General features: G+C 43.1%; 18 protein-coding genes and 2 long non-coding RNA genes across 50 annotated transcripts in view; 10 read left to right on the forward strand and 10 right to left on the reverse strand.

Moving 5' to 3' along the window:
- LOC101077387 (guanine nucleotide exchange factor DBS-like) overlaps positions 1-9,183 on the reverse strand; it is a 22,949-nt gene extending 13,766 nt beyond the window's left edge. For 3 of the 7 annotated variants that reach the window (XM_029845086.1, XM_029845079.1, XM_029845077.1), the window contains exon 1: positions 2,011-2,603. In XM_029845086.1, the coding sequence (XP_029700946.1) occupies positions 2,011-2,449 (439 nt within the window). In that variant the 5' untranslated portion in view covers positions 2,450-2,603. Of the gene's footprint in view, positions 207-2,010; positions 2,604-4,382; positions 4,594-4,865; positions 5,032-8,627 lie in introns of those variants that run through there. The other 4 variants (XM_029845096.1, XM_029845087.1, XM_029845105.1 and 1 more) reach the window with 4 other exon arrangements.
- A 612-nt stretch (positions 9,184-9,795) lies between these two features.
- Positions 9,796-35,362, reverse strand: LOC101065186 (probable phospholipid-transporting ATPase IH). Of its 4 annotated transcripts, XM_029843414.1 has the most exons (31): positions 34,895-35,357; positions 26,981-27,103; positions 26,736-26,825; positions 26,315-26,395; positions 25,724-25,831; positions 24,450-24,578; positions 23,714-23,817; positions 23,566-23,616; positions 23,393-23,457; positions 23,234-23,315; positions 22,534-22,684; positions 22,256-22,453; positions 22,007-22,180; positions 21,426-21,592; positions 21,223-21,294; positions 20,515-20,588; positions 20,336-20,439; positions 19,606-19,787; positions 18,971-19,204; positions 18,713-18,890; positions 18,528-18,630; positions 18,083-18,228; positions 17,627-17,686; positions 17,388-17,515; positions 17,160-17,295; positions 15,759-15,782; positions 14,485-14,550; positions 14,122-14,225; positions 13,862-14,027; positions 13,175-13,289; positions 12,045-12,182 (listed from the first exon to the last, which is right to left on the reverse strand). In XM_029843414.1, the coding sequence occupies exons 1-30, from the start codon at positions 34,931-34,933 to the stop codon at positions 13,212-13,214; spliced, it is 3,417 nt and encodes a 1,138-aa protein (XP_029699274.1). In that variant the 5' UTR covers positions 34,934-35,357; the 3' UTR covers positions 12,045-12,182; positions 13,175-13,211. The 4 variants fall into 4 exon arrangements, with proteins under 4 accessions (XP_029699257.1, XP_029699267.1, XP_029699274.1 ...); XM_029843397.1 differs by lacking the exon at positions 13,175-13,289 and having other exon boundaries at positions 9,796-12,182; positions 34,895-35,362; XM_003961748.3 differs by lacking the exon at positions 15,759-15,782.
- Positions 35,363-47,430: 12,068 nt separating this feature from the next.
- sox1a (SRY-box transcription factor 1a) lies at positions 47,431-109,854 on the reverse strand. Of its 3 annotated transcripts, XR_003889936.1 has the most exons (5): positions 108,959-109,854; positions 90,068-90,122; positions 89,818-89,972; positions 89,667-89,726; positions 47,431-48,636 (listed from the first exon to the last, which is right to left on the reverse strand). XR_003889936.1 is itself a non-coding variant. In XM_029843419.1 (2 exons), the coding sequence occupies exons 1-2, from the start codon at positions 57,395-57,397 to the stop codon at positions 48,580-48,582; spliced, it is 897 nt and encodes a 298-aa protein (XP_029699279.1). In that variant the 5' UTR covers positions 57,398-58,664; the 3' UTR covers positions 47,431-48,579. The 3 variants fall into 3 exon arrangements, 1 of the variants encoding a protein (XP_029699279.1); XR_003889935.1 differs by lacking the exons at positions 89,818-89,972; positions 90,068-90,122; XM_029843419.1 differs by lacking the exons at positions 89,667-89,726; positions 89,818-89,972; positions 90,068-90,122; positions 108,959-109,854 and adding an exon at positions 56,558-58,664.
- Positions 109,855-111,701: 1,847 nt separating this feature from the next.
- On the reverse strand, positions 111,702-129,845 carry arhgef7a (Rho guanine nucleotide exchange factor (GEF) 7a). 3 transcript variants are annotated; one of them, XM_003961743.3, is made up of 21 exons: positions 129,681-129,845; positions 126,981-127,064; positions 123,322-123,406; positions 123,053-123,186; positions 120,536-120,737; positions 120,200-120,288; positions 119,969-120,063; positions 119,781-119,876; positions 119,379-119,501; positions 118,899-119,037; positions 118,764-118,823; positions 118,524-118,670; positions 117,754-117,840; positions 117,368-117,446; positions 117,154-117,293; positions 116,731-116,955; positions 116,543-116,636; positions 116,352-116,441; positions 112,961-113,060; positions 112,545-112,599; positions 111,702-112,454 (listed from the first exon to the last, which is right to left on the reverse strand). In XM_003961743.3, the coding sequence occupies exons 1-21, from the start codon at positions 129,843-129,845 to the stop codon at positions 112,332-112,334; spliced, it is 2,412 nt and encodes an 803-aa protein (XP_003961792.2). In that variant the 3' UTR covers positions 111,702-112,331. The 3 variants fall into 3 exon arrangements, with proteins under 3 accessions (XP_003961792.2, XP_011606791.2, XP_029696471.1); XM_011608489.2 differs by lacking the exon at positions 129,681-129,845 and adding an exon at positions 127,187-127,252 and having other exon boundaries at positions 112,332-112,454; XM_029840611.1 differs by lacking the exons at positions 111,702-112,454; positions 112,545-112,599; positions 112,961-113,060 and adding an exon at positions 113,363-115,985.
- A 4,168-nt stretch (positions 129,846-134,013) lies between these two features.
- Positions 134,014-147,484, forward strand: aff3 (AF4/FMR2 family, member 3). 5 transcript variants are annotated; one of them, XM_029840572.1, is made up of 18 exons: positions 134,057-134,299; positions 135,420-135,464; positions 138,021-138,117; positions 138,217-138,265; positions 138,837-138,888; positions 139,328-139,362; positions 139,493-139,685; positions 141,268-143,181; positions 143,271-143,386; positions 143,565-143,634; positions 143,725-143,828; positions 144,137-144,200; positions 145,343-145,479; positions 145,568-145,639; positions 145,742-145,835; positions 145,916-145,965; positions 146,047-146,243; positions 146,323-147,484. In XM_029840572.1, exons 3-18 carry the CDS (start codon positions 138,024-138,026, stop codon positions 146,442-146,444), a joined length of 3,363 nt encoding a protein of 1,120 aa, XP_029696432.1. In that variant the 5' UTR covers positions 134,057-134,299; positions 135,420-135,464; positions 138,021-138,023; the 3' UTR covers positions 146,445-147,484. The 5 variants fall into 5 exon arrangements, 4 of the variants coding, with proteins under 4 accessions (XP_029696432.1, XP_011606770.1, XP_011606764.1 ...); XM_011608462.2 differs by having other exon boundaries at positions 134,062-134,299; positions 143,502-143,634; positions 146,323-147,465; XM_011608468.2 differs by lacking the exon at positions 135,420-135,464 and having other exon boundaries at positions 134,061-134,299; positions 143,502-143,634; positions 146,323-147,466.
- A 912-nt stretch (positions 147,485-148,396) lies between these two features.
- Positions 148,397-159,154, forward strand: rev1 (REV1 DNA directed polymerase). Of its 2 annotated transcripts, XM_011608453.2 has the most exons (22): positions 148,397-148,732; positions 149,760-149,835; positions 150,007-150,139; positions 150,982-151,150; positions 151,236-151,688; positions 151,772-152,514; positions 152,791-152,883; positions 152,992-153,108; positions 153,216-153,336; positions 153,406-153,534; positions 153,603-153,757; positions 153,847-153,966; positions 154,058-154,278; positions 154,349-154,521; positions 154,691-154,914; positions 154,984-155,171; positions 155,253-155,453; positions 156,196-156,295; positions 156,586-156,788; positions 156,873-157,023; positions 157,130-157,232; positions 157,308-159,154. In XM_011608453.2, the coding sequence occupies exons 2-22, from the start codon at positions 149,770-149,772 to the stop codon at positions 157,417-157,419; spliced, it is 3,975 nt and encodes a 1,324-aa protein (XP_011606755.2). In that variant the 5' UTR covers positions 148,397-148,732; positions 149,760-149,769; the 3' UTR covers positions 157,420-159,154. The 2 variants fall into 2 exon arrangements, with proteins under 2 accessions (XP_011606755.2, XP_011606750.2); XM_011608448.2 differs by having other exon boundaries at positions 153,219-153,336; positions 154,691-155,171.
- A 298-nt stretch (positions 159,155-159,452) lies between these two features.
- txndc9 (thioredoxin domain containing 9) lies at positions 159,453-161,808 on the forward strand. Of its 3 annotated transcripts, none has more exons than XM_011608438.2 (5): positions 159,453-159,546; positions 160,287-160,478; positions 160,934-161,052; positions 161,259-161,513; positions 161,601-161,808. In XM_011608438.2, exons 2-5 carry the CDS (start codon positions 160,305-160,307, stop codon positions 161,713-161,715), a joined length of 663 nt encoding a protein of 220 aa, XP_011606740.1. In that variant the 5' UTR covers positions 159,453-159,546; positions 160,287-160,304; the 3' UTR covers positions 161,716-161,808. The 3 variants fall into 3 exon arrangements, with proteins under 3 accessions (XP_011606740.1, XP_029696666.1, XP_011606735.1); XM_029840806.1 differs by having other exon boundaries at positions 159,490-159,521; XM_011608433.2 differs by lacking the exon at positions 159,453-159,546 and adding an exon at positions 159,899-160,040.
- Positions 161,809-162,139: 331 nt separating this feature from the next.
- mrpl30 (mitochondrial ribosomal protein L30) lies at positions 162,140-163,918 on the reverse strand. Its single transcript, XM_003961799.3, has 5 exons — positions 163,622-163,918; positions 163,137-163,220; positions 162,884-163,030; positions 162,572-162,645; positions 162,140-162,428 (listed from the first exon to the last, which is right to left on the reverse strand). The coding sequence occupies exons 1-5, from the start codon at positions 163,661-163,663 to the stop codon at positions 162,296-162,298; spliced, it is 480 nt and encodes a 159-aa protein (XP_003961848.1). The 5' UTR covers positions 163,664-163,918; the 3' UTR covers positions 162,140-162,295.
- A 171-nt stretch (positions 163,919-164,089) lies between these two features.
- Positions 164,090-166,311, forward strand: mitd1 (MIT, microtubule interacting and transport, domain containing 1). Its single transcript, XM_003961741.3, has 7 exons — positions 164,090-164,383; positions 164,477-164,578; positions 164,808-164,944; positions 165,429-165,515; positions 165,612-165,724; positions 165,808-165,868; positions 165,948-166,311. The coding sequence occupies exons 1-7, from the start codon at positions 164,239-164,241 to the stop codon at positions 166,041-166,043; spliced, it is 741 nt and encodes a 246-aa protein (XP_003961790.1). The 5' UTR covers positions 164,090-164,238; the 3' UTR covers positions 166,044-166,311.
- On the reverse strand, positions 164,951-175,003 carry LOC105417062 (uncharacterized). Of its 2 annotated transcripts, XR_964897.2 has the most exons (6): positions 174,868-175,003; positions 174,323-174,381; positions 173,623-173,755; positions 169,056-169,087; positions 165,391-165,638; positions 164,951-165,102 (listed from the first exon to the last, which is right to left on the reverse strand). It is a non-coding gene; the product is annotated as an uncharacterized lncRNA (long non-coding RNA). The 2 variants fall into 2 exon arrangements; XR_003889359.1 differs by lacking the exon at positions 164,951-165,102 and having other exon boundaries at positions 165,111-165,638.
- On the forward strand, positions 167,643-174,705 carry cracdla (cracd like a). 3 transcript variants are annotated; one of them, XM_029840705.1, is made up of 10 exons: positions 167,643-168,094; positions 169,072-169,125; positions 170,120-170,264; positions 170,362-170,497; positions 170,563-170,724; positions 171,039-171,278; positions 171,369-172,407; positions 173,012-173,907; positions 174,019-174,139; positions 174,233-174,705. In XM_029840705.1, the coding sequence occupies exons 2-10, from the start codon at positions 169,077-169,079 to the stop codon at positions 174,427-174,429; spliced, it is 2,985 nt and encodes a 994-aa protein (XP_029696565.1). In that variant the 5' UTR covers positions 167,643-168,094; positions 169,072-169,076; the 3' UTR covers positions 174,430-174,705. The 3 variants fall into 3 exon arrangements, with proteins under 3 accessions (XP_029696565.1, XP_029696569.1, XP_029696574.1); XM_029840709.1 differs by lacking the exon at positions 167,643-168,094 and adding an exon at positions 168,543-168,996; XM_029840714.1 differs by lacking the exons at positions 167,643-168,094; positions 169,072-169,125 and having other exon boundaries at positions 170,141-170,270.
- creg2 (cellular repressor of E1A-stimulated genes 2) lies at positions 174,919-177,513 on the forward strand. The gene is made up of 4 exons (XM_003961740.3): positions 174,919-175,423; positions 175,794-175,963; positions 176,419-176,532; positions 176,765-177,513. Exons 1-4 carry the CDS (start codon positions 174,983-174,985, stop codon positions 176,904-176,906), a joined length of 867 nt encoding a protein of 288 aa, XP_003961789.2. The 5' UTR covers positions 174,919-174,982; the 3' UTR covers positions 176,907-177,513.
- A 461-nt stretch (positions 177,514-177,974) lies between these two features.
- LOC105417052 (uncharacterized) lies at positions 177,975-181,181 on the reverse strand. The gene is made up of 3 exons (XR_964890.2): positions 180,985-181,181; positions 179,868-179,974; positions 177,975-179,692 (listed from the first exon to the last, which is right to left on the reverse strand). It is a non-coding gene; the product is annotated as an uncharacterized lncRNA (long non-coding RNA).
- Positions 180,255-201,554, forward strand: mgat4a (alpha-1,3-mannosyl-glycoprotein 4-beta-N-acetylglucosaminyltransferase A). Of its 3 annotated transcripts, XM_003961798.3 has the most exons (17): positions 180,256-180,461; positions 180,586-180,771; positions 188,357-188,524; positions 190,292-190,432; positions 194,459-194,592; positions 194,691-194,737; positions 194,820-194,933; positions 195,772-195,847; positions 196,247-196,361; positions 196,657-196,787; positions 196,863-196,970; positions 197,063-197,137; positions 197,248-197,366; positions 198,697-198,775; positions 198,961-199,021; positions 199,213-199,325; positions 199,441-201,554. In XM_003961798.3, the coding sequence occupies exons 2-17, from the start codon at positions 180,678-180,680 to the stop codon at positions 199,465-199,467; spliced, it is 1,602 nt and encodes a 533-aa protein (XP_003961847.1). In that variant the 5' UTR covers positions 180,256-180,461; positions 180,586-180,677; the 3' UTR covers positions 199,468-201,554. The 3 variants fall into 3 exon arrangements, with proteins under 3 accessions (XP_029696623.1, XP_003961847.1, XP_029696616.1); XM_029840763.1 differs by lacking the exon at positions 190,292-190,432 and having other exon boundaries at positions 180,255-180,461; XM_029840756.1 differs by having other exon boundaries at positions 180,256-180,771.
- A 566-nt stretch (positions 201,555-202,120) lies between these two features.
- Positions 202,121-203,034, forward strand: coa5 (cytochrome C oxidase assembly factor 5). Its single transcript, XM_003961739.3, has 3 exons — positions 202,121-202,388; positions 202,725-202,808; positions 202,918-203,034. Exons 1-3 carry the CDS (start codon positions 202,287-202,289, stop codon positions 202,957-202,959), a joined length of 228 nt encoding a protein of 75 aa, XP_003961788.1. The 5' UTR covers positions 202,121-202,286; the 3' UTR covers positions 202,960-203,034.
- Positions 203,035-203,721: 687 nt separating this feature from the next.
- On the reverse strand, positions 203,722-209,092 carry LOC101063189 (inosine-uridine preferring nucleoside hydrolase). 4 transcript variants are annotated; one of them, XM_029840770.1, is made up of 7 exons: positions 208,944-209,092; positions 205,608-205,690; positions 205,293-205,480; positions 204,864-205,043; positions 204,676-204,787; positions 204,469-204,605; positions 203,722-204,372 (listed from the first exon to the last, which is right to left on the reverse strand). In XM_029840770.1, the coding sequence occupies exons 1-7, from the start codon at positions 209,000-209,002 to the stop codon at positions 204,025-204,027; spliced, it is 1,107 nt and encodes a 368-aa protein (XP_029696630.1). In that variant the 5' UTR covers positions 209,003-209,092; the 3' UTR covers positions 203,722-204,024. The 4 variants fall into 4 exon arrangements, with proteins under 4 accessions (XP_029696630.1, XP_011606667.2, XP_029696639.1 ...); XM_011608365.2 differs by having other exon boundaries at positions 205,608-205,613; positions 208,944-209,053; XM_029840779.1 differs by having other exon boundaries at positions 205,608-205,728; positions 208,944-209,042.
- Positions 209,093-210,444: 1,352 nt separating this feature from the next.
- On the reverse strand, positions 210,445-221,398 carry inpp4aa (inositol polyphosphate-4-phosphatase type I Aa). Of its 3 annotated transcripts, none has more exons than XM_029840723.1 (24): positions 221,214-221,396; positions 217,859-218,097; positions 217,692-217,736; positions 216,332-216,450; positions 216,117-216,233; positions 215,959-216,038; positions 215,775-215,892; positions 215,333-215,423; positions 215,091-215,238; positions 214,800-214,930; positions 214,565-214,669; positions 214,216-214,324; positions 214,105-214,122; positions 213,811-213,997; positions 213,407-213,664; positions 213,162-213,309; positions 212,946-212,978; positions 212,623-212,795; positions 212,401-212,524; positions 212,029-212,296; positions 211,791-211,888; positions 211,602-211,714; positions 211,363-211,517; positions 210,445-211,249 (listed from the first exon to the last, which is right to left on the reverse strand). In XM_029840723.1, exons 2-24 carry the CDS (start codon positions 217,956-217,958, stop codon positions 211,117-211,119), a joined length of 2,871 nt encoding a protein of 956 aa, XP_029696583.1. In that variant the 5' UTR covers positions 217,959-218,097; positions 221,214-221,396; the 3' UTR covers positions 210,445-211,116. The 3 variants fall into 3 exon arrangements, with proteins under 3 accessions (XP_029696583.1, XP_029696589.1, XP_029696594.1); XM_029840729.1 differs by lacking the exon at positions 221,214-221,396 and adding an exon at positions 219,283-219,414; XM_029840734.1 differs by lacking the exon at positions 214,105-214,122 and having other exon boundaries at positions 221,214-221,398.
- A 1,277-nt stretch (positions 221,399-222,675) lies between these two features.
- On the forward strand, positions 222,676-230,674 carry slc9a2 (solute carrier family 9 member 2). The gene is made up of 13 exons (XM_011608343.2): positions 222,676-223,180; positions 223,892-224,106; positions 224,185-224,433; positions 225,955-226,205; positions 226,288-226,505; positions 226,616-226,815; positions 227,089-227,178; positions 227,256-227,326; positions 227,666-227,833; positions 227,912-228,038; positions 228,966-229,082; positions 229,244-229,331; positions 229,843-230,674. The coding sequence occupies exons 1-13, from the start codon at positions 222,916-222,918 to the stop codon at positions 230,256-230,258; spliced, it is 2,475 nt and encodes an 824-aa protein (XP_011606645.1). The 5' UTR covers positions 222,676-222,915; the 3' UTR covers positions 230,259-230,674.
- A 267-nt stretch (positions 230,675-230,941) lies between these two features.
- On the reverse strand, positions 230,942-237,620 carry mfsd9 (major facilitator superfamily domain containing 9). Its single transcript, XM_003961796.3, has 6 exons — positions 236,989-237,620; positions 236,178-236,265; positions 235,596-235,639; positions 234,745-234,874; positions 232,666-232,875; positions 230,942-232,592 (listed from the first exon to the last, which is right to left on the reverse strand). Exons 1-6 carry the CDS (start codon positions 237,079-237,081, stop codon positions 231,739-231,741), a joined length of 1,419 nt encoding a protein of 472 aa, XP_003961845.2. The 5' UTR covers positions 237,082-237,620; the 3' UTR covers positions 230,942-231,738.
- Positions 237,621-238,997: 1,377 nt separating this feature from the next.
- On the forward strand, positions 238,998-243,035 carry tmem182a (transmembrane protein 182a). Its single transcript, XM_011608334.2, has 5 exons — positions 238,998-239,365; positions 240,210-240,333; positions 241,016-241,114; positions 241,203-241,340; positions 241,599-243,035. Exons 1-5 carry the CDS (start codon positions 239,210-239,212, stop codon positions 241,823-241,825), a joined length of 744 nt encoding a protein of 247 aa, XP_011606636.1. The 5' UTR covers positions 238,998-239,209; the 3' UTR covers positions 241,826-243,035.
- The last annotated feature ends 16,003 nt before the right edge of the window (positions 243,036-259,038 follow it).

Here is a 259,038-nt window from a genome sequence, read left to right on the forward strand (position 1 = left end):
TTAATCCGTTCTCATCGTCTGAGCTTCAACACGAACATGAACATGAAGCAGCACTCTTTTAGCGCGTTGTTTCGCTCTGTATTTTTCCTGTTTCTGACTGTGACAGACGCAGCACCTTTACTCTGAGTCACCCTCTGACTCTAGTTTAAACAAGCCACTGTTTGCTTTTAGCTTCTATTTGACAATGAGACTTCTCAGGCGACTGGGCCTGGGGGTGACCTCCCTCCCTCTCCCTCCCTCTCCCTCTCTTTATAATTCACCTGTTCTTGATGACACAAAATTGATGACTGCAGCTCAAATTCCAGCAGAAGACACCTTATTTTGTTACTTTTGTTGTGTGGTGAGTAAAAGTTGGGTTAACAGACAAAAAAGCTGAGCATAGATGAGACAGTAACACATGGACATTAATTCCAAATAACTTGGTATCTGTTCAATTATATAAATGAAAAAAATTGAAGCGCACACTATTGCGTAACTGTTTGCAATACAGGCTCAACGGCTATTTTCCCACCCAAATCACGATCCTAAATGAACCAAATTTGGATCTACTGTGAATGATAGAGTGGGTATCAGGGAGTCATTCTAAAATCAGAAGTGCAGACACATAAACACATCAGTCGGTGACTGTTTCACAGCAGCAATGTGACTCCTCGAGGAGACAAAGCTGTGACAGTTGTGCCTCACATCAGAATCAGGTTCACACACAAACCTCGAACCATTTCCACTTTGTTTTGACCTGGCCTCACTTGCTCTCTTCCAGCCCCACCTTGCCCCCAGCAACTCCCACACATATCAAATCACCCCCCCCCCCCCCCACACACACACACACACCAACACAACTTTGTCTCCAGAGGCTATTCTTTTACTGAAAAATCCCCCTCCAGAAGGGCCGAGCCACTTCTGTCGATACTTTTTGTCACCGTTTTGCCACTTTTACACAGTATCATCCAGGCATTAATGACCCCTGCGGCCAGAACGGATGAAACGGGCCACTTTCAGAGGCAAGTCCACACAAAAGAGAACAGCGAAACTTCTCTTTTTCTATCTCATCTCATCACCTAAACAGTTCTTTGCAAAGGACTTTTTTTTCATTTAAAAAGACTAAAGTGTGCTAAAAAATAATGTGTTATTGTTCATTATAATGTGGAGATAATCAAATATAGGCCATCGACCAACAAGAAAGCCAGGGTTTACACATCATTTTGGATGATCTTCTGCATTGCTCACCTTAAATCCAACTAATTTTTCGCCTTTGCTTACAAAATATTTTGTCTCTACTAATTATACAACCTGAAAAAAGCCAACACCCATGTAAACACACACATACATCGCCTGCTGGTTGAGGAGCTAATGTTCTTTAAAAGGCTTAAAGATGGGGATTAGTGTTCACTCACGCTCACGTTTGTGGGCACCAAGTCAAACTTTAGTGGGTCAGTCTCACACACACACACACACACACACACACACACACACACACACACACACACACACACACCTGGAATGATTATGGTTAGAATAATCAGAAATGACAAACTAACTCAGTGTTGGCAGGTTTAGGTTCAGTGGAAAAAGATCATTGGGTTAAGAGGACCCCCCAAAAGGAGTGTCCATAAGGGGATCGAAGTGCTTTTCGGAAGGGAGAATAGAGACAAATACTATTATGTATTAACAGATGGATCCATAATATTGTGAAAGAAGGAAGACAGGTGAGAGGGTTCAGATAAGCTTTATAAAAAGGCTTTTTTCATTATTCATTCATTTGTGGTGCTCTGTTAAATCTTTCACCTGCAGAACAACTTGAATCTCTGAATATGCAAAACTCACTGAAACTTAATGTCAGCATATGCCTAAATGTGGCCACTGCTGACCAAAGCCTTAAATGTACCCACAGACATGACCATTAACATTATGATTCTCCACTAAGAAATTCATAGAATAACTAAGCCAAGTTGAGAGAAAGAGACCTCAAAGGGAAGATTTTTGTGATACCCGTTGGTACCATCAACATACCGCACAGCCAGTGACAGCAGCGGGAAAACCTGTAGTATCTCTGCACCTCCTCCAGAGAGATCCGGACATGACCCCCACTCCTCTCTATTGGCCACAAACAAACATCCAACGCTCTCTGCATGTCTCGCTCATCCACCTCCACTCCATCTCCATCTCCATCTCCAGGTTCCACTTCTTCCTTCTCCTCCGAGTTGACCTTCTTCTCACCAGCCCACTGGCTTTGGCTCCTCAGCTGATCACCGGTGAATGCAGGATCTCCAGCCTCTGTAACCAAGAACCAGTCCAACTCCTCTCCCTCAGGGGACAAGTTGGAACCTGATCTTCCTTCTGCAAACTCAATATTGTCCACTGCAAATCCAGAATGTGTCCTCTCTTCTGCACCCATCCTGGTGCACCACTCGACTTCCTGTTCACCCGTCTTCTTCACCACCTGTTCCATGCAGCTTTGCACAAAAATCACTATCGAGGCTTCACTCTCATTCAGCAGCAACTGCTCCCAGACTCCTCTACTCTCACCGGCAGGCTGCAGGTGCTCTTCAGCCTACAGGACTTCCTATTGCCACCTCAGATTACCTTTCCTGTGGACAAAAGCAACAGTGTAGCAGCCTACCCCACCCTCCCTGCTCACCCAGAAACCCCCATCTTTCCCCTAAAAGGACAACACCTGACCCCTCCCAGCTTCCAACCTGACCACAAAAAAGGAATTCATATGTTATGTCACAGTGGTTATACCAGGTGTAGCTATCAGCCATTTTGCCCAGTACTCATTTGCCTAGAGGAACAAAAATGATCATCTCTCTTGAGATATGGACCAAAAGTACAAAAGCTCCATTCTGAGGAGTCTATTCAAACACAGGCTGCAATCAACCACACACAGACTGTGTCTGTTCAAAGTCCTGCTCTTTGCACCACCCAAAAAGACCCCATTCTTACCAAGAAACTGAAAAGCTGATTTCCATTGAAACCCCTCAAAGAAAGATTGTCTCTTGACAGAATGTGCCGATTCAGTTATTATATAGATGATCTGTGTAGTAGATGCACTCTGGCTCAGCCAAAACAGGCAACAAGACCCTTCTTCGTTCTAGCCAATATTTACTCACGCAATTGCTGTGTGATAAGAACAACCAGCGAGTTACATTTGTGTACTTGTGTGTTATCTTGTGTTTGCAAATGACCACGGGATGTTAAAGGTTATCAGTGTGTCATAAACCTTGAGAAACAACCCAAAGTTTCATTAGGGTGCAGCAAAGTCAGACAGGACAGGCTGAATTCAGCACACAGACACTCTCAGTTCTACGGGAGAGTGATGAAGTCAAATGTATCTCAGGAAGTGACCCTCAGCACAAGCTGCCAGGAAGTCATCCGCTGCTCCTCGAAACAGCAGCAGGACCCACACAGACTTGTGATGTCTGACAAGGAAGAGAATAACAGGAACTCCGGCTCTCTTTGCTGCTGGGCTGGTGGTGTTTTATTCCGTCCACGGTCCCATGAGATCACGGGGAGAATGTTGAGTCTGCAGACCAGGTGACCTCTGGTCCCTGTGTTGATTTTTTCATTCACTTATAATGAGCCGACGCGCCGTCCCGTGATGTTCACTTATTGTCTGATGGATCACTTTAATATCCGCGCTGCCTGCAGACACGCTGCAATCTAACAAGATTCATTATTTGTCTTCAAATTTAAATACCTCCTGACCAAGATGACCACAGAAGCCATGGCAAATATTCACTCGTTCCATGTGTTACCGTCTAACACAAAGTACAGAAACTTTTCCTAGTGGTAAGGGAACAGGAATGTCTGGGCTGATGTTTGCCTGCTGTGTGGATTTGCTCTGTTGGCAGCTGGAAACTTCAGACTCAGGTTGCTTGAATTTTGTGCCTCTGTGGCCTCCACATTTGCATTATTAGTTGGATTAAAAATAAATTCATGCATCAACACCCTGGAACGCTCGGGAAAAACAACAGATAAACTAAATCTCATAGAAAAACTCGGTGTCTTCAAATAGTTAAAACATGTGCTTCAACGTGATCAGCAGAAAAGTGATTGAAAAAAAAATCAGCTTTTGGCATCATTGATTATTCCTATAGTTTAATGTCATTACAAGGCTTCTGAAGACGAAACTTTTCAGTTGTTTTATTAACACCTCAGGCTTCAGGTGCTTTAGAAACTTGGCGCGTACTTACTTCCAGACATGGGATTGAAACTCAAATACAAACAAAAAAGTTTTCAAACCTCACAGGCAGAACTGGAATAACAAGCTCAAAGTGAAAACTCTGTCTAAAACCTCGTATGTTCAGCACAGAAGAGCGGACAAAACAACATTTCCATAATATTCAAGCATGCAGCAACAACAACAAAATCTCCTGACTCACGTGGCGTCAGTGGAACCATTTGCATCTCACTATTCCACTGAGGACTCCTCCTGGCTTTCCTCCCCATGCTTCTCTCCTTGAGATCTTTTCCCAGCAGCCAATCCGTTTCCAAGCAAACGCACAAACTGAGATGTGAAAGCAGAATCGGGCTGCTAAAAAAAGCGGCATCGCAGGGAAAACTCAGCAGCCTAAATCAGCAGTTTCCATCCCAGCTGTATGCGTTCCCGCTGGCGAAGTGCTGAATGCAGCATTTTCTGCATCCGTCATTATTCTCCCGGTATAAAAAAAAGCATCTGTTTGAGCTGCAGAGTCACGCACTCTTACAGACACTGGAGGACAGAAGCAGCCCAGCAGGGAGACGAGACACTCTGGGCACCGAGCCCTGCAGTTCACATAAACGCACAAAGGCTGAAGTCATGGAAGCTCTAGAAAGGTTACACAGAAGCACAAACATTGCATTTGCTGAGGCTCCAACTCTCTTACCGTCCCAGTCCTTCCAGGAGTTCTTGCGGCTGCTGGGGCTGAAGGGAAAAGGGGATCCAGAGATGTCCAGATTCTGGATCAGGTGACTGAGCCGGTTCATAATTCGGACGGACACCTCCCCACCCTCCCGCAGAAACTCGTGCAGAGACATGATTGCTAGTTGTTGTTGGTCTCAAAAGCTCGAAGAAACCCTGTCATCCGGAGGGACCCCCCCCTCAAAGCACCTGCAAAGCTCCGCTGCACACACTAATAAACCCCAAACTGCAAAGAATGGGAAGGGCCCTCTTTGTTGTGATGCGGCAGGTCAGACAGAATCAAGATGAGCCACGCTCACGCTCATCCTGTGAAGAGCTTCCTGCGGCAGTGTCCTCTGCACAGCAGGAAATGGTAGTGCAAAGCTGACATAAGCAATAATAAAAATAAATAAAAAAAACAGCAGAAAAACAAAAATGCTGAGTCACTATTGGCACAAATTGTGGAGGTGAGAACAGGTCCAGTTCTGGTGACTCATTGCAAGAGCAACTACTGACAGCTCAGAGTCTCCAGGTCTTAGGGGAAGAATGAGAGGAGGAAGGTGGAGGGAGCAGAGGGCAGCCGGCAGAGCACAAATCCCCTTCTGCTCCTCATGCTAATTATATTCCTCCACTCCTCAACTAATCTGCCTTTTCTTCCCCTCTTCCCATCTCCCCCAGCATTCAGGCCTCGTGAACTAGGAACAGGTTTGTGATGGAAAAGCATGAAAACCTTTGTGCTGAAGGGAGATGGCTCGGGGAATACTGTTCCATTGTGATCAATAGGTATGAAGAGCGTCCACGGGCCTGGAAAATATGTGCGTGTTTTGCCTTTGGAGAGAAAGAGGAAATTAATGCAAATAGATTTTTTAAAGAGTAGAAGAGAGATAATGAGATGATAACAGCAGGAGGCCATTTAAACGCGACCCTTCATCTCTTCGACTCCCCCTTGCTTAAACTGTTAATCAGGTCTGATCCCTTCACGAAAACATCTCCACTCTGCCTCAAACATTTGCCCGGACCTGCTTGGACAAGAGGCCTGCGGGGGTGGGGGGGGGGGGTGTCATAGTTATTCTTCTTCAAAAAAAAATAGATAGGTTACCTATACTGAAGATGCACACTCAAAATGGAGGTTTGACATGACTCAGCACAATTCCTGTTGGCGTGACCTTAAATCTGAATTGTTTCAGAACAAGTGCTGAACAGTTTGTACAGCATGGCACACACACACACACAGACACACACACACACACACACACACACAGACACACACACACACACACACACACACACAGAGCGTAGAAATGGAGATTGTGATAAATTCTGTTTATTTTGATAGAATAGACATAATTACAGGTGTCATCTGGTGGGATGTAATGTGTTTGCTGAAGGTTTTCCAACAATATCCCTTCTTTGGTTGTGTGTCACAGTTGACTGGATGTAGGAAAGTGGCCTGTTGGATCCATCTGGGTATACACCTGCTCTGCCTTTAGGGATGAAGAGCACAGCTTACTGACACAGGCTGGATGACCGTGTGACCTCAAGCTTAGAAGGGATCCAACTCACACAATGTTAACAAATTCATGTGTGGATTATGTTTGATTTATAGCCCAGGAACAGGTCTTCATGATGCCTGGTCTCCCTGCTTGGATCCTAGTTTCCATGGTGAAAGCAGATTTCACCATTTTTTTTTTTTTTGGTGGGTGGGGAGCGTTGTGTTGTTTTTTAACTGGGAGAACTGGGATGGACAGCCCTGGTTTTTCACATGCACTGGTGCCTCCAACCATATTGTATTCTATGTTACCATCACTACTGAATAAATAAAACCATCCTTTAAGCGTCGCTGGCTGCAGATGAACACATTCCTGCTGGAGGAGCTGAGAACTGTTACTACTGAACTGGATTTGTCTCTTTAAATCAAGTGGAAGTAGGTCAACTGGCCAGTTGGAGACAGCAGAGGAGCCTTCCAGTGATCAAGCCTAAGAGAAATAGGTTTTATTTATTTAAAAAAAAAAAGAGGAATGTGGAGTGATTCAGTTTAAAGATGGGCCTTTTAAGCTATATTGATTAATTATAGGCACATACAGATGAGCAAATAATAAAAGTATGAATTTGTCAGTGTGAATCACCACAAAATAGAAACATCTGCATTGTCATACAGAGATAATGAGAGATATTAAAATGATACGTGAATAGCTGGTGATCATTTTCTGGCCCAAAGCGGTGCCTTGCAAATGATTAGCAAAGAATTTCGAATTGGTTTATTACATAAATGTTTAGATTTGGATTTCTTGCTGTGCGATACTACTGAGCTAAGCAAATTCTTTTCTGGGATGTTTTCTCCATATTTGAATTGTGTCATGGTTGAGGAGATTTGTGCTGCACATTTAGAAGTGCACAATCTAACCTGGCCAAGCTTTCTTCTCTAAAAGTAAAACATCTTTCCAGGAGCCTCAACTCTACACAGCCTCAATGCTGACGTGCGTGCCCTCAAACGCGGTGATTAAATAGGATGCTTTGATGTGATGTTACGGCATATACAATGAAAACGCATTCTGTTTGGCAGGAAATGCTGTTTGGCAGGTTAAAGGTTAAGTCCTCGTCCTCCTCGGTTGACTTTGTGTCTCCCTGTCCCTCACTCTCCCTTCCTCGCTGCTGTCTGCTGGGATCAGTGTTGGGATCTCTGCTCGGAGCTGATTACTGCTCTCATCTTCCTGCCACAGCACATCGCTCTCACACTTCCTCACAAACACAGAATCACCACAATGGAGGCAATTAGAAAAAAAAGATAATGTCACGCACATTTCATGGACAAAAAGTGTTATGATTAATTATTTTAGTCATCTAGAATAAAGTGAAGAAGCTGAGAATTCTCCAGAGTTTCAGCTGCAGTTTGTTGGGTTTATTCCTATTCATGGAAGGAGCGTCACCCTTCCCGTCCACCCATCCACTGTCATCAGCATCTCTGCTGCTCATGAATGTGAGAGGAGCTCAGCATGCACATGAAATCCACAAAATGCCTGCAAACCAAATGAGCACCTTTGGCCCCGCTGACCTCCAGTGAAACAGCATCTAATGAAACGTGCATTCATGCCTGAGAGAGTGGTCGTAGATCCATGGAAGCCAGGATCAGAAACTCAGGGCAGTAGTGTAATAGAGGGAAAGTTTCTCTCCTCTGATTTATGAGGATATTTTTGTGGGATGCTTTTGTTGTAATAATGTTCTTATCTGTGCTCTATAAATAGATTTGACCTGATTTCTGTCAGTGGAAATAAATGGAATTTGCAACACAGGTACTTTTGCAACACATCAAACCAAATTGCACCAAAAAGGAAATCTTGAATAAGCGCAGATCTTAAAATAACGCTTTCTCCTAAAAATGTCCATTAGAATAAAGGAAAGAGGTGTGTGATGTGTCACAGCTGTACCAAACACAGGGACCGCTGCACAAAACAAACAGTCCAAATCTAAATGGGTACTTGGAGTGAAATCTGAAGGCAATCAGTGGTTACAGAACAGATCGGGTTCTAACCATCTCCCATTACATCCATCATGTTGTTGCATGTTAGATTGTGAGGGTGGAGTAGAGAAGAATCCTAAATAAACCTGTTTGCAGCTGACATTGCCTATATTTGATGCAAATCATGAGAAAAATCCATGCTGTATAACCCAATATCACTCTGCCTGCAAGATCCTCTGAAGTCACATACAAAAACAGATTGAAGGGATTATATATACGGCTCTCACCCACCTATGGTTTGGATGACTGTCCTCAGTCTCTCCAGCAGCTCCCCCAGGGCCATCTCTTCTGTCTCCATCCACAGGATCATCCTCCAGAGGGACAGTGGAAGACCAGCTGCCCAGCCAACAGACACTTTTGCAGCAGGAAGAGACAGCTTGCCTGCTTTTCCCAGAGCACTTCAGAGAGCAGAGGATGGGGAAGAAGATGGGAGATGGGGACAGTTGCAACGGCAGACCCAGCAAAGCAGGAGCGGAGGAGGAGGAAGGTAGATCAGCCCAGAACGTGACGCCACTGCTGCTGTCTCGTATGATTCATGGAGGCTGGAGGGGAGAATTCTGTTCGACCGCTGAGCTGCTTGGGAGGAAATGGAGGCTTTCAAGTGTGGAGGGATGCTGCCGAGGCTGATGAAGGGACGATGCTGATGAAAATGCTCCGACGGTGACAGCCGCCAGAAGCGCCGATGGGTCCTCGGGATGCTAGAAACGCAGGTGGGGAGGGTTGATGAAGCAGCAGGGAGCCTCATTCGCACATTCATGCTTCAGCATCAGCACACATGATGGTGCAAACCTGTGTGGAGCTGGCAGACAGAGGGGGGAGGGGACGTGAAGGTCAGGACTGCGGTTGCCACACAGCCGCAAATAATCCAAGAGTGACATCTAGTGTAGAAATAAGACATGGCAGCCATAATATAGAAGCCCCCCCTCCACAAATGCGCTTAGTTCCTGACCTTTACAGCTTTTTACAGGATGGAGAGCGAACCTGACAGGTCTCGGTGCGGCCATTTTGGTTCACCAGCCTGCAACTGTTGAGTTCACGCTACAAACGCATCTCACTGGCACCACAGCACCCTAAGAGGGTCTATCTTGTGTTTGTCTTAAGTTGTTACTTTTAAACAGTCAAACAGCTTCTCCCAAAACTGAAATGAAACCAAGAACTTGTTTCCATTTGCTCAGTGCTGTTGCCGCTGGCAACCATCTTTTTACAAACTTGAAAACAAACACAAATGCAGTGAAAAATTAGCAACAGAAAGTGGAGCAGCACTCTGGAGGGGCCAGAGACGCATCTTTGTGTGCCACTAATTGTGTAAATATGCATAACTAGTGTGTGAAGGGCCACAGGTAGCCCACATTTGACATACGTGAATTACGCAATAGAAAGGCACGGGAGAGCTCAGTGGTTTTTACTCATTTATTACTTGACAATACAGTTTTTGTCCTCATATGCTACAGACAGGCTGGCAAAGAAGTCCAGAGGAGACCTTCTAAAATCTTTAAAAGAATAAACTCTCAAAACCTGTACAGTTACAAACACACTGGACGAACGATATGAAGCGTGCTGCTGCACGAGAGCTGACATTTCGGACCTTCGCCGAGCTCAGAAATGACAAGAGGAGCACCTGCTGTTTTGCCGATGGACTGCGGGAAGCAGTTTGACATTCTGATCAGCAGTGGAAGGCTGGTGTGGAAAACTGACCCGAGACTGAGGTGGACCCATACAGACAGTCCAAGTCCAGTGATTTGGCCCCCCCACTTTAGTTCTTTTTAGAAAAATAACTTGTGAGCAGGAGTGAACACTTAACAAACCCCAGCCAACAGACAGGAGACTTTACTTTAGGGGAAAAGATCAAGTGTAGAACAACAAAGTGCAGTGTGTAGACCTATTGATAAATCTATCCAATCATAAAATGTACATGTAGGTTGCATTTGGACTATAAACAGTTAAAATATAGTTTTCTCTCTGGGATACAAAAGCAGTAAAAGAAATACTCTGAATGGCCAACACAAACCCGGATGTGCTGTGAAAACCTGGCGGTAAAAGAGCTACAGAATATTTGTGAAATTAGTTCTCCTGATCGTGGATTGAGAAATGTGTAGCTACAGGATGGCAACAGCACAGCGGATGTCAGAACCCTGGTAAATGGGTCCAGATGTGCTTGTGGAGAAAGAAACAACCCCCACAATTGTACAGATGTTTTGCTGCAAAATCTGACATTCGGGACTTCCAGAGTCTGCCATCGTCTGTGCGGCACGAAGATGAAACAGACACTCCACTTCATCCACAAGAGCTACAATCATCAGCTGGAGAACACGATGGACACATCAGTTCAACATTCTGGTGATTTGATTGTGACATCGCCGATTCAAGTCTCCTCCTTCAAGGAACTCTCACTATATATAGTATATATTTCTATATACAGTACCCAAAGTTTTACATCGATACGTCAGCATTCACCATAGTTAATCGTTTTTATACAAATACGTAGAAACGTAAAATTGAACAGAACGCAAGGAAAATCTCTCCTTTACGCGACATTAATTTTGCATGACCCTCAGGTGAGGTGGGACATTGAGAAACATCGAGACAAATTAAGATTCGACTGTGCTGCTGTTGCTCGACGTGGCCACATGGAGGCAGAAGTGAGCGGTGTGCTCATAGAAAAGAAAGCGTGATGTGACCAGGAAACGAACACGCGCGCTCCCGCGCACACAGTTTGATGCAACTATGAATAAAGAAAAACATGCTAATGCAGACAGGGATTTTACTGTGTACTTAGAAATGTCTTTACATGACCTCAAAAATATCAAATCAATTTAAAAAAATGATGAATTAAGGCATGGTGGCTTGAATACTACACATCCATCCTTTAAATTTCCCCGCGTCTTTTCCTCAGCTGATGGTGTGTGTGACTGTAAGGCTTTGTCATACATTGATTCTGGTTTTCCTTCCATATTCACTGTAGCTTTTCTCATTTGGCTCCAGGTCTGCTGCTGTGTGTTCACCCGTAAGGCAGAAGTGTGTCACATACAAACACACAGGCAACGTTCATGCACACGCTCGCACACATGCACACCTAAAGGGCTGAGCATTGCAGGTTGCCCTTTACTTGGCCAGAAGACATGCTCAACAAACATTTACATAAAGGACAAGGAAGTACAACAGGCAAGAACATGGGAAGAAAGACAGGAAAAGACAAAAAGATGCAAAATAATTTAAACAACACAAATCCACAGTGGATGAGATAGCTTCTCACATAGTTCTGGTTTCGTTCTGAGATGTTATCAAAAGTTTTTTGGGGGAATTTTAAGAAAACAAAGCCTGGGAACACACTTAAACCCCCAAGATAAACCCAAAGTAAGATGAGGTGTGGAAGGCTGGAATCTAAAGGGTTATCCATTCAGGTGAAGCCCAGAAAATGCACATGGTGAATGTGTTTCTTGATCCTTGAGAAGCAGACCACTGTAGGATATGTTGTCTGTTTCAGCCGATTCCCTTTAGCTAGAGCGGCCGTGCTCCGGATCATACCGAGGTCTCCGGCCCGGGAGCATAGTGAGCAAAACCTGCCCCTGAGAACCGGAGCATGAAGGGGCTGAGAGAGTTTGCACCTCCTCCTTCCGCCAGGTGGCCCAGTAATTTCTGGGGAAGGGTATCAGACCTGCGGAGTGACAGCATCTCTGTGGTGCCGAGGTGGCAATGAGAAGAGTCCACGCTAGTTCCTTTGTAGGACTGACACGAGGACAGCGGAGTCAACTCGGCCACGCAAGGCGGTGACATTGTCTCAAAATGCTGCGGAGAGACAGAGAACGCTTTGTCACAAGATGATCTGAAACACAGAAGCAGCACTGTGGTGTGCAGCTGGAGGAATTTCTGACTGAGAACAAATGGAAGAATGCTTGATGCAGAAAAGCTTGAAAAGTAAGTTTATGCTGGGAATGTTTTCTAGAGAATAAGGAGGGTTTTTTTGCATCAACAAATCAATCTCTCATGATTTTTAAACAAATAAATCCATTACATTTTCTTATCTGTGCATTTCAAATCAAACTCAAACTCAATCAAATCTAGAGACTGACGGGAACGTCAACATGCAGTTCCATAGTTAAACAGCAGGTGTCACACGTGTCTCTGGTCGAAACCGACTACAAAGATTTCATTTTCTGGCTACTCTGTCATGAAATGAGCGTTAAAAATTTGAACTACTCAGTTTTGAAAAATTAGTAAAGACAGCAGCTTCTTCAGGTTTGTCAGGATGAAGAAATGTCTTTTAAACATCCTGAAACAGCTCGAGTCATTGAAAAGCACGCCTACTGCACAACAGCACAAAGACATCATATATGATTATCACTGTATAGGCCAGATTTAAAACACACACCGGATAAATGAATTTTTGCATATAAATGATTGAAGACAAACATATTTCAATATATTTTAGATGAATGATCTGCCAATAAACAAAAGACAAAGAAACAAGTTATGTGAATTTTTCCTACATTGGCAATGAATCACAAATTCATTGCCCGACATTCATAAAACACAAAAGCGGCAACAGAAATCACACATAGAAAATGATGTGAAGTTTGTACTTAAAATATATATTAAAAATATGGCAAACGGAACAAAAAAAACCTGACTTTGCAAACAAATAACGAAAAAAAGTTTATCTAACCTGCCAAAAAAAGTCTGTCTTGGTTTGACAGCAAACGAGCAGATGAGACAATGAAGGGTGGTTTATGTGGGGCCACCCCACCATTCATACAAATACAGGCTTAAAAGAGAGTCACCTCCACTTCCCGCTCCTCTCTCCTCCCTCTGGGCCAATCAGAAACTCATTCTGCTGGAGGATTGAGAAAGCATGAAGATGGTGGAGGGCTCCACAGTAAGGCACGGGCGAGTGGACTGCAGTTACCCAGAAAGAGTGATGGGGTGCAAAGTGTGAGGCATGCAGGGGTGGAAAAGAGTGAGGAGAGGGTAACAGAAATGAAGGGGGGGGATGGGGAATAATGTAAGGGAAAAGGGGGGGAAAGGATGATGGAGGGTGGTGTGAATTTCCCATTAGTGTGCAGCAATAAAGGAGAAAAGAGAAGATAGAGCACAGCAGGAAGAAATCTGTCAATCATTTGTCTATTTATAGTGAAGCTTTCTTTCACAGGAAGGTGAAGTTACGCCACAAGGAAGAGAAATCATTCTGAAACACTGTTGCTCAAAGGTACAGAGGTTCATAATATAATGGCCTATCTGGGTGGCTGAGAGAGTGGTATTAATTTACAGTCTACTCCATAATCTACTACAATAACACAATATTAACGATCACCCTGTTTTAAGAGACTTTATTAGGGGCCATTAAAGTAGATTTCTTTTATCTTTTAGAATAACTGAGAGACCATGAATTAGTCATCGTTAATGTTTCAGCCAAGCCACCGTGATCTAAAGCCTGGAGGCTGGGCCCTTGCTATTGCTGCTGAGATTACCTGAGCACGTTCAGTGGCTGTGGGACACAATGCCCTGCACAGAACCTTTTTGATGACATCCGGCAGCAGGCTTATCGTAATAAGGAGGATGATGCTGAGCCATGCCGGCCCGCTGGACAGCATCTGCATGAAAACGTAGTACATCCTCTGGTAGTTGAGGAAGGGCCTGGACAGAAACAGCAGAGAGAAACTCAGTAGCCACCTCCTTAGGCAACGTGAAGCTTCTAAGTGACACTGAAGGGGCATAAAATGGTGCATACCAAATGATGCCGCCCCAGAGGAGAGAGAAAATAACGTAGAAAAGCAGCGACCCCCAAATGACAAAGTGATTGATCCATGTCCAGTGGTGTGTGTCCAAGGCAAGCTGAAACAAACAGATTGACCACATAGCAACTGCTCATCAAATCAATAAAGTCGATGTCTTTGCCTTCTGGTTTTACTGCAGCGCAAACTGAGCTGCTGCTGCTGGCGATCCCTAATGTAACATGATAATTAACACAAACACATTAAGTACAGTCTCCCACAACATCAGTTTAGCTACACCTGCAATTGTAGCGCAGCGCCAGTGAGGAGCTAACTGCTGTTTACCCTGTCGAACAGATGAGGTCAGTGCTTACACACACCTTGAGAGTAACAGTGAACACCAGCACAGTAAAGACAAGGGTCCCAAAGGTCCAGTTCCCAAACATCTGAAAGGGAGAGACAGGAAAGGAGTGAGAAACACCACAATTGCAATATTACAGTCAGAGAATCTACGGCTCCCTGCCAGCATAAGGTTTTCTAATGCTTAAAAATGGACCCAAAATAATAAAATGCGTGCCCAAAATAATAACACGACCTTTTGTTGGCCTCATTTTACCGCCACAGTAAAAAGATCTTAATCTAATCTGTACGTTAATGCTGATGCAGGTCTTCCTGTGGTTCCTTTTGCTGTTGCCAACCGTCCTGCTGAAGACTCTGATTGACACATGTGTTGCTAAGATGTAGCATGAGCCTGGAGAGCCTCAAAGGAAGTCGGGTTGGTAAAGCATTTCTCAAAAGCATCTAGACACATGCATGATTAAAAATTGATTTGGCAAACCTGAATGGAGCCGGCCCACACCCAACAATGAATGGGGCTTCGGTTTGTTTTACAAAAAAGGCTCTAAACCTCACTGATCCTCAAATCTTCTACGATGAGCTGTTTCACAGTACAAATCTTTCTCTTTATTGAACATTGCCGCCAAATGTTGAACATTTCTGTCATCTTCTGAAGCCTGAAATCCTAGAAAGTTTTAGGCAGCCGTGATCGAACAGATGGAATGAATCCTGATGCAAAAAGAGGGAGAGTGGGCGCAAAATTAGGAAATAGGGCAGTTTATGTAAGAGCCACAGCTGGTTGTCGGTATTTTTTGCTACAATCCCCTGATTCGTTAATCCTTTATGAGGTTGCGTTTGAAACCTGGCTTGTTGTCAGGAGTACGGTTCCTCCACTGGAGCAAATCAAACACCAACCCACCCCGAGAACGGCTCCCACAAATACACAAACACACGCACACATGCACAAACACGTTAGACAGAACATCAAACAAATGTTGGATCTAAATCTAGCAGGAAGCTCTAGCAATAGCCTATTTGCTACTACGACAAAACACACAGATCACATGGGAGAGTCGGAGGATTCTACTGTCAGTAAAGCGTGTAGGATCAGGTAGTGTGCAGGATTCAGGGCTTTACACAGATTAGAGAGAGTGATGGAAGACTGGAGGACTACACATTCAAATGAAAGTGGTGGAAGACCTGAAGTGAGAGGATGAAACTGGATGAAAGGGTGAAACTGAAAACTATGAACAGTACGACAAGAGGCAAAAAAAAAGTATGAGAGACAGAGAGAGGAGATAGGGAGAGGAGGGCTTACCATCTGTGTGTTGGTGGTCATAAGCTGAGGACGAAGAAGAAGAAGAAGAAGAAGAAGAAGGAGGAGGAGGAGGAGGAAGAGGGGAGCAAAACAAAAAGAGAGGAAGCAGAAAAGAAGGAGGGGGAGAGAAGAGAATCAGGACAAAGGGTAAAATGAATTACAGGATGTTTCAACTGAAATAAAAGAAAACAGGGCCAAAAGGCAATCAAAAACAGTTGACATGATCCAAAGTAACAATACAGAGAAAGATGCTATTGTTGTCATATGAATGGAGATCCAATGTTGGTGACCTCTATGGGGCTAAAATAGAGAGCTTGCTATCAGGGAACCACAGCGGCATGCTGAAGTTGGCCACCCGCGGTCAAAAGGTCTGTTAATGTGAACAATCAATCAAAAGGAGGAGGCGTTCCCTTAATAATTCAAACAAAACCCTTTTCTAAACTTTGGACTTCAAGGAGGAGGGTCTTCAGTATTCAGGGTCTTCTACACATGGTTGCATCCAGAATTTGTTGGAATTAAATCCATTTGTTCCTCTAGCTGTGAAACCTCCCCTTGAGCCACTGCTGCAACGCCCCAAAGCACGACGGCCCCGTGCTTGACAGCTGTTCTCCTTTATATATATCAATATATGTGTTATATTATATTCACACATATGTTATATGTTTGAATATATGTGTGTGTTCTTTCTTCTCCAAACCTAAAGTTGCTCCTTTGAACCAAAAAGTCCCATTTTGACCTCATTAGTCCACAGGGTCCTTAAATGCATCAGGCACAGGAGAGGTTTTCTGATGAGCGCTCCATAAAGGCCAGATTTCTGTTGCAGTTCTATTAATCCTGTGAGCAGTTCTCTGATATTATTTTTAAACTTCCAGACCTGATCTTGACCTTCACCGGTCCTATTAGACGTAATTTCTTAATTAGATCCTGAACTGAGGAAATTGGACCCTGAAAAACTGTGCTGCCTTCTTAAAGGCTTAAGAGGAACCCTGGGCGTTTATAAAGCTTTCAAACGTGCATCAGTTGACCTTTCCTAACGACAACTATGAACAAGTCACGAGTCCAACAGGCTAACAGGTCTGAGAACTTTAACCAGAGCTCTAATCTCCTGGAGTTACCAGCGCGCTGCTTTCCTTTAATGTTTCATGCTGAACTTTCTGCCTTTTGGAGACCATTTTGTCTTCTGCTTGTTTAACTGTTCACAGAAACAGAACTTCTGCATGTCACTGTATAACATCACTTAAATATAAAAATAATAGTGTTTCTATCTTAACATGAGAATCCAACAGAGATGGATGCCTGATTTTAAGGAAACGCTCCTTTGTATCTCCAAAAGGACACATCAAACACACCGCACAGCCGATCTGTCTCTGCGTCACCGTCCCAGCTCTCCCACAGACTCACCTGGCCATTGCTGGTGAAAGTGGTGTTGTCGAAAAGAAAGTAGGCACCAAAGAAGAAGATGACGGCGTCGAATACTCCCAGACATGTCCAATACATGAAGACAGGCCAGCGGAGGAGGGAGTTCTTTGCTATGTCCCTGATGTCAGTCCGCAGGGGGGAAAAGTGTTGGGTAAAAGCAACAGGCGCATCACACACACGGCGCCAAAAATGTAGAAGGCTTCATCGTACCTATACAGGGATGGATCCCTCTTCAGTGTCTCCATGGTGACATGTTGCTCGACCAGGCTGTAGAGAAGGATGGGGAGCGAGGTGAAGCTGATGTTGTACAACGTCAAGTAGGCCGTGTCATACAGAGGCTGCATTGAGATAAAAAGAAAGGAATCACACAAGAGGAAGAAAACAAAGGAGGATAAATAATCTGCGATGGACGTGTGGGGACGATGGACGTGTGGGGACTGTGTCCATACCTGCTGCGAGAAGCCACAGAAGAACTGATAGAGGAACTGAGGGAAGATGAAGCACACGTTCTGGAGAGATTTAAAGACAGAAAAGGGACACGCAGAGAAAGTGAGCGGTGGCATGTACATGCGATTTTTAGATTTGGAGGATCTAAAAATGCTACCAGCTACTGATTTCTCTGTCTGCAGGGCTTGTGCGCTATAAGCTCAGGCAGAAGTCTGCCAAAGAAAAGAGAAGAATAAGGCTTCCTTTGGCAGGGCGCTGCTCCGCGTGGAAGCCGCCCACACTGATCAGAGTGGCCGTGCATTCAGGAGGGGATGTTTCACTCCGGAATCACCAATTCAGCAGTTTCGTCAGAATAGCTGCAAAATCTGCTTCTTTGTATCCCGGCGTTTCACTGGGATTTACCACGAAGTGATTAGAATCAGTGAGCCAGCGGAGAACACGGGCCGCTGGCAGCGCACCTTGTAGAAGAAATACTGGACCAGTTCGGCAATCCGGATGTAATAGTAGTGGCCGTGAACCAGAAGGATCTTCTTCAGGTGTTTGAACTTGGGGATGGCGTAGTCGCTGTTCCTTGCTGCCTGCCGTCCTTCTTTACCCATGATGCCTTACGGGAAAAAGACAAAATGTTTAGGTGTAATCAGGATGTGGTCTGTCAGAGAGGGATGCTGTTTCCCCTCATCGAAACAAAATGGCTGCAGCTCAGCAGTGAGGGATGTAGGTATGTGTTGGCAAAAATTACACACATACAATATTGGCTGGATTTGTGAGATGTGAAAGATATTCAATAATTCAAGCATCTCTGTTAAGCATCTTGCCATGATCCTTCATGATGAACAACAATATACTAAAGAACAGACCTGTTTAAAGTTAGAAAAGCGCATATTAATGAAAAAATGAGCTCACCGATGCCCACGTGGGCTTCTAGGATCATGCTGACGTCATTAGCGCCGTCACCGATCGCCAGGGTTATGGGGTGCTCTTTGGAGGCTTTAATAAGTTTCACAATCTGCCAAAACAAGGAAGCAAAAAGTGATCAGCACCACTGGGGGCCGAGCAGGCCGCATGTCAGTGACGAGCAGCTCGATCACCTGAGCTTTCTGCAGCGGCGCCATGCGACAACAGAGCACAGCGCTGCAGTTGCGGCAGATTTCTAGAAAAATCTCTTTGTAGTTGCCCGGCCCGGCGCCCTCCTGGCTGGGCTTTAGCACAGCGGACAGCGTGGCCCCGTCGATGATCAGGCCGAAATCCAAACAGTCGACCGACAACCTGAACAAAATCCCAGAGCAGTGATCAGCAGGAGGCTCTCCACACAGGCAGATTTAGAACAGAGGGCGTTTCAGTTCTACCCAGAGATGGAGCGCTGTCTGATCACGGTCCGGTTCAGCTCGAACAGCACATCGTGCAGACTCTGCTCCTCCGTGCGCTTCTTGGTCAACTCGAGGATCTGGGTGCTGCGGCGGAACAGCTTGCTGGCGTAGCAGGTGGCGGCGGCCGTCTCCATCTTGTCCCCCGTTAAGACCCAGACCTTCATCCCTGCCTTGTGTAGGGACTCGATGGTGTCTGCTGCCTTCTCCTGGAGCCTGCACATCAATAAGTCAATAACTGCTTCAGCCTCCGGCGAGGTGGGTCACGACGTCCATCACCGCTTCAATCAATGTAACCAACTGGTGATACGTTATCAATGCCCCAGCAGCCCTGCCCCAGCAGCCCTGCCCCAGCCCATCGCCAGTTTACCAGCCCACCCGACTGATCACTTAAGAAACACATTTGTAGGTCGCTACTGGGATTTGGTTGAGCTTAGTTGAGGTTAGAATATTCTAACCAAGAGGAAGACAGAGGAAGCACAGTGCTGCTACGTCGGCTTATTAAATTCTAATCATTTTTGCCCTCATAAGCGTCACAATGCTTTAAAGACACTTTGCGACTCATTAAAATGCTCTCCGGTCCCAGTTTCAAATCAGACCTGAAAGTCTGGACTGACCTGTCCTCCACCGCTGTGGCCCCCAAAAGCACAAAGTCCCTCTCTATGACGTCATAGGCCTGTGCAAGCTTCTGCTCCCTATCCTGCAGGGCCAGCTTGGCTTCAGTCAGGTGATGACACGCCTCCTCGTATTCTGTCTGTGACAGTCGGCGGTAAGCAACACACAGAGTCCGTAGCCCCTCCTGAAAAGGGAAATACCGAGGTCACTGTTATGCAAAAAGAAGTCAAATGGACATTTCCAAAACCAAGAGCGGCAATAAATGAGTCGTGCTAAAAATCAGTCTTGTCTTGACACGTCAGCGTGTTTGGAGCTGTGAATTCTTCATGCTGTGAAGAGTCCTTGGTTCCTGAGGGAGTGATGTGGCACCTTTGGTGTGGTCCACGTATCTGAGAACAACTGGGAATTAAGTCTAACACTCATATTCACTCAGTCATCAGAGCAAACAGGATGGGTCCTCCTTTGCCGTTAGCATTTTTAGTGTTCAATTGGGTACACGAATGCCCTTGTAAATGCACATATATCTATTTTTTATATTTCTTTAACTGTTATATCCAGTTTCTGTTGAGATAGAAAGTTCCCATGATCTTGGACTGTAGATAAAGTCAGTGATCTGATAGATCCAGGTTATTATCACAATGTTATCCCATTTTATGGATAACAGATTGATCTTATCATTTTCTTGACGACTGATAAAGCCAGTGCAGAGAATGTTCAGCGCCGTGAACTTACGACAGCGTTCTGCTCCACCCGGGCTTTCACCTGCTCCACCTTCCCAGACACTACTCGTGGAAAGATAGAGGAGTCCGCTCCCTTACAAAACAGCAGATAGTCTCCTGGGATTTAAAAAAAACAATTATAAAATGGATGAACCGAAGTGACATCTCTCTATATTTGTATGTGCAGCTCACCTGAGCCGGACTTGACTATGACACTCATTCTCCTCCTGACGGAGTCAAAGTTCAGAACATGGAGCAGCTCAAACCTGTTGGGAGGTTTTGGATTGTAAAGGACTGGTTTCACCTTTGACCTTTCGCCTCACGTGCATTTTAGCGGGTCATTACAAATGTTTACGACAGGCCTCCCAACATAAATGCAGCTCTTATGAAGACGTGTTCAGATCAGGTGGATTCTCTCCTTGTGTTAGTGCTGATCATCACAAAGGAACACATGCCTTCACACTCTTATTGTGTGAGATTTTCCTCAGCTGTCATCTTAAAATATCCTTATTAGAATTATAACTGTCGCGGGGCAAAACATTCAAAATCACTGAAATAAGTAAGGGCTGCTAAAGTGAAATATAAGTGCACAATATTTATATTCTCAGTTTCTCCAGTCTAGCAGATGCAGTCCTTCCTCTCCAGCTGGTTTTGTCCCTTAAAATAGCAAACGATCGACAGGAGCCCACAGAGATGATGAAGAGAGGCTGCTTACATGACCCCTCTCTCGGCACCACAATCTCCACCAAACTGGAGAAACTCTATCCCTTATTCTCACAGATAAGGAAGATTGACTGAGCATTTTTTTGAACCACCAACAGTACAGTAATAGCAGAAACACCGAGAGCCATTTCTTTCCAAGACTGCTGCCCAACATCAAGCTCTGTGGCCAGAACCTACCTTTCGATCTCGTCGTCTTTGTTGAGGATCTCCATGTGGTTGTCTTTCAGTCTCAGGTAGGTGTAACCCAGCCTGGAAATCCAGGGAGAACAAACTTTATTCACAGCTCGAATATTTGAATGCGGATCTCCCCTCAATTAAGAAAAAACAATGCTGATGATCAGGTCTGAACAACCTGAAACTGTTTCTTCCTGCATTTTTACCTCTTCATTCCCTCCACCAGCGCCACCTCATCTGGTGAGGATGATATATAGAAGGAGGTGGGTCGGCCCTGATGGATGCCCCTCTTGATGCCGTCCACCGTGTCCTCCTCCTTCACCTGCACCGTGTGACACAGGCACAGCGCCCGGAAGAACAGGTCCTCATGCTCCTGCAGGTGCAAAGCACAGGTTCCACACCAGATCTTTTCAAAGACCGAGTACAGATCATTCCAGGGATCGAACAATGAAAGAAAGCCTTTAAAGTGGCGCTGTATACTGCCCACATTCAGTTTCCCTGTTTTCTCTTTCTGCTGCTCTTGCTGACTACACACTTTGACGCTTATTAATCTAAACATGGTTGTGTTACTGCTGCTGCCAGAAGAGTGTTGCTCATCACTTTTCTGAGTATCAGGACTTTTTTAAAACAGTAAAACACACGAGGTTAAAAAAAAGACTTTCATTAGCCAGACACAAAACCCTGCTGTGCTTTTATATGCGATGAAAATAAACAAAACGGGCTTTTTCTTTGAAACGGCGGCCCATTGGCCTGCGGCTCAGACTCCTTATTGAATGAGCAGACTCACTCTCCTGTATCCTCCTGGTGAGGAATCGATCATGTCTATGCTGGAGGCAGCACTGAGGATTTGGCCATTGCAGATAGCGTGTGGGATGTGGACGTTCCCATCGACGCAGCACTCGATAAATTCCATGTTGTTTTCGGTCAGTGTGCCCGTCTTATCAGTAAACACGTACTCCACCTGGGAGGAAAGAGAGGCCAGGGTGAGTAAAGTCTCCAAATTACCGTTGTCACCTGCAAACCTGCGCTCCGGTACCTGTCCCAGCTCTTCGTTCAGGTCAGAGGTGTTGACCTGAGCTCCTTCTCCCAGCTCTTCGTCAAACATTTCCTCATCCCAGGTGATGAAATAGGAGCCGAGGAATTTCTGCATCTCTACCGTCACATACATGGACACTGGGATGATGTAGTTAAATAAAACCATGAAGGCCAGGAAGTCTGTGAACGCTCGGATCAACTGTTGGAGGCGGGAGAACGAAAACATCGTTGAGGTATTTTGGATGAAAAGATTTTGAACTGGACTGTTGGCAAACCGACCACATGACGCTGGCGCTCATTCTCCGTCCTGTGGTTGTACCAGGGCTCGTCGCGGTCCGGCGACCACTGCCAGGCGTACTTGAGAACAGTGTTGATCACGGCTTTGCTGATCAGGATGCACAGGTACACTATGAGGAAGGCGTTCATCGACCTGTGAGGACAGAGGGTCGGCGTTCCATCAGCGCATTCAGAGTGAAGCTTGTTGCACGTGTAGGAAACTCACAACTGTTGTGAGTTCAAGTTCAGTTGCTATTTAAACCGCACGGGAGGAGGACAAACACTGACACCTGCATCTGCCTATAACCAGCAAAGCTGTGTCAGGCTTCTGGGTGTACGACACGCTACAGAATTTTCTAGGTAATATTTTCACTATTTATTGTTTTTCATTTTTACCTGTATTTTACTATCACGTAACTTATTCTTTACTTTTTTTTTTACTTCATAGAAGCTTAATAAATTCAAAAATGTACAAGAAAACCTAAACTTTTGTAAAGAAATGACATAAAAGAAGATGAAATTAAAAGAAACTATCCAGAATTTATCTATAAAATTTAAACTATAACTGGGGGATGAGTCCTCCGTTTTGTGTGTTTTCCTCTGCAAACGATTCTCCCCCCAGCTCTTTTTAAAAATGGAAACTATGATCTAGCATGTCATAAAAACACAAACATGTGGTGTAAATGAGTGGATGTTTTTGTACTTTTCTACAGCAGAACGCTTCTGTGATTTGGACTGGTAATTCAGAGCCATCTTGGTCTCCATTCCCGTGTAAACTGCAACAGCTAGAGAGAAAAACATAAATCATCCTAGAAGAAACAACAGTCCCGTGATCTAACTGCAGGAATCCACAGGTTATTACCATAAATGTGTTGTGTGTTCTTTAATGTGGCTCCTCTAAGGAGCAAGTTTTCAGCCCCGAGTGGTCTAGAATAACACAGAATACATCAGAATCGATATTAAAGACATTTGTCCTACCGATACAGCACTACGGCGTCACATGCTGATGAACTCCCTACCAAAATGCACACTCACCTAGCCACAGGCTCTTCTTTGTCCTTGTAAATATTAATGCGTCCAACAAATCTGCGACGAAAGTACCATCGAAATGAATTCAAGGGAAGCAAAGAGGGGAGATGTGCTGCAGCAGATATGCATGCATCAGAGAGCTCGGCGTGCTCACTTGTAGAGGTCAGGCTGCGGTTGTTCACATTCAATAGTAGCATGTAGTGAATCCACCTCCCGCTCCGTTCTAAAGGCCATGGTATCTGGTACAGCATAATAGGTCTGCGACAGGAACGTGGAGGAAGGGGTGAGCAGAGGAGGACATAATGGGAAAATGTCAGCCACACTCAGTAATGAGTTCATTTGAATCTTCCCTTTGGCTCCCAGCAGATTTCAAAAATGACTGGAGAAGGCAGAGAGGTGGGCTCTGCTCCTCAGGTCAGTGGGGGACGGACATGGTGGTCACCTCAGAGGCATATGGGAGGGGCACTTGGCCCTATAATATGGTGTGTGTGTGTGTGTGTGTGTGTGTGTGTGTGTGTGTGTGTGTGCGTGTGTGTGCTCACCCATGTGTGGGAGTCTAAGTGACATGAATGAAAGATCAGAGGGGAATTGACAAACAGCGCTGAACTACAGATCACCTCCAAGAGTCTCCACTTGTGTCTGTGTCTCTGTGTTGACTCCAGCCAGAAGATAGTTTCATTTTCTAACTGGTCTGATGTTCATTACATCACACCTTTTTAATGGACTGATACTGATCATGTTTCAATGATTGCTTAATAAATCATGGATAAATGCTAAACCACTTTCATCCTAAAAATGATGTCAGTTTAAAGGTCATTCAAGAATGAGGATGATTAAGCATGGACGCCATAAAAGACGAGCTAGACTGTCCTGTCTGCTGGTCCTTCTACCTTATGACTGGACTCTCCGTCCAGGCTGGTGGTGGTGACGTAACAGGTCCCGTCATGGCGGCTGGAGGACAGCAGAATGAGGTCACAAGGGAACGTCTCATCCTCCCTCACCACCACGATGTCCCCCACCTGACAGAGACACACACCACACACCCCATAACAGCTCCTACATCAATAATTAACACTGAGCAGTCCAACAAGAGTGTCACGTGCACGGAGCGGACGGCAAAAACAGATGGACCTGTGATTAAAAGGTATATCCGCTCTTCATCATTTCTTTTTCCAGATATTTTTTTTTTCTGAAGGATTGAGAAGTTACATAACAGATTAAGCGAGCGGAGCAGCTTAAGCTCTGTTAAATCCCATCTCCACGGTGACCGTACACATGACACACACCCTCCGAATTCACATGATTAAAATATTCATCATTATTCCTGTTCCTGCTTTAATCCTCTCTGCGGGAGCTGCGGCTGAAAGAAACGGTGATTCGCAAAGTGCTGGAAAACACTCGCAAAGAAACAGAAGAACATAGACGTGCTGCGACTAACCAGGACAGAAAAAAGACCAAAACGGCAATCTGGTAAAACCTAATCAGCTGCAAGGGTGAAGCCTTGTTCCAGGCTGACCCTCAACACCACAGGAGTCGTCAACACAGCAGCTGGACCTGCTTCCATTGAATCCATCCTGCATTTAATGTAAAGAAATCCCGTGTTTTCTAGCCCAAAACAGTTAGTATAGTAAATATATGGCTTGATTGATAGAAATAGATTATAATGCCATATTTTTGAAATGATTCTGTCCTAAACATTTTAATAACTATTTAATAACTCCATCGCTATTGTAGATGCAGGTTTTACTGTATTATATAGATATGAACTTTGGATGTTAGCTCATTTCTAAGCTCTACTGACTGTAAACTTGTAGGCTTTGGCTACATTAACACTACCTTATTGATCAAATGTAAAAAAAAAAAAACACCTTAATTTTACAGTGGTTAGAATGGTAGAGGACTAGACTTGCTAACCTCCTGCTAACCCACTGCATGCTGCTACAAATGCACACCTCACAGATGGATCAGCTCAGATTTAATATTTTAAAGCCGAGACAAAACAGCTTTTTCCCTGCACGAACCAATATGGCTATCACTTCATATGCAGCAAATTAGGCGGAAAAAGCAAACAGGAGCTGCAGGACAGAAAAATAAGAGATGGGACAGCGGAGTGCTCTGTTGCTGGGCCTCAGGTGCCGTCCTGGGCTAATGAGGCCATCCTTACCCGCAGTTTGTGACTCTGCGTCCTCACCACCTTCCCTTGCTGCACCACGTCCACAGGACTTTCATTTATAGAGCAGTCGGCCTTGTGTCTGAGCCAGTCCTCATAGCCCTGAAAGAGATGTAATAGGCATAAAGGGGAGGGAATATTACAGTGCAGACAGAACAGGGGCCAGATCAGTGTTATTAATTAGCGCTGTGCTCTCTGAGCTTAGTGGCCATACTTCCTGCTTTTCTACTGGGTTTAGATTTATGTCGGACTAAAGCTCGGGCTTCCTTAGCTGAACAGCTCCATCTATCACCGATAGTACCTCATCACTCAGTAGCAGGGATGTGGTGGAGAGGCAGCATCTCCCAGGGGCACAGATCCTCAGCCACAGTGATTAACAGAGGAGAGCATTCATTATCATATTTCGCACATCAGCAGACATATTCAATAGCGCGTCCTTTCACTGGAGAGGAATGTGTATATACAGAGCAGCGATTGGTAAAACGTGCGTGCGTGTGTGCGCGCGCGTGTGTGTGTGTGAGAGCGAGACACACACAGGAAGAGAGGAGAAGAGAGAGATTCTTTGCAGTGCAATATTTCCCCTACCTGTTTTATGGCGGTGACAGTGATAACAAAGAACAGAGGCAGGCCGCTGGTGACGGGGCTGGTGGGGGTGTCAATGATAAGCTGCAAGGGAGACGAGGGTAGTAAAGCATGAGGGGAGGGAAAGGCAAAAATAAAAGAGAAGAGTATAAAAGTTGAGTAAGAAGGCGCGGCAGCAACAAAGATCCAGAGACCAGAGCAACGTTTGAGCACCCATCGGACAGATCATTTTACATTTGGTGCAACATTGTAACTCAAGGATAAAAAAACGTTCTTCCTATTTTTTTAAAAGAAATATCCGGACAAAGGACACAAACAGTCTATCACCTTGACAAGACCATAAAAAGAAACCTAGTTGATCTTTAAGCAGATTGGTTTGAGTCCAGAAATTTCCCGAGATGTTTTCAGCTTTATGACTCCTCACCTGAACCAGAAATATGACCAGGAAGTAGAAGTTTGCGATTCTTCTGAACTGCTCAAACAGATTCTTGGGTATGAAGTTCCACAGGGTATACTGAGGGACAGAGCAGCGGCACAAATATGGTCACAAATACAGGAAGGGATACGATGAATCAGCATTTAAAACACGGCTCAATAATATGAAAGCAGACGGTAGTGTGATGCTCCAGCCATGCTGGGGCTGTGAGTAATGAGCTGCGCCTCGCTCACCTTGGACGAAACGATGCGGTTGTCGGGGTAACGCTGAGGGATGTAGGCTTCAGCTCCCGGAGGGGGTTCTTTGTGCCCGATGTAGACCGTTCTACTGTCCACCCAGATCTCCTCCCCCACACACTGGAAAGACAGGAAGACGCATATAGAGATATAAATAGTAATAGAGATGGAAGGAGAAACAGGCTCCACCAAACTGTAGAATATTCTTTATTCTAAAGACAAAAGAAAAATAGCAACTTAAACCAGTAACACCTTAAAAATGAACATTTTCTTTCCAGCTGGGCTCAAACTCCAACAATATAATCAGTTACTAATAAGTATCCTCCATTTCATCTCACATAGAATCTTGGGATAAAGAGTAAGACTGAAATTTTTGACGGTGAAACAGGAAAAGAGTAAGTAATTAAAAGGAAATTCAAATAAATATTAATAAAAAGATGTTAAAAATCACTATTATATAGTATCAGGTGGCACAATGATGATGTCACTCACACATTCTGAACAGATAACCTCACAAAGAGTGTGCGTGTGTGTTTGTGTGTGTTCAAGTGTAGGTGGAGTGCGCCGACTCACACCTGCGGGTTCATCTATTATTGTTCCCTACATTTCTCCTCAATCCTCCCATCTTCTGGTCCAAATCACCACTGTCTGAGTCGGATATTTGATTAGAGATGAAGATACCAGCCCTTTCTGTGACATCTATGCTGCTCTATCTGGGAAGCACATGGAATTCTGGGAGTTCAGCAAACAGAGCAGAATGTTCAGCTGTTTGTTTCCGTCTGGCTCACATGGCTGCGGCCCGAGTGGGTGGGGCGAGCGCAGCCTGAACACAACACAAAGCCCAAAACTCTGATGACCATTATCAGCAAAACTTCTGCAATGTGTGAATGATGAAGCTCATCATCGTTGGCAACGGCCAGATCATCTGTTCATCCCATCATCCCTCCTCGGTCACATTTGGAATTAAAGTTGAACAGGTTTAGATAATCATAATAATGATATTAGAATCCTGCTGTAAACCCTAATGTCATTACAATGTTAAATCAAGGTTAATGGACGTGTTCGACAATTAATGGCCAATGTCAAAAAGGCAGCAAGTGGAGTCGCGGGTCTAAATTTATCCACAGTGCAACCGACAGTAGGATGGAAATAGACATGGAGCCAAAGTCCTCCAGACTTTTTTTTTTTTTAACCCTGAGACACAGAAGTTACAGCTGAAGAGAAGGCAGCAGTGGAAATAATGACGGCTGTAACAAGCTTTTCTCCCATTTGTCTGCTTCTGGGTCACAGGGGCAGAAGTCCTGTCACCTGATCCACCAAACCTCCTGACCCGTGAACTGCCCACGCCAACCTACTGCAGCTGGGGGGGCTCCAAACCCCACCACAATGGCAAAGTGATGTTCGGGAAGGCATTATAAAACTGACAAGTGACAAGTGAAGAACCTATATCAGGTAGGTCCAAACCCAGTCCTGAGGGCCAAAGTCCAGCCGGGTTTTCTGTCCGACCAGGCTGAAAATGCAGTGGGACAGAAAACCTGGATGGACTGGACTGTCTGGACACGCTTGACCTCTATTGTGTGAAGATGCAGACCACTTTTGACATGACCACAACATGATATTCTTGGTTTAATAACCCTGGCAGGTATTATTTAAAAGAGCTAAAACATCCTCAAATAAGCTCCTATTTATACAGTGAGACAGTTTCTGCTGGATCAGGGGATTCTATTTGAACAAAGTGAACTTTAATGAACTCTGTGAAGAATAATGTACCGGCTGACAGCAGCGATTCTTAAATCTGTGCAAATCTCAGTTAATTAACTTTACTATTTAAAAAGCGAAAGCAGGACTCGTGTTTGTGTCTGATTTATCAGAGGGAAAGTGATTAGTAAACAATATTAATACCTTTATTTCACACTTGCATTCATCGGATGTTCAAGTAGATCAGCGTTAGCCCCAAATCCTTCAAACATTTCTCCATTGTATCCGGAAGCCCCCGATTATGTTTGCAGGGTTTTATACTCATGATGGTGTCACCTCCCTCCTCGTCCTGACTCCTCATATCAGACTCCAGACTTCATGACGTGACTGTGGAGCGGGACGGGGAAAGACACGGTGCCGCGTTTGGGAGTTATCCGATCATTACTCCTCACTGCTCCACATCAGCGCCGGCCTCGCTGCTCGCTCCTCACTAGCTGCTCCGTCAAAGGGCGGAGCTGGAGGGTTCGGTGCAGAACTGAAAGCCTTCCAGCAGCCAGGCTGATCTAAGTGGCATCACCACCAAACATCACCCAGCCTGGTGGAATGAGATGACAGGCCAAAATGTCCCTTTAAAAAGGACACAAATATACATTTTCACTTGAAAAGCAGCCTCCTCCACCACCTCCCCCTCGCCCTGTCAGCCGTGAGGCTTTCATGACTCCTTCCCAGTCCTTCCCTCCACAGAAATGCCATAAAAGCAGACGCCATTAACCAGCCTGATTAAACGGTCACGTCTCGGCCCTCCTCTGCTGTCCAAACCATGATGAATTACACAGACGCGGCACACATCATGTCGAGCAGGTATCCCTCATTAACTCACACAGCAAATCTCCCTGAGTCGGCTCTTTATTAATGAAGTCCACCAACAGACTGCAGGACGGGGGATAAAACACACTCTGCTGTTTTATCCCACAGCACTAATCAGCTCTTAATTCATTAAGATACAATTAAAACTGATATAATCAAGCTAAATGGAAGTGGAGCTGTATCAAAACGCCCATGATGACGAGTGGCTGCATTTTATTAAACACAAATGTGTTCAAAAAAACCCCAAGTACGAAGAATTAAAACAATGCTGCTTGTTTAGGAAATTTAAGAAAAAGGTGAAATTAGGAAAAATGAAGGGGCATCATTAAAACTAGCCATGCTTCTTCTACTTTGTAACCCTGAGCTCTTTAATAAGAACCCAAAAATGGATGAATCCTTTTGTTGATCTCACAGAGCTGAACATGATTTCTTGGTGGATTTGTGCAGCACATTAAAGGAGCTGTGAGATCTGCTGTGGCCCTGAGGACAGATGAAGGCAAACAGAGTCCTTGATCATCTGAAAAGGAAGTACATGACCTGCACAGCGCACACCCCACTGCTGCTCATTTACCACTGCTTAATCACCATGGAAATAGGGAGCAACAGATAGCAGTGGGATCACGACAATCATCTTTCTCACTGACGTAATGCTTTGAAACCAGACTCGACAGAGGATTCTGGGGCATTAAGAGTTGCTTTTTGAGTCAAGATCTTAAAAACTTTCACACATTTAGTCGTCTCACCAGGATAAACAGAATACTCTCAGAACCATCCAGAAAAATCAGCCAAATGATAAGAGAAATTCAAAATAAGCCAAGACAGAAAGCACGGGAACCAAAAAGGATATGCTAAACACATTCGTCAGCTTTTTTCTTTTTCAGTCTTAATGTTACGACTTATGAATGAGTGCTTCCCAAGGAGCTTAACATGAGCTCCACGTGGCTTCAGTGAAAAGTGCAGCTAACAGATGTCTCATTCCTGTCTATCACACAAGCAAATGCAGTTTTATTCCAGGATCTGTTGGAACCACTCCAGCATCAGCAGAAAAAGAGCTGGTAATTGATTTGAAATGCTGCTTCAGAGTATCTTCTGACACAGAGCACAATTATACAGCAGGAAACAATGCAGCAACTGCAAACGGAGAGAAAATTTAGCTTTGTAGCACAGAAAACGATTGTCAGTGGTCGTCTTAGAAACATCTGACAATACCGATTTTTTAAGCAGTCAGGATTGCATTGTTCTCCCCGACAGTCTACTGAATTGATCAAGCTCTCAAACACACAGATGTGATTAAACACCAGTGGGTGAATTCAAACAGGTGCTGGTGTTGGATGAGCATTAGAATAGTTATTTCAAAGAACAAAAAGCTTTGATTATCATCGTACCAAAAAAATCTGAAGGCCAGATAGAGGTTCAGTCACGAGTCGCTGTAACTTTGGGCCAATCAACCTAAATTGGAGATCGGGACAAAAACCCGCACTGACACAGATGGGGCACAAAACTAAATCAACACAGAAAGCCCTGGGAGGGCTGGGAATTGAACCTCCAACCCTCTGACTGTGAGGCGACAGCTAACCGCGATGATATTGGGTCATTCTTTACATCGCCACCCACCGTGAGCCCAGGCTGCCCTGAGCTAATCAAAATGGTAAATAAACACCAAACTGATGGCCAATTCTCAGTCCCGACCATCCAAACATCATTAGTCATTAGGCACCGAAGCAGAAGCTGCTGGTGTGTTTACATCATTTTCAGCGCAAGCAGGTGACATGGATGCTTCAAAAACGTTCATCCCAAAAAAGGATTATTCCGTTGTTGCCCCAGCTCCCTCTGCCACTTGATCTGCTGTGATCAAAGTGTTACGCAAGTCTTTAATCCAGCTGTGCTACTTTTGCTCTCCTCTGTCCTCTTTCTCCCACAAAAATCTCAATGCTAGCAAAAAAAAGCCCCATTGATTTTAAACTGAATATGCAACGTGCTAATTCGGACCAGAAACGGTGGTATAATGAAAGTGCTGCCTCAGGGGAGCACTGTGGGAAACTAAATCATTTAACAAGCCAGCACATCTGCTGGTAAACAGCCAGTGTGGTGGGTAAAACAGAAGCCCCGTGTGTTGCTGTCACCAGCAGACTCCGTCTCTGCCAGGACCCCGGCTCTAAAGGGGGCAGTGGACAGAAATAGACTGGCCTTATCTGTTTGGAGCAGCGGGAGCTAATGTGGCAAAACGTAAACCGAGCAGGTTGCGACCTGCTTTTCCACACCGGCGGAAAAGAAAGTGAGAGAGTTGCAAAGTTAGTCAAAACCATCAACCTTTGACCACACTGGAACCCGCGAAGCTGCATCCAAGTGTTTCGAGGACTCCACAGACTTAATGTTCATGGAAAAGATGCAAAGTGGGGCGATAACAGAAAAGGTCTGCAAGGGAAGCTGATGACTGAAAGCAGTCGGATGCAGTTTGATGCAGAGCAAGTTTATAAGTACTGTTAATAACTAGTGACATTGTGCCCCAGACATCCAACCACTGTTTTTAGTATAAAGTGATGAAAGGACATTATAGAGAAGAGAAAGGTCACGGGCGCTACACCCTAAAATAGTGTTATTATTAACTATTCCACTGGATGTTTTTGATTACTCTTTCAACATTTTCAACCAAGCACATGAGTGGTAATGAACTGGTTAGCTTGGTTCTATGCTGGGCCCTTCTATGTTCTCCCCATGCTTGCGTGGGATTTCTGAGTATTGTTTCCTCCCACAGTCCATAAACATGTAGAGTAGGTTGATTAAACGGCACCTGTGTGAATGCATGACTTGAATTCTGTGACGGAACGCTGACCTGTCCAGGATGTATTCAGCCTCCAGACCAGTGCTGCTGGGACAGATCAGCACCTCTGTAACCCAGACAATGATGAATGGATGGATGGATGGATGGATGGATGGATGGATGGATGGATGATGGATGGATGATGGATGGATGATGGATGGATGGTGGATGGATGGATGATGGATGGATGATGGATGGATGGTGGATGGATGGGTGGGTGGGTGGGTGGGTGGGTGGATGGATGGATGGGTGGGTGGGTGGATGGATGGATGGGTGGATGGATGGATGGATGGGTGGGTGGGTGGATGGATGGATGGATGGATGGATGGGTGGGTGGGTGGGTGGATGGATGGATGGATGGATGGATGGATGGATGGATGGATGGGTGGATGGATGGGTGGGTGGGTGGATGGATGGATGGATGGGTGGATGGATGGATGGATGGATGGGTGGGTGGGTGGATGGATGGATGGATGGATGTATATGCTGTGTATATACTGTATATAAGTCTTATTTTATTTTATTTATCTTATTCTAGTGTGGTGTTGATGTCTAGTGTTATGTTGAATGTCGCAGCGGCACACCATGACAAATTCCTAGTTTGTGTAATACTGTGTATCACATGAACAATGGCAATAAACCTTCTTCTGATTCTTCTGATTCTGATGGATGGATGGGTGGATGGATGGTGTAGGAACTGTGACAGGTTTGTGGGAATAGAAATAAACTGGTTACACTATGCGTGACGCTGTGATCATTCGAATAAATTGTTTAATATTATCATTTTTCCTGCCATTTTTCTAAATCACAGTCCGCACAGACACCTGTTGCTCCAGCTGTAAAAAGTAAGGTGGAAGATCTAGGAACATGATCACATTTGGATATTTTTCCCAGCTATCTACAATAAACAATCTGTCTTCTTTACTTCATGCCACCTCCTCTGTCCCAGTCCTTTACGTTAGATATGCATCTAACACGATGGACAAAGACTGGAAATACATTTAGGATGATCCTGTTGGACCAACTGGTGATTCTGCTGTCTTAGTTTGCATTAGGAGCCATTTGTTTCAAGATCATCTCTTAAGATGGTTTGATGATCTAGATTTAAAAAGATCTGATTAAAAATAAATGGAGACGACAGGCCGTGAAGACATAACCTGATGGACTCACTATAATAGACTTAACTTAAGAAGTGGAATAATAAAGTGCATGTTCCCTGGCTGATTGGCAGGCAGCTGTTCAGTATGGCAGGTTAGAGAAGATGATCCGATCAACCAATGAGCCAATCAGGCATTTCCAACTCAACGTGTGGATTTATTAATGGCCTTCACGGGGGTTGGAAATTCCGGGATCTTTAACGGATTCGATTACTACGATCACCCCCCCCCCCCAGGTATACCAGATTCGAAAGGAGAAGGAACCTATTGAGGATCCTGATGATAATAAATAAGGAATTATAAGAAAAAAAATGTTGTGTTTAATCTCTGAGGCTGCTGATGGAGGTGTGACTGTAATCAGTCAAACTGGCCCAAAACCACCCTCACTTTTACAAAGGTATGTTGAAGTTATTTGGTTTTTCAGTAATCAAACGTGACTAAGTCCCCACATTTTTGGTCCTAAATTTTCTGGAATTAGAGAATTTTCTAGAAATTGTCTATTCTATTACAGGCCCGGTGTGGTCAATGGTTCCATGCGTCACGCTTCCTGCTGATTTCCCCTGATAATAGCCCTGCCGGAGCATCCATCACCGCCCTCCTGCTCTGTCACATACTCGCAGTCACACGTTCACTCATCGACGCCAGCCTGAGGAACCACCAACAACAGGGAAAAGCACTTTCCCTGATCCCTCGTCGCTCATACCTGGAATCTTCCAGCACCTGGGCCAGCAGACGACCGTCAAGCGTGTGACGGCTCCCCAGATGAGTCCAGTCTGATGAACACCTTACCTGTCAGAAAGCCACCAACCAGCTGCTTCCTGCCCCCATCAAAGACCGTGGAGGCCATGATCAAAGCAGCCAGAGCAGCAGGACCAGAACACCCAGTAATACCATTATGGCTCAGCCTCATCTGCGGTCTTTGCAGGCATTTCCTGCTAAGTAAGGATCCCGTAGTTCAGTATCAGATGAAGCACAACTTGTCCGGACTGTATGGAGGCATCTTTTAACGCCAAGCCAAATCTGACCCCTAATTTACCTACAGACCAGAGCAAAGAGAAACCAGTGGGACTCATCTGAATGTGTGTTGCAGCTCATTAAAGCGGCCAAAGTGGGCCAGCCAAATTCATTCCTATTCTACACATTCACCAGCCATGATGGCATCTGTAGCCACTGGCACCTTCCCAATTCACATCCACAACAATTCCAAAGCCCACAGTCGGTGGCCGTCCACAGCGGAGTGTTTACCATCAGCTCACCGCAGGCAGCTTTGTTGTGACACTTTCACGCGTAAACCCGAGAACACAAATCCAGACACTTGCAGACTCAGTTGTGACAGTAGTGACGGACGTGTTGGGGGGGGGGGCTTACGTATCTGCTGATGAGATTCCGGAGCCGGGTGAAATCCATCTTCACCACAGCCGCGCGTCGACGGCACTGCGCGGCAGAGACGTGCAGCTCTCCCTGGGTCCTCGAAAACGCTACCTGATGGGGACCTTTCTAGCAGGATCCATCCCTGTCCGCCGCCGTGTCTGTGATAGCGAGGAGCAGCGGTCTCTTACTCGGCTCTTCTGATTTGCATGGCATTCCCGGGAAGAGCCATGCAACGAGGGAGCGAATCCAAAAAGCCGCACTCAGTCCGCCGCAGGCTGCATTTCACGTGGAGGTTTATCGTGCGTGAACCTTTACAGACCTGCAGTGCTGTTTCCAAAGCTCAGTCCTCGTCTATGAGACAGTTGGAGCCTCGTAACAGACGGTCCCTCATGGAGACAGTCTCCCGCTCTGTGCCAGAGCCGTGCGGTGAAACGGCAGCGCTCAGCCGTCAGATGATTACGCTGCGCATGCGCACTGGTGTCCCTTCAGCTCCTGGCCCAAACATGTGAATCACAATAATAATAATAATAACAATAGTCACAATAATAATAATAATAATAAACCAGTTTAATTAACATTAGAGATCTCTTTACTTTTTACAATAAAAATGTGTACATAACGCAACAACAGGAGGTGAACCTGTAATATCAAGGTTTTTTCACATAAAGATACACTTCCAACAGAAATATTAACATGTTTCAAGCAGCAACTGAAATACTTCAATTATATTTTGATTGTTATCAATGATATGACTATCCCAAGTCTTTGCTATTATGTTCTAACAACAAATGCAAAGAACACGTTATAACCTACTGCCTCTACTTCTGATTATTTGTATCATTCTAGTAATTTGACAACTTTTACATATACTATATAAGTGAGGGAGTTGTACTGCTAGTCTGGCTGTTAGTCTGCAGTTATAGTAAATATATAGCATAATAAATTAGTACATCTCAAAAATATTATTAGCTTCATTATAATTAAAGTCCTGCTGGTGTGTTTTAAGTATAAATAAAATCAGGGATGGATTTTTTTAAAATTATGAATGCATCAAGGAGAAAAAAAGATGTAGCACTGCTGACAGACTTTAACTCCAACAGCAGGATATCTAAAATTAGCTTTATCCCCATGTAGGAGCAGCCTGTGGCTGTATGGTGGCAGGGCGCCATATGCACTGCAGACATTTCATTATGACTTTCAATTAGCACAGTCACTATCAATAATGCATACACGATATAGCTCTGTCTGCCCGACCTACTGGTGCTTTATGCAGCTGTACCTCAGGAACCCCATGCACCGGTGGCTGATTATGGCTGTGCCTCAATGGAAAGATTACTCACTCTGCTTCCTTTCTCTCCCATTTAGTATATGCATGTTATGCTTAGTGTTTATGGAAGTGCTTCATATCCCCTTTAGACTTTTTGTAACACCAGACTAAGCAGAAATGTTAGTTACTGGAGCATTTTCCCACACACGTAAGTTAATAATATCTAGTTGGAACAAGTACATTACAATTCCCTGAAGGAAACACCAACACTTCCAATTTACAGATTCTTTGCAGGTTAAAGAATAACGCACTACGCATAAGTCCTTCAGTGGGTTAGCTGCCATGATTTAACACATGTTCCTTCCCAAGAGCAGCTGTCCTGAGCTTTACATGTGAATCGGGCTGAAACTGCTGTTCAGTCTGTGGCGTAGGTGGTTGCTTCCACTGCTGTTACTGTGATAATTACATAGCTGACTGACCGTCCATCCGTGTGGAGGAACTAGGTCATTGTTTGCTCTTTCCTTCAGTCTTCTTTGTGGGCCAGGGAAAACAGCATATGGGCCAGTGGGCTACCCCCCCCCTCCCCCCCCCCCCCCCCCCCCCCCCCCCCCACACACACACAAACACAAACAAACACAGTCCCGCTGCGTGAAACAGAGCTGCCAAATAGAGAAAGTGCTAATTACACAACTATATTTACTTGTCTACTATAGAGCTTTCCTCCACTAGTGCATACAGGATATATGCAGAAAGATTCATTTGAATCCTTTTCCCTAGCTGGTTAGCTTCAAAAATATCAAATCCACATACTGAGGAGGTTTCAGTCGCCTGGATTTACTTCGAATGTGATGTTGGAAGAGAAAAAATGTAACTAACCATTTCAACAGGTTTAAAAATGGAAGAGGCTGCTTTATGATTGCCGATTGACTGTAACGTCATGCAGATACCGCAGTTTAACCCAAGAAGAAGAAAAAGAGCTTGATTTGAAAATTGCTGCAAGACATGGCTTCTGTCTTATTATTTATAATTATTCATTTAGGTTTTAAAATGCTGCAACATAATATAGTTTAATATTACTGTACACAACCTTTAGTTGCGGGACCTTTCATGATAGAGGTCCTGTGATATGAAGATTACATTTTAAGATAAGATTAAAGATTCGATACTGAAAAACTAAATCAATTTTCAAAGAACCTTAACGGTTCAAATTTTATTATTTGGCGCCATCTAGTGGTAGAAGTGTCAAAACACATGATTCCCCTCTGATATTCACGCGTGTCCACATGTTGTGTTGATGTGGATTCGGGTAATTGGGCAGCTAATGAACGCTTTGATTAGTCCTGCATGGTTGTGAAAAATTTTGACTTGATGACAGGATCAATTAGCAGAGGGTGATAATTACCGCAACGACTCAATTAGTTGTCACTTAAATAAATCAATTTGTGACGATGGTCGCTGACAGGGTTGTTGGGCAATAATAAAATAATGTGTAAATATTGTGGGTGTGTGTGCGTGACCTCCTAACACATGTCACAGGTTACCGGGTGCAGCTAATGCAGATTGTGAAGCTCTGCACACGCTGCAAGATTCAGGCCCCTCACTGAGCAGAGATAATAGGTGTGTTTGTTGTTCCTGGCAGTGCTGGTGTATGTCACATGCCTTCTCTCTCCATGCCCAGTCGGGGTGCCAAGAGAGGGGCTTAAACCTGCGTCTGGAGATGGGAGCTGTGGAGATCCCAGGGAGCGGATGCTTGGCACCATGAAATAGGATTTTGGGAAGGACCGAAGCAATGAAGCGAGAGGGAGAAGAGCCACTGCCAAGGCTTCTCTGCAGATTTGATGCCCCCCTCATCACCCTTCAAACATATTCAGCATGCATATGCGTGCACGTGTGCAGAGAGAAAAAGAGGGGGATTGGCGATGGATAGGAAAAGCAATGCAAGAAGCAGGAGTATAATAAGAAGAACAGTTTGGACGAGGTAGTCTGTGCCTGTGTGTGTGTGTGTGTGTGTGTGTGTGTGTGTGTGTGTGTGTGTGTGTGTGTGTGTTGGGGGGGGGGGGGGGGGGGGGGGGGGGTGCAAGTGAACCGTAACCAACTTCTACAACTCTCTAATCCTGCCAGAGGTTTAACCAGGTGCTACCATGGGTATGTCTCTGTAAGGGCCATGATATGTGTTCCTGTGTGTATACACACACACACACACGCACACACGCACACACGCACACACAATTTGTAATGGAAAGATAGCTGAACCAAGACGTGTTTGTTTCCGTCCAACTCCATGTTACAGATTACAGATTGTGATAATCTTACAGATTAATATATTTAACCTGTTTTTTTCTACTCCTGCAGGTATCAGAGACACTAGACAAAGGAAGGTCTGTTCCTATATGGCAGGATAAGACTCTATTTCATCATAAATTTAGCATGATTGTTTTCCACTGTATGTTCTCTGTGTTTTTGAATTCTTGAATATAAACTGTGCCAAACTAAAGTAAATTGTAGGGGCAGGTCATGTTGCTCTTAAAGGAGCTGATTGATTTTCTGCTTTTGTTACGAAGCCCAGCAGCCATGAGGATCAGTAATCTGTGTGACACACAAACACTATCAGCAGCTCAATGTGCAGAAAATACTCCTATCACGTATCATATCTCTCTCTCTCTGTCTCAGTTTCGCTAACTCCCTCACTCACTCACTCACTCACTCACTCACTCACTTTCCCTTTAATCAACACTCTTGGCTCTGTCTGTGTGCTGCAGATACAGACGAGAGTAAAGATGAAAAAAAGAAAGGTCTGGCTCACTTCAGCTGCGCTGACAGCAGGGATATAAAGGGGTGCAAATCAGTTCTAAATGTGAGCAGTGCAGATGAGTGAGGAGCAGAGATGTCTACAGAGATCCTTCTGGGCCTTTTTCATTTCATCTCACATCTTTCCATCCCATCCAAGAACAGACTCAAGTTATTTCTTTGTTGGAGCCAAGCTGCTGCAAATGAAGTGCAAAGCTAAAAGCTAAAAATCTTTAATAGTGTGAATAACACACATTTTAGGGCAATATCAACCTCTGCATCGCTCCCGCTCTCCCCCTTTCTCTCCATGAATTCACCTGTTGTTTGTTCTACTTCTGTTTTAAAATGCCTCCTAAAACCTGCCCCCCCTCCTTTTTTTAATTAGGAAAGGCTCATTCAATCATTTTGCCATCACTCATAGTAATACTGGTGGGTGCAAACTGGGCCTTGGCTCCATTCCTCAGGAGTAATTGGTAAGTGCAGGTGTGAGGGGACCATTAGCATACACAGCGCACGGCTCCAGTCCTAATGGCAGCGGGAAAAACACATATATCACATTAATGCTTAAAAAGTGATATCCTGCAACGTCGGAGAGCTCCTGCACTCAGACTTCAGACTACCGCCTGTGTGGACCAGACACATAAAAGAGAGCTGTGAGACAAAGCCATGAAGAGCACCTGATACCACCTTTTAATGTAAAGAGGATGCACGTGTATAAGAGCTGGAAAAGACTTGTGCAGAATGATGATCGCAGAAATAGATACAGTGAAATATAGAAAGCATGTTATTCCTGGGTCTTTACAAGGAGAAAACCTAAACATCTGAAAATAATGTTAATATTCATAATAAAAACAATAATAACATTAATATTAATACTACTAATAATACACAACAACAGCAACAATAATAATAATTTTGCAAGAAATTTGACATTTTCTCTAGGTTGTCGATACCTTTCCAACCTTATTTTTTAGGTTGATGTATATCTTTTTTTGAATGATCTATTTTAATCAGAGAAAGGTGCTGTGTGGATTCTGCAGGTTTGGTTTGCAGGCAGCAAAACATAACGTCTGAAAATCTTCAACCGCTCCATCGACAGTGATGAGTGGATGATGGATTCTGTACTCTGTACTATATAGAAAATACAAGAGTACACACGCGCGCACACACACACACACACGTGCGCGCGTGCACACACATATTCCTGTTTGCAGTTAACCTCACAGCGAGGCACCGTTTATGTTCCCACACACACACACACACACACACACAACACACAGGACTCCACATTAATGGCAGAGTTTGAGCCATGAGGGCACCATACGGTTCTTTTCTCATGATTGTTTTCTGCTTTGTCTGTGACTAACAGACGATTCCTTCTTTACATTTGCCAGGACGACCACGGCATACGGGGGTTGCATATTTCTGTGTATGTTTTTAGACATTTTAATCAGATTTTAGAGTTGATCCGGTGTATGTGAGAGGTGATTCTTGCCTGGAGCAGCCTGCGGGATATTCCAGGACGGGTTTTCTTTTAAACTGCATATGAAAACGTGTATGTGCTTCACTCTTGAGAGGTCAGCACGAGCAGTGACAGATTATTATGGGATTAGGACTGTCTCAGTTACCACATTGGCAATAATGACAGCGGCGTTCCTCTGATCTCTCCAGGACTAAGAGGTGTCAGTCAAACAGCAGCACCTTGCTGGGAGCAGACTCACCTGTAGGACGTTTTCTGCTGATCACATGTTTTACTCATGTTTTGTGTGCATCTGCTGTCAGAGAGAGAGAGGAAGAGGAAGGGTGTCTCTGACAAACCAGAACAGATGAGTGATTTTATGTTTTATGGAAATTAAATATGGCCTTCACCCTCCTGTCCTGCTCCCAGATGGTCCCTGTGGAGGGAGGGTGATTATCTGGCCCATCTGAGGCAGGGAACCTGAGAATGTTGATGTTGGGTGGGCAGTTCTATGCCACGCCAAGTCTCCTGTCCCCAGGAGCCTGAATATGATCCCCTTTAGCTGCCCCTGTCTCTGGTCCACTCCCTCCCTCCTCCAGCCTACCACCGGCTAGACTTACTGAACCACAATCCCCCCTCCTCATCACCCTGCGTCTCCACCCTGGGATAGATTTCCCTCCACCTGACAGTGTTTGGCCTGGATTAGTGGAATACCTGGACAGGTGAGTCGACTTTGGGAGGTGTCAAGTGCATGTCTGCGGGTCCATGGGGGTGGGGACGGGGGGAGGAGACAGGAAGGAAGTGAGAAAACGTGAAAGTCTTCTGAGTCGACATTCTCAAACGTCCAAATGAAAGGACCCTTTCAAATGTCGGACAGCGGGGGACAGAAGCATCTGGTCACGCAGCTCTAATTTAACACCAAATCTGGAGTCATTCACTCAGACCTAAACTCAATGATGAGCGTTTGTGCAGATATGTGTTGCCTTTGCGCCTTTTATAGGGCATATTTCTCTGACTGATAGACCCCGTAAACCAGGAGAAATCAGAGCAAAGGATTGTTCGCCAGAGAATTTAATGATTTTGGCCCAAAACAACCACAAATTATGTCATTTTTATTTTATAATTATCAGCAATCACAGTTCATCAAGGAAGTGTGTGTTTGGCAGACACTCAGACCTCAGAGCTTGGAAAGGGTATCATAGCTATGTGGTAATGAAGGCAAACACGTGCACAAAAGCCTGACTCAAACACAGGTAGGTGACTCAGATTTGACTGAAGACTGACGTAAAAAAGAGCCGTAAACAGATTTTGGCTCTTTGCAATATCGTCTTTACTGCCCCAGGAATAAAGGAGGGGCCAGCAGCACCATTCATAAAGTCCTACTGGCTTTCACTGTCAATCTGTCCCTCCTCATGATTTATCCATCGTCCTATAGACATGCGCTAATTAGTGTCGTCTTTGGTTTCCTGATGTGTGATATGAGTTTATCAGAGTGTTCTGTCAGGCTGCAGGGGTCAGAGAACAGCACAGCCGAGCCTTGACAAGAGAGGAGCAAAGTAGGTCACAGATCTGAAACAAAAAGATCCAATCTTTGGATCTAGAAGCTGAGCTTAGCAGCTGAATGGCTCAATGGGGTACCGTGTTCACCACTTTCATTCTCAGCACCACTGTGGTGCTGAACTCCTGGACCGGCTCTTTGATTTAAAACTAGAAAGTAAGCAAAATTAAAGTGAGTGTCAATAAGTGAAGCACTGAGGTGCAGGGGAAAACCAGGTTTTAAACAGATGTAAGCGCTCACTCTGCTGAGCATGTTTGAGGGAAGCGCTTGACCGCCCACTCACAAGTTCATTGTATATCACCTCAATTATTTTTATGGGCTGCTCTGCTGTTCTTTGGTATTTATTCATGTTTTACCATTCAAAAGAAATGGAAAAGAAGCTTGACAGACACAAATTCATCTTTGTGCATAGTCTGTCTGTCTGTCTGTCTGTCTGTCTGTCTGTCTGTCTGTCTGTCTGTCTGTCTGTCTGTCTGTCTGTCTGTCTGTCTGTCCGTCTAACCACTCATCCATCCACCCATCAACCATCCAACCACTCATCCATCCACCCATCAACCATCCAACCACTCATCCATCCATCCATCCACCCATTCATCCATCCATCCACCCACCCACCCACCCATTCATCCATCCACCCATCCACCCATCCATCCATCCATCCATCCATCCATCCATCCATCCACCCATCCACCCATCCACCCACCCACCCACCCACCCACCCATCCATCCATCCATCCATCCATCCACCCACCCATCCACCCATCCATCCATCCATCCACCCACCCACCCACCCATCCACCCATCCATCCATCCACCCACCCACCCACCCATCCATCCATCCATCCACCCATCCATCCACCCACCCATCCACCCATCCACCCACCCACCCACCCATCCATCCACCCACCCACCCACCCACCCATCCATCCATCCATCCATCCATCCATCCACCCACCCACCCACCCATCCATCCATCCACCCACCCACCCACCCACCCACCCATCCATCCATCCATCCATCCATCCATCCATCCACCCATCCACCCATCCACCCACCCACCCATCCATCCATCCATCCACCCACCCACCCACCCATCCATCCATCCATCCATCCATCCATCCATCCATCCATCCATCATCCATCCCTCTGCTGCAGCATACACTACGCTGTATACACTCAAAAGAGGGCAGTGTAACCACACATGCACCATCTGCACGAAGCTCTTCTCTGTTTCACACCATATAACCGATGCTGGGGTCTCTGCAGGCTTACCCTGTAAAAATCTAAACTTTGTTGTTCTACAATTCAAAAAAGAGGGGGAGAGAGAGAGGAAAAAAGACCATATTAAAAATGTGAGCATGACTAACATAATTTTGCCGGTTATGGTGAAAACCCACAGTGGTCAAGCTGTGAGGAAAAAGCTGTAATTGCTTCAACACCCACTGACCCCTGTGTAAAGTGCATCAGTACACCCGATGCCTAATTGTAAGAAAATTGCTGCATAGTTATTGTATTATTGTTTCAGTGATGGTGGAGAGGTTGCTCTGCCTGGCCCCTCATGGCATCATTAATGCAGCCTGGAGAGGCACGTTTAAATCAGATGGCATTGTCACAGGTGTGAATGCTGCTGTTCATGCATGTGATTAATGTCCCCTGTTCTGATTAATTTCGCCGTTGCAGTTCTGATAATGAACCAGGAGCTTAACAGTGTGGTACAAACCCGTGTGTGTGTGGGTGTGTGTGCACAGTACTGTGTGAGTGTTGTTACTCAGTAAGCCACATCCTTCAAACTGTGTTATAAAATAAGTTCAAAGCTTTAAGCACAGTAATTTTGAGTTTTTTTTAAAAAACTTTAAAAATGTCATCGTCAGTTCTTTCTTTGCTTCACCACGCATGCTATACTAAAAATATATTGTATGATATTATGTTCTCATTAAATATTTAAATTAATAGAGATTAATGAGATTTTTCAGGATAGGTTGTGCTTCAATAATATAAAAGTTGTTTTTTTGGCACACTTTATGACACTTAACTGCTTTTCTTAAGACCTACCAAAGCCATTGTAAGTGATATAATTACTTTTCCACAGGTGGAGGTGTCTGGCTGAGTCTGTGGTCAATCCTGAATGTCAGGCTGGAGGAAATCAACATAAACTACAGGCTGACAGTGCAGCCTGGCTCACTGTGGCGTCGCGATAAAGGCGGAATATTACGGTGAATCTTGGAGACGGGAAAGCAGCTGGCACAGGCGGCCCTTGCACATAAAGCTGGTGGCAGCCTGATATATAAATTCAGACACACTGACAGAGCTCTGGTCCCAAGGGTCTCCAGGCTCCTTCCTCTACCTGTGGTGTGATCAAACCAGAGCCCTGCTCTCAGGAAGGAAGAGGCTGCAGAGCTCAGTCATGCTCACTGTTGACCTTTGAGGTATAAGTCAATATCCTTTCTGGTTTGACTCCCAGGCTCCTTTGCACTGTTGCCACACCTTCCTCATCTTTTTAGTGGTGACAGAGAGGGAGGCCACGGGGGTCTGTAATTAGCTGGTTGACCCTGGGGTTGGGTTGTGTGACCCTGGCAGCCGCGAAGCGCAGATTCAGCCTGATCAGATGAGTAGTTCTGAGGGATCAGTGGTTGAAAGACAGCCGCCGCTGCGTCTCAGCCAAGCCAGTCACATTAGCCAACGCGGCCGAGAGGGGCACTGTTACAGGAACCTGGCTGCCAACCCAAACAGAGTCACACACACCTGTCTGGGTCCAGTGCTGACATAGAGACATAGATGCTTTTAAAACATCCATGGACACCAACACTGAGACAAACTACCTGCGAGTTCTCCTGTGAAGGAAGAGGAGTGGTTGGGAGGCTGAGGGGTAACTTGACCCATGTAGGGGATGGATAGTGGTGGGAGGGAAGGGAGGAGCAGAGCTGGCCCTTGGTCAAGTGCCTTGTATTCCACAAACAGGCCGCATTATATTACATTATACCTGAGACGCAGAGCCCAAGGAGACAATTCAAAGCTTGGTGACCCTCCCTTCGGTACAAGGCCGCCCACAGAAATGATCTGGCAGCCCTGAAAATTGCCAGAGCTTTTGCCCTTCCACACCTCACAGTCCCGGCTGGGAGAGGCTTCCCGAATCACTGAAAATGATCTTTTGCATTATTGTTATTGGATCTAATGCCTCTATGCAAGAAGTTCAATGTGCAGCATGACAGGTTGGCTGCTTTCTTGTATGTTAAGGAGGCAATTCTTGCAGGTGAGGGGTATTGGCAGGCTTTCGGGAAGAAAAAACATTTTATGCTGTGAAATAGGCACTAAATGTATTATTTTAGATCTAATCACAAGCTGTGGCTTCACAGTAAAGAAGAAATTCACACAAAATATGTGAATTGCTCTCTCGAATGTTGAACAATAGATAAATAACCATCCTTGTGGTTTAGTGCCAATCAAGTCTCTGTAAATCAGGACATTTAAATTTCAGGCAAATCTAAAATTAAATGAAGAATACATTTTTAAATGATTAAATATGGCTCATATTTAAATGTCAAGGACTGTGAATGAAAAGGTAAGGTGCTGCTGACTGATGCGTCTGCAACAGCCAGACACATTGGCCAACATGTCCAAGAGGGGCACTGTCCCCACAACAGAAGAGAAGCTAAGAACGTAGCCAAGAGACAGAATTTCTCACTAAAACCTTAGAAATGGAGTTTGGATTTTGAACTTTTTCCTTCTCCTTTATGGGCAACCATGATTTCCCTCTTTTTAGTATCTAAAGACTGAAAAAAAAAATCAACACAGGCCAAATTCTTCTGAAGTGGCTCACGTGTAATTATTTTTACTTTCAGCTGTGTTAAAAGCCCCGGTCTGTCGATACCAGGAACAGATGTACTGTACCTAGAAGTGGGTCAATAGTCGGTGAAAGCGCCTCAGCTCTCTCTACTGCTCTGTACACTCATTAAATGCAGGGAGATGGGTGGAAGGGAGACAGTGTCATCAAGGACACGCTAGGAGAGGTACACCTGAGACAGCTCAGCCACGACGCCCCGGGCACCTCGCAGCCTGAACGCTGGCTGGCGCTGTTTGAAGTTCTGACACCGAGAAAGAGAGACAAAAGTGTCTGGACCTGAAACTGCTGCCCATGGGGAAATAAAGGGCTGGGAGGAAACAGAGAGGACATAAGAGATCACATGAAAAGAGAATGAGAAAGGTAAAGAGAAGGGGTGTTGAGAGTGTGGACTGACAGGAAAAGAAGGAAAAAGGTCAGAGAGTGATTAAACAGGAACGTCTCCTCTGTCTCGCCTGTGTGAAAGTTGAGGTATCTTCTTTAGTAAGCATATTATTTAGTCTCACTTTCTGTCTCCCAGCCTTCATTCATCTCTACCTCCTTTACCTCTCTCAAGTCATCATGTTTACACAAGCTGTTCCTGCCATTTCCCTGTTGTCTAACCCTCTGCTGTTTTTCCTCCTTCTTTCCCCCTCTTTCTTTGTCTTTTTCCTGCTGGTTGGAAATCTGCAAGGCTTGCTCATCGGTGCCAGGCGCTGTTAATCCCCTCCCAAAGCACCTTAGCAACGCTAGGAATTTAGAGATGCTAAAAAAGAAAAAAAAATGACGACAACGACAACAACACAACTGTTCTTAACACTGGGCTCATATTGGCAAGAGTAGCCACATCTTGAGATGTGTGTGTGTTTTCCATAAGTAGTTCAGAACAATCTGGAAGGGTGTGATAACCAAGGATCTCTCAGGAGTGTGTGTGTGTCTGTGTGAGAGTGTGTGTGTGTGTGTGTGTGTGTGTGTGTGTGTGTGTGTGTGCGTGTGCTTGCGTGTAATGAGCAGGAGCCTATATTTATGTGATATAGTTCATACAACAGGAGCATCCTGGTAATCGCTGCATGTAGTCACCTGAGATGCTCATTATCTGGTCCCTCTACACATTCTGTGTGTGTGTGTGTGTGTGTGTGTGTGTGTGTGTGTGTGTGTGTGTGTGTGTGTGTGTGTGTGTGTGTGTGTGTGTGTGTGTTCATGTACTTGCTACATATCGAGTACCGAAATATGCATACTTTTAGCAAAGTTAGGACATTTTGGCTGGTCCCTACAATTTTAAATGACTGTGTGAGGTTTGAAACACAGTTTTAGAGTTGATGGTTTAGAATTGGTTTAGGTTGGGCTCTGGGGTTAGTTGTGATGTTGGGGTTAGGGTACAAAACTGGGGTTAGAGTTCAAAACTGGGGTTAGGGTTCAAAACTGGGGTGAGAGTTCAAAACTGGGGTTAGGCTACAAAACTGGGGTTAGGGCACAAAACTGGGGTTAGGGTTCAAACTGGGGTTAGGGTTCAAACTGGGGTTAGAGTGCAAGGCTGGGGTTAGGGTCAAGGTTAGCACGTACTGCTCGAGGTGGCTGTTATCTATGTGTGGATGCTTTTCATGCACCTGATTTAATCAATGACAGAGGATGCAGAACCATTTGTTTTAATATGGGTTGAACTTTAATTTTAGTCAAATAACTTTGTGAAGGAAAATAAAGTTTATTATAAATAATAACGCAAAGCTCCACTATTACTGTTGTATACAAGCATTACAGTCACACACATCACTGTCTAAATCTGTATAAATCAAATACGGGGCAAAAGTCAAATTATCAAGGACTCCTTTACACCTTAAATGAACATCCATTTTCTGTTTGAAGTATTAATTTACTTGCAATAGAAAAATAGATAAGGTTCATATTTTTATTCTTAGTCATGCACTCATCAGTAACACTGAAACTATTGGTAAAAATACAACACACAATGCTGCTGAATGGCCACTGACAGGAGGGTCTCTCCACGGAGGCCTGGTCCCGCTCAAGGATTCTTCGAGCTGAAAGGGAGTTCTTCCTTTCATTGTTGCTTGCTTGGGTTTCAGGCTCTGGGCCTTTCCAATTTGGATGGTAAAACGCTGCTGTATCATTTCAAGTCGAGCGCAAGTCTTTGTCATTAAAAACTTTTGAACATTTGACAAAAAACGATCAGATTCAAGCACAGAAAAGATAATTCAGACATTTTATCAGTTCTGCGTTTGGATTTCCACCTGTAAAATCACAAAAAAACTACAGTCTCTGACCGTCTTTTCCTCATGGACAGAACATCGGGACTCTTACTGGGCCCGTCATATTAAATCAAGGCTGTAGAAAAATATTCATTACAGGCTTTTTGACGGATTTTACAAATTAGGAACTGCAACGGGTTCTTGGATAAACATGTGAGCTGAGGGACTCAGAGAATCAAGACACTGGCGCTGGCTCTGGTGAAAGAGAAAAAGAACGGGGAGCTGTTCTAGATACTGCTCTTTTTCACTGAAACCTACGGTTGATCTACAGTTAAGCTGCATTAGGAAAAAAATAAAATCTCCGCTTTGAGAGCCGACTCTGTACTTACAGTAGAAGAGCATGTTGCTATAGAGGGACAGCGTTGAATAATTACAGGGGTAGCAGCACAGGGGAAAGTGCAAATGGAGAAAAATTGGGGGTTTGAACGTTGCTGACATTTTCCGAAAGGTCTTTTCACCCCGAGAACCTATATTCTAATGTTGGTCGTAATGATGGGCTGCCAGCAGAAGGACAAGGTGCTATCGGTTAATCACAGGCCCCTGCAGTGATCCAGGTCCACGGACGCATGGCCATGGTGGACACTCAGCTGCAACAGAGAGACAAAGAGGGGGACATCAAAAACAAATATCGCCTTTTAAGAATATTACAAGTCAAAGAGGCTCATTTCCACATGAATTGCTTCACTGATACTGTGATACCGCTGACAATAAAACACACCAACACAGAAGTGTGAGGATGGAGCCTATTCGAACTTCACCAATGTCCCACTGGTCCGAGTGTTGTGTCGCAATGGTGTCACATTTGTGCAGTGATTGTTGGTCCTTTCAGCCATCATATTCATTTTTGACGCTCGATGACGAATTTTCCTTGCCGTAATATTTAACGCCATAACCTTGACTGTAGTCTATATATGCAACAACCCTCATGAATGCATAGAATACTTCAGCGTTCTCAGCCTGCATTTTGAAAACTGTTACACCAGCATGAAGCCTCGGGTGGCACCTGACCAAGCTCCTTTATTGGGAACATGTTCACTCTTCTGTCAGCAGGTGTTCAATTAAAGTACAGATGAATAAAATATGTCTTCTTGTCTAAACATCTGATCGGCGATAACGATCTAATGGCTGCGGAAACAAATTGAGTAGGGTTATAATCATTAAGAGCAATTTATCTGGAACCTGCAAACACATGGCAGTGACATATGCATCCTTCAGTTTTTTTCAATCCGCCTGATCTAAACAACCTGGTATCCTGATCACCTGACCCAGCGGGGTTCAGAGGTCGGCCGGTTCAAACAGCTATCAGTGGGCTGCAGGCACCATAAAATGGTTGTTTCTTATTGAAAGACTTTGACCTCTCATTAACCCTCGTCTGTGCCTCACCAAGAATTATCACCTGACACAAAGAAGCAGAAATCCTTTACAGCATCTGCTGGGTGTGCACGAGTGCAGGCCAGCGATAGAAGAGCACTGCAGGTGTGTTTGTGCGTACAGCCAGCTCCATTACAGTTATGATGCTAGCAAACCAGTTGATTCAGAAAAACCAGCAAGGCTACTAACACGTGTACGAGCTTTGCCACCACTCATCTGCACTATAAAGTGCTTCATCAGCATGATACAAAAGAGCTGAAAAGCACAATCTTGGTGATTCTTCTGTGAGCATCCTATCTAATATCACAATCATAACATTATGGTCAGTTTGATTTTTAGCGCAATATAATTTAAAAAACCATGTGAATGCATTTTCTTTACATTTTTGGGAGACATTGATAATCGTCCGTTGAAGAGATGATTACTTTTTGAGAGACTTTGACCATTCATCTTCCAAAGATGAAGACCAAGATGTTTGATCGTAAAGTAACCTATACGTTATGCAACCTTGGATTACTACTGCCTCTATAGTATTCTACAGGTGTAATTCACGATATATGAAATGGCCTGCTTGGGTGGGTCTGCTCTATTCAAGTGCTTTTTGTAGTTTGCTTATGTGATGAAGTAATTTGCTTGTTTACCCACGACAACAAGCTAATTCTTCTTTAGTCCATGTACCCAAATCAGAACTCAGGCAGTGCTGGTTTTTTAAATACTTCCAAATGTTTCAGGAACACACTGATTAAGAGGGAATATTATTTCAACACAAAGGTCCAGTAGTAAATAAACAAGCTCTTGAGTTTTGTTAACATTCTGAGGTCCCTAAAATTTGATCAGTCATCATGTGACTACTGCGGTGAGATTGAAAATGATGCTCAGTTAGCCAGTGACTAAATAATGTGAATAAGATTAGACGGTTCTGACGCTGATCAGTACATTTGAAAAAAACCCAAAACTGCCACAAATGCAAATGTCTGTCTACATCTCCCGGAAAGTTAGGGGACATTAATCAAATCCAAATATTTTTCCCCTTGAGTTCCACAGGAAGACATTCCATCGATTGATCAATTGATTGAACACCCCCCCCCCCCCAACCAACCCCCCATCACCCCATCACCCCCCCCCCCCCCACCCCCACTGGCTTCTCCCTCAACTCAGGTCTCGGTGCCCAACTATGTTTCTCGAGGGATAATTGCTGCAAGCATGGGGTTGAATGGGTGGTTCTGTGTTTATGAGTATTTATGGATTTGTGCATGTGTATTTGTATCTCTGTGTGCATGTATGTGGGGGTGGGAAGGATCGGCTCTTGCGTTTTCTTTGTTGTCCCCCCGTGAGGCACTTTGTGCTACTCAATCAGTATAAAACCTGTCACATAAATAAACTTGACTTGATTAATTGTGTTTCATTCCCAACCTGCTGTAAGGCAAAGAGGATTTCATTGCTATAACAGTGTCGACTGATCAGTCAGTGAAGGCAAAATTGATCATGACTGACTTAAATAGCGAGCTTAATTATGAGCAGAGAAACCCAAAGAAGGTGGGATATATGTCCACTAACTGCTAACATCGAAACTCAAGTTCTAGATTATATCAGGCAGCTTAAGTAGTTGTGCTGTTAAAATGGTTTCATTAAAATGAGACAGAACCAGGTAAATAGTCCCATGCTGGTGGTCCTTTGACCAAAATAGTAACATTAGCAGCACAATTGCACAGCTAAAATACAGCTTTTAGTCCAGACTCATAAAGAAAAGGAAAGAAAGTAATAACAGTGCCCAGGTGGTGAGCTTCCCTCCAGTCTCTTCATGCCGAGTCTCACACTTGAATACAAAATGCTTCATATCCTAAATAAATCATTGCTTTAAACTGCAGATTCATCTGAAAAATGGTTCAAACATATTGCAGTAGATATTTGGAAATTGTGGTTATTACCCCAGAGGAGAGCTTTACCGTGCAAGCTCTTTGTTTGGCTCCCTTATTCTTTGCAATGATGTTAAGTTGGTGATCAAGACGGTCATCGCTCTAGTGAGGATTAATGATAAAATATACATGCTGCCATTGTGTTTGTGGAAATAATATAGGTCTATTGATGCCATTTTCTGGTTTGCAGGCTACTTGGTTTGCTTGTTTAAGAATTCTAAATATTAGTCTAAATTGTGCATTTGATGAGCTTCAGTAAAATAGTATGAATGCAGTGACTAATCAAGGCGGATGACTGAAAAGCACATCATACGATATCAAAAACAGCATTTTCGCCGCGCCATAAAGATGGCATTGTTGCTTTTCATTTACAGCAGGATCAATCCAAAATGGGATTCTTGTTATTTATTCTCAGATGTCGATCGTCCAAAATGGAATCTAGAATTTCTGTCACATTTGATTTGCTTTGTGTTCACACACTTAATAGCTGTTGCAAAAATGAATTTAAGTGACAAAATTTGCACAAACCTATATTCTGTCATAAAACACAAGAGGTTCCTTTGTGCCACTTTATTTGAAGGAAATCCTCTCTCGCCCTGCACCAAGCATCATTATCACGCTGCCTGGCATGGGAAAAATGTATTTTGATTGTGAAACAAGGCTTTTAGAGAACTATTGTTTCACTGGTTTAATAGATCTGGTGGTCGTGCTTCCGAGGCCGAGATAGTGGACGACCCAACAGTGACAAATCCGCTTTTACACACTAACTTATATTCCTTATATAAGATATATTCATATTTACTTTTCAGTTAGGGAAAAAAGTTGCATAGTGCATTGTCAGAAACTTTGAAAACATTAAGCCAGTGATAGTTTCCCTCTGCAGTGGTTTCTGAATAAAGGAAGAAATTAACCCTAACGTGTCTTTGAAGCTAGAACTTTCAATGCTTGAAAAACTCTCTTTGTGAATTGCTTTGTATTCTTGATTTGATTTCTTTGTTTCACAGCTTCCTCCAGATTTCTTCCACACAATCTGGATGTCTCTTCTCCCCATTTGCAGAGATACTCAGTTGTTTTAGCCTCTGAGGTGAGTTTCAATTTAACTTGATAATGAATGCCATCTAGAAACAATTTCAACACTCCTTTTCTTGAGCTAGAATATACTTTGTTAGTGGTTAAGTATATATATTTAAAAACTACTCCCAAAAAAACTGTGACTTTTTTGTAGTTAGAGATTTTTTCTTGTCTGATTCTGGGAGTCTTTGCACAAACCTCTCATGTTCTCTCCGTTTGCAGTTTGGCCCCTATAACCTAAATGCAGGACCCAAACTTTTCAGGTTTTTTTACCCTCCATCTCCTCGCCAGTGTTGGATTTGTGTGGCCTCAGCACTGTCCCGTGTCTATCACTCTTCTGGCGGGTTACTCCGGTCCCCCTCACACCTGCGCCGCTCCCAGGTCCCCGCAGGAATGCGCCAGGGCTTGTAATCGCCTTTGTGGGGGCTATTGAGTTGTACGGCTGACTGAAACTTCCCAACCTCACAGTGCGCTGGACGCTGAATGGAGCTCAGCGTGGGGCGGCTCTCCAAAGCGCGGCCGCTGCCAAATTCCTACAGTGGCGCCCCGCAATCACTCCCACACAGACGCCGATATAGGCCGCCGGGGAGGTTGAGGGGGGAGGCGTGGGGGCTCGGGCTGTAGTTGTAGTGTGGAGTGTGAGAGCTGGGCACAGCGGAGAAATATAAGTCTAGTCTTTACGGTTAGTTGTTGGCCTGGAAGTGTGATTCAGATTCATCGCGTGAATTCATCGACGGAAAAGTTGAGGTGGTTTTTGAGCAAAACTAATTGCACACACACACACACACGCACACACACACACACAATATATATACACAATATATATATATATATATTTTAAAAAAACAAAAACAATAGCGATGGGTGAAAGTTGGAAAAAGGAACGTTTCCCTCCAACTTTCAGGACACTGGCGCAGCTGTGTTTCGGTACATTAGGTCTGCGCGCCGCCATGCCGCGGTAGCTGTGGGCAGATACAGCAGCACTGCAGGATTAAGAGGCAGCAAGATTGTTAAACATGTCAACGTGTAATTGCAGATAAGGCCCTTCCGAGGAATTCATTGGCCCAGTTGCTTTCTCTATTTCGCGCTAATCTCGCCCGGCACATTCGCTCTGTGCAATCTGTCTCCATAATCTTCTGTGACAGAGCGGACGACGAGAGCAGCCTGCTTGGTAATTTTTTAGGAAAGGAGGGGGGTGCGCGGAGAAAATATGCAGAGGCGTGATAAAGTGACGCTAATTATCCCCATTTAGGACAGGCAGTGCAAGGGATCGGGGCTTTACGAGCAGCCGAGTGTGCTGGAGCTGATGGCCTCCTCGCACAGAATATATCGGTGGCTACAAGATAAGAGTATCGCGCGGTGGAAAGATTTATTGGCCGGTTAGCTCAAGCGCACGCGCGCACACGAACGCCAAAACAAACACACACACACACACACACACACGCACACCCTACACTTACCACCCCCCCCCCCTTACCACCTCAAGGTGTAATTTATTCGGGTTAAATTTGCCAGAACGCTTCCCTTTTTAGCCTGGCGATGCGCCGTGACGCGCTCCACCTCTCCGCGCTTTCACGGTTTTAATCCGGATCTCTTCACATCAACAGATAAGACTCCATATACAGGATGAGGCCATTCCGTGCCACAGGGCGCGCTGCGCGGCGCGTCGAGATGCCGTCATACGTGCTTTCTTTGGGATGGCTTTGAAATTCAAACTCATTTGCAGACAACGTTCTTCTTATTTCTGTCAACCGATCAGGCCGACACGACACGCTCCGCTACAAGGCCTAACAGGTTTAATTGACATACCACGTAACGTGTGTGAAATAGGCCCTTTAAGTATTCCAGATTAATTGATTCTTAAAAATAGTTAAGTAGGCAGAAATTAAATCATTTGCATGTGTATGGCCTGCATCAAGATATGAAGCCTACAGACAATTAAAATGTACACGTCAAACCCAGCTGTGACCTGTCAAAAATTACGTGATTCCCGCATTCTGCTCTAATTAAAGGCATAATAACCTGATAGACTCGATTGTTTCTTAACAGACCAAACGCGCGGCGTTTGGATAGTATGATGGTAATGAAGGTAAAGTCACAAGTTCTAAACTCAGACATAAAGTTCTGAACTTGTCATCCGTCATCGTGCCTGATGGGCCGTGGAAAAACTTCAGTCTATATCACAGTTCTGGAGATCTCGTTTTGGGGAAGTTCGAGGCGTTTTGGGGAAGTTCGAAAGTGGCGGCGTCGAGTGGAGGGAATCCTAGACATTTACAGGCTTTACTTTAATTGTTTCAGTTTTCTGGTGGAAATTTAAAACTTTGTGACCGATCAAAAAAATCTGAACTGACCATCTCGCTGTTATTCATTTAAAAACTACTGACTTTTTATGTTGATTAATAATCAGTGTTTATTTCATGCGACCGAAAAAAAATTCTATGTTTTGTGATATCAGATTTACTTTGGACATATTCTCTAAAAAATAAATGCTTTAAGGACGAGCGCAGCGTTTACAGCAGATTGAGTATATTCATAAATAACTACAGAATGTTTGTAACTAAACTGGTGATGAGAATAATAATAACAACAACTAAATGTTAGTTACTTTGTAATTCAAACAATCTTCAAGTCAATGAGCTAAAAAAAATAAAATTACTTGAAAAATCTTTTTTTTTATTATAAGAAATATCAAAGATTTTCGATTTGAAAATAAGTCTGCGTTTAAGCGTTCAAATAAGTGGTTTTTTTCCATGATTTTGCAATTTTTTTGATCTTGGTTTAATTAATCCAACTGTTGAAAATTTGTCGACTATTTGAAAATCAATTAAATAGCAGTCCATTAAATCATTTCATGAATTAAATGAACTATATAATCGCCTTTCCTCTCTATATATTTCCATATTAGACATTAAATTCTGTAACACTGCAAAACAAAATTAAGAACCTATAAGATGTAAGTACTAAACTTTAGCGCATTTTGTTACTTGTTTTCTTTTACAACTTGTTGGTCATCACTCATTAAAAAATGATGAATCTATTAATTGACATCGTATGTTTCTTTTTATATTTGTGTTTCCATATGTTAGACAAACTCTCTTTGCCAAAATCGTCCCTTGGCCTCCGGGCTGATGGTTTTTACGCACAATTACGCACAATCAATTCCAATATTTAAAAGCTCGGGGGATCTGCGCAGCAACGGCATCAAAATTTAAACAGGTGGCTATTTTTCCCACAAGACGAACAACCCCCCCACCCCACCCCCACCCCCATCCCCCGGACATTCTGGCGCCTTTAACAACAGAAAAGAAACACTCCTGTGCACATATTAAATAATCAATCTAAGACCGTTGTCTTAAGAATCAAAGCAACATCTTGTGAAATTTATTCAATTCTTCTTCATTGCAATATCAGAAGCTTTTCACCAGCAGAAAAGCATTCAGTTACAACAGCAGTTGCCCATCATCCTTTAAAATATTAAAATTATTCACAATTTACAATAATTAGTGTTACAATAAAAAGAGATGATTTCCAAGAATTAGGACACAGGCTTCTGCAAGTGAAAACAAATGTTTAAAGAATGTGACTTTTCTATACGCTTAAAAGCACTTCCTTCACTTAATGACACGTTATCTCATTTCAAATAACTTACAGAACCCATCAAAATATGAGACAATTGAACCAAACCCTCATTCGAACCGGATGCTTCCTTCAACTAAGACAGTGAATAATGGACAAAATGATGGAAACACAATATCCAATATCTCAGCATCATATTTGTTATATAATTCCACTGGTGGCTATTCAAAAAAGCCGAGATGAATATGCTATTTATCCTTCATTTACAATATCATAAACATTCTGTACAAAATGCAGGTAGTTCTCGGGAGCGGGGTTATTTAGAAAAGAGGTAAATATTTGGTTATGTGTTCGTTTGCAGTTTTCAATTACTCTGTGAGTTCTAAATGTGTGTTAGCGGGACTGTCCCGTTCACTCCAGCCGTGGCGCTCTGGTAATGTTGCGGCAAGGCATGGAGTCTACTTTGCATTGACGGATCCCCCGGCTCTCCGGTTGGTAAATACATGCTTATCATCTCTCTCAGGTCTCCGGGGCAAGGACCCCGTGAGTGTGTGCTGCTGACGGGAGGGCTTACACTTGGCTCTGACTTCACCAGCGACCCTAACGTCCCCATGGCAGCTGAGGAGGACACACTGGAGCCCTGGTGCTGTGTGTAGCTGATTCCGCCGTAGCCGGACGGAGAAGCGTTCATATAGCTCTGAGAGTTTGAGATGGGGCTGTACTGGAGGGCTGTCATGTCGTAGCGGTGCATTGGCTGGGGGTTGTGCGTGTGATGGTGGTGTGAGTGGTGGTGGTGCGCACCGCTCCCCGGGTGCTGGCTGTAGGCTAGCTGAGCCTCCTGCATCATCGCAGCCGCCGCTGCGGCTGCAGCCACCTGCCCCGAGTACGCACCGTTCGCCCAGCCGTTCATGTGCGCGTAACCCGTACCGGCGGAGCCTCCGTGACCCCCGGGGCTCTCTAACCTCTGTCCGACCCCAGACGAGCTCATTCCGACTCCCAGTCCAACTCCACCGCCCCCACTGGGCCCAGAAAGCAGTCCACCGGCAAGTGAATATTTGTCCTTTTTCAGCAGCGACTTGGTCTTCCGTCTTGGACGGTACTTGTAATCCGGATGCTCCTTCATGTGCATGGCTCTCAACCGCTTCGCCTCGTCGATGAAAGGGCGCTTTTCAGCCTCGGACATCAGCTTCCACTCTGCGCCCAGTCTTTTGCTGATCTCCGAGTTGTGCATTTTGGGATTCTCCTGTGCCATCTTTCTCCGCTGTCCCCGAGACCACACCATGAACGCGTTCATCGGTCTCTTCACTCGCTCCTGATTTGCTTTGGACCCGCTATTCGGCCCCGTTTGCCCCGTGTTCGTGTTCGTTTGGGGGCCTGGGGAATGGAGGTCAGTTTCCATCATCATGTTATACATTCACCTGGTTTTAAACTTCGCCACCAACAGAGAGAAAAAAAAGTCTATTTGAAGCTAGACCAGGCGCGTGAAGGATCGGGTGCGCACAAGGGTTACAAAATATACTAACCCCAAACAGACGAGACGAAAATAATCCAGAGTGGATGTAAATGTTCTTGAATCAGTATTTCACCCTGTCTTCGCCCGGGCTGTTCACATCCACTGAGACAGAATATGCATTTGAGCCGTGCACTTTCCCTGTCGGAGTTGAGAAGTTGGTTAAGGCGGCGGCCATATGATGCGCTCTGACAGCGGTTAAATGAGTCTGGAGCGGCCAATGGGGCTCCAGCAACAGAATGATTTGCATGGCGTTTGGTCAGGTGACTAAAAGACCGGAGAGGAAGAACACGTTGGAGGAGGAGGGAGGTTAGTAGGAGAAGGCGGAGGAAGAGGAGGAGGAGGAGGAGGAGGAGGCGACGGAAAGGAGCGTCAGCCTCACAAATAGCACAAGGCATTTCAAATTTCCAAACACGCTCTCGGAGACCTTAGTAAAACAAAAATAACCGTGAATCGTTACTGATGGAGAGGTCAGTAAGTGCAGCAAACGTCTCATCAAATGTTCTTGGGCACTTTTACAAGCAAATACTTCCAATTCTATTTATCAGCAGAAGCGGAATTCAGTCTAAGACTGAAACGAAATGGCCCTGAAGTTGGAAAATAAAAGCAGTTCCACATATTTACCGGGTTATTTTACGCGCATCAAATCAATCTCCAAGTCTGGAAGATATCATGACAGAACGCGTCAGAGCAGCAGCGAGAGCGAGGAGTGGGGGGAGAGAATGTACCCTGCCTCAAAGATGAAGTGAAAGACTTTTGTAAATAGTCTATTTACAATACAACAAAAGGGACCTAAGAGGAGAGTCCCAACAGGATCCTCTGTATGAACGTCAAATTGGCGACATTTTCTGAGGAAAAACGACGTTATCGCCGTCTACTGGCCGTGACGCACGGCTCCTCGCGCGTACTCGCGGATGAAAAAGGAAAACTGTCCGTGCAAACTTCTCTGTCGCGCTGAGTTTGTTAAACATTTAAGAGTTGCGTGCTTTCTTTAAACACGCGCCTAGCGCGTATGTTTCGCGCTCCGTGCATATGTAATTCAGATTTCACAGCTGACCTCCCCTCAAAAGCCCAATCAACCTCTAATTGAAAGGGAAAACGAAATACCACTTCCTGCGGCGTGACTAACGATTTAATTACTCGGTCGTCCTTTGCTGTTTTTTTTTTTTTTATCATTATTATTTTAATTGGAGCTTAGTCTGAGGTATCTCTTTGTTTAGGGCCTTGGGGAGCGAGATCACTGAACGGATCCGTGAGTCTCCAGCAAAGGGGTTAACGGGATCCGGATGGTCCGGATGGTCAATAAAACGTTTTCAGTGATCCATGTGCCTTGAGGCCCGTCAAGGATGACAGTATAATGATGCCACGCAGAGCTCTGTTGCAGAGCCGAGTGCCACTGCAGGCATCGTTTGAGAACACGGAAATTCCTTATGATTAAGACAGATGCTTAAAATATACAAAACGATAATCAGCATGAATTGTAAATTCGCAAGCTAGCATTAGCTTATTGTATCATACAACCTGCTAAATAATGCTGCAAAAAACATGATTTTGATTTTATTTTATTTTAATATAAACATTACACCACTGAAAAGTATATTTAATTAATTAATTAATTAGGTTAATTAATGTACACATTTTAATTATGAATAAAATATTAACAAATATTTTAAAGGCAATTAAAACATTGTTAAAGTAGATTACAATGAAGTGTTTGACTGAATTTAAAAATGCATTTATTTTTATTAATATTATTATTATTATTATTATTATTATTATTATTATTGCAGAGGATTATCATGTGTTGTTATATTCTCTCCATCAACCTGCTCCATAACCCCCCCCCTTTCTAAACAAATTTTCAATTCTCCACGCCCTTTTGTGCGCGCCCCCTGTAACAGAATGCGTGGACCACATGCACGATGATGGTGCACAACTGAGAAGGTCAAGAGTGAACACTCTCAGTGCCCCATCATCCAAAAATTAATAAATGAAGGACTGTATCCTACATCTCCACGGCACTGCCTTTTCAATCTCAACTAACCCATAATGGCACAGACCCAAAATACTGATCATTTTCCCCAGTGCAGCTCACCTAAACGTGTGCGCGTGGGTTGCACGTGTCATAGTACGTGCACACTCCTCAGAGTAAGGGGCTCTGGGTAGTTTGATCCCTAGGTGACCTGGTGAACCAGAGCCAGATTAGGGAAAAAGCAATTGTATTTAAGCTGCAGCTGATTTACTGATTACAACTCTTCCAAATCAAAAACACCACACGCATCATGATAGACAAGCAGAAAAAAACATTCCCAATACTCAACCTTGAAGTAGATATTTTTTTCTGAATAAAAGACAAATTAATGTATATTTTAAACTGAAAACGGGTCAGCGGCAGAGCAACTGGTAGCAACATGAAAACAAAAAGATGTCCACTTACGTTCCCTGATTAGAGGAAAGCTCACATCTACAGAAACATACTGCACAGAACGCACGCTCCCCGGATCAGATAAGAATCTCATTGTAAAGACTGTAATTCTCCTCACCCTGCTATTTTCGTATCAACTATAATCTTTGCTTGAAAAATAAAGAGAGAAAAAGATTTCACGCACAGAATGTAGGATCAAAATGTAGGATCTACCCGGTTGCTTTCCCTCCGTGCAGAATTGACAGAAGCAAACTTACGCGTGGCGAACTCGCTCCCTCTACTGCAGACCAAGTGGGCAGATTTCCCCTCCATGCTCCCAAAGCAGTCCTAAACCCTACAAAGCTTCATGTAAAACCGCTACTCCCACTACAATCTGGCCGCTAAGTGCCAAGGCCGTCTGTGTCGGGTGCCCAAACCCACCACTCAACACTGAGGGGCAGAGACAAGAAGAAATGGCATTTATTATACACCCTCAAAATACAATTCCAAGTTATTGTTTCTCTCTGCGAAAGGGGGCTTGCTTCTGACACAATGAAGCATCTTTTGTGTGGCGCAGAACAATACTAAACAAGTATTCTAATAAATAGCCACTTTTTTTGGCTTTCCAGGATGAATGGGCTGCAGCGGCGGGGTTCTAAAAGGCAGCTGTGGTGCATACGGGGAGGAGGGGCGAGGACTTGAGGAGGAGCCCAGCAAACCCCTTCGCCTCCTCCTGGATACTGACTTCCATTGCCTCTGCAGCAACAGGAAAAGATGCAAAGACAGGTGGAGGGGAGGAGGGGCTGTGGGCATCGGTGGGGGACGATATTGACTTTGAGGCCGTTCATGTTCGGCATACACACAACAACATCGTCCCCAAATCATCAAATATTGCCTCATACCTTAAAGTCCACGGTGTGTGATTACATTTAGTATATACTGCACTAATGACAGCTTGAAAGCATGTGGCTTTGACAGCCTCACTCACACACACACACACGCACACACACACACACACACACGGGAGAGCTCTGACTCTGGGTGTTTTAGGAGCATTGATTCATTAAGACACTTTATTTATAAAAGAGACCTTCACAGCTCAAGAGGTGTCATCCAACAACATTCATCCCAGATATGACGAGTCATGACAACTTCTCTATTTTCTGACTGGTGGGTAACAAAACCTTTTTTTATTTTTTTTACTTTGCACTAAAATATTGCTTCACTGTTAAACACCTCTATATTCTCCACATACACAAGAGCTCAGACAACACTGCATTCTGACACTTTATGTGATTCAGCGTAGATAACCTCGTCATTCGGCCGTATTCCTGCATCAAATAAGTGCTATACATAATCAACAGGAGCAGGAGATTGACACAAAGTGGAAAAGCCCAAAGTAGGGAGCTGAAACTCTCAGTGGGGGAAATTGGAGGCATATCAGGGCTAAAAGCATCGAGAAAACAAGTCAGACAAGTACCTAAAAGGTCTTTGCTCACTTCGGGACTTTTCTACAATACACTCACCTCTTTCATATAACAGCAAGAAACACATTTGTGCCTCACAAACAGTGTGAAGCAACAACCACTCTGTATAAGGATGCTGTCATAAAAACGTCAAGGCTCTTAAATTAGATATATATGAAAGAAAGGCCCATCCCAATGCAAAAAACAGCAGGAACAATTAGACAATCTATGCTGATAATATTCAAAATAGCAGATGACATCAAGGATGAAAAAGACAATGTGACACTGCTCTTATTGAGTTTCAGAGCAGGACGTAAACAGCACAGAAAGGGTGATTTTTTTTTTGACGGGGAGAACACAACACACCATTTTAAATCCAGGACACTCTTGTACATAAGCAATCTGTTCTTTTGTTGCTTCTTGTGCTCTATTTTCATCTTCTTCATGGTAAATTGTAAGAGAAGAGGATAAGGACTTGATGGAGTGGTGAGTAAGAGACAGGATGACATGAACAAGTGTGAAAGTGAGGGGAAAAACAGAGTAAGACAGAGGCAGGGAGAGAGAGAGACAGAGAGAGACAGAGAGAGAGAACAGGGAGGCCAGTGTCAATCCCAGAGCAAACAGCAGTGGATAATCATGGGCTTTAGGAAAACACTGTGTCCATAATGCTATTAGCCAGGATTACCTACTCCAGCAGTGAAGGCGAGACTCTCTTCACAATGTGCCACAGACCTTTCAGATAATCATCTTATCACAGATGACAAACCCAGAAGAATCATCCCTTTATTCAAGAATGGGGGGAAAAATCTACAGCTCGTTTTGGATGAAGACATATTGTAAGCCTAAATTATTCAAGTGGAAAAATATCAGATTTTGAAATTAGCACGCCACCTGCCTCCACACGCTCGCTCTCTCCCTTTTTCATTTTCTCCCACTGTCTCTCTCTGTCGCAGGGTGCTTTCTCCTTTTCCCGCAGGGCAATTAGAGACAAGATTTTATGCATTGTTCAGCTTATCAATTAGCCATAACACCTTCCCCTCTGATTGGTCTGTAATGAATGTAATGGTTTTAACAGTCAGGAGTTGCAACTCTTAGAGGTGCCGTGCTAATGGTGTCGCCACAGCAATGGGAGTCACAGTAACAGCTCTGCAGAAAGGCAGGAAGGGGGGAGTCAGGTCTCCTAGCACGTCTCTAATTAGAGCTCACAGTCAGTCATTACTGATGTAATAGGGTGTAACAGTAATGGCTATCAGGCAAGCCCCCACAAACAACAGAGGGGGGTTCTTGTAAGGTGAATGGAGCAAAAGATTTACGGAAGAAGATGCAGGGCAAAAAAAAATCAGAAGATTAGGGTGAGGAGAGGAGCTGAAAAGGAAAGTTGGAAGGGAAGAGGTGGAGGTCAAGAAGTGAGGAGAGTGATTATGGGAAGGAGCGCCCAGTAGCAGAGGAGGTTTTTAATGGGCCAGAGCCCATTAAGGGCAATCCCTTCTTTGATGAGGGCAAAATCTATCAAGCGGCATCCAAGACAAAAACAGAAGCTGTCTCTTAACTCCACAAAAGAGCCATTTTACAGGTTATGGTTAACAATATCCCAGATTACGATCACGGTTAGCTCTGTAACACCCTGGACGGTGGCACAGCTTCTATCGTGCTGCCTCCACCTACAGGACAGCCCAAAGGTATGCTCAAATGTCCAAATCTGCCAGTATTGCCATTGTGGATGGGATGGATTACAAGGATTTTACAGTAAATAAAGATTTTATTTCTTAGACATTTCACCACCAAAGGATTTCCTGCATAACATAAATAGTCTAAATATTCAGATTGTGGAAATCTCAACAGTTCCAGCACTCTTGGCCGTGACATGGCTGAAATGGGATTTAGAGGACAAAATAGAGATATGCAAAGAGAGCGAATAAGTTAAACAGACAGAAGACGCTCGTGTGACAACTGGTGACGACGTCCTCCAGTAACAGTGTTTACTGGGCTGCTGACTGCACACTGACAGTTATTTAATATTTGATGTGTTTTGCACCTGCTGCAGAGCTCCAAGATGGTCTTATTTTTGGGACACGCGCAGCCTCAGGCTTGAATTACTGGTGTGAGGCCACATGAAGACCGAGCGGTGTTTATGGATGGACATTCAAATGAAAGATCTAGGAAATTGTAAATTACCAAATGGCTTTTTTTTGTTTAGTGTTTAGGTAAATTTGTCAAATATTTGACCAACCTGAGGTGGATATAATCTACCTCAAGCAACAGCAACAATGACAGCGTCAGCGTGCACAGCACGTGGGAAAAGGTGCATGAATCATTTATCTCCCGGTCGGCTGATGGTGTAAACACAATTATTGTTCGTGCTAAAGTGACATATTAGTTTTCACAGCAACAAGTTGTGCGTTGCGGTTCGCACTTGTGGTAACCTGACCACAAACAAGCGGTTAAAGAAAACAACCTCTTCACAAGGTACAGTTAGCAGTGGTGCATCCATGCTTTTTCATATAGTTTTAGCACCTGGAGTTGTTCATGGAAGACTCAATCCATTTTCCAAAGTCATTTATAGCAACACCACTGATCAGACCAGATGTTTAAAACATTTGCTCAGAATATATTTTGTGAAACAATGAGTGGCTGCTTTAATATCTGCCCTGTTTTACTACAATTACATTTATTTCATCTCATGATAAAGTGCTCTTACTTTCACACAAAGGGCGGAGGAAACAAAGCAAATAGTTTCAAATATAAACTGTAACTTGGATAGCCGTATGAGATTAACTTTAATATATAATGGGGGTTAAAAGGTTAATCGTGTTTATTTGGCAATAAATACTAAAGGGTTAATCCAGTTTTTAGTTCTATACAGGTTTGAACCTAAGAGGAACACTGGATGTGTAAACTCTTTTGCAGGAGCAGCTTGGCCTTTGAGGGAGCTGCAGGACTTCAGCAGGAGGGGTTCTGTGTGTCTCGGGTCAGCCTCGGAAGTGTTTGTAAATATCTAAGTGTGTCCTCAGTCCCTCAGCCAGAATTTGAAATAAGGTCATCATCCCCGGGTGGCCCAAAGTCAAAGCCTCTCTTCCTCACCTGCCCTTTTGCTGTCATCTGTTGTTAATTCTACACTTCACCCACGTCCCACTCTTCCTCCTTCACTTAAATTCTTTTTCTTCTGCCTGTGTCACCTTTGTGTACACTGCCATGGCCCGTTGCAGCTTCAGTTCCACAGCACAGCCTCTTCACATATGCTCACTTTTAAAGATTGCGCTGCACCCCAACCACTGATGCTCATTTTTGTTTGCTTGTTAGCTGTTTTAATTTGTCTCTGCAAAATGAAGCTCCCAATAATTCTATTGGCCTTTATAACTGTAATATTATTGCAAAAATGAATTTTATGGATTAGCAAAACAATAAAGTAAAAATGGCATCATTAGTAGATAAGGCAGGTAAAATTTATTATTAAAGTGTGTGTGTGTGTGTGTGTGTGTGTGTGTGTGTGTGTGTGTGTGTGTGTGTGTGTGTGTGTGTGTGTGTGTGTGTAACGCCTGGACTAAAGCAGCATAGATGCATATCCAATAGGACGCAGAGTGAGCAGGACAATAACATACAATTCTTATGCTAATCAAGGAGGCCATTAATGTTTACATTCAAAATCGGGGTTTTCACATAAATACATTCAGTCCCGGCTAAACTAAGATAATTAGTTCCCTCTTAAACCCATATTCCATTAACTCAGGTGAATCCATCTGAGTTTCATCAAATTTCTGCTTCATTTTGCATGATAATGCAATTTAAAAGCTAATGACATATTCAGACTACTTGCAGAGCACCGACGAGGAAATAATATATGTGAAAAAAGGCTTTTACATGTATCAGTAAATATTTGTGATTCCTATAATTCAGCGTGTCTGATTCATGCATAAATTAAATCTATAAACAGCTTATTGGAAATTAGCGACTGATGTTTAAATGCTCCCTGCTGCTTTTCTGCACAATTTATACCTGAATATTACAATACTGGCAATGATGCTGAAGAGAGGCATTTTCTCACTTGAATGGGTTTACTTCAGTGATCCCTCCCCAGTACCATCAACCCACCCACCCAGCCACCCACACACACACACACACACCACACACACACACACACACACACACACACAAATTAACACTGAATTTACCTGATGTACTATTACTTTGGTATTGTGGATGTGAAGGCATATTCATCAAAGACAGAAGAAAGTAAGTCAGTGATCCACAGGAATGTGTGTGTGTTGTTGTATTTGTTAAATGTATAAATAAAAGATGGAAAATAAACCCAGCGAGGGAGGATAGGATAGTGCAGTTAATTGTTTCTAACTCAATTTGTTAGCAGTTTAAGGAGCATAAGTTGTATTACCATCAAGCTGGGCTGGTTTATGATGGGTTAGGCTAGCTCTTTAATAATTGTTGTGCAAAGGAGCAACAAAGATAATGAATACAAGAAGAGTCATATGCATATGTGGTGGTGTTTTTTTTACTGTGCTAAAAACCTTAAAATGGTCAAAATTCCTCTCGTTGTCTGTGACAAATTAATGTCGTGCAATATTTGTTTTTTCAATATTCTTTATAATAACACATTTACTGTCCTTATAACACTTGTGATGAGCACACATGCACACACACACACACACACACACACACACACACGCTGTAATGGATAGGAGCTGGCTGAGGGCGTCTGTCAGGGGCGACTGTTCTAATCAGAGCAGTGGGGAGAGAGATAAAGGAGAAAATAATGAGTGTGGCATCAGGCCTTTCATAGCGCAACAAAAGGCCACGGGATCAGATAGACAGACACAATGTGGAGAGGAGAGGAAGAGAGGGAGAGAGAAGAGAGGGAGAGAGGGGGAGGGACAGGAGGAGGCCAGGTGGAGAGAGAGAGAGAGAGAGAGAAGACAGAAGGATGGAATGGGTTTGCTAATAAGCCATCTTGCACTGTAGGCGATGCAGGGAGTAGTAGGTGACATTATGAAATGCAATTTTATGTCTGCTGCTTCACTTGGAGAAAGCCAGCGAATGGGGCAGAGGGAAGTTTCTATGACAACATCAATTATTTTGCAGACAGAGCGGTCCTCCACTGCACGTTGATTATACATGCGTTTTCCTGCATGCGTCCTTCAGTTTGTTCCTATCTGAGAACACTTTGGTCGGCCTTGTGTCCTCTTTCCTCCCACTGATTAGTCTTGCTTCATTTACCGGGCATGTGATAATTTCCAGCCGTCCTCTGATTATTAATGCTTAATTTACCCAGATTACACTCCTTTGATTATTAATGCCTAATTTAGCCTGATGACTCCAATCATTAGACAGTAGCCAAACTGAAAGCAAACAACCTCAGTAGGCTTCCAATGCACCGATAGAGCCTCTTCTACAGATAATGATACTGTTCAGGGGAGCCAGTGGGCTCGTGGGTGTTAAGACTTTACCCGTATTTTTTAGGCAAACTCCCATCAAACTTTAAAGAGAAGAGAAATACTAATTAGAAACTGCAAGCTTGGAGGAATAAGGCAGGCAGAGTCAGAACAGAAAATCCTATTCAGAGACTTAATGAGCTTGTCGAAGCTGAATAATTGATTTCTAATTCTAGCCCGCAGCTGTTGACCCAACTACGCACTGTTTTGAATGGAGCTGAAATATGTTGCGCTCCAACTTGGCACTGTTGACTTTCCGTCGCAGAAGCGTTACTAAAGATTGTACTTCACGCTTTTTCCCCCCCAAGGTTTTATTTAATGTGAAGTTTTCACATTTAATTAGCTGACTTTAAACAAATAAAACCAGACTTTGACAGCTATCGCAGGTAATTCCTTTGATGACTTAATCCGTAATATCTCGGGCCGTGCACAGTTCAGCATGGGCCCGTTTGACTGGGAGTGGAGCAGAGCTGAACCCTCCCAGCGTAGGAAGCGTTGAGAACCACTGTGCATATCAGATTGTAGGTGTTTTGTGTTTGGTTCATTTGCTGCAGAGTGATTCTTTGTTGCCCTGTGTGGATGATCATATCCTGGGGGCTCTGGGGCAGGACTAGCACAGAGCACCCTGTGTGTGAACCACAGCCGCCCAGCGTCCCTGTAAGATGACCTCACGGAAAATAGGCCTAATTATTGCCGTGACAGCCCATGCTATCATATTCTGCCAGATCAGTCAGTACACAGGAGAGGGAGGGGGGAGGGTAGAAAAATTAACAGAAATATATACCACCGTGCCACCGACCCCCACCCCCCCCCCCTCCCCTAAACACAGTCCATTTATTTTTAATACCCTAATCAGCAGGTCCCAAAGGGGGCTTGGCTCTCACTCACCTGCACAGACAGAGGCAGCCCAGTGCAGGTAAGGCAGCAGGGACCAGGGAGGTGGCTGGAGAGCAGACAGGCACAGCACGACCGGTTTGAGCTGCGAGGCAAAGGCGCAAAGTTCTGACCATCAAACAGAATCTCATCTCATCCTCTGCTACAGTTACTGCGGGAGCTAAAACGTCAGTTTTAGGGTCTCTGTTTGCTGAACTGCAAATAGTGAAGAGACACAAGGGGGACAGGAGGACAAAACACTGACAAGATAGAGTTTAAAGTAGACGGAGGAGATTAGCTGAAGGAGGGTTTTAATCCTGGAGCTACAGTCATCATTAGGAGCGGATCATTATATGATAGATTTCAGGGCTATTTGCCTGGTTTTGTTCCCAGAGACTGTGTTACAAGAAACACCCTGGGAATGGGACACACTACACCAACAGCTACCTCTGGGAGAAACACACTGTGAATATCGATGTTCTGTGCTGAGACAAGGGAGAGCGTCGACGCTTCCACTCGCTGGCTTTCATCTGGATTATTAGAAAAACACAACACAGAAAAACAAACTGCAAAACGCACTTTTATTGCAACAATGGCAAAGCAACAAGAGTGACATGTCTGAAGATTAAAAGGATTTGGGCGATATTAAAAGGACACTCATTATTTTAACCCTTTAAGGCATGCTGGTCTAGAAGGCGAGGCTATTGACTAAGCATTTTCTCTACAATGCACGGTTTTGCAGTCACAGTTGCTCCTCGGTCAGCACAATGGATGCAATCATCCTTTGCACTGCCTCCCATTGGCCAGTCATTGTAAGTACTATAAAATAATTAGAAAACCAAAATTGCTGTGAGATATTCAGGAATGCAGAGCAGTCAAGGAGTTCTTACAGAAGCAGCTCCACACTGGTAATAAGCCTACACTATAACTGGACTATACATGGCAATATCAAATAATATAACTAAAGTGTTACAGACTATTGATTAGATGATTACCCCCAACCTTGGACGGCCTGCTTCACAATCAATAATTCTAAATTATTTTTATTCCATACCTTGAGTGAAGTTTGGGTAAATAATGTGTTGTTGTTGTTGTTTTTTTACCCTAACACAAGTATTTTTGATTTTAAAATTGTCTGAACTCGCTAAATGTTGCATGAAGTCTTTGTCTTGTGTGTTTTATGAGATTTACTTTAAGTATATACATGCCTGCTCAGCACCAAGCTGTTTCTATGAGGAGCCTGAAATATCCTGTGTGGCCACTGTTGGAAAACATTGTCCAGGACAGGCCCCATCAGTTTTGGAGTTCTCAGTCTGTCCTGAGCCTAAACATGGTTTAACGTCTCCTCTTATGCCGTGTTCCCACAGCCAGACATTCGCAGCATTGCTTCTGTATTTTCCCTGGAAGGGGCCATGTGTGAATGTTGGCCAGGCCAGATTTTCTGGGACTGTACGGAGAATATCTCACGTCAAAACCACCTGACATTACAAGGAATTTGCTGAAGAGGTTGTGCTGGTGAATGAAAGCAGGGACTCTGTAGGAAAAGCTCCTTTTATATCTCAGTCTTATGTGCCTGTTTTCTTCAAATGTGTTTCTGTCCAGCTCAGTCACCGCTCTTTTTTATAATCCCCTCTTGGGAGCTTTTCTTCCCCGATTCACTGAGATGGCTAGAAAACAACCTTGTTTTCCATTAAATACCAAGAGCATTGAACAAAGACTAGGACTGTACAAAAGCAGCTCTCGGCCTGCCATGGGCTATTGTCTTTCTCTGAATTTCATAATGTTCCATCTTGCACTTTGTTGACTTTCACAACATTGAAGGCATATAATTGGCCCCTGGCACAGGATCCTCAAACCACCTTTTGCAGATGTCCTGCGTGAACGGGAACAGCGTGGGAATTTCACGGAATTGTGCTGCGTGTGTGAATATCAAAAATCTCCACCTGTGCGTTTTATTTCCTGGAAACTTGGTTGTAACAGACTTGTAAAATTTGAACTTTGTGTCCAGCACAGAGGTCAAGAAAGGTCAATGATAGGCGTGACCTTCAGATTGTACTATCTATGTTCTTCAAAGCAGACAATGTATAAAGAAAAAGGCTGATGAGGACCAAACTGCACGTTTAAAGCAAACGATCACAGGTTGGTGCTCACTCTGCATTTATTCAATTATTTATTTAAATAGTTAAACGCTGCAACATCTAATAAGAGTAAATATACATATGTACATGTGGTTCTATGTGCCAGCAAAGAAGGGACGTAGAACCACATGTATGTATAAAAGAATGGAGTTGTAGCCCTTGTAACCCAGCCCATGCCCTCCACCCCCAGCCCCCCTCACTGTCACTGACCGTGTGTAGTGTGTAATAGGCACTGACAGTCGCCGTGCAGGTCAGTAACCCCGTGGCCTCGTCTAATTGAGGCTAAGGATGTCTGCTTGTCCTGCCATCTATAATTAACTACATCATCCGCGGCCATATGAAAGATTCAGCCGGACAAACAAACGACCCCGCCATGGGTGTTAAATGCTCGTGCACAGAAATGTGTTATATAGAAGAGGATGACAGTGAATTAAAGGGATCTTGTGGTAATTATTGAAAGTAAAATTCTAAAAACAACTGAACCATAGGGCTCATATTTGCTAAGGTGTGGGCATTTTTTGTGTGTTTTTTGTACACTTTAGTCATTCTCATCTAAATTTGAGACAAATGTAATTCAAATCTTAAATTTATGTTTTTTTGTTTGCTTTTTAATTAAATTAAATTAAAATTGATAGGCAGTTAATCAAGTTTAGTGTTGGGGCTCCTTTTATCTCCCCTTCTCCCCCAACTAAAGAGATGTGCGAAACATAAAATCAAATGTATTAACCGACTTTTAAATGAGTAAATGAAAATAACAATTGTCATAACTCTTCCTATATATTCATGTAACATGTTATATGTGAACACATTCCAGTAATTGTGGCAGAAGCGGTCAACAATGCAACCTAGAAATCAATGTCAGGTTAACTGAAATAGAAAATAACCGCAGCAACAAGTCTGCATTTACCAATAAACTGTATATCCTGCAAGCTGTTTTTAAAAAAAAAACAAACCAAAAAAAACAAACTGTAATGCTAATTCCATAATGTCACATGTGCCGACATGTACAGACCGAATTTGCAGTAAAAGCCCCCCCACGCTTGCTCTTTGGCATGACAGAAACTTGAAGTGTACTCTGGCCCTTCAAACACCTTGGCTCTGCCTTCCTCTGCCCTCTCCTCCTCCACCTCCTCCCCCACCTCCTCCTCCCGTTTGCACAGCTCTCCCGGCACACTCTACCCCACTTAGCTCCTCTCTCCTTTCTGTCGAAGCCTTTGAAATTCGGCTTTCAAAAATGCTGCTTTTTGAATTAATGAATCATTTTTCGCCAGGTGTTGTTGGGTGGGGGCAGGAGGGGTGGTGGTCCGTGGGGTGGGGGTGGCGGGCTAATAAATAGAGTGAAGAGAGCCAGTACCACTACCAATCCATTCCCTCCTTCCTTCATCCAATGCTCCCTGACCCCCTCCCCACCACCACCAATCCCACCGTGCCATGCACCCCCCCCCCCCTCCATAGCCCTCCACCTCCAGCCGTAGATGAAAGGCTGGCTCGTTCCTGTACCTTTAATTTAAGGCTGAAAAGGAAAATGAGAGCGGGGGTGCAAAACACGCTTATGAATATGGAGAAAATTGAATGAGAGCCGTCCCTTTGAATAAATCAGTATGAATGTCCGTTGGCCTTGTTGGGAGGAAGGTCGCGGGAGGCTCTTGGATACACAGAGATGGAGATCAGCCTGATGGACCGGGAGCGTGCATGTCATGTGCTGTAGGAACGTTCTTGTAAAGTAATGAAAGTGCTGGTAATTTCAGAAGTTTGCTTCAATCCTCAGTTGTTAATGGAAAAAAAAGGGATTCTGAAGAACGAAACAATAAGAATGATGATGAAGATGATCACGATATTGCCAGACAGACTATTTTGAATCACATAAGCAGCTGTTGTAACGGCGTCGATTGCAAATGGACCCAGTCGCAGGCGCATGGCCTTGCAGAAGGAGAACAGCAACAAAAGGCACTGAAAGCTCCTTGTACAGTCTTAGCGTTGGTCTGAACTTGTCATGAAGGCATTTGCTGAAGCTTACAGCAGTTTTATTTTATGAAATCTAGTTATAGACACTCAATGTTCAGGGAGACTTCACATTCAGCATTAAAAATACATCCTCGTTTAGTTTACATCACGCTTGGACAATACTCTCCTCCTAATTCTGTGAACTTTACTATAAAACTTTACCATAAAATGCTAAATCTAACACGTCTTCGCAATGATGCTTGCAAAAGGATAATGGCAAAAGCAGTTATTGGTAAGTGAGAGTTGATTTTTGGATACTTTTCACAGCAAAGATTCAAAACAGACTTCTAAATAGAAAAGTAAGAAATCATTATTATTTTGTTAAAAAAAAAAGGTGTATTTCTATTTTTGGTCTGCTAAATAACTGCTGGCTGGGGAAACACCCCTGTCAAAATACAACAAACATCATATTAGCGTCATATCATAGTGATATCAGGACAAAGTGGGTGAAACCAGCTATTATGCATTACTTTAATGTTTAAATGTAACCAATATTATCGACCCATGCCAGTGAGTTCCAGTGGGGATGGTGGGAGAATTAAAGCTCTTAATGGATCAGCTCAGCAAAATTGAAACATAAATTCTGACAGTCAGTAAATTTTTTCCATCTGCCTCTCGTCGTCAGTGAAGTCGGTATTTGGTGCTTTGCTTTTGCTCTGACTTCCTGCTCTAGAATTATGACTGACATTAATAAATAATGAAACCCTGCCTTAATGTGAGGGAAACTTCTCCTCTTTGCTAAAAATTTGACATGTTCTTTTGTTGTCAAGAACGTAATCATGGTAATCAGAAGTGGTACAAAATAAAGCAACACAAGGCTCTTTTATAGTTTTTAGTCTGTTATATTCTGAGGACCCAGAAGACAGGACCAACTTTTCATCCTTTCTATTACTGATGAATTATTCAAAAATAACAGGTTAGGATGATGGCCTCTGTCTATGGATACCACGGAAGGAAAAAATAAGCGTACCTCGTTGTAGGTGCATATATCCATGGATGAATTCATCAATGAGCTTTGTCACAACAAATAATCAAAAACAAGGTCAACAGTAGTCTGCACAGCTCAGGGGCAGCAATACAAAGAGATCAGCAATATAAAAATATGAAGGTTTATGCATATAAGCTTCAAATTCAATGAATAATTAAATTTATTTGGATGTTTCTCATCAAAAGTGTATCTACACTGTAGCATAAAGACAGGGGATACTACTGAACCCATGGACTGATGAGTTCAAAAACATATTATGGATGATATTAGGATGGGGGAGATTAGATTCTTACCTCTGCTGCAGTGATCAAGGAGATACTGACTTCCAGAAAAGTGTTAAAAAGCTCAATGAAGCTAGCCCCATCTTTGCTATCAGGTCTAAGGAAAACTGAATGGAGGACATCCTTGGGCTGAGAACGTTAAACGAGAATCCGCTCAGAGCAGCATTGCTGCTTGTCTCGGTTGCTTTTTTTTTTTTTGAAATTGCAATAGAATCATGTTTACTCTATACACTGTTAATACAAACAGACAGGCAGCATCCTCATCCCAGCCAAGGATAGAATGATCAGGTTATACACAGAATAATACTAAAGACATTCTTGCAGATCTTTGCAGCAGAGGATCCGTTTCCACAGCATTCTTATTTCAAACTAATACTAAGAGAAAAGACTATACTCAATATCCAGAATGACCCTGGAGAGAGCCTTGAGTGACAGGGTACAAAGGTAAAAGGACGTCTTTTGGGTTCATGAGGATGCATCACCTTGATCGTCATCCACAGGGCTACACTGATGGTGAACCCCAGGTTTTCTGCCTGTTGGTGTTGACAGTGTGTGAGTTGTCATTGAGACCAAGTCAAGGTGTGACCTACAGTGGATGAGTGGTTACACCAGTGATCCCTCCCCATCAGCGCCACCCAAGAACTCATGTTGCCCTCATGACTTACATGATGACACATTTTCCTCCATAGTGCACAAAAAGATAAAAGAAACGTTAAAAGCTAATAAATAGGTTTTAAAAGAATATAAGATGGTCTTGTTGACTTAATTCCTTTGAATTTCTGTAGTTGATTTGAATGGAGAAGGAAAGAGAATTTCAGAAATACTAGCGAGGGGACTTTTGTTCCAGGTGGCTTCGATCATTCCTCTGCACAACAGTTTCAAGACAGCTTTGTTTTTCTGTGTGCACTGGTTGTTGTCATGGAAGCACACCAAGTTATTTTCAGAGAAGTGTCACATTCATGCTAATGTCCAGCACAACAGCACCTGTGTGACATTGACAGAAGCCTGTGATGCTAACCCTGACATACAGTACATACAGGGTTGGCTTGGTTTTGCAACATTTTCTTATGTTCTGGGCATATGATGAGGGGGGTAAAAAAGCAATATTAAAAATAAAAAAATATATTAAATGGACATATTCAGAGTCTTTCCTCAGTATGTACAGTAGTTTAGACACCTTTGTCAGAGGTTACAGCCTTCAGTCGAGGTTAAACACCAGGCTTGGGGAATGTTCTGTCATTCTTCTCTGCAGATCGTCTCAAGGTCATTTGGACGGGGACCATTTTTAGGTCTCTCCAGAGATGCCTGTTTGGGTGTAGGACAGGCTGGCCCAGTCAGGGACATTCATAGATTTGTCCCTAAGACAGTCCTGATTTGTCTTAGAGTCTTGTTGGACAATGAGTCTTCAGTCCATTCTGAATTTCTAGAAGCTCTGGATCAGGTTTTGATTAAGTACTTTGCTCTGTCCAGTTTTCCCCAAAAACTCTGTCCCGTGTTCTAGTCCCAGTTGCTGAATAACAGCTGCATCTTGTGGATCTTGCGCCTCACTGACTTTCAGGTGAACCACTGGGTTCATGCTCACATCTCTTACTATGACACTTTGTCCTTCAGATGGCTCAGGTTGGACACTCAGCTCTGACCTGGTTGGTCCAAACTTCTCCCATTTCAGAATGATGGAGGCCACAGTGACCTTCGGAACCTTCAGTGCTGCAGAAAAGCTTTGGTAGCCTGGATCCAGTCCAGTCTCTGAGCTCTGAATTCAGAGTTTGGTTTATACTCTGATATTATTGGTTGAGAGTCCAGGCAGCTGTGTGTCTTTCTAAATCCAGTTGAATTCATCAGAAGACCAGTTAAGGTGGAAAAACAACTTGAAGATCAATGAGAATATTGTGGAGCCCACAGCTAAAGCATCAGAGCAAAGGGCTTGAATATAAAGTTCTGTTTTCAACTGTCATTTCAATCATGTAGATTGAGGAGAATATATTTAATAGTTCTATACATTATAAGGCCAACAAATAGAAATTGTAATGAAAAAAATGAAAGTTTGAAGAATGTTATGATTGCACTTTAAATATATTTAGAATCCTGAAGTATTATAACAAAAACAAATCAATAAATCAATCCTCTCTGGATTTCAATCTATGATTTATTGTCTGTATACTTTACAAATTGTCTGAAAAACCTCAAGTATATTTTAGAGTTAAAGTTGTTCTTGGTCTCTTGTCCCAAAAACATGGGAATGAACTGAAAACGCTTCAGGTGCTGCATTTTATTGATTAATCAGGAAGTCAGTGTTCATTAAGGTCTATATCTATTCTGTCCAAAATCCAATTCTCAGCCCCGTATTTGACTCCTGCAGTAGGACCTAATTAGACACAGTCACAAGAGAATGTGGACTAGCAATGAAATTAGTGACACAAATGAAGTTAAAGCAAATTAAGAAACATCCAAGTGCAGCATGAATCTGAAAACTGCTAAATCCACATTTCCTTTTTATAGTAAAGAAATCAAAAAATCCACACTCTCTTGCAGCTAAACATATCTAATGTAAGTATATATCTGAGAAAATAATATGGCATTTAACACATTTTTCACAATTTTCTAAAGTGTGAATGAATCTTTAAAATTGCTTCCGTCACATTTTGTCGATTTTTCCTTTTTTTCCCAGATAGTCTGAATTCTCTTTTAGCTTTTACTCGGAATCTAATAAGATCCAATCAGATGTGATACAACGTTGCTGCCGCTCTATCTCCTGGGTGATATCAGCGCCTCAGCCTTGAAGAATAGCAAGCATAAATGAATTAGAGAGCTTTATTTCCTAACTAAAGATTATTTGGAATTGTGGTCACATTCAAAGTAACTTAAAAATTAAAAATCATTGATTCACTAATCAGCCAGCTTTGATGAAAAGGTGAATTAGGTTGAAGCTGAATAAATAGGCGGGAGTCCGGGTAGAAAAGCATGTTTTTGTGAGACGTGTTCTCTTAAAGAGCCTAACAATGATCAGAATCCAATGATGGAAGGATATCATTTTGGGAAATTGTGCCTAACGTTACACACGCCTTGCACTAACTCTTGACCAACCTTTTCAAAAGCCATTTTGAGCTTCTTCGACCGCAGCCATCGCAATTTCTTGAAGTCTGATTTCTCCTTTCTAAATACTGCTGTAACTATTTATCCATTGTCTCAGTGTTCACAGTTCCCTTGGCTTAAAGAATGTCTGGGCTCCAAATTACTCAGTATATTTAGCAACATGTGTCAAATTGTGAGAACTGCAGCCATGGCGAGGACAAGGACGTCTCTATAAAGAATCCCAGAGTCAAAGCTAGATGATAGTGTGTGTAGCATGAAAGAGTTCCTCCAAAGGTTCCAGCACCTTAAAGAAATTTCCTTACAAAAAAAGTTGCTTGGTTCCGAAGGTTTGATTTCCAGCAGGGCCATTTTTCACGTTGGGATATATATACAGTCAGCATTAATTATTATAGGATTTAAGATAAACATGTTCTCAATGGAATGAATCGTTTTGCTTGAGGAAGCACTATTCCTCACAGCACAGGGAGCTCCAGTGTTACTCTGGAGCTCCCTGTGCTGGAGCATTTTTCTCCAGATCTCCAACAGTTTATGCTGCCAAGCAGAGGCTCGTCTCCTCTGATTATTACAGTCATTAGTGCTATTATAGTCATCTTTACTTTCCAGATTTACTCACGGTGCAGCACATGGGCCTAAAGACACTCGTTTAACACAGTGAAAAGAAAACTGATAACTGATTCTGCCCCTTTAACTAGGAGTGTTAAATCACCAGACTTTTATCTTTAATTTAATTCTGTCAGGAATGATCCACTGACCCATCAATTCTCTTAACTTTCACCTCCTCTTAGCATGGACAGGATCATATCTTCGCTCCTCTCTCCTCTTGCAGCAGAAGATGTTTTTTTCCCTCCCAAAAATCATAATCTGGCCTGTAGATTTTTATGGGACCTTTGGGGCAGAGACTGCGAGCACAAAAATAAAGTGGAGTCTTTCAGTGTGATCAATTTACGGTGTTTACCGAAGTGACAGGAGAGGGCCACAAATGGATGAGTACTTGGGTTACGGTCCACCGTTTACTGATGTTTGGAAAGCTAATATGACAATGTTACCACAGCTTGTGGCAGCACTTAATGCCAAAACACACACGTGGTGCCGCTTTAAAGTTGAGAAAGCCTCTGAATGTTGCTAATGTTCCCGTAGTTGTGTTTGTCCAAAAACAAAAATGCTAGATCTCATGCGCTCAGCCCAAATATCACTTTCTGAAAATACTGCAGCTATTTCTCAAAGGCAAAATTGGTAGATTAAAAAAATGCAAATACTGTTTTTCATGTAATGCAGTTGCAGGAAAATCCCATAAACTCAGCAGACAGCACGTCTAAAAACATTTGGGATGGAGTACCACCAGGATGGCTTTTCTAACAGATTGCAGATGAAACTGTAACTAAACTGCTTCAACAGTGACATGGACACGGTCATGACCTTACAATTGCAGAGACAGGGATTTTTATCCATTTAATCTCCACTTTTCACTCTTTTTTTAATTTTTCTTCTACATAGTGTCTTCAAGTTCAATCACAACTCTGCAAAAGAAATTCAGAACAGACATGGCAGCATGTACAATAAACCATATTCTCATAATAGATCAGTCAAGGACACAGGAGGGCTGAAATCAGTGTCTCTTTCATATAGGCACAGCCACTATGGCAGGCATTCAGCTGCATTCAAGTCCAGGTACTGTTTGCAAAAGGGGCATAAACATACAGACTGAGGTTACACTTGAGCATTTGGACTTGTTGTTCAAGTACCTGCAACACATCTGAGAGAGCAAATATAAAGATTCAGGGCTAAATGCTGCAAAACAGGGGTCGGCAACCTTTTTCACGCAGAGTGCAACTTTAAACTTATCTTATTATCGAGTGTGCCATAGCCAATCATAGGTTAATGGCCAAAAAAGTACATTTTAAGAAATTCTAACCTGATGTTAGGATGGCGCTGTCTTCTTTGAACAGCGGTGTCAACATCTGAAATGTGCCAGCATCTGCTCGGTCAAACTTTGTGAGTCTGCCTGACTTACAACAAAGAAACAGATGCCTCCTAGTCAGTGTGATGGTTTGTTGATGCTCCAGCATCAGTTGCTGTTGCTCTAAAAACTTCGACCGACCGACGGACGGACGGACGGACGGACAGACAGACAGACAGACAGACAGACAGACAGACAGACAGACAGACAGACAGACAGACAGACAGACAGACAGACAGACAGACAGACAGACAGACAGACAGACAGACAGATAGATAGATAGATAGATAGATAGATAGATAGATAGATAGATAGATAGATATTTACTTTTCCCTGAGCTGAGGAGCTGATCTCAGGGCCGTTCAGCTCTCACTACGGTGCTAATTACAATGCGCTGAGAACAGGAAGGACTCAGGTGCAGCAGAATCCTTCAGTGAGGGACATCTGTGGCTGACAGTGTCTGCAAGGCATCTCATCCAGCCTCAATGGCTAATGAACAAACACAAGGATTTTCTTTCAGATTCATTATCGTCACAATGCCTGAATTCCAGCTCCTTTCATTTGTCGTTCTCAGCGTATTATCTTCCCATCAGCCTGTCAATCACCCTCAGCTCACAAATAAACCCTCTCAGCCAACCATAAGCGTAGATGCACAGTGCCAAAGACACACTCACACACACTCACGGACACACACCCGCACGCAGAAAATCAGATCAGCTAATTAAGATGTGGTGGCTGAGTGGGAAGTGAACTCAAACAGGGCCGGACAGATGTCTCACCCTGGTGCCTTCAAAAGGAAAATAAAGAAGACAGGGCCATGTAATGTGATTTAGATATAATGCTTCCAGGTCAGGGGTGATGCTCCACTGCTGGGCAGTGGTGGAGCAGCTGACAAGCGTGTAACTAACCATGACGGATGGGAATTCAATGGACTGCCTACAATACACATGTGAGGCTTAGACAGGAACAAATTAAGTGGCTGACCACCTTGTCAGCCACAGCGGGAAAAAAGAGTGTTTTGTTATTTACACACCAGCCCTTTTCTGACAATGAAATAATATTTAATCACAAAACGAACACGTAATGATTAAAATGATAGACGGGAGAAAGATGGACACTCTTCTTAGATTCAGAGTTAAAGAAGCCTGAGTTTTCTGCAGTATTTGTTGAAAGGGAAGTCAAGCTACAATTTTATAGGCACATCCTTTTAACAGTTCTGAGTTGTTGAATTCCCCAAGTTGATCTTCTGGGAAATGCAGTGGTGAGGGTTAAAAGGTGAGAAAGAGGGATGAGCTATAGGCAAAGAGAGCATGCAGACATCAGGAGTCTGACATGGGAAGGAATTAAGGCGATTTTCCCATTATGTTCCCACTCTTTCTTACAGTCTGAGAAATTAATAGGAGAAATTAGCAAAGCAATTATCACTTTTAATTGGGCCTAATTCTTCTAGCGCTGTCACAGCCAAATCCAGAGGTACACATTTAAATGTACATTATTTTTTCATCCTTTCACATACACTGTTATTAATTTTACAAATCTCCTCTCTTAGCCTTTGACACTTGTCTCCAGCGAGGGGGGATGGGGGGGGGGGGTCGACAGCTTGGCTGAGGTTATTATCTGCAGCCGTATCACCTGCAGACATTCTATCGTTGCGCCTCATCATTTGTGCTGCAGTTTCCTTTTGGACGGTTTGCACGTTGCAGTTATTTTTCCTTAAAAGTGCAGATTTTCCTGAAAAGGTTCTGTGTGGATGTTGCAGAAAGGCATCTGGGCTGATTCACACCTTTAATCATGCAAAGAGAACATGCTGACAGTTGTCAGGACAGCTTAGACCAAAATATCTTTGGAGGTGAGTTGCATTAAAACTGCTACTTAGTGACTAATTTCTCTGTCATCATGTAATCTACTGAGAACCAACTCCAGCTAATTTTAGCATGTTTATTGTCCATAGACGCACGTCTAGAATGCATAAACCCAAAGCTCTGGCAGAGCTACGATGCTCATTAATAAAACTATATATAGGTGCAACAACCAAGTCACCGCGTAGCCAAAAAAGAGTCTTATCAAACTCAACTACATTGCTTTCAGTCCCGTTCTTTTGCCAATACGGACCGCTTTATCAAGTAACAAAGCTTGTTGTGTTGTACTTCTCTGTCAGGTACCACTGTCGAACCACTTTCTGATATCCAAATCTTTTATTTAGCGCTACTGTCTGAAAATAACTCCTATTCTACACACGACTGCGCTACTGAGCATCAGAACTGACATTGCTATTTGCTTAAAAGCCCTTAAATCAATTCAAAACTTAAACTCTGCTGAATTATACTTTGAAACACCTCTTACTGTCTTGTTACTAAGCTACACTGCTTTCGAAACACTTCACTCCTGGAATCCATGTTGGTGTTTCTTTAACAAATATCTACCACTAGACTATTGCAGACTACTAAAACTAGACTACTATAACTATTGCAGACCAAGTTTGAACTGGTTTATCCTAGTTTTCCAAAAACTGATCCGCAATAGTCAAAATAGTATGAAGGAGTTCAGATTGTAGACCTGATATTCACCCATCAATAGATAACAAATTGTGCCCTTTTGACTAAGTTAAACCTGTTTTGCTAGCATAAAGATATAAAAGTAAAATCATGAATTATTTGTTATGCTCCTGATATAGAAACAGGATCTATACCGTGCCTCTAAAGCAGCCTCTCATTAACCTTGTGTCAGTTATAAATCAGCTGAATGCTTGATAAGGCGAACTGGGAAGATCAGGGCACCAGTAAGGCAGAAACAAAAGATTCCACATTTGAATTTGCCAAAAACATCGACTACATGAGACACGGTAATGTCCTGCAACCTCCGGGGGGACTCGCTGCTACCCCGCTCTGCCATCTCACTCGCTCATTGATTAAATTGATCCTCGAGTCTTTCACTCGAGATGTACTCAAACTGTATTTTTCACCCGGGAGGAGAGACGAGAGCATCTGTTGCCGCTGATAGCTTTGACTTATTTGACTTTCCCTGACACGAAAAGATGGGCGTCTGCTTTGAAGCCCGCGCAGATATGTTGAGCCAGAGCGGCTCGTCCCTCTGGGGCCACTCACAGAATGTCCAGCCCTGATGGGCTGATGGGAATCAGAGGAAATCAATAAGCAATGATAGACTTCTGCTGTCCACTCAGCTAATCCTGTTAGTGATAGCTGTGGATTTAATCGAATGGTTACACACAGCGCACACACACAGACAAGTGTATGCACACACACACACACACACACACACACAGACACACACACACACATCCAAGTACACTTAACGTCATAACATTCTTATGGATAAGATCTGGAGCAGATCAAACACACACAGACACACAAACGCACGCACACGCACACACACATCGTTGTCATTTTGTTGAGACAAGCAGCAATTTGAAGAACAATTCATTCAGCTGTTGGAGGAGAATCTGTCAATTTAATAAATCCTTTACACGTAGTCTTACTAGATTGCAGACACAGTTTCCTCCGAGCTGAAGATGTAGAATACAGACACACTTTGTCCCTGTGATCGTTCGATAAAGGATCTCTTTTTTGATATGGAGATCAGTGCGATGCATGGAGGCGTATGGGGAGCTGAACAGAAACGGACTTCCTTTGACAAAGCCGTATACATATCAAAGTGACATAAACCCTGATAACTACACTCAATGTGTGAGCTGCACATATGTTGTAAATTATTTCTTGGTTAATACTTTAACCCCCTCCCTTTCCCATGAGTGAATAGATATTATAAAGGCAGGCCCCCGTGGCACATGTTTAAAGGTACATTAAGAGAGCACATCAATTGTAGATGACATAATCCTCAACCCTCCTTTCAGGCGCTCTCTCACTTCCTTAATCTCTGCGTTCTTTAACCCTCATCTTCTAAGAGGCTGAAAGCTCCCTTCATCTTCTCCTCAAGCTAGCAGTGAAACCGCGAGATGCCTGGGGAGAGAGGGGAAGACATATCACTGAAGTCTGATTAAATTAAGGCTGCGACACAGAGCTCTTGCCTCCCCATCTCTCCGGTCGCCTCAGTTGACTGGGAGGCGCCTTTGGGAATCAGAGGAGTTTGTTTGTGTGGATAAATATATAAACCCAAAAATGCAAACACAAAGTTTGCATTTCTATCTGCTGGTCACGCTCTTCCCAAACCGCCACCTTATGGCCCCTGGCAGGGTAGAATGCTCCCTCACGAGCTGCTGGGCATTCAGTCCTCGCCGTCCCCAACTCTCCTGTCTAATACGAACGGCGTTCAACAATGTGCAAATTCCCACACTGCGCACCCTTAAAGTGAAAATGAAGAAAAGTTCACTCCGCCTAACCTTACATCAAATGCACTCAACTGAATTTGCGCTTAGACGCTGATTAAATCCCATCAATCCGAAGTTAATTAATCATTTCAATTGTGTCTGATGTTGTCATAAGAAAGGTGCTTAGTTGACACTCTAATTCACAGTGTGGGATCACTGCGATATGCCAACAGCAGCAAGAATCCCTACAGGGAGCAGGAAATAGATTCAATACAGATATTGACAGAGACAGAATATATGAAGATGAGCGCTTTAAACATGAAACTGGATTGTAGTAGAACTTTTCAGCTTTTGCCCATTATTTTTTAGTCTGTCAATAATTTGTTTTCTGCTCTACACTCACATCATTGACAAATCAGCTATAATTTCCCTCTTACCCTCCGGTCTCCATATGCAATTGCAGTCTAATTTATATATATATAATTTGCCATCATATGGAAATTGTGCAATTTTATTACCTCTAGCTATTCAGTGCCTGACCCGTCGTCTTTGTCCTGCTTCTTCTTCATTGACCTCATCTTGCTTCCACCCCTCTGCTCCAACAAGATGATGTTTATCTCCAGCAGGAGGAAATTAAAGCCTTGCTTCATGAGCTGCAGATATGCAAATCTTCTACGGTGCAAATAGATTGCGGAGCTCGCGGAGCGGAGGGCTGCATGGCGGGGCCGTCGATTTAAAACCCAAATTGCATAGAAGTCCCACACGTGGCAAAAAAAAATAAAAAATCCCACTTTGAGATATTAAGGAAAGTAAATAAAGAGGAGACGATGAAGAATTAATGGCAAAGCTGAAAAAAATTATAGAATTTATTTGACTGGTCGGTGAGGGTAGACGGGGTTTAATAACTCCTGTTCGACCACAGGTGAATGCTTATCTGAAGCTGTGACACACACAGAATGGAAATAAGTTCCTCTGATATCACCATTACATGGGATATGTATTTCCTTGAACCCATAAAATTGGAAAGTAATAGTAGGCATGCAAAATGCCTTCCAGTTGTCGAGTATGTAATTTTGATATGCATTAGTGTTATTGTCAGGGAGGGCATTTGGGCTGTTTCCTCGTGTGATTGCAGGTCTGGCTTGTATTGTGGTTGGGGAAGCAGACAGGAGAAAATAGTATTAAACCTGTCCTTGCCATTCCAATCTGTCTGCATGTTTCTCTTTATCATTCTGCAGTTTCTATCCACTTAGGCTATAATTAAGTTTCCTGACCCCTGCCTCGCCGCCTTAACTAGGCATTGGGAAATATACAGCCACTGCAGATCTCTTAGCCTGATGTGCTTTCCCTCCCTCCTCTGTCTCCCGCGTCTCCATCCCTGTTTCTGAAAATCTCTTTCTCTCCTTCTCTCACTCTCTCACTCTCTCTCTCTCTCTCTCTCTCTGAGTCTCCATGGCACTGTAATGGAATAAGAATTATTAATCGAGTAATTGTGTGCAGCGCATTCGGTCGCGGTGAATGTGAATGCCTGGTTATCAGACTGTTGGTCACAGACTCGACCCCCTGTATTTGACCTCTCAGGCAACCAAATACATGACGCGGATACACTCCTGGCCTCTGTCACTTGGTCCTAAATGGTGAAATCTTTCCTTGTTTCCCTTCCAAAAACCCATTGCAGTTGACATGTGTGTTTTTGCATCATAGCTCAGGAATGGAAGATGGATTTATGGTAATCTTTTTCCGTAACCTCTGGTATGTCTGCATTTTCAAAAACGCCAAAGAGAGTGACCTCGACTAATACATATTTACACGGACATGAACAGTAAATGCCTAAAAGCCAGAACACCTGAGACGAATACATTGGGACTGATATACATCTTTGGGGAAAAAAATACCCTTCTCAATCATAATTAGTCTAATTAATTTAAATCAGTGTCGGATGCCTATCTAAATGCAGTGACAACAGAAAATGAACATCCACCCTGCAGCACATAGCCTCAGCCCATACGTTCCCATAGTGAAACACACCCTCGTAGGATTAGAGTGGAAGAATGGGGGGATTATTATTTCATGACCTTTCAATCCGCTGCCTGTCAGGTTGAACTAAAGCCATATATGCTGCTAGAGGACTAATCTCCTTCTGCCTTTGTGTCCGCAAGGGATGTGTCATTTCTTTATCCCCCTCTATACAGATTTACTCCATAAAATAAACTTCCTAGCCGGATCTGATAAGAAGCCGTCTCCTTACTGGGATAAGGCTGTGGTGCCTTGTCTCCCCCTGCTTCCCCATAGCAGTATTTTTGGGGGGTGTCAGATAACTCAGACGGGGATGGGAACAGTCAGGAAATGCCACTTTGTCTGTCTGGGAGCAGGTGACAAGAAAACGACAGTGACTTTGATTAAAAATCCCCCCTCAGAGCAAGCCTGGCTGTTTTTTCCTCTGTCTAAATCCACCAAAATCACTTAACAACATCATCTGTGGGGGGGGGAGGTGGGACTCCGGCGGGATATTACATTTGACATATAAATATTTCAGGGTATTTTTGGGAGATCTCCTGTTGCCTAAATGTCAAAGCCCACAGGTGGCAGAGAAAAGGGTGGTTTGAAGAAACATGCAAAGGTAATTAAATTAGGCAGAATGAAATGAAACTATGATACATTTCAATTTTGCCTCTGAAAAAGCTAAAAGATTCAAGCTTGTTTACACTCTGATAAACAGTGTTTTTACTTTCAATATAAATATCATGGTGGAAAAAAATTCAACCTACTTGTGGCGACAATAATTAGATCATGGCCTTTGTCAGCATATTTTTTTTTTAAAGAAGAAAATGTGGAATGAAGAGTTAAAATAGTTAATGCATGTAACAACAAGAAAGGGAACCCGTCAACTTCACCAATTAAATAACAGTGAAGAATTTGTTCCGAGTGGAAATTTATCTATTGAGTGTTTTTTTTAATAGTTCGTTCATATTTTTGTATCGGTTTTCAGCATTTATTAATAGCTGTGTTCTTTGAGCTAAATTAAATTTTGGTACAATTATCAATTTCGCTTGTAAACGACAGTGTGGCAATTTGCTTTTGTAGTCACTTAAATTTACCAATTTCTTTCCCAAGTGGGGGTGTTTGAGCTGATCCACGCAGGCGCTCCTCGGCGGACCTCTCGCCGGGCCGGACTTTAAAAGCACCTATTCATCTGCTCCTTTTGATTCCGGGCTAGTGTTCCACCTTCGCCTGATTCTCCCTACTCTACACAGCATTATTGCCCTGATTGGCACGGCGCAACATTTGCGCCTGCCTGCAACACTGCGGTGGATTCTTCCCTCCCCTCCAGAGCTGATATACAGACGCGCTTTCTGGAGCGCAGAGGCGGAATACGCAGACCGTTTTTAAAGGTTTAAGAAATGTTGGGAAAAGTACAAAAGATATTTAAAATGTCTCTTTTAAAATTGTCAGAGTTGCGGTGATAAGAATCTCAGGATGCGGGGAGGACTTTCGGTGCAGAAGTGACTAATTACCCTGTGGACCGTCCTGATAGTGGAGAATAATTAGATTCGCACAAAAGACCCCAAACCGGCATCTAAATAACAAGAGCACCATTTTCAATAGAAAATTTAATTTGATTTTTGTTGCGAGTTCCCTCCGTGCTCTCAAAAGCTGAAGTGAGAGAAAGGACAAATAAAAAAGCGCTTTCCCGGGACGGTTTCACGCTTGATTTGGTTTGGAAAAAAGGCGACAAAACCCACGGTAATCAAAAGATGAGTATGTGCCCCACATGCACATTCACAATCAGCGGACGATTAGATAGCAAAACATATCGACTGGCTAATAAAATAAATGAAATTGCCTATCAAGGATTATTATGACGGCACTGGAGAAAACTTTGTTTTTTCCGTTTTAAATAAATACAGAAATGGTTGGTGAATTAGTAAATCATGCTGATTTATATAAAACATAGCATGCTTAGATACTAATTATAACAAGTGTAGCTCTGAAACCTATGTAGAATGTTCAAGATATCAAAACATCACATCAAAATAACCTATAGGAACGTTTTGGCCCCAGAATGAAAATGAAAGAAAATAAAGTGCTAAAAAATAAAGAACAATCCCTCTCCTAAAAACAACAATGAGGCATTAATTAAGAAAAAACAGCCTAAAATTGATTTCTGTAGCACACAAGAGAAATGCTTTTCCATCTCTAAACATCACTTGCATTTTCCATGCGCATGGGGACATCAGTATGCAGACTATGTAAGCAATAGTACATGCAAATGGTGTAAGAGTGCTTTAGAAGATTAGAAGATAGACACCCGGGCCTGCAGTGGGCTGAGAGGAGTGGGCTCTCCTCCAAGACTGTGTCCTATCTCCTCAGGACTGCAAAAAGCGTCCTAATCCTTTACCTTTCATAGTGATATAAAGCCGATTTAAAACTGTCACTACCCTAGTTTGTGTTTATTTCATGTTCATCTGCAGCTCAAGGCGATACTCTGCACACCCACTTATGACACGAGCAAAAAGATGCCTGTGTGACTGCGAAAGAGGGACTGAGATTGAGCAGGCAAGGAACTACAGAATAAAAGAGTAGGGGAGATGGAGAACGATGTGCGAGCAGCTGACCAGCAGACACGATGCCGTGCGTCTGTGTCTGACTGTACTAATACAATCATACTGACGGCCTGTGAGATCTCCTGCTTTGAGCCGCAGACGTCCTCCACCCTTCTCCCACATTGTTGCAACAAGCCCAGCAACTCTGCTTGGATTCACTTCCAAAAATACACACGGGCAGCCACCGCGTCACTTTCACACACACGGAAAACAAAAACACGCATGCAGGTGTGCATAATACAAATTTATTGACCACTGAGCTGAGCAGGATTATTGGGAGACCACCTTGCTCTCCTCACTCTCCTGCTCTTCAAGGCCTTACTGTATTATTCTATAAGCAGCAAGAGCTCAGCATTGACAGAGCTAATCACTGGAGGCAAGGTCTGTCTGTCTCTCTCCCTCTCTCTCGCTGTCTCGTAGACACTCATACGCTCGAACATACACATCCAGAGTGATTGACACACAATGGCAGAAAATCTATGCAGTGCCCCCCTGTCTTGCTTTCTCTCCCAGCAGAAAAGATGTGGGGGGGAGGTTTCTGTGTGTGTGCGTGTGTGTGTGTGTGTGTGTGTGTGTGTGTGTGTGTGTGTGTGTGTGTGTGCGTGTGTGTGTGTGTGTGTGTGTGTGTGTATGAGAGACGGAGCGCTGTTGAAAGATGTGATGTCCAACAAACCAAGGCCAATCCAAAGAAGCGAGGATGGCAAAAAAAGATGAGCCTGAGACTAGCGGTGTTGCCATCCCTGTTCCTAATCCCACACCCCCACCACACGCTGTCAGGTGCAGCAGCCAATCTGGAGTCTCAACCCCTCTTGTATAAATTTGATCCTCATGCTGGCTAAAGCCCAAAGAAACACTGATCCTGTTATCATCTCACTGGAGAGAAAGAGTGGAGAAAACCAGAGGGACAGAGGAGGGGAGGTGCTTCTTTTTTTTTTAACGCCTCTGTCCTCCCATCTGCACCAACCCCTCATACTGAATTCCTTCAAAATGTTGCAGCAAACATCCTGTTCCTGACACAGTGTTTGCTGAGTATTAGTTCAGCTTCCACCTGTGGGGAGAGCTCTGCTGGATGGCAGGAGCTGTGCATCACCAGATAGTTAAAACTTGTGATTTCAGCTGGCAACAAATGTTTAAATTCGTGCTTTCTGGCATCTGTTGAAGCATTTACATGTCTGAACATTTGTAAATGGCTTTAAAATGAGTCAAAATACAATACTTAGTAGCTATACAATATATTTATTGTATGCATTCACTGTAGTTTCTATTTGAAAAATGTAATCGGTTTATAACAGGTGGTTGTGTTTGTTATCAGTCTTGAAAAATATATTAACGAGGTAGAATTATTTGATTTTGAACACTTTGCTTTAGAGGCAGAACAAAAGTGTTGCTCTTTTTTTTCTCCTGTTTTGACATTTTCCGGCCAGTTGTCAGATGTCTACCATGTGCCGGTTGCCTAAGGTGACAGGAAGCGGGGTGGTTAATTAAAGCATGGACAGCACTCCAGACTCCACTCACACACTCCTGGTATTGTCATGAGCACCACTCCTACAACACACTCGCTCAAGAGTCATTTCCCTCTGTTTCTCCGGACGCCAGGGCCCGTGCACAGGCTGGAGAGCGGCTCGCAGACGTGCATGCGTGGACATGCACAGTTCCCCCGTCTCCATCTCTGCATAGACTCATCCAGATAGCTATTGGATAACACTTTCAATTCAGTTCGATGTTATCTTGTTTTTTCTTTTCTTAGAGAAATATGAACCTGTCACATGGAGCGCCTTACAGATTTGTTACGTAGTTCGCTGGTAGATAAATCTAACAATAGAGGCCAAGGCCTTACCCCCCCAGCCTGCACAGTTACAGGACTGCAGGCACTAATCAGTGTTGGAAGATCACATCTGGCCTGACAGCAGCTGCATCACTGTTTAGAGGAGCTGCCAGCGTGAGAAACACACAGGTCGATTTCCTTTTCTTCCTGGACAGAGTGGGTGTTCTTCTCATTCATTTCTTCTTTTTCAGCCCTTTTCTTTGAGCCAGCCAATTAACCTGGGAGCAGTGCACTAATGAGTTCCCTCTGGAGGCTCTGCAACACTCAATGGAGGAGAGGAAAGGGTGAGCAGAGGAGAGAGCGGAGTAGGGTCAGAGAGGGACAGTGCTGGCCTGCAGAGAGGGAGAGGTACAGGCATGGCAATGGCAAAGAGAAAAGAGGTGAAGAAGGGTTGATGAAGGGGTGAACGGAGAGGAAGGGTGAGCAGAGAGGCATCCAGGTCAAGGAAATATGGGACGGGTTGAGGCAGAAGGAGAGGGGACGACTATCCAGTTGGCCACTATGGGCCTATCACCAAGACATTGTCAGCCAGACAATGGGCTTATCAGCCTTCTTTTCACACCAGTCTGATTAACTGGGAGGAATGGGAAAAAGAAAAGGGGAAGGGAAAGGGTGTGTCCTTGTTCCGGCCCAGTAAATGTCAGGGAAATGGTCAGGCACTAGCACATGGAGGAGATTCAGTCATACCGGACTGACAGTGACTATTGTTTGGGACTACTGGCATGAATGATAATTGACACCATTTCTGCCCCAATGCAAAAATAAAAGCACTGGACCTGAGTGTGCAGGCACCGCCAGCTCCTCCTGTACTTACATCATCTGAAGTCGGAGTTAACGCGGAAGAGCAGCTCCAATGTGCCGAGTTCTGGATCAACTGCAAACAAAACAGAGCTGTCAGTCATCTGACGCCCTATTGTATGCACTCAAATAATCAATTACAACTTAAGTGATTCAAAGCGTGAAACCTTTAAGAGGAACAAACGAGGAAACATTGGGGAGCGGAGGGATTTACTTCTTCGTTACTGCAGACATTTGTTGTGATCTGACTGATGGGACTTTCTGCTGCTATCCACATGACATGAGACCATTTTAGCTTGTGGCTTGTAATGAAGGCAGGCTCCTAGATGAATAGCATCCACAACTGCACACTTAGTTAATCAAATATCTTCATAGAGGTGTTTTGTGAAGTATTTGAAAATACAATTTTTTTTTTACCAGGTCTGAGTTCTAGTGCACCTACATCTGAGGCAGCTGGCGGTGCAATTATTTTCTGAAGGGAAAAAAAAACACGAGAGGCAAGGTCTCAGTCGTGATGTGTAAAGAGAATTAAAATCAATACTTTTGCTGTTTCCTCTAAGAAGAAACAGAACACATGTTTCCGCCCTGAAACGAATGAACAGACCCACACCTCTTTAAATACAATCTTAGCAGGTCTACAAATCAGCAAAAAATAAATAGACGTTTGACTAATTAGATCGATTAGTATTACGAACTATTGTCAGCCGAGCAGTTTTTCGCAGCTGCAAAAATGCGTCAAACTGGCTTTCTCTGCCAGCTACTCTTTCAAACTTGGCGAGATTCATATACACCAACAAATGACTAAGAGCAGGATTCAGCGGGATTGTTTGTGTCATTGTTTAATTAGTCTCGCGTATTGATCCCGCCTTGTTTGTTTCCTAGCGTGCCGCTTTGTGTTTGTGCAGCCTTGACAGCCATGTGTCACACAGAGGAAGCAGGAGGTGACAGAGTGGGAGGGAAAGTGATTTACAAGCAGAATGCTGGAAAAAGGTGGATGGAAGGACTTCCACCAGGATACAAGATGGGGATTTTATTAAAATACCAGAGGAAATAAAGAATTATTGTTGGCTGTGCTGAGCTTGAAATATTGAGACAAATAAATTTTCAATCCCATGAATCAGTTGTTGCAGCTCAGTGACGTCAATTCAGTGAGTAGTGCTGTAAAAGCAATGCTTTGGGCAACAAGTGGCTGTACTCTTCATTTCCTTCTTTTTTACCCCCATTTCTATTTTCAAAAGAAAGGATGCAGTAATTAGAGGGTAGACCATGTGGAAGTACACTACTCAAGAGCCTAGTGCTAGCTCACCCTCTCCTCCACTGCAGGATGGGAAGAGGGAACTGTGGAGGTGGGCAGGAGAGGGTGAACATTACTGTAGAGGGGAAAGTGAAGAATAGGTATAAAACATGTGGGGGTAGGGGCTGGGGGTGGCTGCGGGTGGGCTTGGGAACATATCGGGTCAAAGGAAATAAAACATGTCATTTAGCCAGAGAATGAGGATGAGAGCAGTGTGCACGGTGAGGGAGTGTGGTGATGGGGGCACGGGGTCTGAGCTGGCTGACCGAGGTGAAGGGGAGGTGGAGGCAAGGTTAGCTGTTAAATAAGGTGGGGGTCATAAGAAAGGGGTGGAAGGAGGGAGGAGGGGCCACCCACAAAACAACTTGGCCAACAAAGCTGCTTCTGTCTTGGCCTCCCTCCTCCACAGACCTCCTTGAGTGGGCAGGATTCCATTAGCAAGCTGCAGAACCTGGGGTCTATTCAACCGGCCATCCAGGCCCGATTGAGTGTGTCTGTGAGCACACACACACACACACACATACATACACACGCGCACACACACACACAAACACACACACACACACACACAACGCCACTAATTAATCCTCAGATTACCCAGGCAATTATTACCACACTTGTACTAATTAGAAATTATTTAAAGCATTTCCCAATTAGGGTTTACATGCTCAGTTGGGCAGGAGTCTTTCTCGATAAACCAACTGGTTTTATAGAGGAGGGGAAAGCGAGTCCAACACACATACATGCACATGTTGCTGGATGGGACCGCGGTAATCAGGCCGTCTCAACGAGTCCCTCTGTTAGGATGAGGGGGATGAGGACAGACAAGAGGAAGAAAGAGAAAGAAATATAACAACAAAAGACTTGCTCCTTCAGTGCAGCAGCAGTACTGTAGGTCGCTCTTGTTAGGGCTGGGCACAGTGATTAGGAGAGACCACAATAAGACCTGCCAGGAAACACATGCCAATTAGGTTACCAGGAGAACCACAGGACCTCATTGCTATGGACAACTCACTATAGTTTCTACATCACATGCCCCCCCTCAAACACACATACACACACCCACCATGGCCTCATTCCCTACCTTTCGGAATGACATTATGACATGGACAAGGAGAAGCTGAAGGGAAAAAGGAGGGCAGAAAGGAGCGAAACACCACGAATCATTGCAGTTAGAACAAAAGATAGAGCAAAAGTTTGGTTACGATCACTAGTTTGGGGGGTTAAAGTGTGCATCTTGATAAGCTGAATATTTAAATTAAGATAGAAAGAAGGAAGGAGGAGAGGAAAGCTCAGCAACAAAGAGGCTGTAGCAGGATAACAGGGGTGGGACTCCAGGGGGAGTTATTAGCAAAGAGAATTACAAGCTCATCCATGGGTGACATGTAAGCCTCAGCCCCGCACTCAAATGTTTACAATGTTGATATTTGTTCAACCACGATCTTATCAGGCTTCGGTGTAATACGCAGTGCTTTTGTTCTGACATGCACAGCAGCACTCGTCCCATCTGCAGATGCAATAACCAAAACGCCGATAGCGGCTCACTGTTTGCCAGCGCTGTTTATTCTGAGAAGCTGACATGACCCGGGCAAAAGGGAGAAAGAAAAAAAGTCACTCTGCAATATTTACGCTGATGGGATGATTGCTCAGATGTTGATTAATGTGCACGGTGCCTGTTATTAAATAAACAGGGTGAAAACACAAAATATATTGAATAAATTAGAGAGGGAGCCGATCTCTCCTGCAACATCCAAGCTCATTAGAATGCATGAGGAAAGGACGTTCTGATTGCGAGAAGAGTCACTCATTAAGCCACCAACACCACAACAGCACTGCTCCCTGCCTGCCAACCCCCCTGCTGCCCCAAATTGCCCCCCCACCCTCTCCCTCCATCCTCTCAACGCCAAATCCCTCCATGTACTGCACACTCTCCTGCTAAAAGCCCCCTGACTTTACATCACCCATCCCACTGGACATCACATACAAGCCAGTAACCCCTCTGTTCACCTCAGCGTCCCTCTCCACTCTCTTTCCCTCCTCCTCTTCCTCATCCTCCCCCTGCTGCCTCTGCTGGGATCTGTGTCATCATTTTAATTAATTTCTAATCAGGCAAGAGTAAACTAATCAGGGGAGGCGTTAAACAATGACAGCTCTGCCTGTTCAGCCTCACACAGGGGGCTGCCTGGCTGCTCCGCGCAGCACACAGATAAACAACTTACCATCCGTGGGGGCTATCTACACTCATCTCCTCACCCATACGTGTTAGCATGGGCCCAAATGGCATGCATATGTGGCACATTTGCATATGGAGCCCGAACAGGCAGAGAGCCGTTGATTGGTACAAGATTAAATTACCCGTATTCAGCACCACTTTATGATTGCCCTTACAGAATGGAAAAGCCTCAGAATTTGTGACTGGTCAAACATATAATTTAATGGACAGGTGATGTAAATGCATGTAAGCAATTGGAATAGATGGCTAAATAGCCAACCACAGCCTGAATGGTACAGTATGTATCTTCTTGGAATGGTTTGCACAAAGACTGCAGTTATCTGTAGGCAGCCAGAACCCACCAAGGCTGAGCCATTGTGGAGAAACAGACAGAGAAGGAGAGGTGGGGGGGTGATGGTGGCGTGGTGGTGGGGTGGGTGCTTTTGGCCAGTATGCTCAGAGACAATGTAACAAGAGAGCGTTGATTAACCTCAGAGCTAAAGTAACCCTGAAATAACTTAAACTGACATAAGAGAAACATAATTGGTAAATTCTCCCTAAATGATTGGATGACAATGAAGCTGATGACACATTAAAAAACAACAAAGTGCCATCGCATCACTAGGCAGTGCGAGATTTTGAACCTGGCTGTAAACGCATGATCGGTATCGCCACATTCATTTCACTGCCTGCAGACTGAGGTTGGGTCTGACGGCTCCAAGTTCCGCTTTCCAGCTCGTTGCAACGAACCAATACAGTTGTTTTCCGAATTCAAACCAGAGGCCACTGGAACCTTGGCACGAAATGAACTGAAACATTAATTCCGCTCTTAACTTTGCGCAGGAAGGCTACAGACACAGAGTGTGTTCGAAATCATTTTTTCACCCCCAACACTACCACAACCCTCCCTCACCACCTCCTTCCTTGCTGCCTTTGCCAAGTATTAGATTCCCATGCCAGCCACTTCCCTGGGATAGAATAAGGATTGCGGAGGTGGGAAGCTGAAACCCTTCCATAACATGTCAAACAACGCTGGAATCCAAAACGCAAGACGGAGAGAAAAAGGGTTAGAGGGAGATTTTCTGCATAGAGAAAGAAACTGTCACATCATCAGATTGGTTATTCTAAGTGGAGGGATGTGGGTATGGGGGCAGGGAGGGAGGGCGGGGTGGCAGAGGCTCGGGCTGGCAGAATTTGGCAGTGGTGAACCATGGCGGTATTTCCACTAAAATAATCAGCCCCCGGGCAACGGAAGGGGGTGGGAGCGTTGGAGGGGGGGTATGAAAGTGAGATACAGAGAGGTTAGGGACTGTAGGAGACTGGGTGGATGAGGGAGAGGGAGGATGGAAGGGAGGGAAACGGCATGATGAAGAGAAAGAAAATCTGGGAAGCTAACCAAGGAAATCCTGCTTCTCAGATATGCAGCTGTGGAATTAAAATTGGTCTAAAAACACAAGAACAAAAATATACTTTACACTTTGCATGCCTCTGGGGGGGCTGGGTGCTGCCACTTTGTGCTGGCACTGATACCTCAGGCACAAGGGGTAAACAGCTATTCTCCTCCCTTCACTTTGTCTGATGCGGTGTTTTCAAAATGTGTGTGTGTGTGTGTGTGTGTGTGTGTGTGTGTGTGTGTGTGTGTCCTTGTGTGCCCGCCTGCAGGGGTCTCATAAGGCCACAGGGCGAGCTCAAGAGCGAAAACAAGAGTCCCTCAAAGACCAGGGAACACAAAATGCCCCGTGAAACAATTTCTACACTTCAGTGTCCCCCCCAGCAAATCCTAACAAACGACAACGATTCATGATCAAACGGCCGCAATCGTCACTCAAATTCAATAATAACAACCTTCACAATCAAAAGCGCTCGAAATATACTGTACCTCTACTTCAGGCCAGGATTAGTCCTTTCTCTGTGCACATTTATGTGGATGTGCTGCATTACCAAACAAAGAACTATCAGAATCGAAAACAGCCGTGAAAACACAGAGATGAACGACAAATCAATTAATTTTAAACCTGGTAACATCGGCGATGCAAACAGCATTATGCTCGGGCGATGCAAAGCGAATGATTATTATAAAGAAATTCCACGATTCAGTCAGAGCAGAGCTCAAACAGAAGGAGTGAGGAGTCTTTAATAATCATCTATGTATGCTGAAAACAAAAACATGACCTTTCAAGCCATATTTCCCTCAGCAGAACCAAGCAGCTTCTTTTATGATCGAGAAAGAAAAAAAGTAATTAATGACCAAGCGTGTGTTATCAAATCCAGCCTACTGGAGTGTGTCACCACTAAAATAATACAACCATCAAACACAATGAGTGAGTTCAAAAGTTTCTCTCGACGCGTGTATCGGAGCAAATGGTTGCAGCCCAGCATTGTGTCCTTTCCTGACTGTGGAGACTTAATCTTAATACAAATCTCTATGTAACACAGGCCTATTCATCCATTCCCGCCTTACCCACCCCCCCCCCCCCCCCCCCCCCCCCCCCCCCACCCCCCATTCCCCTCTTGCAATTATTATGTGCTTTTTTGCAGAGATATTCAATTAAAAAAAAACACTCTATAGTTTTGGCACAAAATAAATGTTTTGGCAGTTTATTAAATCATTTTCAGAATGCTCTGTGCATGTGCAAATTCTAAGGAAGTTATATCAGTTTTGTTTGCAAAGGCAAAAAAACCTCAGAAATTTGCGTTATTAAAATTGAGATATTCACTGAGGCAAAAAAAATAGAACTTTCAATGACAAGATGAGGGTGAAATATTGGAATTAGAGGGACAATCAAGCAACCATGAAATCATGAAAAGAGGACAGACAACCACAGCTTCAAATCTACCTTCCTCGGTGAGTGGTGTTTTTGTTGGAGTATTCTCCACTGAATTTATGTGCTTTCATTCCTTTTCTCTGACATTCTCTCTGTCTGACCATCCAAGTCCTCTCCTGAGACAGATGAGTGGAGGGAGAGTTCCAGAGAGAGCTATCAGGATTAGGATAATTAATATCATCTCATTCCACTGTGATCCTCGCTGCGGCCCGCTGCACACACAAGGACGGGAAGCAACGAATATTATGGCAACAGAATCCAGTCAGCTGTCAATCTACACCCTCCCTCCGCTCTCTTCCCCGCACACCGCAACTCACACACCCTCCGCTGTGGCTAAATTGCAGTTTGAGAGACGACAGGGGAGAAGCAGCAGTGGCAGCGGTTGCGGGCGGGCGGGGGGGTGCCGGGCCCCAGGGACGCCATACAATGGAGCGTGCTGCTGACCAACGTTCAGGTGAAATTGAATTGGAAATCTTCCATGGCTGGTTAGCATAACAAAGGGCCTTGTGGCTTTAGACAAAGGCTGCTTCTCTAATGCACAAAATCAATCTCTCTATGGGCCCGGCCCATTGTTCCCTCCCGCCATACAGGTGTTCCTTCAATGGTCCTTAATCAAAAGTGTCAAAACAAAGTTAAGAGTTATCTCTGCTGCTCCACAGCTGCTTCTGCAGGGCTGAAAGAAGGAGGGAGACCAGACACCGAGGACGGCAAACAGCTGAGCGGGTGTCTGTACAGGCTGCTGAGCGCATTCAGATACATCCATGCATGATGCTAAACCAGCGCGGAAGGTTCCCTGTTCCTGTCTGAGACTCTTCCCAATGTGAGCAACAAGCGCTTTTCTGCCAGAACCAACCAATGTGGTCACTAAAAGGAGACAACAGTTTATTTCAAATGTACAAAACAACCTCCCCATCAGTTTCGTGGCAGCCTTCACTCCGAAGGCCCGATTGGTAATATTTGGTGGGAGCTACCATTTTCCCTGAAGGTTGTTTAACAATGGCAAACCACAAGTACATCTCTTTAAGTAGCCCCCTTCATCTCCCCTCTGCTCCAGTGCTATAACACTCAATGCACTCTCTCCATTTCTTTGTGGACTAAAAACCTTGACTTGTTCAAAGTAGAATAAATGAAATAAAAGCAGTTAAAACACAAAATAGAAATCTCTGCCTGTGTCTGCTTTTTTCCCTCTGGGCTAACTGATTTATCCACTCAGTGTTGTCAGGCTTCCGAAGCTTTATATTCTCTATATTCTGCTTGACAGCCTGTAAAGTGATATGCATGAACTCAAAGTGCTTTATGTTACACTGTGGTGGCCAGACGGCGAAGCCGGTGGAGGAACATAGATGGAGATTTAAACGTCTGCCTTCCGCTCACATCGGGGATGCATCATCTGTTCCCTGCCGAGGATGGATGCGTCTCATGTCTGTTTGTTTTGATAAGGTGAGGATCCCGGCCCGCCGTTCTGTCTGCGGATTACTGCACAAATAACAACGTAAATAATCTGTAGACTAATACCGTCGCCTAATGCGCAGCGCCATAGACGCAACGCCTCCACTTGACAGCTGCCAGACTATCCATCAGCATGCGCACCCTTCGACATGATAGCGTAGCATGTGTTTTCAAATGCCAACCATGGGGAGACGCGTGACAGGGAAATCTCTGTATAATGCTCTTTAAACTGACATTTTCAAAAAAAAAAGACAGGTAACGAGGACAAATTCAACCCTCATGCTAGATCAAATATCGCCATTTATACATTATGACATATGCTGTTTGCTGTAAAATCACATGTATGCAGGGTGAAACCCGACAAAGGAAATCACTGTTTTACCACCTTTTTAAAGGCCTTCCACTGTATATTTCAATATATTATTGTTACAAGGAGTCACAAAATGAAAGCTGCTACCCACGAGTGCCCTGGTTGACAGGTTGTATATACCATAAAAAAAATATCAATTTTGAAAAAGGGGTTTATATTGGATACACACACGCTATTATATATCCGTCACTAGATTAGTTTATCTGATAACATGGCGTATGTGTGTATATTATGCTCGACATCATTTACCATCTATTGGATATGACAGTAACACTTGCATCTTGTCTTTTGATATGAAGGATTTTAATGTCGGATGCAGACGTTTTGCTGCCGTCTGCCATCTTCAATTAGGTTATTGCAAACGCGTGTGCTTCAACCAGTGCCGCCCAATAAGCTGCTCGTAACCAGGGAGGGCGGACCAGAGGGTCCGTGGACGGAGACGTGACGTTATGATGTGAACAAACATTCCTGAGGTCGTGTTTGTTCGACAGTGATCAACTCTATCGGTGTGTGTTCATGTTATCCATGAAGCGCTTCATTATTATATTTAGATATTTTGCATAGACACCTCCTGTTAATGTCCGGGACGAAGCACGTTGAGTGCACGTTCAGTGCACCACTGCTAGATACCACATAGTACATTTTAAATATAGGTGGTCAGAATAACGTGTCATGCAGGTGAGTTTTCTTGTGTGGGAAAAGGAGGACGGAAGACAAAGAAATGTGAGGGAAAATGAGAGTGAACAGTGGACACAGAGAATTAGACATTCTATAATTGTGAAGGAGTTTTGTCCCCTTGAAAACTGACAGACATGGGTTTTATCATTGTTTGCATATTTATACATAAATAGAGTTAAAATTATAAATTAGCTGGCCGACTACAGCATTGGTCTATTTCTCTTCTCTCCACCACTATCTCCATCCAGCCATCCACCGGCGCTCAGCTCAATCTCTGAGCTGCCTCTGCCGCCGTGGCCCTTGGGAGGACTCATGCAGACCAGTTGATTAAAAATCACTTAGTAGAGAACACAAACAAAGCTGTCAGCCTTTGGCTTGCCCTTGGGATTTGAGCTGTGATGGGGGGGGGGGGGGGGGTAGCGGCTGATGGGGGGGTGCACAAGAGGAATAAAATGGAAGGGGAGAAGAAACAATTAGCAGGTCGAGAAAAGGTGGCAAATACTTCAAATGGACTGGAAAATTTTGGCAGGTTGCTTTTTTGTAAGAAGAAATAATTTTGCTGTACTTTCATGGAAGGATCTGTCTCTCTGTCTCTGTCTCTCTCAGACACTCACTCACACACACACACACACACACACACACACGCAGTGTTACATAAACACATTCGGACACACCGCACACATGCATTCACAGCTGCCAGTGACAAGGGTGAGGCAGCACAACTCCAACGGTCCACTGGCCTTCACTACCAGATGGTAGTTACCCCCTGGTTCTCCTGACACAAACACACACACACACCCACACCCACACACACACACACACACACACACACACACACCAGACACACCCACACACACACACACACTTACAAGGGCTTTGCAAAATAATCTGCACATTTGGAAACTAAGAAGATAAACTATAGGGGACAAAACAATGAATACATTAAACGCATTACATATTCCACCATTTTGATATAATATAAAATATTGCACCGCAGAGAGCCAACATACTCTTTTTAATCTAGTGTCCAAAGACAAGCAAATGCAAATTATCAGCATCAGTGAATATATATATAATATAGTATTGATGAATAGTGGTCACGCTCAAGTATTACCAATTAAAATTAGCAGCAATTAGACGACAGTAATGGCTCCACATGTATTGTCATGTTTCTCCAGCTTTAACTGTTAAATTGTTGGCTATATATCCACTTTAACAGATCTGCTCCCATCATGGCAACGAACAGTCCTGACCCTGATCAGGGCGCTGGGATCATCATGGCAACGCAGCTATCGTGACTGAACAAGACTTCAAGAATTAAGAACAATGTATCAACAGTATGGGAGAACTCACAGAGGCGATCTAGTGTAACATGAAGTTTCATCACTTACAATCTTCATCCGTTCCTACGTGTTCCTAATCAGGGTCATCACAGGGCGCTGGAGCACATCCCAGCCATCACTGGACGAGAGGCAGGATAACACCCGGAACATGATAACACTGTATGAAGTCTCTTCAAGGGGGCCAAAGCTATTATTTTGTAATTGCACCATAAGATAAATCAGATGTGTTACCAAAGAAATGTGGACTGAGCTCTGCTGAGAAAGCTGGAGAAGCGCTGAAAGGACGGCTGCAGCGGTATCATCACAGAGGACTTGAGAGACAACAGAGGGATCTTAAATTAACAGCTCAGCTTACACATCACTAAGCTGCTGGAGCTTCTACAAAGGAACATTTAGTCAGGAATAGCACCAATTCCTTCTGACTCACGGTGAACATCTTCCTGGTAAAAGGGTCTTTATCTAATGTTGCGAAATCTGGGGAAAAAATGAAACACTAAACATGATTTTTAGGCCATGGGTTGCATGTTTATTGCAACAAAACATGTCAAAAACTTGTCACCGCATTGCAAGTGTGTGACCTGTTGGGACCTTTGGAGCTCATTTGTGTTGGGTTACAAACTGTGAATCTGTCGCTTTAGCAAAAACGCGCACAAAAACCTCTAGCTGTACCCTTGACGTTGCTAAAATTTGCATCGCAATGTATTTTTTGAACCACCCAAACCACCCCTTTAAATGTTATACCCTAAGTCAGTTTTTAGTTGACTTTGTAGATAAAGGAAGGTGGGGGGGGGGTTAGTGGTTGATTGATTTGTATTGTACCTTAAAAATGGACACAGCCACATGGGACCCAGCATTCCATCATATGGGATCAAGGTGAACAGAGTCCCTGAAGGCGAAAGTTGAAAGATGGAATGGGAGCACAGAGCTGAAGACAATGGCAGACCGTGAAGAAGAGATAAGGGATGGATGAAGAGAGAGGGAAAGGAAACAATGGAGGTGGAAGTCTCCTAAACTGCAGGACCAAAGTCACCCCTCCACTCTCACCGCCCTACCGCGGTATTTAAGGGTCATCTGAAGGCGCACGTTGCTGTCCAGTATATTGCCTGCACAGCTGACTGGAGAACAGTTAAAGTGACAACCTTGTTTGGGGAGATTATACATACATTCCCACTCACACACACACACACACACACACACAGGTTACACACTGGTGTCAACCCTGCTCGCCACTGTTGTGAGGTTCCCTCCTATTTCTCTGCTGCCCTGTATATGGAGGGGGTTGACAGAGGTGAGCACACAATCTCCTGATGCCCAAACAAAGAGAATTGGATCACCCCTGGGCTGACCTCCCCTGAAGCAACGCCTCGCCTATCTGTACCCTGCGCTGTCGAGAGGACCGTTTAGGGCAGACGGGTGACCCCTGCTTGGCCCTGCCGTTGCGCGGTGTCTGTGCGTCGGCTGCTGGCCAACATGACAGCTTATACAAGGCCCTGTCAAACGCGTGATTGACACATCCCCGCCCCGCTCGACCAACATTCACACCCGCTACGGCAAATTACCCCAAAACCCAGACAGGCCACCATACTGCTACCAGCTTTGTGATCGGCTCCCCGTCGGCTTTTTAGCACAGACAAGCGCATATTCATTTGATTCGAATCCCTTCCTGATTTTGAGGGTCCAAGAACGTAAACGCAAACGTAAAGGTGCTGACTTTTATTCGTATTTATTTCTTATTATAAACTAAAGGCCACAACCCTCCAAAGCAGACTAAATATGGAACCAAATTGAGACCAACGCTACAGGAGAGCAAGTTTTATTTGTTTCTACCCTATTGTGATTGATTTCATTACAGCTGCAAGAACAGTCTGATCACGTCCAAGACTTCATAAACCACAATGCCTCCCATGCGTTTGCCGCACTAGCGGCGAAATTGGCGCACGCATAAACATGTCAGAGGTGCACACGCAGACACCCACACCGACACAAAGAAAGAAAAGGAGCTACAGTACTCCCTACATCAACAGTGGCCTAGATAAACACAATAGACACAAAAGAGTCACCCCATGAAAATAACCCTCCATCCAAGCATCACTGCACTTATCTACTCATAAACATAGGGATAAATCAATTCAGTGAGAAACACTTTTTCTCTCTCTCTCTCTCTCTCTCATTTGAAATTACAGCTGCAGGACCAAAGCTAGCGTGATAGCACAGGTCAAATTCACTAACCTCCTCTCTCCATGGCAACAGTCTACCTCTTTAAAAAAGCTGTAGTGCGTTTTGTTGAAAGTCATTGTGAGATGTTTTTTTTATCATTATTATTTTCATGACCTGCAAATGTGTATGTGCAGAAGTTTGTTTGTGTGTCTTTGCATGAAGGACACCAGTATGCATACATGTAGATTTGTACCTACACGTGTATGCTGATGTGAGATGTGGCTTTTTGTGAGGCTCTATGAATGAGAATGTGTGTGTGTGTGTGTGTGTGTGTGTGTGTGTGTGTGTGTGTGTGTGTGTGTGTGTGTGTGAGAGAGAGAAAGAGAGAGAGACAGAGACCCTTTTATCACAGCATCTGTATTAGCATTGCACCGTCTCAGTGTTTTGTTTTACTCTGACCTGTATAATCAGTGTCACATTAGCAACACAACAAATCAAATACTGCCCGTTTCCACTATACAACCTTACACACACACACACACACACACACACACACACAAACATACATGTGTATGTACCACACAAAAGCTGCTAAACCACTCATTTAGTTTGTTGTTAAAAATGATTTAAGGGAAAATATTTTCTTTTAATAATGTAATGTTATTTTTTATTACTGCGTTCATTTACTACAGTATTACGTTCAAAACATAAATCCTGTTTATGTTCCCAAAATGTTCTCAGTGCCAAATGAAAAAATGCCATATAATATTGTTAAATTGTGTAGTTTATTACTGTTATGGGAAGGTTCGTTTTTCTTTTTTGGTGGTAGATTTCAAATGTAAATATATTAGTTTCTACCTTAATGTCTGATTTCTAATCTGGATTCATTTATGAAATACTAGCAGCATTAACATACGCCTAATAACTGAAAAGCATTTTTTTAAAGACATGATTTCCCATGTAACATTTGACTCTCAGGTTTTATTTTTGAAAAATGAGTAAAATCTGTAAGAGAATTTAAAACATGTATTCAGCATAGGACGTTTTTGTACTGATGTTTGAGGAGGAACATCAGCATCTGCTCAGCTCCTTCTCTAAATCAGTGAGTGACGTTCGGGGGAAGAAGTGGGAAGAAAGAGGGAGAGAGGAAGGAGGAAGTCAAGAAGGCCAGAGGAAGGAAGAGGGAGCAGACAGATGAAGACAGGACAAAAAAGACAAGTGCGGAAAGACATAGGGGAAGAAGGAGCTGAAAGGAGAAGGAGAGGAGGTGGAGGGATAGATGGAGCTGCAAGATGGAGGCGTGTTGTAGGAGATCCAGCTGACATTAGCAGGCGAGTTTATGAGATGTGATGATTAGCCAAATCCTGCTAATCAATGACACATTCACATGGGTTCCTGCTCTGTTGCTAAACACTAATTGGTCTATTCTGCAGCAAATAGAGAGATGCTGTTTCTCACTTCACTGTAAGCAATGCGAGCTGACACGGGGGGCACACACACACGCGCACACACACACACACACACACACACACACACACACACACACACACACACACACGCAGGGTTTCTTGCATGTAGATGCTATGAATCTGTAGCAGATTTTGGTACATAAAAGGTCAAATTGAGGCTGATTCAATTTGAGAGTGGATGAGGAGCAGAGGATGCTGCTCAACTTGCTCTAACAATAAGGAGAGAATGGGATCCTGGAGCGGGCCAGTTGAACCAGCAGAAGGAGCTGGAGGGAGAGGTGGGTGGGTGGCGAGGGGGGAATGGGAGATGGGGCCCTAAATTCAATTTCACTTTGTTGACTATTTAGATAATGTCTCCTAATGTAATGCTGGGCTGTGAGTGGATCTAGTGGAGCTGCAGCAGTCATTAATCACAATGCAGCAGGAGCACCACCAACGTCTGAGAGGAGGCACTGCATCAGCCGGCTGCAGGCTGGAGCTCCGTACACCAGAGGGTCCTTCCTGAAAACCTGGGAGGCTAATTCTATCCCTTAATGACGCTGATTCTATTTTTTTTTTAATGGTTGCACACCAAACTCCAAGAACAGCTGAAGCCGTCTGGGACGATGATTCCTCAGAGGGCTGATGTGGAAATTCAGCAGCAAAGAATTGACTCAGAAAAGCTGTTTTAAATCCATTGTGCTATTAGCAGGGCTCTTACAACCATATCAGTGCTTATAAAACTTGTCATTTTTGATGTTGTATTACATTGTGCCAATTATTTAAAATAATTATAGGATTTTTTTACAGTGAAGCAATCCTAAGAGTATGTTTTTGATAACAATTATAAACCTGCAATCCTCACAATAATACCAAATGAAGAGGAGAAATGAAGGATGCAACTCTGATATTTTACACAGGAAATGCTCCATTTTGTCCATTAAAAAAATGGAAATTGTCACAAGCTTCCTAAGGCAGAAGCTTACATGCACTAGCATCCAAGGTGAGGGTGGAGGGCTCAGACTGTCATAATATTTTCACATACACATCGCAACACACCCACAGCACGATGAGTACGGTCAACGCGGGGTCTGTTATTTCAGTGAGTGCCGCTGGTTAAAAGTGCTTTGCACTGAAGAGGAGGACAAGAGGAGGGTTCACTCAAACACTGCTACGTAAATATTAGTGCAGAGACTTTCTCTCTTTCCCTCTCTGCGCGTGTTTGTGTGTGTGAGTATGTGATAGTGGTGCTGCGTCCATCAGAGTGTGTGTGTGTGTGTGGATGTAATTATGTGCGGAGGCTGTTTGGGGTAAATAGAGTTGCAATTATTCTTTTAACCTGTTAGATTGTCAGCCCTACAAACAGCCAGAGCCAGGAGGAGGCAGGAAACAGACAGACGGACAAGTGGTGCATTTGGTGACAGTCAGCAGCATCCATCAACTCAAATGAAATGGCTCCATTTTGCTTTGGTGTTCCAATCGGAGGGGGCGGGGGGGTTGATGACTGTGAAGTGAATTTTGTTTAACTGATTGGAAATATTTTTGTTCCTCGTGGTGTTTGAAGTCGTGTTTTGAAGCAGGTGCCGCTGTAAGCCACTACGAGCGATCAGCGTGGTGAGATATGTTGTAATTGGATTGATTTAATGTGCAATACGCTCATTGACAGTTGTCTGAGTGAGCTGAGACAAAGGCCGCCACCAGCAGCCAATGAAGCGCTTCATTTAACACCAACGCCGTCTGCAGTTCAATTTCTTCTTCGCCAGCTTCACTGCAAAAGTGTTTAGAATTATTGTATGTATTCAGAAAGGAGGATCAATTCAGAATTTCATTTGAATCAAAAGGAGAAATCTAAAAATAGCACATCAATTCAGAATCTCAGATGGTTTATAGCCAACACACACACACACACACACACACACACACACACACAAGCAAATGCTAATATGCTATCGACCAAGATCACCAACTCAGCAGATCACCTGTCTAAAATGCGTGCTACTTGCAGTAACTCATCGTGCACGCGCGCGCACACGCACACAGGCAGGCAAAGTTCGCTGGCCCCTGTCAATAGGGCGCTAAGGGTTTTGGCACTAATGACCAGTGCAGCGATAAGAGAGGAGAGGTTAATGTGTTGCTGTGGGTGATCGAGATAACACCGGTCCCTTCAATCCTGCACACAATGAAACGCTGAGAAAGGGAGAGGACGCGAACAAAAAACTGAGAAAGAGATGCCAAAAAGTACAGAAATAAGCAGAAGCTTTCAACACAACATGGAGTGTGTGGGGGTGTGTGTATCGGGTTTATTGTACCTGATGTATGAATGAATGAATGTGGCTGCTGACCAGCGTTCACACGGCTGAAAACACGAGACCAGAGCAGACGTCAATTCATCCAGATGGAACCTTAAACGTGGGCTCAGTGTAGCTCACAAGACGCACCACATATACGACCCTGCCCTCGCTCTACAGACACTCTTCATGCATTGTGTTGCCGTGTAGGGGTGTTGTGTTCCATACTCATTTCTGCTGAGCGTGTATAAATGGTATAATAAACTGTACATACCCCATGTGCAGTTTGTTACAATTGCTGTTTCTCCTCCTCCTGGCCTTCAACTACTTTCAGTACGCATATATGTATATACGTATATACATGTATGTGCATGTTTATAAACACACACGCGCACACAAATTTCCCTATAGTGACAAAGTGAAACCCCACAGATACCCCCCCCCACCCCCATCCTGTGTGGCCAGATGGGTCGGCTGACATTTGGACACGTGTCAATCAACTCTTTCAATAACCAAGGGGCAGGAAAATGGAGTCAGGGGGGTCAGCAACTCACTGTATCACCATGGCAACAACTGCACTGAAGTTCATAGCCTGCTGGGATAGTAGTTCTAAGTGTGTGTATATTTGTGTGTTTGTGTGGAAAAATGGCTATTTTTCTGGATGTTCCTGTCGGACGTGCTTGTGCTTCCTTCTGCGTGCCCAATTGTTCCCTATCAGTCGGAGGCAAATACTCCTCCCATTTAGCTTCGCTGTCGCTATCCTTCGGAACCTCGCATGAAGCTCTAGCCTTGTCTCTCTCCTTCCCTCACAGCTTTTTAAACGCTCCCTCTTCTAACAGTGGGTCAGGGAGCAGGGCCCTGTTGGAAGGACAGCCCCTTTCCCCAAAAAAAGAGTCTTTAACCTTTCCCCACCTTGGCCTCTCTTGCCTTTTTCCCTGCTGCCTCATGCCACTTTCCTCCTCCTTGTGATCCTCCACTAGTTTTGTGCGTAATTATTTTCTCATCTTCAGAAGTTATATTGCGGGGGAGGAGGAGAGTGCACATGTTATCGTGCACAAGTCCGAGAAAATAGGGTTACCAAGCTGGCAACTAACTACTTGGAGTCTGCCCAGCTGGTGGTCTGTTTATGGGATGAATAAGAAAGACAATTTGTGGTCTCAGGAAAAATAGCTCAGATTGAGCCTCCGAGGACAAATCACTGACCCGTTTACCGAACACTTATCACAGAGGTTCACCAGCACAGTTCCTCTCCTGGGGCTCCAGCGGCTACACACGTGCACAGAGACTTGTTCATCCCTGGACACTAATGTCACAGCAACATGCAGTGATAACAACCACATCAAATGAATTTAAATTCATTCCAAATGGATCTCGAAACTGTGAGCATTCAAATATTTAAAAGAAGCAACAGTTTGTGGCAGGTTCTAAGGAGGGTTTGCTTAAGTGAATTAAAAAACCTAATTTTGGGGGATGCTCTTTGACATGGCAAAGCACTGGCGAACAGTTACAAATGGAATAAATATAATGTGTTGGGCTCCTAGATGCACCCTAGATCTGTGGTCTTTACCATAACATGTACAGTACGAGTGAAAGCTGTGGCTAATAGTTGTTTGATGTGGATTAACATGCTCCATTACCCCAATGTTCCAGTAATGCCAAAATCATTATACAGTGCTCATACATGCACGTGCGCGCACACACACACACACACACACACACACACACTATAACACAGACACTAAAGCTGCTCTATCCAAATCTCCCTCGGACAATATGGGCATCGCACTTCTCTGTCCAACACTCTTCCCCTTCCAGTTGCATCAATGGACGGGGCCAGACAGGAATGGAGTAATTCTGGGGGATAATTCATGGATAATTTTGGGATAATCTTCAGCAAAACATTCAGAGCACTGCCACCCAGTTTGCCCACAGCCTGATTACCAGGATCCAAATGCCAGCCACTTGTGTTGACCAGCACTGCCAGCAGCCACTTTGCTGCATGCAAATAAACAAAAGAAGTAACCAAGAAGCATTGGGCAAACTGTGCAGGAACGAAATCAAACATATATGAAGGTGAAAAAAAGTCAAAAATATTGTAAAAATTATATTAAAGGTAAGGTTTGATACAAAAGCATGCACACATTCATCATTTTGCACAGACACTGGTGTGCAAAGTATTTCTATTATGTGTCATTGCCATCTTCTGGCTGTCAGACACTACTAGGAGAAAAAAGTGCATATGTTGATGCATCGAATTTAAAATTTAATGTAAAAGCCACTTTTTATAAGGAACATTTACTGCTTACTCAGGCAGTTATATTTTAAAATACCTAATACACAAATTTAAAATAAATCGTATTTACTATGGCAATAATCTTCTCCCTCTGATCCGTTGAATGAACTGCATGAACATGTATTTAAACAGACAAATTCATATTCTCATCACCAGTTTGTTGTCGTGCTGGAAACGAACGTCAGGCTGAACGTGTAGTTCATAGGTTGATAAATACTGACATCTAGCGGCCTGTTTACTAACTTCACAAGGGTGTTCGAGCGTGAGCTGGGTGCATAGCGCCACCTACTGGCCGAATCACGGCATAACCTCAGCTGCAGGCCTGCACGCTCTTCTGTTGACTGCTCAAATTCTTTTGCATCTCAGGATTGGAGGATTAGAAATTGCTTTAACTGTGTCATATCGCGGTTATTCCTTCTCAAATAAGATCACTAATCTGAAATTATTTCTTTATACCTCAAGCAATTAAATTTAATGATAATACCTAATTGATTTTATAAATTGTCAACAGGACAAAATATAACATATTCAATATTGTGATTATTAATGAGTCACTCTGTTTCTGCTCCAATGGAAAACTCTTGCCATTAACCTCAATTAATTTTACACGTATGTACTCATATACACACCACCAATCAATGGATTTAGGGATAAGCAGCTGCTTACTGATCTGTTTTGGTTCGTTATGTTTGATACCAGAGTACATTTAAACGACTACTATTCTGAGCTGAGTTTTACACCAGATGTGCACACGTTGGGAAGTTGCCAATAACTTTTAAAGTAAAAATGATTGTGGAACCCGACAGAAGCGCATGGGTTACTTCCCACAGGTGACATCTCACAGTCTCCATGCTGTTTACCCTCATGCAGGTCATACATCTCCCGATGGCGCAGAAGCATGCAAACATCACTGACACCCGGACACAGACAGCAACTTTCACAGGTACTCACCAGGATTGTCATCAGTTTATCTCTCACGCCTGTATAGTCTTGAAAAACATGGTGCCAGATATAATGGAATGTTTTCTCAAGGTACCAGAGTAACTGCTGCTTCCCGTCACAGTTTGGTAAGAATGGCTCTCCAGTAAAACAAGGGAGAAAAAAAATAGAGAGAGCTGATTCAGGACACCCGTTCGTAGCTCAGCAGATCCATCAGGATGAAAAAGCATTTCAAGTCCAGCCCTCTTTTGGGCGCTACTATTGGAGAATGTCAGCCAGACAATCAGCCGTGGATCATCTGACAGAGGTAGCTTTAAACCTGATCACACATCAATAACAGATCATCTCAAACACCTGATGCGTCCAAGTGGCGTTAAAGCTCACCTGTTTTTCCCCCTCATCCGTGTATCATTCCTCCTGATGCCAAAAGCTGCCGTCAGCTTTGTAGTCCAGCAGATATCCCGCTCGCCCCTCACCCCCTTAACACCTCTTTGACTCTATCTCTGCACTTGACCAATCCACTCCACCAGCCCACCACTCTTTACTGCACGCAGACCTGCACCATTTCATGATAGCCTGACTTCCAGTCCTCCTCCCCTCACTCCTGCCAAACCACTCACCTGAGGAATCCCATTTCCCCTCTCCCATTTCTGCAATCTTCCTCCCCAACTGTCAGTCCCCTCTCTGGCCCACTATTGGACCTTTCGCTTCCTCAAAACAAGCTCTCGTTCTAACCTGGCGATTACCAATCTTTTTGACAGACTATCTGCTATTAGCCGCGGTCTTCCTCCTCCCTCCTCGCCATCTCCGTCTCTGCCCGTCCTCCTTATATATCCGCAGCCTTTGCTTTGCCTTCTCCCCATCTCCAGCAGCATGAATATATTATTATCAACACAATAGAGCCCTGCTTATTGTTTATGAATTACCAGCCTTGCGGCCAAACAAAGCCTATTTTCATGAGAAACCTCCATTTCATTTCAGCTCCAATTAGATTGGGGGCTAAAGAATAGGAGTCCTCAGGCCTCAGCCCCTAAGGATGGCAGGTCCATTCAGCTTCATTCAATGGGGCCTTATTGCTTTCCCATACAAAAGAGCACGTGGATGGGCTTTCAGACTGAAACAGCAACCAAAAATGACTGGGAGACAGTACTGTACAATAACAAATCTTTAAAGAAAGGACACTGAGTGCTTATCCTCCCATCCATCAATTCATCCCTCACTCTTGGCTTTCTTCTTCTCCTCTGTTCAGATATTGTAGGACCTGGACATTAATGACAGACAGTTGAAAGAGAAAGGGAGTGAAAGAAAGAGAAGAAGAAAGAGGCAGAGCAGCTCACATTTTCACAATGCATGTCAAGTCTAAATGATCACTGGCTGCTGAATAGACAGATGGAAGGGAAAAGAAGTGAGTAGTGCACGTGTGTGTGTACAGCTGATTGATTCTCCGCTTTGAAAAGCGGGAGAAAAGAGTGAATAAAGGAGAGGAAGACCTTGATGGGTATTTTTTCTTCCCAGAGCTCCACAATAAGTCAGGAGGGTTTGCATCATATTGTGGAGCACCCACGGTGACAAGCTGTCACGCCGTCAAAGACAGGAAGCAGAACTGAGCCCAGATAACAGACGCTTTGCTCTGCAGGTCATCTCCTGCTCACCCAGCAGACTGGAGACAGGCGCAACGACCTTAAGGCACTAAAAAGGAAGGAAAGTTGCAGCCCAGGCGGGCAGCATATCAGAGATCCAGACTGGCCCTCGCAACAGGGCAGCAGCAGCTCTGCTGCTCCGTTACTGGAGGAGCCAAGTGGCAGACGGCCCAGCCAGCACAGGCAGATAAAGTCAGGCCAACAAGGTCACAACACGAATGGCCTGGCTTTATCTGCCGATCACCTCCCCCCACCCCACCGCATGAGTGTAATGTGAGCTTTTGTTCCTACGTAGGAAAAGCGGCGTGGAAACAAAAGGCGATGGTTTTCACCAGTAATGAGCAGACAAGGTGAGTCACAGTGGAAAGGTTGACATCTGCCCAGATTCTTGCCACAGCAGCAGGACGGAGTTCTCGCGCTCCGCTGACGCTTAGTGCGATTCTCAGGGCAGGAAACGATTTCAATCAGCCGCTTTGACGAGGGCAAAGCAGGAAAACCATGAACATATGAACATTTCTGAAAATGAAGGGTTGTTATGGGTAGGTAGTTATGGACAAGATGCAGAGTACATCATGGAAACTATGGAAATTAGGCCCTTTGTGTGGCCTTTTTGTTATGACTGCTTGTGTCAATTCTATCGTAAATTAAGTCAAAATGTTTAATTGTGCCACATCTGGACATCAGTCAAATTTAATGGAACATATTTATTTATGTGATGAAAGAATATTGATACTTGTTCTAGAGAATTCTGCAAACTGGCCGACTGTACATCAACAGACATGAGATACAACATTTTCAACAAAGCCTTTTTACTGCTATTGTGATCTTTGATCACCACCCACATCCTTCTGGCTGAAAGCTTCATTCACTTTTTGACTTTATAGGATGCAGTTTAAATTTGGGGTCCTGACAAAGATTTAGTGTTTAGGCTACAGGCATCTTAGAACTCCGTCGTTGTGCTTTAGATCCTCTGGCCTGATTTCTGTCTCTGCTAACAGATTTAAATGGAAATGACTACCTGGCTGCATGATTACCTCAATTCAAGTAATAAGCAGCAACTTTTTACACCTTCTGCAGCATTGGTGCACATTTAATAATGAATCGAGCTGTTTTTCTAAAACCACATTTATTTCAATGGCTCATCTTCTAGCAGTATTTACAAATACAGTACGAGTTTGATATTCCTCAGGACGCCTGGAGGAACTGTTCAACAAGAAAAACACCACAGTGAGGACACAAAAGATGAGCTTCCAGGCAGACAGTCCTCTTCAGTACCTGGCAGAAAAGGCTGGACATAAATTCATAAAAAAAAAAAAAAAAAAAAAAAAAACTTAAATAACATAAGAGGTTACAAAATGGCAGGGTTCAAGTTCAGAGTACAAGTTCGGTCCCAGGCCTTGGTGATATCGTTAGAGTACTACTAATGTACCGCCGGACAGCAACGCTTGAAACGGTTGTCAACAGAAGGTTCTGGTGTCGTCACACGGAACACACCAACCATGGCTGCCAATGAGATGAGTTTTCTTACCATCAACGCGGCATTGAGGGAACGTTACCACGGAATCGGGGGTGGAAGCTGTTGGTAACGCTGGACTTATCAGAGCAGGCAAAACACCCCCTAACAGACACACCCCTGTCTTGTCACTCAGAAAACCGTGAAAGTGTGTGTGTGGAAAGCAACCTCACACGTGCTAGTGTTTGTTTTGTTTTGAAAGCTTTGGGTGGAGAACGTGCGTACCGGGTCCTCAAAGATTCGTCTCATCCCATGTGGGGTCATTTATGCTCTTCAACACCCTCCTCACGACCTTTTCCAGATCCTTCCGCGCCCTCTGCTCCTCCTCCAGTGACCTCTTCATCTTCTTGTTCTCCTGTGAGCCAAAACACTTTAGATGACTGACTGCCATTTCTTTATTTAGTCATCAGACCTTTCGGACCCCATCTGTCTTAATCGAACCTACCTGTTTCAGCTCTTGAACCTCATCCCTCAGGGCGTACACCACGTCCACCAGACTCCTTGAAAATCAATATTTGGCGGTCACCATTCAGATTGAACATAAAACACACGTTTTATAGCGTTACAAACAAAGAGAACAAGTGATGCCTGATTCCTCCTAGATGACACAAACAAGACCGGTTTGAGTGTTAGTGGAGGTATAGATGTCATAAAAAAGACCCTGATGTCATAAAACAGACCAAAATTGTTAAATGGTGTGTGAATCCATCAGGGAAAGGTCTAAAGCCGATTTTAAATTAAATATAAATACACTTCAGGTCCCAGCAGTCTTCATATGAATGAGTTGTAATAAGTACAGTAAGTATGGAATTTTAGCAGATGGGAAGATGGTGTGAGAAAGCTTTGTGTGCGTCATCTTACTTCTCCTCATCTGCACTCTGTCCATTGCGACTGGGACCCTCCCCCTGCACCTTCTTCTCGCCGGGGATGATCACGTGGAGTCCCATCTCCGTCCGCGGCCCTGTTTCAAAACATAAAGCGAGCTCAGTGATTGAGACCTTCAACCATCTCTCCGTTCGGTAAAATGAGCTGATGCAGGGTCGTCTGCTGTTACATTTCCAGCCGAGAGTCCCACCGTCTTTATGGAAGCAAGCACACAGTTGAGCGGAGGTGGTACGTTAGTCATGCGCAGAGGAAATATCAGACAGAGGGAAATGAAAGGAAACATTGCAGTCATGTGTTGAAGATGAATAAAGCTGCAGTCTTCAAATGAAGCCCCACGCAATCAGTTCATTATTCTAATAAAGCACCAGAACGCAGCGGTCTACCAAATGACAGATTTATTCAAAACTCATCGTACAGCGTTAGGGACTTGAACACTTCTCAGCAGTGTACAACAAACCAGACGACAGTACCGTCAGATCAACGCGGTCACATCTGTGGTGCGGTGTTAGAGCACAGAGAAGACAATATTGGTCAAAGACGGGGGGTCTGGGGGCCCTGCCTGTCCCACAGGAGGACTTTTCTTAAACCACAGAATACACCTGTCACTAAGCACACAATAGAAAGAGTTGCAGCTCAAATACTTAAGAGGTTTTTTCTTGATCCATGACAATGAATATTTACAAAGGATGGGGGGGGTCTATGTGCTCTTATAGTATAGTTCAAGTCCATTCTGACAGCATTCTGGGTCTGACTGAGAACTTTAAATACAGATATTTCTGTATATTTACACCTTTTTCATTTTTTTTTAAATCCCAAAACAGCAAAGGTGAGCGTTTACACTACGAATGAGCTTTTACTTTACAGGAACACCGAATATTCAAGTCTACCTATAGGACTATATCGTACACACGCTAGGCAGACAACAAAATTACAGTTGATCAGATCTGCTCCCAACACCCATTAGCCTGTTACATACTTGTGCAAAATAGGTCAAACATTTCATGATAGATTTTGGAAAATCTAACTCAAACCAAGATAATGTAAGTGGGGAAGATCTTCCAGGAATTGTAAACAATAACATTTCAAATAAAATATAAATTAAAAAAAAAAAATCAGCATATAAAATAATAAATAAGGAAACATTTCACAAACAGTAAACAGTCCTGTAACATGGGCTCATATCCTTCATATGCCATTCACACTGTTTGCTGTAAGAGGAGGAAAAGTGGGTGATTCATTTGTACTTTTAATACCAATACTGGAAAAATATTTCTTCATAAAAAATAGTTATTGATGCAAGAGAGCGTAAGAGGCTTGCATGTGGCATGTGAGGTAGCAACGTAATCCGTTTATGATATTACGCCGCCCTGTTAAATATGAGTCAAGTAACGTGTGTTTCTTATTGGAATGTAACATTTTAGAAGCCTAAAAAAGTCCAAGAACCTGGTGACATGCCTGAGTCTACATTAAAGCAAGGAGGCTGGTTCGAGCAGGGACCAAAGAAATACTGTCGGCAATGTCAAAATGTCAAACGTATATCTGAGACTGACAGCAAACATCCATGCAACTCACCAAACTCTTGGCTTTAAACTAAGATGTTTGATTTGTGCTGCTGGACGTACTCCTTATATGTGTTTCTGCTGTTGAGAGTAAAATAAACAAGTATAATTCCATTATATTTGGCAAAACCAGGGGAAAAAAGAACTTAATCATTAATCCAGTAAATGACCCAGGAGTTTTAATTATATTTACTATGTTCAATAAAGGTAGGCTCATAATTTCATAGTTATAGCTGAAAGGAAATTTGATAAATATTTCTATCTAGTTTTTTAACCAGAACTACATAGTAACTCAGCAGAAAATTACACAACATTACTGCACACGAAAATAAATAAATAAAAATCTCCCACATAATATTACACATCTGAAGGAAAAAAAGAAGCTTTTCATGAGCAATATTGTCATTTAGTTAGGAAATGTGGAAATGTCAATATAAATACATTATTTTGGCAAATTTGTTTTAAATCAAATTTTAAATTTACAGCTTTACTGTGTATTCCTGCAACACTTGTAAATTATGAACCCAAATTGCAGTACGTTATAATTTCCTTTTTTAAAATTGCTTTTTATGAGGTCAACTTTAAGTGTATTTCAAAAATGAACATCAAGATCCATATTAAGCAAACAGAAATGATACAAAAATATGAACAATTAGATATTTTGTTTCCATTCTGCTCTATCATCAGGCAGCAGTGGCATTTGTGCCCAAAGCTGTGCATGTACGTAACTCAGCTGTGCTTATATTTGAAAGCAAGTACTGACAACAACCCAGGAGAAAAGAATGGTAAATAATATGCACTCATTCCTGAAATATATCTGAATATCAGACAGGAAAAGCTCAATCCTCATATCTCCCTCCCTCGGTTACTCCCTGGGTTCCAATCTAACAGGCCTAGACTCCCTGCGGAGAATCCTCCGCCTAGATGGCCAAACAAGGGGAGTGCTGACATTCAAGAAAATGTAACAATAATTACTACACACTTACTGCAACTACATGGAGAGAGGAGGCACATAAAAGGGAAAGTGGCAAGGCAACAGGGAGATGCATAAAATATCTTAAAATAAACTTTTCAAAAATAAATAAGACAAATAAGTTAACAAAACTGAAGAAATATGTCATAAAAAATAAATAGATACAAAAAAGATCTACGGACGTTTCTTTTGATACACCAAAGATAAGAGGTAAGCACGCTGTACATCACATTACATTGCAGCGTGTCAATACAGTACGTTTAGTTCTGGTGAGAGATGCAGCTCTTACGCGGCACCGAACCCATCCTGTAACTGTGGCTGGTCCAGATGGAATCATAGTCAGAGTCCTCCGAGAGGTCAGAGGACAGTTCTGGCCTTGACACGCTGCTACGGCGGCCTGGCAAGTCCATACAGGACCGGTCCACGTCAGCCAGCACGTGGTTGTGCATCAGGTCAGTGCCCTGCCAGGCTGGTCGGAACGAGCAGAGTGTGGCGGCGGTGTCGCGAAGGGAGGAAATGGTGAGCGAGCGAAAGAAAAACGGTGGTGGTGGCGTGGGCAGAACGCAACAAATGACAAATCATATTAAAATCCGGGGGGGATGGATGGATCAAAGGGGAAAAAAATATCATACAAAAGGCAGAAAAGAAAGTTGATGAGAGCAGAGAGGAAAAAAGCAAACTCAAATCAAAGCAGAACAATGGAAGAGTGGAGAAGAGACAGTAAAAAGGAGAAAAGACTGTTAGAAAGCTCAGAATTCCAAGTTCAGCAAGAGTGTTTATCCTCTTTTATTTGTGCATGCACATGTGTAGTGGGAGAAAGATTCTGTTTTCTTACTGGAGTTAAGAGTCTGCCTGGTTTTGGCGCTGGTGCAATAAGCTTCAATCACTTTCAAAATCTGTGCATCCTCTTCCAGAGCAGCTGTACCTGGCAAAGGTGAGGATCTTATCATCACTCACATGTGAATATTTCCATCGGTCACATGTAAAGCTCATTTTAAAAAAGGGAAAGTGATAAATGTGACTTACTTTTCCTCAAGGCAAATTCTTCTTCTGACTGTTTTCTCTCAGGTTTGCGCTTAGGAAGGAGCTTCTTTACACTCTTTGGACTTTTACTGAGATCCTGATTATACAGGCATGAAAGGAATCAAATATACACTCGTGTATTTAATGAGAACAGACATGTTTTAAAGCACCCAAAAAGAGATTCTACTCACTTCTTTATAACAGAGGGCTGCAGAGGGTCTTAAAGGGGGGGCAGGCCGCAGACAGCTCAGGCTCCATGGTTTGGGGGTGTTGGGCGGTTCTAGTGGACCCCACATCATGGTGCTGGACAGAGATGTTCCATGGGAGGAAGGATGGGGCAGGGTGTGGTAGGTGGGAGCCACCGTCATGGCCTTACCCTCAGCATGACGAGACAGCGTTACAGGGTGAGACGGAAGCTGAAGAATTAAACCAAATGGCCGGAGTCAGTGTTAAATTCCCCAAATATTCATCTGACAGAAGGCAAAAGTCACTTCACCAAACTACTGTATAGAGTCATATAGGATGGCTGGTGATACACTCTTGTGTTTGGGTTTTCATCCCTTAGGACAGAAAGAAAAGGCTCTGGAGTTGGTGTCTGCTAACTGGTTACCCACCGTGTGGCAGGGGACCGTGAGCGGTTTGTGGCTGGGCGCCGTGGCTGCCGTGTGTTTGATCTGTCTGCTCAAGAGTTCCACCCAGTCCTGCAGGTCCTGCTTGTGGGTGCAAATCACCTGCAGACGGTCAAACATCGTGCCTGCAAAAGCAGAGACAGCAGTGATGAAAGCGCCGCCTGTTCATGAACGGCTGTTTATCTTAATGTCTTCCTACCATTCAGCTCAAAAGCATTTTTATGTGCATCACAGTCTTCCAGCTTGGACACAGTCATGCCAGCCAGAGGTAATTTCCCCTGCAGATTAGATTCAGATACAGAAATTCAATTTAAACCACAATGTGCTTACAGAAGTTTTATTTATAGCTGCAGTGTAGCAAACAGTTGGAACAGGGTAATGAAAAGATGAATGGAAAAGCAGGAGTAAATATTTATACTCTCGTGTTGAAGACACAATTTAGTAAAACCCATGATTCAAAAATCCCAAAGTGTAATTAAAAATTTCACTTTCAGCTGACTTTCATTCAAATACAGCCTGGACATTTTATGTTGAATTAATTCAATTCTGCTTCTATGATATGGAGGAGAAAGGTTAATGACTGACCTGAAATATGAAGCCACTCATTCTGGGGCTGGCAGACAGCATCAGGAGGACGTGAGGGAAGAGCATGAGATAACGCTCACTCTTCTCCTGATCAACACAAGTTCAAGCACCTAATGTTAAACCTCTCTTTAAATTAAGCAATTTTTTTATAAACCTCGAAAAATATCTCCTATTCTGAGGACATTTCTCCCACAGAATCACGGAGCTGAACATTAAAGCCAGAATTCTTCAGAATTTCACCAAAAATACAGGCAAATCTAACAAAAGCAAAAACACAAAACTTTGCATCAAATCGAAAAGTTTATTTGGTATTTGCTGATAATGTTTCATATACCGTATAAAACAATTACAGCATCGGATGTGTGACAGGAACAAGATGATCCGGGGTGTGCTACTAATTATTAAACTTTAATGATTCTGAGACTCAATATTAAAGCCAAAGAGGATAAATTTGTTACATATCAGTTGTCATATTTCAGTTTCAGAACAAATGTGAGATTCATTTTTGAGAGATCTGATGGGTTATTTTGTTTAAAATATCAAATTTGTAAATGTGTGCTGGGGTTTGCAAGAGTCTTAAAAACGTAATTTAACAAAAAATTGAATGAATAAAACAAATTAACTACGGTTAAACTGAAAGATGCTGCTTATTTATTTGCTGATTGTTATTTCGTCCCGATAAACACAAACTCACAGCAATTTTAGGTGCCTTTAATCAGTTCGATAAATATTGTGTGAGTGCGGTTTTACAGAACACCTCCATGACGTACCTCTGAGCCTGGACTCTGCACTAACACCTGGCTCATGAAGAGCACAGAACCCAGAGTCTTGATGTCATCCCCCTCCCACAGCCGGATGGACTCCGTGAGGATCTGCAGCTCCAGTTCCTTTCGCTTCCGGACCTCCTGGCACTGCACCTGGAACAGACAACAATGTTAATCACTTACTATTTGATCCTCTTATCATTTAACTTACAGACATGTGGCAGGAGGGAGGAAGAAAGGTCTCACAGAGAGGCTTTTAAATGTTGCCATGCACTTCTGAATGTCTGGTCGATCGGGATGACCCTCCTGCAAAGAAATAAACCAGAGATGGTTGAAAGACAAAATCAAACCATTGCTGCAAACGACTATTTAGATACAGACCTCCATGTGTCTCTCCAGCTCCTTTAGTAAGGTCGGGTATTTGTCGAGTCTCATAAAGGGTTTACTGAGGCCAGTGGTCAGGGTCAGGATGCCTGGACTGACTGCACCCCTCCCCTCCATGAACTCCCCAAGCACTTCACTGTAACAGCAGAGAATGAGAGTCACAGACATTTCAAGGCGAGGGATAACTGATTTTAGGAGGGAACCATGGCAACAGTTGTACGATATTAGGGAAAAAATATTTATAGTGTTAGACTGATTATAAAGTGGGTTCGTCTGAAATCATACTGAAATAATCTCTGGAGTAGGCTTCAAGAAAGAAAAGCCCTTAAATAAGATTAAGTCATGATTCCTGTTTGTGTAGGTTTACAGAAATCCATGCATAGACTTGGATTTAACCAGTATATGATATTTAATCAGACAAGGAAGGACAGGTATCTGATAGTTAACAGATTCTACTAATATATCAAATAGGTGCACCTTTGCTGTGTGAGAACATTGACTGCAGAGGGGTGGTTGGAGCAGTAGCTGTTGTAAAGAGCCTTCATCTGTGGCATTTGGTTTATGAAGAAACCTCCCACCCTTTGCTGGCTCTCTGGAAGCCTGAAAAAAAAAAACAGACATTGACTCTAATAGTGACAGACAAAAACCAAAAGAGACATATGGCATACAGTAAATAGAATGTGTGCATGTGCTATCAAGTAAAATCGCACATTATATTTTCAGATATAGGTACATATCCAATAAGGTTTTGGAGGATCACGAGATACGTTTGCGATCGCATTCCCTGTAATTACATTGACTCAACACTAGGGGTCTCTGTACACGCTTCTATAAGCTGCAGCTGCTGCTGCAGTGGCGAGTGTGAGCACAGAGACTCACTTGGTGCACTCTTCTAGAGACTGAACCAGCATCTGTTGGAAGGTGCAGATTTCTTCAAGGTTACCCAGAATGAGAGCCACATCTGAACTGCTCAGCCTGGCGAAAAATACAAGATAGGTTACGACAAAAGTTGTACTCTAAGAACAGTGTTCCAATTAAACAGTAATTTTAGCGTTAATGACTCATACTTGTCAGTATTCTGAAGAGGTCTCAGATAGTTTGTCAAGAGGCTCTGGAGATCCTTGGAGTATTCTGTCTCCGTTTCCAAAATATTCTGCAACACCTTCAAAACAAATGAGCCAGGCACAATTTTAATATGAAATCTATTTTATTCTTTAATAGGCAGCAGGAAAACAGAAATTAATATAGATGTTATGAAATGTATTTCCGATGTTGAAAGTGGGCCACCCCACCCTTACCAAGTTGTAGTATGTTTTGCTGATCGCAGACGTGTCAAAGCCTTTAGGGGGACTCTTAAGTGTTCCAGACTTGGGGGACACTTGTTTGTCTGCAACCACAGACAAAAATATTACAGCGCACAGTTCAATTTTAACATAATTTCTACTGGAATAGCTATGACTGAGGGTGATCTTTTTGAGTGTCATCATCAGCTTTTTTAAAGAAGGCTGGGAATCTTTAACAGGCCGAATCACTCATAGAAAAGCTATAAAATACCTTTGCTAGCATCAGTCCTGATGGAATGATGACAACAGAGAAAGCATAACAGCTAGAAAGCATAATGGTGTTATACCCACCAGAGCCTTTGACTTCACGGACATAGTTGCTAGGAAACCACCCAGTCCTGCCATTGAGCGTTCCCTCCCACCAGCCACCTTCCTCCTGACGAGACACGCTGATGATGTCACCCTTGGTAAATGTGAGCTCATCCTCGTTCGTCTGCTGGAAGTTGAAGCGTGCCTTCACCAGTAGCTGCTGTCCACTGTTTTCTGACATGTCCTGAGGAATGAAGGAGTTTTTCAGCAGTGCAAAGGAAACTGAGAAAGCCAAGTCAAAGGAAAGGCTTGTGAATGAACATGGACAGATGAGTAACACTGTTCTTGTGAATCAAAGCCATCAAATATTTAAACTTTACAAGACAGGGAGATTTATGCCATCAACAGGTGTGAACTGGCCAGATTAATGAAGATCAGCTTAGGTAGCACTTAGGAAACAACTTCAGTTTAATCAATTTGTGATTGTGATTTTAAAGAAATCTGGTCTCAAAAACAACAGGCTAAAGCCTTTCTTCTGCTGGTGGATGAGCTCAGCCTAAGAGATCATGTAAGGAGCTCAGATATCCGAGAGGAGCTCTGAGTGGAGCCACTGCTGCTCTGCAATTGGAGGAGCAGAACAGGTGAGTTGTGCACGCCTCAGAGACGTCTATCTGGAGGGGGTGTTTATAGCAGGCAAGCCGGAATGAGACCCAGAGCCAGACCTAGCAGAGACTAGAGGGAGAACATGCTCAGCTGATGATCTCAGCCTCCCTGTAAAAAGAAAATTCTGACCCTTGACCTGGTGCCAGACCACATACAAGCCAGAGGTTAAAAAAAAAAGTCAGTTCTTGACTCCCCTGTGGTTTTTAGGCATCCAAAACAATTAATCAGTTTTGCTTTTGATCAGACTATAGTTTATTATTAATAAGGAACCCTATTATACACCAAAATGTCTATATAAATACATTATTGTGACAAAGAACAGACTTGTAGATGAACTAGTTGGCTTTCAAATGCTTCCTTTCTATCTTTTGTCACTGCAGAGCAACAGAGAGAAACTCAGAGTTGGTTGGGTTTTTGGAACCAGTTAGCTTGATCGAGGTTAGATCTGCTGGATTCTGCTGTTACACCACTCACACTAAAGTTAGCACGTTGATGCACCATTTCCTTTGTTTGGCGTTGGGACATTTGCACATTGCCATCCGTCACAGGTCTGACCCCCACCCCCACAATGAGGTGTGAGGCTGTTTTTTTTGTCTCTCTCATCCATCATAGTGTTGACAGCATCATCGTTATACGTTTCAAGTGAAAACTGCGAGGTAACACTGGACATCAGCGAGTCAATGGTCAGTGTTGTTTGGTACTTCGTACTGAACAAACGGTTAAAGCCGGTGGAATTTGTATCGAATCTGTGGCTACAGGTAGAGGATAAGAGTGCTTATTGCCTCAACGGTGACTAAAATGGGTGATGCTGCACAATAGAACAGTTTGACAAAAAGTAGTGGATGGTTCATTTTCAAGCGTCAGGGCAGCGTTTGACTTCAGTAGAATTTCTTGCTCCAGTGATTAGATGAAGTGAAGGATTGTCAAAGAAATTGTCTCAAAACCTTTTTTGAAAATAATTAATTCCTGCTAGAGTGTCGGCTCTAAGTTCATTTAAACAGCTCGAAGTTTTACAAGTATAAATAAACTGAGACTATAGTGTCACTATCGGTGACGTCATGTAACATTTTCAGTCAGTGGTGTCCGGTGGCGTGGAGAGATGGAGATCTATTTGCAAAATTAATTTCCAAAATTTCATAATTAGGCCACTCAGTGTGTCCCATGCTGCTCCTGCCCATCCTGTCATTGATCAGGATTTTGTTGTCAACCCATTCAGCTTGTTTATCACCTGTTTCAGCGTCCAGACTGGTTATATTGCAATAAATAACTGTGTCCTGCACAGAGCCTGAAATCTAACATTTCATCTCTCCATCTCCATGGAAGCTAGGCAGCTCGCTGATCTCGGGATCTTTCAGTGCTCTGCTACGATGAACAAAAGAGCTGTGCCATACACAAGCTGTAGGCATACAAGCATTCCCCGTTTGGTGGGATTTCCCGAGCATGATGTAATTCATGTAGGCGCTTCCATTAAACATCCTGTACTGACACATTTGATTTGTTTGACTAGAAACTTTTTGCTCATCAGCCATCAGTCTTGGGGTAGTCAACAGGAAGACCGATCTTAAGGGAAGGGACCAAGACTTTGTACTGCTTTGAGATCTGGCTGGGCAGCTCTCACTGCCCTGCAGCTTCCACAATGACACCATGTTGAGGGTCTGCCCAGTGACATGTGACAGGCAGGTACACCAACATCGTCAGGCAATTTAATGGGACGACTTTCACATTGCAGGTGAGGAGAGGCGAGCCCCAGATTTCCCAGATCGATTGCAGGGTCATTGCACCGAGGACGAAACGCTGCGACAACCCTTTCAGATTTCCAAAAAGAACCAGCGCTGATCCAGAGCAAAGTGGGCTTTTGGTACAGGGTGAAAGGGGTACAGTGAGTGCTGACCTTACCAGACTGCGAAATTGGTTTTGCAACAGCTTGGAGGACCGGCCCAGTGACGTCTGACAGGACAGCGACTCAAAAGACTTAATACGGTGGGATGAAGAGTGTCGGGCAGACACCGAATCGCTGCCCACGCTGATATCTGAAGAGAGAGAATAAAATATAAATACATCGGACCTGCTGTCTGCACGAAACACCCACACGCTCCTGGCTGAGGAATACCCACAATTATCATGTAGCTCACACTACTAAGACAAGAGTTTAAGTGTTGACTGACCTGCAGTCACTTTATTCAGAGCAACCAGACTGCTGAGCACCTTTGAGAAGTTCAGTCCCAGCAGCAGGTCACTGGCCTCGAATGGCTGCGAACGAGAGCAGAGAAAACAAAGAGGGATCATGTGAGTTTGAGAACCAGCAGGCTGCAACAAGCACATTCTCCAAACAGGAATAACACAGTGCCAGCAGTCGATCACCTCATACAATAGATAGGTCAATAAATGGTGACGCTGACAGCATTTGCATCTCTGATACAAACTGACAAATGAAAATGTTTGGATGTTAAAAAATGAAAATATTATGAAAGCAATTACTTCAAAATATGATATGCACTATTAAAGAACTCTGTCTACCAGGCACAAGGATGCAATTAAAGGAACAAATGTCTGATGACAAACAAAACCTTAAAGACCTTATTGGAGACATCAAAATAATTAATAATAAATAGATATTAACCATTGATTATCACACTGAGTCTGAGTCTTCCAAACTGTAAATTAGCAGTCACAATTTCACATTATGGTACAATTTATGCTCTGGGCTTTTAATGGTTAATGAATAACAATTCTGACCTTTGTTTCCAACCAATTGACTCTCGTAAACTCTTCTTAAGGAACAATACACACCTTAAACATCAGCTTTAGGTGTGTTAAAGGGGCGCGTCTGTTTCATGCAGTAGTTTTGTGATGAAATTAGATTTTTCGCAAATATCAGAAATGACTCTACAACAAACTGAACACGATCTTGCTTCTTTACCTCCTTTGGATCAGAGCTGACTCGCTTTGGATGACGCAGGCTTCATGTTTTTAATGTTGCAATGATGCCATGACTGCGATCTCAATGGGATTACAACAATATGAATAATGCCGGAGTGTCAGACAGGGTGCGGAGGGCAAAGTAATGACAAAGAAATGGATGGATGGATGGATGGATGGATGGATGGATGGATGGATGGATGGATGGATGGATGGATGGATGGATGGATGGATGGATGGATGGATGGATGGATGGATGGATGGATGGATGGATGGATGGATGGATGGATGGATGGATGGATGGATGGATGGATGGCTGGATAGTGGTTTTGATCACAAGGAGACAAGGAAGAAGAAAGTGTGCCGCTGCTGCTGACTGTAGCACTGTCTGCATTATTATTTCTGGGACTCTCCCTGTTTCTGGGACTCTCCCTGTTCTCTTGGCGAGAATGAATGGCACCGATTGTATCTCTGTTGATGGATGTCATCGTTCTCTGGCTTCCCGTGTAATGGCTTCATGTGATTAGTTATTTTTGCATCAGTTATACTGAGGATGAAGGCCTGTATGATAAGTGGCTCCTTTATATTTCACTGATTGTAGATGCATCTAATGGGACTATGTGGATGGCATGACAAAGCACGTGTTAGACAGCAATGTATAACTCTGACACGTGTGATTAAAGAACATATAATTCTGATTCTTCCCGCGTGACCGAAGGCCAAATATAGCAGGATTTCATTTAAAGAAAATATTACTGTTCCCTGCGAACCATTATGAAGATTTTAAACACTCATGCAGAGAGATAATGAAGCTGACAAGCTTCAACATGTCCAGAGGGCCCAAACATCACAGTAAGATAATGATTCCTTAGTACAGACTCACACAGCAGAAACACCCCGGTGTGACTCAACAGCCCCACACAGGGCAGCGTCTCCACACATGACAAGTGGTTACCTGCATGTGGTTCCACATCCTCATATATCATTTATAATAACGATTTAAGGACAAATTATTCATTCTAACACTAGACAAGTAGCCAACTGAAGCTGCTTGAGAACCAGCAAGCTGCAACAAGCACATTCTCCAAACAGAAATAACACAGTGCCAACAGTCGATCACATCATATAATAGATAGGTCGGTAAATGGCTACATTTCATATAGAGACTCCATTTTAGCACCGAAAGACCAACAGATCATTCCAACCACAATCTATGTTGATTTGACAGAAGGTTCCAGCACCCGTGCCATGTTTCGAACTGCAGCCTAAGGTTTGAAATCACAAACATGTTCATTTCACTCATACAGAGAAACAACTAAAGAGCAGCTGATCGGAGATCAGATGTCACCATCATTTCTGCAAGCTAGACAAAAAAAATACTTTCTTGTTCGTGGTACTTATTTGACAATGAAGGTCGATTGTTTGAAATGTGATTGCAGCGTCACAGCAATTCCAGTTCCACAACTATGCAGCGCAGAATGTAACCAAGTGCCTTAAGCAGCAGGCTGCAGATTACAAATGTAGTAATGAGACACAGTTTAACAGTTCAACGGTTGGAGGTAAACAGAACTACAATAAAGTGCGGCAGCTCTGCATAGACACTAATTGTACCCTTTGAGACACGAAATTCTCTTAAACTATTGGTGAATATGTGATACCACATGATACTCCATCAGCAGATACAGATAGATCACGCTTAAGCCGGTACCAGAGTAAAATTACTCCTCCCCTGAGAGCTCCAGGGTGGAGGGAACTCCAACGATTACTTCCTACAGCAAAAGACATTAGAGGTGAAAGGTCAGTAACAGCAGCTGCCAAACTGTGAAGCGCAGTCTTGGAAGGATGCAATCTGGTGAGGAACCCAAATTAGATTGGCACCATTGGAGCCGTCGCCAATAAACATGCAAACGGAGTGAGGCCAACATGTTGATGCAGAAATATGCAGGTTAACGCCATGAGAAAGAGACAGGACAGAGCTGAAAAAGCTGCGTCGGTCGTGCGCTGTGTAGGGCCCCCGCTCTAATCTGCAGCTGGATCTACCTGGGGTCAGAGCCAGAGGGGCTCCGGGGGCTGGTGAATGGATGTTATCTTTAATGCTCCACAGATGACGGGCAGAAACGTGGTCATTCTTAAAATCACTGTAACACTGCTCCGATGGAAACTTAAAGAGGATAAATTGCAGAAAGAAGTGCAGCACAAGTCAAAGTTAATGTGACTGGCGTCGCCAGTTAAACGCTGGATTATCGCTTAAGCGCCGCTGTCAAATCTGGATCCTGCAGTGACATTTCAGTTGTCGAGACATTCAACGCGACAGCGCTTTGCTTCTCTTGTTCGGTAGCTGGAGATTCAGCAGGGAAAAGGCTGAGGAACACAGAGTTGGTATTGTCACTCTGAGATGGTTCAATGACCCTTCTATGCACTGGCAAACACACAGCACACTGTCCTCCATTTGCTTAAAACTATGGAGATTCTCTCACAACCACAACACTGTCAAATATTCCTGTAGCGGAGCACTGAGCTGCTCAGGTAAATAACAGAAAGTAGGGTAGCTCAACATCAAAGACAAAAAAAAGCTTGTATAGTACTGGAAAATCCAGTGGAATGAAGAAAATACTGAGACAAAGGTTAAACGGTGATGAGCAGAAGTGCAAGGTTGAATTTCAAGCTGCTGCTACAGTTATTTTTCTTGGGGCTGATGTGTGATTGTTCTCGGCTGGTTGTTCCCTCCACCTCCCTCTGTCAGGAGCTCCATGGACCCATTGTTTACTGTACCCGGGTCTCATCTCGCACGGGTTCTATAAACACTACACATTCACAAACGCCACTTCAGGGCGAGAAAATACACACAAGGGTGTGGCAACAAGGCACCATTAACTTCGAAAATCTGGAGAAAAGGGGGACTTACCTCGACGCGAAATGATGTGCAGCCCTTGAGAAACTCCTTTATGTTGTACAGACACTCGCCGTCGTTTTTCGGCTCTTGGTAAATCTGCAGAAAAGATAACCCGGGTTAAAGGTAAACCTCCAGCTCAGGTAGCGGTTTTCCTGCTGCTCGCACAGTGGTTTTCCGCAGTTAATAGCTTTGAAAATGACTCCAGTCGGTCGACACACATTCTCCAGCTCCTCAGCGGGCCTGACACACTCCGGGAGGCTGGACTCTGATCCAGCAGCGGGGAAGTGGAAGCGGCGGCGGCAGCGAGGCGGCGGAAGTGACGCCAGCAAACAGACGCCCACACCGGTAGTGTTTGATTCTGATTGACAGGGATCGTTTGATTAAAAGGATGCGATCACTGCGACGGAGGGGCAAATGCTCTTAAAATAAACAAAATCGGCCACTTTCATTGGTGTCACTTTTAAAATGATAGAATCTTAATTAAACAGGAAGTTCAACTAAAACATCGACACATCCGTCTATCTCTCCAACGGGTTGATGGAGTTGGGGGTACTACTGTATGTAGAACCCCTCGTTCAACAGAGTACTTCACTAAGTTAAAATATTAGATGTCAAAATTAAATATTTTGCTTTTATTTTATAGATTCCAAATGCCAGATGCTGCAGAATAAATACAAAATGATGTGGTACCCATGTCATTATTGCTTTTGGATTGTACTGATCTGCATGATTGCTACAGTGAGATCAGGCTTCAACACACAAGCCGCAGGTTATAGTATACTGTAACTGGATATTTTGGTGAAAATGCCACAGTTAATGAGGGTTCTATAGTTGAATTTAGCTTACAGATGCTTGTCTTCTGCACAGTTTAATACATTTTCTTATTGGATCAAACCTTCTCATTAAAGAATATGTTAAATGCTTTGCAAAACACTATAGAATGAGCAAGGAACATTGGTTATTGTATTTCCAAGCAACTTGAGCACCCTATCATGGCTCCAATAACATCAATGTATGATGATCATACTACAATGCAAAGGGCCTGTCTAGGGTTTATTTTTAAGGTGACGCCTTTGTTACTTGAATAATTTTCTCTTGTCATTTCATCATGTCTTCCAAAATTCCTGTAATTGAAGCTGTAAACTTGCATCACTGCGTCTGCAAACCCAACAACATAGAATTATCAGGAAACATAAAGACAAGATAAAAATAATAGATGGGCCTGTTCTCAGCTGGCAGCAGTTGTAGCTACCCTGATAGAACCTGACATCTGACCCAGATGTGACCCACATCTCCTACTTCTTGGCCCTTCACACTATGTGATGAATTAAAATGGGACAGGATGAGCACCACCTCATGGTCAGACAGAAGCACAAACCTCCATCCTAAGGAGGAGGAACAAAAGAATGTTGTTGTGTAAAAGGTAAAGCAAATGTCACTGAATTGAGTACATGTCAGTTCTGTTATCATTACACAGTTGGTCCACTAAAGACACCTTCCTGTTTGAAAGCAAATGTTGCTGACTATGCGTAATATACTTCGGTCTAAGAATCCCACATACTGCTTGCAACACCTTTTCTCCCCTTCAGATCTTGTTACACATTTGATCATTTGGATCTGAAGAATGGTTGAATTTGTCATCTCAACACCAGTAAGGAAAACCTCTTTTAAAAATAAGAAGCTAAACTGAACCCACCAGTTTGCCCATCAATGCAGAGACAATCAGCCATGACAGTTTCCTTTTTGCTGTTTCAAGTTTAAATTCATATTTTCAAACAAAATTGTGAATGTGTTGAAATTTAAAGTAGCCTTATTTTAATATACAGTATATATCCTATAATAATTCTCTGGGCTGAGTCATCCATGTCCAAGACGCCTCCCCTATCCCAACGGCATTTTATACCAGCATCATTATATTATGCAAAGCATTTTGGTTATGTGACAGAAATAAATGACACCTGTTAAAGAGGGGTATTTTCAGGTCACTTTAGGAACCTGTTTGTCTTTTACCTGGAAAATTTGCTCGCACATTTAATGAGTGAGTGGTAGTTGCCTCCGGCACAACAGTCTCTTTTCAGGAAACCCTGACACTAAACCACACCGGCCGACGCCATACATTGACGAACGCAAACACTGCACTGTTTCTTTAAATGGGGAGAGGGTCCAGCTCTATCTTTGCGCCTATGCAGTCAATGGCGGCCCATAATTGCTGTGGTCTACTGGTACACTGACAGTCAGTCACACTGCTTGGATCAAACAGCGTTTACATACTGATACATTACCAGCAATGGATTAAAGGAGAATTTAAAAAGATGGGTGGATGGGTCACACAAATGAGCGCACATCTGCATCAGATTAGATCAGGCCTTCAATAATAACACCCGCTGGACGTGATAGCGCCTGATCAATTTGATCACCCAATTTCCTATCCTGTGCGCTGTTGCCTGATTTAGACCGGATCAATACGCAGTGGAAACACCCCCCTCTTGGCGCACGTCTGTGTAAGCATATAGCGCTGTTTTCGCAGACAATAACCCGGGCTGCCGTGACCTACAAAGGAAAATCGCCTCATGGGCCAGTGGGCAGAAAGAGAAGCCAGACAGTAAAACCGCGTCGGTTTTCACGGATCTGCAGCGCACAGACGCGCCGACGGGGCGGGCGGTTGGTTGTATGCGGAGGGGGAGCAGGGAGGGGGTGTTTTAATGCCCTTACTTTCTCCGTGGACCCCGGGCTGAGACGCTCCAACAGTCTGCACAAAACCACCCCATCTTTCAAGGAACTCTGGAGAAACGCTTCAGGATCCGAGATGGTCTTCTTCGGCGATTCCAGCACCCCGAGCGTGATCAACCATGTAACCGTCTGTTCCGCCGAATTCATGTCCAGTCGCAACAAATCCTGCTCCCAAAAAAGGCGACTGTGTTTGGTTTTTCAGCAGCTTGCCGCCCTGGTTACGCTGTCATCTGCGCGTTAAGAAGAGGAACACAGCAAATCCTCCAAAGAGGATGCGATGAGAAACAGAAAGAAAAAAGGGGAGAGGCTGCGGAAAACCCACCGCCTCAGGGTGGATACGGATGACGGCGAGCTGGTGGAAATTCAGTAGGTCTGGTTCCTTCCCTGAAATGATGTCTTTTCCACCTGGCAGGCTGTCAAATGCGCTTCGCTGTGATGCGTTGACGCTCAAGACTGCATACGTGCGCACGGCAGCCAGCAGCCGTTCATCCGTTGGATGACATCACACAGGAGGGACAAGCCACCCCGAGCAGTTGTTAGCGCACTTCAGCGTGACATGAATAGCCTGTTTCTGTGACTTTACATATGCTTTTACTCTTTCCCTCTCAGCCGCTTTATGATAAACAAACCTCGGGCTAACGGTGCATTTTTTTTAATACACAAGAAGAAAGTAGCTGTGCAAACAGAGAGCACTGCATTTAAATTTGGTTACATATTACTAAAAAACTATCCTAGAAAATGTAGAAAAAATGTCAAAAACTGAATGCTGAAGGAAAAATATCAAATACTGTGTTTAGAATTCATCCTTGAATGTAGAGATGGTGTGGAAGTATTAGGAAAGATAAATAAACCGATGATGATACATATACTCATTATAAGAACTGTGTGTCATTTCACAAACTGGCCACTGGATGGAGCTCTTTGGTAGCTGCTCAGTCCAATAATCTTCAGTATTTGGTCAGAAAGCGGCTATAAAATGTTCTTAACCTGTACGCAAACACAAAAAATCAATCAACTATAAAAAACAAAAGTCATCATGTAATCTGTTTTTCCAAATCAACATGCCATTAAAGCTTGTTGATTGGAATAATGCTTTTGAATACAATTGTGGGGTTAGATTAAGTTTAAACCAGACTGTAAATTGATATTGGGCTTTCTTTCAAAACCAAATAAAAAACACATTATTCGTTAACATAACATTAGTGAGGACAGATGTATTGATTTAACAATTATATTAATAGCTTTTCAGAACATAGTGACACAAAAGTGGCATAAGAACTTCAAGAACTGTGACCCTCAACAACTTTTATGTAATTGATGTAGACATTACAAATGTCTTTAGTCCTTTAAGTGTGGTGCTATATACAGTATTGACAAGCTGCCTACCTTTTAGCTGCAGAATTCTGAAACAGAGTCCAAAGCCAGCTGTGGAAAAATAAATCACCGCTCAGGCTGACGTCGGCCTCCATCAGCTCTCTGCTAGTTTGAGTGAGGAAGAGAGAAGATGAACATGAGCCTGCGTTGTCAGGAAGGCTTACTCCTGAGGCCAACAGTGTTCTAAACAGGCAGTGTCGAGGGATGCTGCCGAGACCTTGAGGTCCCGTCGTCTTGGGTCTGTAACCATGGGGCTCTCGAGCTATGGAGACTGGCTCCAGGCAGGTCTCATCCCTCCATTTCTGGTTCATCCAGCTAAAATTTCACATGAAAACACTGTTAAGAATATGTCATAATATCAAAAACACATGCTGTAAGTAGAGTCCACACACATCTTGTATAGATACTTACTATCCACCTTCAATACGCTCATCTGTACAGTGTTATGGAGTTCTTAATAGGTCTTTTTTTTTCTCCATGTGATGACCCTGCAGCTATTTTATACTGGCATCTTTTCTACTAAACTAGCTATTTATATATAGTTCTGGCAGCTGTTTGGGGGTTCAGCATTTGCCCGATGACAACAATAATTATAATAACCTTTGGGTCACTACAGCAAGCACTTTACCACCTGACCTACCTGTGCCTGTGCACGGGGTTTTCTTCTGACACAGTTCATAGGCGTGCGCAAGGTTGACTGGATGGATGGATGGATGGATGGATGGATGGATGGATGGATGGATGGATGGATGGATGGATGGATGGATGGATGGATGGATGAATGGGTGGCTGGGTGGGTGGGTGGATGGATGGATGGATGGATGGATGGATGGATGGATGGATGGATGGATGGATGGATGGATGGATGGGTGACTGGGTGGGTGGATGGGTGCATGGATGGGTGCATGGGTGGGTGGATGGATGGATGGGTGCATGGATGGATGGATGGATGGATGGATGGGTGGGTGGATGGATGGATGGATGGATGGATGGATGGATGGATGGATGGATGGATGGATGGATGGATGGATGGATGGGTGGCTGGGTGGGTGGATGGGTGGGCCCTTGTTGAACAATTGATAACAAAATAACAGTCATATGAGACAAAATTAATGAATGACCACAGAAGGACACAAAACAGCCTGTCTTTAATATTCTACCGCCTGCTCCTGTTCAGAATTGGTAGTGTCATGTTTTTACGTTATCTGGTTCTGCCCCTGTTTCCACTGCCATAAATAAATATGGTACACGGTGTTCCTTAGGCTGATTGTAGCCCAAAACTAAATTGCGGATATAATCGGTTCAGCATGTTCCTCTGGGTCTCTCGACTTTTTTTTGGTGGTGGTGGTGGTGGTGGTTGGGGGGGGGGGGGGGGGGGGGGGGGGTGATGTCAGAGATAGTGGCATCATCCCAGACTCTTTATGATCATCTAGTCCCCTTCTCTCCTCCCAACCACCCCCATCTGAAGGCATCTGAACGGCTCATATTTTATCATGACAAGGCAAAATCCAGGCAAGCCAGAGTCAGCTCACGGGCCAGAATGCATTGAGCAAAGTAATTTATGGACCAGACAAGCACCCAAGGCCACTGTGAAGACATACAAGGAGAGATGGTCAAACACGCTCTGCACGGCACAAAATTTAGCAGCGGTCTCAGAAATGATGTCATGGCTGCTTCGCGTTGTATGTGATCTGCATAAAATACAGGAAATATAGGATAAGAGAAGCTAGCCCATGTAATGACTGCACCAGCTTGGGTCAGCTTATTTACAGCACAACAGCTCTGGATATTTTTAACAAGTCCTACAAGCTGTTTGACTTATCTCAGTTTAAATTTTAGATTTATCGTCAACCAGTGAAAGCCCGTTTACCTTATATGTAGCATGTTTGGATTGGGAAGAACAGGACCGCCTGTTTTCTCTGGGTCAGAACAAAAGCCAGTTTGAATAACTTCAAATGAACGTGCACCAGAACACAATTATTCTGTTATTTTCTACAGATATTACAATTATATCATTATTATTTTATTATTATGCATTATATTACAGTTAATTACAGTTTATTGTTAACAGTTGTATACTAATAACTCAATCAATATTAATATATACTTTTTTTTCTTTTTTAATTCCCCTCACACATCTCAAAGGGTTATTGTGCAGTGAATACATTTCTATTTGGTGATCAATAATGGGTTAATTCTTGAGTGTCCCACAAACACCAAACTGCAAAAGTGGTAGTTTTAGCAACTTTTAAAGGAGGCTCCCATTGTAAATAAAAAAAATTATAGGATATAAAATGTAATGGTCGACTGAGATAATGATTTATAATGTCTCACTTTTGAAAAAGGTCCATTTTGAACACATTTGTAACTCAAATAAGTATTTTATTTCATGACATCAATGCATGTTTAAGTTGTATGATGAATGCAGATTCTCTTCTCTACCTTCCTCCCCCTTCTTTGACCAGCGGTTACCAGCAGGAGGAACTCCCCATGTGAGCCTGGGCCTGCTCAAGGTTTCTTCCTGTTAAAATGTTGTTGAATGTGAGTTTTTCCGGCAACTGTTGGTTGTTGGGGTCAGGCCCTGTGATTCTTTAAAGTGAAGCATTTTTAACTGTAACCAACGGTATTTAAATACACATGAATTGAAGCGAATGCAAATCCATTTTTCTGTCGATCAATTAATAAATTCTTTTCAACAGCGAGCTAAAAACAGCACCGGACACAGACGCGTTTCCTGATCAACAGCGCCCCTATTGGCCATAAAGATGAAGTCAATAAACGCAGGATTAAGAGCCTGTGATGTCAAACTTCACCATTTAGTGTATTAGTAGACACAAACTACCCCCCCTCCCCCCTTTGATGCTGCGTTGGGAGGAGGCAAAAAAGCAAATTCAGAGAAATCTACATGTGATCAGTCGTCGTGATCTCCGTGCGTGAGCTGCGCTGCGTGTCATCTCTGACGTGCACGGCCCGCCTTCATCACCGCCGCGGTCTCCCTCAGTGACACACGCACTCTCTCAGGCAGCATCTGCGCGGCGCAGCGCAGCGACGAGCCGGTGCACACCGCCACGGGAGGGGAGGAAGGACAGCGCGTCTGCTGCTGCTCTCGGCGCGTCCTCACTGGCATGGACCCCGGAGAAGAAAGATGATCAGCCCGAAATCATGCCTACGGTGGCAAAGGGAAACTTTCCATTGTCTGTTTTCTACTCCGATGCGCATGTTCTCAGGTGAGAGGCGGCACACTCATAAATCAGTGGAATCCCTTGTGCGTGTGCGCATCAACACCAAAAGGGCGGTTAAATCCAGCCGTTCCTAACCCTGCATGAACTTATGTGTAAATGTACGTAGAAATATCAATTTGGGAAGTCTCTCTCTCTTTCTCTCTCTCTCTCTTTCTCTCCCTCCCCCCTTAATATTTCTGTGAAGTACTCTGCATCAATAATCAACATTTTAAAAATCATCATTTTAAAAATGAGAAAACGCCAAACAGGAGCACAAGCCCAGTAATGGCTGTTTAAGAATGTAACAGGTGGATAGTAGTTATGCTTGCATGCTGCTTGCTGCAGGTGTTATGATGGGTTGTGGTTTGTTTGGCCCAGGGGAGTTCACTCATCGGGGTATTGCACCAGAGCTGTAGCCTCTGCTGTCGATGTGGTTTAACTTGTGAAACTCTCAGCTTTCATTCTGAAAGAGCGGTGAGTGTAAGCGGAAGATGTTCACATACAGACACGGATAAGTAAAAGCACCGTCTGGGTGGATGATTTTCACTTGGGGCTCATGGCCTCCTAACTGCCTGGTGGGGCAACAATCGGACACACACGTGTACACACACATATACTGCCCTCCATCCGCAGGCAGAGTAAAATCACTCAGACACTGACCTCACTGAGTCATGTGCAAGAAGAGAGTTTCACAGACCGGAACGCGTATGCACACACACACACACACACACACACACTCTGACAAATCTGTCCCCTAGTTTAATGCTCGAGCAACGCGGCTGTCTGATTTCATGCTGTGAATTTCAACTGTCAGCTGAAATGTTAAAAGGCTTGCGAGACGAGGGTCGTTTTTTTGAGTTTTTTGTGCCATGAGAGAAAGTTCTAAAAGACTCAGCATCTGTTTCTGCAGCTGTGGTTTCTCATTAACGAACCTTGAATTCACAGCTCTCACAATTACTGTGCAACTTTCAGGTGTACAGTAAGGTGAAGAAAAAAAAAAAACCTTTACTGTAATGTACCGGCAACCCAGCACACCGCAAACAGGCAGGAAGCTTCAAATGCGACGTGAAAGTTGAGCTGAGGCTATGAATGGGTGCAAACACTCTCTCTGGCTCTGTTCACACAGGTCACACAGGACCAACACTGCAGCGGTGCACCAGACACTCTGGAGGTAAGAACCCACTTTGAACATTTATGAGCGATTTAGAGGACGGTGTCACCGCCCAGATGAGTGGAGCTGAACGCTACGGCGCAGATGTGTCAGTCTTCTCCCAGTGGTCCCGGTGGTTCCTGCAGCGTCCCGTCTCTGATGTGGGACAGATGGCTGGAGTGCAGGAGAAGAATAGAGATGCAGGCCGGGGAGGGGGTTGGGGCGGGGGGAAGATAGCCTCACATAATAATTCTCCACCTGAGAGACCTTGTTGTTGTTGGCGGAGGAAGGTGGTGAGGGCTGCTGCTGTGTCCTTGGTGACTGAGAGTGGAGAGATAATGAAGTAAAAAGGATGAGAGGAAACACTTGGCCCCTCCAGGGGTTACTGTAGAGGCTCGGAAGAGGAGGATAAAGGCTTAGATAGAGGCCATGTTCATAAAGATTTGTCATCTCAGTTCCACCTTTGTGCTATTATAAACTGCATAATGGGCTGCTCTCATGTTGGGACATTTGTCTCGTTGCTGAGAGAAGCTGTGTTCATATATTTATCTTGGTTTAGCATCCGCCAGTGAAAACAAGCAGGATTTGTGTACCTGTAGCCAGTGTAGATGGTAAACGCAGCATGGCTTTGGGTTGATGGAATAAGGTTCAAACAGGCTCTTGACTGGAATCATGTTGTCTCAATGTTCCTGAGTAATTCTTATTAAAAGGCATTCAAAATTCATGGAGGCGTTTGTTGCCTTTGTTTTGCTTTTTCAATAGATCAATTAATGACAGATTTGTAATTGATTATTTTTATTATTGCTGTATAGACATTTCTTTCCTGTATAGACTTAAGCTTTGATCAATGATTTTAACAAGTTCCTTCCATTTGATCTACTTTGCAACTAATCTAACCTCAAGTACTTGATTTAATTCTGCGATAAACTGATGTTTTGGAGCCTTTTGTATTGTTATTTGATGCCGATTCTACTTTTTCCAAGCACCATCTTTAAAATTGTGTACTATATGCCAGAGCTGTAGCTGAGTGTCTCTTTCCACACATTCCAGTTAGTCAGATCCAAACTAATGTGAGACATCTCCAGAGAGACATCACTTATGCTGCTGCAACATTTAAAGGATGCTTTGGAGGGTGGTTGAATAAAAGCCCATTCTGTAACCTTCTAGAGGCTTGTTTTTCCTAATTTTGACTGCAGGCGGTCTAATCAGCAGAGATTATAATCAGGACATGAGCTAAGACTGGATGCAGAGCTCCCTTTATGTTGTTCTGTTGTAAATACTCTGTCACAGTCCAGGCCAATAATCATGTGAAATCAACTCTTCCACCATCATTAATGATGTTTGCAGACACAATGTGCCCATTTGTTAATCTTCAAAAAATCATAAATGTGCAAAAATTGACAAAAAACCCCCACTGTGCACTAGTCAATTTTCCACCAGAATCCAAATAATGATGGACATATGAAGTGAGTGAACCTTTGGACTCTGGCTGGGGCTACGGGACTGAAGGCTACTGCTGCTGGGCTCAGTGGAGCAGTCTGAGGATGATTCTAGTGTATCCTGAGGGAAGCAGCTAAGCAGTCAGCTGCTGCTGCTGCTGCTAGGTTTAAGGTCAGCTAACGTAGCTTTGTGGGCTGAGGTTGCCGTGCTTTTTTTTTTGCACAAAAGTATCTCAACAAAATTAAGAAAGAAAATTATAAAAAGACTGAGCTAGCACTGGCATTTCATATGAACACCTGTTCAGCCTGTGATGGCATCATCGGGAGACTTAAGGAGCCCTTTGGGCTGATGAGTGAATGATCTTCAGAGTAAATATGTTCCAAAAATGCTAAAAACTTTCACATTCTTCCTCGTGAGCGAAATAATCTCTGCAGAGCTGTGCTATAGTCAGCTTTCCTGTGATCTAAATCACACCTGCTTAGTCATAATAAGACTTTTAGGATGCAAAATCACATCTGTTAAAAAGAATTACCCTCATTTACAGCCATTTACATGCACAGTTTCAATAACATTTCAGGTTCGGTCAAAGTTTGAACCTCCAGTGTTTCCGTTTCCTGTCAGGCTTTCAAAACTTAAATTACTTTGCAGGTTACATGCTACACCAGCTTTTCTTTGACCAGCTAATTTTATCAGATATTATGAGGGCTGTGTTGTCCTTTATAAAAGATTGAAAGAAACATTTTCCCCACAAATGAGTGATAAATGTGATTGAATAAAACTGAAATATACAGAATCTGCTTTCTTAACTTCCTTTTCCATACTACTAAACTACATTTATTTCCTAAAAAGCACCTTTAATATCAGCAGTTCATTTCATGTCAGACATTGGTGTCAGTCATGTGAATGAATTTTACTTTTAATTGTTTTAAATACGACTGTAACCCCACATTTACCACATCCCACCTCACCCCCACCCCCACCCCTGCGGCGAGGAAGAGTCAACGAGATTGTTTCATTCTTTGCTGTGTAGATGTAAAAGTGAATGAAATGAAAGTTGGATCCAGAAAACCAGCACCTTTGGTATGTGACTACCAGCGATGTCTTACAATTAATCTTTGACCTTTCTTTGACCTCCAGGACATGACTCAGTCCTGGCCGACCCAGAAAGCATTCGGGGGCAACCAGACCCTCTTTCCCAATGATGCCAAACTCCCAAGTACTCACCAAAAGCAAAGTAAGTGCTCACTACCTCATCCAATGAGTGGCTTATTGGAAACTTTTCCCTGTTAATTTATGGTTTTCTGGGCGGCGTCTCGCCCGGTTTCTCCTGTAGGTCTTCAGCTGCGAATGTCCCGCCACCCTCGCCTGGCACCCCAGAAGTCGTAAGTCTGACGCAGGGAAACACGATCTCCCTGAGGTGGCGAAATACCGACCACCGACACTGGTGGACAATATATCACACACGCTGTTTGTTTTCTTCATGGCAACATTTCTAAAATTAGCTCCAGATCACAGCCCAATCTGCGCAACCACTGTGAAGAGTGTTACCGGAACAGGCAGAGAGAAAGGGAGTGTTTCAGGCTGTAGGACAGCGGGTCAGGTCAGAGGTCAGGAAACATTTGTGAACACTGTCAGCAGAGAGATTGATGTGCTATTGAATGTTACCTCTTTTTAATGTAAACCTCATGTCCTGCGTACTAAGCTTACAGCCTGTTCCACATTATCACGCAGACTTAAATAACACAGAAAGTGTTATCTACAACAACATTTCTGACCTCTGGACTATTTACAAAAGTATTTTGTGCTTGATATCACTGAAAAGGAAGATCTTTGGGAAGCTTTTGGAGTAATTTGCTTGAGTAGTCAGCACTTTTGAGTTGTTTAGGTAAGCATTTAGATGTGTTAGTATCTACTGAATGATTTTTTTAAAATGTTTATTTCCTTTGCTTACAGGATGCTTGCTGATGACCTGAAGTTGAGCAGCGATGATGATGACACTCCAAGGGTAGGTGGCGCTCTGCAGTGCTCCTGACATATAGCAAGTTTTACTGTTGTTCACCTCTGATGTAAGAGGATTTTACCTGTCCAAACACAGAAAACTGTAGCAAAATTGCGCTACATTATAAGATAATGCGTGCGTTATTTCCTAATTATAAGTTTACAGACTTGTTCTCATGGTAAAAAAGGTTTTTGTAAAAATACCCCAAGTCTAAATTGCTAAACTGCTTCATCTGCTTGAGACGGCAAGAGGAGATGTTCTGTAAAACCGGCATTTCTGACTGGTTGTGTTTGTGAAGGAAGTATGTTGTATAACGACACACCGTTTGACACGAGTGTGTCCGTTTGCTTCTAATGGAGATGTGAGGAGCAGCAGTAAGTGTTGCAGGTGGTTCAGTGTTCCAGCTGCTCTGGATGATGATGTTTTTTCTCCTCTTGTCCTGAAGGTGACTTACGAGCCGGCTCCCTGGAATGGCCAAAGGTATTTGACTCCAAATGTGTACATCGTGTGGTTATGGGATTTTTACCCATAAATACGTGTGTCTCTGCTGTGCTCTGCCACGGACCCACTCTGACCTCACTCTGATGTTTGCTCATGTGTTGACTGACAGCTTGTCAGCACAGCGCGCGCGCACACATGGCAGGCGGGTGAGACATTCCAGCTCGGACTCTACGGGCTCAGACTGCTCCATTGAGTCCAGCAGCAGTAGCCTTCAGTCCCGGAGCCCCAGCCAGAGTCCAGAGGTTCACTCGGATCCTCTGTCGCCTGCCAACGTGCAGCTTCCCTGCACCAACACCAAGAAGGTATCAGTGCTGCTCTAAAGCTTGTCTGTCTCCAAACGTTGCACACAGTTCTGTGAATTCTTCTTGCGGAGTGGTAGCCTGAAGGCAACTGATGGCAGGTATGTGGGGGGGGGGGGACAGAGGAATGCGGTGGCGAGTGGAAGATGGGTGGTCGCGGGGCCAGATGTAGTGTCAGCTATTCTTGGGTGACAAAACGGCACCACCAGTCCTTAAGGTTGAAATCCCTCAGGACGTCGCCAAGGCTCAGCGCCGACATCTCCAATTAGAACCCCCCCCCCACACACACACACACACACACACACACACGCCCTGCTCTTTAAAAACAACACGAAGTTTGTGGACACTAGCGGGGGATGGTGGGGGATGGTGGGAAATGTATGCCAGGAGGTCAGAAGAAACCTGCTCTGCTTTTATGAATGATGGGCCCTGTAGACATTACCGAACATGCATCACCCCATAGGTGGGGGTGGGGGGCGGAGCCTGTCGGTGGCGACGGCAGGGTGCACGCCATGTGTTTCTCATTTAAGAGTACTGTTTAAATATCTGTGCAGGGAGAGATGGGGGTGGAAGTCACAGCAGCAGAACCAGCGTTCCAGGTAGTGAGAGGAAGAGGGAGGGCAGCCGAGACGGTACAAGAGGTGTAGTGTCTTCTCTGGAAAGAGGGAGCGGGCTGGGGTGTGTGGGGGGGGAGGTCTGTGTTTGACTTGAGGAGTAGAGGTTTAATTTAACTGCTGCTCAGCAGAGAGAGCAAAAAAAGGAGGATTGCACGACTGAGAAACAAGCTTGAGCTGCAGCTGTGAGTATATGTTCCGTTTTTTTTTCAGCGTGAACCTTTTTGCACGTAACTCATCTTTATTCTGACCAAGTTTTGAAGCGAGCAGAGGGACGTTAACATAACTGAACGAGGGTGGGGTGTGGGGGGGGGGGGGGTCGAGCTTCTGTAGATATAGATGTGCCCTGTCCTACTAATGGATATTCTAGGAGGTTATTGAAGGAAACACTGCCAGTTTTGTGTCGACATAACGCTTTCAGACATGAGTCATACCATGTTGCTGAGTGGTCACTTTGAGGTATTTGTCATGTGCAGGAAATGTAGTGCATTTTAAACAGTTTCAGTGCAGAGCGCCAGTGCAATGGAATGTGCACTAAAGCTATGTGTCCTTTGTGTCATTGCGATCTGGCATATTTCTGTCAGAGTTAATCGTGTAGTTTTATTCCTCATGAATTCGAAATTGAAGTCTGATTGTTTTGTAGAAATTAAGTGTTTTTATTCACACAGCAACTGTTGTTCTATCCTCTGGTCACACTTCTCCATTGCTACTCACAGCAAATGAAGACTTTTATCCTTTTAGTGGATTAAGATGGCATAATATTTTGTCTATTGTCTAATAATGCTTAATTTGGTTCATTTGTTAGTGCATACTACTATAGTATGCATGGTGTAATATACATAGTAATGTAGCATTTTTAAAATTCTGTTTTACCCAGTAAATGAGCATTCACTTGTATGAACTGACGTATCCTTTTATATTCCCGATTTAATATTGTATTTTCTAACTATTTTTTCCTTTGCTTTCTTCAGACTGAGTTCCCCCGTGCTGCCCAGTGGCAACTGGATAAATGGCTACAACACCCACAGAAAATATCTGTCAGCCGTGAGGAGGACGGTTCCCAGGGAGTTTCAGGAAACCATCATTCTCCTTACAACCAGCCTGCACCCTCTCCAGCCAGGTCCTGGGACAGCAATCAGGAATACAGCCCGAGCCAAACTCCTATCCCAAGCCCACAGTTACATTACAACCACATCAACAGTCCCCTACCCAGCCCTGGTTACAGCTACTGCCCCAGCCCCAGTCCATTCCCCAGTACCTGCCCAAGTCCCAGCTCTAGCTCTCAGGACAGCCCAGTTCCCAGTCCTGATTTGAGCATTTGTCCCAGTCCCCATGGAATCCCAAGAACCAGTCGGAGCCCTAGCCCCATTACCAGAGAACCCCCACTAAGCCCCTGTCTCAGTCCACCTTCCCCTTTAACAGTCCATCACTACCGTGAAGTTCACAACCAAACACAACCTCTCCCAGCAATAACTCCCCACAGGCCATGTCCTGCCGTGCAACCAAAGACTGTCAAATCCAGCCAGCCTGCAAAAAGTAGTCATCTTCCCTCAGTTGATCACCGTAGTTCCAAGAGTAAAACCACAGAGAACCAGGACCAAAGGAAATGCAGGACTTTCGTCACTTTAGACTCCAAAGATACTCACAGCCACAAATCCAGAGCAAAGTCTAGCTTTCCTCCAGGCAAGATCCAGCACTCAGAGCCCCCCAAAGCCAAACACAAAACACACTCTGAACAAAGTGAGAGTCGCAGATCCAGTCACAACTCCAACCACAAGACAGCATCTTTGTTTCAGCGGAGCTCACAACACAGCCCCAAGAGAGTAAAGAACTTAGCTCCTGTTCCATGCGAACCAAACTCTGGTCCTAGTTCCCATTCCAATTCTACTTCTACAGCTGTTCCTAATTCCAAAACTGGGGTGAATTCCAAATCAAATACAAGTCAAAAACTACAAGCGAAGGCTACAGCACCTCCTGTGCACGCAAACCCTGCAAAAACACCACAGAAGAAGTCCCAGGCAAAGCAACAGGAGGAGCACAGAGGAGAGCATCAGAACATTCCTGAGAGGAGAAAACAGGAGAAAAAACAAGACAGACAAAGGGAAAAACCAGCAGGCAAACCAAGGAGGAGGGAGGACAGGAGGCTGGCGGAGGAGCAGCTACGGAGACGACCGTGGATCCAGAGTTCAGCAGAGGAAGACGAGGAGGGCCAGGAGGAAGACGTGGTGGTGATAGAGAGGCCGAGTAACAAAGTAGAGAAAGGTAGAAGGAGTGACAAGCAACATAGGAGCGAATGGAAAGCGGCCCACAACAAACAGCTGCACAACCTGCCAGACCAGTCACAGCAACAGGAGAGGGCAGACAAGGGGAGGAGTGAGAGGTCGAGACACCCTTCGCTTCAGCTGTCCCGTTCCCTCACTTCTCAGAAACCGTCCTCCTCATCTTCCGCATCTTCAAGTTCAGATTCGGAATCAGAATACCAGGCTACAGTCCCTAAAGTTCCAGCCGAATCCACCTCTCATAAGAGGCTCTCTAGAAGTCGACTGCAAGGCTCAGCTGACGGGCCAAAGGAGGCCCGTCCCAGAGGATCCAGTTTGGTTAAAACAAGCGAGGGTCAAGGTAACGAGGGGAAACAAAAACTCTACACCCTGGTCCCGTTTGGGCGAGGTGACCAGGCACCCGCATTTTCCCAGCGAGGTCTCAGGAATCTGGTGGTGCAGATAGACCTCTGTCTTCTAAAAAGAGTTCCAGAGAGCCCTGCAAGCTCCCCTGTGAAGAAGGCCCCCTCTTCCTCCAGTTCTTCTTCAACCAACAACAGCCAGCGAGAGATGAAGCACGCACTGGTCCCGGAGACGGGAACCAGAGACGGCAAGAGGAAACGCAAGGTGAACAGCGGAATTTCAATCGCCTCTGCTTTATTGACCACTTTCTTCAAAGTACACGCATGTACATGTGTGCGTTTGTTTGTGACCAGCTGGAGAATCCTGGTGAATCACACAGAGAAAGCAAGAAGAGTGTTCCTACAGCAAACGAGCTGTCAAGCCGCAGCAAACCTGAGCGCAGCTTTGTCATGGAAACCACACACAACGGGTACCAAAACAACAATCTCACCACTACATTTTATAGTGTATGCAGCAAATTTACATCTGTGCCCTGCTGTCTGGTCTGTGTGTGTGTGTGTGTGTGTGTGTGTGTCTACGTGAAGATTATTGGAGGAGTACCTGGACAGTAAGAGGCTGTTGTCTCCTGTGTCCCCTCTGTCTGACAGCCCTGAGACCACCAAGCCTCCATCTAAAACCAAGACTTCAGAACACAATTCTGTTCACGCTCAGTTAAAGGTGATACAACCGACACCTGTTTAGATCATTCTGACACTGTTAAGTGGAGTATGGTGTTTGCTTATTTCCCCTTTTGACCTTTACGCTCAGCCCAAGCTGGAGGTGGAATGCATAAAAGTGCCAAGACATTACCAACCACCGTCTGAGTCCTGGGGCCCTGCTGGACACAGAGGAACCATGCCAAACCATGACATGTGAGCAGTCACGAGAAGTGCAGTGAACACTCCTGGGGGACAGTTGTTACCACTGGTGATATATGATGGTGATATATCTGATGTTTATGATATCAGAGGCATAATTACTCCCATCTTGCACTTGAGACACAACTCGCTCAATAAAAATCGGATTATATCACTTGGAGATGGCAAATCATCTCCCGATTCTCAAAAGTAGATGATAAAGATGGATTTTTTAAAGAAACATTTGGAATTATTTTAAACCTCGTGGCTCTTCTCAATGGAAAGACCCATTTATTTTATAACTGTCTCCTCTGTCGTTCCAGCCCCCATCATGCTGAGTATTACCTACACGAAGCTAAGAGGATGAAGCACCGCGCAGATGCGATGGTGAGTTCATGACCCTTCATGCAGTAATGGCTAGCAACACATAATTTTAGAATGATATTCAATCTTTCTCACATTGGAAACCTTTGCAAAAATAAAACCTTTAGGCATGCAGAAACGTGTTTGCTTCCAGGGAGGAAACACTGAACCTCACAGAAAATCAAGTGTATTTACTATATGCAGAGTCTGTAAACATCACTTGGTCAACCCGAAGCCGTAAGTGGTGACTAAGCAAACGGGCGTGATCGGCTCGTATCCACTGAGACAGCAGCAGAGATCTTCGGGGCCACTGAGGGAGAAAACCTTTCAGAATAAGAGCATGTTGCAGAGATCTAGGAGTTTAAACAAAACCTTGGATGCTCCTTTTTAATGGAGTCCCTCCTGAATGCTTTTGGCATTTGGTGGTTTCCTCCTGCAGCTGCTCACCCCGACCCAGTTAGAGACTGAGAGGCACCTTATGTGTATGTAAATATTTGATATAATCACTCGCGACCAACATTAGTAGAAACAAAAGTGTGAAAGCGAGACGAAGACAAAATAATATGAAAGTGTTGGAAACGTTACTGCCATGCCCTCAAAACTAAGAGCACGGCACATATTTTATGTTAAAGTTAGTGTATAACACTGTTATTTAGTTGACATAAACTACGAGAATAATGATCAGCTGCATGACTCTGGTTGCTGTATAAAGGTGGTTAAAGTGGTCGTGTTCAGTGGTTTAAGTCAGCTTACAGTCTCCTCATTCCAGGTGGGATGAAACATTGAAACAGAACCTGCTACCACCTTTCAGATATTAAAAACATTCACAGCTGAAATGAAGGCACCCTGCACAGGGACTCGGTGCAGCAAAGTGATCTTTCAAATATATTTTACTGGCCAACAAACTTCTAGATCCTTGAGTCAAAAGTATTTAAAGGACATATATTATGCAGAGCTCTCCCTCTGGACTGGCTTGGAACTGATATGATGCTAAAGAGAAGTCAGAGAGTTCCACATTTGATGCATCAAGGTTATTTGTTTACCAGTGTGCAGTTTTTCAAGTCAGTCTGAGCCTAGTCTGACTACCGAATCATATTAAAGCATTTCTCTTGACTTGATGCATTTGTGTTGGCGTTGCTGTTTGTTGAATGTCTGTTCTCTCCCAGGTGGACAAGCTGGGGAAGGCTGTGAATTACATAGATGCTGCTCTGTCCTTCATGGAATGTGGGAAAGCAATGGAGGAAGGACCGCTGGAGGCCAAGTCTCCTTACACCATGTACTCGGAGACAGTGGAGCTTATCAGGTGAGTGATGCGGGGATGGTTCAAAGCTGTTGATCTGGACGTCGACATAAATATATGAAACTGCATTTTTAATATTCTGTGTCTTAAGATATGCCATGAGGCTGAAAAGCCACTCTGGGCCTGGGGCGAGGCAGGAAGACAAACAGCTGGCAGTTCTGTGGTCTGTGCATGTCCTCTATTTTTTTTCCACATCTGTCATCACTATGACGATGATCTGTGTTTTTTTATGAGGCTTTTTGGCTTGTTGCGTATTTCTCCACAGTTTCCGATGCCTCGCCCTCCTTTACTGGCAAATGTTTCGATTAAAGAAGGACCATGCGCTGAAATACTCCAAAGTATTGTTAGACTACTTTAAGGTTGGTTCAGGGGGAGAAATGGTGGTTATTGAGTTTTCCTTTCACCATTTTGATTATCTGTTTTGTTGGCATTGTTACAGAGTCCCCCTAAAGTGCCTTTGACACAACCCTGTGGTAAAGACTCAGGAAAGTATGTAAATGAGGGATTTTCAGTTTATGTGTTCTCCCTCTTACTTCTGGCAATCACTTCCTGTTTCTCATCGTGTCCCAGGGGTGCAGATGGAACCCCTTCTTCTCTTTCATCCAAACACTTCCGGCAAGGTTCACACAGGAGCAACGTGTCCCCTCTCATTAGCATTCCCCATCGCATCCACCAGATGGCAGCAAATCACCTGAACATCACCAACAGCGTCCTCTACAGCTATGAGTACTGGGAGGTGGCAGACAACCTTGCCAAAGAGAACAAAGGTGGGGGATTTCTCTAAGGCACTTACATTGATATTTACGATTTCAGTTATTTTTCTTACACTGTGCTTTTTCATTGTAGAGTTTTTCAACTACTTGAACACTTTGTCTGGACCGCTGACCCTTCACAGTAGCATACCTCACGTAGTCCAGTACACCAGACAGGCTCTCCAGTGGATTCGCATCAGTGCCAAACTTAACTGACAAGGCTGGGATCTACCGTTACTTGCTCACTGGATTTCCTGGTACGATTTGGGAGGGATGAAACTTTGGCTCTCAAACAGGCTGATGTGATGGGCTTCGTCCTCGATGTGCCCTGAAATGGACAGAGCTGGTTCATTCCTATAGGATAGCAGGGACTTACTGGACTGCAAAGGCCCCTCAAGAAACAATTCAGCCTCTCCCATATGACATACAGTTTTATTCTCTTTGGATCGTAACGGTGGACGTGGAGTTGAAATGTTCCTTTTTCTTCCCATTGGTATGCAAAGACTTTTCTAAAAATCTATAGGAACAAGCGAACTGTTCCTTCGGGGCCAAAACATGACATGGTGCTAAAGTGGTCATAATTTCCAATCTCCAATCTCCATCTTTTTACTGAAGCGTCAGTCACTTTTTTTTTAAAGATATATTGTATATTTTGATTTGTATGTATTTTTTATTGGGCAATATTTAATGAATTGCTGTTTTTGTTGTTTTTTGTTTTTTTTTAAAAAAAAAGGAAAAACCAATAAAGGGAAGACTGAGACTCATTGCCAGCCCATGACCTGTGCTAGCTGATTTTAGTTTTCATAAAGGATCACTTGTGGGGTTAAATACTCCCATTTAGTAGAGCACTTTAGACTAAAATCTTGCTTTTTTGACAGTCATTATATCATTACACTGTCTGAGACATTGTAAGTGTACATTTGTAAGATGCTTTGCTTTAAGAAATTGGATCTTTTTTGTCAAAATATTTCCATTCAGTCTTTTTTTTTTTAATTTCACAATGGTTTATCTTTTTACTCGAATTTGTCTTACTAACACACACGCAGCCCCAGACTGTGAGTCACAATCATTATAGTCGATCCCACACACGCGCACACATACGCACACCACTATGGTCCCTCCTGGCAAGCACTTCCTGCTGCACCAACACAACACAAGTCGCGCATGGAAACTCAGCATCTGATGTCTGGTGCCATAGCAACAGAGAGCAGCCAATGAGGGGGCTCCCTGGCATGAGAAGCTTCTGGTCAGCAGCATCCGGACCCATTGACAATTACAGATCATTTTGCTGCTATAGTCTGCTTCATGCTAACGTTTCAGTAAGGCCTTCATATTTTGCAAAAGCGTATCTATTATTGTTTTTTCTTTTTAATCGCACCTGTCATTGCAAATCTGAGGTATTTCTTTAGGTTCTATTGCCACCACATGAATTCCACGTTATCAGAGCGCGTCGAGGAACCCAGACATTCTTTGCTGGTTCGGTCTGCACGTGCGTCTGCGTCATGCACGTCAGTCGGCGTCTTCCGGGCCGTCTGAGGACAGGGGAGCCAGACACTGCACACTAAAATCCCCAAGCATGCTTCTCCCGCAAGAAAGTAGGCGGTGCGGGCGAATAAGCGCCGCGTCCAGACCAATCGCCCAGTCCGATGTTTATTGAAGGGTTAGCGAGGTGTGCGTGCAATAATCAGTGTCCACGTCGCGTTTGTGCATGATGGAATTGATACGGAAGTCTTAGGAAAGGAAAGTCATGCAGTCATTTCAGGTGACATGGCCTCAATTGCCCGCATAGAGGCAACATTTTTTTTGCACAACTTGAAGCTCAAAACAAAGAGCCGGGGGATTAAGCTGAATCAAATTAGCAAAGAGATGATGCGAAGCTGCGGAAATGGACGCGCCGCGTTTCCGAAAATAAGATACCGCATTGGATTGTTTGACAACTCTTGTTAAAAGCAGCGTTGCAAATAGATGCGTCGAAACATACATGTAATCTTTATTCAAACCCACAAGGTTATCACAACTTTTTCGAAACGTTGTTAGACATTGCACTGTTGATCGATAAAAAAAATATATATACTTTGCGTTTAATTATGAAACCACGTCGCCGGGCATTTACTTTGAAAATCCTACACGGATGTGCGTGTTTTTCTATTTTCACTTAACCTGCCGAAAACGCGAAAGCGAATGGATCAGAAGGCGGTAGAAATGTTGAGCCAAAGCGCAGGGAGGGTGTGCGAAAATGTTAGACAGACATGGCGTGGTGGTAGTCCAAAGAAATAGCGGCTGAGGCGTTTTGTCAGGGGGACTTCTCCGAGTGACAAAGTCGGGACCAACGGCTCCAGCTCGCCGCATGATTTTCAGTTCGCCTCGCTTCGGTCTTTCCTCGTATCCAAGCGCGCCGAAGCATAACGATTGTGTTGAGCATTATCTGCACACAGAAGTGTGCGGCAACAACCAACCCTGACGGCTAAAACGCTCCGGGGAAAGTGACTTCTGCTGGCGAACGCGTAAGTCCGCCGGTGTTTGTTTACATCTGTAATCGCCACTGTCCGCAAGTTCCAGCCGCGTTCCTCATCTATTGTCTGTTAGCTAATCGTTCCCAGACCAGTGGTGGAGACACTCGTCACCCTCATGCTCATCTTTCTCCCCCCTCGCTTGCTGGAATTGGCAATATGTTTCAACGTGTCAGTCGTGTCGTGGCGCGGTGACATGCATGAAGTGACCGAAAGGTTTGGAATGCTAAGCTAACGCTAGCTGCTTGCAGGAAAATGTGTCAGGGAGCCACATGGAGCTCTTGTTGTAGCTCAGCCTGTCAGTCAGCAGAGGAGCTGCCCCGGCATGTCCTGCACACAAGGCTCCCCGGAGCAAACGCTGCTTTATTTACCTTCAATTCACTCCCGACAAGGCTGCAGATGCATTGAGGAGGTCGTTGTCATTCATGTCAGTGGGGTTTTTCTGTTGCTCGGTTGTTGTTTTGCTGTTTATGTGACCTTTTAGTTTGCCGCGGGTTTTCTGTCACACGATTAATATTATTTTTAACCTACGTGTTGTTCTGCGCACTTGTTAAAGCACAATGCCCCCCCACCTTTTAAATGGGTATTTAATGTATAAAAGGTTATTCATTAGGGGTGGGGTTATTTTTGCCCATCTCTGCTTGCCACTTTCATACCCTGCAGCACAAATACAACACAATTTCAGGGATTCCAAATTTTAAGACGCTTTTTGTCAGCAGGTTGAGACACAAACTGCATATTTTAGCTAAATGAACCGGCTCCTTCAGAGTTCATGGAGCTGTCAAATATCTCCATATAATTAACTCAACAACAAAGTAATCAACCAGTTAAATGCTAAACTGCAGAAGGACGTTTAAACCTAGATATTATTTGTTTTAATTAAATAAATAAATTTTATTTGAAATGCAATTTTCATCACTTCAAAAATCTCACAGGATTACAAATGAAAAAGAAAATTAAAAGAAATACCAAACACTATATTGGTAGTCACTTACATAAAACTGCTCTTCTTGTGTTTAAGGCAGCTCAGTATGAGTCGAGATGGATGGATGAAAAAGAAAGCCAATGCCAGTGATGACAATGGTTGGGCTGAAAGGGTGAGTACTGTGTTTTTATCCTAATTACCAGGCAGAACAGTAAGGATGTGGGAACTTCTACTGGAATCCCCAGGGTGAAAAAGGCATCATCACGTTACCTTTCCCAGAATTCACCAGAATGTAAATAAATGTGGCAAAGATCCGTCTTGTATCGTGTATTTTTGTCTGCAGGGTGGCTACATGGCTGCCAAAGTTTCTAAGCTGCATGAGCAGTTTAAACTTGAGGCGCCCAAGGAAAAACAGAAAGAAGGGTCATCCTCCAACATTTTCTGTGGCGTGTCCATCTATGTCAATGGATACACAGGTAACTACATACTGCGCCAAGTGTATTATAAAAGAAAGGTTAAGAATTACATAGGGTGTGTGTCCGTCCCACTGAGCTCATCAGGCAGCATATTATCAGGCTAACTATCAGCCATAAAGCTCAGTATGTAGCTTTCTTTGGTCGTAGTTGTCGTCACATTCAGTTGATTTATCATTACTTTGCTCCAGCGTGAGAATCTGAAAGAATTTCTTGAGTAAAAACATGTTTTTCCTCTCTGATGCAAACAGAGGAGCAGTTACACATATTAAACTCCCGTCACATATGAACTCCCGTCCTATACAAATCTGGACTGACCTAAAAGTCAGAAATAAATGACGGGGTTACGAGATCAAACAGAATAAAGGATGAGTTCAACCTCCCAGTCCAGAAGACTAATCATAATTAATTATTTACAGTGAATTGTTAATCCTACACTCATTCCTAGATGTGAGTGTCTTATGTCATGGTGAGGAGTTCTGATTTTATGTTGTAGTCCACTACAAATAGACAGCACAGACCTTTTCTGTTAAATAGCCATAAAATAATCCTAACTGGAAGTTGGTGAGGCTACAGAAGCATGCGGGTTCCATGTTGATGCATCAGAACTGCAGCCCACCTGCCACATTTAACTCCTTATCTTGGGAATCTTTACAAGTACAGTCTGTCTGGCTCTTCCAGTGTTTGAGCATGTGATTGGATGAAATGATGACAATAGCATGTAACCATCAAAGGTATTTGGTGCTCACACATTTTTGTTTCCTTGCTAGAAACAAATATAATAGAAATGTGCTTTGATATTTTTTAACATTAGAACTAAGTTTGGAATTTCATCATGTGTGCAGAACCAAGTGCGGATGAGCTACGCAGGCTAATGATGCTGCATGGTGGTCAGTTCCATGTCTATTACTCTCGCACCAAGACCACACATATCATCGCCAACAACCTGCCCAACAACAAAATTCAGGAGCTCAAAGGGAGAAAAGTTATCAAGCCTGAGTGGATCACTGACAGGTGTGTTCCATTGGATTTTCCCTTTATCTTGGATTGTAAAATATCAGCTTTAAATATCTTTCTTTTTGCATGTTGTTTTGGTCAGTGTCAAGGCTGGGCATCTCTTGCCTTACCTACAGTACCAGCTGTATGCTAAACACAAAGGCCCACTCTTTCCTGGCATGACACTGCGACAAATCTCGGATGTAGCTGGAAGCAGCCAAGAGCTGCTTAAACCAAGCACCCATCAAAAGCCTCATCTGCATCAGCACAGCAACCAGGAGCAGTTCCCACCCACCTGCCAGACCAAGTCCACCCATCCATCCAGCCTCAGTCGAACTCACTGCCCTAACCCACAAACCTGTCAGACAGCATCCACACATATCAGTGCAGATCCAAAGGAGCAAACGCCCTCTGATCACCCACACAAACCTCCTCCTCCATCTAGTGTTCAAACTCCTCATCCTAATCTTGTGCAGAGAGCTTGTTCACTGCAACCTCAGATCAACTCTTCCTGCAGCAGTGCCCAGAGCAGCTGCAAGAAAGTACATTTAAGAAGGTGAGTGGGCCTTTTTAATGTAAAAGCACGAGAGTCTTGTGACATTTATCCACATGACATAACAAGTTTTCCTTATCTTATAGAAACGGATTATCGCAGACCTCATTTGATGCAGCGAGCCATTTAGAAAGACATGAACTAAAAGAGTCTGACAAGAATGACCCTGCTCCACATGTGGTGGATGAAGCACTTTTGACCAATGGACATGCTCGCCTCGTTAACGGTGCCTTAAAACTAGAGGACAGCCCTTTGGATACAGACAAACAATCTGTTGGCAAGGAACTGTCTGAATTCAGACTAAAGAATGCAGCTGATAAACCTCAGAGTCGCACAGAGCAGTTTGACAACAAACCTGACCCCTATGAGTTCCCCCACAGTCCTCATGAGCAGCAGTCCAGCTCACAAGAGGATCAGCCATCAAAACGTCCACCTCTCACCAACCAGGGGGTTGGAAAATCTAAAACTCACTTACCCGCCCCGTCCTGCCAAGCTGAGTTAACGCGTGCACCGCCAGACAGCCCGCTAACGAAGTCTCCCGTTCGTCTGAACGGATGTCACAACAGCACGTTCTCAGCGAGCACAGCGTCCAAAAGCACCACTGAAAGTGCGTCCTCGTCGAGCACGGCCCCAGTGCAGCTACTGGCACAGACGAGTGGTTTGATCTCCGAGTTCTACTCTCGCTCACGATTACATCAGATCTCCACGTGGAGAAACAGCTTTTCAGAGTACGTCAATGAGTTGCACAGCAGGCGAAAAGCAGCCGGGGCTCCTTCTTTTCCTGGGAAAGAGCGACTGAGGAAACGTGTGGCCCAGCAAGATGGTCAAGGTAGGAAAGCAAGGTCGTTCTCCTGTGACAGCCACATTTTCACATAAATTATTCCTGGTTTTTAATCATATTGTTACTGCTTTCCATTGATTTATGATGCATAAATTGTAATTACATGAATCATTACTTCATAATTTCTTCCATGCCGCTGAATGCAAAATGGTGCAAAAGGCTCTTTCTAGCTTATGTTATACAGTTATACAGGATGCCTGTGGATGAGCGCCTTGTTGTGATTGGACAAATTTTGCACTGATAATCTCATATATGTGTGGTCAGGTGTGCCTTCAGGTGTAAAATCTTGCATCTTCCATGTGGACATGGACTGCTTCTTTGTTTCTGTAGCAATTCGAAACCGACCCGACCTCAAAGGTGAGCCTGCTTGTGTTTGTTTAAACGAATCACTGTTGTTTTCCCCCCCGAATGTTTAATGAATTGCCTCATACACCCAGTCCAATGCCACTGATGGTTTTCATGCAGGGAAGCCTGTTGCTGTCACCAGTAACCGTGGAGCAGGTAAAGTGCTACACCGGCCTGGGGCCAACCCTCAGCTGGAGCGGCACTATTATCAGTGGAAGCAAAGTCATACAAAGTCTGGTGAGGATTTTAGAACCATTGTGTTTACTGTGGACACTCTTGACTGTGTTTGAGGCATAAATTCCCCCTTCATGTCTTCATTCACGGTGACATCAACTACCCAACAGCAGATGAGGATCTATACAGGACACCTTCACAAGAGAGTCCTGAGAGTAATACCAGTGGGGCTGGACAGGAAACTGCTGCTCTGTCCATGGCAGAGATTGCGTCCTGCAGCTACGAGGCTAGGTAAAGAAAAACAGGCATTTTTCTTAAGCTACACAATGCAGATTCTGTTAATAATGTCACCTTTCACAGGCAGGCGGGTGTGAGGAACGGAATGTTTTTTGGCAAAGCAAAGCAGCTTTGTCCCTCATTGCAGGCTGTGCCGTATGATTTTGAGGCTTATAAAGAGGTAGCTCTCACCATGTATGAGACTCTAGCAGGGTAAGAAGGAGTACCAGGTTCACTTTCCACATGCGTGTCCATCGCCTTTAATTGTTTATTCCTTGCAGTTACACCCATGACATTGAGGCTCTCAGCTGTGATGAGTTGTTGATAGACAGTTCTGCACTGCTGGCTGAATTGTGCATCAGCCCAGAAGAACTTGCCAAAGCAATCAGAGCAGACATCAAGGAGAAAACGGGTTGCTGTGCTTCAGTGGGCATGGGTAAGTCCTCATTTGATTAAAAAAAAAATCAAGACACTGATCCTTATTCATGAAATCAAACAGATTGCTCCTGTGATCTTCTGCTCTAGGGTCCAACATCCTATTGGCTCGGCTCGCGACCCGTAAGGCCAAGCCAGATGGCCAGCACTTCTTAAGGTCTGAAGATGTGGACGATTTCATCCGGGACCTACCAGTAACCAGCTTACCAGGTTGATACACCACCACCTGATGGTCATGTCCTCTTACTGTGGGCTGTCAGCATTTACATGGTGAAAATGTAACTGTATGTCCCCTTTAAAGGTGTTGGGCCTGTTATGAGTAGAAAGTTGGTTGCTATGGGTGTGAGGTCATGTGGGGACCTGCAACAGGTGTCTCTGTCTCAACTCCAAAAGAAGTTTGGACCTAGGACGGGACAAACCCTATTCCGGTTCTGCAGAGGTTTGGATGACCGACCTGTGCGCTACGAGAAGGAGCGAAAGTCCGTCTCAGCCGACATGAACTACAACATCCGCTTTACGACGGTCGGTCCTGCTTCCTGCCCCCTCCTTGCACTTCCTTCTCACCTCTAAGTGCTTTCTCCATGTTGATCAGGTTAATGAGGCTGAGTGCTTCCTGACCAACCTGTCCATGGAAGTACAGAAACGTTTACAGGAAGCAGGACTGCGAGGCCGCAGGGTTACCCTTAAGGTCATGGTCCGTAAGGTTGGCGCTCCTCAGGAACCAGCTAAATACGGTGGTCATGGAATATGTGATAATCTCGCACGGTAAGGATGCCAGCAAAATTAGGTACTGATATGACTGACGTTGCACTACCAGATTACTGGAACTAGTCAGGTTTGCACTGAAAATTCACCAGGATTGTTTGAATTGTGATTATCACAACATATACAGTGTCCTTTTGCCTATTTCTAAAGTCCCTTTTTTCCCCTTCAGGACGGTGATGCTTGCTCAGTCCACCGACCACGGAGAGGTGATCGCATCTGCTGTCATCAAGCTGTTTCACGCCATGAACTTACAGGTTCAGGATCTGAGGGGGGTCGGCATTCAGGTGCAGCTTCTCGATGGAAACGCACACCAAGACTCAGTGGGTCCACGTAAACGCTCCATCAAAGAGATGCTACTGGACCAGGGATCAGGCGCAAAGTCTGGGAACCAAGGTGTGTGTCCCAGCATTGTGTCTTCAGTGTCTGCGACATCAACTGAACGTCTTGAAATCTTTGCTGTAGCTATTGCTGACATCACTCAGCAGGAAAAGACCTCAACCACAGCCTCATCATCCAGCTTTCCTCCACTACATCTCACATTACCTGAGCCAGTCCCAGGGACGAGCAGAAGCCACCAGACCTGCAGACAAACTCCCAAACATTCTCGGACGCGTCTTAATTGCAGCATTGAAGTCCCCTCCCCTTCACAGGTTAGGATTTAAAGCCACTGTGTGCTCCCAAGACACTGACTCATGGTTTTAACCACCCGGATGTGTTTCCCACTGCTTTAGGTGGACCGCTCAGTGTTGGAGGCCCTGCCAGCAGAGTTGAAAGAACAAGTGCTGCAGTCATGGACCAAGACCCGTCCAGTCTCTCCTCCGCCTACCTCTGCTCCTGCACTGTATACTCCCCCTGTTGGCACATTGGTTCTACAGATTCCAAACCATCCTGACAGTCCAGGGATCGTACTTGAGCTCCCAAATTTCTCACAGGTACTTTTTCACCATTTTAGATTTAGAGTTTAATTGGTGATGTTATCTGACACCCCAAAAAACCCTAAAATGTCCGTCTTTTTGAAATGTGAACATTCTGAAGCTGGATATTGTCATGCAGCAGAAAGAACCAAGGGCTCACTGGACCAGTATCTGGTCTGACCATGGTTTTGTGGATCTCACCCTGGTATATAAGCAGTTAATAACCCTTAGTGTGCTCATGGATGTCTGAGTGGTCGTCCAAGAATGTCTCTCCGCAGACCATCATCAACCCATGGCTAAACTAGCCATGCTGAAGTATGTTGCAGGGAGCAGAACAATCTCCACAGCAGCTCCAGACTCTCCCACTTCCGCCACCCTTTGTTACTGTAAATGTATTCTCATCTGTGAAGCGAAGTGGTGACTCTGCCACCGGAGTGTTCTCCAATAAATGCTGATGTGGCTGCACGGTGACAGCCTGTGCGCACCACAGCCTCGCTTGTGGGTGTCTGGCCCTCAAACCAACCTCATGGTGTTTGTTTCTGCCAATTTTGGCAGAAACATGCTCATGAATGTCTCTTTAAACAGCTCCAGCAGTGCTGTACCTGTTTCCATAGATCCACCATTTTGCTTCCTAACTGGACAGGTTAACATCCTGTAGGTGTGGTTGACTTGGAGCTATACTGTGATGCTTATGTGCTATTTCCTTTGAGCAGTGCTAAACATGAATATTTTATTCACATCTTTTTTTTCTACCTTTTAGGTTGATCCGGATGTTTTTGCTGCCCTTCCCAAAGAACTCCAGGAGGAATTGAGATCAGCTTACAATCGAGGATCAAATGCTCAGCTCCCAGCGAAAATATGTAAGTCCCCAGGTGAACAGGACAATAAATTTCCAGAGTCTTTCTGTTGGTGTTTATTTACTAGTCTCTTTTTATACATTGTGCTGTATGGCCTGGTAGCATAACCGCTATGACAGTATTCAGAGTTCATATTTTCCAGTCCTGTTCTGTCTGTTTTTATATTAATCGGTAGTGAATTCTTGTACCTGATTTAAGAATTTTGGAATTTCCAAAATATTAGGGCGGTGCTTATTTTATTATTGCAAGCACTATGTGCCTTTTAAAGAGGTGTTGTCCTGCTGCCTTTTCAGTATTGGAGCAAAAGAATCCACTGTTGCAGCTAAAAGAGTCTGGGGTTGGCATTGGCCGCATGAAGCGACGCTACAAGAGAAAAAATGCAAATAGCCCGGTTAAAAAAGGCCCCTCCCCTGTGAAGAGGAATCAGGCAACAAAGAGCCCAGCCAAAATCCCACCACCCTCCATAAAGACACAGGAACCATTGAGCATGATGAAGGTACCCCAGTAAAGTGTGATACACTTTGAGCTTCAACGATTTGCATGTAAACTAAGTATAGATCAGCAATTGATTACTTTTCAGGCTGAGATCTGTCCCTCCACATCAACTGCAAAGTCCAACATATCAGAACCTTCATCGAAAATTCTTCCCCGTCCCCCACCAACCCTGGCTGGAGCCTGTGACCTGACAGATATTAAAACTCTCCTACGGGAATGGGTCACCACCATAACAGGTATAAAGGGGCAATACACCTGTTACACAGGTTATTGGTTTTTTTTATTGTCTATGGAGTAATAAACCAAAAAATCCATGTTAATCCAAATCTTGTTTAACGTTAGAACCCATGGAGGAAGACATCCTGCAGGTGGTGAAATACTGCACTGATCTAATCGAAGATAAAGATCTTGAAAAGTTGGATTTAATAATAAAATATATGAAAAGGTAGGCGCTGCACAGTTTTCTATCTGCTGTTATTGGTGTTGTGATGTGTCAGTCTCAACAGGTTCTTCTCTGCAGACTCATGAAGCAGTCGGTAGAGTCTGTCTGGAGCATGGCTTTCGACTTTGTCCTCGACAACGTGCAAGTGGTTTTGCAGCAGACTTACGGTAGCACCTTGAAGATATCATGAAGGAGGTGTGCCGTTTCACTGTGTAATACGTTTTATTTTCTCTGTGTCTTCTTAAACTTGACCTTTTAAAAGGCATCTTTTATTTTAACAAAATTGCAGCATCTCTCAAAATAGTCTCGGAGGCTTTCCGAGAACCCAATAATTACTTGAATAAATTTTGAATAAATAAGTGGAAGCATCACGCTTACACTTCCGTCGCTCACTAAAATCCAGAATACAAATTGTAGCAGCTTTTGGAAATTTCTCTTTGTTTGTTTTTCCTTCTGTATTTTTTTTTTTTAAATAATGCAAAAACTTTTATAGGTGGTGCTTAATTATTTCCTTTCACTTAGCCAAGTCAGTTTAAATTCATCTTCTAATCATCAGTGTTTTTGATCAAATATTGTAATCCTAAAATGTAATAATATGAATAACTCTTTTTTTGAGGATTTACAAAATCCTATTATGCAGTGAAGTTGGTCAAAGTTTAAAGCCCAAACTGTGTTAAACACAATAATCGTGCTTAAAGTCTTTTTTTTCTCCTCCTTTGATGGTCCAAGACACCTTCTGACCTGTGAATTTTTTAGAAAAAAATGAGTATAGTCTGCTGCCTACGGATGTATCTTTGGTCTTGCTTGCAAAAAAGTGCCCAATTTTATCATAGTGTGTAAATAATGTTTTTATCTGTTTTAACAGAAATTATGTATGTGGAGGTTTTCCTCTTGTATTGTTTACATGTAGTGAAATCTTAGTAACTGTCTTCAAATTGTAAGATTTCTCCCTCCTGTAATATGTGATTCAAATGCAGAAATGAGAAACTGGCCAAAGCACTGAAGTTAGGCTGAAGGATATGGTGATCAATAATGCATCTATGCATCTATTGCTATTCTTTGTTTACGAGGGAGAAGCGCCGTAACACTTCATATGTTCCATCTAAAGCAAAGCTTATGACCAGTGTGTTTTGGTCTCAGTACAAGGGTGATAATTATGGACACTAAAATTGTGCTGGATGGCAATTTTTGACGCTGCTTAATTTAACCAACAGTATCCAAGCACTGTTGTATTCCGCAGAGCTCCTGGTAGTGGGTTCAGGGGACATTCCCTGCCATTTCAATGCCACAATGTCTGGATTTGATGGAAAATGCAAGTAAATATGAATAAGAAAATCATGAAGAAACAAAAAAACACATTAGTTACATTTTGAGCAGTTGGTCCCTGTTCTGCTCTTCTCAAATATTGGTTGTTACCACTTGCGTTAGAACAACATTGCTAATACCAAATTTGGATCCTTTGTGTGCAGATGCTACTTTATTTTTAAACATCTTTGCATATAGATTTTCTGATGTTTGACTCTAAAACCCGTTTAACGGAACGATACATTAGTAATATTTATATAGCTTGTGACCAGTCCTTTGATTTTGTGTGAAATCTTATGCTTGGTGATTAGAAATACTCGTCCCATGTGGCTGTGAGATCACCAAACCAGCCACTGTGAGTCTGGTTAAATGTTTCTTTCAAACAGTATTTCTATATGCAACCAAATCAACCCCTCTTCTATCACATTTTAAGATGAATGTAGCTTGGACTGTGCAAGTCTCTGACTCACAAGAGGTTTGCTTCTTTTCACCTGTCATGTCTTGACAGAATATAAAATTGGCCAGTGCTGACTTTTTAAACTGGCTTGTGCCTGAAGACCTGAAGCTGTGAACTTGTTTGTAAGTTTTCTAAATCTTGGTAATAAACTGTAAATTCTGTATTCATGTGTTTGTCCTTGTGTCTTTCTCGGGCTACAATATCAACTTTTAAAAGATTGACTAACTTGGAACTAAACATTGGACCAGAGGCTTGTCATAGTTTTATAGATGATCTACTTTTATTTGCTACTTGACAGGTGGGAAATGTAAACATGTTGACATTCATCCCTTTTTTTTTTTTTGTCATTTTTTCACTATTTTTAAAGGGAAAATAAATATTTTTGTGGCTGTTCGTTACTATTTAGGGTACAAGAAAAAGTGTTGATCGTTAACTGACCAATTTTAACAAAAAAGTACGTCATAAACTGCTTCCTCTGACGTCATCCCGTCTGGTTTGACGCAACATCCGCATTTGGTTCTCGTGCACTGGGAAATTGCCTCCTTTTAAGAAGAGGTAGTTCATGTATTTAATAATAATTTAATTGAAAATAATCATTTTACTTTATTCTCATATCGAATGTGTCACTACTGCAACCAATGTTTCAACCGTTTCGTCCTGTTTAGTACATAAACTCCAGGAACACCGCGGGCTAATAGCTGTCCTAGCATGCTAACATAATGCTCAATTTTCATGTATTTTACGTTTCATGTAAGTGATTCGCTGTGGGCCTAATATAATTTTTACAAATGTACGTTTACTAGCTGCTATGGAGGCAATAATGTACATGTTGAGATAAGTGTTTAACGGATCTATCAGCTAAACGCTAGCATTAGCCAGTAAAACAAGGCGTGACGCGCTATTGTATCGTGCCTGCTTGTTGCCTATAGAGCCGTTAACGCTGGCAGGTGTTTCCTTATTGTGTTGGTTATGATCAACTCCAGCCTTTCAAGAATTCTGTTGACAGGTTAAAGTGGCCCCAAGTTCGTGACTCATAATATATGTATCTTGTAAGTTTTTCCTTTTTTCTTAATTTATGCGAGAAAGCCCTACAGGTTAGGAACAATGAGCAACTATGACAACGGAGGGGCTTCGGCCTTTGATCCTCCCAAAGATCAATCGGCTTTGACCATAACGCATCACCACTGACCTCTACTATCTAGTGACTTAAACCTTTACTGTGAAGCTGTTGCTCAACTTAAGACTTGTGACTCCATAGCATAAAATCATATTGGATTCTTTGTTTCTATGACTAGAAACCTGCAGGAGCAACCATGGCCAGCACATCCATTGATGCAATTACAAAGATTTTGGAGACATCAGCCAAGATTGTGGAGGATGAGCTGGATGCTGAGTTGAATCAACTAAAACAGCTGGATGAAGACGATCTTGAAAGACTGAGGGAGAGGCGATTAGAAGCTCTCAGAAAGGCTCAGAAACGGAAGCAGGTATGTTGGCTGTTATGTTTTTCAGCAAATCAGTTTTATTTTTATGACTCTGAAAGGGAAAAAGCAGTTAAGATGAGACGAAATGACAAATTTAGGAAACAGTGGAAATGGCTGATTTGTAGATTTGTTATTCTTTTATGATTTGTAAACATTGAGGGGGGATACTTGGTTGTTTTAGTGTTGTTTTTAGAATTTTGTCATATTAGTATATTCTCATATACTAGAAAACACAAAAGAGTGGGCAAATATTTTACTGATTCAAAAAGTGGGATGCCAAATTGAGGTCTTTACATACTTTTGGATAAAGCAAATCATAGAAATAGAATCAAATCTGAGATATCAGGGTATATTTGAAAATTGTTCCACATATTAGTGGTTGTTTAAGAGAATATTGTATCTTGTCATTGCATTGATGCTTTCAACCTTCATTGTTTTGCTTCTTAATGTTATTTAAGGAGTATCTGAATAAAGGCCATGGCGAGTACAGAGAAATCCCAAGTGAGAAAGACTTTTTCAGCGAGGTCAAGGAGAGCGATAAAGTTGTTTGCCATTTCTACCGAAGTTCCACTTTCAGGTCAGTATAAAGACCATAAAATTACATCCATTTTAATGTGTAGTGTGTGAATGTGTTACATGTCTGGAGAAATTCTATCTTGCTGCATTTGGTGACAAAAAATGGCCCTGAGAGTAAATACACACCATTTGTTGTGGAGTTTGAGATAAATATTATACAAATTCAATTTTTATTGTGTACTCAGCATTTGTGCTCTGTTGCTTTAGGTGTAAAATTCTCGACAAACACCTGGCTACCCTGGCTAAGAAGCATGTTGAGACCAAGTTTATCAAACTGAATGTGGAAAAGGCTCCATTTCTCACAGAGAGGTTGAGGATCAAGATTATTCCAACACTGGCTTTGCTGTTAGATGGAAAATCAAAGGACTATGTGGTTGGATTCACGGACTTGGGAAACACAGATGAGTTTTCCACAGAGATGCTGGAATGGAGACTCGGCTGTGCAGATGTTATTAATTACAGGTGGGTGAAATATGGCTCCAGAAGAGCTGCATCCTCTTTGTTAAGCCCCCTTGTTAAGCTGAACCTGATTATTTCCCCCCATTTTAGTGGGAACACAATGGAGCCTCCTTCGATGACGCAGAAGTCCGGCAGAAAGGTTACGAAGTTGGAGAAGAAAACCATCAGAGGGGGAGGTCTTGATTCTGATTCTGATGATGATTAAAAAAAAAAGTCAGTCAGCATTCTTGGGTTTTTTCTGTCCCCTCCAGGTCTACTCAGCCTTCATTTCATTTTCCTATCGTGTACTTTAAAAAAATAAAAATAAAATAATTTTCAAAATACACCTATTTTAGAAATCATTTTCTTTTTAACATTTCCATGGAGCAATATTTTAAACTGACTATTTGATAAAAATATGTTTTAAATGACTGGCTGTGCTCTTTGAACCAAGGTCATTGTTGATTAACAACAGTTTATTGGTAATCTAAAGTGTACTCAACCCATATTTGTGTGGGATGGTCTCAGTCACCTGAGCCGCGTCACTGGTGCTGCAGCTGAATGATGGAGGGAGGGAAGATGATTTCATTTGTTTTTAACCATGTACATTTTTAGGCTTGTTTCAACCAAAAAAGGTACAGGCAACAAACTTAAATGTTCAAACTGTCCATGTTTAATAATTAATTAAAACAGGATGCTTAATTTAAATGGATAATGTGACATTTTCTGAGGGTACAAAAAACTTGGATCCAAGCCTGCTTAGAGAATCGTAACAGGACGTGATAGAAGACTGAAAGTCCGTGTTGCTAAGGTTCAATAGCCTTAGGATCTGCAGGGTGGAGAAGGTGGCGGATAATCAACTCGCCCTTGCTGTTGATGAAGGTGTCTGCCATGTCCTGTTCAGCAGGAAGGCCATGGGGGGTCTTCAGTGGCTGGATCCTAAAACAACAAGTCTCATTATATACTCATCACAAAGTGCTTGAATAGGCCTTCGAGTTCTCTTCTTTAACAGCTGTTTGCCACCAGGTTTATTGTATAGTGCTTAAATGATGAGGTTTGAAACCATCTGAAATTAATCTTACCTTACAAGGTGCTTGATAAATTTCAGTTGGCTGTTGACTGCAGGTGTGTTCTTATGAATCACAGGTATATGTGCCTAAATATGAAGAAATATTCATTGAAATGGATTTTTTAAGAATGCACACATGACATGCTTACATTGGGTCCCAAACAGATGGGGTAGTAGAGATAACTTATAAATGTATAAATCTCGCTTTAAGCCTGTTTGACTTCATTTTTACCTCTCCCATATGTGTTATTTTTGGTTAAGTTAACCTTTTGTAAAATAAGATCTTTGAATTTTTGGTGGCTTTAAAACAAACTTAAAGCTTTACCTTCTCAAGTCCAAGGTGTTTCACCATATCCTTCTCCCAGTATGGTCTCCGCATTACACTTTTGACTCGTGTCACAATATGTAATTTATGTGGTTGGTCTGGGTCACCCCCATATTTCACGTGTTCTTTTGATCGGGCAACAAAAATCTATTAAGTAAAATTCATGAGACATATTACATCTTGCTCAGTGCAGTATAAATAAGCACAAGTATGAATGCATAGCATGACTTCTAATATGAAGTTCCATAATTACCTCTTGTGGAATTCTAGCTTTGGAAAATTTGTTGCGTGTAGATACAAACCAGGGACAAGACGGCAAAAGTGAAGGATTAAGGATCTGTAAATTAAATGACAGTTAAAAACTAAAAATCAAAGTATTTTAAATAATATCTTTACATCTATTGGAGGAACAAATATGCCATTATAGGAACAGATGCGTGGGGAAGGAAAGTCTGTAGAAAAGGTAAAATTCTACCATTAAAAAGCAAAGTGACATCTTTAAATTTGATCTAGTACCTACGTTTATGCCATTGCACATTTGCTACATGAATTAACTATTGAACATGATAATCACTTCAACACAGTATATTTATGCATGAAAAATACAAAATAATGTATTGAAACCAACACAGTATCCAACTGTGGAACAAATGACAGATTTTCTCACTGATGCAAAGTCGTTATTTCACCACTGTCTTTCCTGTTAGGAGAATATTATATTTTAAGTCGTCTTCTTACCTTGACTGATAAAGAGCTTAAGCAACGAGTGACACCAGACATGGTTTCTATAGCGGTACGGTGGGAGCTATTCTAGCTCTTTCGCTAATAAACACACCGCCAAGGTTATAAGCGGGTAAACCGCAAAAAAGGGGCACTGAAGATCGAAGTCACAACAGGACATTCATCTGGGCTGCATCAAAATAATCACGCCAGTAGATCATTTAAGGTGAAAAATAAACCGTCACGTTTGTCATTTAAGTGCCCGTGACGGTTGTCTAAGCCGGAAGAGTTACTGTGAATTTCCTCCGGTGTGAAAGATATGGCTTTAAATCTGTTCCCGTTTATGTGAAAACTTTACTTAAGATTCCATTAAACATTGTTGAAATTAATATGCCACCACAAAGCATCGAACACAAGACTGGTGGTTTTGATTTTGATTTTTTTTTAAAACGAAAAACAAAAACAGCACTCATCAGCCCAGCGTAGAATAAAGCTCAGTTTCACCCGGAGTTGTTTTTGTGGCGCAATTATTTCCCTGTCAAGTTAGGAAGTTACTTGTATCATACGTTTTCTGAGAAAGTCATAGGCATGATTTCCTAATTTTCCTTCTCTAAATATACAAGAAACCTGTGAAAATGACACAAAATCATGTGTCAGGAATGGAGGCGTCTGCAGTCTCAGTCCTGAAGCGGGCTGTGGAGCTGGACCAGGGCGGCCGCTTCCAGGAGTCTCTTGTCTGCTACCAGGAGGGCATCCAGCTGCTTATGGATGTATTGAAAGGTCTGTCTCCCTCCTTTAAATGTGTAGCCATTACAAAGAGGTCGACGAATAAATGAATCCGGCTTTAAATGCTTTTTCCTGTTCCTTTATTAGCTGTGAAAGATGACTCAAAGAGAGGCCACTTCAGGGACAAAATAAAAGGCTATATGGACAGAGCAGAACAAATAAAATCCCATGTTAACCAGGTGAAAGAAGGTAATCATTCATGAGTAAGGCCTAACTTTAACTGCTCATCTATATTACAACCATCTTATTGATTTTCTGAGGACCTGCTAAAACTATTAATGTTCACATAGTGTGTACTTGCACACAGAAAACCAGTTAATGTACAATTGTAACAAAAATGTTGTTTCGGCTTAACTTCAGTAACTAGTATTGTTTTCTTCCTTCTTGAGTGGTCTCCCTCTGGTCTGTGTGGTTTCAGATGGGAAGTACCATGAGCAGATCAGAATAGCAGAGGATGCTACTGGTTACAGCTATGAGGCTCTTTTTAAACCATATATCAGCAGTCTACTCACCGAGGTCTGGGTCGAAGATCCATACATACGACACATCCACCAAGTAAGAACCTTTTTTAATGTTTTTTGTATCATCAAACTAAAATATACACATGACACAAGTTCAAGCTAGAGTGTGTTTTGTGGTTGCTCTGAGCCTCTTGGCTGAAAATCCACAACAGCTCCCGTGTTTCAGTGTTTCCATTTCTGATAACTAAAAACCTGGAAGAAAAAGGCCGACTCTTACTTAAGGGTCCCTGTAGTTAAATGACACAATACCTGTATCTTTTATTATTTAATCTCATGCTATTATAATGCAAATAGAAACTGATACATTGAAATAGACCTAGAGTAAATTCTGGTTAATACTAACAAAAACCAGTCAGTTACATACAAACATAGAAAAACAACACATAAATTACAGTACTGTTAAATAGTTGTGGTGGACAACAGTCTGCAGCAGCTTACTGACTTAGTTAGAACCTCAGCATACAGTAATAGTTAACTCACAGGACTGTGTCAAGCCGGCCACCTTCTCTCTGCTTTAGTTGTATAATTTCCTGCGGTTCTGTGAGATGCTAGTGAAAGCACCCTGCAAGGTGAAGAGAATCCATCTGCTCACCACACAGGATGAAGTAAGTCCTTTTGACGGTGGTTACAGTGGCTTGTTTAACTGTTTTCCTCCTTTTGTTGAATGCTGATTTTTCTTTGCTCTTCATCCTTTCGGGGAGGCTGAGAACTGCCAGCAGAGCTACGCCCTGGATGAAATGAAACAAAGTCTCAGTGCTCTGGGCATGACTCTGGATGTGGAGTACTCCTCCACTATACATGACAGAGAGATAAGGTACAGCTGCAACAAAAACATGTTTAAGACGATCCTGTTTAAATTGAGCCTAATGAAATCATCATGAAATGTACTGTTTTTAGGTTTGATAATGGTTGGATCATTAAGATAGGAAGGGGGTTGGATTACTTTAAAAGACCTAAGGTAACAGTCATATCACAGCATTCTGAAACTGCTGGTGTCAGAATAACTTATGTACCTGCTATATTTTTACATCTTCTAGGGACGATTTTCTGTGGGATATTGTGATTATGATCTGCGCCAGTGCCAGGAGACCACTGTAGATATTTTTCACACTAAACACACCAAAAGCCTATAAAATTCATGCTTCATGTTCATGTTTTCTCCAACACACCAACTCTTCAGACCTGCTGCATGATAAATTCGGTTGGAGTTGTCTTTTATAAACCTCTTAATTCTCGCTACACATTATCACATTTTTTATTTCATTTGTTTTAAATTTACAAGATGTTTAATTTTTATACCATACCTTTTGAAACTTGTTTTTATTGATTTTGGCTTTATAATAAACTGTGTTTTCTTTGTTTACAAATTATGTAACATTTTATTAAACCTACCATCAAACACTTCTGTTTATTGTTCATTATAATACATAATCTGTCTTTAAATGGGGAGTGAACTATTAAGTTTGTGTATTCTTGGACATGCAACACAATAAGCATCAAAATGAAGACATTTTGGTTGCTCCTCCTACTCCAAATTGCTGTTGGAAGGTCAAAACTTGGCTTTTAGGTTAAAACAGTTGGGGATTTAGCTGTGATGGGCAGGGTGGAAGTTTTTAATCAGAATCTTAATTCAGGCCTTTTTCTTGAAAGCTGATTGTGTCCATATCAGGCCCCGAACCACAAATGCTAAAAAGAAAAACAGCTCTGTCTTACCACCACATAAGATGTGCATTTACTGTAAATGTGTGAAAAGGCTGTTGGGTGGGCTTCCCTGTGTCATCAGCAGTCATGGCACAAATGTCTTTGCATGAACTAAATAAACGATCACTCGTGTGAGAGGTTTCAAACAGCATCTGTGATGGGATTATCTATCGGCCTTAATCCTGATATGTTCAATCCTCATCCGGGCTCTAAGAAGAAGAAATTATAATCTATCAGAAAAACACATGAACATAGATAATTGTGACAAACCTCAGTGAACCTCTGAACAGGAGTTGCAGCAGGTCCTGTAAAGCAGCATATTAGGCTAATCTTAAATAAGTGCAGCTAATATTTATAGAAGTGTACAGATGTGCTGTAGTCATATTCGTTGCTCAACCAAAGCCTGCTGCATCACTGTGGTTGGTTCATATGCAACCTGTATTTTGTGTGTAATCCAGATGTCACCAGCAGGGTGTCTAGTCTGGTGGAGTCAGATTTATTGTATGCGAATGAGGAGCTGGGTGGAAGACACAATTCCGCCCACATACCCAGACTCACATAGAAAGTGTGGAGGCTTTCCACTCCGTAGTGCCCACCCTCTCTCTGATGCAGCCCAGTGGCCTAGATAGTGCTCCCAGAGGTTTCTTTAAGTAAATCTGTTTCTTTGATTATTTGACATTTTACTGTTTCACGGACCAGGGCTAATACAGAGACGACCTCAAGGAAAGCTCAGTGTGGATAATTAATATTCAAGTGCTTTTGAATGTCCTTCAAATTTATCTGTAAAGACGTAAATGTAAAATCCACAAAAACAAAGACATTAATGATTCTTTTTGCTCCACTTGCATGCATTTGCATTTACAGTACAGGATCCCACTGGGGGGGAAGAGCGAGCTCTGGTTGTGGCTAAATTAGATATATATATATATATACCTTTGTTTAACTCTTCAAAAGACAAATTGATTAATGCATATTTGGTGCACACATAGACAAGCCAGGGTGTAAAAAAAAAACAGTTCTGTGAGGTGTGTTTCACCGATGCCTGTCCTCTTTCCAGTGGGAGCTTTATTTTTTTCCCTCTACTCTAATTTCTCAGCCTAAAATCAGGTTAACGTTTTATAAGGAGCTTAGCGCAGAGGGCCACAGTGTGCCATTAATGTAATAGAGTATCTCTCCCTCTCTTGCTCTATCTCTCTCTCTCCCTCTCCCTCTCCTTCATTCTCCTCTGTCCTCTTTTCTATTTGTGCATTTGCTTACTCTGTCATGGAATGTCCTTTCCTCTGACTCTCTCCTGCTCTCCCTCCCTGTCTGCTTTTCTCTCTCCTTCCACTTCCTCTTGCTCCTTTTCCTCTCCATCACCCGTGACGACGTGAGCCAGAGGTGTGGAGCATACAGCGACACAGCTGAGACGGGACAACTCGGCTTAGAGTCAAGGACAAATAGAGGAAGAGAGAGGAGCAGCGGTGCTGCTGTTGGACCCCAGGTGAGTTGTGAGTATGGGAGTAGCTTCACATTAGGTTTTGTTGCATTTTCGAGACGTGAAAGTGCTCCATCTGAATCGCATGTGTCAAAGGAAATCTGTGATTAAACTGATGTTGTGGATTGTTGTGAAATCGTACAAGGATCCCTTCACAATGTCAGTAATCCAGAGGATTATCCCTGGTTTCTGATGGGGCTGCAGTTTGACTCAGTGAAATACAAAACTCGGTGGTTCAGTCCAGTTGGCGAATGCTTAATGATGTTAAGGCCTGTGCTTGCACGTCTGCGGACAAGATTGAAACACTTGGAATATTGCTGTCAGTTCGTGTTGCAGGCTGAGCAGGCGACAGTCTTTGTGTGTGTGTGTGTGTGTGTGTGTGTGTGTGTGTGTGTGTGTGTGTGTGTGTGTGTGTGTGTGTGTGTGTGTGTGTGTGTGTGTGTGTCCAGATCCGTCGTCCTGCATCAGGCTTCAGTGCTGAATGACACTGTGTTAGCAGCAGATGCACCCTGGACTGAATCCATGAACACATGGAGTGAATTTGGATGTTTGTGTGGCCACCCAGAGAGACGTATTTTTACACTTAGTCTCCTGGGAAATCCGGTCCAGGTGGCTCTGCTTTGTGACAGGGTGATAGCTATACTCCTACCACAGTAGTTATGGTCCTCTACAATCTACACACAGTGCTGCTTTCTTCCCTCATGGCGCTGCATTTGCTGGGTTTTGTGCTCAGTAGAGTTCTCAGTAAGCCCTGCCTAGTTACAGTAAAAATCTGCGCTGATAACAGCAATAAACCTTTGAACCACAAGTCCAGTGTCACATCTTCAAGGGAGGGCATTATTTGCATGTGTTGTCTGCCAGGGAAAAATGTAAAATGCGCTCGAGCATGTGACAGCCACCTCTAAAAAGTGCGTGTCTGACACTTTTGTCCATTTTTAATTACAGCTGTGTCTCAGTTTGATGTTACCTCTCTGCATTTCCAGGGCTGATGGAGTCTTTCTGTGGAGAAACAGAAGAAAGTCGGGACGACGTTTCAGGTGAGAGTGTTTACCTGCACATTTGCACAAGAGCTTCAAAAGGTCGCACAACATTGAAAGCTGAATATGTTTGAACAATAATAAGTTTATAATTTCGTAATACATTAGAAGTATGTTTATAGGACGTTCTGTGATCTGAACAGGACCCTCTATTACACTGCTCAAAACAACCAGAATACCAAACAGGAAATGCGCCCATAAAAGAAATTCATTATTTTGATCTGTAATGGTTGCTGTAATTACACAAATATAACGCATTTGCAACGTGCAAACCTCAAATGTTAATGTCGGTTTACTCAATTCTTCAACAGAATAGCCCTAACTCAACCCTAAACAGGCATGGATTTTGAACTTATTGGTTGGGAGGTCAGCAACATAAACAATAGAAGGGTGGAGAAGTAGCTGTGGGGGCCAAACCTTGAACCTTGAAATGGTAGATGTTGTGTTCTTTGTTACTAACAACATCCATCGACATAAACTGGAAACAGGGGAAAAGATTCAAATGTAATTGTGTAATACACAAACTGTATTGCAGTAGTTGTATGATCTACCTCGATAAAACTCACAGTGAATGTCACTTTTATCAGTGAATATTTCAATATTGACATAATCATTGAAAGCATAGCATAGAATAACATAGTATAGCACAGAACGGCAAATTACCAAACAATGTCTGAAGAGAAAATATCAGTTAAGGCATATGTATTATGCAAAGAGTATGACAAGAAAGACCGTTGACCAAATATGGTATTTCATGTATCTTTTATAATCTAATTTGAGAATTTAAATTGTGATTTAATATTTCTAAAACAAACACATTTTTTATGTCCTAATGTTAATAATGACACTGAAAATGTAGAATTTGATAATAAATCAAGTATTTTTTAAATCTCTATGAAATCATTCATTTTTTAGTTTGTTTGCTCAATTATTTTTTCTCTCTAAATTTTCTGTTCACCTATTGACAATAATTTTGTCGGTTATCTTCTAATAGGACGTAAAAAGTCCAGACTAAAGTCTCTGAGAACTCGTCTTTTTGGGAAGAACAAGCGAGCAGTTGAACAGGAACAGGTGAAACTCAGCCAGTCAGAAAGTGACATAAGAGCAGGAAGGGGGCTCGGATCAGAAGAAGATTTGGCGTGAGTGTCAGTATGAGTATAAATATTTGCATTATAATTGCAGCTAAGCTCTGATTTTTACCTCGATGGATTAACCCTTTTCCTCCCGCTTCAACAGGTGCTCCCAGGGCATGATGGGATCGCGAGCTTTGTCCCACGACAGCATTTTTTTGGCTGATCAGGTTCTGACGGAAGTTGAGCCAGTCAGGATTTTATCCCAGGAAAATGTTCACAGCAAAATCAAAGCTCTGCAGGTAGAATCTCTTGTAATTTCAGGAATTTCAGCCATTCTCAAACCTTTGCTTCATTGCTATCATAGCTGAAGCTTCAGCAGCAGAACTTGCATTTGGGGCCTCCGCCTCTGGTTCTGCCGATCAAACGATCAGAGGTTCTGGAAAGTGGATGCCAGGATGACAGTCTTCCCCACAGCCCCCGCAAGAACTCAGGAACAGATATTGGAGCCTCACCAACCTTTACCAAGGTGAGTCAATCAAAACGACAAACACCCCAAAGCCTTTATGCATCTTTTTAGTTTAGCGGTGTTTGAAGGTTGCTGTCGTGCAGCTTCAATAATTTAATGTATCATTGCACCAGTCTAAGAGCATTTAAATCATCTGCCAGTCACTCTTTTTAATTCAGTAGAGTTGCCATGATTAAATACATAATTGAACAGAACATTCTTGGTGATTTGGGATATGTGGAAACAAGTTGACCTTTAATATAATTAATCTGTAATGGTGGGAAATATTGTTAAAGGCGGGGTATATTTACCTTCTATGGATTTTTTTTTCTCAGACAATATACCAGCCATTGCCTCTTCCATTTTTGCTCACACCCAAACTTCCACTCACTAAATCTGTGAGCCAGCCTCCATCACATCCGTCTGTGATCTCCAATTCTACCACATCTGAACCCCCGCTGGACTTCAGCTCTCCAGCTGAATTCATTCCCTGCTTGGATACCTCTGCAGCGCGTCACCGAGTGTCCATCAAGCCCAGGAACCAGAGGGCCAGCACCAAGAAAAGGGTTCTCACAGTGCGTGAACCATTCTGTGTCTGACATGTTATGAGGACAAACCCAAAAGGCGTACTTCTTGAATCTCTCTGTCCTCTTGTTTCTTCACAGGGTGAGTCTGAGTCTCATTTGCCCACCCAAAACAACGCTGAGAGGCCCGAGTCTGTGCAAGAGGAAGATGTTGTTGCTCAGGAGACGGTGCTGTTTGATACGGACCAAAAGGAAGAAGATCAGCCTGTTGCATCTCAGTGTCTGAGTACAAAATTCCCAGATGAACCAAACTCCCCATCGAAATCATCGAGCTTAACGCAGCAGGACCAAGCTCTCCTGGGGGGACTGCCCTCTGCCCCTCCTCCGGTGCTTAGAGTGAAGCTTCAGCGACCAGCGGACAACACAGATACTAGACGACCACATTCATCGTTTATACCATCAGAATTGAAAAACATAAGGGAAGGGATGTCAGAGATACCGCCTGTGTTGTGTGACAAGAGCAATACTGAAAGCTCTTCTAAAGGACCCTCAGAACCTGCACCCAGCACACGAGAAATAAAGAGACCCTCGCCAGGTTCGGGGTCCTGTCATTTCTCTATAACCACAGCCAGATATAGAGATGTGGAAAGACCTCGATCAGGCAGCTTCGTGGGAGTGTTGGAGCAAGCAAGGTGCAGGATTGAGAATAGAACCTGTTCAAGTATGAAGGAAAAGCCAGAGTTTAAAGAGCTGCGGCAAAAAGGGGGGCCCTTTCCTGGAGGGGCTCCAGACAAGAGCTCAGCTCTTCTGTGGGACAGGAGGGACAGTCAACAAAAGATGGAGCTGGCATCTTCGTTTCCATCTGTCACCACTGAAACTGCTGTGGCAGCAGAGGAGGAGGAGGAGGAGGAGGAGGAGGAGGCAGTGCGCAGCCAGAAAATGCTAAAAGAGGCAATGGAAGTGCAAGAGACTGGGAAGGATGAAGTGAAGACAGCGTTTGGTGTCAAACTCCGCTGCACGTCTCAGTCGATGAGATTACGGTCCTCCAACTACATCACTAATCCAGCGGCGCTGAGCGCTGAGCAGCGTGACGATCCAAAAAGTCACATGACAGAAAAAAGCGACACCTCAAGCTTGGTGTCTTGGAAACCACCCACAGCTAAGGACCACCAGGTGTCAGGTGAGAAGTCTCACAACACCATACAGATGGTTCTGTGGCCTTTTCCTCAGGTTTTCACAGCACAGCTTCCCAAAAATGACTACATACCACCAGAAAGAGCCTGCAGCTGGGCGGATGGCTGCAACTCTTTCATACTTATCTGACCACAGCCACAAATATCACACCGCCTCAAATGACGGTTGTTCTCTTTCTATTAGCTTTTGTTTATTGGCTGTCGTGTGCACTCAGATGCTGTTTGAACACTAAAGGTCACCGGTTTGAATGAAGATAACAGAATGCGACTCTGCAATGTGATCCTATTGTATATAAACCATTAATAATTCATTTTAAGTTTGTGTAGTTATGGACAGGACGTGACGCTGAAGTTGTTGTCAATGGTGTCATGGCACCTCCAATATGACATTAAAAACAGACATTCGAAAAAGAGAAAAAGGAATTTATATTTCATCACAGTCTGAGGCAGTCTGGACACTAGTCTGACAGGATGAAACATTAGTTCCTCATTTTGCTCAAGCAAAAACATTTTCCATTATCTCAGGGGACTTTTGCACTTTAACAGATCCTCAGGCAACAGAGGCTTTAAGTGCATCTGACTCTCTTACAGATCCAGCCCCACCAGGCAGGCCCGTTAGGAATAACCTGCCAGTGACCTGCGATCCTCCCATCACACCAAAGGACCTCCATGTGACCTCCTCTAAGCTCAAAGAAGCTGAAACCTGCCCTCAAGAGCCTCAGCCCACTGCACCAACTGCCCCACCTGAGGTGTCCTGGATGAGCCTGGCCATGGAAAAGACCAGAAGTCTCCAGCAGCTTTTTGCTGGTCGATTCCCCAGAGATTTGACAGGTGTGCAGGCTCGACCACAAACTCACGTGCACGTGATGAACACGACAGAAGCTCCGGCTGGGGAGCAACTGCAAACCAGTTCAACATCACATGACGCCACGAATCACCCTTCAATGGAAGCAGGCCAAGCTGAAACACAGCAAAGTAGAAATTCAGCTCAGGCTGTGAAACCAAAGATGTCGCCTCTTTTGGCTGCAGACCAGCAAACCAATAAATGCCACTCGCAACCAAACACAGCTCAGCCCACCTCACAGCCTGCATCCGTATGGGCTCACCCGCATACAACACCATCTCCTCTGTCTTCTGTACAAGCAGAAACCTCACCTCAGTCTGCACAAACGAGTGTTGCACAGTCGCTCGCTCAGTTTTACCTTTCCTCGGGTCAGAAACAGCATCCTTCACCCACGTGGAGCGATAGAGGACAAGTCACCAGCAAATGCCCATCAGCTCCGGCCAGCGCTTCTGCCAGCTCATCAGTGAGAGCTTCACCTCTAGTTTCTGCCTCTGTAAGAGGTGAGAAAGAAGAATCCATGCAGGAGAAAGGGAATGCATCAGTTTCAGGGAGACAGGCAATTTGGTCAGGGTCAGTCGGCATGAAGGCTGCTTTTTTGGAGAAACAAGCACAGTGGACATGTGGACACAGTGGGACCAAGACGGTTTGTACTCTTTACTCTTTGTAACTGCCTTTAATATTTCTTTTCAATGCTTTGTACGATGTAACTATATTTATTTATTAGCTACTATTTTGCACATCCTATCTTCCTTAGGTGGACATAAAGAAAGCTTCAGCTGAGGGGCAGATGTCAGAAGAGTCTATGGCCTCAACCAAAACCACACATCTAAATAAAGACATAGATTCAAAGGAAGGACAAGGACTAAAACCAGCAGGTGTTTAATTCAGATTATTTACAACGACTGCAGTTGCTATCCCATATGATATTCCATTGTGCAACAACATGACTGATTTTTTTCCCTCTTCAGATTCAAGTCCCATCAAAGTCCCTGAAAGGACGTGTGAGGACAAATGGCTACGTAAAAATGTTTTGTCGTCTCCATTGAACTCGCCCTCACCTGCAGTGCCTCCGGCATTTCAGTCTGCATCTGACAGCAGCCAACCCTCTTGGATGGAGCTGGCAAAAAGAAAGTCAATGGCCTGGACTGACAAGTCAATGGACTGAGAGGAACAAATATTTTGCTGAACAATATGTGTCAGAAAAGGTGCTTTACTCTGCCACGGCTGTTGTGTCATTGCATCAAATATAAATATTGAATTTTATGTAATTGTAAAGCATCATAAGAGACTTAGATTACATATTCAGAGGTTTGTTATAGTCTAACTACTGCAGAAGATTTATCCAAAATATGTTTTATGAAATTCAGAGAAGCTTTGCTGTTATCTGCTCGTCTTTGAAAATAAAGTTCCAAAAGGGATCCGCCTCTCGGCTGAAACCAAATTGTATCGTCATCACTAATCTTCTCAAAACACTAGTTTTTCCCAACATCATATCGCTTGAATTCAATCGAATGCACCAAAATGTATATAAAACTGAAGCATGAACAGATGGGAGGGTTTTGTTTTGTGCGTCAAACGGTGTAAATCGAGTGCTTCTGTTTACCTGTAGGAGGCGCTGTCGCGCCGCTCTGTTGTGAAATCTCCTCGTGTCGCGGAAACAAAGACACGTGAGGAGGTAAACAGTGGCTGCGGTGAGCGCGAGCGGCCTCTGAGTCCTAATGGAGGCTCGTTCCTTTCCCTTGGCGGTGGTCTTGGCCAGTGTCCTGTGTCTGTGTCGCAGTTACACCCTGAGAGGCGGCTCGGTCTCCTGGGTCGTCCCTGCCAATGATGTGGCGGAGGACGCGGACCTGTCTGAAGAGGACGCCCCGGCGTTGCTGGTGGACAGTGCGGGGCTGTGGAAGCAGGCTTACTCTTCGCCCAACGTCGTGGGTGACAGCGCTCAGAGTCCCGTGGAGCTGGTGGAGTCTGAAAACGACAATGTGGCGCAGCTCTCCTCCCGTCTCTTTTCGTATCGGTTGGAGAAAGTGCAGAAGCCCGCCAGCAGGAGCAGCAGTCCTCCTTCTGCACCTCCTCCTCACCAGGAGACCGCCAGGACAGCCAGATATATCGCCCATCAGAGCGACTGGGGACATTTAGCCACCATTTCCAACCAGGACAAGGTAACAGACGGTCTGGCAACCCTGCTCACTCAATGTTACAACTTCATAACACTATTCTAACATGGTTCCTAGTTTCTTTTTAATGTTGGTGTTTTGTTCTGCCTTTCTTAGTTGTTTTAATTAGATTTGTGTTGAATAAGGCTCCGATTTAGAAAAAGTGACAATGTCCAGGTACAAGATTAAACACAATTGAGTTAAAAAATCTATTTCTCTTAATTTCTTGGCTACAGTCCATAAACTGGACGTAGATGAGAGTATTTCTACATTTAATCTGAAGGATAGGAATATTATGCACTGCTGATTTAAATTAATTCCAAGTGAAATGACAAAGGTGTTGGACTAATGTTAATTTCCATCTCTTGTGCCGCAGATAAAAGGTCTACCCTTTGGGAACATCTTTTCGGTGAGCGATGGCCCAGCGGACAACAGCACTGGAGTCATTTATTTTTATGTGACTCCAATGGACACCACCGTGTCGGACCTGAGGAGTAATCCTCATGCTTCCCTCACGTTCTCGGAGGCGGAGGGAGAGTTTTGCAGGCAAGTTCCAACGTGTCAAACACAAGCCTTGCTAGACTCATTTGCAAGGAAACCAGTGAACTAGTGCACAAGTTCTGACGGCATGAAAGAAAATCCGTAAGGTTTTCTGTGTTTTACTTTGATTTGAAAACATAAAAAGTCACGAACAGTTAAGGTACCGGTAATAGCCTAGAACAGGGGTGCCCACACTTTTTCATCGCTGACATCGTAGGTTCTGCTGCACTTAGCGCTGTTGCTTGCGCTTGATTGGTCACCTGAATGTCAAATTCAGTTGTCATCTAATTGGCTGCCCCGTATATCAATCAAGTGACGGGATGAATGATAGGCTGATATTTTTTAATGTCACTCCGATCGACGTAATAGGCACCCCTGGCCTAGAACAAGCTACTGCTATTGTTGTGCTATTGTTTTGTGTGACATCTTTTTTTCAATAACATGTTTTTCTGTGTTTAAAGGCAAATGGCGTTTGACCCAGAGGATCCCCGATGTGCACGGCTCACGCTGACAGGCAAGATGGTTGAGGTGGCACCAGAGGAGGTTGCCTTTGCAAAGGAGGCCATGTTTTCTAGGTAATTTATGGTAGTGGTGCTTTATTGTGATATTGAAGAACCCAATAATATAAGATATATCTTTTTGTGTTCTTAACTAGTTTGCCTTTTTTTGGTTTTTTTCTTTTCTGCCACTATTTACACCCAAGTGCAAAGAGCACCCCTTGATTGGTTTGAAGTCTCCTGGAAGTGCTCTGACCCACCGTTTTGTCTCTACCGTATGTGTCTCCACATGTTGGTCTTATTGTTACAGACATCCTGTGATGGCAAAGTGGCCAGTGGGACACAAGTGGTTTTTCATGAAGCTCGACTTGATCCAGGTCTGGTTACAAGACTGGACAGGAGGCATATCACTGGTTCCACTGGAGGACTACTTCAAAGCTACACCTTTTTGAAATGTCACGTGCTACTTAGTATTTTAAGCATTAATCTTCAGATACTGTTGTTGAAGTTCAGTTGTTTTTCCAACGGTCAATCATTTTCCAGTGTTACTGGTGTATGAATGTATTTATATGATAAAGGGGTGTCCAGACCCTGGCCTCGAGGGCCACCATCCACCCGTGTTGTCTGATCTAGAGGGTGAACAACTCTTACATCTGGGGTCCCACCTGCCTTGTGAAAGCTGTTTTCTGCAGAGGAGGAAGGGAAAGCTGGATCATGGCCCTCAAGGACTGGGTTTCGACACTCCTGATATAATAGTTGGACATCTTATAAGATGTTAAATGGTCAAATATCTTTTTAAAAATTTATTTTGATAGTTTGTAATAACCTGTCACTTTAAATGTGTGTTTGCACTCCAGCTGAATGTTGCCTTACTGATGTACCAAAACTAACGTCTGTATAATTTATAATTGTAACGTGTTTTCAGCTGCAGTCTCATGCTCGGTAGGTAAAAGTAGCTGGATCTTCCAGCAATATGAATTGCAGAGGCAGATTCTCAAACTCTTGGGTCTAGTGCCTGGATTACTAATTTCAGTAAGTAAATAAATTGATTGATTCAGGTACAGGTTTCTTTCCCTTGTATAATCCCATTAAACGCTACCTGTCCTAGATCTATATGGACAGAAGAAGGGAATGTTTGTTTGACTTTCCATCACATTCTGTGTAGGTCTGACATTTCTGTACACAATGTTTGAATGAGTTTTTGTCATTGTCTTTTTAAAAGATGCATTATTTTTCACCGAGCTAGGATGATCTTCAGTTTAGAAGCTCCAAGCTCTCTCTTTTACTGACTTTATCAGGTGTGTGATCTTCAGGCGGATGGAAGCCTGTTTCTCTTGGACCTTCTTATGAAGCTCCTGCAGCTGTGACGCAAAGCTTCAAAGTTGCTGTTATGTTTTGTCTGATATTTTTGGGGGTGAAAAATAATCACAACTACTCCTGTTGTGATTAACGAAGACTCAGCATTCAACAAATTTTTCAACTTCAACTACAACGTCAATAAAGAATGCAGGTATAAAATGGAAACTTAATAATTTATTATTTAAGTTTATTTATTGGAAAATAACTTTTGGGAATACAAAAAGGCTCTTCTGTGCCCTCCCAGAAACAAGAAAATACTGTATGTAAAGGCAGGAACATTTTTATTTGCAAGTAGTTTAACAAAAGACTCCTCTATGGCACTTAAAAGTAAAATTTCTGTAAAAACAAAATAATGAGCAAATGTCTCTTGCAGTTTCTTGATGAAATACCAAAGTGGGGTTTCTTTTGTTTTTCTATGCTGCCCCATGCTGTCCACGACTAGAAAACGAGTCAAGAATTAGCTCAGCACGACTTTTTCAAGCAAAATTAAACATTATATTAATTGAAAGTGAACACCCACACATACACACACATATATATATATAAAAAAAATTATGTATATAGACATATATGCTGGCTCAGATGGATCTGAATCTTCTTCCAGATGACAGCAGGTCAAACAGCTGGTAGGCAGGACTGGTTGTGTAGGACTTAATTAATGCTAATGATTCCCAATGATTTCCCTTATTTTCACTACCCATTGGAGTTCTTGTTGCTCAGTCTGCGGCTAAAGAACCACAGAGAGTCTATATGCTACCAACAGCACAGTGGTAGAAGTTTACCTTTAATTCGTGAGGGATTTAAGGACTTTAGTTTCCTTGAATACAAGAGATAGCATTGCCTGAAGGCAGTTATGCTCCACATCTCATTTTCTGAAATGCTTGATTTCGTAACCTCAATGATTAATAACAAATTTCAAAATCAACTTACAAAAAATGCCAGTGAGTCATGCAGTCAGCTTACCGGTATATAATTCTCATCAACTGCAAATAGTTTTAGAACATTAACCAATCCCTGGATACTACCGGTATTGATTTTTTCAAAAATCCTGGGGCAATACTTTGCACACATTGCTGTTTTGCAAACAATATTTGAACCAGCAAATGTTAACGGCCCTGTAATTCTCCTCACTGTCTGTTGCGTAAAATTGCGTAAATTGATTGGAATACTAATTTACAACAGCCTGTTTCCTTTATTTTTTTCCCAGCTGCATGTTTAAATAATGCATATTTCCTTTGAAGCCAAAACGCGAACACCGACCAATCGACTTTTTCTGGGGTTATAGGTTAATTTCCCACGTAGGTCTTGTCCTCAGCGAGCAGCGGGCGCTGCCGTGGGCCCCTCCCCCGCCACAGAGCCCCCGCCCTCGGTCAGAGCAGAGAGGAGCCCCGCTGCCACTGCGTCCGCGCACAGCAAGTATATCGCGCATGCGGAAAGTCGCCGGTGATCCCGCCCTTCACATTAAAATAAGATTTAAATGTTTTGTGCGTATCGATAACGTTTCTTCGCTTTCACACTGAAATAAATGCACTACATTTGGCTCGCGCATCCTCATTCACTTTCCCAACTTGTACACCGTTTTGTGCCTTTTGTGACATACATACATCGACCCTGCTCAACTCAGGCGGTCTACTTTCGTTGGAATTACATTGGAGGCTCAGCAATCAAGTCTTCCTGCTCCGGCCCAGTTCCATGCATAGAATGATCTGGTCCAGGCCATTGTCACTTCCCCTCATGGGGTGGCTGCCTTTGGTCAGACTCCCTACATCTAGGCAGAGAGGTTACTCTTGACAGGCCAGAGGGACTCCTTTCCCAGTGAGTTAAAGGCTCTTACTTCCTCTCCGTGTATCCTAGATGACAGCCTTGGGTCGTTTGGTGTCTAAGAGGAAGCAGAAGTTAATTATCGTCTCCTGGACTTTAGACCTGACAAGTTACCTCAGCGACTGAGCAACGAGTATTTACCCTAGAAAGAGCCAACTGCACACTGGTCCCAGCAAATCTTAACCACAACAGAGCTGTCTGAGTAGATTCTCATTCATCCAGGTCATAGTTACCCAATGTAAGATCTCTGCATCCACTGGACTTGTTGGGGTTTTCTTGAAGACGTTTGGCCTTCCCTCCAGAAGTTGTCTTCAGTTCACAGCAGAGCTTCATCCCTTATCTCAAGTTAATCAAGCAACATTATTAGTGAACAGGGTGGTGTTAATAGCTGAACAGTTCGACTACAAAATATTTTTAGTAAAAATAAAAAGCAAACGAGCTGTAATATTAGCTATAGTTTCAACCATCAGTTCCACAAATTAAAAATCTAATTTTTTTAGCGACATGCTTTTACTTTTTAAATTAATCTGTTGCGAGTCAAACCGGAACCATCGCGATTTGAGGCGTTGCCTTGTGACCGCCGTCAGGAGCCGAGCAGCCTATGGGTGAACACCAGTCGTTACACGCTCGAGCCACCAGCCTCTAACTTGTTGTCAAAGACTCTACAATGGTTCCTATCGGTATCTAGCCTTTTTGTCTTACCCAGACGACCGATGTATACTATCTTGTCCCGGAAAACAACGGATTCGTGAGTGGCCGCCGTATAATGGTACAGGACACGACGAAAGCGCTACGAATATCGACTACGAAAGACGCACCTAGACTGGGTACGTCCAAACACCCCTCTTTCACCGCTCCAGTCTGTTTACAGACCCGTTAGATAAACGGTATTTTTTCAAACGCCTGACGTCCTCATATGTCTGCGTGCACACCCTCGTCAATATCCTGAAGGCAAAGGGAGGAGGAGGAGGCAACGGCAGTCGCGGGGTCCCCGACACTGAGCCGAGCCGAGCCGAGGAGAGGAGAGGCGCCGCTGAAATGAGATGAGGCTCAGAAATGGAACTGTGGCCACTGCGATCATTTTCTTCACGTCTTTCCTCAGCCTGTCCTGGTACACAGCGTGGCAGAATGGCAAAGGTAAGGCCGGGTATTAGATGAATCACTAGTAATTACGGAAATATACGATTTAAAGTGAAACGAGGGTCATGTGCCGTAAGGCCTGGTCAACAAGACTCAAAAGGATCGAGCTATCGAGGGTCCCCCAACATGTTGGAGATCAGCAGGTGTATGCTTGTGTTTATTGACCCCGCTTTCCCCTTATCTAACATGGAATATCCCCTCAAAACCTACCGTAACAAGTGCCATGCCTTCATTCCTCGTCAGTGTCGATTTGAAGTGTCCCAGCACATGCATTGGTATTTCGGTCTTGTAGTCGTGGAGTCTGTGGCTCATGTTCCATCCTAAAACTGCACTCTCCCCACCAGCTTCGGCCATTAAGGGATGATTCCATTTAGCGCCATCGGATTAAAACGGCAGACAGCAGTCTGCAACACCACGCCATTAAGTTTCATTTCCCACGATTAAAACATGAATCATATTTAGACACGTTGAGTAAAAGTGAAGGGCCCAGACCTGCCTGTTGCTCAACGCATCTGTTTGCGCTCACACTCCAGGGTTAAGTCTATATGATGGGTTATGGGCCTTGGGGACTTAACAGATGGGTGTAAATGATTGCAGTTCTCGAATATTCCCGTGGCTAGTTGGGTGATTAAGTTCGAGTTTTTCAGGTTGATGAAATATTTCAGTGCCAGGAGAAAATATATTGCTTGGTGTGAGATTCCTCATTCAGGACCTGATAGTTGCAGGTAGTGGGTGACTGATCAAATTAACTTGCACCGTTTTGTGAACTATGGTCATTATGCAAGTTCACAAGCACACAAATGCTAGCTCCAGAAGACAAACATAGAGTATCTGTGCTCAGCAGAACTGTTTTTGGTTTAGGTGCATTAAGTTCTTGAAGCTGAGTGAGAATTGATCTCTCGTGATCCTTTGAGACGGGACATGCTGACCAAAACTGTTCCCTCAACAGAATATATTTCCTTTTGGAGAACTTCTTTTCTTCTATAGGATATTTAATGCTTTTGAGTGTGAGAGAATATCTTTACAAATTTAGTCTGCATGTTTTATCCATGTTGCAAAGCAAGCCAGAGGCTACCTCTGGCGTTATTGCATACATCATCAACATACATTGCAATTTACATTTCAAACCTCAATTTTGGTAATTCATTGAGGTACACACTGAGCGATAGGACCTAATATAACAATGGCATCATGAGTAAAAACTAGTAAGGATACATTTTGAAAAGGAGAATTCTGTTATCGATTATGACAAAATATTTCAAGGAGGCAACACAGATGGCAGTATAAAACAGTGCCGCTGTATCAGTCTTAGAATATAATCTTATCTGTAAGTATACTGAATCCTAAGGCAGATTGTGCTGTTGTTGACATGCTAAATGATCAGGACCTGTGTTTGTCCTGGGGCTTTAAGTAGCTCATACTGGCCTCTTTCTAAGAAAAGTCATAGAATCCCTCAATTGTTAAGACCTCCAGTAAGATAAAGGTTTCTGTCCCTTCCTTGCTCAGATTTACTCTCAGAAACGTCCAGAATCACTCTTAAATTAAGATTCCTGGCTAAGATTTTTCAGTCTAAGTGAGATCACTGAGAGGACTAAGAACTGGCCACCTTATGCCGGTGTGTCCTCCAATGCGGGCCCTGTCCAATGCTCCTCTGTTTTCCTTATATTTACATCTCCTGAACTGTCTGACCTGGAATAATCTGACATCTGTCCGCCATTGGTATTTTTCCACATGGAGTTGGATGCAACAAGAAAATGTTTATGCTACCAAAGCGGGAGCGGGTCAGACTACCTGGAAACTCTCACACCACACTTGGCAAGACTCCATATTAAAGTTAATTGCACAAAAAAATGCGTGAAAAGGTGTGGCAGACATGCTAACATTGAAATACCTTTGTTGAAATCCTTTGGGTTGTTTTATAAACTCATTTTAGCGCACTAAGTTTTCAAACCATCAAATCTACCTTATTTTTAATTTTATTTTTAATACGAGTGTCGTTGGCTGTACTACATTTTATCTTGTAACATCTCAGTAACATATCAGAGATAAAATGATGTCTGAGGTGGGGGATGTGAACAAATGACTTTTCCCTGAATACATATAATATAATGCACTCTCAGTTTTACAAAGACATTTTTTTCAGAATGCATGAAGCTAAATATGTAATGTATAGAATTTTATTGTAAAGCTGATGTGGTTTTAGTACCTGATGCTGGATCCTTTATTCATGTATTTCCATTTTACTTGGACTCATTTCTTGGTTTTGTGTTTCTGACAAAATATGAAGGGATTTTCCTGATATCCCACATCATATCTCCCCTGGGTTGCTTTTCTCTTGATGCCAGTGTGGGTGTTTCAAGTGTACACAACTTTTGGCACTGTTATTTAAAAAAAAAAATAAATAAAAAAATGCTGGAAACTGTCCAAACCTTGAACATGGTGTAGGTTGCACGCTGGTGTTTAGTGTAGGGAATCTACTTTGTTGGTGTCGGTGGGTCCTCTCTTTAAAGTTTGATTCATCATGTGAGGACAGGCAGTTGTGCTGGATGTAACCTGATTTTCTTGACTCCATTAAAGCACGGCTTCTGGCATCTTGGCTTGTTCCTGGTCACTCGACTGCTGTGAATAAGCTTTATATCAGTCAGCTGTCCAAACACTCCATGTTGAACGACTCTCCAGCATGTGTACTTCTGTCACCGTCGTTATAGCTTCACTCTTAGTCGGTTCTTTGTCATCAAATAAAAATGATCAATATTGAATTTCCTTTTTTCATCTCCTTGACCGCTTTATCCATTTTGTAGTCACGGGGGGGTGCACATACGAGCGTCGGCAGGGTCCACCCCTGGAGGAGTCAGCAGTCCATTGCAGGGCTCTACTGTATGTGAGCATTTGTGGGTTTGGTACCTTGCTCACGGGTACCTCGGCAGTGTTCTGAAGGTATTCTGGCACCTGCACCTTCACCTTCTACCCCAACATGTTTTGTCCGTACTGGGTTTCAAACCGCGAACCCTCAGTTTCTGAAAAGGTTTCCCCTTCAAAATGAATTTGGCATGAAGTATATTAGCAGTAGATATTTCACAACGTTTTATGATGATTCAACAACATATCAAAATTTTTCTTATTTATATACTTTTGCCACTCTTAATTAGTTTTTATTCAGAATATATTGGTAAAGTCCTTGTGCTTCCTCCTCCATGAGCCCAATATTATGTTGGATGAACAGAGGCTTGGAATCTGGACACATAGCCACGTGTCTTTTATTTTTAGACTGACGCGGTGTCTTTTAGGACTCATACTTACAACCCTCTTTGTTTGCACTCGGCGCTTTCTTCAGTTGTATTTTCCTGAGGAGCCTTTACAGTTACACACAATAAGGCTTCCTTTTGAACAAAGTTGTTTCCTCCGCCCTGTAGTCCAGTCTGTTCTGCCCCTTCCTCTGTTTTAAGCCACGACATTCTTCCCTCATCACATCTGGCACAATGGGCCTGTAATAGTCTGTCATCTCGCTAATGGAGGTAAGTGAGCAGGCAGACGGGGATGGCTCAGGTGACGTTTTTCTTGAGATTTATTTAGTTAGAATGAGAAAAAAACAGATTTTGACCGTTTGGGGAGGCTGGACATCATTCATCTGTCTGTACTATCATGATATCACCTTATCACAACTTGGCCAAACATTTAAAAAAGAACCCATACATATAAAAATGATTATTTTTGGACTTGCAACATTGGCCTCCCTTGGGTCTTAATAGTCAATAGGCATAAATTGCCTTGAGGCTGGAATTGGACAATCAAGGCTTTAGTTACACATGTCTGTAAAAACAATAAGTCGTCTTCTGCACTGAATCAACAAGTGAGGTTTTCCTCCTCGTGCTTCTGCTCTCTTCCTGTTTCCCACACTGCATTTGCCAAAGCATGTGCCTTCTTTATTTGTGGGGCAAAATTCCTAAATGGCACATGAGTTCTTATTGTTGGAGACAGTGGGCCTGTTTACAAGACCATAAACGTCCAGTAACTGGCAGAAATAATGTAATCATTGAAACAGAAGTGCTCTTATGCACTTCCTGTTTCAGATCATTATCAGGTTTCTTTTTAAATATGTGTGTATTTAGTGACGTGAGGCTCAGGGCGAAGAGCTAGAGGTGGCTCTTTGTCAACTTTCCGCAGCATTTATTTTTTCATTGTCAGTTAAATGTTCTTATCTTCTAAACAGTTATTATATTATTATATTACATATTCACTTCAAAATTATGGTTTCCTGTCATGCAAATAGGAGCACTGATTGTCGGGCTCAAATGCTGTCTGTTGTTAATCTGTTTTGCAAACCACTTGTGTGCACAAGGATGGTTGTGTAGACATTAGGTTTTTGTGTGTGAGCATGGCTGTATGGTTTTGCACAGTGCCAAAACATGTTTTTGAGTTGCTTGGTTGATGATTTCCAAGTACCTGATAAATATGCTTGGCAGGATGAATTATGAAACCATACAAATCAATGCGAAGAAATCCGGGCAAAGATCTTTTTTGTAAAAAGAACCGCTGTGCTGTAAAACTGCCCGAGACAACAAAATGCAACAGTATGGAAGCGGTTAGCCTCCAGATACAGGAGCAGGTAATGGCACTGATGCACGCGTTGCTCAGGAAAGAACATTGTTCTGCTCAAGAAACCCAGTGCTTAGTGGTGGTACCGTGAAATAATTATTGCACTGAGCTGTAGCTGTTGTATTCAAAATGTTACTCAGCGGTACGTCACAGACCAGTGATATTACCGGTAAATCACACGTAAACTTTATTTTTGCTAAATCAGAGCAAACCAACTACTATACTGCTGAGTTCATGGTAATGTTCTATACACGGAGCCTTCTCTCCAGGAGTTCCCTTGCATGTCTGTCGAGCCTTTTCTGGTTTGTCACTCGACACTTTTCCCCTCTGTGTTCCTCCTAACTATCAGGGACAGCATATTCTGCTCCCATTGATGTTCTTCCTGATTAATCTGATATTATTGTGTTTGACTGAGACTGTGAATAAATTAGACCGTGTGCTGTGTGATGCACATCTCTTACTTGGGCAAGTATAAACCGCACAAATCCCTCATCAGCATTTAGAAAGGTGCAGTCAGCATCCTGTAAGACAGACCAAGGTCAGAACACAATCTTGGTGGCTTTCTCTGAATTAATGGATGAGTAATTCACTTCCTGTCTAGTGAGTTCACTAAAGGATTTTGCAAAATCTTTTATTGTCCTTGTATTCGTTGGCACTATTGGGTTCACAAGACAATCTGTGCAACAAAGCTGGGACTTTGCCAGTCAGCTATGCGACTTGCCTTTTTTGTGGTTGTTTTACACAAATGTCTATTTGAAGACTGATTGATCCGCTGTTTGGAACAGGTCTAGTTTTGCCAGTGAACTATTGAACAAATGTACTTCAGATTTGCAGAAGAAACCTTTTTTCAAAGAATAGGGAAAGAAAGGGAATTTTAATATTCCCCTTTGTGGCTGAACTGCTTAAGAATGCAATAATGCTTTGTGTTCCTGTAATAAGTCTCTAAAGGTCACTATTATTTAAGCATTCGTTTACTTTATGCTCGTCAGTCAATTAATGATTAATACATTTTTAAAACGTATTGAAATATTTGATCACATGAAAGGCTCTTCAGATGTATTCTGAATACGGACGTATTGATGTTGAATTTCTAAAGACAAGGACTGAACTAATTTATTTCATTATTTATTTTTAAAATATATTTTATATATTTATTTTATACATATTTTTTAATACATTTTGCAACATGTATTTCTACTGCACCAGGTTAAGCTTTTTTACAGGATAGGAAAGATTTGAATGGAGGTTGCTATAGATCGTTAGCAACAAACTTGTGGTTGACTTCATTTCCTCTGCTGTGCTACAGTTGGTGGTTTTCCACTACACAGTATTGGCTTTATACATTTCGACTGGGCACAGTACGCCCTTGTGTGTTCTCCAGAACACCATGATACTTGGTTGACATGGGCGGGGGTCATGACGAGATGTGCTGAAGATTTAGAGATCCTGTTAGCATGTCAACACAACTCGTTCATCTCTGATAAATGTTTGTTTTGTGCTGTAGGCTCTTTTCCCATCAGATTCTTTACACAAAAGACAGAAATCATGATGCTTTTAAAAAAAAAATATATAGTTGGAGTCAAACTCCAGACACATTACAATGTGCAAAATCCAAACTGTAGCAAGACTTCACCAAAAATACACACAATTTCAGTACGCACGGAACCTGACTGCAACAGACCAAAGCATCTTTTTAAGCAAAACTAGCATTTGTTTAGTGTATCAAATATTGCTGGCATTCTGAATTTGTGTTTCACCAAATTGTGCATCACCAAATAAAAGCGGGAGTCAGAGTTATTTAGCACTGGTGGCTAACTAGCCAGCTCGCTGCAATGCTCTGATTGGCCAGGGGTTTGCGACTTTTAGCATTTTTAAGGTCCTTATTCCATACATGATGAGCTCACTTTAAAAAACCAAGTATATCTAGAAATTTACATTTACTCGGTTGTTTAAAGTGAGCTCATCGTGAATAGAATACGGGCTGTAAAAATGCTAAAAGCTACAAAACTCTCAATCCTCTGGCCAATAAGAGCGTTGTGTCTAGGTCACCTTTCAGTATCTTAAAGTATTGGTCTCTTTTTTTTTAGAAACCCAAAGTAGCAGGTGCCAAAAAAGTAGCACCAGTCATCAGGTACATTTTTTTTCAGTGGAAAGACACATAGAGTAGAGCCGATATGGTCATTGGAAACGCGGCATTAGTCTCCCTGTACAGTCAGATCCCAGGTGTGGTGTCAGGCCTTCTCTCTGGACTCCTAGAATCAAAAAAACAACCTGAAGATTAAAGTCTGGTTTGGATTGAAAGCTGTCTCTTTCACGTGTTATGGGCCACATGACAGCATTGTCTGTTTCCTTTTAAGAACAACAATATTGCTTTGTGTGAAATAAGAACCAGCACAGTGAATTAACTACATTTTGGTCGGTGTGAGAGCACTGAAAGGGAGATGGATAGAACCAAGCTTTGTTGTCTTGTATACTTCACAAGTGTGAAAAAAGAGGCCAGGGACTGCTCAGATGTACTAAAGAGCTACTGATTTTAATTACTAGAATAACTTGCAGAGATATTTGAGATTTACTTGGATGTAATTGCCTGAAAAGTTTAAAAAAAAAACAACATTTCCTGGATGAGAGCAGTAAAATCTGGAGACTCTAAGTTTGTCTCTTAAGCCAAGTTAAGCTTGACTGTCTCAGTAGAAGTGGTTTCATTTATTTTGGGCACTTTCTTATATGGAAATTTGACAAGCAGCTATGGAATAAAACACTACCAGTTGCATAATAGAACTTACTTATGCAAATATTTAAGAGGCAATTTATGCATTATTCTTAGTCTAGTGTGATACAGTTTAATATATTTTGGCTTATCTCCACCATCTTGAGCTGGTAGCATATTATACTTGTAATCCAGCAATAGTGTCCTTCAGCTGCTATAACTTGATCCGATATCCCTGTCATTTAATATACCTGTTGTTCACTTTATTATTTCCCACAGAGAAGCTGGTAGCGTACCAGAGGGAGTTCCATGCCTTGAAAGAACGCCTTCGAGTGGCAGAGCACAGGACGCTGCAGCGCTCGTCGGAGCTCAACAACATCCTCGAGCAGTTCAAACGTGCAATCGCGGAGACAAACAGCAGCAAGGACGCTCTCACAAACTTCTCAGGTGAATTGTGTAAACAGACTAACTCAACCTGTCAAGCAAACTTTTCCAGTGTTAAATTAGATGCCCATGATCCTGATATAAGAGCTGTTTGATAAATACATTAAACATTATCAGAGAAAGCTTCCTTTGCTGTACTTTATTGTTATGATTATCACTGTTAGTCCCTACTGGCCATAGGATATGTTGCTCTACACGTGTGAGCTCATGGAGCTACTGGTTTGACACTTGACCACTGAGCTGAAAGCACAAGACAAGCCAACAGTTACTCACTCAGTCATTCCCACATTGCATCAATTTCCAACCTTTTTTAGATATAGATAGTCCAGAAATGTGACTCCCACTTTTTATGGGAATTTTAGTTTATACATGTGTATAATCATAATTTTGATAAAGGTGACGAGATCTCCTTTATCAAGTATTGAGGGTAATAGAATATTAGTAACAACCAGTGACATGCAGATTTTTAACTCATAATTGGTGCACATTTTAATTATTTTCTTGCTGAATTTGTTACTCCAATAATTTAAGGGCATTAGCAGCGCCAGGATTTTGATTGTGGGAGGTCTTACAGAACACTGGATGGGCCCGTTGAAAATAAAAAAACGTGTTTCTGTTTTCTAATTTTAGTGCTTTCTGCACCACTGAGGACCGTGCCTTAATTGTCTGTCAGAAAAATTCCTATCTTTCCCAGATACGTGTGTGGCTGGGAAGGTGCGGAGTTTGGGCTGGCTTGCATGCTGAACTATTTATGACAGCTCTGGTGGATGTTGTGACAGGTCTTATGGGGAATGCTGTTTGTGCTAGGTGCCGTCTCCTATAGGGTGCTGTCATAAGTCACCACTGCCTCTGCCAGTATTATTTTTTCCTCCAGAAAATGAGCATACAGACAGTTAGAGACTAATGTTAAAGTAAACCTGTTACTGTGAGGCGGTGGATGTGGCAGGACTTGAAAGGGGAAAAGGGCAGCTGAGCCAGACAACAAGTTGTCACGCATAAAATTAGTCAAAATGGCACGAGTTTGCCCCTTCTGCTTCTCTGAGTGGTTTTTGCTGAGTTTAAATGAAAACAAGCTGGTTTGCACTTGCTGGTGACGATGCAGCCTGTGTTCGGGTTTAAGAGTCCACACATGTAGCTTTTATTCAAAGCTTTCCTCAGGCTGCTTCTTAGATCAACAGGTGGAATAAAACCAATAGTGTTAGAAATCACTCACTATTCAATATGGGCCTTGGCCTAAAGTAGTAAAACTGTTCATGCTAAGGTTTTAACCCAGTCAGCCAGCCACCTATTGGACTTTGCTCTTCTCCACACAGATCATGGCGAGGCAGTTGTCCGCTCGGCGAGCCTGGGGCATTAAGTATAAACGCCTCAAAGTCTCATTGCTGGTATCATGGAATTACAGCTATGAGTCGCCTACCCAAACTAGATATCTAGCATGCTAAATATGACCCAGAATACTGGCAGCAGCTCACTCTTTTCTTTTCTTTCTTTTTAGTAGTGCACAAATGACCTGAAGGCCTCCTTTCTGTGCTGCGTTCATGTTGGCAGTTAAAAAGCCCACGCTTGGCATTTGTGCATTTCCTGTTTCATTTCCTTGTGTAAGCTTTTGATACAAAACGTTGTTTGGAGACCAAGTCAGCTGGTCACTCCTGCTGGTTGTGTAGTATGAGCAATGCATTAGGGTTAACAGATTGTGCTTTAAAAATCTGTATCTTATAACTCCTCCAATCACATGATGAAATTGAAAAAAGTTTTCTTGTTTGCTTCCAGATGAAACTCAGAAACTACTGAAAGAGCTGGCAAATAGGAAACCTCTGCAGCTCCCAAGTATCTATCACCACCTTCCTCACCTCCTCAAAAATGAGGGCAGCTTGCATCCTGCTGTGCAGGTTGGGCTGGGCCGCACAGGAGGTGAGACTCATTTTTAACACATTCAGTGTAAAATAAGTTCCCCTCTCAGTTCCACTCTAAATCATGCATGAGCACTCAACACAAACATGCAAAGCGCTGCAGAGATCTTTGTTACACAGGGGAGAGGATCAAGTCTCCACAAGTTTGGCTGAGGATGCATATTCACTCTGTTCTTTTGGAATAGAATCTAAACAATAGTTGCACTGTCGTTTACTTTGATGTATGTTTACATTGATTATGGCTTAGGTGCTTCTCTGATGTTTCTGATCCACTTTCGTTTTGCGTATTCAGATGACTTTCATTACTACTTTTTTCTGTTTCATTGAAGTGACTTAATGTAATACTGTAGATAATTACATTCAAAGACATTCAAACGAGCAGCACAAAATAAATGAAGGGACAACATTCCTCCACTTAAACTAGCTAACAATTGAAGCTTCAGTCTTTCCTTTAGCAAGTCTGTTTCTTTAGATTTCTTTCACCTGTCAGCCAATATATGAGCTCGGCTCAGTTTAGTTGTCTCTAAGAGGATTACTTGTCTGCCTTTAAGAGTATGATTGGCGGACTGACTTTTTCAAGTTTAAGGGCTAAACAGCATGAATTGTGTTTTCACATTCCTTGTAACAATTAGAGAGAGGAAGAACGAGGGCCCCAGTAAAATTACTGGGGTAGAAGCAGTGTGCAGGGTAGAACAAAGAGTCCTTAGTCTTTTTTCTTGAAGGATAATGGGAATTCCCACTGGAAATAAGGAATACACAGCATAGGTCTGACATTTCTTGGTAGTCTTATTCATTATCAAAACTAGTAGGTGCCACGTTTCTCTAGTAATCCAACGGATTGAGTCATCTCAGGTGGTTTCATGACAATTTACTACAACAAAAGTGAATAGAGAAGAATCATTTGGTTGGACACAAACACAGGCAAAGTTTATTAGTCACCATTTCCTCTTCTGTTTTAAATGAGCCTGTCTAGTTTATTGCCATTTAAGAAAACATAGTTCAGTGTTGAAAATGAGTTTAGAACCAAAGTCAGTCAGACACAAAGCAGATAAAGTGATCATATTACTTTAGGAGATTAGTTTTTAAAGTTCCCATGGCATGCTCTTTTGGTGGCTTTCACGTAGGCCTTAGTGGTCCCCTAATACCGTATCTGAGGTTTCTTCCCCAAATTTGGCCTTGGTGCAGAATTACAGCCACTGCAATCCAGTCACACAATGAGCTTTCTAGGAGAGGCAGAGGGGTGGGGGGTGAGGTTTGGCTGGGAAGAGTTTGTGCCCATGGCAGGGCGGTCATATCTCAGCCGATTTTCTCATGGGCTGACCAACAAGCTTTGGGCGGAAAGATAAGAGGAGGAGGTAACATTTCCCCTCATGGCAACATAAGGGGAAGTTTTCAGATGGATGCTTCTGAGCTTTCTTATTCCCAAAGGCAGAGAATAATCTCTAGCTCATGGTTTAGGTTGATCCCCAGTTCAAGCCACTGGGGGGATGATAGGCAGACTAGTGGACCTGATATTAAAATCTTTTATCAAGTACAAATTTCATGCCATTGGACCTTTAAGAGGGCAACTTCTTATAAAACGAGACATCCTTTTCTCGGATGCATCACATAAGGCCGTAGCTGCAACTGATCATGGCTAAATAAGATAATTAAATAACCCAGAATCTGATTATAATGACAGTAAACAATAAATGTTGAACCATCTGGTCAATAACAGATATCCAGTGAGGGGGCTGGTTGGACAGTAGACTAACTCTTTTCATGTTTGAAAGTTACCCTTGAGACCTTTGCTCTTGGCTCTTCAGAGATTGGACTCTGAATGTGGGCTCTGTAAAACAGAAAAAAAGATCAAATTGAATCAAAAAAGTGTCTGGTTTAAAACGAGGCCAGAGGAAATATCAGTTAAAGGAGTTGGGACGTGTCCATCAGGAGCTGTTACCTTCCTTTTTCCCTCCTTGTATGTGGGAGCTGATGTTTAGGTTCCATTCACTAAGATCTATATCGTTCTCATAATTCATTTGCAGTAATCATTCATTATGTGTCTAAATATTTAGTGTACAATATTAAAAGAAGCAAAGCTCTGATACAGCAAACTTTGTTTTCTCATTTTCTTATATAGCTTTTGTCAAAGCTTTTTTCTCAGGTCTCCAGACCTGCCTGTACTGTGTGGAGCATATTTGACTTTCAGATATTTATAGCATGGGAATTAGAACACCCCCACTTAACAGGGAACACTGAAGGACAAAGAAAATAAATGCTCGAAGAATGGAAGGATTTCAATGAGCCCAAATGCTCTGACAGAAAATATCAAATACAGCACAGGTATTTTGGAATGAATTTGATTGTATTAATCACTTCCAAAGCCCATGAATACACATTCCTTTGCACATGCACATTTAGATCAAGGATATCGCAGAAACATTTTCAGCGTGCTTGTTTTGTTATTTCAGTCGATAAACTCGAAGCTGTTATTTCCCATACAGCATCGGTAGTGTTTAACAGCCCTTCAGTGTATCCCGTGGTACTCCTCTGGTCCTTGACCAGCCAAGTATTCCAGCTGCAGTTTCACATGTAACCACAGCTAATCTTGGTCCCGTTCACCTGCATCCAGGGTAACGTCCAGTCTAGTGGCCCACACATTGTTGGTACTGGCAAAGACTCTTCAGGCTTTTGTTTACTCCTGTCTGATTCTGTCTGGGCTCTAACTGAATAGGAACATCACAAATGCAACGCTGAGGACAAAGACATGGGCAGGGTTTACTGTTTCCATTACTATATTATTAGTTAATCATTCAAGAATAATTTCTATAAAAGGATTCTGTGATTATTGTTAGTACAGCTTTTATGTTGACTTCCCCATTGTGAATACGCAAGCTTTCACTACTTTGGGGGGGGGGGGGGAATATATTTTGTTAATTATAAGCAACAACAAGCAACAGATCTTTTGGTGAATGGTTTACCAGCTGTGGAACCCGAGCAGACAGAAATGTGAAGGAGAGGGTGGCCTGGGCAATTTTGGGCTCGATCTCCTCGTTGTACTACTTTGCATGTATTGCCATTCAGTTCCAGTCTGCCACCCTCCCTTACTGTCACCATGTGTCTCCTTTGCTTCCGCCCACACTCTTCTTTCATCCTCGACCTACTTTCCTAGTGGCTGTGGGTGTCAACATACAGCACAGAACTCTGCGTGAGAAACACAAAGCAAAACTGGGACAGATTCTCCACGCTGCACAGATCACTCTGGAGGATCGTAGCCTTTGAGTGCTGATCGCTCATCCTGCACATCAAGTCTGCTTTGTCTGTTCAGTGGGGGTCTTTAAGCCCCACATCAGCCCAGTTAGTTATCCTGTTTACCGAAGCTGGATAACTAAAAGGTGGGGGGGGGGGGGGTGACCATGCTTTTTGTTTTTCCTGGGAAGGAGTAAAACACGCAGCACATTATGTGAAACTGCTTTTTATAGATCGTGACCAAGGGATCTGGATTCAGGGGAAAGTGCACCTAATAACAGAGGAGGAAAAAGAGCTGAAGCTTTGTGCAATAACTGTTTTAAGACAGATTTGCAAAACTGAATGAGGAATATGGATCCATTATTGTTTAAATGTATTGTATGAAGCACAAATGGGTAGAGGTCAAGTGTGACCTAAACTTGCTGGCAGGTTCTGTTCATGTAGCAGGCATCTCGTACAGGGGAACTGCTTTGAGGAATACATTTGGATTGTAGTGAAGTTTGTATCTATACTTTAGATTTATTTCAACAGCAACATGCTTTTCTCAAACCACCTCCATTAGTTATTTCTCCCACAGCCATCTGTTCATTTGGCTGCAATGTTTTGTTTCATATTACTGCCTGTTTTGGCATCATTTGATTATCTCGCAACTAATACGTTTGCTTCATAATCTGAGCAACTTTACATCAGAATAATTATTATTTGAATAATAAATTGTATCATTTATTTAAATAAAAGCAAGAATTTGAAATCTGTTGAGGGTTTCTGATTTTAACCCACACTTTTGTCATTTCCTCAGTTACCATGGTGATGGGGATCCCCACAGTGAAACGGAAGGTGAAGTCTTATCTGTCAGAGACGCTCCGTTCGCTAATAGACAAGCTGTCACCTGAGGAGAAGCTCGACTGTGTCATCATTGTCTTTGTTGGAGAGGTGAGATGTCCTGTATGGGACGAGTCACTGAAGATGGGAAGGTAAAAAAGAGCCACCCAGATTCTCTGTAATGTGTTCATCTGTTTTGATCTTTGCAGACCGATGTTGATTATGTTAATAGTGTGGTTGCTGACCTCGAGAAAGAGTGAGTGCATTTGCTCATGGAGAATTCGCCAGGTTGGCTGTGTCTCCTGTATGTTGACGCCACAAACATCCTGTTTGTTCAGGTTTTCTACAGAGCTGAATTCTGGCTTATTGGAAGTGATCTCTCCCCCGGCTGCCTATTACCCTGACTTCACCACTCTGAAGGAAACATTTGGAGATTCCAAAGAAAGGGTCAAGTAAGAATTTGACTGATGTTTGTGATACATCAGTGTTTTCTTTGACTTTAGACTTTTGATGAGTGTACAGTCCAATATAAACTATCATGAGCATTTATGAGAAAATAGCCACGATAGAATGAAAATGCATGAGAGCCACACTGAGAGCTGCAGGGAAGATACGAGGATGAGTCAGGGGAACAGTGGGAGGGAGGAAGCAAGCAAGAGCTTTTAGGTATGCTGTTTCAATACTTGGTATTCCACAGGCATTTCTCAAAGGCAGATCAAGGTCATCAGCAGCTGCACCCTCGCTCCCTTCTCTCAATAGTCCTCCCTCCCTCCAGTTATCATGTGTTCTTTTTATAGCCAGAGAAGATCTGTTCTTCATTTGAGGTCTGCTCATTGGTCTGTGCTAACGTATTAGATTATGACACAGTACCGTACAGTGCAGCAACATACGGCTCGACTCGCATGCGTTATATTCAGAGATCCAAGCTCCTACAGCACAAATGGATGAATCTATTCCTGCCCTTAAATGTGTGTTAGTGCCAACACACACACCTTCGCTGTGAGAAACACCGCACACTGCTTCTGCTCTTTGAGCAGCCATGAGTCAGGCTGCAACAAGGGCAGATCATTCAGATCACACAATTACAGTGACAGCACTGCCTCATAAATTATTCAGAGAGAGCCTGCTGTTGTAGCACTGGTGGTACCTGGAATACCTGATATGCATCTGTGTAGCTGTAGGCTGGTTCCATCTGGTAAATCAGTATTTTTGTACATTTTGCAAATAGATATGACTTTTCCTGTTTCACAAGTTTTATCATGTGTGCTGATTATTTCTGCTTTCTTGAAGATGGAGGACCAAACAGAATCTAGACTATTCCTTCCTCATGATGTATGCCGTAAGCAAAGGTGTTTATTATGTGCAGGTACGTACTCAAAGGAGCCATGTACCATGCTAACACGAAACTACAAATGTTTGACATTTTTAAAAAAATCTTTTTGAATTTTTTTTTGAATTTTGATTTTTTGAATTTGACATTTTCACCAGTAATCTGCAATTGGGTTAAGTTCTTTTTGATTTCTCTGTTTTATCCATGGGGTGTCATTTCCACTGTTCACATCTGGAGGGAAGAGGTATTATTTATCCAACATGCTACCTTAGTTTAATTGTGCAACTCAGAAATGTTGCCGTAGCTTGGTTTGAAGTGTTGCCCCGTAGCAACATAGATGTCTCTCTCTCTTGGTTCGTTCCCTCTCCATGTTTGATAATATCTGGAAGTGCACTAGTTATAACATTTTAGTCCTTCCTCATCTCATCCTCACAGCTGGAGGATGACATCGTGGCCAAGCCCAACTACTTTGCCACAATGAAGAACTTTGCCCTGCAGCTCTCCTCTGAGGACTGGATGATCCTGGAGTTCTCCCAGTTGGGTTTTATTGGTAAAGCATTTGATCAATACTCTCCATAAACTGGCAGTCTTAGGTCAGCAGAATCTGTATCTGAGTTGCTAGCACCCGTAACATTTATGGCTAGATTTTGTTATAGCCTTTTTTTTTATGTCTTTATTCATTCTACTATTTAGTATTATAATCTATGAATGAAGATAAGAAATATTTGTTCCAAAAAATTTTCAGTGTTTTTCTTATTTTTGTGGTTTGTTTGTTATCCTGTTGTAAAAATGTGGTTAATGATTCTTCTGCTTCAGCACCAGTAACTCATTCACTTTTTTTGCAGGAAAAATGTTTCAGGCTCCGGACCTAAACCTAATTGTGGAGTTCATATTCATGTTCTACAAAGAAAAGCCCATTGACTGGCTGCTAGACCACATTCTCTGGGTCAAAGTCTGCAATCCTGAAAAGGATGCGGTATGCACCTTGCTCGCTACAGCATTTGGCTTCACTCGAAGAGCGTCTCAGCAAGCTTCCTTATTCTTTCTGCAGAAACACTGTGAGCGTCAGAAGTCCAGCCTCCGCATAAGATTCAGGCCTTCCTTGTTTCAACACGTGGGACTTCATTCATCCCTTGCTGGAAAGATCCAAAAGCTGACCGTGAGTCTTGTGCCTCCCAGTTCATTGTTTGCAGTAAGAGTTGAGGCTGCTTCATTAAGAGAATTATTGGATTTTCTGTCTGCACGCTGTAGGACAAAGACTTCCTGAAGCCACTGCTCCACAAGATGCACATCAATCCCCCAGCTGAAGTTTCCACCTCTATGAAGGTATAGCCTTAGAAAAATGCATATTTTCATACATGTACAAATAGGTTAATAATATGAATTATAAAACAAACGGTATGATGTTATAATGGAGTGTGATATGTGTCACTCAGGTGTACCAAGGTCACACACTTGAGAAGACATACCAGGGAGAAGACTTCTTCTGGGCAATCACTCCTACTGCAGGAGACTATGTCCTCTTCAAATTTGACAGACCAGTTAGCATTGAGAGGTATGCCTTTGTGTGTCAATTGAATTCTCTTGTGCATTATTTGGATTCAGGTAACTACATATATATTTACGTATATACATATGGGTGTGTACATTAATAGCATATTTTTAATGCATACGCACAAAAACTTGCATAAAGACTCATGCCAAACCCTTTTCCTAATAACCACTGCAGCCCCTTAATGATTCATGCTCAAGTACGTGAGTGTGTGCATACGAGACTCTGGGGATCAGGGTGAGATAATGAGAGCTTAAAATAAGAATTCTCAGGATGGCTGCCTCCTGTCTAAGTGGAGGCTGTGAGACAGCAAGAGAGATACCAACACTGACAGCTTTGATCAGTGCAAACCTGCAGGTAATTTTAATTTTTGGCCATACAGAGATTCATTTATGGCAGTGCAGGGATTGCACTGATCTCATCATATGCTTATTCTTTCAGCCTTTATCTGTTTAACTATATTGTCATGTGATTTAAAATTTGTGATCATTTGAGATTAATTCTTTCTGAACCTCAACAGGGAAATAGTAGAAAGAAATGCACTTTAAGGCTGAGCATAGTCATGAAATGGCACTGCAGCATAAAACTTGATAGTGAAAAAATGTGACATTTTCATATTTAGTCATGTGCAGTGTGGGTACAGTCTAAATTATTATCATGTGATCATATCATTGGATCTTTCAAAATATCAACCTGTAATCAACTAGGATACTGATGTGTTTATTAGAGGAAACTCTCTCACTGGCCTCATCTTAATGGTCACAGCAGCCTTTGACTAAGTCCTTAGATGGAAATTAAATGGCTCACCTCACAATAATTGACAGATCTGTCCACTTCCAATGGTTAAGCTTGGTAACTGTATCTGAAGGTGTAACCACCCTTGCAAACTGAGTGGGCAGAACTGTTGAATGCCCCACTTGTGTTCACGTTATCAGCTTGTAGTGTCTGAGCATTTGGTTTTGGGGGAATGTGCACAGTGATTAAGGTTCTTAACCTGATTAGGATGTTGATAGATAAAGAGGAGGAAGTGTGTTTCTCCGCACAAGCATACACATCAAAACCTTGGTTTATTAAACTAGTTAAAAAGAACATAATGACAATCCCTGTGCATGAGAGGGTTAAGGCTGTCAGTTCTATAACACTAGGAAAGGTACTGGTGTTTGCGCTCTTGTCTCCTGTATATTATATTATTTTACCATGTGTGTCTGAAAGAGTAATGCAATAACTGTATTCCATTATGTAGAGTTGTGCTGTGTAAGAGCGCCGCCACATCACATGTCACTGTTGATCTAAGGCGAGCTGTTGTATTCATGCCAGATTTTTTTATTGGCAGATTCCTGTTTCGCAGTGGAAACCAGGAGCATCCAGGGGACAAGATCGGAAACACCACAGTGGAAATACTGCCTGTCTCGGTAGGGAGGATACACACACGCAGTATCTGTCAAAGCATATTGATGATCAACAGCAGTGTGATTGATTTGCTCGCTCTGCCAGAGGTTATGCGGATAATTCAGATGTGACTCACACGGTCATTGTAATTATTCACACTTGAATCTCTTCTATATTCCGTTCATCTTTAACTGTCTTGATATGTCAGGACCCTCTGCAACAGACCAAAGAGAAGTACAAGCGAACAGATGACCGTTTTTACAGGATTGGTAAGTGGAGTCCTCTCACCTGTTTGTGTCTGTATAGAGAAAAACACTTAAAGTTAATTTATTCATTCATGTTTAACATATCTTCCAAAGAATTATCTTTTTTTTCAGTTTGTAAATGTTTTCCTGTCAGCTTGAGGCTGCTGGTATGCTGTACTTTCACATAACCATTTGTGGATTGTACACAAATACAGGTCATTTTGAGAAGGGTGTGGCAGAGGGGGCCGTGGATCCTTCCTTCAATCCTGTTCTGGCACTTCGACTTTCAGTTCTAAAGGACTCTGCTGTGTGGGCCATTCTCAGTGAAGTAAGTCAGTCATTGGTTAATAATGCCCAGTCTAGTCACATGACCAACACCATTTACCTCACATATGTATTGTGTGTCACGTAACCTGTGATGTTTATTTACTTTCCTCTTGTAGATACATATAAAGAGGATTGCTGGATGAAACCTTTGGGCCAGACACAAAACCAAGGCCCTGTGTCACAAGTCTCCCCGGCTGCTAACACAAGGCCTATGATGCCTAGCAACCAATAATGAATTCACTTGAGCCGATCGCCTGAGCTCATTGGTGCAACCCCACCTCTCTGTCCCCTGCATCGCTTTTGTTTACTCTTACTTTGCTTCTCATTGATCATTTTCCCCCTTCATCCTTGTTCTAGATCTATTGTTGAGAATGTGGATAATACTGTCGGAAACATCACATGAGAAACTGCTCCTTCTTCAGGCTCTCAAAGTGACTGTGTAGTTTAGCTAATTTGACCTTGAACATTCGATGAATTAAGGAAAAAAGATTCGAAGACAACGTCACCTGACCGCCAGTTTACATGCTGCCAAATCCTCCTCTACTACTCAAGGCTGCCACCTTTCGGGAGAGCTAGGCTCTGCACTGGCAATCACACCTGAGAAACAGCCCATGATGATCACGAATGTCGTCGTCACTATTTGTCATTTGATCTCTGCTCTTGGTCAACACCAGCCTCCACAGACAGACAAAAAATGCATCCCTTTTTCAGAGTCTTGTTACTTGGATATCCTCCTTGTCCTGATGCATAAAGGCAGGATTCAGAATTAACACTTAACGGAATTTACTGTCCATTGACTAGATTCAATGGGAATCACCCAAAATCATCATGCAAGGGAATGCAACAATAACCATCCCACCTTCCCCTGCCGTTTGACCTCAGTGTCCATGTGAAATAAATCATTCAGACATGGGCTTGGCATCATTTTCCCCTCAGAATATGTTATTAATTGATATTAAAGCTATGACGATCTATGACGGTGAATTAATTTATTTGAAATAAATGTTTATTTGTACAAGAGCTAAACTATATTTTTATTCTATTAAGAGATGTTTATAGTAGTTCAGAGTCTCTGTTCTGTATTTTTTTTCTAATTATATGTTATGTATGATTTATTTTTATCAGTGTATTTACTTGCAAAGTTACTTTTCATTCTAACACAGGTTTTTCACTTCAGTCTAAACTTGTTTTGTTATATTGGAAGCAAAATGTTATTCCCGAGAATATAGTTTCCACTGCTTAAATGGTGAGTAGTGTTGCAAATAACTTCTGTTGAAATGGTCGCTGGTCAAAATGTGCCTTATATCCAGATCCCTAGACATTGTCAGCAACACTTTTTCCTCTATTTTCTTCAAATCATCCTATATTTTGCTTGCCAGTTGGATGCTAAATGGTTGATAGAACATTTTGAGGATGGCTGACACAGATTGTTTTTCATGCAAACATCTGAAATAACATAATTTGCACTACATTTTTAACTTTTCTAAATCACCATAAGCCTCCACCTTTGCACTTCTCCATGCTCCCATCAGAAAACCACCTCGGTCTTTAAACCCATGTCACAATTTATTTTATCCAAATAACCATCTGGTCCTGTGATTGGACAGAATCTTACTACTGATCATTTTGGAGCGCACCTTTTGTGACTGGAGTTGTATAGTGCTTTCACTGATTGTAAATATTATACAGGATATTTATAGAATCAATGACTCTTTCTTTCACTCACATTTTCTTTTGCCTCACAATAGTTGATCAAATCTGACTTGTTTTATATTTGTTTGACCAATGTTTGTGATGAGAGGCTATGAAACGGAACTTCATTTTGCATCACAGTGGCATATTTAAGGGGTAAATGAAGTGCCTTTTGCTGGAATTCAAAAGCAGAGAGGTTTGTGACAATATGCATTCACATGCGTGTTTATTAATTGATTCATAAAAGGTGTTCTGTGTTAGGTGCCACAGAATTTATTTACAAGCTGTTTCATATGGGGAAAAGATACAGAAATGACTTCTGGTTTCATCCAACCTTCACATGCAAATGAGAATGAATCCATTAAAACAGCACAGACCATCATGTGATCCCTATACTGTATTTGTGGACAGCAAACATTTCCCTTAGACCTCCTAACACACACCTCTCATTTCATGTGCCTTCATCATACATATGCCTGTCAGATGTTTTTAGCATCATTTTACATGGATGTTTTGAAATAAAAAAGGTAAAAAGTCATTGCTGTCTTTTGTATGCTCATCCCCCATCATACCATCTACATCTGCTTTAACACGAGATGGATCCATGTGAACATGACTAGTGTTCCATTAGTCTGGGTTTTCTTCACTCACTGTTGGAAATTCCTGGGCTTCAGTAGAGAAATTTGTGTTCATTTCTACCTTTATCCAACCAATAAACCATGGGTCATCGCATAATAAGCGTTTGTTCATTGGAACACCTCAAAACATGGGTCTGTAAAATTCCAGTTTAGATCGATACAAGTTAATTCAGATCTAAAACATGTCCATGACATTGGTCCATTACAGTAACAACGATTGGCTGCACTGGTTGAGCAAAACCATGAAGTCCAAAAGCATATAAAAACTCAATCAAATCACCCCCATTTTAATAGTCTATAACGTGAATTAATTGAACGAACAAGCATCCTAAACGTTTAGAGATCCTTTACAATTTGAGTCCCAGGAATAAACACGTTATTTGGAGGCGTGTTGTGAGAAATATAATAAAGTGGGCGTGTCTTGCCCTGTCTGCGTCTCTCCAGCTCAGCCAATCGACGTTACTTTGCGTTGTTCACTTCCTGTTTCCCGTCATGCCTTGTCCGAAATATGGCGGAATGCTTTTGCAATTACAGTCACTGCGATTAGAAGGTTTAGTTTTGTTTGTTTGTTTTAAAAAGAGTCCTACTTCGCAGTTACTACGGTTGATGAGGGGTAAAAATATTCTTCAACAATGCCGAAATATTACGAAGATAAAGAAGAAGATAACAGAGCCTGCGCTGGAATCAAAGAGGATTTCAAAGCTTGTCTCCTTCAGCACGACTGTGTGTTAAAGGTACGGACGTCTACTAATGGTGGTGTTGTTGTTGCACCTTGTGTCTTAAGGTTACTCAAAATCTCGCTTCTAAATTGCCGTGGGCCTTAGCCATACATGACCTTCATTCCAATAAGAGTTTGCTCTGCACACACACATTCAGTTCGTAATCAACAATTGGGACGCAAATAAAATAAGTTCCAACGATTGTTTCAACTACATCTGTTGTATGATTTTACCCACGTGAACTAGGTCTCCTATAATGTTGAGTTGTGTAGGCAGTCAGATTCAGGCTGTTTTGCACTACAGGTTTGCAGGTGGGAAAATCCCAGTGAATTTTGTGTCTATATTTACCAGGAGGGGAAGTTACCCAGTCAATGTTTGAAGGAGGGCCACTGTAAAGCCTTGCAGACCTCCTTCTTTGAGTGTAAGAGGTCAATGGTAAGTTCTAATGATGTGCTTAAACTGACATTTTAATTTTTGCTGAAATTAAACCATTGCCGATATATATATTTTAAAAAAAAAAAAAAATGTTTTTCTTCTTAAACAGCTGGACACAAGATCGAGATTCAGAGGACGGAAAGGCTACTAAGGGACTCTGATCACTGTTGTTGGAATAAATAAAGATTGGATGGGTGGTAGCAGATACATTATATTGTCAAAAATATCCACTCACCCATCCAAATCATTGACCGCACATGTTAAATCAGGCACCTGGCGACTGCTTCTACAGGCTACTTCCACTTCTAATTGTGAAATAATGGGTCACTCTCAGGACATCAGTGATTTTCAGCATGGTACCGTGACAGGATGTCACTTGAGCAAAAGGTCTACTCTTGATCTTTCTTCGCTGCTCAATATCCCACGTGAAACTTTTAGTGGGATCTTAAAGTGGAAGCGATTGGGAACAACAGCAATTTGGTCACAAAGTGGTAGGCCTGGTAAAATCATTGAGCAGGGTTAGCAGATACCAAGGCGGAGAGTGAACAGAGGCCAAGCTCTTCCTGTTCCAACATTACTGGGCACCAGTGCACAAAGTATGGTCCATAAAGATGTGGATGAGGGAGTTTGGTGTGCAAGAACTTGACTGGCCAGCACAGCATTCTGATCTCAACAGAACACCTTCAGGATGAATTACAGCTGAGACTGAGCCAAGCTTTCACTTCCAATATCATACAGGTTCTTCAAACAATGATCAAAAATCAAACTCCTCCTCCTGGTGAGAAGCCTTCCCAGAAGAGATGAGGATGGAGTTGTGGTTAGACATATGAAACCCCATGAATTAAGAATGGAATTTTACTCAAGTTCATCTGTGTATGAAGACAGCTGAAGGAATACTTTTGGCAATGTAAAGTTTATATTGTAGATATGTTTAATTTCCAAGGGTCAGGGAAGACATGCTGGTCACAAAGGACTAATTTATATAGTATGAAAGAAGAAAAACCTGCACTTGCAGAAGGATAATCAACCAGTTCTATAAAGAAAACTTGCAACTGTCAAATGGATCGAGCAATTTCTGGATAAATACATGTAATCAATATAGAAACCAGATGTGTAAAGAGAGCTTGTTAAATGCTAAACTGAATACAATAAAAGTAATACAAACATTTGTAGTCATCTAAAAATTACATATACATGGAGGCCTCTGACTCTTCCATTATTTCAAAGAAGCCATCATCATCTGCTCAAACTTATTCAAGTCCACCTTCTTAATTATAAAAACGTTACAAGCCGTCTTCAGGAAGTCTGCAGTATCTACCACCATCATGCCTCGAGTGTGTGTGCCTGTCAGCTCAACGGTAACAGGATAATGGTCGCTTTCTATGATAAACGAGTCATCTATGGCAGCTGCCATAGCGTAGGAGTCGCAGGAAACGAATCCAGAACCTGCAACAAACTCTTTCTCAACCCTCTCAGATTTTGATGCATCCATGCTGTACTTGAAGATCTGCGCCATGAAACGAGCTTTGTGGGTGTCCTGTGCTAACCAGTCATCACAGAACTCCTGCCAGCACAAGGAAATTACAGTTCATTTATGCAATTACTCACAAAACTGCAGTGCAGATCTCCATATATGTTATTGTGTGAAGGGAAACTTTACCCAGCTCAGCTTGCTGTGGCAGGTAAACTCCCAACACGCCAAGTAGGTGGGACACTGGTATTCTTTTAGTACTATGTAAGCAGCTTCTGGATCTGCCGTGAAATTGAACTCGCCACATACGGTGGTGTTTCCTCGAGCTGATCAGACAGAAACAGGAATTGGAGAATGTAGACAGGAAAGTGGCACTCAAGTCTTGATTTCACTGACACTCAGTGTTGCCTCCCATGATATACAGCCCTCTCAATTTGCTCGGTAAGGATGGATCCATCCTCACAGCCAGAGCCAGGTTCGTGAGTGGTGCTGTGGCAACTAGAGAAACCTTAGGAACAAAACTTGGTTTCAAAGTTAAACAGAAGCATTTGACATTAACACCTGCACCTTAATGTGTCTCTCACCTTCCCTGGGTTCTCATTGATAATTCTGATCATAGCTGACACAGCACCCTCTTTCTGAACCATATCCAGACCAGGGGCATTTGCATCAGGAACATCTCCCAGGCCATCATATCCATGGAAGTGTCCTGCATCAATGGCGTTCCCCAGGAGGGGTTTAGCAGCACCCTTAAATACTGGAATCTGTCATGTGAGAAGAAGGAAGAGAACTCAGAACAAGACAAAATAAGCCACATATGGCTGGGTTTCTAGTGTCCTCTTTCAAATCGCTTGTAAAACCCACTTTTACCGTCTGGCATTTCTCGGAACCATTTTGATTTCATAGTGGATTGCATAATGTTGTCCCTGTTTGTTTGATTGCATTGTTTTGTTTTTACACACTTTGTAACTTGGTTTTGAAAGATTCTAAAAGAAATTTTAAAAATACATTACCTCCAGTTTATTGCAGGCCTGCAGGACTCGCAGTGTATTCTTACACACATTTTCCACAGTAGTGTTTCCGTGCACACAGGTGATGCCCAGGAGCTCCACATTGGGTGCAGCTAGAGCTAACATGATGGCCTGTGCATCATCCACCCCACAGTCTACATCCACCAGTAGCAGCTTCTTCATCGTGGACCCTGAAAGTAAAGTCCATTTATTACCAGCAGTCTAGTGAAACAAAAACTACACTTCACGTTTAATAGAACATTCTGTGGTAAGCATAATCATTTAAAACAAAAGTAAACACATTTCAAAAACACCTGCCTGTAGCTGAATAAGATTTAGTGCGATTTGTGCCAAGCGTTCCTCTTTCTCTCACAGGTGTCAACCAGCGATAGTCGAATGACCTTTGAGTATAGAAAAATCAAGGGGAAAAAAGTGGACACTGACCAAAGTAGAAAGAAAAGTTAATATTTACCTCGGGGGAGTGGGTGAAAGAGGACTATTGTTAATTATTCTTTTTCTACGTTTAATATGTTTGTGTTAAAAAAAACACACAACATTTTTTATTGAATCTATAAAACACTATTTTCCATGTATTTTGTATACAGTGATCCCTCGTTTATCGCGGGAGTTGCGTTCCAAAAATAACACGCGAAAAGTGAAATCCGTGAAGTAGTCAGCTTCATTTTTTTTATTATTTTACAATGCAATACTGAACTATAGAATGAAACCAAAAATCAAAACCTGTTTTAAAGCCCAAAATTTGTTTAAAACAATAATTTTAATCTAGTAATACAAGGTTAGGCCGCAGATCGATGATCGACTTTGTGGTTGTGTCATCGGATTTGCGGCCGCATGTACTGGACACTCGGGTGAAGAGAGGGGCGGAGCTGTCAACTGATCACCACCTGGTGGTGAGTTGGCTCCGATGGTGGGGAAGGATGCCGGACAGACCTGGCAGGCCCAAACGTGTTGTGAGGGTCTGCTGGGAACGCCTGGCAGAGTCCCCTGTCAGAAGAAGCTTCAACTCACGCCTCCGGGAGAGCTTTGACCATGTCCCGGGGGAGGCGGGGGACATTGAGTCCGAGTGGACCGTGTTCCGTGCCTCCATTGTTGAGGCAGCTGACCGGTGCTGTGGCCGCAAGGTGGTTGGTGCCTGTCGTGGCGGCAATGCCCGAACCCGCTGGTGGACACCAGCGGTGAGGGATGCCGTCAAGCTGAAGAAGGAGTCGTATCGGGCCTTACTGGCCTGTGGGACTCCTGAGGCAGCAGATGGGTACCGGCACGCCAAGCGGAGTGCAGCTACGGCGGTTGCCGAGGCAAAAACTCGGGCATGGGAAGAGTTCGGTGAGGCCATGGAGAACGACTTTCGGACGGCCTCGAAAAGGTTCTGGACCACCATCCGGCGTCTGAGGAGGGGAAAGCAGTGCACTGTCAACGCTGTGTATAGTGGTGATGGTGTGCTGCTGACCTCAACTCGGGATGTTGTGGATCGGTGGAAGGAATACTTCGAGGACCTCCTCAATCCCACCAACACGCCTTCCAGTGAGGAAGTAGGGCCTGGGGACCTGGAGATGGGCTCTCGTATCTCCGGGGCTGAAGTTGCCGAGGTAGTTAAAAAACTCCTCGGTGGCAAGGCCCCGGGGGTGGATGAGATCCGCCCAGAGTCCCTTAAGGCTCTGGATGTTGTAGGGCTGTCGTGGTTGACTCGACTCTGCAACATCGCGTGGACATCGGGGGCAGTGCCGCTGGATTGGCAGACCGGGGTGGTAGTCCCTCTTTTTAAGAAGGGGGACCGGAGGGTGTGTTCCAACTATAGGGGGATCACACTCCTCAGCCTCCCTGGTAAGGTCTATTCAGGGGTACTGGAGAGGAGGGTCCGCCGGATAGTCGAACCTCGGATTCAGGAGGAGCAATGTGGTTTTCGTCCTGGGCGTGGAACAGTGGACCAGCTCTACACCCTCAGCAGGGTCTTCGAGGGTGCATGGGAGTTTGCCCAACCAGTCCACATGTGTTTTGTGGACTTGGAGAAGGCATTCGACCGTGTCCCTCGGGGGGTCCTGTGGGGGGTCCTCCGAGAGTATGGGGTGTCGGGCCCGCTGATACGGGCCATCCGCTCCCTGTACGATCGGTGCCAGAGTTTGGTCCGAATTGCTGGCAGTAAGTCGAACTCGTTTCCGGTGAGGGTTGGCCTCCGCCAGGGCTGCCCTTTGTCACCGATTCTGTTCAGAATTTTTATGGACAGAATTTCTAGGTGCAGTCATGGTGTTGAGGGGATCCGGTTTGGTGACCTCAGGATCGCGTCTCTGCTTTTTGCGGATGATGTGGTCCTGTTGGCTTCATCGGCCCGTGACCTCCAACTATCACTGGATCGGTTCGCCGCCACCTGTGAAGCGGCTGGGATGAGAATCAGCACCTCCAAATCCGAGGCCATGGTTCTCGACCGGAAAAAGGTGGAGTGCCTTCTCCGGGTAAAGGAGGAGATCCTGCCCCAAGTGGAGGAGTTTAAGTACCTCGGGGTCTTGTTCACGAGTGGGGGAAGAATGGAGCGGGAGATCGACAGGCGGATCGGTGCGGCGTCTGCAGTAATGCGGACTCTGCACCGGTCCGTTGTGGTGAAGAGAGAGCTGAGCCGAAAGGCGAAGCTCTCGATTTACCGGTCGATCTTCGTTCCTACCCTCACCTATGGTCATGAGCTTTGGGTCATGACCGAAAGAACAAGATCACGGGTACAAGCGGCTGAAATGAGCTTCCTCCGTAGGGTGGCTGGGCTCTCCCTTAGAGATAGGGTGAGAAGCTCTGCCATCCGGGAGGAGCTCGGAGTAGAGTCGCTGCTCCTCCGCGTTGAGAGGAGCCAGATGGGGTGGCTTGGGCATCTAGTCAGGATGCCCCCTGGACGCCTCCCTGGTGAGGTGTTCAGGGCATGTCCCTCCGGTAGGAGACCCCCGGGGAGACCCAGGACACGTTGGAGAGACTATGTCTCTCGACTGGCCTGGGAACGCCTGGGGATCCCTCCGGATGAGCTGGAGGAGGTGGCTGGGGAGAGGGAAGTCTGGGCTTCTCTCCTTAGGCTGCTACCCCCGCGACCCGACCCGGATAAGCGGTAGAGAATGGATGGATGGATGGATGGATAATACAAGGTTGGAAACATTGTCACTGGCGTATTTCACGGTCCCAGCTGTGCCTCTTCGTCCTGACTCCGCTCCGCTGGAGCGTCTGTTTCTACTGAAGGCGCAGGAGTCTTTCTCCGAGAGAAGAACATTGTTATGGGAAGTTGTTGGCGCTCTTTCTTTTTCTGAGCAAGAAGATTTTTATAAACGGATATGCCACCTTCGATTATATTTGAGAACTGCAATGAACGACTCGCAAAAAAAATCCGTGAAGCAGCGAAGCCGTGAAAGATGAAACGCGATATAGCGAGGGATCACTGTATTTTTAAAAGAATATATTGTTAAATTGAAATTGTATTTTAAAAAACGGGTTTCAAGTTCAACGCTAGAGGTTTCCGGCGGAGCATTTATCAATGAACACTGCCAAAGATGCTTACGAAAGATGCAAGAGAAATAAGCTAATTTGCTAGCTGTCGAAAAGAATAATTTGACGTGTCCATATATTTTTTTGTACAGCAGTGACGTGTGCGGGCGACCTTTGTCTCACCTTCTCGCAGAGTTGCGGAAAACATGACAAGAGACAACGCACCGAGCAGTCACCCACATGAACACCGTCGGCAGGACGTCTCCACACGGAAGACATTAGAGACGGGACAGCGGACGTGGGTACAGTGAAGGTGGGGGAACAGTCAGCTCTCACTCTGTTAGCACTTATGAAGACGTCTTTAGCGAAACAAATTCAATTATGTTTTTCCTCCCTCAGCAAAGATTTACTTTATTTTCCTCACAAATATGGGGTCTGTTCTTGTGACAGGAATATGCAATATGTTTCCCCTAACTATAACAAAAAACAGACAAAATGAAGCTGAGGTGAATCTTCTTTCGAACTTGACAATCTATCATGTGATGTCACTTCCCTTTATTTTCATACAGGGATTATTTAAAGATTAAACGCGTTTGTCTTTTAAACTATTCGTTGTACTTATATTATACATTTTAATTTTCAGACAGTTAAAAAAATCACTTCGAAATAGTTTATATAAGGTAAACCTGCTAATTTCAGGAACCATGTCCTGCAATTCACGCACACACTCATTGAACGTTGATAATTTATTCAGGATCCACTTTTACTTCATAACATGAGCATATCCAAAACAGTCCCCTCCGACCAGTTTGTATACATAATCAATCAGAGCAGGTTCGAGATATACTCACTAATAATGGACAAAACTATTAGAGCATCAGGCCACTATAGCCATATTATCAGAAATAAGCAAATAAGATTTCCAAAATAAAATCAACTGTCTATGTTTTGTACAATAAAGTACACTGGAGCCTTTAAAATGACAACATGATGTTCTGCGAAAGAATGTGAAATACGTTACTATGTTTTAAGCAGTGCTTTAAACTTTAATATTATAATCTATACAGATTTTGCGTAATAACCATGCACGTCCAATCAATTTAGTCTGCATAACTCAACTGTGTGTTCTAAAATTCAAAAGACAATCTTAAAAATAAGTCAGAAATACTTTCAAGCAACTATGTCGCTCGCATACAACCTGCAGCAATGGCCTCAACAGCCTCAGAACTATTTAGATTTGTGAACCAGTTCCCACCAATGGTACCCCATGGTAGAAAAACAAAACTAAAACTGAAAGGACTCCATTGTGAGAAACACATCAGAGATCCATGCCTGATATGTTCTTCTTAAACAGCTGTGGTAGACATAAACTGGAATGTTTCTGTGGCTGAAGCTGAAAGAACAGAGAGAGAGTGGGAAGAAACAGACCTCAAATAAAAAGCATTTAAATAAAATTAGGCTGGTGCCATGATTTAGACAGTGTCATTCTCTTGCCCAGTGTTTGAAGAGAAGTTGAAAAGATGTCTATTTTGACCAATCTATTCATCTAAACAGAAATGCACTTGTCATGTTGGCTATTTGCAGTGATCTTTTTTTGGTATCTCCAAATTATGCAACTCGACTCAACTTCCTGCTCCATCTCATTTAAGTGGCATTTTTCCTATTCTGTTTTTTCTCTTCTCCATCAGGATCATGTCTTTTATGTGTAGGCAGTGTGTATCACAGTACAAACACAAATAAACAGTGCTGGGAACTATTTTCAAAGTTAGAACAATAACAATACAAAACAGAGCGGCTACAGTGTGATTCCTATGTGTTTAGAGGTTGGACACTATATCACTTACAAGCTACAGTTTGTTGGCTTTGGCTACTGACACAATTCTTCATGGTGTTTTTCCTGTGAGAGTTTCACTTTTAAAACAATTTGACAGCCTCGGCTGCAAGTTGGAGGTTGTTGCACAGGCCTGTGTTGTCAAACGACACGTGAGCACAGATATCGATAACACATGATCCCAAAGGAAAGTCCAACAGTTTCCTTCTAATGCTGTGCAGATTTCATCCTTCTAACTCTGTTGTAGTTGTGTCACGAGTGAACAAACTGTGGTAGAAATGGAATCAGGGCCCTCTGGCTGGAGGATCCCGGTCTTTGCTGATTGTGACTGTGAAGTTGATGTGGAAAAGGAATGGAACCTGCTGGAGCAGAGGGGAAGCTGCTTTAAAATCAACTAGAGTACTGGCACTTGGACATCGATCATCGATGGGGGGGTGGAGGGGGAGGTCTGAGCTCAAAACAAAAGGCTGTTGTTTCAGTTTGTGATGTGTCATCAGTTTGTTTCCTTCACTTAGAAGAATTCCCTTAGGTCTCGACCTTCCCGTAGGTCCCCTCTGGAGGGCGATACTGTTTGGGGAAGGCTTTAAGCTGAAGGGAGTTAAAGGCATATTTGCGACATCCCACGTTCTTCATGGTGTTCTCTCGTCTGCAGCCCTCGCTGTGGAGAAACAAGCCACAGGTTATCTCCTTATTTAGGACTGCTTTGATGAGCTTTTAATGGTGGTGTAATCGCAGCTGTGAGGTTTATAACATTCAGGATTATCAGCTGACCTGCGCATACAGTCCAAGGCCTGGTAGAAGACCTGTGGGGCGAGGGCGTGTTCTTGCTGCAGGACCTGACACTGCTCCAGGGTCACCGACATGGCTGTGCGGTCTTTGGCGCTCTTGCAGCTAGTAAAACGCACTCCGTTTAGTCGTCGACATGCCTTCAGAGGTTGGAAACAGAAAACAGATGAGTAAGACAGAGCCTTTAAGACCTGAAGCATAAAGGGTAGCAGAAATGAGCACACCTCGGCAGCTTGCCACAGAATCTCCACATTCTTGCTTTTTTTGGCTTTTACATTTTGACCTAGCAGTTTCAGCAGCTCTGGTAGGCTGGTGGTGCTGTGGGAGCGAGGAAGGGCTAAGGAGAGCAAAGAAGAAGAACAATGAATTGAGGAAGCAAAGTTTTCTGTCTGACAAGTGTGAAGTGAACTCACAATCTTCAGGCAGGACCTCTTTAAACTGGTCGTAATACGACTGGAGGCGAGTCATGCTCTCCATGTTGATCACGTCTTGTAATGATGAGTCTCCAAACCTGGAAAATTATATATATAACAGAATATATAACTAATTCAGACAATTTGAAAGTCAAAACACACAAGAGTTTCCAAGTGTTGAGGGGCTCTGGGGTCCTAAAACAACAGTTATACAATAAACTGTTCTTTTCTAACTCACTTCTCGGCCAGTGTCTGCTGTTCGTTGATCCCAACATTAAAAAGGACAGGCTGCACACGGAGAAGCATCCCATTTTGGATCTCCCGGGGCAGCATGTCAAACATCACCCCGGGCATCGGAATCCTGACATTGAAGCCGTTCCTATTCCCTGTGATCACAGGCAGCATGTCTGGGGCGAAACCCGAAGTGGCTTGTGTAACTTTGAAGGTGACGTTTCTCAGGTCCATCACTCCGACGCACATATCCTCCAGCATTGCCAGCTCCTCACCTTTAAGACAACAGAAGTCAGCACACACACTCTGCTTCTGAGGATGATGCACCTGTGGGTGCATCACTCATATCCAAGGTAGTCACTCATATCCCACACGTTACCATAAGTGCTCAGCAGGCCCTCATATTGCACCAGCAACCCGATAGTGTGTAGCTGGCGAAGGAATCCTGCGTCACAGAGACTGTTCCTCAGCTTGATAATGAACCCGCAGATCAGCGCCGTCAGCTGTAAGAGGCGCACACACACTTTATGGTAAGCCTTCAAATTCCAGTATACCATTTACAAGAGCTGTTACAGATAAAGAGAGGGAGATCTTAACAAACCGTCTGACAGAAGACCACGTCCCGGCGGTACTGCAGGGTGAGGCTGGTGGCGATGGTGGGGGCGCTGTCCTGCATCAGCAGGAACACCATGGCCTTTTTGGCCTTGTCACTCATCAGAGAGGCGCAGTCTGTCAGCGTGGTGAGCAGAGGGTACAGAGCTTCGCTCCACTCTCCTGTGGGGTTGGAGGTTCAAACGCACACATGTAGGACACATACAGGAACAAACTTGCTGATACATCCACTGAAGTGTGTGTGCGTGTGTGTGTGTGTGTTCTTGTTTTGCAGTGTCTGATGTTTATTAGTTTAGTAATTATTGCTCTCACCTGGAGAAGTTTTCTCTACTTCTGGGCTGCTGTCTGTGAGTGAGAGAGAGAAAGTAAGATGTGTCCAGATGTGGAGAGATCAATTTAGAATTAATCAGGCAGTAAGGCCAGACAGTTGACGATCAGGACATGAACAGGGAGCATTCTGGTGACAGAGTGATGCTCACTGTTGCTGAGCTAGAAGACACACAGCAACAGAGCTCTTTCTACTGGTACCTTTCCTCGCATTCTTCGGCTCCTCGTTGGCGAGAAGAAACACATCCTCAGAGCTACTGTCGCTCTGGAGTTTGTCTCTCTGCAGCAGCCTGTCCACCTTCTGAATGACACACTCCAGGCTCTTATCAACATTTAACCAAATCTTCTCCTACACACAAGCAAAGAATTCAAATAGTCAATGGTCAGTACATCTGAAAACACACATGAACCCAGGTACTGAAGGGGCAAACACACTCTTATCTTACCCACTCCTCCTCAGGCAAATCTGTTTGAAATGAGGAGCGCTTGTTTTTGGTGCCCTCTGCAGATGGTGAGGTGCCGGCACGGGAAGGGGAGGTGGAGTGGCGGGAAGGAGAGCGTGATGGAGAACGAGAGGAGGGTGAGAGAGAGGAAGAGGATGGGGATGGGGTGCCCTGCTGGGCGAGCTCTGGACGCGCAGCGGCCAAGGCCAGGATGGCCGTAGACAGAAGTTTGGAGTCGCACACCGTCACCAGCTGACGGGTCTGCAGGAGAAACATCAGAGGGAGGTGGGTAAAGATAAAAAGGTTCCATCAGAACTACAGCTTCATTTCAAAGGTGTGTAGAATAAATCTTGTCCTATCTGCACATATTTCTTATCAGAACGTTAAACCTGTGACCTAGTTCCCACCTTCTCTTTCAGGATGGTGAGGGTTCTCTCCAAAGCATTGGCTGAGCGGTCCTTGGCGGCTCGAGACAGGCGTTCGGTGTAATAGCACACCTGCGTCTTCAGAGTGTTAATCTGAGCGATTAGCTCCTTCGCTTTCACAATGTCCTGAGGCTGGTACACCATTCTCTTAGAGGCAGCAGAGCTCTGGCTGTGTTTGGAAGAAAATGGCACAAAATAGAAATAAATTGTGCAACTAACAAACAAAGCTACCCTAACGAGCTGGTGCACATGCCCACAACAAATATAATAGCTCACCTTTCCTCCTCATAAGTGCTGATTATGTATGGCAAAAAAATAATTTCAAAAAAGACTATTAATTTCTCTGTAAATCGACATGGAAGTGTGTATGATCTGCTTTCCACTCACTTCTTCCTGGCTTCTTCAAGCTTGTGCAGCAATTTGCGGAGGCCGCAGCCTTTAAAGCCCTGATGATGTGCAGCAGGAGCACCAATAGTCACCACGTCATAGGTGCGGTCTAATCGTAGGAGAGTAAAAAAAAAATGAGACAGACAACGGAAAAAGAACGACTGAATTAAACAATATATAGGAATTTCAATATAAATTTTCACAGGGAACAAGTCCTCTGACACATTCGCTCACCACTAACATTGCTGGCGTTAGCTGCTTAGCATAATTCTAGTAAATATTTCTGAAAAACCACACAGACAGATCTTTAAAATACAGACAGGTAGAAATGCAGCAATAAAGGACCAACCATAGCCAGCCTCTCCCTGCACTCTCATCCTTTGGACATGCAGGTTTGTAGGAATAAACTCTAATTTCCTCTCAGCTTTCAAGGTGCTTGACTTAAATGAAGGACCTGGGAGACAGAAGCAGAGGATATTTCACATTTAAAAAGGCTGAGCTATTAAAAATTACACATAATAATGAAACCTGAGACTCTTTTGACTGAGTAACATGACTCTGCAATGCTTGTTTATATCTCTCACCTTTGTATTCGTGCAGGTCACTTATGGTCTCCTGGTAAGTCAGGATAATGGTCTGATACTGAGTGATGATCTGCCTCCTGAGGTTCTCCCAGCATGGAGACAGCTCCCCCAGTTCCTCCAGCTCACACACTCTGCACACCACACAAATACAATTAAACAACAGACTTCATGTTGAGTCACTGTGGAGCTCCCAGTAGCTCAGCAGCATCCTCAGTAAACAATAAGCGTGTGGAGGAGGTTGACTCCTCACAAATCTTTGTGTTCATGCATAAAATAACTTTGAGATGTAACCTGACAGCATCTTCCTCCAGCAGCAGTTTGACAAACTGCCGGGGAACATGGAGGGACAGCACGCTCTCCGCCATCTGCTCCAAGATGCGAAGGTGGTTACCGTCCGTGGTGGGGAAGCGGTAAGTTCGGGACATGACACCTCCAAATGCTAAAAAGAGGCGTAACGTGTCGAAGTCATGACAACCCGCAGCTAAGACTTCCACAAGTGGCTGAGACATGTAGGAATAATCACAGTCACTCACCAGCCTTCAGCAGAAGGTCTTTGAACAAAGACGAAGACCTGGATTTGATGCCTACAGACTCAGTCAGACTTTCATCCACAGGCAGAACCATCTGATCCAAAAACATAAAAGATTTAATGAGAAAACTAAAACTTAGTCCCTCATCCATACTCGTGACAGCAGAGACAGTTTAATGGAAAATGTTATCTATCCCTAACCCCAGATTACTTTCTGCTATGCTGCAGCAGCGACCTCTAATCTGAAGCCCCGTTCTCCCCAGTTGTGCTCCCACCTGCAGTCCTGCAGCACAGGGTGCATCCGTCCCAGAAGTGGGTCAACGTCATAATGAAAGAAGCCAGATAATAATCGCAGAACAGCTCATACCAGACACAACGGAACCAAATATTTAGCTTTTGAGCCTTTAATATCACATACACAGAAACAGCAGCTGAGGACCACTCACCCGCCCATTAACAGTGTCTCCTCTCTGTAATCGGGGAACTGGTGCTCTCTGTTCCCGCTTTTCCTCCACCTGCCAGGCAATGACGGTGATGTTTCCCACTCTCTCGTTCTCAGCTGACCTGTCCCACAGCGACACTACGTAAATGAACGCCCCCCCAAACTCCCCATCAGGTTTGTCTTCTTACCTGAGTGTCAGGTGCAGTCTGTGGTGCTTGTCCTGCAGCAGCTCTTTCACAGAAAACATGGAGGATCCCAGCATGTACATCTAACAAATACAGAGAAGGTTTAAGGATTTGACTAATCCCTGGAGTTTTTTTCAGGGGAGAGAAGGCGGATTGCTTACGGTGCCCTGTGAGCGGTCCTTTACATCATAGACAGAAAGCTTGACCTGAGTCTGCTGAGTGATCATAGAGTCCTGGAAGAATGCGATGCTGCTCAGGTAGATGGGATTACTGGTGGCCTGGTGACGAAGCCAGACAGAAAGAGGTGAGCTGGTTCCAAGTCTGCATCAGAAGTAAGTAAAAATGAAGGAGGGAAGGCAGGCAGCAGAAATCCTACTTCTATGATTTCAGTCTGAGCATGCTTGGTCCAGAAGGCCTGAGGTGGAGTGGTGCAGCTGACAGCAACAAAGCTGGTTGGTTTGCGATCCAGAGTGGGGGTGATCAGCTCACTGCAGGCTGCAGATGCACAAACAGAGATTACAAAACAATGTCAGCTACTGGTCTCTAATCCTAGGCTATGGGAGAAGGATCTCACACTACTTGGGTGTTGTTAGTCCACGATAAGCTGCAGCGATTTATGATGATACTCTCCACTTAAACGGGGGATATAAAGTAAAATCCCTCCACGCAAATGATGCTGATTTTGTCTTAGAAATGACCATTATAATAGACCAAGTCTGCAATACTGACACGCCATCCCAAATCCTATCAGCAGTTATCAGCAGTTATCATCTTGCAGCTACAGTGACAAAATAAAATCAATATCTGCTGCAGAGAAATTCAGCTTCATGTTATGCACCATCATTTTTTAAGAAAATATTCATTGATAGTATGGTTATTCTAATTAATTCTTAATAAATCAGTTAAATAAATGAGTGAATTACTTATATTTTGGACACACAACAATTACTGTTAGTGAAGTTGACCTCTGCATTTAACCCCTCCTTCTTATACACCAGTAATAAACACACACAAGCCAGACAGCACTGTGTCCGCAGACAAATGGGCGGCCTTGCTAATGGGCACCTCAACACATGAGCTGTCCCAGGATTTGAACCGTCAACTGCCCAGTAAACAGATTAATACATTTCCTCTGGGCAATGAGCTTCCCAGTTATGTCATGTGTAACAGGAAAACTGAGACAAGGTCGGGATGTGCTGTGCTGAACTGCAGGTAAGCTCAAGTGTAGCTGGGATCAGAACACTAGGGACATAAATATACTCCAATATCAGTTAGAAATTGCATTATAAAATTATTTTTGAAACAAATACGTCCACATTACTGACACAAGTCACTATTATAAATACCGTAGATGAGGACCCTTTCCTGATGAAGTTATGAACAAAGTTAGTCTGACTGATGTTTCAATTTAATACCCCACAGAGAACTTTCACTGTTCTGTTACCTATAGCAACCAATGCTAGGCAGCTAATCTGAAATCAGAAAGGAGAATGATCGCGTAAATTTACAAAGTTCCAATAAAAAGTGACTCTAACATGCTAACATGTTGCGTTATTTTAGCCACTCTAAACTTGGGCTCAATTCTGTGATGGTTTTGGTCATGAAATGTGTTTACAAGGCAAGTTGCCTTCATCGGTCACAGGAAAATACCACTGGCCTTTTCACATTTCATATTTTACCACTGATTTTCTAGGCAGGACAAAGGCAGCGTGTCTGTGAACTCTTCTTGAACTTACCCACACTGAACTCCAGCACGGGTTCGTCTGGATCCTGACTGTTGCCTGTGGGTGAGAGACACAGAGAGAGAGAGAGAGAGACAGCGAGAGAGAGAGGGGCCCATGATTTATCACCTTAGTATGTCGTTGCTGAACTCAGGTTACCATGGTAGCAGTTACTTAGTTACCTGACAGTGCTAGTCCCATCATCTCAGCGGAGAGATCAAATGTGTTGGCCCGGTAGACGGACCACGGCCGGTGGCGTGGGCTGCGCTCCTTCCCGGACATAGTTGGCTGTTGTTCACGCCGATGATTTTCCAATAAGAACAGAATGATGTGGAGGCGCCGATGATTAAACCGTCATCTGTCTCGTATGTTCGTGTCAGTGTCAAGTGTCAACGCCGTTACGCGTGTGTTGATGGTGAAGCTGGAAAGGGGGGACAAAGAAAACCGAGAATATAGAGTAGATCCTGTTCCGTCTCCATAGAAACAGGCAAGACAACATGTTGAGAGACATGTTTCTCATTATACAACAGACACTGAAATAATCAGGAATACTAGTAATGGAATACTTGAAATAACCCACATTTAGGTTGGTTTGGGTTCCTTACTGTGTTAAAAGTTATCATCTCAGTATGATTCTGCAATTTGAAGATATCTTCTGTCGCTAGTTCGACTTTCATTTCCTTTTATAATGAGCCAAAGTAAGCAGTGAGAGAAAGTTCACACAGCTGCAGGATAGAAACTTACAGAGCGAACTGACATATTTTCATCAGGTTAATCACCTTTTCCATCTATCATACATGAACATAACGCTTGAAATTACCAACAGAGCTTTAAATGTCGTTCATGTAGTAAAACACAAAATATCCAACACACAACTGTTCAGTATGCTAATATTTGACACCATGTTGTCTTAATATTTCTGAATTATTGAAATCAAACCAAACAGGTTTCACTCAAAGAGAATAACACAGTCACGGGCATCTTCTGGGTATCTGAGGCCACAGGTGTGTCTCACTACTGAAATTTCATAGGAATCAGTACAACTATAAATTATTACAAGAAAACACAATACTGAATTCAATTTCCATTTAAAAAACTAGTGTTCCAGTTTCATGGAAACAGTTCCAGGGCTCAATGGTCAGGAATGATTCTGTATGGGCTTCATATTTAATTACAAGCCTAAATTATAATCTGAGAGAGAGGTAGTTCTCCTTATAATCTCCTCAAACCACGCATGAGAGCTCAGCACAAGTGATAATGTTAGTTACACGTTGCAGCCGCGTCACCAGCAGAGGACCTGGCACCAGAGCAGGTTGAATAAGTGCACGTGGTAAAACAAGAATCAGTCATCTTGCAGGGAGGCTGACATCACTGAGGGGGAGACGCAGTTCATGCTCTTATCATAATGCTCCACCCGCAAAAACAACACCCAAAAAAGGATTAAGTGTGACGGCGCACTGACAAATAGACACAACTTTAGCACAATCATGAATGAAGAGACTGTGGAAGGCTAACAGGGACAACAAAGGAGGTCTGGTGACTAATCTGAGCTGGAAGCTGCTTCAAACGTCTCTTTCGTGCTCCTGCTACACAAATACTCACTCACCTCTGCACAGACCAAACGCCCTGAATGAACAGTCAACGTGTATCCTGATTGGCTGGGGAGACATCGATCGAGCAAGCGTTTTATCTCCTGTCCCTTAGAAATCCAGCGACAAAGGCAGCACAGCTGTGCCCGTGCCACTGTGCATTCAAGTGAAAGGACGACTTGTGGCGAGGTCTATTTATACACGTGCATCTGTGCTGACGTCAGGCGCCACAGTCAGACTCCAGCGTGACGCTCTGTCACTTTAATCTGCATTTTAGCTGCTTTGTGTGAGACCAAAGCAGATGACAATTACAGGGCTGCTGCTCTGCCTCATTAAGCTGCATGTGAGCGATCGTCAGCGGGAAACATTGTTTAACACGCCGCGCCATTTCAAAACGCCCGTGGGCACTGTGGGACGCTCTCTAGGAAGCCTAGGGTAGATCTAACGTTGAGCCGCGGGGAGCCGTGGATCATCACATTTGTTAAGGTCTGAAAGTGAAGCGAGACCAGAGGCCTGAGCGTGGAAATCAAATGAAAGGATCTGTTGTTGAACCGGATCAAGACAGCGATCAACACCTGTGGACCGCTGATCAGGTCCTTCATGCCTGTAGAATAAGAGAAAAATCGACCTGGATCTGTATGCCAAATTGTTTATGACCCGGTTTCTCTCCTAACAGATAAGCTAGCTGCTAACAGCATCATGTGTCCCTGAGGGAACATCTCTTCATCTTTATGTGACCTCTGACCTATATGGAAGCTTCGCCGCTTTAAGACTGGCGCACTGAGGTCGTGTTGTTTAGGGAGGAAAAGAGCAGATTCTGTCGGTAGCAAGTCCCCGGAGGAGGCCCGAAGACACACAAGATCCAGTTAGTCACACACTGGCGCCACACAGCTGCCTCCCCCCGATGCTCTCAGACGTGCTCCTCATATGTCCCCCAAAATGGCTCTTCGACCCCAAAATGGAACCTTTCCTGTGCCCCACTATAACCCCGATGCTCTTCTTAGTGTCAGTGTGACGATTCTGTTTCTGATTCTGAGCTTTGCCATCACGATATACTGTCCCTCCCATCTGACCTACAGGAACTGGTCTGTAAATGATACTCGAATCCATGGATCCTTTCTGATTATCTGATCAATGAGGATGTGCAAAATATGTTATACCCAGGAGAATATGTCAGAAAAAGGGGAGGAGAGATTAAAAACAGCCTTTTTAGTGATATCAAGAAAGAAATCTTTGATGATAACAAGTTTCATCCACAGAAACATGGACCCTTGGCTAACATTGGGGTGGAGCAGAAGATCCATTCAACCGTCAAAATAATCAGAAACAAAAATCATGCACGTGCAGAGAGACACAGGAGAAGATGGTAAGGAGCGCAGCATCCTTTATGTGCCTCTTTGTCATAAAAACTGTCACTCAACAGCCCAAGTCTAATCCCCACTCCTGTGGTGAGCACTTGCTAGGCCTGCAATGGCGTGACACACTGGTCCACAGGCAAAACCCCTGGTTTTAAATGGAGAACAGCCTGATTACAAGTAAAGGTTATTGTGCATAATCCTGCTTTAACGGGCGCAAAGCCGCTTGAAACTTTGAAACAGAGGTAACCAAAACCACGAATTTATGGCGATAACACTGGATGTGTTTGTTTATTGACAGTCGGACAGCGGACATTACGTCACAATATCTGATGATGCTCATTCATCAAAATATACCACACGTCTAAGAGGACGTGTGGTATATTTGTTTTGTGTTTCAGGTTGGAACAACCCATGTAAAAGAGCACAGAAAAAGCACAACATCCGAGATCTCTCTGTGACTGTAAACATGGTCCTGCAGCGGGGTGGCGCCCGGTTCCTGACGGCAGAATCTCTCAGCGTAAAAAATTCCAAAAGGAGAGGTGTCGACAGGCGACGTGAAACACAAAGAATCAGAAGGATCAACCACTCACCGTTTACAGGTGTATGAAACGTTCTTCTCGCAATGATGCGCATCCTGGCTGACAGTCGACGACGCCTCCAGGAGAGACTCGCCCTGGCTCCGGCACGCAGACGTAATACCGCTGCTGGCAGTAGTACAGCCCGCTCTCCACTGGGGGGCGCTGTCGGCGTGCTCTGGATTAAATAAGAACTGAATAAAATCCGCTTTATTTATTTGAACATCCTATAAATTTGACTCAAAAGTCCTAGAATGATACTAGGTTTTAAAGTTCAAGTAAATGATTCTTTGACTAAAATGATAATGAAAAACATTTTTCTTCTTACTTGAAACAAATCAGTTATCACATTATTACAGATGTTTCAGAAAAATAAACAATTTAATGGAACATTAACGCTTTACTGTAGAATTGAATTTAATAGATGTTTCAGTGATGTGTGTTGGGATGTGAGACAATCAGTGATGGGATAATAATATTTTCGATGTCCCAATATTCAATATTTATTTTATTTATGTACAATACTCGGGATATACTGTGAAATAAGTTTTACGCTAGATGTGATGGAACACACAGTTTTGTTTTGGTTTGGTTTTCCCCAAAAAATCTGATGGTCATCAAGTTGATTTTTAGTAAACCCAAAATGAGCCATTACACTCTTTTTGGTCAACAGTGGGGGGGGGGTTTTCTTTCTTTTTTTTTTTTTTACCGTTGATCTCTCCCGTGAATGGCTTTTTTGCTCTTATTGTTAAGTCCAGAACAGTTTAACTCAGACGAGTGAGGCCTGTACTTTTTCAGATGTTGTTGTTGGTTCTTTTGTGGCTTCCTGCATGCTTCATATGTGCGTTAGTGGAGTCCTTTTGCTTGGCTGGACACTCCTGACAAGCTTCTCCATTGTTCCAACGTTTCTCTGGCGTGGAAGTGGCTCATTCTGTGAGTCCCGAAGTCTTAGAACTAGTTTTATGAAGCTTTCCAATATGATTCATGTCACTTACCTGGAGTCGATTAAGATGTGTTTTAATGTCTTGTCCACTATTTAAGTCATTTTTTTCATTCCACAGGTCTGCAGACCACCACTAAACGCAATTAAATAATATATATAATTGTGCTTTGTTTGTGCTCGTGTTACCTTTAATCCCAGTTACTTCGATTGACATTTAAGTACTTTAGTTTGTTATTGGCCTGTTTTCTAATTTTGTTATATAACCTGAAAATTACATTTTAATAAAAATAAGAGCAAATTCTTTGTGCGGTTGGACAGAACCGGTGCATCAATTTATTAGTTCTGATCACTCAGAGACTGAAATTTAAGTGAAACTTTCATCCGTCAGAAAAACTGGTGTCACCGAAACTTCGCGTGGAGCCAGAACAGGCCCCGCCCCCCACCTCCCCATCTGCGCCAGGTAACAGCCAATCAGATCCGCGCTCGTGCCCGCGCCCAGCCCGTATCGGAACTCGCGAACTCGCTCCAGGTAGATTCTCAGGTGTGTTTCACGCAGATTGAAGCCTCACCCGGAACTCAAACTCTGGACAGAAGTCAGCAGACTTTCACAATGGATCATTTAGACCAGATGATGCTGTGAAAACCACAAATATGAGCTTTTACAGGAGGCGCTGAGTTTGTTCTTCTCTCATCACCGCCGGTTGGATGGATTAATTGATACTTTTATATTGATTTGGATTATCGCGCTATTATTTTATTCGTTTTTTCCTCACTATGGAATTGCGTTTTCCCAGTCAAACTGGATTTTTTATAATAGTCTTCACTTTTTTAATCTTTCTCCATGGCTCCAGAGGTGAAATCCCGGCAAAACCCAGTCCCAGTGTCACCATCCTCCCACCGGTTAAGCCTGATAATGGCCCTCAGGCCTTTCCAGACGCCGAAAAGGCAAATTTACCGGTGTTCACGATGGATTACCCGAGAATACAAATACCTTTTGAGATCACACTTTGGATGCTGCTGGCTTCATTCGCAAAAATTGGTGAGGACCCTAAACTGATTTTATTAGTGAGACCGAAAATATTGTCAATAAAAGGTGGGAGCCAGCAGGTGAGCTCTTGTGGACCGAGTAGTGATGAAAAATAGCAAGAAAGCTTTTTACAAACACGTTTATTAGATTATCACTAATTAACTTCATGTTCTGCATGAAGGTATGTTGTCTTTTATCACCTCTCCTCCATCCAAAAGGTTGACAGTCGCACCTTTTTAAACTTCTGGCGACACAAAAGCTGTGCAATCTTAACAGTCCTTTAATTATTATCATTTGACTATCATGGGACTGGAATTGTTATCAATCAATAATGAAGGTGGTGTTTGTTGTTCATGAAGTTTGATAGTCACCGTGGGCGACTGCAAATATCGACCACATGTCCAAACACAGATAATTGAGCTCTTGGCTGAAATAAAAATCTAATTAGTATTTTCTATTTATTTTTTTAAATGAAAAGAATGTAGGTGAGGATTGTTAATGTGTCCCATATTATCACAACAAACAGTCTGTTGGGATGTTTTTGCTATAACCAGCAAGAACGTTTGGTTGCTTTGACCTGTTACTTCTCAGATCATTGGTATTTGAAACCTGCAAACCTGTGGCATTCCAGCCAGTGCTGCACAGTTTTACTTCAGCAATAGCTTGAATGTACTTTTCCTTGAAGTAGTAATTAGTTCTTATCCATCTAAACTTTTTCCTCAGGGTTCCATGTGTACCACAAGATCACCATCTGGGTGCCAGAAACGTGTCTCCTCATCAGCATCGGGCTGATTGTGGGAGGCATCATGCACTCCGTCCACGAGGAGCCCCCTGCTGTGCTCACCAGCAGTGTCTTCTTCCTTTACATGCTGCCCCCCATCGTCCTGGACGCGGGCTACTTCATGCCCACCAGGGCTTTCTTTGAGAACATCGGCACGGTCCGTCACAGATCCCCCGAGTCAGATTCCTTTTCTGCTGCGTCGACACGCGTGTGACCCCCGTCTCCGTGCTTGCAGGTGCTGTGGTTCGCTGTGGTGGGGACGCTGTGGAACAGCATCGGCATCGGCATGTCTCTGTTTGCCATATGTCAGATTGAGGCCTTTGGCGTGCAGGACATCAACCTGCAGGAGAACCTGCTGTTTGCCAGCATCATCTCGGCCGTGGACCCCGTGGCGGTGCTGAGCGTGTTTGAGGATGTGTCCGTTAACGAGGCGCTCTACATCGTGGTCTTTGGCGAATGTCTCTTCAACGACGCCGTCACCGTGGTGAGTGTTTACTGTGGTTAGCAGCCATTTAGAAAAGTATCCCGAGACCTGTTTTCACGTGCTGGCATTTTTTTGCCGCCACAGTTTTGTTATGAAAACATGCTGGGGTGCCATTACAGACTGTTTGTTTTTGACATAAGAACTCAGCAGGAAGTGTAGAAATAACCAACAGATGTGGGGTAAAATTGAGCTTAATGTCCTCATCAGGCCTTTGAAAAAGAGTTAAAGAGTTATTCCAATATGAAAGTGAGGGAATGTTCTTAAAAGAGGAACACTTGTTTGTGTCTGCGCGCGGATATGAGCCCTTTTTGGCGCTTGTTTACTTTAGATCCTGTAAAACCAGTTCCTGAGGTCACAGTTGCATTTGACTGTGAGGGAGGAGTCAACACACGCATTACCTTACACTCATGCCAGAACAAGACCCCCTCCCTCCTTTATCTAATCCTTTTGAAGAGGACCAGTAGCTGAGCTGAGCAAAAACATATGCAGTAGTCGGGGAACATCCTGGCGTTGTCTGTGAGGAGAGCTCCGTTCTACAGGATTACAGCCACCCGTCACGCTCAGACGTGGCCGGATCGTTAAAGGTGTCACGTGTTCCTCGGTACCCTCCTAAATCACATTTATGCAGTGTCATTGCTCATTGCTTGGCAGAGTTTCTGCAGTTTCATTACCAAAGTTACAAATGTAACTGCAACAATAGTGACAGATTTACATCATTAGCAAGTTTAAATGTTCTGGACAAATCCTGGTGGAGCCATTCCTGCGCAACATTGATGGCTCTCTAAATGGTCCAACTTGTAAGATCTGTAAACTATGAGAAATTAATCTTATATATGCATGCATTACTGTGCTTAATGTGCAATAAAACCTATAATATTTTCTCTGTTTGCTAAGGAGTAAATCATTTATATAATATCTGGCACTGGCAGCATAAATGTGTTATCCTAGTTGTTTCCCATTAGCTATAATTTAACAATAAAGAGCTGCTGCATAAAAAGCTCAACGCTATGCTTTTTTTACTAGAAATGCTCTTAACCCATTATTCTTTACAGTTTGAAGGGGATTGTGCAGATAAAACTTTTCAGCACGCAAAAGGTTTGAAAACTTGGGGATTTGGGGGTTAACATGGATTCAAATTCAAGAAACAGTCAGACAACAGAATAAAATAATGCCATTTTGCATCGGTATCTCTAAGCTGTGATATTTTGTGGGACTGTAATCTTTCACACCTTACTTGAATTTTCGATGACAGCTCTAATGTCTTTTTTTTTTATTACCAGTTTTGGGGTAAACACTGGCGTAACTGTTGCATCCAGCATAATAATACAAATACTTATATACGTACCAACCCTGTTCTTCATTGGTGGAACAATTTTTAAAATTGAATAATCAAATGTAGACTGGAAGTAAAACTAGCTGTTGCTGCATCCCTCTGAGATAGACAGTAAAATTAGCCAGTCAGCTACAGAAAACAAAGCTGCACCTGTATGTTGTACACGCGTGTGGATTTGTGTGTTTCAGGTGTTGTACAACATGTTCACCTTTGTGGCGGAGATGCCAGTTGTGGAGCCAGTGGATGTCTTCTTAGGAGTGGCCAGGTTTTTCGTGGTCGGTCTGGGCGGGATGGGCTTCGGCATACTTTTTGGTTTCGCGGCCTCCTTTACCACAAGGTTCACCTCCAGGGTCCGAGAAATCGAGCCGCTCTTCATATTTATGTACAGCTACCTGGCCTACCTGGTGGCCGAGCTCTTTGCCATCTCCTCAATTATGGCGTGAGTGGATTTTAAAATGATCTGCCCCTCGTGCATCAGTGTCAAACAGAAAAAAACACAACTCTGTGTCATGGTGTTCTAGGATCGTGACCTGTGCTCTGACCATGAAGTACTACGTAGAGGAGAATGTTTCCCAACGTTCCTGCACAACCATCCGCCACGTGGTCAAGATGCTCGGCTCCATTTCCGAGACGCTCATCTTCTTCTTCCTGGGGGTTGTCACCGTGACAACCGAGCACGAGTGGAACTGGGCCTACATCCTGTTCACACTGTTTTTTGCTTTTGTGTGGAGAGGTCTGGGTAAGCGAGGGATGGTGGCGTTTACCCGAGCTGCCGAGAATCTGATAATAATCCTCAGTCCTACAATTTGTGATGAAACATCCTTGTTGTTTTCACCATTCCCCCTCCAGGTGTCTTGGTCCTGACCCAGATCATTAACCCGTTCCGCACCATCCCGTTCAACATGAAAGATCAGTTTGGTCTGGCCTACGGTGGCCTGCGAGGGGCAATTTCTTTTGCCTTGGCTTTCACTCTTCCTGAAAACATCGGCCGCAAGCAGCTTTTTGTCACCGCCACCATCGTCATCATCCTCTTCACTGTTTTTCTTCAGGTAAAACATGGATATATATATATATATATATATATATATATATATGGTCACGATCCATGGATATATATATATATATATATATATATATATATATATATGGTCACGATCCATGGATATATATATATATATATATATATATATTCAAAAGCTTACATTAAATCATTTTTGAATAAATTTATCATTTTTATTGGCATGTTTTTCATAGTTGAAATCATGGCATTCATTGAAACCTTTTATCACACATCGGCCTCACGTGCAAATGTTTATCTGCAGGGCATCAGCATTCGGCCGCTGATTGAGTTCATCAATGTTCGCAGAACCAATCGCAATCTCGACACCATCAATGTTGAGATTCACTGCAGGGTAAGTCAGAGGCGTCGGCGTGCTGTAAATCTGATCCCATGTGTTGTCGTGCAGTGTTGACTTGTCTTTGCTCTCAGCTCATGGAGCACACCATAGCTGGCATAGAGGACCTCTGTGGACAGTGGAGCCGCCATTACTGGAAGGACAAGTGAGACAAAGACAGTTTATTGTAATCCAAACTGGTTTGAGTGCAGAGGAATTAAAGCGAGGTGGTAGTTTTAGGCCCCAGTTTCTCTCCGCGTGGTTTCGTTTGACAGTGCTATTGTTTGCTGTGTGGGAGTCGTGACAGCCAGTCAGACCAGAGTCTTGTTCAGCTACTTCCTCTTAAGAGTCTAAACTTGCATTTGCTTTTAACTTGATAAAAAATAAGATATATATATATATATAATTTGATCCTATATTTCTGCATTAATAATGAGCTAGCACAAGTTATTATATTCTGTTTTATGTTTCTGAGTGTTTTTGACACCCTTTTTTCACATTTCAGATTTATGATTTTTAATAATCGATTTCTGCGGAGGATCCTGATCCGAGACAGCCGTGCTGAGTCCAGTATTGTGGCTCTGTATAAGAAGCTGGAACTGCAGAATGCCATGGAGATCCTGGACACGGTAGCTGGAGACATCAGTGCTGCCCCGTCCATTGTCTCGCTCTAGTATGTCACTTTTGTCCTATCATTGTTTATTTTGTTGCTTTGGTTTATATTCATATCTGTCCACTATTTGTCTTATAGTGAGGAGAAGAAAAACTCACCTACTCCAACTATTTCAACTACTAAACCCAAGAAGAAGTTCCTGGCCTCTGACCTGAGGAACATGCATAACATTCTGTCCAAGAACATGTACAAGATCAGACAACGGGTGAGAATCATTCATCTGCCAACAGTTGTTAAATCATAGATTTTTGTTACATTAATACACTCCTCAGACTAGAACACTTATTACTTAATGTTAAGTAAATGGCAGTTTGATTAAGAGAGCTGAATTCATTCGAACAGCAAATAAACAGTCTAAGCATTTTTTCATTGGGAGGAACAAAACATCATTCATTTTATACGTGGCACAATTTTTTATGATTTTTTTTTAAAAGCCATATTTTGAAAAACAAGCTTCCTCCCACAACATGGGAGTGACGTTCCACTGAACCTGCTGATTTGCATGAGCACACACTCAGGTGGAGACATGACATCATAGATGAACCTGCATAAATGCTGGGATCTGCTTCTATTACTGGGATTATTTTCACTTTTCACGCACGCACGCACGCACGCACGCACGCACGCACACACACACACACACACACAAATAGTGCAGTAACGCAAATGTTCCCTTTTTAACTCATCACTAAGTGTAACCTACTCCATTAAACTACTCCATTAAATATGAAGTCAAGCTTTGATGTTTATGTCCCTCCGATTCCTTTGAAGACATTAACGTCCCAGTCTGACTCAAACTGAGATTTGTCTTTGCAGCCTAAACAGGTGTGTCCAGTTTTGGTTGTTGTAACTTGAGCTATAAAGAATGCCGTCTCCTCTCAAAGCATTTTAACAGCCTATTAGTCTGAGTCTTTGTCATCTCCACACTGGAGATGAGGTCAAAGCCCTCAGCCCCACCTGAACATTTTTTATTGCATGTACACGTTAGTTGAAACTTCTATGGAAGGAACCACTGACCACATTTGGACAGTTTGATTATTACTGAAGGCCGAGATAAATTCTGTTTGTGTTTTGTTGTATTGCTTTGACATTTAGGAAATGATGCATCTTGACCCTTTTGTTCTGCGTCTAGACTGTGGCATTCAGAGGCAAGCATGCCCTCCCCAATGACATTCAGACGAGAGAGATTCTGATCAGGCGCCACAGCACCATCCGGCGAAGCCTCCGGCCTGGCAGCTTTCAGACGTCGGTAAGCAGGAAGCTTCATCCGATCTCCCGTAGCCCTTCATGGTTTCAGTAGTCGGTGAGAGTAAATTGAATGGGGGCAGACAGTGAGCCTAATATGAGCCATTCCTGCTCGCTGTTCTCATTTCTTGTATGTGTTTTTATATTTAATTCCCGTCATATCAGATGGTGCCAAAATCTCAGAAATACTTTTCCCTTCCTGCTGGGAAAAGTCTGGATTCAAGGTTTCCTTCTGTGAGATCGAACTACGCAGGTAAGCTTCTTTAAGACAAAGTCTCCCTGTTTTATACAACGCTACTTAATAAAAATAGTGTGCACACACATGAAACATCTCCGGGGGCTGGGATGCATCCTGACCAAATGCCCAATTCGCCCCAAAGGGCTTCTCCAAGAGCAGGAGCATCTCTCTCTCTTTCTGGTCTGCATGTTTTTCTCTCAAAATCATAGCAGTGACTTTTATTTGTGGCTATTAGGTAGAGTAGATCTGAAGAAAGATACCTTTGGCTGTAATACTGGCACCCTGCTGTATATAATCAAAATATTTCCCACAATAACAACAAAGAGGTGAATATTAATATCTGAAAGACTGTAATGATTAAATTATGACCTGATTTGCAAGCAACTTCCCCAAACACATTGATTAGCAGTCATGTAATTGGCTGATTAGCTATTTGTGGCTGATGAGTGTCTGCATATATATAAATATGGATAAATATTCTGTATGAATACCACTTGAATCATCAAATTGTTTTATTTTTGTCCAGATCAACAGGAGACCATGTCTGAGGTGGCCTACCCCTCTAACCGCTCACGGTTTGGGCAGCCTGCTCGCCACTCCTCCAGAGCGATGATGCCTCTGCGGAGGTTGGACACTCTCAGAGAGATGTCATCTGTTAACACCCTGGAGGAAAGCACAGCTAACCAGAGAGACAGGACAGGAGCTGGGGTGTCCAGGACCAAGTCCTCCTCCAGTGATTCACACCTCCCCGCTCCTCGCCATCACCTTCGCTCTGCTGATGACAGTGGCTCGGCTGACCATCCGAGAAATGGGCATCAAGAAGTAGAAGCAGATGAGGAGGAGGCTTCATCGCCACCTCCAGCCTGGGCTGCTGAGGCCAGAGACGGCGCAGCACAAAACCCTCTGCTCCGGCGGCCTCAGTGGAACCCAAAGAAAATGTAGCCTTGACAGAGCAGCTGGGCTGCCACAGACTCGACCTCAGGATCGCCGACAGCTCCGTGTTTCTGTTCATGTCTTAGTAGATGTGAAAACATGAGCCAAAATGGACACATGGACAGCCTCGTTAAAACCACGGCTCACTCGTTAAATCTGTCTGCGTCAGTAGTTATTTGACCTACTAACACTTGTGGTTTTAGATGCAATTTTAAGTAATAATTTCTTAGTCAATGCATGTAAATGCATATTTGTTATTTTATTTGGTTGCCTGTTGTGAGAGGTTTATATATGGCATGTTTAATATGAAGAATGACGTGTGTGGAGTGTGCAGGAAGTGTTTTATATGTCTTCCACTGATGGAGCTCTCTTGCTGAAGCCCACTTCATTTTTTAGTCCTTTGTAATAAATCGTAATGTTCTGGACAACTGTTACAAAGCAACTATATTAACTCGGCCGGTACTCCCAGGTAGGACCTGCCCCACGAAAGAACCTGTGTTATGCTCTTCTTCCACTGGTCCATGTCTCAGAAAAGAGTCTGAGCAGAAAGTGCAGACTCTCACCGTCAGCTGCGCGTGAATGTGTCCAGTAACTCAAAACTCTAAAAGTTTTGGATAGTTTAATATAACAGCAGCTCTGCAGATCAAAACTGTGCCCGATGGCGTTTCAAAAGAAAGGAAAACAGAACCATGTTGCAGAAGGACAGATTTATAATTGTTTAAATGGATTTTACTTAAACAATCTTAATCCAGATGTGAATTATCACATATAATAAACGGTACAATATAGCTATGTTTTTACAAAAGAGTCAAACAGGAACTATTACAGTAATCATTTAGTCCAGTCAGCAGGGCCACCTAATGGTGTCTTTATGTAGCATGTAGCTTAATTTTTGCAATAATACAACCCTTTAAAAATGGGCGATCTATAGAATCCTAATCAAAACATAATCCAAAAGTGATTACAACCCCAATCAGTGCACCTATAAGGAAGAAAAATGCACACAGAAATTCAATGCAATTAAGTTTTAACTGTTTGGTAGAAAAAAACAGGCTGATGGAAGATTTTGTGCTACTTATTGCTTTAAATGGAGGAAGGATCACCTCCTGTTGTTTGTATCTGTCAGCATGTTGACAAGTCGTGTATCTTCAGCAGGTTGATGGCAACCACGGGGCAACTGCAGTGATTTATTAATGACAATAAAAAATATGTGCCTTTTTCCCCACTAAATCTGTCACAACGTTAGATCCAGTTTCTGTCGGAACAAGTGTGGTGACAATAAACTTTTCCCCAAACAACATCTCACCACTTGAGCCCTGAGGATGCAGTTACTCCTCCATAGTCAATAACAGAGAAAAAGTTGTATTGGAGATATTTGAAAGGTGTTGCTAGATGTCTGTGGTGCACCTTCAGAGAGCAACTGCCAAATGTACAAGAGCACTTCTGTGTCTGGTAGAGCTGCGTCCATGTCCAGAATCTACTCAGAGTCTCAGTGTGTGGCTACTTTTATCCCCCGTTTGTCCCATTTGGGGATCCTGATGAGCAATAAGCCCACGGCTGCAAGAGCCAGTATCACTCCCAGACTGGGGGGGCCACATGGGCTAAACTCCTGGGTTAGACCAGAGAGGAGAGGAGCTACAATCCTGCCAACTGATGTAACCGACTGCCCGGCTCCGATCAGGGTCCCGCTGGCCTGGAGCCCCCCTCTCTGAAGCTCCAGGTCTGTGACACATGTCCGTCCGATGTTGGTGGAAATGGAGAAAAAGGTAGAGGTGAGCAGCACCTGCCACACGCTGGCAGCAGTCGCGTACATGAAGATCAGCGAGCAGGTGAGAACGGTGGAATGAAGCAGCAGAGCCGGCATGTTGTTCCCATAAAGCTGGGTTACGGGCCCTACCAGGAATCCAGACAGAGCCCCTAAGGTGCTGCTGTAACTGATTAGATAACCAGTTACCTTTGGTTTGAGAAAAAAACGCTCTTCCATCGCTAGAGAGAAGTTGCTATAATAGAGCATGATAGCGATGGCCATCAAAAGACGCACCAGGAACAGGTCCCACATGTCACAAGAGGCCACAACATGGATCTTGGAGCACACAGAGGATAGTTGTCTCCAGATAGGCTCAAGCAGAGGCCTCTCCCACCACCTCAGGTCACCCTTCTTATTCAGGGAAGCTCTTGAGCCTGGTTCAGCTTCAAACATTGGATGGAGACTATTTGCACGAGAGCCGTTGCGAATCAGCTTACTGCAGTTATTGTCATGACACAGTTTACTTGTGTCATTGCTGGCATTTGTGTCATTGCAGGGAATGAGTGCCTCACTCCATGGTAGCATCCACACCAGCCCTGGAATGATAAACACATGAATTTTGAATTCAGCCTTTTCACAAGATAGATTTTACTCATTCACTTTACCCACCTGCATTGATAATGAAGATAGCTGCACAGGTAAAGGAGGAGGTATAAAAACCCCCTTCGTGCTCTGTGAGGTAGCCACCCACCACAGGGCCCAGAATGAATCCAACACTAGACGCTGCATTAAAGTGTCCCATCACCAGGGGGCGCTCTGACTCCGACACCAGGTCAGACAAGAGAGCTCTGCAGATGGACAGCGAGTGCTTGAACAGTCCTACAACAGAAAACAAGGCACAACATTTCGAAAGTTCCCATGTGCACATGCATTTCTATACCTTTTCATGTTTAACATTTAATTAATGTTCATCTATATACTGGTAAGGATCTTATGTTCCCGTTTACTTGTTTGCTTTTCAGTGAGAATGATGGGTCTGTGTTGACGTCATGATTAAGTGGAAAAAAGGTCAGTCTCAAACAGTACTAAATGTTGCATTAAATATTAAATAATTAAATAATTCCTCTACCTAGAATTCTCCTGTAATGTAATAAGAGCAATTAAAAAAACTTTGCTAAATAAAATTAAAATTCGACAAAACAAATGAAATATTAAATAAATAATATAAAAGATGACTTTTCCAATATCTGCAGTTAAATGCATATTTATGTGCTTGTTTAGTTGCCTTGATCCAACAGCCACTCACTATATGTTAGAATCATTATAATAAAGTTATCTCTTATTTGCTTTTACCTTGTTATATTCTTTATTCTTCTTATATTGTTTCTCATTACTTAACGTTTCTCATTATTTGTTAATGCTTAATGTTCGTGATGCTTGGTGTGTGAACTCGTACTTCTCTGTTGAAGGGCAACAGAAATGCAGCTGCTGTAAGGAAGTGACTGGAGAACATGACGCAGGAGGTGTTCTTTTAATCTGTCTGATATGGAAGAATGTGCTGTGTGCGAGCTAAGCTAATCAAATCAGTGAAGACCTACATATAATCTCACCATTATGGTTTACAGTCTTTGCTTTGTATGGGACCTATCTTGTGCCCCCCCCCTTTAGGCACATTTGAATTCTGTGTAACTGGGGACCTCCTAATCTCAATAAAAGAAGGATGGCGGGAGATGTGCCTCAGGACGTGTTGGAGATCTGGAACTGAGCACATCTCTCCGTCCTCCTTGCTGCAAGTAAAACTTAAAGCTGTTGTCTTTGCCTCATTTGTTTCTCTCATGTTTTAGGTCGTTCACTCTTCCAAAGTCAGTAAAATGACAATTGATTAAATATTTAAACCACCAGCTGTTTGAGATTAAACAGACTCCCCAGTGAACTGTCAGTTTAAAACAGCAAATTAAATAATGAAGAGGAGAACCGACATCAAGAGTTTTCAGGAAAGCATAAAGTCGTCAATTAGACAGTTGAGTCACAGACGGGTTGGACGGGAGAAGAGCCTGAGCACGCATGGCTAGAGGGGAAGGGTAGCTAAGCACTGGAGGTCTCCAGTCAATTCACCAAAGACCTCACTAGTAAACCTGTGAATATGCAAAAGAGAAATCCAGGAAAACAACAAAGGTCAATCCAATTCAGTCAAGAACAGTGGAAAAAAACATCACCCAGAAGTTACTGTAGGTGTCATGTCACATGTGTCTGATCTAATAATACTGGGACATCCATTCATTCAGTTCATTCATTCATTCAGTTCATTTATTTACATTTTTATAGTTTTATATTTATATTCTATTTTTAATTTATTCTATTTTATTTCTTATTTTATTCTATTTTTATTATCTTTAATTGGTTTTTATGGTGTGTAATGGTGGTGGGTAACTTTGTACAGTGCTGTACGTTTCTTTGGGGAGATGCTAATTTCCCTAATGGACACCCCCTAAAGGGATCAATAAAGTACTCTGATTCTGATTCTGATATTCTTGAGTCAACACATCGAGGGACCTCTGGGGAAAGGATAAAGCTGTAGAAACTCAGAAGTGCTGCGATGAACGTGATCCCAGAGTACAACCCAGACATTAATGCCTATTTTCCCAGCAGAGCTTTGCACTTTGTCCTGCTCCATTTTTGCGTCTGTGTGACTGATCACGGTCCGAAGCAGGACCCCCGGACGTGTATCCTGAACAGTTTGGGACTTACCTACAGGTATGCGTGCAAGGACAAACAGAGTGATGCTGGCCGACATCCCAAGAAGGATGTATCCTAGGGCGCTCGACAGCAGACATGTGAGCAGAGAGTAGCGGCGTCCCACCACATCACTCCAACTGCCCTGACAATTAGACACAAGACATGACGCACAGTTGAATTTTCAATTCCATTGAAAACATTCAGAGATTATTTTTAAAAAGGAATTCTGCTTTATATTAGAATCCAAACACGTTCTCCTCACAGCAGTAGAATTTTTAAAACCCTGGTTTTCCCTTTATTCCAAACAGGGCTGTTAATGGGGCCTAACACCTTTATTACATTTAGACTTTCTCTCTGTCACACTAGGAGAAGCGCCAAATTGAGTGAACGTTCTGGTGTAACATGGCAGTATGAACATAGACACAGATGTCCACATTATTCCTTTAATTATCGGAATACAGCCACTCTACACGTGGGGAATCAACAGATGGGTCTTTATCTGGTAAATTTGTCGCATGACCCCTGAGTATTGAATCAATTTCCAGATTTGCAGGCAGTCAAGACACAAGTCTTTTAGCAGACGTTGGGGATTTTTGGATTGTGTGTTTTTACACTACAATGCTTCTTTTTGACTACTTTAAAAAAAACAAAAAACCTGAATATTCTTTACTACTGATGCTTTATTATTCATTTTCATGCAGAAAAACAGCTTTCAGTGCCTGGATACTAGGAGTATTGTGCACCTACAACCAGCCTAAAACAGACAGTGTAAACTGTGTGACTGTGTATTGTTTTCACAAAATACCAGGCACATCGTGGAATGCAACCGTTTTCCAGGAGTTGGAAACAGACAGAATACTTACGACTATTGTGCTTGAGAAGAGCTGCAAGATCCCATATGTTGATCCTGCAATGATTTTGTATCATGAAAAGTAAAGCATAGGTTTGATAAAAAATCATGTTTAAAATACCAAGAAATACAACATGAGATCAAAGATATGAGATAAACACATCTAATAAACACCATCAATCAAAGATGATAATAACACAGCACCGATGAATGAGATGCTGCGGCACTGCTTATTAAATCCACGGTCTCACTTGGGAACATGTTCAAAATTAAATTCCTGCACTAGATAAATAACTATTGGGATGATATTTATGATATTAAGTACTTCAAAAACAAGAACCAGATGCAAAACAAGTATTGGTCGGTTATCTAATTTGGTCAGGGTCGTTTATTTATTTGGTATTATTCTGAGCATAAACTAGAATGTGGGGATTGGCTAATGCCAGCAATCTGTTAACAGTTATGAGTTTTCATGGCAAACTCACAAAAACTTTATTGAAGGCAGCCGCTGTGATTATTTGCTAAGCATCGTTTGGCCAGAGCTTTCCGACCGTTTGAGTAGGAAGTCTAAAGTTGAGCTGCAGAAATGACTTACCTACGATTCCAGCGACAGTGGGACTCGCTCCGAGAGCTTTCACATGATGGCTCAGGAGGGGGACAATCATGCTCACCCCAAACAGGTCCTGAAACAGAAACAAAATAGGAGCTACACCAGAAAACTCTCAGCACAAATGAAGAAAAAAAGAGATGACATTTGACCCTGGCTGCAATAATCCCAGCCACCCTTTACAGCTAGGTTCAGACCTGGCTCCAGCTCCTGTTTGATCTCAGACAGGAATTCATAGTGTTCTAAATTTCTAAGGCATGACAGCAGGTCGGCTATTATGAAAACATTTGTTCCCATCTAAATTGTGACGTTATGTTATCTTGCTTGGTATTAACTGTGATTTAATCAAGGTCGGGAGGTTCACAATGTTTTCTCTAATTCAAAGACGCACCGTTCCACTTTGCAACATGTTTCGCTGACAGTTTTGCTTTAATGAGATGACTGGATCCACCCAAGAGCTGTCAAAACAACCTGAACGCGCCTCTTCCCCTTGGTAACAGTACATTGACCCTTTGCACTCAGATGCATCAATTCATTTACGCTTTCATCTTAAATTTTTTTTTTTTAAACAATAAAAAAAACCCTAAATGCCACCCTGAAAAAAACACACAAATCACAACAGTGTACCTTTTTCTGCCTATTTAGTGTAAGAGTAGTGAATGGAAATCAAAATAAATCTTAAAAACTAGTAATTAGGGACAAGCTTCTTAAGGACAAAAGCACGCCTCCTTTTAACTATTATTAGTATTTCCGGACACAATGAATTTTGCTTGGGAAAGTCCATCTGCAGCCTACTCACCATAAAGCCCACCACATAGACACACCATATGATGGCTTTGTGTCCTCTTGTCTTCAGAAGTATTGCACTTTGTCGGCATCGGTGGTTGTTCATCCTCCAGCTGAGACTGCACCATGGACCCGGACGAGCCCGCGCGGAGTCGACAACGCCGCTTTACTGTAACATGCATGAAAATGACAGCCGACCAGAAGACACGCTGGAGCGGAGCTGTGTCCGACAGGGGGAGGGGACGTTCGAATCTGCTTTAACCGTTTCCACAAACACAAAATGAGAGGGGGCGGCTGCTGAAGCCGATGTTTGCAATAACTCCCACCCGGTTTACGTTCTTCTGACAACCCGAGGGTTTAAATCCCGCATGACTTGAGCTGGTTCGCCGTTTGCTCTGACTCCCCTGTTCCAAGAAGAGATGGTATCATCCAGTGACGTGCACGGAACCAGGAAGTTATCTTTGATAATAACACCGGCTTTGATTATCAGATAAACTTCACAGTTCGACGGACGCACCTTTAATTAGACAATAATCCTGTCGTTTCTTCCATGCACAGTTTTACTGAAGCCTTTATGTGGAACCAAACAGCGCAGTGGGATTCAATTACAATGCGCTTCTTATGTATTATTACAATTATTATAATTGAGGTCATAGATCTGTTTGAATGCGGTCTGTCTAAATTATTGTTTCCCAAATTATATTATTCCCTATATATTTTCCTTTACTCCATTTACTCAACTTCTGTTTATTTATAATTACAATCACTGGGCTTGCTGGACGACCTATTATTGTTATTATTATTATTATTAGAAGAAGAAGAGACACGAATAACTCCTTTGTGTGTCTCCGCCTGCTGGACAAACTGGGGATCACAAAGTTTTACAATTTATCAATACAAATTCTGTAAGCTTACAGTAATTATATAATTATTCGAGCCGAACGCCATCTTCATTGTTTTTAAAATTCATAATTAGTTGGCTAATGAAAATTATTTTCTTTCAAAGATTTTTTTTAATCATTTAAAAGACTCAAAATAATGCCTTGACTAAACACTGCTCATTAAAAAAAGGACACAGCAAGAACGATCTGAAAGCCTGAAATTTGACCAAAAACATCTCTCTATGAAATTACTGTAAATTCTAATCATGGCACCCGTGCACAGTCATGTATGGTTATTTATAAGTTTACTGTTTTGTCGTTTTCCTTTAGTTCCATTGTGTTGAAATGTGTTATTAGAATTCAGATCAAAGCAATGATATACTAACATTACTAATTTATAATGAATGTTTTGACAAAAAAAATGATTTTAACATGTATTAAGAACCCTCACCTATTTTTCTATATCTTCTCAGCTGTGATGGAAGTGTTAGTGCTAAGAAGTAGTATCTGTTAATCTTTGATCTTGTCACAGACATACAGAGGTGGAGTCCCTGGAACTGGGGAGGGTCACATCGCTGTGTAAATATGACAGCGTCTACATGTAGCTCCACCGCTAAATATGTCCAGTTCGTGCTAATAAAAGCCCACATTGTCATCATTCCAACAGTAAAATAATCGAAGAAGCTGAGTTTTAATCAGGTCTTGTGCCTTTTTTTTTTTTTTACCAGCACAGCCACTATAACCACATCTAACCTGATGTTTGTGTGACCGTTTACGTGTCATATAGAGACAAGTCACAATGGTTTCGCTGAACAGTGACTTTTTTCTTGTGAATCTGATGTTTTGAAGCTGCTTTAAGGGTAATTCTTGTTGCAATAAGTATGTGTGTGTGTGTATGTGTGGTAGGGACTCTTCCCTGCTCTTCTGCCCTTCTGGTCTCCCGGCCCCGACATTCCCGGGCCAACGGAAGGTGTCCAGTTGCCGGTGGGGTTTATTTCTGCACTGAGCGTCTCCCTCCACACCCTCCAACTGCTACAAACACTCAGTCCCCCAGTGGAGAGGTGCAGCCACAATCAGACCCCCAGAAATAGCCCAGGGGGTTGGCTGGTCACGGACCCCAGCAGTCTCCAAAAAAGTCATGTGGTCCAATCTGTCCTCCCATAACGCAGACAGAAGGCAGGCGAGCAGGGAGGCTTCAGTAAACAGGCGTTTGCCACCTGGGACATAACATACTGAGTGCATTGTTGTGCAGCTGTGACTGTTTGTGTGTCTGCTTGTCACATGCACACTGTGTGGAAAGGGAAAGCCAGACTGAGCGTGAGCATCCAGTAGCGTCAGAGTCAGCCCTGGACCATGAAGCTGAGCGTGGCGTTGTTTTTCGCAGGGCTCTTTGGGGCTTTGGCAGCTGTGTTCATTCTACTCTCCTTTGGAACAGATTACTGGCTGCTGGCCTCAGAGAGCTGCCACCCAAACCCCGGCAGACCTGTTGACCTGGGTGTGACCATTAAGGTGAGTGTTACAATGAGCGTTAAATGGTTTCAGTTTGACAGAGGTGACAGAGGTTGTGACAGAAACATTTAAAAAAAAACAAAAAAAAAACGCTGTTACAATGCTTTTCATTATAAGTGTATTTTGAGGCTACAGTCTAGAACCTCAAATCTGACGTTGACATTCTGGACTTAAGTCTTCAGTTGTTCCAACCGTTCTGTCACTACGGGTGGGGAGACATCCATGCAGGACATCTTTGTGTAATCAGATATGTTTAATGTAATGCGTGTGCAGCTATGCAGTGATTAGGGCATAGCTTTCCTCTAGCATGTGGCTCAATGGCAGAAGTACAAATACCAGTAGTCCCAGTGGAATGGCACCGTATTAAATATCACTGACTGGAAGATGTCTAACTTCTCATGAAATCGACACGAGACACTTTACAATAAAAATCCAAGTGGGCTCACATACAGTAGTACAAACAAACAATATAGAATAATTAGGTTTTATTAATTGTTTTGCCATAGCAGCCACCATTTTATTAACATTGTTTGAGTTTTAAAGATTATCTGGGACGGATTTCCGTCACTTTCTTGGTTTTAATTAACAACACGGAACGTGAACCTGTTAACCTGCACCAAACGGAGCCTTTCTGAGGCCAGAGATGCCTGCTCAGCTCCACCTTTGACCTGACGGCACAGCTGCTGTGTGTGTGTGTGTGTGTGTGTGTGTGTGTGTGTGTGTGTGTGTGTGTGTGTTGGGTAGATGTAGATGACAGGAATATTACCCGTCTGTATGTTTTCAATGTTTTCATATGACACCATCATGACGTGGACGTCCGACTGTGCTGCTGTTTGTCCTCCAGGCTGGAGATGTGGTGCTGCAGAACAACACCAATGACGTCACCCTGTATCACGAGGGCTTCTTCTGGAGGTGTTCATTTGGAGGCGACGTGGCCGACGACACTCTGCTGTGGAGGCTCTGGTTCAGTAAGACGGACACTCCTTGAGTCATGAGGAATTCTGCTGACTCTGACTCACACTGCTTTATAATTATTTAAATTTAATTCATTATGAACACAAATATTTTGTGTTATACATGCAACACGCCAGCATGAGCATATTTTAAGAAACTTGTATGACAAATTCCTATCTTACCAGAAAGTCTTTCACAGCTAATAGCAGAATAAAGCGCTTCATACAGAAGCACGAAATTCACCATAACTTAATTTAAACGTGAAAAGATAAGGCCTTCCTGATGTGCAGATCTAAAGGGATCGTAAGTGTAAAAGGAGAAAATTCGTTATTCTCTTCAAACTAGATGATCACAATGAAGTTACTGTCCTCAGTGCTGATATTTGCTTCATCAGCGTTTCATTGGCTGCTTTGGTCTTGTTTTTGTGTGTGTGTGTGTGTGTGTGTGTGTGTGTGTTGGAGGGGGTGGGTTGGTCCATCTCATGTGATCATCAAGGCACCCTGCCATGTGATGTTATTCTGGTCGCTGGTCAGGTGATCATGTGTCATCTATATTCCGATGGGGATTGTGAATGCTGTGTCATTGTGGGAGACGGCCTCTGGCACTGGGCAAACCTGTGAGCGTCTGTTGAATTTCACATGGTGGAAAAGAATAGGTTATGGTTTCTTTTTCTTTATTTATACCATCTCTCTGCAGCGAACCAGCCTCACTCCAAAGTGTGCATTCACTCCTACCTGTTTCCATTTCCTGTGTCCCATCAGACCCACAACGCCACCGAGTATGAGTCTGCCATAAGTAAGCCCCTCTTTACAGAAGGAAGCGCCGCATGTTCATTTGTGATCTAACAGCTGTGATTTAATGAGGCAACACTTCTATCATCCAGTTTATAGAGGCTTCTGGAGCATCTTTATGCTCCTTGGTGTGGCTACTGTGGTGCTCGCTGGGTTCATCATCATCTGCGCTGCTCCTTTCACCAGCCCTCGACTGTATAAGACAGGAGGAGGCCTCTTCCTGGTGTCAGGTACGAATGAAGGCGCTTCACCAACCGTTGTAAAGAATACAAGTCCACTCTCATATAAGACAGTTAGGTCCTATTATATGTATCAGTTTATATGGTGTGAAAGTTCAGACATACGGGGATGTTTGCTTCAGGCTGGCCTGCATTTACTGGTAATCTAATGTATTTCTACCCGTTACAGTTATTCTTTTCCACTCTGTTTTGGATTTCCAGTGATAGTTATGGAATGCTTAGCACATGTCTCTGCCATTTTGGGTCCAGGTCTTTTCCTGCTGTGTGTGGTGGTGATGTACGTGCTGTGGCTGCAGGTCTTGGATGTAGTGGACGTGTATGTGGACCACCAGCGCTCCACAGTGTGTCCAGGCTTCCAGCTGTCCTTCACCTACGGACTCTCTTTCATGTTCGCGCCTGTTGGCATCTTCTTCTGCCTCCTAGCCGGCCTCCTCTTCCTCCTCATTGGTCGAACCATCCAGATTCATTATCACTGATGTCAGTCAGCAACCCGTCAATTTAAAGCTTGACACGTGTGGAATACGACTTATTTCTTTTTCATTTTTTATTCCCATATCTTTAATACTTGCGTTCCTGCCAACTTAAATTTAGCAATAATTTGCTTTCTTCAGACTAAAATGTCACTTTTCAGAAATCTAATTACACCACATATGTTATAAGACAGGAGAACCTTAGGTCCACAATGGGAAAAGGAAAAGCTGTTCAAACAGGCCTACTTTGAAAAATAGCACGTTATAAACAGCAAGGATTAACAGTTGCTGACAGCAATCTTGAGATTGCGCAATGTGTATAGTCACTTCTGTCTACAGCTCAAGACAGATCTGTGCCATCAGACCCACAAGCTGAAGCTTCCTCACTGCAGGAGGCTGTTGCACCCACCTGTGGAGGGTGGGAGTGATTCTCTGGAATAGATAATAACTATAATAATAGATCATGATCATCCTCTCTGCTGTGCAATGCAGCAGAATGTGAGAACAGTGTAAGTCTGTTAAAAGCTAATTCTTACTACAAAAAAGTTAAATTCTCTCATAGAATAAGTACAATATGGTGGTTTGGGGGGGGTGAGGGTTAGTAACTGTTGCTTGTTAGGATGCTGTTTGACATTTTATTACAGAAAACAAAACATTAAGTTCTATCTGAAAGCTGGGAGTCCAGGGCATAATGCAAAAATAAATAAATAAAATATACACTATGGCAAAAAGGGCTGGGATGTCTAAGCCCAATGATAAATTTTGGCAACGTTTAACGCCGAGATACCTCCGACATTTCAGTGAACTGCTGCTGCGTTGTTGTGGAGGTTATGATGAAGCCTTGTCCCAACAAAATGTGTGTGTATATTTATATATACACACGCACATTTTAACTTGAAGAGGGTCACAGCAGACCCAAACACATCTTATGTTAAAGGTTAGCGTCCACATTTCATGTCGCTGGAGACAGTGGACAGTGGACATCTGCTGGTTTGGGAATACAAAGAAAACACAATCATGGTTTTGGTGAGATGCTGTTTTGTTTCGAGATGACTAATGATGTGATTTCAGACAACACTTGTTAGCGGGGTCCATACAGTGTTGAGTTTAGTCTTTTATTTTTAATAGAAGAAGAAGACACTGCCTGTGCTGTTGAATGTTTTTATTGTGTATAAGAGAGATGCTGGTATAATGGAATAAATCACCTGGTTTTAAAGTCTTGTTTAATTTTTCCATTTTTTTTCTTTTATTATAATTACTTTTTTTTAATGAACATTTGTTTTGTTTTGTTAGATTTGTCTTTGTGGCGTCTGTCAAATAAACGTACAAACGATTGAACTCTCCCCCACTAGAGGGCACTAGTGCAGCGCTGCTCCCTGAGCTCGTCTGCTCCGAGCCTGTGCTTCAAGGAGTAATCACAGCTTCAGAGTCAGAATGTGGAGATGAAAGTATTCACACCTTGACAGACAGGCGGATGGTAATTTCACTCATGAGTGGAGCATTTGATCAGGATCTGAATGGACCCCTGTGCCAATTCTCATATGTCTGTATTAACTCTACAATTTGAGGTTCATATACAGGAAATGCATCTCTGATATGTGCAAGATTGCAGAAGAAAAAGGAAAATATGGAAGGCTCTGATGAGTTTGTTGGACTCTCCTTTTATCGGGACAGGTTGAAAGTGGAGATGCTGACAAAAGTCCTTATATGTCCAATTCGTCACCCAAGTTGTGAGATTAGCAGCACGAGTCAAGCCACTGAGAAACCCACTATAAACCACGGCACATTAAGCAGTTCACAGAAGCTCGTAAAGAGACTTTTTCTGTGGTGGACTTCCTGGTTTAAATGGAAAAAAGTTCATTATTTACAAGTGTGTGGGTTTGTGTGCGCGCGCGTGTGTGTGTGTGTGTGAGAGAGAGAGAGAAAGAGAGAGAGAGTCAGTGGTGTGGAGGGCTCTATCTCCAGTGGAAGCCGGGCCTTGCAGCCAGCAATGTCATCAGAGTCTCGGCTGAATTCAGTGCTGTTCTGCATGATTGCCCGTGATAATTGTGTGTTGATAGGGAGCGCCGGAGATGGAGTATAATTTCCACTGAGAGATTCCTAAACAAATACCTGTGCTCAACAGAGAGATGGAGTGCAGCAGGAGGTGAGGAGGAGAATAGCGGATGAAGGAGGATAGAGGATGAGAGGGTAACACTTGCAGAGGAGGAAGAGAAGGGAGGATCGGGAAGCACTGATGAGATATCTGGTTTTAAAATAGGAGCATTTCTGAGTGATATGAATGGAGAAATGTATTAAGCGATGTCCAAGACAGTAAAATTATTACACAACCCAGCTGCAATAAGGACCCACAACAACACTCAACTGAACTGATTTAAAGTGAAAAAGAAGAAAAACAGGAGAAAACAGATCAACATGTCAACGTAGATGAATGTGTTAAAAAACTAAAGTTGTGCCCAACCTACAAATTGGGGGGAAAACCTCAAAGCATACATGATAGTTGAAAAGTGAAACAAACAAAAGCGATATAACTTTGAAAAGAGATGGGTACGAAGAGCCCAGAAAAAAGCCCGAGGCCCCACTGGACAGTCTGGTAATATGAAACATTCAACCCAACAAAAACACAGAGCAAGAGGGTGGACGGCACAATAAAAAGAACATTGAATATGATTGTTGAGCATTTGCAATACTCGTCTGGCAAGACACAAACGTTATGGTTTGCTCCCTGAAAGAATTTTCAGGGAGGCCCAGTTTCCAGCAGGATTTGCTAATCTGTTCCAGCAAAGAAGTTCTCATAATCTCGTGGAAAACCGAGGAATGGTCACAGGAGGAGGTGGCCTGAGAATTATTAGCTGACCTTCAGCTAGCAGAGCAGGAATAATGAAAATCAGGGACAAAATAAAAAGCTAAAATATGCAGATTTACGAAATTTCAGGGGGAAAAAAATCCTTAACTATTTGTACTTACCTCCAAAACATCTGCTTATTGTTTTTAATAGAAAAACCGTGCTGTTGGAAGTGCAACGCTTCCTTTTTAGGGTTTGTCAAGACAGAGAACTTCAGTGAGGGAGAAGCAAGAACATTGGAGGTCGTGACAGCAAGCACGCTCTCAGGAGAACATCTGGACCGGCGGACAGCAGCTGGACCATGGGCTGAGGGTCGGGGCACCAGCACGGGCACCCGAGCCCACAAACACGCGAAGCGGGCTTGAAAATGCTGCTTGAGAAAAGTAGATAAGTTCGCCTCTCAGTCAACACTTGTATATTTAACCTTGAGGGAGGTTTAAGTAAATTGGAAAACACTCTTTGCCTGAGAGCTCTCACCTCATGGCACGAAGTATAGTTATGATAACTTATCTTCCACATGTATCATAATCCCCTGTGACATGCAAGTCAGATTTCATTTAAATCAGATTACTTTCAACTCTCCGAAAAAGCAAAGTATTTGAATTGCATGAACAATATGGCAAGTCATATTACACGCCGCTTTCCTCTTTAGAGATAGTTTTACATAATTTCCCATTCGTTTTGAAATAATGAATAGACAATGGGCTGTATAATTGTGGGAATTTACAATTCAGAGGACTACGTCGTATAATCGTCATGCATAATTCAGGGGGTTGAGCTCATAGGTCACCGGTGGCAGTGGCTGGAAAAGTAACTCAGGTCATCGAGCAAACCAACAACAACAGAAAAAGCTACCCCGAAGCTCCGATTGAAACATTAACCACCATCTCTTCCTCAAGATCAGAGAGGAAACGTACCTAAATGTACAAATACGGCATCCAATTATCCACATCCACTTTGATTGTCTCTTCAGCTTTAGCGGGGCCTGAAAGTCCTGAGCGACTACAAAAACAGGTATTTTACTGTTGGCCAGTGAAAGCTACACCTGTACCGAGTGGATCCTTTTCGCCTCTCCAGCGTTCTGTGGCCTCACACCTCAGTTTCTGCATATAAATGACATTCCAAAGTGTGTATGGATGGCCCTTGTTCCTACTCAAGATCTCTTGTTTCAAAGGGATGCTAATGTTGTTCTCAGTGAAACTCCTCTCAGCGGCCCTCTTTTAACTGGCAGAGCAACTGTGTAGGAGATGATTGGGACTCTTAAACCGTCTTTCCTCCTGCATATTCATACATTTTTAATGGAACACATATATTCGCAAATCCTAAATGCAGGGAGATTTCACTACTGACTGGATGCGAGACTTCCCTTTGCTCGGGTCACGGGGCTCCGTGGCTTTACTGCCGTTTGTTCTGGATGTATTGTTGTAATTAACACATAAATAAATGAAAGCTGTCAACGCACGTTCATCTCATTCTGTTTAAAGAAACAAAACATGTTGGTATACCCACTGGTCATACTTTTCTCACTTTCCCCTGCTTTCTTCAGGATTGCCTTTCAGCATTAGCTCCTTATTTGCTTTCCCTCCAGCTATTAATTAATGCTGTGACGCAAAAAAGCCAGTGGATTTGCTCATGAATATTCAAATATACCGCGTACATTTAATTTCTTATGCAGCGTTGTAACACAGCATTAGTGAAGGAGATATCAGTCAGCCCTGCTCCCATGTGAGAATCACACACTTTTGCTGTACATATATTTGATTCATTTATAATTTTCCTTTAATATTCTCATTATCAGAGATTGTATCTTTATATTATTTCTAAATAAGTTAAATACACCATATATATATTCTTTCACATCAGTACACCAGTCAAAAGTAGCAGCTGTACTTCTGTTTAACAAAAACTTAATAAAATCCGTTATTTAGTGGTTTAAAGATATATATATATATATATATTTTTTTTTTTAATTACTATTTTTTTATTTTATTGTGCTATCTGGAGGAAGATTTCTACAAAGATACAGATCAATTGTGTGTATTACAGATTTATTAAACAATATTAAAACACTTTATGTAGATTTGAGTATGATCGTTAAAATATGTGATAAGATTTGTGGTCAAAATATTTTTTATTTTGTTGTCAAGTTATTTCCTCAGAAAACAACGCAGAAATGTTAAATACAAGTGAAGAGTGTAATTGTATTTCTGAATTTCTAAATTTCCTAAGTTCGTTCTTTGTTTTTGCCATTAAAATAATTGCAGTTATCGTTCAGCTTCATTAAAAGTCTCTATGGTGCCCTTAACATGTTTGTGGTTCCGATCTGCTGAACTAGAATCCCTCAGTCTGTTTACATGTTACACATGTTTATTAATGCTTATTACAAGAGGGCATTGTCACATCTTTGAGTTTAAAGCATGTCAGCATGTGTAAATGGATTCAACAAAATAAACAGGAACGAGCCCTGTTTACCATATTTAATAGAAAAATATACAATTCTAATGTAACTATTCAAATGATTTGTACTCTCTTTGTTTCGCTCTTCATGTGTATTCATAAGAATTACTTCATATGCAACCTCCCTTCATTACAATAACAAATATGAACATTCCCTATTATATATTAAAATGACGGCAGAGCAAACACAGGCCTGTTATTAACACTTGAACTACATCTGTGGAGTCAGGCCGGCCGTACGTTAACATGACGGGAATGAAGTTGGGATCAAAACGAGTTGTGGAGACGAGGATCTGGCAGAAATTGGCAGGAACAAAACACCTTCTCACAGGCTGTAAATAAACCTTTAAAAACAGATGAAAATGAAAGTTTTTTTTACACTAATTTTGGAAGACATAATTGAAAATAGACTTAAATGTATCTAAATGGAAATGTGGCAAGGACAGTTATAAAAATATATATTTAGTTAAAAAAAAAAATCAGCAATCAAGTGACAAAACCCAAACCAACAGAGGTTAAAGCTGTGTTTACCTGCTGATGTGACGATGATCCAAAACTAATAATCCAAATGCAAGGCCTGCTGCAGCCAGTAAAACCTCATAGCTGCCTTTTCTTTGCTGCTCCCACCATCGTGCTCCACGAGTGTCCCCGTGCGCTGGTTGTTGCTGTGCTTTTTATACTGGTTTAACTTGCAAAATTATACCTTTGACCCCAAGTAGGACTGACATTCCTTGAAAGTAAAATCTTATGCGAAGTGTGTGGTTCTGCAGTGGTAAGAGGAGACTTTGTATTAATTGAAGTATAATGATATCCCGGCCTGGATGTCGGGGAACAGAGGAAAGCGGTGAATAATGTATCTCCATGCAGATGATACAGGAATATGTCCGTATATTCATTTATGTATTCATATGTTTGAATTGTAATCTAGACTGCCCTTATAATGTGCTTCATTGTTTGTGGCTGACGTGGAACCCGTGTCTGTTCTTTCACCATCCCACCATCATTTCATCTCTGAAAATCAGAAGATGAGATTAATAGTGGTGATTTTTTCTTCACACTTTGCCTGCCTGCGTCCTTTCATTTCCATCGTTTTGAGACTTTGTGTCTTCGCTGTCCTCCATGCTGACCTCTGCCCTCCTCCCCGTCTGTCTGTGAAGACGGGCTGAAGAAGAGAAAAGCCCCGATAAACGTGTGGCAAAGTTCTGCAAAGTTTCATAAAGTACAGAGGAAAAGCCAGATGAGGAGACGCTGCCGGGCTTCAGGCGGTGGAAGTAAGAGCTGCCCCCGGATGCCAGGGGGAGCACGTGGAGGCTGGTAAATGTTACCGATGATAAATAAACATTATTTAAAAGATCTGTCAGCTCCTGTTAGAAAGAAGACATGGTTCGTTTCTTTCTCTGCTCCGAGGGCAGACGGAATATTTAATCACTCCTCTGAATGATATGAATAATCACAGATATCATTTTGTGGGAGCCCAGAGCGCACACACAAGTGAGCTTTGAGATTTACATACAAAAGACTGAAACGTATGTGACTTTTGTTTTGAACTGATGTTTAAATTGTTTTTTAAAAAAAGGTGAAACTGCGCAAACAGCAGCAGTCACCGTCTGATCCACTGTTAATACTTTTTGATTTAATATCAATGAATTCCAGGTTTCTGAGCAGCAGTTGCACTTTTTCCGCTTCAACTGAAAAAATCTGGGGGGGGGAAAGTCCATTTTCCATTTTTAAACATAAGTAGAGTTTGTCCAAACATCTCCAGCACTTCAAAAATATTTTGGAGTGAAAGGACATAAGCTGAAGTTTAGCTTTGCATGTACTACTTTTATTTTATTATATTATATTACACTGTGCAAATTTTAGATTTTATCTTATTTCTTCCTCTATATGTTGAGTCCAAGAATACACCTATAAACCTTTGTAACCAATTTTCTGTAGCATTTGTTATGAGAAACCAGACAGCATTTTATTTCTCTTTGTCTCTGTCTTCATGTGATTTACAAGTTAACAGTCTTTCAAAATGACTGAAAATATTAGATCGTAAGCCCGCATCCACCCACGTCCACCCTTAAAACAGATACACATGTTGTGTATATTGGCACCAAATTATTGTTATTATTTCTCTCATGTGTGATTTAAAAAAAAAAATTGAATTGTGCTTCTTAAAAAATGATTTTATCAGATTCACAAAACCTTCATGGATTGAAAAATGAATTCTATAAACGACTGTAATCTACAAGCTGAAGTTCTGAGGGACACCACTTGGTTTAAGGGGGTTTCAGTGCTGCGGGGGGTGTGTGTGTGTGTGTGTGTGTGTGCGTGTGCAGACCTATGTCCATGTGGTGGACCAAGTGACATCACTGACAGACTAGAGAAGCTGCATTAAGCAACAGTGTATTTACATATGTTTGCAATTGAGTCATTAATAACATCCAACAGACAACAAAGACCCCGACAGCCGAGCGGATTTAATGAAGCAGCGTGTCCCCCCGTCTGTGCTGGATACACGCTGCAGGCACCAGGAAAAAATCTAATTAAGGTGAAAAAATATGTAGGTTGAATTGTAAGATAGGTGTGCGCTCAGATCCTGGACGGGTTAGTGGGTACAAACTGATTAGTCAGAAACGAGCCTGTCATATTGAGAGAGAGGTGTGAGGTTTGCACGCAGGCCTGTGGTTGATTAACTCGCACATTATTGGACAACCCAGAAAACACTGGAAGTTATGGTAGAACTCATACAAAAGTGATTTTTGATAAATATGAAGAGTAACACGGATCTATCAATCAATCAGTCTGCCTGTCTGTCCGTCCATCCGTCCGTCCAACGGTCGGTCGGTTGGTCGACAGCAGATTAAGTTTTTGGATAAGAAGCTTGGAGGCTGAAATGCATTAAAATGGGGTTTCCTTTGATGGAGATGGGGGCGAGGATCAAATGCCAGCAGGGACACGACGCGCTGGGCCTCTGGGCAACATGTAGATGTGTATGAGCCAACGATCACTTCATGTTTAATCACACGTGCACGGCTGAGGCAGCAACATGTACAAGCAATGCGGCACTTGTGGGCTCAGGTGAGATGATGGATACAGACAGAAGAGAGTTTCTTTCTCAACAAAAGCAAACATATAATCATAAAAATACTAATAATAATAGTACTAATAATAATAATAATAGTAATCATTCAATTTCTCTGATATTTGGTAATTTTTACATGATTCCTGGTGTAAATTCAGATTTACAATATATAGTTACAACCATAACTGCATATCCTTCTGCAATCTGTCCATCAGTATGAAAACATTTACAGTCATGCGGTATGAATTTACACTTTCTCCTCTTTTTAACCTTCACCAAATACATAAGTAGAATTTTATTTTCCATCCCACGCCAACAGAATCCATTTTCTTAGCGTGTGTCCAGTTTTCCCCTCTGCTCTGCAGTGATGGATGATCCTGACTGTAGATGTGTGTTTTGACAAGGGAATGGGGGAAAGAAGCAAGATAAACCTTTTAGATGGCGTTTGTTCGACTTCAGGGGCATATCGATACGGGGCAATAAATCTTCTGAATGCATGTTTAACCCTGAATCAATGTACACTACCTAAAGGATAAGCATGCTTTTGGGCTCGGATTTGTTATTCAAATGCAGCCTGGTAGGGCAAACACTTTGGTCTATTTGTTATTAAAGCAAGGCCGGAATAAGGAATTAAAAGAGCATATTTCCTTGAACTAAATGGGGGTCCTTTCAAAGCTGGAGCTTCCCTTCACTCTAAGCCAACGATATAAACTGCTACAATAACAAGGAGCAACATATAATAAGTAATGTTGAAGGACAAGATTCAGATTTAGACTTTATTAATCCCATTGGGGCAAATGTGTTTGTTGCCTTGCACACATAGTGAAGCTTATAGATAACATTAAGTCTATAAAGCTGCTGCTCCCATTTGTCTGATAAACTCTGCATTTACGGAACCAAACATCAGCGTAATGGCTCAACCCACTTTGCCTTTAAGATTTCCTGCTTTTATCTTCATAGGGATTTACATTTCAATTCAATTAAAATAAATGTATCTGCCTTCAACCTGCAAAGTGTTTGCAAAAGAGGAGAATACGGCTGAAAATGGGAAACCAACACGTCATAAACTGACACTTCACATTTCATGATTTAATTTACACCTACATTTTGACTTGTTAATTAACGCTACCTGCGTCTCAGGAACCTGAAACATTTACAGGAATCTCGGAGCCTGGATGCGTTAAAATTCCGTATGGGACTCCCCCCAACTGTGCCCTAGTCTAAAAGATTTATATTTTTTCAACCAAATTAAAGTACATTGGTAGCACAGTGTGCTTTAAACAAGGACTTAAATAACTGAAACAAGATGTTTGATGAATAAATAATCAACTTAATGCAATATAAAAACTCGGCCAAGAAGAAGGTGAAGGTAACGGCACTGTAAATATAATTACCCCGTGATAAACTAAAGTGATATTCCATTTGGACCGGAGTAATTACTCCACCACCGTCGCCAGAGCAGTGTGATCCCCTTTTCTGTTAACAAGTTGCTGCCACAGCCAATCAGAACTGCTAATGACTTAAAGAGCACATCAGCCGCTGCTTGATTGCCGAACAGTGGCGCAGAGTTTCCACTTTAATTAGGGACTGGATAAACCCCACTGACACTCACACTCATGGGCTTTAACAGCACAGTGACTGCACCACAACATGACCCGTGCAGGGGACTAATGTCTCCTAAATAGCCCAGTGATGCCACCAGCCCACGTGACGGCAGGGTCTGATGAATTTCCAGCCTTTTACACTGAATGTATGCAGGTATTGATCCGGATCTATGCTGATCACGGGATCTCCTTCACTCCTGAGCTGATGCAGAGAAGCAACCAGTCACAGCTTCTCTCAATCAAGCTCTGATCAAGCGCCGAGGCAGAACCATCTCTAAATAATACATGACTCGCCTCCCATATACGCTCCCCACTGGAGCCCATAAGAGAATATGGGTTCAAACGTGTTTCCTCATCTTCAAACGTCTCACCTTCATCTCGGCTGCTGCCAGGATTTTCTGCCATGGATAAAACCTGAAAATATCAGGAAGGGAGTGCCGGGAGAGGATGGTGTCCCCTGGTTTAGTATGCTTAGTGTGTTAGTATGTTTGTCTTTCTGCTTCAGGCTCTCGTTTGATACTTTTTAAAAAAAGATGTTAAGAAGCGACAAAGATGATGAATTACTGACAAAATGTTGAGCAAGTGAGCAATTATTTATTTAGTCATCAAACAGGGAAGCATGGGAACAGAAACCAACTATGCTCCACAAGAAAGTAAAACTCAGTTATATCATGGAAATTGTAAACTAGTACAACAAATGGTGGCCTTGTGCACAAAGGAACAGTGGCTTTGTGGTTCAACTCATCAGCATGCTAACGAGCTCCTATCTCAGCCGCATCACTGGTTTTGGGTTTAGCTTCCTTGTCTGTCCAACGCTGGATATGATGATGTGCTGCTCAGCGACACATCCTTCGAGGATCGGGGTTTCCGCCGCTCCTCCTCAGCGTCTACACTCCTGACTTTAGCTTCATGTCCAAAGCACGTCGCCTCCAGAAGATCTGCCAGCGTGTGATGCACGAGGGAAGGCAGAGACGAGGAGTGCAGGGATGAAGATGAGCCCCAAAATCTTCGACCCATTACTGTTACCTGAACCCTGGTAATAATCAATTTCTTGGGCAAATATTGAAAAGAGATTTATGCCAACAGGATGGAAGAATTATACTGAACAAGCCTCATCAAGATATACCCGCATACACTCACATATAGCATCTGACCAATTAGAAACAATTAAAAAAACATAATAAGAGAGCAATGGAGATAGAGATGTTTAACAAAGTGTTGGTGCAGATTCAACAGGCTTCATATTTCCTCGAGAAATAATCATCCCATGCTTTAAACTAAAGGACACGACGACTTCAAACAATGGTTTATTCAAACAGAGACAAACACGAGGATGCAGCAACACTGATGCAACAGAAAGACAATGTAGCGCAGAGAGGAAGGAGGTAGCAGCTTTTATACTGGGTGAATGGGGGGAGACACTTCAGGTGTAATTAGGAGGGTAAAGGAGGAGAAACATAGCTTACAAGAGGAAGGAATATTTAAAACCCTCGTATAAAACAGGTGAACAGAGGAGGGAATTCACTTTCGCAGTCCGCAGGTTTCAGCTTCACATGTGCACTGATAATCTGAAGTTAGTCATGTTTTAAGCTAAATTATTCAGGTCTAAAGAATCAGCCAAAGCCTGATGGTATCTGTGGCATGGAAGCAGTGTAAGGTGATGTCATCAAACCCTTCAGTCATATTAAAAGCGTTTTTCTTTCTCTTCTCTCTCTCTTTCTCTTTTTTTAAAGAAGTTGTTTCATTTTGCAAAGGAGGCAGAAATGTTAACCGAGTTTCTATTATTTTTTTCCCCCCGTTCTTTTCGAAATCGTGGTCATTTCATTAGAACGGAATGATATTTCCTCCTCGCACGCTGACAGCCAGGACTGCGCCGAAGAAGTCACACCGCTGCTGCTTTTTGGCTGGAGATAAAGATTCAGCTATTCGTTTCGCTCCAAGTGTAGCCATGTGTATAATTGCTCTGGGACTAGAAATGCACCGTATGTGAATATAAAAGAAGGTCCGTTTAATAGGAAACACTGTCCAAACAACATAGTTTGAGTGTGTCCCCTGTCACAGAGAAGCTGCAGAGAATGGAGGAACGGTCATGATAGCAGCAACAAGCCTCCAGCCTGAGGCGAAAAGGTGACGAAACGCTCCCGATCGCTGCCAGCTGTTAAAGGTGCGAGTAAGTGAGATATGATTGTTGAGTCTCCTTTCCATTTGTCAAACACTGATGCGTCAGGTCAGCGCTTGGACAGGTTTCCAGACTGAAAAGTCAAAATGGGAATCAGACTGAGGCGCACACATGCCCTCTGAGTTGAGTTCCTTTCATTGGAATTCTGACTTTATCAGAATTCATGCGAGCTGAACAGGTTACTACAGACACCCGCAGGGCTCACTTCTGGATCCCATTTTCTAAGTCCAGATGAGCCACATGTGTGAATACAGCAGGAGAGTCTCTGGAGCGGCGTCCCGCACAGCGAGTGGCTACGGCCATGACGTGTCACATGGAGAAACCGGAGCGTTTGTGAACGAGAACAAATGTTCAAGGCTCAAGAGATATGAGCTGCAAACACTGAGAGTCCAAGAGTGCTTTTCATTCTGATTTCAAACAAGATCTAGCAATTGGCCACCAATCAATCAATCAATCAATCAATCAATCAATCAATCAATCAATCAATCAATCAATCAATCAATCAATCAATCAATCAACCAATCAATCTATCTATCTATCTATCTATCTATCTATCTATCTATCTATCTATCTATCTATCTATCTATCTATCTATCTATCTATCTATCTGCTTGTCTCTCTGTCTGTCTGTCCGTCCATCCTGATATTCCATTTTTACACAATCTTTCGTAAACTTCATCGTAATGATTTTATTTGCTACTTTTCCACTGTGCAATGCTCATTTTCCTCTTCTCAGCTCACTTTAACTCTTTATTTTGAGGCAAGACCATTAATGGTTTTGACCGTGTATAAACTAAAGGACCGTCTGTGTCACGTTCTATATTACAACTTTACATAAGTAACCCATCATCATATTATGATGATTTTAAACACAATTTAAAAACATCAGCACACCTCTGTCTGATAAACCGCCTGTGTTCTTTCACTTCAAAGCAAGTAACAGACTTCTATTTATTCTCTTCTATGTGGAAATTTATGTTTCAGACATGTCTAATTGAACTTCTAGCCTCCATCAGACAAGACCGGGATGTGCTGGGAAAATTATTCTTGAGATTGTGCAAATGTAAGTCTTTCAAATCTGTGATGTGATAATATAAAATGTGTTTAGTTCAGTGTACATACAGTGTAATTATCTCTGTCTGCTTTCAAGTCATTGCACCGATTTTCAAACATTCCTTTTTTCAAAACACAACACAAAAGGGGAATAAATGTCTCAGGTGTTGTAGTTGGAGGAGTGTTGCAGTGACGAGGCTAAGTGTTAATGTCTCATTGATCCTTCAGCTGAGGCAAGCAAAGACCCTGCTCCTATTGATCGGCTCAAGGCCAAGGGCGGGATAAAACTGACAAGTCAGACTCTCACCTCTACTGCCTTGACCTTGGTTTGAAGCCAAAGAAGTGTTCTTTAACCTACATTATTTGACCTCTGGCCTCCAGAGGGGCCCCTGATGTGATGCATGCAGTGTGTCGGAGGTCCTGGCTGTGCTCCTTTACTCATACTAATTATACTACCAATTTAGTGAGAAATACATCGAAGTCAAAAGGTTAGCTGTGAACGGCCAGAGAAGAACAACAGATAAGTACAAGATATAATCAGCTGAGTATTATCTAGCTGAGAAATGATTAGCATAAACCTGCATTAAACAATTTGCCACACTCTCCTGATCGGGGTCATGTGAATCCATTGGACAGAGAACGAAGCGGAACTGGGATCTGTCAGCCATCAGCACGGCTCTGGGCTCTGGAGAGGAAGAACTGAGCCCAGAAATGTTCCCTGAAGACAACACTGCCGACCACAGCGAGCTCTGACTGTCAGTATTAAAAGTTTATGAATAAAATAAATCCAGTAAGTTTTGGACAAACTATGTATTGGTGTGCTGCTGGGTAGGTGGTGATGGGGTCTAACAATAGTTCACTATATCACGCTGAGAAGGAAAACTTGTTGTTTACTGTCCTAATGCCATTTTATAATACTTGTAGTAAATTGTTGCACCGGTGAAAAACACATTTTTAAGAAAATCTCCACCAATTTTCCTGTTCCTCGATGGTTATGTTGTGGTGGTGCCACATTGAGCCAGACACAATCAATAGACCAGGGTTAAAGGTCAAGGATCATGACCTTGAAATGTTTGTCTGTCGGTGTGTACCCACATTATGTGAAGCTGTAGTGTGTTTGAAATGTGAGTGTGTGTGTCTGTGTGTGTGCTTACATGCTGGGTATATTATCGATTACCACCACTTACACTGGCAAATTAAATTAAACACCTGAGCCTCTCAGACTGAGTAATGATGTTAAACTGCACCGAATCAGTGGAAATCTAAAAAGAACCACATGACAACTGAAAAGAAATTTTAGATTTTCTTAAAAAAATTCATGAAAAGCTCTATGATTTTGCCAAGACACACAGCTCGTTGTACACGACATTACAACTAAAGTGGTGACCTCATCTGGCTGTCCCGCATATCCAAACTCCTGAAGCACTCACGAAAATTTTAATATAATGATTGTTTTCAAATGGTCTTTTAATGACGGTGGCAAAATGAATATGTTGATGTATAATGATTGGGTTGTGGGGTTTCTTTTTTGGGGGATTTATGTGTATTTTAATTTTTCTTTCTACATCCGATGAATGCATTTGCATCCTGAGGGACAGCGGAGCACAGAGCGTCCAGGGCCAGGCAGAGTGGCATCAAAAACATAAACTCGCTGCCCCTCTTAAAGGATTTGAATCCACGAAAACAAAAAGGAATAAACAAAAAAATGTGAGGGGTAAAATGAAAGACAACCATAATAAAGGTAAAGAGAGACAGCAGATCTTTAGAACTGGGCCAGATTTTGACCTGTTCCATAAGAGATAAGATGGAGCTTGAGGTCTTTAATATTGTAATTATAATTTTGTGCCAGCTATGATACATGTTTGTTGTTTATTTTAGGCATTTTTTGCATGATCAACTGTTGAAAATATAAACATGCTTTCATTCAGGCATCAGGGACATAGTATTATTTTTATGCTTTTATACTGTCCTGCCACGCTTGGGTCTTCATGCTGTGTAAGTTCACAGCCCTGTCCCATTTCCAGTTGTTCAACATGGTGCCTTTATCAGTCAACTGGAGTCCAGAACAAAGACCTTTGTGTTCAAACAGCAATTACTCTCTCATCTCCTGAGACATCAGCACAGGCCTAATTGGATTTAAATGAACCCCCAAATTTCCCCTTGTTAGATTAAATAAGATGCAAGGCTTTTTAATTAAGATCCGATAGGAGCCCACGTGGAGGGTCTGCTGTTGCTTTCATGTCCTGCTCTGTAAATTGAGGCTCCAGCCCGGATGGTGGGCAGCCGTGCCAAGTTTGCCTGAGTAAGACACTGATGAACAAATGGCACACCTCAAGGTTTTGGTGTGAAATGACCTGATTTAATTGTTAGTAATGTAAAGGTACCACGGTGGAAGTAAATAATTGTTAAATGGGGTTTTTGTGTATAGACAAATGGTCCAAAGTTGTTGGATGTAGTACCACGTCTGCATGGTATTTTACTTTGGTTACTTTTTTCAATAGTAGCATTTAAAGACGGTACGAGAAGCCGGAACTGAAGCTCCTGAGCACACAGACTGATGTGTGAGCGCACGTGGCTCACTTTTACTCTACTTGTGTGAGTTATGGTGTCTGTGACAAAAACACATTTTTTAAGAGGTTGAGCACAGATAGGGGGGTGAAATTTATTTACAATATTAACATTTAAAAAATCCTTGATAGTTAATAATTTGACATATGTATAGATACTGTTTGTTTATTGAAATTAGGACAGTGCACACACATCAATTTATCAGCCTTAAGATTCAATGTAAATAAGGCAGAGTTAGCATACTAGCTAAATTCCATTTGTTGTCCTAAGGCAGGCACCATAGAAACAAACGTCAATCACAGACATAAAATTACACATAGATGTGTGGACATATTGTGCTAAACCCTTTTGTTTCCGAGAGGGAAAATACTTATGGGACAGTTGATAGAATCAGAGTTTGCCATTCATACACAACTCAGGCCACATTTGTGTTTTCACCACCAAAAGAAGGTGGTCATAAGTGGTCCTGATCGTGTCATTTTATGATGGGATGTAGCTGCGTCCTCGCCTGATGTGAGGGTCGAACCGCTTGACACATGTGTTAAGAAAAATGGAAAATATCTCCTTTTCAAAGTATCCTTGAATAAGACATTGAATGAGAAATTGACTTTTGTGAGAAGAGAAAAAACAAAAAAGGAGGGATCGTATGTGTTTCTTTCTTGGGAACACTCAAAGAAAAAAAAGGTTCGTTTGCACCAGCATGTGCATCTGAGGCATAAATTAAAGCTGTGCCATGTGTTGAACAGATGCTCCGCCACACAAAGAATCCTTTGCCTTTGGCATGGATGCACTGACAGAATGAAATATGCTGAGTCAGGAATACAAGTGTAAGTCTTTACACTTGTATTCCACAGTGACAGTCATTTCAAAAGTGATTAGAATGCAACTCAAGATCGTTCTTCCAATAGATCCCTCGTGTTATAGCGAGGGCATACGATTGATCGACAGATTGATCTGCTGCTCGGGTCCTTTTAGAAAGTGCAGCTATATAAGCGCGACTGGAACAGGAAGTCATCAGTCAGCATGCAAGTGCCAAGAAAAATTCCACCTTTGACTCCAGTACCTGGTTGTGAGAGGACAGATGAGAGGTTTTTGTTGTTAATGGGACACTATTGCAGAACTCCAAAACCTCATGATTAAAAAAACGGATGATCGGTACTTGAGGAGCAGTTGAATCCTTCTACCACACTTTGTATCCGTCATTTTGCATAATGTGCACACTTGGCCTTTTCTATTAGAGATCATTTAAAAAGAGCTAATTATATATTCACATTCCTCCTTTCTTTCATGAAAGCACTCCTTTTAAAAAAGTGAGGAGGAGGAAACATTAAAAAAATACCACAATAACTTTGTCAATACGGTTAACTTACTTTATAATATTTGGAAGCCAATTTATGCTCATTTAGTGTTGACATTATAGATCTGAAGGCCAATTACAAG

This window comes from Takifugu rubripes, chromosome 1, assembly GCF_901000725.2.
Source record: "Takifugu rubripes chromosome 1, fTakRub1.2, whole genome shotgun sequence".
NCBI classification, from domain to species: domain Eukaryota; kingdom Metazoa; phylum Chordata; class Actinopteri; order Tetraodontiformes; family Tetraodontidae; genus Takifugu; species Takifugu rubripes.

What these genes read in the sequence shown, in the direction of transcription:
- mfsd9 (XM_003961796.3), bottom strand. Translation starts at nt 237,081, where the DNA reads ATGAACAACCACCGATGCCGACAAAGTGCAATACTTCTGAAGACAAGA. An exon ending in CCTTGCACGCATACCTGTAG is followed by an intron (nt 232,876 to 234,744) that starts GTAAGTCCCAAA and finishes TTTCTGTTGTAG; the next exon opens with GACTGTTCAAGCACTCGCTG. An exon ending in TATCTTCATTATCAATGCAG is followed by an intron (nt 232,593 to 232,665) that starts GTGGGTAAAGTG and finishes TTATCATTCCAG; the next exon opens with GGCTGGTGTGGATGCTACCA.
- aff3 (XM_011608468.2), top strand. Translation starts at nt 138,024, where the DNA reads ATGACTCAGTCCTGGCCGACCCAGAAAGCATTCGGGGGCAACCAGACC. An exon ending in ATGATGATGACACTCCAAGG is followed by an intron (nt 138,889 to 139,327) that starts GTAGGTGGCGCT and finishes CTTGTCCTGAAG; the next exon opens with GTGACTTACGAGCCGGCTCC. An exon ending in AGCACCGCGCAGATGCGATG is followed by an intron (nt 144,201 to 145,342) that starts GTGAGTTCATGA and finishes GTTCTCTCCCAG; the next exon opens with GTGGACAAGCTGGGGAAGGC.
- LOC101065186 (XM_029843397.1), bottom strand. Translation starts at nt 34,933, where the DNA reads ATGGATTTCACCCGGCTCCGGAATCTCATCAGCAGATAC. An exon ending in AAAGACGACGAGATCGAAAG is followed by an intron (nt 20,589 to 21,222) that starts GTAGGTTCTGGC and finishes ACCTCCCAACAG; the next exon opens with GTTTGAGCTGCTCCATGTTC. An exon ending in CTCTGGGGCGGCATCATTTG is followed by an intron (nt 14,028 to 14,121) that starts GTATGCACCATT and finishes GTTTCTGTCCAG; the next exon opens with GCCCTTCCTCAACTACCAGA.
- LOC101063189 (XM_029840770.1), bottom strand. Translation starts at nt 209,002, where the DNA reads ATGTGGGTGACTGCTCGGTGCGTTGTCTCTTGTCATGTTTTCCGCAAC. An exon ending in TTCCGCAACTCTGCGAGAAG is followed by an intron (nt 205,691 to 208,943) that starts GTGAGACAAAGG and finishes CTATACTCAAAG; the next exon opens with GTCATTCGACTATCGCTGGT. An exon ending in CATGGGAGGCAACACTGAGT is followed by an intron (nt 204,606 to 204,675) that starts GTCAGTGAAATC and finishes CTGTCTGATCAG; the next exon opens with CTCGAGGAAACACCACCGTA.
- arhgef7a (XM_003961743.3), bottom strand. Translation starts at nt 129,845, where the DNA reads ATGAATTCGGCGGAACAGACGGTTACATGGTTGATCACGCTCGGGGTG. An exon ending in GCCCGGGGTCCACGGAGAAA is followed by an intron (nt 127,065 to 129,680) that starts GTAAGGGCATTA and finishes TCTTTTCTGCAG; the next exon opens with ATTTACCAAGAGCCGAAAAA. An exon ending in TGCAGAGTCCAGGCTCAGAG is followed by an intron (nt 117,841 to 118,523) that starts GTACGTCATGGA and finishes TGTGTTGATCAG; the next exon opens with GAGAAGAGTGAGCGTTATCT.
- slc9a2 (XM_011608343.2), top strand. Translation starts at nt 222,916, where the DNA reads ATGGAATTGCGTTTTCCCAGTCAAACTGGATTTTTTATAATAGTCTTC. An exon ending in GGCTTCATTCGCAAAAATTG is followed by an intron (nt 223,181 to 223,891) that starts GTGAGGACCCTA and finishes CTTTTTCCTCAG; the next exon opens with GGTTCCATGTGTACCACAAG. An exon ending in GCCATCTCCTCAATTATGGC is followed by an intron (nt 226,206 to 226,287) that starts GTGAGTGGATTT and finishes ATGGTGTTCTAG; the next exon opens with GATCGTGACCTGTGCTCTGA.
- mgat4a (XM_029840756.1), top strand. Translation starts at nt 180,678, where the DNA reads ATGAGGCTCAGAAATGGAACTGTGGCCACTGCGATCATTTTCTTCACG. An exon ending in GAAAGATCCAAAAGCTGACC is followed by an intron (nt 196,971 to 197,062) that starts GTGAGTCTTGTG and finishes TGCACGCTGTAG; the next exon opens with GACAAAGACTTCCTGAAGCC. An exon ending in TGTGGGCCATTCTCAGTGAA is followed by an intron (nt 199,326 to 199,440) that starts GTAAGTCAGTCA and finishes TTCCTCTTGTAG; the next exon opens with ATACATATAAAGAGGATTGC.
- sox1a (XM_029843419.1), bottom strand. Translation starts at nt 57,397, where the DNA reads ATGTATAACATGATGATGGAAACTGACCTCCATTCCCCAGGCCCCCAA. An exon ending in TGGTGAAGTCAGAGCCAAGT is followed by an intron (nt 48,637 to 56,557) that starts GTAAGCCCTCCC and finishes TCTCTGTTGCAG; the next exon opens with CTGAGTGTCCACCATGGCCA.
- tmem182a (XM_011608334.2), top strand. Translation starts at nt 239,210, where the DNA reads ATGAAGCTGAGCGTGGCGTTGTTTTTCGCAGGGCTCTTTGGGGCTTTG. An exon ending in ACCTGGGTGTGACCATTAAG is followed by an intron (nt 239,366 to 240,209) that starts GTGAGTGTTACA and finishes TTTGTCCTCCAG; the next exon opens with GCTGGAGATGTGGTGCTGCA. An exon ending in GCTGTGGAGGCTCTGGTTCA is followed by an intron (nt 240,334 to 241,015) that starts GTAAGACGGACA and finishes ATCTCTCTGCAG; the next exon opens with CGAACCAGCCTCACTCCAAA.
- inpp4aa (XM_029840723.1), bottom strand. Translation starts at nt 217,958, where the DNA reads ATGTCCGGGAAGGAGCGCAGCCCACGCCACCGGCCGTGGTCCGTCTAC. An exon ending in AGACTGCACCTGACACTCAG is followed by an intron (nt 215,893 to 215,958) that starts GTAAGAAGACAA and finishes GCTGTGGGACAG; the next exon opens with GTCAGCTGAGAACGAGAGAG. An exon ending in GAGACACTGTTAATGGGCGG is followed by an intron (nt 215,424 to 215,774) that starts GTGAGTGGTCCT and finishes TTTTTGGATCAG; the next exon opens with ATGGTTCTGCCTGTGGATGA.
- cracdla (XM_029840705.1), top strand. Translation starts at nt 169,077, where the DNA reads ATGGAGTCTTTCTGTGGAGAAACAGAAGAAAGTCGGGACGACGTTTCA. An exon ending in AAGTCGGGACGACGTTTCAG is followed by an intron (nt 169,126 to 170,119) that starts GTGAGAGTGTTT and finishes ATCTTCTAATAG; the next exon opens with GACGTAAAAAGTCCAGACTA. An exon ending in CCTCACCAACCTTTACCAAG is followed by an intron (nt 170,725 to 171,038) that starts GTGAGTCAATCA and finishes TTTTTTTCTCAG; the next exon opens with ACAATATACCAGCCATTGCC.
- txndc9 (XM_011608433.2), top strand. An exon ending in AGGCTCAGAAACGGAAGCAG is followed by an intron (nt 160,479 to 160,933) that starts GTATGTTGGCTG and finishes ATGTTATTTAAG; the next exon opens with GAGTATCTGAATAAAGGCCA. An exon ending in GCAGATGTTATTAATTACAG is followed by an intron (nt 161,514 to 161,600) that starts GTGGGTGAAATA and finishes CCCCCATTTTAG; the next exon opens with TGGGAACACAATGGAGCCTC.
- creg2 (XM_003961740.3), top strand. Translation starts at nt 174,983, where the DNA reads ATGGAGGCTCGTTCCTTTCCCTTGGCGGTGGTCTTGGCCAGTGTCCTG. An exon ending in CCATTTCCAACCAGGACAAG is followed by an intron (nt 175,424 to 175,793) that starts GTAACAGACGGT and finishes CTTGTGCCGCAG; the next exon opens with ATAAAAGGTCTACCCTTTGG. An exon ending in GCGGAGGGAGAGTTTTGCAG is followed by an intron (nt 175,964 to 176,418) that starts GCAAGTTCCAAC and finishes CTGTGTTTAAAG; the next exon opens with GCAAATGGCGTTTGACCCAG.
- mrpl30 (XM_003961799.3), bottom strand. Translation starts at nt 163,663, where the DNA reads ATGTCTGGTGTCACTCGTTGCTTAAGCTCTTTATCAGTCAAG. An exon ending in AACACCTTGGACTTGAGAAG is followed by an intron (nt 162,646 to 162,883) that starts GTAAAGCTTTAA and finishes CTTCATATTTAG; the next exon opens with GCACATATACCTGTGATTCA. An exon ending in TTTATCAAGCACCTTGTAAG is followed by an intron (nt 162,429 to 162,571) that starts GTAAGATTAATT and finishes TTGTTGTTTTAG; the next exon opens with GATCCAGCCACTGAAGACCC.
- coa5 (XM_003961739.3), top strand. Translation starts at nt 202,287, where the DNA reads ATGCCGAAATATTACGAAGATAAAGAAGAAGATAACAGAGCCTGCGCT. An exon ending in AGCACGACTGTGTGTTAAAG is followed by an intron (nt 202,389 to 202,724) that starts GTACGGACGTCT and finishes TATATTTACCAG; the next exon opens with GAGGGGAAGTTACCCAGTCA. An exon ending in TTGAGTGTAAGAGGTCAATG is followed by an intron (nt 202,809 to 202,917) that starts GTAAGTTCTAAT and finishes CTTCTTAAACAG; the next exon opens with CTGGACACAAGATCGAGATT.
- mitd1 (XM_003961741.3), top strand. Translation starts at nt 164,239, where the DNA reads ATGACACAAAATCATGTGTCAGGAATGGAGGCGTCTGCAGTCTCAGTC. An exon ending in GCTTATGGATGTATTGAAAG is followed by an intron (nt 164,384 to 164,476) that starts GTCTGTCTCCCT and finishes TTCCTTTATTAG; the next exon opens with CTGTGAAAGATGACTCAAAG. An exon ending in TGTTAACCAGGTGAAAGAAG is followed by an intron (nt 164,579 to 164,807) that starts GTAATCATTCAT and finishes GTGTGGTTTCAG; the next exon opens with ATGGGAAGTACCATGAGCAG.
- rev1 (XM_011608448.2), top strand. Translation starts at nt 149,770, where the DNA reads ATGAGTCGAGATGGATGGATGAAAAAGAAAGCCAATGCCAGTGATGAC. An exon ending in AACCATTGAGCATGATGAAG is followed by an intron (nt 156,789 to 156,872) that starts GTACCCCAGTAA and finishes ATTACTTTTCAG; the next exon opens with GCTGAGATCTGTCCCTCCAC. An exon ending in ATAATAAAATATATGAAAAG is followed by an intron (nt 157,233 to 157,307) that starts GTAGGCGCTGCA and finishes TCTTCTCTGCAG; the next exon opens with ACTCATGAAGCAGTCGGTAG.